Source organism: Oncorhynchus mykiss, chromosome 15 (assembly GCF_013265735.2).
Source record: "Oncorhynchus mykiss isolate Arlee chromosome 15, USDA_OmykA_1.1, whole genome shotgun sequence".
Lineage (NCBI taxonomy): Eukaryota > Metazoa > Chordata > Actinopteri > Salmoniformes > Salmonidae > Oncorhynchus > Oncorhynchus mykiss.
The window spans coordinates 41,783,122-42,071,479 of record NC_048579.1 but is presented as its reverse complement, the minus strand read 5'-3'; the positions used below and the strand labels follow the sequence as shown (position 1 = coordinate 42,071,479).

The 288,358-nt window shown below is 43.2% G+C and overlaps 7 protein-coding genes and 2 long non-coding RNA genes across 22 annotated transcripts; 5 read left to right on the top strand and 4 right to left on the bottom strand.

Annotated features, from left to right (window-relative positions):
- Positions 1-16,869: 16,869 nt before the first annotated feature.
- LOC110490085 (testis-expressed protein 26) lies at positions 16,870-31,526 on the bottom strand. Of its 2 annotated transcripts, XM_021563237.2 has the most exons (8): positions 22,764-22,881; positions 22,474-22,657; positions 22,138-22,228; positions 21,853-22,015; positions 21,147-21,303; positions 20,090-20,266; positions 17,414-17,575; positions 16,870-17,185 (listed from the first exon to the last, which is right to left on the bottom strand). In XM_021563237.2, the coding sequence occupies exons 1-8, from the start codon at positions 22,782-22,784 to the stop codon at positions 17,052-17,054; spliced, it is 1,089 nt and encodes a 362-aa protein (XP_021418912.2). In that variant the 5' UTR covers positions 22,785-22,881; the 3' UTR covers positions 16,870-17,051. The 2 variants fall into 2 exon arrangements, with proteins under 2 accessions (XP_021418912.2, XP_036800278.1); XM_036944383.1 differs by lacking the exons at positions 22,474-22,657; positions 22,764-22,881 and adding an exon at positions 31,388-31,526.
- Positions 27,511-30,381, top strand: LOC110490084 (high mobility group-T protein-like). Its single transcript, XM_021563236.2, has 5 exons — positions 27,511-27,747; positions 28,650-28,812; positions 28,985-29,130; positions 29,238-29,412; positions 29,824-30,381. The coding sequence occupies exons 2-5, from the start codon at positions 28,666-28,668 to the stop codon at positions 29,935-29,937; spliced, it is 582 nt and encodes a 193-aa protein (XP_021418911.1). The 5' UTR covers positions 27,511-27,747; positions 28,650-28,665; the 3' UTR covers positions 29,938-30,381.
- A 16,627-nt stretch (positions 31,527-48,153) lies between the features above and the next one.
- On the bottom strand, positions 48,154-52,004 carry LOC118938919. Its single transcript, XR_005036313.1, has 4 exons — positions 51,637-52,004; positions 51,083-51,228; positions 50,652-50,885; positions 48,154-49,799 (listed from the first exon to the last, which is right to left on the bottom strand). It is a non-coding gene; the product is annotated as an uncharacterized LOC118938919 (long non-coding RNA).
- A 16,979-nt stretch (positions 52,005-68,983) lies between these two features.
- On the top strand, positions 68,984-119,521 carry LOC110490083 (protocadherin Fat 4). Its single transcript, XM_036945537.1, has 22 exons — positions 68,984-69,367; positions 70,459-70,711; positions 71,164-71,511; positions 97,073-97,500; positions 98,188-98,460; positions 100,049-100,318; positions 100,824-100,995; positions 101,348-101,528; positions 101,643-101,893; positions 102,054-102,279; positions 102,437-106,560; positions 106,869-106,970; positions 107,346-107,495; positions 107,744-107,895; positions 108,075-108,160; positions 110,220-110,399; positions 110,642-110,769; positions 110,979-111,205; positions 115,588-115,647; positions 115,779-115,986; positions 116,614-116,757; positions 116,851-119,521. The coding sequence occupies exons 1-22, from the start codon at positions 69,284-69,286 to the stop codon at positions 118,182-118,184; spliced, it is 9,381 nt and encodes a 3,126-aa protein (XP_036801432.1). The 5' UTR covers positions 68,984-69,283; the 3' UTR covers positions 118,185-119,521.
- A 126-nt stretch (positions 119,522-119,647) lies between these two features.
- Positions 119,648-146,306, bottom strand: LOC110490081 (ATP-binding cassette sub-family F member 3). The gene is made up of 21 exons (XM_021563229.2): positions 146,182-146,306; positions 132,747-132,894; positions 132,517-132,593; positions 132,108-132,163; positions 131,882-131,979; positions 130,606-130,728; positions 129,799-130,065; positions 129,572-129,652; positions 129,179-129,238; positions 129,042-129,098; positions 128,772-128,794; positions 128,280-128,335; positions 127,447-127,647; positions 127,087-127,163; positions 126,785-126,829; positions 126,568-126,700; positions 126,080-126,168; positions 125,879-125,970; positions 125,157-125,289; positions 121,210-121,297; positions 119,648-121,038 (listed from the first exon to the last, which is right to left on the bottom strand). Exons 1-21 carry the CDS (start codon positions 146,267-146,269, stop codon positions 120,880-120,882), a joined length of 2,151 nt encoding a protein of 716 aa, XP_021418904.2. The 5' UTR covers positions 146,270-146,306; the 3' UTR covers positions 119,648-120,879.
- Positions 146,307-152,336: 6,030 nt separating this feature from the next.
- On the top strand, positions 152,337-231,260 carry LOC110490082 (DISP complex protein LRCH3). 10 transcript variants are annotated; one of them, XM_036944373.1, is made up of 22 exons: positions 152,337-152,697; positions 177,934-178,078; positions 181,443-181,569; positions 181,754-181,859; positions 182,502-182,638; positions 182,825-182,934; positions 184,568-184,661; positions 196,531-196,651; positions 197,680-197,822; positions 199,708-199,784; positions 204,599-204,638; positions 204,886-205,044; positions 205,346-205,393; positions 209,210-209,263; positions 210,584-210,664; positions 213,479-213,532; positions 217,140-217,173; positions 220,323-220,436; positions 221,363-221,463; positions 221,764-221,901; positions 222,235-222,312; positions 222,859-223,450. In XM_036944373.1, the coding sequence occupies exons 1-22, from the start codon at positions 152,454-152,456 to the stop codon at positions 223,057-223,059; spliced, it is 2,406 nt and encodes an 801-aa protein (XP_036800268.1). In that variant the 5' UTR covers positions 152,337-152,453; the 3' UTR covers positions 223,060-223,450. The 10 variants fall into 10 exon arrangements, with proteins under 10 accessions (XP_036800268.1, XP_036800267.1, XP_036800272.1 ...); XM_036944372.1 differs by having other exon boundaries at positions 217,137-217,173; XM_036944377.1 differs by lacking the exon at positions 222,859-223,450 and adding an exon at positions 229,220-231,260 and having other exon boundaries at positions 152,338-152,697; positions 217,137-217,173.
- Positions 231,261-235,349: 4,089 nt separating this feature from the next.
- On the bottom strand, positions 235,350-261,237 carry iqcg (IQ motif containing G). 3 transcript variants are annotated; one of them, XM_021563224.2, is made up of 10 exons: positions 260,986-261,224; positions 260,670-260,816; positions 260,304-260,506; positions 259,868-259,996; positions 240,568-240,649; positions 240,146-240,307; positions 239,156-239,224; positions 237,328-237,459; positions 235,875-235,976; positions 235,350-235,712 (listed from the first exon to the last, which is right to left on the bottom strand). In XM_021563224.2, exons 2-10 carry the CDS (start codon positions 260,796-260,798, stop codon positions 235,611-235,613), a joined length of 1,110 nt encoding a protein of 369 aa, XP_021418899.1. In that variant the 5' UTR covers positions 260,799-260,816; positions 260,986-261,224; the 3' UTR covers positions 235,350-235,610. The 3 variants fall into 3 exon arrangements, with proteins under 3 accessions (XP_021418899.1, XP_021418898.1, XP_021418901.1); XM_021563223.2 differs by having other exon boundaries at positions 239,156-239,230; positions 260,986-261,214; XM_021563226.2 differs by lacking the exon at positions 237,328-237,459 and having other exon boundaries at positions 239,156-239,230; positions 260,986-261,237.
- Positions 261,229-265,792, top strand: LOC110490080 (60S ribosomal protein L35a). 2 transcript variants are annotated; one of them, XM_021563227.2, is made up of 5 exons: positions 261,229-261,322; positions 261,853-261,892; positions 262,206-262,358; positions 264,617-264,761; positions 265,726-265,792. In XM_021563227.2, the coding sequence occupies exons 1-5, from the start codon at positions 261,235-261,237 to the stop codon at positions 265,747-265,749; spliced, it is 450 nt and encodes a 149-aa protein (XP_021418902.2). In that variant the 5' UTR covers positions 261,229-261,234; the 3' UTR covers positions 265,750-265,792. The 2 variants fall into 2 exon arrangements, with proteins under 2 accessions (XP_021418902.2, XP_021418903.1); XM_021563228.2 differs by lacking the exon at positions 261,229-261,322 and adding an exon at positions 261,330-261,536.
- Positions 265,793-272,218: 6,426 nt separating this feature from the next.
- LOC110490078 lies at positions 272,219-279,338 on the top strand. The gene is made up of 3 exons (XR_002468652.2): positions 272,219-272,732; positions 273,760-273,923; positions 279,288-279,338. It is a non-coding gene; the product is annotated as an uncharacterized LOC110490078 (long non-coding RNA).
- The last annotated feature ends 9,020 nt before the right edge of the window (positions 279,339-288,358 follow it).

The window sequence follows — 288,358 nt, the reverse complement described above, 5'->3', positions numbered from 1 at the left end:
GGAAACAGCGGACAGACATTTTAAGTTATATTTGCCTTTTTTCCTGATGCTTTTTGTTGCCTTGACAATTTGCCTTGATGATTAACTGTTGCGTTCCTGTGGTAGTTCAATAGATGCATAAAGTTAACATGAAAAAAAAACATGTTTACCTCAGAGTCACCCTACGGAGGTAAGTAATATGATATTCATGCAGCCCTAGAAAGCAGAAAGAGGAAAATAACCCTTCATAATTAATCGGCCGAGTGGTATTTAATTGAGTCTGTTGTCAAGCAGAGAGAGGAGTTACATTACCTGGGAGCAGGGTTGGGTAGGTTACTTTCTAAATGTAATCCATTACAGCTACTAGTTACCTGTCCAAAATTGTCATCAGTCACGGAACTTTTGGATTACCCAAACTCAGTAACGTAATCTGATTACCTTTAGATTACTTTCCCCTTAAGAGACATTGGAAGAATACAAATATGGAAGTACCAATTGAATGACTTCTATTGCAGGATAAATCAGTGTTAAAGTTAACATAGCTGGCCCTATATGGATGTTAAATTTGACTTTATGGGTTGGTAATGTTATTATAACCCATCGCTTTCTAATGCATATAATAATATGATTAAATTATATCTTTACATGAATATATATAATTTATAAGTCCAAAAATGGAAGTAGCAACTACAGATTGCCCCTATAAGTATATCAATGGTGTGTGAGTCTGAGCATGTGTCCATTAGGCCTATGGATGTATTTTATCAGCATGAATTAGATTGAGCAATAAAAGCCCCACTTTTATTCCATAGGCTGGGATCCGCACTACGCAGCTGTTTTCACTGGCTGTCCACTGGTTTCAAAAACAATTATTGATAGGCAACTTAAATTTCTTGAATTCAACCATTATTGGGTTCAAATACACATTTAGATTTGTGAGCAGCCATCCACAACAACCACAATCTGTAAGGAGCAAATAGCTAAATGACAGAGCAGAAGTGTGATTCACATCAATGCGCTATGTAGATAACAATAATAAGAGATATCCATATCGTTATAGACTACACCACTGCCGTCATCCTTACCTCCAAGCGTATATTCAAATAGGAAAATCTTTGGATGCCGACAGCAGACGCACCATTGGAAGAAATAGCTTGGACTGTAGCCTACAAAAGCCTATTCCTGCTCTTTTCCCGCAATCTATCAAACACATTTGGTGTCATCATAATGGTCACTGACTTGTGGTCAGACTCGCTCAGGTGGAACAAATTTAAAATTGTGCCTTTTTTCAAAGCTGACTAGAATGTGTTCGAGATGTATTTCTTTTTTCGCCAACATCCTTTTTGAATAAAAAAGTAATACTCAAAGTAATCATCTAGTTTTTCAAAAGAATCTGTAATCTGATTACAATATTTTTGCTGGTAACGTAACAGATTACAGCTACCGCTTTCTTGGATTCTCTTACATGTAACAGATTACAGTGCCTTGCGAAAGTATTCGGCCCCCTTGAACTTTGCGACCTTTTGCCACATTTCAGGCTTCAAACATAAAGATATAAAACTGTATTTTTTTGTGAAGAATCAACAACAAGTGGGACACAATCATGAAGGGGAACGACATTTATTGGATATTTCAAACTTTTTTAACAAATCAAAAACTGAAAAATTGGGCGTGCAAAATTATTCAGCCCCCTTAAGTTAATACTTTATAGCGCCACCTTTTGCTGCGATTACAGCTGTAAGTCGCTTGGGGTATGTCTCTATCAGTTTTGCACATCGAGAGACTGAATTTTTTTCCCATTCCTCCTTGCAAAACAGCTCGAGCTCAGTGAGGTTGGATGGAGAGCATTTGTGAACAGCAGTTTTCAGTTCTTTCCACAGATTCTCGATTGGATTCAGGTCAGGACTTTGACTTGGCCATTCTAACACCTGGATATGTTTATTTTTGAACCATTCCATTGTAGATTTTGCTTTATGTTTTGGATCATTGTCTTGTTGGAAGACAAATCTCCGTCCTAGTCTCAGGTCTTTTGCAGACTCCATCAGGTTTTCTTCCAGAATGGTCCTGTATTTGGCTCCATCCATCTTCCCATCAATTTTAACCATCTTCCCTGTCCCTGCTGAAGAAAAGCAGGCCCAAACCATGATGCTGCCACCACCATGTTTGACAGTGGGGATGGTGTGTTCAGGGTGTTGCTTTTACGCCAAACATAACGTTTTGCATTGTTGTAGATTTGCAGGGGTCTGATACTCCTTCCATTTCAATATTATCGCTTGCACAGTGCTCCTTGGGATGTTTAAAGCTTGGGAAATCTTTTTGTATCCAAATCCGGCTTTAAACTTCTTCACAACCGTATCTCGGACCTGCCTTGTGTGTTCCTTGTTCTTCATGATGCTCTCTGCGCTTTTAACGCACCTCTGAGACTTTCACAGTGCAGGTGCATTTATACGGAGACTTGATTACACACAGGTGGATTGTATTTATCATCATTAGTCATTTAGGTCAACATTGGATCATTCAGAGATCCTCACTGAACTTCTGGAGAGAGTTTGCTGCACTGAAAGTAAAGGGGCTGAATAATTTTGCACGCCCAATTTTTCAGTTTTTGATTTGTTAAAAAAGTTTGAAATATCCAATAAATGTCGTTCCACTTCATGATTGTGTCCCACTTGTTGTTGATTCTTCACAAAAAAATACAGTTTTATATCTTTATGTTTGAAGTCTGAAATGTGGCAAAAGGTCGCAAAGTTCAAGGGGGCCGAATACTTTCGCAAGGCACTGTACATGTAATCCATTACTCCCCAACCCTGCCTGGGAGTCTTCATACAGAATAGAACACTCATCAGATCCAGTGTAGCTGCAGGCAGGGAGACAGAACAGGAATACCACTAAAGCAGGTCTAAAATCAGGCTGGATATTATTAAGACATGGTTTAGACTGCCAGTGTGTGATCTGGTATTAGTAAGACAAGGTTTAGGCTGCCAGTGTGTGATCTGGTATTAGTAAGACATGGTTTAGACTGCCAGTGTGTGATCTGGTATTACATGGTTAAGACTGCCTGTGTGTGATCTGGTATTAGTGAGACATGGTTTAGACTGCCAGTGTGTGATCTGGTATAACATGGTTTAGACTGCCAGTGTGTGATCTGGTATTAGTGAGACATGGTTTAGACTGCCAGTGTGTGATCTGGTATTAGTAAGACAATGTTTAGGCTGCCAGTGTGTGATCTACTATTAGTAAGACAAGGTTTAGACTGCCAGTGTGTGATCTGGTATTAGTGAGACATGGTTTAGATAGCCAGTTTGTGATCTGGTATTAGTGAGACATGGTTTAGATAGCCAGTTTGTGATCTGGTATTAGTGAGACATGGTTTAGATAGCCCGTTTGTGATCTGGCAGAAGTGACACATCGTTTAGACTGCCAGTGTGTGATCTGGTATTAGTGAGACATGGTTTAGACTGCCAGTGTGTGATCTGATATTAGTGAGACATGGTTTAGACTGCTAGTGTGTTATCTGGTATTACATGGCTTAGAATGCCAGTGTGTGATCTGGTATTACATGGTTTAGACTGCCAGTGTGTGATCTGGTATTAGTAAGACATGGTTTAGACAGCCAGTGTGTGATCTGGTATTACATGGTTTAGACTGCCAGTGTGTGATCTGGTATTACATGGTTTAGACTGCCAGTGTGTGATCTGGTATTACATGCTTTAGACTGCCAGTGTGTGATCTGGTATTAGTAAGACATGGTTTAGACAGCCAGTGTGTGATCTGGTTTTACATGGTTTAGACTGCCAGTGTGTGATCTGTTATTAGTAAGACATGGTTTAGACTGCCAGTGTGTGATCTGGTATTACATGGTTTAGACTGCCAGTGTGTGAGCTGGTATTACATGGTTTAGACTGCCAGTGTGTGATCTGGTATTAGTAAGACATGGTTTCGACAGCCAGCGTGTGATCTGGTATTACATGGTTTAGACTGCCAGTGTGTGATCTGTTATTAGTAAGACATGGTTTAGACAGCCAGTGTGTGATCTGGTATTAGTAAGACATGGTTTAGACAGCCAGCGTGTGATCTGGTATTACATGGTTTAGACTGCCAGTGTGTGATCTGGTATTACATGGTTTAGACTGCCAGTGTGTGATCTGGTATTACATGGTTTAGACTGCCAGTGTGTGATCTAGTATTACATGGTTAAGACTGCCAGTGTGTGATCTGGTATTAGTAAGACATGGTTTAGACTGCCAGTGTGTGATCTGGTATTACATGGTTTAGACTGCCAGTGTGTGATCTAGTATTACATGGTTTAGACTGCCAGTGTGTGATCTGGTATTACATGGTTTAGACTGCCAGTGTGTGATCTGGTATTACATGGTTTAGACTGCCAGTGTGTGATCTAGTATTACATGGTTTAGACTGCCAGTGTGTGATCTGGTATTAGTAAGACATGGTTTAGACTGCCAGTGTGTGATCTGGTATTACATGGTTTAGACTGCCAGTGTGTGATCTGGTATTACATGGTTTAGACTGCCAGTGTGTGATCTGGTATTACATGGTTTAGACTGCCAGTGTGTGATCTGGTATTACATGGTTTAGACTGCCAGTGTATGATCTGGTATTACATGGTTTAGACTGCCAGTGTGTGATCTGGTATTACATGGTTTAGACTGCCCGTGTGTGATCTGGTATTACATGGTTTAGACTGCCAGTGTGTGATCTGGTATTACATGGTTTAGACTGCCAGTGTGTGATCTGGTAGAAGTGACACATCATTTAGACAGCCAGTGTGTGATCTGGTATTACATGGTTTAGACTGCCAGTGTATGATCTGGTATTACATGGTTTAGAATGCCAGTGTGTGATCTGGTATTACATGGTTTAGACTGCCAGCGTGTGATCTGGTATTAGTGAGACATGGTTTAGGCTGCCAGCGTGTGATCTGGTATTACATGCTTTAGACTGCCAGTGTGTGATCTGTTATTAGTAAGACATGGTTTAGACTGCCAGTGTGTGATCTGGTATTACATGGTTTAGACTGCCAGTGTGTGAGCTGGTATTACATGGTTTAGACTGCCAGTGTGTGATCTGGTATTAGTAAGACATGGTTTCGACAGCCAGCGTGTGATCTGGTATTACATGGTTTAGACTGCCAGTGTGTGATCTGTTATTAGTAAGACATGGTTTAGACAGCCAGTGTGTGATCTGGTATTAGTAAGACATGGTTTAGACAGCCAGCGTGTGATCTGGTATTACATGGTTTAGACTGCCAGTGTGTGATCTGGTATTACATGGTTTAGACTGCCAGTGTGTGATCTGGTAGAAGTGACACATCATTTAGACAGCCAGTGTGTATCTGGTATTACATGGTTTAGACTGCCAGTGTATGATCTGGTATTACATGGTTTAGAATGCCAGTGTGTGATCTGGTATTACATGGTTTAGACTGCCAGCGTGTGATCTGGTATTAGTGAGACATGGTTTAGGCTGCCAGCGTGTGATCTGGTATTACATGCTTTAGACTGCCAGTGTGTGATCTGTTATTAGTAAGACATGGTTTAGACTGCCAGTGTGTGATCTGGTATTACATGGTTTAGACTGCCAGTGTGTGAGCTGGTATTACATGGTTTAGACTGCCAGTGTGTGATCTGGTATTAGTAAGACATGGTTTCGACAGCCAGCGTGTGATCTGGTATTACATGGTTTAGACTGCCAGTGTGTGATCTGTTATTAGTAAGACATGGTTTAGACAGCCAGTGTGTGATCTGGTATTAGTAAGACATGGTTTAGACAGCCAGCGTGTGATCTGGTATTACATGGTTTAGACTGCCAGTGTGTGATCTGGTATTACATGGTTTAGACTGCCAGTGTGTGATCTGGTATTACATGGTTTAGACTGCCAGTGTGTGATCTAGTATTACATGGTTAAGACTGCCAGTGTGTGATCTGGTATTAGTAAGACATGGTTTAGACTGCCAGTGTGTGATCTGGTATTACATGGTTTAGACTGCCAGTGTGTGATCTAGTATTACATGGTTTAGACTGCCAGTGTGTGATCTGGTATTACATGGTTTAGACTGCCAGTGTGTGATCTGGTATTACATGGTTTAGACTGCCAGTGTGTGATCTAGTATTACATGGTTTAGACTGCCAGTGTGTGATCTGGTATTACATGGTTTAGACTGCCAGTGTGTGATCTGGTATTACATGGTTTAGACTGCCAGTGTGTGATCTGGTAGAAGTGACACATCATTTAGACAGCCAGTGTGTGATCTGGTATTACATGGTTTAGACTGCCAGTGTATGATCTGGTATTACATGGTTTAGAATGCCAGTGTGTGATCTGGTATTACATGGTTTAGACTGCCAGCGTGTGATCTGGTATTAGTGAGACATGGTTTAGGCTGCCAGCGTGTGATCTGGTATTACATGCTTTAGACTGCCAGTGTGTGTGATCTGGTATTACATGGTTTAGACTGCCAGTGTGTGATCTGGTATTAGTGAGACATGGTTTAGGCTGCCAGCGTGTGATCTGGTATTACATGGTTTAGACTGCCAGTGTGTGTGATCTGGTATTACATGGTTTAGGCTGCCAGCGTGTGATCTGGTATTAGTGAGACATGGTTTAGGCTGCCAGCGTGTGATCTGGTATTACATGCTTTAGACTGCCAGTGTGTGTGATCTGGTATTACATGGTTTAGACTGCCAGTGTGTGATCTGGTATTACATGATTTAGACTGCCAGTGTGTGATCTGGTATTTGTGAGACATGGTTTAGACTGCCAGAGTGAGATCTGGTATTAGTGAGACATGGTTTAGGCTGCCAGCGTGTGATCTGGTATTACATGGTTTAGACTGCCAGTGTGTGTGATCTGGTATTACATGGTTTAGACTGCCAGTGTGTGATCTGGTATTACATGGTTTAGACTGCCAGTGTGTGATCTGGTATTACATGGTTTAGACAGCCAGTATGTGATCTGGTATTACATGGTTTAGACTGCCAGTGTGTGATCTGGTATTAGTTAGATATAGTTTAGGCTGCCAGTCTGTGATCTGGTATTAGTTAGATATGGTTTAGACTGCCAGAGTGTGATCTGGTATTACATGATTTAGGCTGCCAGGGTAGGAACTAGTATTTTAGTAAGATATGGTTTAGACTGCCAGTGTGTTGTCTGGTATTACATGGTTCATTTAATTTATGCAAACTTCTAAACACATTTCCCAACTATAACAGCATACATGCTCCTCTGAGCAGTGTGATCCTTCATCAGAAAGGTAATGTCTACATCCTCACACTTCAAAACTACTCACTGAGTCACTGCCACACGCACCCGCACGCACACTCGCTTTTGCTCCTCTTCAGGATGAGCCCGGGGCTCCAGTAGTAGACAGCACCATCCTCGCAAACGGTGAAAATGGTGCCATCAGGGCTGCAACGGGCTCTCCATGGCACAGGTCCCTGACCGGGGTGGGCAGGGAAAACGCCACCTGTTGGCCACACTGCGCCGACTCCTCCTCCACTGTGTAACTCATCCTGCAGGAGATAGAGCAATGTCAAATCAATATAGTAATTTATTTATCCCACTAGCTGTTATAGGAAATAGTTCAGGCAAGCAGTGCCAATACATATGACAAATAACATGAGACAACAGTTGAGACATTGAGATAATAGTTATTAAAAGCATGTGTGGTGTAATGATATAAATGCAACTCAAGATCATCAGCAGTTGTGACATAAATGTACAGCATACTCTAGAAATGGGCTATCAAACAAAATTCCTGGGTTCAGGCTAAAACAAAATCTTTGTTAGACATGGAATCACACCCAAACATTTTGAATTCCAGTTTCATGTCAACTGTAATTATTTTTTTGAAATTAAATTGTTCTTGTCAATTGTTTTCCCAAGGCAGTCACCGTTCCAGGGTGGGTTCTTTAGTTTTGTGCATTCTATGTTGTGTACATTCTATGTTGTCTATTTCTTTGTTTGTGGCTGAGTGTGGTTCCCAATCAGAGGCAGCTGTCTATCGTTGTCTCTGATTGGGAATCATACTTAGGCAGCCCTTTTTCCCACTTTCTGTTGTGGGATCTTGTCTACATTTAGTTGCCTGAGTGCACAACAGTAGCGGCACGTTTTGGATGTGCTTGTTTGTTTTTGCTGTGTTTCGATTTATTAAAAACATGTGGAACTCTACTCACGCTGCGCCTTGGTCTACTCATTACGACGATCGTGACAAGATCCCACCAAAAATGGACCAAGCAGCGTGTACAGGAGGAGTGGACTTGGGAGGAGATCCTGGATGGAAAAGTATCCTGGATGGAAAAGTATCCTGGATGGAAAAGGACCCTGGACGCAAAAGGACCCTGGACGGGGAGTATCGCCGTCCTAAGGAGGAGATAGAGGCAGTGAAAGCAGAACAGTGACATTACGAGGAGTTATACCAACGAGGCAAGCACAAGAGGCTATGTGGAGGGAGGGAGGGAGGGAGGGAGAGGGATATTAATAATTTATTAATCTATCTGTCCAATAATTAAAAGTTGGATCTTCTGGCTGCTTTTCCGGTTCCATTTTTTTACCTTTATTTAACTAGGCAAGTCAGTTAAAAACAAATTCTTATTTTCAATGACGCCCTAGAAACTGCCTGTTCAGGGCCAGAATGACAGATTTGTACCTTGTCAGCTCGGGGATTTGAACTTGCAACCTTCCAGTTACTGGTCCAACACTCTAACCACTAGGCTACCCTGCCGCCCGATTGACATTTACTATGTTGTGTAAGCCCAAACACTTCTTCACTATCAGTCCAAAGTTGAGCACATCCAGTGATCTTAGGACACCCATTTCAAATTCCTGCAGAGGAGAAGGTGTCATTAAATACATTAGATCACTGAATTCCAAATCGCCCCCAAGCCCCTACATCCTAGGTACTTCCGATTTGAGGATTGGATAGGCATTATAGTAATAGCTTCATCTTGTATTCTGATTGGCTAGATAGAAATGTCGCCAAATTGCTTCCGCCTACCAATCCTCTCAGATCTACAGGATTGGCTAAGGTTCGATTGGAATTCAACGCATATATCCATAAGGAATGACCATACTAGGTCATCCCAACAACACATTCTCAAACCATAGCAGAAATGTATCTCAAAGGCCAGCTTGAGCTTTGGCGGGCTTTCAAGGGATACTCTCTTTTCAATCTATTTGAAAAGAAAAATATCAATTATTGTCATTATAGTGTCACAAATTATATTTTTTGAAAGTACTTACACAAAGGAATGAACAGAAACTTCAGATCAAAGCAGCTTTAGTATACGATAAGCTAAAAATGGAAGTGGAACAATTTTTCATAACTGTTCCATTTCCTTTGGATAATGAAGAAGATTGAAATAACAAGGTGAGGTGGAAAGGTGACAGATCAATCTGCTCTTTAAATTCTCACAGCCCATGATAGACTTCACTTTCCAGCCAATTAATGAACTCGGAGCGCTAGAGATGAAAGGCAGGGAAGGGGAGGGGAGGGGAGGGGAAGGGACAAGGTTGAGAGAGGACCCTGGCTAACATGGCACAACATTTCCATTTAATTAACATTTCCATTTAATTAACAACACACATCAATAGGTGCCACCTCTGAGTGTGGTTAGACCCCCATTTTAGTGGCCCTTACATGCAGGCATCTTACATACACACACTCACAAACACTTATACATACTGTAACGACCCTGGGTTTATAAGTGCGGATATCGACTCTGCCTCTCGAGCATGCTTTTGGGGCACAGTCGATAGCGCTCTGGACTTCGGGCTAGAAGGTCCAGGGTTCGAGACCTGCTACCTGCTACACATACGTAACATTATTGCTCCCGTCCCACCCCTTGTCCCAACCTGGACTTGAACCAGGGACCCTCTGAACACATTGACACCTGCCACTCAAGAAGCATCGTCACCTATTGCTCCACAAAAGCCGCATCCCTTGAAGAGGTAATGGAAACAACTACTTGCGCTAACTAGCTAGTCATTTTAAATCAGCTACACAAACATACATATCCGTATGCTCCTAGGGGGTATACCATGCTCTCTGTAATAATGGCCTCTCTCAGATGTGACAGCCAGAGTCTCCTAGCAACAGGCCTTTCATCCAGGGAGCCTCTTTGAGCTGTCATAAATATATTTCAGGGATAAACACGCTAACCAACTCCTGGACTGGGGGGGGTGCGTGCGTCGACTCAGACAGGGAGACAGACATACAGCTCCCTCTCACTAACCCCCTGACCCTGGCTGTTACCTAATGGCTAAATCTTCACTCAGCCTCTTGTTCAGTACGAAGAATGGTTTAGAAGCAATACTACTTCATTGCTTCATTTGTGTTGAAAGAAAAGTCTTTGTTGGAGTCATTTGTGCCTGCACATATGCTTATAAAAGCTAGGTCATTGTGCACATGTCATGAACTTTGTTGTACCTGTGTCAGAGGTATTTGATTAGTAATAGCCAATATTGCCAAGTCATGAAGATATTTGCTGCATTTTAATTTGTTGTAATTTAATAGTTTACTGATGGAAATATGGGTATGTACTGCATATCAACAGTTAACATACAAATGGAGATAGAGAATTGAATCAATCATTTCAATTTGGGTGCATTTAAAACATGTTTAACCACCTTGGCATCATACTTGATTCCAACCTCTCTTTTAAAAAGCATGTGAAAAAGGTCATTCAAATAACCAAATTCAACCTAGCTAATTTCCGATTTATAAGAAATTGTTTGACTACAGAGGTAGGAAAACTGTACTTCATCTTCGTCTTGCTGCTTTTTATTCTATGTTGCTCTGTCTGTATGCTACGTCTTGCTTGTCCTATGTTGCTCTGCGTGTGCTCACTGCTCAATGATTGTCTATATTGTAATTGTTTTTAATAACCTGCCCTGGGACTGCGGTTGAAAATTAGCTGGCTGGCTAAAACCGGCACTTTTACTGAAACATTGATTAATGTGCACTGTCCCTGTAAAAATAAAATAAACACAACTAAACACAGGGTTCTAACAGGAGGCATCACACTGCTAGAGTAAATGGTGCTAAATAGAACCAAAAAGCGCTAAATGGTTTGTTTCATATAGCCCTCAAAATGTTCTATAAAGAACCACAAAGCATTTGTATTGTCTAGCAGTGCAGGACAGTCATTATTCAAAGCATTCGTATTGTCTAGCAGTGCAGGACAGTCATTATTCATCAACCCCATTGCTCTCCAAATGCTTCTACTGACTGATTTGACTCCATTCACATTTCTACCTGAGGCAGAATGTACCTGCTGTCACATAGAAGTTCTTAAAGGGGAAATCTGGGATTGGTGCATTCATTGTTTTACTTTAAATTTGAATTATATATGGCCATTGATTCTTGAAGAACATAACTTAACCTCTGTTTGACAACATCAGAACACAAAATGTAAAGTAGTTTTACTTTATTGTTTGAAATCTATGTATAATTGTAAACAAACATTGTATAGCTTCAACGCATGGTTAAAACTATCATTTTGGTTAGTCCTTGCATCTGTATCTCCATCTATGAATTTGAGAGTGGTTACTTTTTTCCAGCCCGATCCTTGGCCCTTTAATTAACAGGTAAACTATAAAGAGAATCTGCCCTCTAGCCAAGCTATTTCTGCATTCTCATTAGTTTACCAAAGCCAAAAGAGGTTAGGGAGCCTTTTCAAATCAAATCAAATTTATTTGTCACATACACATGGTTAGCAGATGTTAATGCGAGTGTAGCTAAATGCTTCTAGTTCCGACAATGCAGTAATAACCAACGAGTAACCTAACAATTCCAAAACTACTACCTTACTACAAGTGTAAAGGGATAAAGAATGTGTACATAAAGATATATGAATGAGTGATGGTACAGAACGGCATAGGCAAGATGCAGTAGATGGTATCGAATACAGTATATACATATGAGATGAGTAATGTAGGGTATGTAAACATTATATTAAGTAGCATTGTTTAAAGTGGCTAGTGATATATTTTACATCAATTTCCATCAATTCACATTATTAAAGTGGCTGGAGTTGAGTCAGTGTGTTGGCAGCAGCCACTCAATGTTAGTGGTAGCTGTTTAACAGTCTGATGGCCTTGAGATAGAAGCTGTTTTTCAGTCTCTTGGTCCCTGCTTTGATGCACCTGTACTGACCTCGCCTTCTGGATGATAGCGGGGTGAACAGGCAGTGGCTCGGGTGGTTGTTGTCTTTGAAGATCTTTATGGCCTTCCTGTGACATTGGGTGGTGTAGGTGTCCTGGAGGGCAGGTAGTTTGCCCCCCCCGGTGATGCGTTGTGCAGACCTCACTACCCTCTGGAGAGCCTTACGGTTGTGGGCGGAGCAGTTGCCGTACCAGACGGTGATACAGCCCGACAGGATGCTCTCGATTGTGCATCTGTAGAAGTTTGTGAGTGCTTTTGGTGACAAGCCGAATTTCTTCAGCCTCCTGAGGTTAAAGAGGCGCTGCTGCGCCTTCTTCACGATGCTGTCTGTGTGGGTGGACCAATTCAGTTTGTCTGTGATGTGTACGCCGAGGAACTTAAAACTTAAAACCGTCAGGAAGTCCAGTACCCAGTTACACAGGGCGGGGTCGAGACCCAGGGTCTCGAGCTTGATGACGAGTTTGGAGGGCACTATGGTGTTAAATGCTGAGCTGTAGTCGATGAACAGCATTCTCACATAGGTATTCCTCTTGTCCAGATGGGTTAGGGCAGTGTGCAGTGTGGTTGAGATTGCATCGTCTGTGGACCTATTGGGGCGGTAAGCAAATTGGAGTGGGTCTAGGGTGTCAGGTAGGGTGGAGGTGATATGGTCCTTGACTAGTCTCTCAAATCACTTCATGATGATGGAAGTGAGTGCTACAGGGCGGTAGTCGTTTAGCTCAGTTACCTTAGCTTTCTTGGGAACAGGAACAATGGTGGCCCTCTTGAAGCATGTGGGAACAGCAGACTGGGATAAGGATTGATTGAATATGTCTGTAAACACACCAGCCAGCTGGTCTGCGCATGCTCTGAGGACGCGGCTGGTGATGCCATCTGGGCCTGCAGCCTTGCGAGGGTTAACACGTTTAAATGTTTTACTCACGTCGGCTGCAGTGAAGGAGAGTCCACATGTTTTGGTTGCGGGCCGTGTCAGTGGCACTGTATTGTCCTCAAAGCGGGCAAAAAAGTTATTTAGTCTGCCTGGGAGCAAGACATCCTGGTCCGTGACGGGGCTGGTTTTCTTTTTGTAATTGGTGATTGACTGTAGACCCTGCCACATACCTCTTGTGTCTGAGCCGTTGAATTGCGACTCTACTTTTTCTCTATACTGATGCTTAGACTTGGCGCTCTGGTACCTCTTGTTGTGTGGTGAACAGGGAGTACAGGGAGTACAGAATGGGACTAAGTACACAACCCTGAGGGGCCTCAGTGAGCCAATGAACAGCATTCAGTTCGGATCTATTGCCACTAATAAATTGCCACTAATTCGCTGCCTGCCCAAAGTCCTGTCAGGTAATAACCTCAAATGGATTCCTCTTGTGGGTATCAGCTTCAATTTTATGTAAAGAGGCAGGACCTCAACTGACACTCTACTGACACCTTGAGGTTAAACGCATCATGATAGAGATTCTATGAGTCAGTCAGTCAAAGTTTCAGCCCAATTACCGCCAATCAGTTTGGTATAAAGCTACGGGAAGGTGCTGGGGAAATTTAACCCCTCTCAAATTCATAGATGGGTCAAACCAGTAACATTAACTTTTTAGGCACCAGTACTCAAATACGTATTTAATTCAGCAAGACTGTTTGAGTTTTGCTTGGCGAGAAGCAACACAAAGAAAATGACATTTGCACTTACACTATTCCAGAGCTTTTTTACATTCTCCATGGATAGTGAACAGGCAGGCCACTGATCCGTTAGCAACCCTGACGTCTATCTATACTTGTCTCTAAGTAACAGGTGCCCAACAAACCTTCCTCTGCTGCCTGCTGGTTACCAATGCCTGGTAACACCACCCAGGGTATGAGGAGGGTAATGGGTTGGTAGACAGGAAGTCGCACAACATCCAACCACATTCATCTCCCAAAATGAGTTTAGAAGACCTATTCAAGCGAATAATTAAAAAGATTACTTCTTTACTAAAAAGCTGGGTTGTAAGCAAAATACACATTTCTGTTCTCTGCAAGATAATGGGCAACAACATATTTAGCTTTTTAGTCCAGAACTAGGCTTAATCTGGGTCTGGGAAACTGTCCTTTAGTGTGGTATACCTTGAGCTTGCTGGGGCTGCATGTGGGATCAGCACTGTAGAGCAGTTGTGACCTCAGTTTGACTTTGTCTCCCAGGGTTACAGAGTGGCAGCGGTTCTCCTGTCTCAGCAGCTCAAGCTCCAGCCACTTAAGAGGTGGCCTGTCCTCTGACACGGACCCCAGGTACACCCTCGCGTCACTACGGGCCGATCTCTCTCCCCGCTGCTCTGGCCCGACATCTTAGTCCATCGCTCTCCTGCACTCCCCAGCTCAGCGAGAATGTGGTGGAAGAAGAACCCAAAAGTCTCAGGTTAAGTCCAGAAAAGAAGACCCTGTTTGAATACTTTGAAAGTGCATCCTTTCTTCCTCTCTTCCTTGAAGTAATCACTGAACTAACACAAATTGATAGGCGTAAGCAATGGTTCTACCACAGCTTTCACCAATCCAGCCATGTCAGATCAGGAATGTAGGCCTATTCAAGGAAGATAGAATTGCTAATATTAAAACAGGGCTAAACCCTACAGCCCCTAGGCACGAAATGATAGACATAAACAAAAAATGGCAGTTCCTCCACTTTGCCCTCTGATAGGCTTGGTAGGACTTTCACCATATTTATTACACTGTAGCAATCAAATCCTTTCAGATGTCCAGAATTGCCAAGTAAGTACGGGATAGGGGGTGTTTCTGGAGTGGTAAACATAAAAATAAAATAAGTAAATAGTTGGAATAATGTTATCTGTGGATGGCTTTATGCAAGTTCTGGTTTAACGTCCAAAAATATGTTTAAATATGCAAATCTGAAAAACTACAGTCTAAATCCCAGGTCTCAGACTTCATAGTGTTGTGTAATTGGTGCTGTGACCTAGAGGGGATCCAATCTTACATTGCCTCGCTCTTCACACAAGCAGCCAAATTCTGATATTTTTCCCAGTAATTGGTCTTTTGACGAATCACATCGGCTCTTTTCACAACATATATTTTTCAGAGCTGATCTGATTGGTCAAAAGACAAATCATTTACGTTTTTTTATTTTTTACACAGGCAGCACAATTCTGATATTTATTCACTAATTGGTCTTTTGGCCAATCAGATCAGCTCTGAAAAAGATATGATGTGAAAAGATCTGATGTGATTGGTCAAAAGAGCCTTTAGTGGGAAAAAGATCAGAATTGGTCCGCCTGTATAAACACAGCCTTAGATACTTAAAGCTTAGAGCTCAGTTTCAATGCTGTGAGAGGGAGGATAGACCTATTTGCAGACACATCAGATAATTGAGTCAGTCTCAAAACCCTTCCAGACAAACCAACCACAGAGCAGACTCCGAGAAGACGGGGGTTGCAAATGAAGTTGTTCCTTACATAATATGCGGTAGATAACTACTGTCCATCAGCGGGAGTCTGTGTGTATAGCAGAACTTCACTGTGAGTTTTTAAACTTTGCTTGACACAGCCAAGACAGTTTTTACGACAAACTCTGCATGCGCTGGCAATTAAATTATATTTACCAAAACAGAAGGTAGGAGGGGGACTAGGAATAACAGCTTTGAATCTAATAAAATCTAGGGAAATGTATTTATCGGAGCTCAAATTAATTAGGCTTCCAGTGCTACATGGTAAATGTAGAGCTGTGCCACTGAGTGCGCCTCCACAGCACCTTGACAACAGTCAACAGGCTTTGAAAAACAGGCGTTCTACTCCCGTGGAGAGCAACATGTCAGTGCAACAATGCAGAAGACTCAACCCAAATCACCCCGTCAACCCAGCTCAACCCAGTCAGCCCCTTGCTGAGATGAAAGCCCACAGAAAACAGCAGCAGATAATCAATTAGAAAACCAGCACCTGATCTGCTGTTTAAAGCAACAGCAAACTGACAGGTGGCAGAGCAGAGGCAGAAAACCTGGACACATTCTGAATCTCTAGTTTCCCAGCAGCTGAAGAAGGGCAAACTTTCTTCCCCCAGCGGCATCACAGTAGTCTTTGTATGTCTGTCTGTCTGTCAGCCTGGTCCAGTGTTCAGTTCTCTGTGAGAGTGGATGGAGGAGTTTAGCCCTTCAGAGCCAGTCCAGCCCACAGCCTCTGCTTCTCCAGATGTCACATTACCTGACACTCTAACCTTTCACCTGGACTCACGTGGGTGGCTCTCACCCAACTAAGATACTAAGATAACTACTGGATGCATTTCTGCTAATATTGTCAGTTCCACAGAGCAGACAAAACCTTGGATTAGATCTAAAGGGCACCACCCTATTGGTGTAAACATGTGTTATTGTTATGTCACTACATTTACTTTTGACATTTGAGTAATTTAGTAACGACTTACAGTAGTGGGTGCAGACACTTTCTAGCACTTTCTAGCATGTACTAGCATGTACTTTCTAGCACGTACTAGCATGTTATAATGACGGTATTACACTACTGACTGTCTCTGAAACCTCATTCTGACGCCTTCTAAAGAAGTAGGCCTACTATTGATAAATCTGAGGTTTGGTTCTGGAATCATGGTAACTGTACCAAAAAAGAATTTGATTCAGCAAGTAAAACTGCACTTACATCTGTGATATCTACAGTACAACATGCTAAAAAAAGTATCACAATGGTGTTATTCAGTACTGTTATAGTTAGATTGCAGACGTAAACGGAAGTATCGTTGCATTAGATTCATTGGCTTTATTTTCAGAAATGTCAAGGCAGTTACAACACTGCAAATAAAACTCACAAACAGAGCATAAACACTCAAACACACAGTCCCACAAAGGCACTTGTTGACTGGACAGTGCCTCTGGTTGTCACATGATTGTGGTGGGATGCTACAGAAAGTCAAGTATCACAGGGGCCCGGGCCAGCCAGACATCCACTCTGACCTATACAACGCAGGAGGGAGGACAGGTGACTTTGTACCTCTCTTCACCTGGCTGGTAGGGGGCACTCGGTGCAAAAATGTCTGCACAACCTCTTTATCTGTAAACACAAAACACCAGTCAACATATATACAGTGCTCTGGGGTGAATTTTCCCTTAGGTACAGATCTAGGATCAGATCCCCTGCCCCAATCCTTAACCATTAGTGGAGAAAATGCCAAACTGACCCAGGATCAGTGTTTATGGGCAACTTCAAGCGACCAAACAGGGAAGTGATTTGTAACTAGGAGAATAGAGTCAGGGTTCATAACAACAGTCCGTAGCTCACCTTTGTTAGGTAGATGTCTGCAGAACTGCTGGAGCTCTTGGGGTTGTAGAGAGCGGAGCACGGCCGAGACATCGGTCGTTATCCCTCCAAAGTGTCTGTCGTAGGTGGTCAACTGGGAACTATTTTCCTGGTTGTGGATGTGACCATGAACAACAGTAGGAACTGGAACAGAAAGGGGTGGGAGTTACACTGAGATCTCTAAGTGATGAGCCTGGTAGGTCCTTTAATTATTTAACTAGGCAATTCTTATTTACAATGATGGCCTAGGAACAGTGGGTTAACTGCATTGTTCAGGGGCAGAACGACTAATATTTACGTTGTCAGCTCGGGGATTCAGTCTAGCAACCTTTCGGTTACTGGCCCAATACTCGAACCACTAGGCTACCACTAGGCTGCCTTATTTTACCCGAGTTTAGCTCTGAGCAACATTGTGCAGCGTGGGAAAATATTAAATGGCACCCTATTCAGTATATCAGGGATGGGCAACTTTGATGGGGGTGGGGGCCACAAGAAATATGAACTCATCATGGCTCACAGGTCTACACAATCACATCCATACCCACACATGTAGTTAGAGCCAGCCCTAGCCTGTTGGAGGCGCTAAGCTACATTTTGTTGGGGGGGGGGTAACAACTTGTGCGTTTTAGAGTTATTTTCCAGCAATTCTACACATTTTGTCATGGGGCATATAGAACATTTTGCAGTTTTATAGCACATTTGATGCAATTCTACATATTTTGCCATGGAGTGGAAGATAAGATTTTGCAATTGTATAACCAAATTTCATACAATTCTACTAATTTTGCAATGGGGTGGAGGAGAAGATTTTGCAATTGTATAACCAAATTTCATACAATTCTACTAATTTTGCAATGGGGTGGAGGAGAAGATTTTGCAATTGTATAACCAAATTTCATACAATTCTACTAATTTTGCTATGGGGTGGAAGAGAAGATTTTGCAATTGTATAACCAAATTTCATACAATTCTACTAATTTTGCCATGGCAAGTAGAGAAAACCTGCTGATGCACAACCACATTTTGAAATGACACCTTGTGTATTCTACAATTCTAACTAAGTAAGTTAAGACCCCGACTGTGTTCCAACTGTATTTTCATTCTTATAGATTTTTTGGGAAATTGCCCATAAAAGGGGGGCCGGGGACGCCAGTTGCCCACCCCTGCCCTATATAGTCTTCCCTAATAGTCAAAATGAAAGGAAATCAAATGACTTATAGCAGTGGCGGCCCGCCCATAAGAGCGTTAGGGGAGGCACTCAACTTGTGATTGGTCAACAACAACAAAAAGTACAAATTTTTATTAAAATATATATTTTATATAGTTCATAGATTATGTTTTAAATGTTCATAAAAGTGCTGTAAATGTGTAAATTTTCCTGTTAAAAAAAATAATAAGCTGTTCCTGTTCAAAAAAGAAATAACAAGCTGTTCAGTTACTGCCCCAAAGATACTGCCAGCAGCAGCCCCGCCTTCGTGGGCACATAGGCCATGAGAACATTGCTTGGATTGTTGTGCCAGCTATTTGTTATGAAGGGGAACTTCTGGGTCTGCTATAGTCTCCCTCCCAATGAGTATCTCGTGCCAGACGGCTTACTTCCGCACGTCAGACTAGATCTGCTCTATCAGGTAGAGGTGGCACTAAAGCGAAAAGCAATAATTCACTTGTAAATAAATTATCGTAACAGTCATGGCAGCCTGGGACTTGATAAACTGGACAACTACCTCCAACAAGAGTCGAAGGACAGAGGAATGCACTAGCTAGAACCTTCTCATCACAGATCTGGTAGGACAAAAATACATGGCCAATTTGATTGTTCCCCCCATGTTGTTCATCAGGTTCTGCTGTAGGTGACAGGGCGGGCGACATGTTGTGTGGACTAAAACAGCATAAACCCGGATGATTCACAAAGCATGATCAAATTAATTAGCCAGGCACAGTAATTTTGAGAAACACTTTTTGGGTCAAATGAACCAGTTATCTACCTTAAATATGCAGATAGCTAGCCATAGCTAGCTGTTAGCTTCCTAACTAGTTAGCTCCCATGCCAATTTCAAGTCTTTCTAAACTCATATCTGACTAACTCGTAAATCTGAAGTTTTTCCAGAATGAACGTTAACTGGCTTGCGCATCATGCTTTGTGACATTATGTTAGCTAGCTATCCCCAGTTAGATAATGTGTTTTCACTTATTGCATCTGTATGCTTGTTGCATTCTCCCTAGTGCACTAGTTTATTCATGAGTTGACTGCTCATTTTAAATAGTATAATCTAACCTGATCAAAACAGTGGCAGCATGTGCAGCAGGGGTCATTCGGTTTTTGACATGCAAGAGTGAAATAGGTGTATTGATGCTGTTGTTCAAATGCACCGATCGCTTCAGATATCTTCTCAAAGAAACTACTGGTAGTTCAAAAACTTGGCATCATATTTCCGTCATGCTGCTTTGTTGACAACTCTAAACACCTCGCACCCCGGGTATTCAGCCAATCAGCAGCCGCCACTGCTCCAGGGTTTCCCCTAGGTACAGATCTAGGATCGGCTTCCCCTCCCCCAATCCTAACCTTAACGATTAGTGGGGAAAACACTGACTCAAGATTACTGGCTAGGGGCAACTTCACTCTACTCATAGGATGCCTCCAGGCAGCTCATAACTTACCTATACCCCTGGGGGCAACGCCGTGCAGTGCGTTGCAGCCGTAGCGCGACATGTTGCCCCGCAGTTCAGACCGTTCTCTGGGCTGGCGGTAGTTGTGCCTCATCTCTGTGTGCGTGCAGTGAGGGACTTGGCGCTTGTGGTTCAGCGGAGTGAGAATCGGGGGGATCAACTGAAGTCCTGTAAAAATACAAAAGTGCAGAAGAGAGAACTTGCAAGGCGAATACTGTAAGGGGTAACAAACAACTAGAGTGAAGTTGTACTACTGTCTTCTGCTCAAACTAAAGACATAACCCCCCAAAACATAGAATTACCAGGATTCAATCAATTGCAGGTAATGGCTTCCAGATAATGCTTTCAGAATTGTGTTTTAGTTCCACAGCAGAGTTATTTATAAACTGAATCATTACATGGCAAGACCTGTTCAGTTCAGACACACACCTGACTGAGAAGTCATCTAGTGCATGCAACTTGACTTACTATGTCCTGTACAAATAAAAAAAAACTGTTCTGAAAGTGCTATCAGGAATATCCTTATCTGCTTGATTGAATCCTGATAAATAATTGTTGTTTTTTTTTTGGGGGGGGGGGGGGTTCCGTCTTCAGTTTGAGCCGACTTTAGTTGTTTTTTTCCCCTTACAGCTTTTGTAAGCCTACAGTATCATACTCTTACATAGAGATACTCATGCTGGGGAGTACTTCGAAAACACTGAGAACTTCGAAACAGGGTGTGGCTTTGGACAAAATTAGTGTGGGTATCATTTCAGACACGGCTCAGAGCCTATATCCATCAAGCCTCTCAGGGCAGGAGTGATGATCTAGGATAAGTTTAGCCTTTTAGAGCTTAATGAATAAGATTACATGGAGAGAGGGGGAACCTTATCATAGATAAGCAATCCTACTCTAAGACGCTTGGCATATACAGTGCCTTCGGAAAGTATTCAGACCCCTTGACTTTTTCCACATTTTGTAGGTTACAGCCTTATTCTAAAATGTATTAAATTGTTATTTTTCCTCATCAATCTTTCCGAAGGCACTGTATGCTCCCTGATCTCTCTACCTTGAGGCATGCCCAGGTAGTCAGTCCGGTAGGTGGACCGGTACTGGGCAGTCAGAGCGTTTCGGATCTCTTCCTCAGAAGGAGGACTTTTCCAGGGGGACCAACCACCTACAGAGCTCTGCTTCTGGCCCTTGGGCAGTCGCCACACCATGAATGACTAGGGAAAAATGAAGAATGTTTAGCACTTTTCATACAATAAATACATCGCTGCCCAAAGAGCTTAAATGTATAAGTAATAAAGCATAGAGGTACAATAATAATAATAATAATAATAATAATAACTGGGATGTGTCCCAGATGGCACCTTACACTCTTAGAAAAAAAGGTCCTATCTTGAACCTTAAAGGGTTTTTCGGCTGTCCCCGTAGGAGAACCCCTTTGAAGAAAGTCTCTACCTGAAACCAAAAACGTTTCCCCTGTCGGGACAGCTGAAGAACCCCTTTGAAACCCTTTTTTCTAAGAGGGTACAGTGCACTACTTTTGACCAGAGCCCTATGGGCCCTGTTCAGAAGTAGTGCACTATGTGGGAAATAGGGTTCCATTTGAAATGCAACCCTGGATAGGGGCACCAGAGGACAGACAGGTTAGTTAGCTAAATGTTAGATTAATGTTTGTTAAGAAGCTTTTCTTTCTGTAAAAAGTATGAAAGTTTACACATTCTAAATAGTTCATGTCCAGAGGATTGAGTGTGAATGTGGATCTGTACCTGACTGGGATGTGGGTTGTTCCTCCTGTTCCCAGAGGCTGATCCTGTGCGAATGCTGTCAGGTTTAGCGGCTGGCTTCCAACAGAAGTCCTCATTGTACACAGTGGCACCCACAGGACAAGCTAGTGCATAGGAGTTTCTATGGGCTCTTGTCTTTGTAGGACTGAAAAAGATTTCACAAAAGGAGAAAATTTATAGGGAGACATAGCCTAAATGTGAATAATATAAACAACATAATGAATTAGAAATGAATTCATGAATAGTCAATCATATTTTCAGGCCTACGGTAAAACTGGTGTTGATGAACTGGGTCGATAAATAAAATCTCTTTTCTGCGATGTTTCATATGGGTCCCACTCCCACATATGCCTGTCATCTGAAATTTCAAATATCAAGTTAATAGACAATAACTCATTTAAATTAGTATAAAGGTGAGGTTTCTCGGACATTAATAAACCTAGTCCAAAAAACATGCTCAATGAAGAATAAGCCTAGTCCTGGACTTTAAAGCAAATTCAATGGAGAATCTCCTTACAAATATATTTATTTTCCCAAGACTACGATCAGAGTCCGAGAAACAGCCCCAAAAAGTCTCATGTCAAGTAATCTGAGGCTCCTCACCCACGGCTGCCATAGCTGTTTTCGCTCGTGATGAAACGTTTCCAGAAATCGGAATATTTAGGTTATTGGGCGCGATGTCTGGACACAAATGCACACATCTCTTCTCTAACTCTGCCTGGGATGGATGTGTTAGGCAAACTTGTCGATCGTGCGCTTGATGATGCTCCGGGACAGTTCCGTGGTGCTTGAATCACAAGCGAGAGAAAGTCATTGAAAATACGCCACCAATGCAATGTAACGTAATAACAATTATGACGTCAGAAGTTATGACACTTCAGTTGTAGGCCTACCTGGTTCGCAGGATTCTTCATCTTGAGTTTGCATTGTTCAATTTGGCCTATCTAGAAAACTTGTTTTCAGGGCTCCGTGGTGTGCAACTGTGTGTGCTGGAGTGTGTGCTGGAGTCCTTGGTTGTTATGGGAGACACACAACAATTCCTGTGAATTGCACAACATCCGCGAAGGCAATTTGATGATTGATGCTGTGCTGCCTGGGGGGCTTGGACCCGCATGAAAGATTCAGCATCACATTTGGCTAGGTGCACCAAGGGTGGTAGACCGGGTTACTGGTGGTTACACTGTTTTATTAAAGTATATATATATATATGTTTTATTAAAGCCTGCCGAATAGGCTATCTCGTTGTGTCTGCAAGTGTCCTAGTAAATGTTCTGTAAAAGGCCAGACAAGTGAAGGCAAGCACAGCATCTATATTCTCGCCATTAATGGCCAGAAATTATGCTGATATGTTGTTGGGCCATATAATAGTCCTTTTGTGGGGCAGTTTTTGGAGTTTGTTTTTAAAATAGCATTTTAAAAGATTTCAAAATGTGACACAAACAAATGTTTTATTCATTTCCGCGGCACTGAAACAAAGAGGTGCACCATATTATGGACCGTGACGTGAACGGGCAAATTGACCATTTTAAACTTGGTGGACCCTGAATGCTGATTGACTGACAGCCATGGTATAATGAGACCGTATACCACCGGTGTGACGAAACATGTATTTTTACTTCTCTAATTACGTTGGTAACCAGTTTATAATAGCAATAAGGCAGCCTGGGGATTTGTGGCATATGGCCAACATAACACGGCTAAGGGCTGTGTCCAGGCACTCCACATACATAAGAACAGCCCTTAGCTGTGGTATTTTGGCTACATACCACACCCCCTCGGGCCTTATTGCTGAAATTACTCCATGTGCTCATTACTAGTTTTGAGCCTACTTTTTGTTATGAGCACCTGGCGCACGCCCGGGAGGCAGACCGTTTCCAAAACGAATGCCATCAGTTTTCACCTGGTGCAAACTTCTTCCCAAGCGGCATCCTGGGCAAAATAATCGAATCCCCTCAAACTTTGAAGTGTTTACGCTAGACTCTAGAAAGACGACCAATCATTCGACGTCTCCAGTAAGAGCTGTGGAAAGCAAGCGCCCAATCAGACATTCTACGGAGTTGGCGGCAGCTAATAGGAGCCACAATGCATGGAGACGTCGCACAGCTAAAATACCGCTCATCGAATCTGGCTATTACCGTTATTTTAGCAGCAATATATTATGCTGGCAGCACGATCGAGGGATGTAAAAATATTTAATAAGAGTCCCCCTGCAAAGACAAGCTAAACTTTAAGAATATCGAAAATCCAATAAAAATATATGTAATTAGAATTAAAGTCTGCAAAACTTAAATTGGTCTCTTATGTTGACCAACGAGTTTAATACAGAGTGCTGGTGACTCCTTACTCCACCCACTCCATTCGATGTATATTAATTACATACTGGCTCATAGAGAAAATAAATATTATATGTGCTGAGGTAAAAGTGGGGTTGGGATTACTCTGTAGGGTCTGTAGAATCTCTATATAGTGTTATTTCTTGGATGGCTGTGGTTGAAATATCCAGCATCACTTTCTAATCCACCCATTCCATTGGTCCCAAAGCAATACGCTGTAGGTTTATAAATGACATATTGGTTTATGGAGATAAATCTATTCTATATGCCAAAGTAAAAGTGGGCTTGGGATTGCTGACTAGGGTCTGGATAATCTATATATGGTGTTATTTATTTGCTCTACTTTTGATCTAAAGCCCAAAGGGTATTTGGTGTTTCAAAAACAGTGTATTGCACTGTGGCCAATGGAGTGGTTGGAGTAAAGTGATGCTAGGTATTTGTACCTCAGTCCCCCACTAAACTACATCCAGATACACTGAGTGTAGAAAACATTAAGGACATATGTCCTTTCCATGACATAGACTGACCAGGTGAATCCAGGTGAAAGATATGATCCCTTATTGATGTCACCTGTTAAATCCACTTCAGTGTGGAGGAGTCAGGTTAAATAAGGATTATTAAGTCTTGAGCCAATTGAGACATGGATTGTGTATGTGTGCCATTCAGAGGGTGAATGGGCAAGACAAAAAAAGTGCCTTCGAACGGGAATGGTAGAAGGTGCCCGTTTGTCAAGAACTGCAACGCTGCTGGGTTTTTACACTCAACCGTTTCCCGTGTGTATCAAGAATGGTCCACCACCCAAAGGACATCCAGCCAACTTGACAACTGTGGGAAGCAATGGAGTCAACATGGGCCAGCATCCCTGTGGAACGCTTTCAGCACCTTGCAGAGTCCAGGCCCTGATGAATTTAACCTGTTCTGAGGGCAAAAGTGGGGGGTGCAACTCAATATTAGGAAGATGTCCGTACTGTTTTGTATAGATTATACAGACCCTATTGAGTAATCCCCACCACACTTTGGCACATAGAGTATTTTTTTCTCTGTAATGTATAGGCCTATATTGTATTGCAGTCCCCCAAGAAATAACACCATATATAGATTCTTCAGGCTCTACTGAGTAATGCCAAACCGGCTTTTATTTTCGGCACATAGAATAGCTTTTTTTCTCTATAAGCCAATATGTAATAGATAGGTCGATAGTGTATTGCATTGGGACCAATGGAGTGGGTGGAGTACGAAGTACTGCTAGGTATTTAAACCTCAGTCGCCAAAGAAATAACACTATATAGAGATTCTACAGACCCTACTGAGTGTTCCCAAACCCACTTTTACCTCACCACGTATAATAGTTTTTTCTCTAAATCCCAATGTTGAGAACATACCAATCTGAACATTGTATTTTTTGATAGTGGTCTTACATTCTTTTTGTAATTGGTTTCCACAAATTCCTTCTTGCATTTGCTTATAAGCACAATAAAAATGAACATCAATTAACATTTAATATCTCTTGAATGAGTTCTCCACTTTGCAAGAGGGTAGGTTGATGTCAGTGGCTGACTCTTGAAGAGGACGGAACTAGTGTGTTGCTCTTTGGTTAAAGATGGTGGAAGCTGGAGCAGGTGGTGAACACAAAACTAATGGCGGTAAAAGCAAGGAAAATTGGACAATGGTCCAAAAGAATAGAAAAATTACCAAAGTATTGCTGGAAAACAAAATGGATAGTTCTGGGAATGCTCCTGCTGCTTCTTATCTTGTAGGAGTGCTGTTTGTTGAGGAGGGGCAAATCCATTTGAAATATCCAAGCTGGTGGAAAGAGTGATGGTTTAAGTAAATGCAGTAAGGATTACGAGAAGTGGGATTGTTTTGATTTCGTGTACTTCTGATAAGCAGAAATAGCTTGGGTTACGTTGTACTCGAGTCGAGAATGTTGTCATGTTGTGCGTAGCTCTTCGGATCAGGGCACCCCTCAAGGGGGTAATATCTGGCGTTTCGTGGGAAGTGCAATTGGAAGAAATGTAAAATATCCCTAGAGTGATTGATGCACGTCGGTTGAAATGAGTAGTTAATGGAGAGAACATGAAGAGTATCTGTTCTTTTGTTTTTTGAAGTGAAGTCCCTCCAAATCGAGGAGAAGTTGAGGTATGCGAATTACTGTGTAAGAGCATTTGTACCAAGATTGTGATTGCTGTTGTGCCTTTTAACACGTGGAAAGTGTCTGTGATTGAAAGATGAAAGTTGTGGAGAAGATCATATTGAGTGTGGTTTGAGTTTTGATCATGTGAAATGTTGCAATTGTGGTGGGAACCATGTTGATTCATTTTAGGAATGCCCAACGAGGGTGAAGGAATGTGGCTAAAGTCAGGTCCATCCAGAATATATCATTTGCAGTGGCTGTCAAAAGGGTTGAGGGAGCGAGCGGTCATGAAGGCCCCATGGTGGTGGATAGGCATTACCTGCAGGCTACAGATATTCTACAGGTTAAGAAGGTGAACTTTGCACTATTTATGGCTATGGTGATCAGCGGCACTGCCAAAGTGGAGAAAAGTCTAGAAAGATGGACATCATTGTGGATGCGTCAGAGAGGTTCCTGAGATTGGAGGACTTGTCGGCGAAGGAGTTTACATGAAAGGCTATCACGAGCCTTTTACTACCCTCTCAGGCCCCAGAGCCTGAGTTAGGAGACATGGAACTTTCAACGATGGATGGAAGAAGTGGGAGTCTGTTTTGCTTCGTTTTGTTTTGTCGATTAAGTTAGTTTTTTCCCTTCAAATATGTTTTTCTTTTCTACCTTGAATACAGTAGTGGGAGACAATATAACGTGTTAGATGTCGTCTGCACTAAAACCCTAGCCTCGTACAAACCATCCTGATCTCACAAGCTTACATTCTGTTTCTCTAAATCAGGATGCTTCATACGAGGCTACTAAAACCACTGAGGTAAATAAGAACTGGAGACTGCGTCCAAGATGTCCGGATATCCGTTGTTTTCAAGGTAATCTACTGATATTTGCATATGCCGATTCATCTATATCTGTGTTGCATCCAGTTTACACAGACCAACACCACAGGCACACTAGTACTCAGTGCGCACAGGTAGCAGGCGAGCAACAACGGCGTCATCACGTCATCCAAAAACATGTCAGACATTGGATGAATATAAACTATAAACGTAATATCTTTGGCTGTGAGTGATGGGGGGAAAAATCAGCCTCAGCGACAATTAAAGTGTCTTATTAGGAATTTTCTAATCTGACATCTCTATGTGGCCTTGTATGGAAATTGTATTTCTGGGTGGGCATCTGCAGTATGGAAGCAAAACTGTAGGAGCAGTCGAAACCGTGCTTCTAGACCGGAACCCTGGCCACTTGACTAAAACCCCACTGAAGAAGATTTACATTTGTATGTTTAGAAATGCGTGCTTTTATTTTGAAGAATTCTTCATTACCATACGAGAGTGACGTCATTGTTTGCGCTACTAGCGAATATTAATCATCGTCCCATTGTTGTTTGATGAAGCATAACGTTAGCTGGTTAGCTAACTGAGGGTATGTATTTACACCCAAAATATTAGCTAGAGTATGTTGCGAATTATGAGAAATAGCAACATGGACATTTATTTTTGTTCAAATATTTAGTGTATTTTGCTGAGCATTCATAAAGCATTTGCTTGCTAACTAGCTATGTAAGTGAAATGTGGGCTAACAAAAGACAGTAAACAACTGCTAGCCAGCACATTTTTAGGCACCACCTAAAACATCTTCGTGACTTTAATAACGTTAACGTTAGTTGGTTTTAAAAACTCATGGAAGCCAGACATATCTAACGAGTTATATTGTACTACGTCTATCTAGCGTTAGTTATTTTTGCTCTAGATAGACGCTAGCTGTGGCAAGCTTGGCCCGTTGCGCTGACATTAACAACGTTAACAGAGCATCTCGATTTTATTTGCTGTATCGTAGCTAACGTTAGTTGTTTTTGTTTTGTCCCATTTGATACGAGTCAGATTAGGTCTCCATGTTGTCTTTTGCAACACTAACACGTTATTTAGCTAGCTATAACGGCTCACTGCAAGGCTAGGTAGCTAGCTATTACCTACGACACAACAATGGGATGGATCCATGATAGCTATGCTTTGTTTTGGTGTTCAGAGGGGGTTGGATTCGATGCTAGCGAACTGCCATTGTAGCTTGCTAGCTACGCTGCACCATCCATATGCACAATTGCACCTTTAATTATTTGCAAAAATGGTTTTGCCGTCATGCAGCAAGTGATAATTATTAGCGATTACAATAGTTTATTTTCAAAAAGGAGAAGACAAATGTGCACACCCCCAGGCCCCATTCTTTGTTATGGGCAGCTAGGGAGGGACACTCATTTAATATGGCCAAAGCTCAGGGTGAATTTATCCTTGTTATGTTGAAACTCTATCTATATCCTCTCCTACTAGACCTACACAAGTCACCATGGGGAAAGATCCTAGGAAGCCGAGAGGCAAGATGTCCTCATATGCTTACTTCGTGCAGACCTGCAGGGCGGAGCACAAGAAGAAACAGCCCGAAGCCAGCGTCAACTTCGCCGAGTTCTCCAAGAAATGCTCAGAGCGATGGAAGGTAGCATTACACACCAGTGAATGATTGTGAAGTGACATGTTTCTGGTCCATATTCAGAATGGTTTTGAATTTATTTCCACCTTGGTATGTTTTGTTACACTTGAGTGACCTTGTGGACAGTCTTGCTGTGGCCATGTGGATGTGTAATCTGAATTTATACCTCTACATCCAGCCCATGTCTCCTAAAGAAAAAGGAACGTTTGAGGACATGGCAAAGCAAGACAAGGTCCGCTACGAGAGAGAAATGAAGAACTACATCCCACCCAATGGCCAGAAAAAGAAGAGGTTTAAGGATCCCAATGCCCCCAAGAGACCGCCGTATGTACCATAATTCACAAGGTTTGCATGACAGATAGACTGGATAGCAATCCGAGAGGGGAATTAAACTTCCCTTTGAATTGACATGTGTTTGTTTTGTTTCTCAGGTCTGCGTTCTTCATCTTCTGTGCTGACTTCCGGGCCAAGATAAAGAGCGAGCACCCAGGCCTGTCCATTGGAGACACTGCTAAGAAGCTGGGAGTGATGTGGAACAGCTCTGCAGCTGAGGAGAAGAAGCCGTACGAGAAGAAGGCAGCCACGCTGAAGGAGAAATACGACAAGGTGAGCAGGGCTTTGATACAACTTCCAGAGATGGGGTTTTCACAATGACTGGAATTCTGGCTTTTCTGTGATTATCCTCTATTCAATCATCTTAGAAGTTGACCTACGAACTTCTGATTTTGAATAAGATGGGTGCAGATAATTCCACCAATATTCAATAAATAGGATGAAAAAGGGGAATTTCATGCTGATCTGAACGACATTCTCATGATGCCATTGTCCAAATGTAAGAAATCAACATCTGAAGCATATTTCTTGGACAACTGCTATTTTGGATGGCAATTTGAGAATTCAGTGTGGGAAAATCACTTTTTCATTTTCCCTCTGTAAAACAGTATGTCAGCAGATATATTGGTTTTGGGTCCAAACATATCCGTCTGGCTCTATAAGTAATTGTGATGTGTCCCACAGGATATTGCATCATACCGCACCAATGGTAGAGTGGATACTGCCTCCTCCGCAGCTGCTGATGACGACGACGATGAAGATGATGAGGAGGATGACGATGAGGATGATGACGAGTAGCCTCCCTGCTGTTGGAGGCTACATTCTTGTTTAACGCTATGTAACCCTATTGTACACACTTTACATCTCCGAACAGACCCAGACACAACGAGAACACATTAAGCTGTGTGTATATTTAATGTTTTAATGCTCCCTAACCGGTTAAAGGTAACACTACATGTCTTGTTTTTGTTCTTGTAGTAGCCCTTTTTTCCTGCCCATGCCTGTAACTGCTTTGGCAGATTATAAATCACAATGGAAGTAATAACTTTCCTTTAGGTGTGCAACTCTCAAATCAGATTTCTGGGTTGGTAGCGAGTGAATTATGTTTTTTCTGTATTTGTTTTAAAGGATATTTTTTCATATGTTTGTCACACGGTCTTTGTATTGTTCTTTGAATACCACTCTGATAACAAATGCAGCTGACATTCAGGAATGTCTTAAATAAAGGTCTTTTTTAATAAATTGTATTTGGTTTTTTATTTGAAGATTTAACAAACTAAATAAGGCATTTGGTTGACTTTGATCAATCTTGGCAAAGTACATACAGTGCCTTCAAAGTATTCTTACCCATTGACTTATTCCACATTTTGTGCTAAAGCCTAAATTCAGAGTGGATAAAAAACGTGTTTTACCTATCTACACACAATACCCCATAATGAGTGTAAATACGGTTAGATTTTTTTAACACATTTATTGAAAGTGAAATACAGAAATCTCTTATTTACATAAGTATTCACACCTCTGAGTCCCTATTGTTAGAATCACCATTGGCAGTGATTACATATGGCCATATGGGTTACATTTTCCAACCGGGCGTTTCAACCGTGAAGATTTTCAGCGGCCACAGCACCCTTTTTCAAACGAAAGCAGGGAGGTTTTCTCCTGCGCTGAGGATGGCTTAAGATACGGCTGGCGCTATGCTTCTCTTTGTGTTTAAAGACTTGAAGTGTTTTCAGAGCAACCTCTGTGTCCTAACTTATTCAGTTTGCAGTGGGGAAAAGTTACAATGACTTTTCTTGACTTGCCATGTATGTTGGCACCAGGTGATTTCATTATTGTATATACTATGTGTAGGCTCTGTAGACTCGCTATGTGTAACTAAGGGAATGGCATCAACGATGCATATTTAGAGCCAGCCAAACACAACAAGGCATACATTGAAGAAACACAGAAAAATCAAGGATCAAATCGATTACGTAACTGTACATGTAGGCTTACTGATCAAGTAGGCAAATTTGTCCAAATAAGATTCCCTCATTGTGAGCAATTAGCTAGCTCACGTGCAAATGGGTGCTAATTAACGCTATGTTAACATCGGTGCAGTAGTTTGTCATATAAAAATATACCACTGCAGTGGTATAACATGAATTTGACAAAGTAGATTATGCATAATGACAGCCTCAGTTATTTCCATGGTTTATATTTTTATCCATGGACCAGGTTTGATGTTGATATCTTTGACATTTACCTCAACTTAGGTGACCTTGAAGGAGACAGGAAGGGTTCTCCGCCCACATTGAGCCCGGCCCCGAACTGCATGCTGCATTCAGGGCTTCCGGAGCGCGTCCCCTGAACAGTAACGTTAGGTGAGATGCCTGACCACAGAGACGGGGATGAAGTGTACTTCATGAGCTGTAACCGAAAAACTACTGGCATTTGGAAAGTTTGAGGTGATGGAGAAAGTGTGGTGGAAAGTGTATTAGCATTGTTAAGTATCTTGCTAGCTGGGTCTAATTCTCCGTTAGCTAGCCAGAGAAATGTTGAACAACATTAGCCAAGTTATCTAATCAAATATTAGAGCTTATTGGTGTGAAAATTTGCTTGCTAATAAAGTCAGACAGCTAACATTAGCTAGCTAACGTTACACCATCAGATGAGCTAACATTAGTAACCTAACCAATTCGCTATAGTATTAACTGGTATACGACTCCTTGCCGTCCAGTAAGTTAGTTGCTTACTGTATGGACCCTGGAAATCTGTGTGAAATCTGTGTGAAATGTTAACTAGCTAATGAACTGTCTGTTAACTAATGTTTTCCCTTTACAGAATGTGTTTAATTTTCAGAATGAGAGAATTAGGTGACAATGAGGTGTCGCTTGTTAAACAAGTGGATTCAGGAATCAAGTAGCTGGTCCTGGTTTAAGCTGGATGCCACTAGAGGTGAAAGGAACCCCAAACACTTTCCCTTTTTCTTACTTTTGCTGACATTGTAGAACATATGTCCACAGGTAGAAAGTGTACAATGCAATAATGTGCAGTGTAGCCCAAAGATATTGTTTTTGTTGTGTTGAACTTTACAGACACACGTGTATGTGTGTGTGTGTGTGTGTGTGTGTGTGAGATTATTACGTTTTTTGCTCAGTGAACATTACTTTTGCGCACATGTAGCCTTGTGCACTTGATCAATGTCTATCGTGGCCACTATAATAGAGCAAAAATAGAATGACTGTTTGTTTCTATTTCTATTTCTACTTTAATTATATTTCTACTTCAAGATGTTTTTTCCCAAGTGCAATATTTAGATGTGTGTGGTCACAAGCGTTCTATTATAAAAGCTGTCATGGCTAACTGCCATATTAGTGTATTGAAGTCTTTGTCTTTTTGTCATTTGCAGTAAAGTCTAGGCAACAAATAACATAACTTCCTTTACATGTTTTAGCTGTGAGTTAGGTTCACATTAATCACTTTTTATTTCACACACCCAGACTGATCATGTAGATCATATTCTGTTGTTTAATTAGTTAACCTGCATTTCCCCCTAGCAGGAATTTATTACATGTTTCAGAGCAACAACAAAAGTGACCCCTTTTTGGTCCCTCAGCAGTTTGCTGATATCCATAACATGATGCAGCTGCCAACATGCCACGAAAATATGAAGAGTGGAACTCAGTGATATGTTGTTTTGGATTTGCCCCAAACATAACGAATTGTATTCAGGACAAAATACAATTTTTTTGCAGTATTACTTTAGTGTCTTCCTGCAAACAGGATGCATGTTTTGGATTTAAAAAAATTCTGTACAGGCTTCCTTCTTTTCACTGTCATTTAGGTTAGTATTGAAGAGTACCTACAATGTTGTTGATCCATCCTCAGCTGTCTCCTATCACAGCCATTAAACTCTGTAACTGTTTTAAAGTCACCATTGGCCTCATGTTGAATTTCCTTCCTCTCCGGCAACTGAGTTAGGAAGGCCGCCTGTATCTTTGTAGTGACTGGGTGTATTGATACACCATACAATGTGTAATCAATAACTTCACCATGCTCAAATGTATATTCAATGTCTGCTTTTTGTTGTTGTTGACCCATTCACCAATAAAACAGTTGCAGAGTTGAATGGCTGTGATAGGGGAAAACTGAGGACGGATCAACAACAGTGTAGATACTCTAAATGACAGCGTGAAAAGAAAGAAGCCTGTACATAAAGAAGCTTTTGCAAGGCAATGGAAAACCTCCCTGGTCTTTGTGGTTGAATCGGTTTTTGAAATTCACTGCTTGACTGGGGGACCTTAGGGATTGTATGTTTTGGGATACAGGGATGAGGTAGTCATTCAAAAATTATGTTAAACGCTATTATTGCACCCAGAGTGAGTCCGTACAACTTATTTTGTGGCTTGAGAAGAACATTTCTACTCCTGAACTTATTTAGGCTTGCCATAACAAAGGGGTTGAATACTTACTGACTCAAGACATTTCCAATTTTAATTTGTTATTCATTTGTAAACATTTCGAAAAACATTTCACCTTAACATTGTGGAGTATTGTGTATAGGCCAGTGACACAAAATCAAAATTAAATCAGTTTAAAAATTCTGCCTGTTAGACAACAAAATGTGAAAAAAGTCAAGGAGTGTGAATAGGTAGTGTAGATTTCATAATGACCGTTTCAAATCAAGGTTATCATCGGAAATTATTTTTATTTTTTTATTTTTTATGCTCTAATAAGTATAGAGTGTTAACCATCTAGCAGGTTATATTATTGTGATCGAGTTGCACAGTAATGGCAGTAGAATCCAAGTGTATATTAGTACGATGTAAATCCAGCAGGTGGTGCCATGGAAAGATAGGTTTGTCGCCCAAAGAAGATTATAGAGAAGGACAAATGAGAAGGAGATGAACATGGCAGGAACCACCTGGAAACCACAGCATTTGCTGGAGATGCACTGTTGAGGCCCATTGCTCCACTATGAGCTGAAATGAAGAAAAAAATAACAGTGTCTCTGAGGATGGATCAACAACATTGTAGTTACTCCACAATACTAACCTAAATGACACAGTAAAAAGAAGGAAGCCTGTACTGAAGAAAAAAATATTCCAAGACATGCATCCTGTTTGAAATAAGGCACTAAAGTAATTCTGAAATTCACCTTTCAGCAAGACAATTACCTAAAACACAAGGCCAAATCTACACTAGAGTTGCGTACCAAGACGTCATTGAATGTTCCTGAGTGGTCCAGTTAGTTTTGACTTAAATTGTCTTGAAGATCCATGCCCAAAGGGCACCCTAATCCCGATATAGTGCACTACTTTTGACCAGAGTCCAGATCTCACATTATTGTATTGATAAATGTTTTTTTATACTGTATATATATATATTTCAAATATTGATGCCAAAATGTATCATTTGTACAGTTCTGTTAAGGTTCTCTTCCTCTGAAGAGGAGGTGTAGCAGGGATCAGACCAAAATGCAGCGTGGTTATTTCAATACATCTTTAATAAAGATAATAACAAACAATACAAAACAAAACCGTAAGGTGAAAAACCTAAAACAGCCCTATCTAGTGCAAACAGGAACAATCACCCACAAAACACTCAAAGAATATGGCTGCCTAAATATGGTTCCCAATCAGAGACAACGATAAACACCTGCCTCTGATTGAGAACCACTCTAGGCAACCATAGACTTACCTAGACAACACCACAATCCCATAACCAAAAAAAAAGCCCAAGACAAAACACACCACATAAATAACCCATGTCACACCCTGGCCTGAACAAAATAATAAAGAAAACACAAAATACTAAGACCAGGGCGTGACAAGTTCTTTATAAAAAAAAAATGTAATTATTTGTCACATTTGACTGTGTAAAACCTTGCAGTCCTACTATTTTATCTGAGAGTGAGGCGGATATATCTCATTTTGCATCAAAATCTGTCTTTCTGAAATGAAACCATCTAGTGATTGGTTTCAAACAAATACATGTCTGTCATTAAACAACGCCATGTCATGATTAGATGGGGAAAATCTCTTTAATAAGTTCTTTAAACAAAAAAAAGATAATTTACCAATATTTATGAAAATGTATATTTAGTATTTTGGAATGAAACTCTTCAAATGTGCTTTGTATCAGCTTGTATGATATCTGCTTGAAGTGTTGCATTAGTTTACTCATTATGTGGATATCTAAAGAGGTTTCAACGATGTCAGGATGGGATAAACAGACTCTTAATATCAGCTCAGTGCAAATGTTTTCTCCCTCTGGCCCCCTTGGAAGCTTGGTGGGTATTTTTTTCTCACCTATTCTTCCCATTCACCATCTGTCTGAGTAAATGCCATTCAGCTGAATGAATTCTCCATCTGACACTGGAAGGCAGGATCCCCCTTGGCTGGCATAATAGTAGAGGAAGATATTTAAATAGACCATTGTTTTTCAGGATCACAAAGGATATGGCATGGGTCCAGGTGAGGAAGAAAAACAACTAGACAAGACACAGTGATTCTGGGGTTTTTTGCTTCCCTGTTCTTTGCATTCAATAGCCTCTTTCCCTCATTGAAAAAGCAACCTAATAGATGACAATAATTTCAAGTAGGAATAATATATTTATTTTATGAAAAAGTAGCAATGCATTTATTTATTCATGAAGAAGTGACAAATCATGGGTGAAAAAACATTACATCCAAGTTTAAAACATGAAACAAGCATTAGTAAATTAAATGCATCTCTTTCATCTAATGAAAGTGACGACTGGGTTACGCTCACGGGCAGTGGGTGTGTGCCACTGGACCACAGCGCTGACTCACTGAATTGCTATGGATAAGCTACTATCATGAGTGATTCAGGCCTAAATTAAGCCAAATGACTGGGCCGGTGCTTTGCTGTGGTAATGCCGGGAATGGCCCCCCTAGATAGATTTTATGCCCAGCAGCCCCCACTCACAGTTTTGTTTCCCCATAAAACATTTTTTATTTATTTCATTTTATCTGTCGCTGTGACCTTGAGCAAGGCATTTACCCCTAATTTCTCCAGGGATGCTGTGGTAGTGGCCTGTGGGTGTCTCAGGGGTGCTGTAGTGCAGACCAGGACCAAGGCTATATGCCGGGTGTCCACTGAGGAGTGGGAGGGAGGGTGTAATAATGCAATATTTAGTAGTTAAAATCCAGAAATGCATTCTGATTTGGGAACCTAGCCATGCAATGTCATAAGGTATCGCTTCATTACCTGGTTTCGGAAGCTCATTGGATCCCAGGGCAGGGTCAAATTGGCAATTTTTTTCTCACAAAAAGGGAAAAAAGTTGGTCACTTTTTGTAGACAGCTAGCAGGCTACAGCTACTAGGCTAGCTAGCACCTAGCTTCATTAAGTTTTGGTAGCACTGAATAATTATAGCGAGTTAATGGCTAAGCTTTGATGAGCATGGATATCCGAAGTCCACTAAGGAAAAAAAAACTGAGGATCACCATGCTGAGAGTGATGCTGAGCTCAAGGAGCATTCTACTAGCCCTACCACCAAGGTTGAGGAGCCTAGCAGTAATACCAGCCCCCACGCCGCCTGCTGACCAACAAGATCTAAAAGAGACCAGCAGGGTTCCATCACATCAAGCACCTGTTCAGTGGGAGAAAGCAGGCTTTTTGTAGCGCCTGGTTCAATCACAGAGAGTGGCTTGAATGCTAGACTTGAGAGTGGCTTAAATGCTAATTCGGGCAGAGCTTTCCCTAAAACTGGCTACTCAAGTTGAAACCATGACAATGGCAACACTAAAGGACTGGGGAAGCATACCTCTTGTAAAGAGCATTTGAAATGCATGATTTAATGGCAGACAAAACAAACACCAAGTGAAAGAAATGTCCACTCTTGTGAATACAGAGCAGCTAGGAAGAAGTCATCTGCATGTGTTGTTTGGCTGATTTTTTAAATGTAGTGTACATAAATGGGCATTCAGAAAGTACTCATACTCTTTGACTTATTCCATATTTAGTTGTGTTACAGCCTGAATTCAAAATGGATTAAATATTTGTTTTTCTCTCATCTATGTACACACAATACCCCATAATGACAAAGCGAAAATATGTTTTTAATCCATTTTTGCAAATTCATTCCAAATGAAATACAGAAGTATCTCATTTACATAAGTATTCACACCCCTGAGTTAGTACTTTCAAGAAGCACCTTTGTCAGAGATTACAGCTGTGAGTCTTTCAGGGTAATTCTCTAAGAGCTTTCCACACCTGGATTGTGCAACATTTGGCCATTATTATTTTCAAAATTCTTCAAGCTCTGTCAAATTGGTTCTTGATCATGGCTAGACAACCATTTCAGGGCTTGCTATAGATGTTCAAATAGATTTAAGTCAAAATTATTGGTAAGCAACTCCAGTGTAGATTAGGCCTTCTGGTTTAGGTTTTTGTCCTGCTGAAAGGTGAATTAATCTCCCAGTGTCTGGTGGAAAGCAGACTGAACCAGGTTTTCCTCTAGGCATTTGCCCTTTGCTTAGCTCCAGTATGTTTCTTTTTTATCCTGAAAATCTCCCCAGTCCTTAACAATTACAAGCATACCCATAACATGATGCAGCCAATGTGCTTGAAAATATGGAGAGTGGTACTCAGTAATGTCTTTTATGATAGTTGCCCCAAACATAACACTTAGCATTCAGTACAAAAAGTTAATTGCTTTGACACAATTTTTGCAGTATTACTTTAGTGCCTTTTTGCAAACAGGATGCATGTTTTGGAATATTTTTTATTCTGTACAGGATTCCTTCTTTTCACTCTGTCAATTAAGTTAGTATTATGGAGTAACTACAATGTTGTCGATCCATCCTCAGTTCTCCTAGCACATCTTACTCATTGTGTCACAAATTCGACTGAAATGTAGCCTATAGATGTATTTTCTTCAAATGATTGAACGTGAAGTTTTGTAGACTATTTCAGTCTAATTTTTCTGCCACCCAAATACAGGAAAATGGTTCCATTATTTTGTGTTCCACCACCCATGTTATTTACATTATTAAATGTCCATGTGGGCTGTGCTATGTAGGTAAAACCTCTCGTTCTCTCAAACAGAGAATTAGTGAACATAAATGTTCAATCAGGATTATCCAGTCGCAGTACAATTTAATGACCTAAAGCATGACATTTCTACCTTTAGATTTTGTGGCATAGAGAACGTTACGATATCAGATAAGGGAGGTGATATAAATAATACTCTGAGTAAAAGATCATGTTTTTGGATTTTCACCCTCCAGACATTATTTCCTAAAGGTCTTAATGATGAAATGCCTATGTACGTTATGTTGTGAATTTGAACATGAATTATGCCCCTATATCAGATTACTCTGATATTTTTCGTACGATGTACCCAATGATTTATGAAAACTTGCTCGGCAGGTCTATGTCCTCATTGGGGTTTTACAGACGTGTTTAATACGTCTTATTTACACACTTTATTTGAATATTTATGAAATGCATATTGTTATATTTGGGAGCACTTATTTGTTTTTCCTTTGCCTCCAACCACTTCGATGCGTGGAACGGATCTGGGTGGGGCTAGGTCTACATAAGGGTGCAGATGAGATAAATGACTTTTTACAACTCCGTTCCCTGGCCCTGTTTCTGCACATCGGCTAACTGTCACACAGATAAGAGGATGTACTTTCTATAAAAGGAGAGAGACAAATCTTTGTTGAGCTTTCATCTCTGAACCATTTTGAGTGATTGTTGATTACTTCATTTTTGCAAATCTTATATTTAAGTTGTTGTTTGACAGAATCTGCAGTCTCTCTTGCTATATAATTAGACCGAGGTTAACTGCGTGCAGGGGCTGCGTTATACAGTTGAAGTCGGACGTTTACATACACCTCAGCCAAATACATTTAAACTCTGTTTTCACAATTCATGACATTTAATCCTAGTAAAAATGTCCTGTTTTAGGTCAGTTAGGATCACCACTTTATTTTGAGAATGTGAAATGTCAGAATAATACTAGAGAGGATTTATTTCAGCTTTTATTTCTTTCATCACATTCCCAGTGGGTCAGACATTTGCATACACTCAATTAGTATTTGGTAGCATTGCCTTTAAATTGTTTAACTTGGGTCAAACGTTTCAGGTAGCCTTCCACAAGCTTCCCACAATAAGTTGGGTGAATTTTGGCCCATTCCTCCTGGCAGAGCTGGTGTAACTGATTGCTTCCCACAATAAGTTGGATGAATTTTGGCCCATTCCTCCTGACAGAGCTGGTGTAACTGATTCCGGTTTGTAGGCCTCCTTACTCGCACATGGGCTTTGTGATGGCCACTCCAATACCTTGACTTTGATGTCCTTAAGCCATTTTGCCACAACTTTGGAAGTATGCTTGGGGTCATTGTCCATTTGGAAGACCCATTTGCGACCAAGCTTAACTTCCTGACTGATGTCTTGAGATGTTGCTTCAATATATCCACATAATTTTCCTTCCTCATGTCGCACCCCCACAACATGATGTCTCCACCCCGTGCTTCACGGTTGGGATGGTGATCTCCTGCTTGCAAGCCTCCCCCTTTTTCCTCCAAACATAATGATGGCCATTATGGCCATACAGTTCTATTTTTGTGGTGCCTTCAGGCATTTGGAAATTGCTCCCAAGGATGAACCAGACTTGTGGAGGTGTACAATTTTTTCGGAGGTCTTGGCGGATTTCTTTAGATTTTCCAATTATGTCAAGCAAAGAGGCACTGAATTTGAAGGTAGGCCTGAAATACATCCACAGGTACACCTCCAATTGAATCAAATGATGTCAATGAGCCTATCAGAAGCTTCTGAAGCCATGACATCATTTTCTGGAATTTTCCAAGCTGTTTAAAGGCACAGTCAACTTAGGTATGTAAACTTCTGACCCACTGGAATTATAAGTGAAATATTCTGTCTAAACAATTGTTGGAAAAATTACTTGTGTCATGCACAAAGTAGATGCCCTAACCGATTATCCAAAACTATAGTTTGTTTACAAGAAATTTGTGGAGTGATTGAAAAACGAGTTTTAATGACTCCAACCTAAGTGTATGTCCATGCAGTCTTGCAGCTCTGGCTGCTCCATGCAGTCTGGCAGCTCTGGCTGCTCCATGCAGACTGGCAGCTCCTTGCAGCTCCTTGCAGACTGGCAGCTCCTTGCAGCTCCTTGCAGACTGGCAGCTCCTTGCAGACTGGCAGCTCCTTGCAGACTGGCAGCTCCTTGCAGACTGGCAGCTCTATGCAGACTGGCAGTTCTATGCAGACTGGCAGTTCTGAACAGGCGGGAGACTCCGGCAGCGCTGTAGAGGAGGAAGGCTCTGGCAGCGCTAGATAGGCGGGAGACTCCGGCAGCGCTGGAGAGGAGGAAGGCTCTGGCAGCGCTGGACAGGCGAGGAAAACTGTAGGCCTGATGCGTGGTGCTGGCACTGGTGGTAGTGGGCCGGGAATACGCACAGGAAGCCTGGTGCGGGGAGCTGCCACCGGAGGGCTGGTGCGTGGAGGTGGTACTGGATAGACCGGACCGTGCAGGCGCACTAGAGCTCTTGAGCACCGAGCCTGCCCAACCTTACCTGGCTCGATGCCCACTCTAGCCCGGCCGATACGAGGAGCTGGTATGTACCACACCGGGCTATGCACCCGCACTGGAGACACCGTGCGCACCACAGCATAACACGGTGCCTGCCTGGTCTCTCTAGCCCCCCGGTAAGCACAGGAAGTTGGCGTAGGTCTCCTAACTGGCGTTGCCATACTCCCTGTGAGCCCCCCCCAATACATTTTTGGGGCTGACTCCCGGGCTTCCTTGCCAACCGTGTTCCCTCGTATCACCGGCTCCTCTCTCCGGCTGCCTCTGCTCTCCTAACTGCCTCCACCTGTTCCCATGGGAGGCGATCTCTTCCAGCCAGTATCTCCTCCCAAGTGTAACAACCCTTGCCATCCAGATCGTCTTCCCATGTCCATTCCTCCTTTCGCTGCTCCTGCTGCCGCTGCCTGTCACCACGCCGCTTGGTCCTGTTGTGGTGGGTGATTCTGTTACGGTTTTCTTCGGGTGAAGTAGTCGGACCAAAATGCAGCGGTAATTTTCATACATGTTTAATAATGATGAAAAAACGAACAATACAAAAACAACAAACGGAATGTGAAAACCTATACAGCCTATCTGGTGACAACAAACGCAGCGACAGGAACAATCACCCACGAAACTCTCAAAGAATATGGCTGCCTAAATATGGTTCCCAATCAGAGACAACGATAAACACCTGCCTCTGATTGAGAACCACTCTAGACAGCCATACACTATGCTAGATAACCCTACTAAGCCACAATCCCAATACCTACGAAAACCCCAAGACAAAACACACCACATAAATAAACCCATGTCACACCCTGGCCTGACCAAAATAATAAAGAAAACACAAAATACTAAGACCAGGGCGTGACAGGTAAAGTAAACGTTAGACGGAAAGACAGAGGTAGAGTATAGCATAGATTGTAGAGGGAAACAAGTGTTGGTGTGGAAGAGAAATGTACTGGGTGATGGTGATTGAGAGGTCTTCTGAGTTAAAGGAAACAGAGATGTAGATTAATTGGAAAGCAAATAGGTTTAAAATTTAGCAAAGTGGAAAATAACAAAAATTGTATTTTCTCTTTTAGGAGAGGATGGGGTGTCCCTTTCTCTCCCCTTGAAATATTTCCAGAGGCTGTTTCCTTAAAAGATTACTTAGTGAAATGCTGCAGTTTTATAAAGTATAAAGGTATCCCGATTTGGGCATAAAGGGAGCTCCCAGATAAGTAAGGCCTGGCCATTTGTGTGTTTTTGCTCTACATTTTAACACACACACCAGCACACGCACACACAACCCACCGGTTATGAACATTTGTTAGTGGTTTTAACACCGTGTTTGTTGTAAACCGGGTAAGAAGAATGATGGAAATGTTTGAAATGTTTTTAAATGGTTTCGGAAGTACAGGGAAAGAAAATGGGAATACTTAATAGGGCTAACTGACCTCTAACCTTTGTTCTGACTTCCTGGTGAGACCTGATCACCCTCACTAGAAAGACTGGAGGCATTGGATGAGATTTAAATGGGCTATGTAAACACTAAGTTTATAATTTAGCAATAGTCCTATGTGTGATTCGGAACACAAGAAGGAGAGAGAGAGAGAGTCTTGCCCCTGAATGAGGGACACCTAGTCTCTAGTCTATTTACCATTACCTTATGGCATACAATTTTCCCTATGGAGTTATCAAGAGTTGTAATTTTAATTTAACAGGCTGTTATGGTGAGTGAATGAGGACCCAAAAGCGAACTAACTTAAACAGAGCTTCTTTAATAACCAAACATAGGTAGGCTCAGATAGACCGGCAGATTCCGACAGGACAGGACAAGGTTACAGCAAACATGACGATAGTCTGGCTCAGGCATGAAATACAAACAAGAATCCGACAAGGACAGGAACAGAAACAGAGAGAGATATAGGGACCTAATCAGAGGGAAAAAAGGGAACAGGTGGGGAACGGGGTGAATGGGTAGTTAGAGGAGACAAGGAACAGCTGGGAGAAAGCGGGGGAGAAAAGGTAACCTAACAACGACCAGCAGAGGGAGACAGGGTGAAGGGAAAGGACAGAGACAAGACACAACATGACAGTACCCCCCCACTCACCGAGCGCCTCCTGGCGCACTCGAGGAGGAAACCTGGCGGCAACGGAGGAAATCCTCGATCAGCGCACGGTCCAGCACGTCCCGAGAGGGAACCCAACTCCTCTCCTCAGGACCGTACCCCTCCCAATCGACAAGGTACTGGTGACCACGGCCCCGAGGACGCATGTCCAAAATCCTGCGGACCCTGTAGATGGGTGCGCCCTCGACAAGGATGGGGGGGGGGGGGGGGGGAAGACGAGCGGGGGCGCGAAGAACGGGCTTAATACAGGAGACATGGAAGACCGGGTGGACGCGACGAAGGTATCGCGGAAGAAGAAGTCGAACTGCGACAGGATTAATGACCCGAGAAATACGAAACGGACCAATGAACCGCGGGGTCAACTTGCGAGAAGCCGTCTTAAGGGGAAGGTTCTGAGTGGAGAGCCAAACTCTCTGACCGCGACAATATCTAGGACTCTTAGTTCTACGCTTATTAGCAGCCCTCACAGTCTGCGCCCTATAACGGCAAAGTGCAGACCTGACCCTCTTCCAGGTGCGCTCGCAACGTTGGACAAAAGCCTGAGCGGAGGGGACGCTGGACTCGGCGAACTGAGATGAGAACAGCGAAGGCTGGTACCCGAGGCTACTCTGAAAAGGAGATAGCCCGGTCGCAGACGAAGGAAGCGAGTTGTGGGCGTATTCTGCCCAGGGAAGCTGTTCTGACCAAGACGCAGGGTTGCGAAAAGAAAGACTGCGTAAGATGCGACCAATAGTCTGATTGGCCCGTTCTGCTTGACCGTTAGACTGGGGGTGAAAGCCGGAAGAGAGACTGACGGAAGCCCCAATCAAACGGCAAAACTCCCTCCAAAATTGAGACGTGAATTGCGGACCTCTGTCCGAAACGACGTCTGACGGAAGGCCATGAATTCTGAAAACATTCTCGATGACGATTTGTGCCGTCTCTTTAGCAGAAGGAAGCTTAGCAAGGGGAATGAAATGAGCCGCCTTAGAGAACCTATCGACAACCGTAAGAATAACAGTCTTCCCCGCTGACGAAGGCAGTCCGGTGACAAAATCTAAGGCGATGTGAGACCACGGTCGAGAGGGGATAGGAAGCGGCCTGAGACGGCCGGCAGGAGGAGAGTTACCGGACTTAGTCTGCGCGCAGACCGAACAAGCAGCCACGAAGCGACGCGTGTCATGCTCCCGGGTGGGCCACCAAAAACGCTGGCGAATGGAAGCAAGCGTACCCCGAACGCCAGGGTGGCCGGCTAACTTGGCAGAGTGAGCCCACTGAAGAACGGCCAGACGAGTAGGAACGGGAACGAAAAGAAGGTTCCTAGGACAAGCGCGCGGCGACGGAGTGTGAGTGAGCGCTTGTTTTACCTGCCTCTCAATTCCCCAGACAGTCAACCCGACAACACGCCCCTCAGGGAGAATCCCCTCGGGGTCAGTGGAGGCTACTGAAGAACTGAAGAGACGAGACAAAGCATCAGGCTTGGTGTTCTTAGAGCCCGGACGATAAGAAATCACGAACTCGAAACGAGCGAAAAACAGCGCCCAACGCGCCTGACGCGCATTAAGTCGTTTGGCAGAACGGATGTACTCAAGGTTCCTATGGTCAGTCCAAACGACAAAAGGAACGGTCGCCCCCTCCAACCACTGTCGCCATTCGCCTAGGGCTAACCGGATGGCGAGCAGTTCGCGGTTACCCACATCATAGTTACGTTCCGACGGCGACAGGCGATGAGAAAAATACGCGCATGGGTGGACCTTGTCGTCAGAGAGGGAGCGCTGAGAAAGAATGGCTCCCACGCCCACCTCTGACGCGTCAACCTCGACAACGAACTGTCTAGAGACGTCAGGTGTAACAAGGATAGGAGCGGATGTAAAACGATTCTTGAGGAGATCAAAAGCTCCCTGGGCGGAAACGGACCACTTAAAACACGTCTTGACAGAAGTAAGGGCTGTGAGAGGAGCGGCCACCTGACCGAAATTACGGATGAAACGACGATAGAAGTTCGCGAAGCCGAGAAAGCGCTGCAGCTCGACGCGTGACTTAGGGACGGGCCAATCAATGACAGCTTGGACCTTAGCGGGATCCATCTTAATGCCTTCAGCGGAAATAACAGAACCGAGAAATGTGACGGAGGAGGCATGAAAAGTGCACTTCTCAGCCTTCACAAAAAGACAATTCTCTAAAAGGCGCTGGAGGACACGTCGAACGTGCTGAACATGAATCTGGAGTGACGGTGAAAAAATCAGGATATCGTCAAGGTAAACGAAAACAAAGATGTTCAGCATGTCTCTCAGGACATCATTGACTAATGCCTGAAAGACAGCTGGAGCGTTAGCGAGGCCGAAAGGAAGGACCCGGTATTCAAAGTGCCCTAACGGAGTGTTAAACGCCGTCTTCCACTCGTCCCCCTCCCTGATGCGCACGAGATGGTAAGCGTTACGAAGGTCCAACTTAGTGAAAAACCTGGCTCCCTGCAGGATCTCAAAGGCTGAAGACATAAGAGGAAGCGGATAACGATTCTTCACTGTTATGTCATTCAGCCCTCGATAATCTATGCAGGGGCGCAGAGACCCGTCCTTCTTCTTGACAAAAAAAAACCCCGCTCCGGCGGGAGAGGAGGAGGGGACTATGGTACCGGCGTCAAGAGCTACAGACAAATAATCTTCGAGAGCCTTACGTTCGGGAGCCGACAGAGAGTATAGTCTACCCCGTGGGGGGGTGGTTCCCGGAAGGAGATCAATACTACAATCATACGACCGGTGTGGAGGAAGAGAGGTGGCCCTGGACCGACTGAACACCGTGCGCAGATCGTGATATTCCTCCGGCACCCCTGTCAAATCACCAGGCTCCTCCTGTGAAGAAGAGACAGAGGAAACAGGAGGGATAGCAGACATTAAACATTTCACATGACAAGAGACGTTCCAGGAGAGGATAGAATTACTAGACCAATTAATGGAAGGATTATGACAAACTAGCCAGGGATGGCCCAAAACAACAGGTGTAAAAGGTGAACGAAAAATCAAAAAAGAAATGGTTTCGCTATGATTACCAGAAACAGTGAGGGTTAAAGGTAGCGTCTCACGCTGAATCCTGGGGAGAGGACTACCATCCAGGGCGAACAAGGCCGTGGGCTCCTTTAACTGTCTGAGAGGAATGTCATGTTCCCGAGCCCAGGTCTCGTCCATAAAACAGCCCTCCGCCCCAGAGTCTATTAAGGCACTGCAGGAAGCTGACGAACCGGTCCAGCGTAGATGGACCGACAAGGTAGTGCAGGATCTTGAAGGAGAGACAGGAGTAGTAGCGCTCACCAGTAGCCCTCCGCTTACTGATGAGCTCTGGCTTTTACTGGACATGAAGTGACAAAATGACCAGCGGAACCGCAATAGAGACAGAGGCGGTTGGTGATTCTCCGTTCCCTCTCCTTAGTCGAGATGCGGATACCTCCCAGCTGCATAGGCTCAGCTCCCGAGCCGGCAGAGGAAGATGGTAGTGATGCGGAGAGGGGGGCAACGGAGAACGCGAGCTCCTTTCCACGAGCTCGGTGACGCAGATCAACCCGTCGCTCAATGCGAATAGCGAGTTCAATCAGGGAATCCACGCTGGAAGGGACCTCCCGGGAGAGAATCTCATCCTTTACCTCTGCGCGGAGACCCTCCAGAAAACGAGCGAGCAAAGCCGGCTCGTTCCAGCCACTGGAGGCAGCAAGAGTGCGAAACTCAATAGAGTAGTCTGTTATGGATCGATTACCTTGACATAGGGAAGACAGGGCCCTGGAAGCCTCCTCCCCAAAAACAGATCGATCAAAAACCCGTATCATCTCCTCCTTAAAGTCCTGATACTGGTTAGTACACTCAGCCCTTGCCTCCCAGATTGCCGTGCCCCACTCACGAGCCCGTCCAATAAGGAGAGATATGACGTAGGCGACACGAGCAGTACTCCTGGAGTAAGTGTTGGGCTGGAGAGAAAACACAATATCACACTGGGTGAGGAACGAGCGGCATTCAGTGGGCTCCCCAGAGTAACACGGCGGGTTATTGATTCTGGGCTCCGGAGATTCGAAAGCCCTGGAAGTGGCCGGTGGATCGAGGCGGAGATGGTGAACCTGTTCTGTGAGGTTGGAGACTTGGGTGGCCAGGGTCTCAACGGCATGTCGAGCAGCAGACACTTCCTGCTCGTGTCTGCCTAGCATCGCTCCCTGGATCCCGACGGCTGAGTGGAGAGGATCCGAAGTCGCTGGGTCCATTCTTGGTCGGATTCTTCTGTTATGGTGAGTGAATGAGGACCCAAAAGCGAACTAACTTAAACAGAGCTTCTTTAATAACCAAACATAGGTAGGCTCAGATAGACCGGCAGATTCCGACAGGACAGGACAAGGTTACAGCAAACATGACGATAGTCTGGCTCAGGCATGAAATACAAACAAGAATCCGACAAGGACAGGAACAGAAACAGAGAGAGATATAGGGACCTAATCAGAGGGAAAAAAGGGAACAGGTGGGGAACGGGGTGAATGGGTAGTTAGAGGAGACAAGGAACAGCTGGGAGAAAGCGGGGGAGAAAAGGTAACCTAACAACGACCAGCAGAGGGAGACAGGGTGAAGGGAAAGGACAGAGACAAGACACAACATGACACAGGCACTGTTGTTGTTGTTTTTTATTGCCACCCTTTGTTAAATATGCATGTGCTATCTTTACATGACTGCCTATAAAATTAAGAAATATATATTGGTAATAGTTGACAGTTACTCCAAATGGATTTAAGTTTTTCCCTCCTCAAGTGATATACAGTGCATTCGAAAATTATTCTGACCCTTGGACCTTTTCCACATTTTGTTATGTTACAGCCTTATTCTAAAATGTATTAAATAGTTTTTCCCCCTTATCAATCTACACACAATAACCAATAATGACAAAGCAATACATTTTTTTTATACATTTTTGCAAATTTATTTTTAAAAAACTAAAATGAAATATGACATTTACGTAAGTATTCAGACCCGTACTTTGTTGAAGCACCTTGAGTGGCGATTACAGCCTGAAGTCCTCTTGAGTATGATACTACAAGCTTGGCACACCCGTATTTGGGGAGTTTTTCACATTCTTCTCTACAGATTCTCTCAAGCTTGGTCAGGTTGGATGGGGAGAGTCACTGCACAGCTACTTTCAGGTCTCTCTAGAGATGTTTGATTGGGTTCAAGTCCAGGCTCTGGCTGAGCCACTACTCAGAGACCCAAAGCCACGCCTGTGTTGTCTTGGCTGTGTGCTTATGGTCATTGTCCTGTTGGAAGGTGAACCTTCGCCCTAGTCTGAGGTCCTGAGCTCTCTGGAGCAGGTTTTCATCAAGGATCTCTCTGTACTTTGCACCGTTCATCTTTCCCTTTCTCTTTTTCATATTTCCTAGTCTCCCAGTCCCTGCCACTGAAACACATCCCCACAGCATGATGCTGGCTGCCATCACCATTCCTCACCGTAGGGATTGTGCCAGGTTTCAAAAGGATGTGACGCTTGAGATTCAGTGTTCGACTTGGTTTCATCAGACCAGAGAATATTTTCTCATGGTCTGAAAGTCCTTTAGGTGCCTTTTGGCAAACTCCAAAAGGCACTCAATAGAGGAACTCTGGAGCTCTGTCAGAGTGACCATCGGGTTCTTGGTCACCTCCCCCGATTGCTCAGTTTGTGCGGGCGGTCAGCTCTAGAAGAGTCTTGGTGGTTCCAAACTTCTTCCATTTAAGAATGGCCAGTGTGTTATTGGGTACTTTCAACGCTGCAGAAATGTTTTGGTACCCTTCCCCAGATCTGTGCCTCGACACAAGGGACGTTGCTTGGCCTATAGCCTTGGGACTAAAGCCCCCCTAAAATATTAATTAGCCCCGCCTAAATAAATCAATATCAGTCAATATATGTTTTATGTGGATGTAAAGAATCTAGCTAAATAAAGCATTTAGCGCAAATTGAATGTACAATTTTGTAAGCTTGCCTTGCTGATATCTGCCATGCAATGCAGATAGATGAAGTGGATGATTAAAATCCCTGTATGCCCATGGATGTGTAGCTATCTATCTAGACGATCTGTGTATGGACCCAAACGTTTGGTATACATATTAGTTCAGAACCGAGCTATGAACCTCCGCTATCATAGCCAGTTGTATCAACTTCAAAACAGCCTGAATGACATTTATGAAGCCTATGGATTGAGTAGAATATAATATCATGTTGTGCCAAGAATGCAAGTCGTATATACATGTAGTTATTACCATGCATGAGAGCCCCACATTGTAGCCTGTACATTTAATATATTCACTGATCATGTACTCTACCTTGGCAAATAAAGGTGGAGTTCAGGTATGAATGTCTTTGAGACAATTTTTCAGTCATATCCAATAGTATCAAATTCCAGTCTGAAGGATGCTGTGTCTGCATGTATGTATTACAATTATACACTTCAACAGTGTTTACCAATCTTGGTCCTGGGACATTAATGGTTACACATTGTAACTAACAGACTAGAACCAGGATTTAACTAATTAAAGGCTGATTTGTAATTCATATATACAAAAATAGAATAAAAAAATAAAAAAAACAGTACGCTACACATCCTATGTGTCATGTCTAAAACCAGTTCATCTCAATATCTAATGCCCTTCATCTGCATTGATCTGATAAACAGGACAGGTGTATTTCATCAAATGAGAGACAAGTGCTATAAATACATAATACATGCATTATAATATTGTAATTGTAATCTGCACTTCACTGCACATTTGGTGTGTATTATAAAAACAAAGGAAGAAAGAGGTGGAGAGAGGTGTTAAAGACAAAAAGGGAAAGAGGTAAGAACAGGAGCAGGGAAGACAGCATATGATTAATGAATCACAGTGCTATGCTAATATTCTCTCAGTTCATCACAATTACATAGTATCTAGTCGGCCCGAAGGTTATCTTAAGAGCGGGTGATGTGGCTTTGATGTGGCTTTGATGAGACTGGGGGTTGGCATCCTCTCTCACATCAAAACATATCTGCAGACGAGAGACAGGAGAGAGAGAGCATGTTTAAGCCTTGTTTTTATTTGTTATTCTAACATTGTTAATCATCATAATGATCATAATGATCAGGTGAAATTCAAAACTGATCTTGGATCATTATCTCAAGTGCCCTGTATGTAGCCAGTTCAGATGCGGGAGGGGTAACCTAGAGCATTTAGGGAGAAGAGGAGATGGGGATGAAGTGAAGGAGACTTTAATTGAGAAAATAAGGTAGTTAAAGAGACAGTGTTCAACACGAATCTGTGTGTGGCCTCACCACACTAAGTGGCTGCAGGGTACTTCATGCTGGAAAAACATCAAAGGGCACACGAGGACAGACAATATTGCATAGTTATAGAAATAATGAAGTGTCTCCATGGTTGGCCCTCTTGCCTATTCTTTGAAGGTGGAAGGAGACATAGTTATACACTTGAGCCTGCTTACTACAGTTATACACTTGAGCCTGCTACAATCCATCAATCAGATTGATACATGAGTGTGTAGGTGTGGGTTATAGGGTGTTCTACATTTTTTTCAATATGGGTGACTCTTAAAATAGCCTGTTTAGTTTTTGTACAGACATCACACCCTTACCTAAACAGCACCCTCACCTCACCTGAGAAGTAGAAATCAAAGGGAGAGAAACTGTGAATTGAATAACTGCAGTTGACATAGCTAAATAAATGGAAGAATACTCTTATTGCAATGTGAATATCTCTTAAAAGAGCCTTTGGTTGTGCATAGTATAGTCTATGGTGTTGCCAGGGAACAGCATCCTCTTCGAAGAAGTAGGAGGTGAAGATCTCCCGCACACTGATTGCCTCTTGCTGAGTTGTTGGAACCCACCCTTGAAACATCCTGCAGAGCAGCAGACTTCTCCTCTGGCACACGGTGTCGAGCTGCAGAGCCGCTCCTGGTCCTCGTGTCCATCCTCATGAAGTTATGCAGGACACAGGTAGCCTTCACACACCTGAATTCCCCCAGGAGGCAGTCCCAGATGGCCCTGGTCACCCAATCTTGCAGTGCCCTACACGGTAACTGTTGGCAATCGTTTTGAAGGAATCTCCAGTTACAAGGTATCTGTAGGAATATGGAAGACAATGTAATTACACTATTACATCACCAGGTCATTGTGGATTACTAAAGTATAATATCCCTGATAACAAATCATGATAACATTTGATAGATAGATGCATGCACACACACATGTGAATGTATAGCATGTGGCAACAGCAGGATCATATCAAGGATAGCATCACAAATGAATTCATAAATACCACTTGAAACTTGATGATGAGTTGATCATCTGAATCAGCTGTGTAGTGCTAAGGCAAAAACTCAAATATGCACCCCTTTGAGTCCCCAGGACCAGGACTGAGTACCACTCCTCTTCAGCTGCATCTGCTTTCACAGCTCTCTGTATCTGAGGACATTAAACATCACTAGAAACAGACTTCATTATACTCAAATTAGACAGCACTGTCCTCACGTTTTAGGGACTGGAACTACACAAAACAACCTGCCCTGTCCAGAATAGCCTACTCTCTCACTGACAGTTGAGGCTGCTATCCTTTCACCCTCCATGGTTGTTAGCTAGGTATCTACAAATGCGTGTGGAGTTTGTTTTTTACAGTGATAAATACATCAAGCTAGCTAGCATGAAGTTAGGTAGATGGTGATATTTAATTCACTTAGCTATCTATACAGTATGTGAAGTTGGCTAGATAGCAAGCTAGTCAACTAGCTAGCTCATCTAGCAGCTCATTTGCAGCACTGTAGCTAGTTAGCTAATAATACATTTTTTGTACATTTTCTAAATGTATTGACTTACTTGAACAGGTTCCCTCATGTGGACAATTGGAAACAGAGCAGCAAAGTTTGTTTGCCACCAGAGCGTTTTAGAGGATATTACTATTGAACTATGCGCTCATGCACTCGATACAGTTATCACACACCTGGCTCCTGTTATCTAACAAAAGACCGTTTGTTCCCTACCCTACGTTCTGTATGTGCCCCCAACAATTCATGATAGCTGCCTACACCCAAGGCCAGTCACATTATATGCCAAGCATATTTTCAACCCTCACACCATTCAATAACCAGACCTTCATACGAACTTGCTCTGCTAGATTCTTGACGCACAATCGAAAAGCTGCTCTATGCTGCCAGCACGCCCACAGGCAAGTCACAGTGGGCGGCTTGAGGGGCACGCGGCAATTTACTGCTATCTAGTGTACATGCACTACAATTGGCGGCCTGAGGGGCACGCGGCAATTTACGGCTATCTAGTTTACATGCACTACAATGGGCGGCCTGAGGGGCACGCGGCAATTTACTGCTATCTAGTGTACATGCACTACAATGGGCGGCATGAGGGGCACGTGGCAATTTACTGCTATCTAGTGTACATGCACTACAATGGGCGGCCTGAGGGGCACGAGGCAATTTACTGCTATCTAGTGTACATGCACCGTTAGGCCTACTTGTAGCTAACATTTTGGTTAAAGTTAGCTAGCAGTAAACGGACAGGAGGGAGTATGCCTCCCCTAAAATAAGCTTAGCCCCCCTATCCATGAAACTCTAGTGACGTCCCTGCTCGACACAATCCTGTCTCTGCACTCTACGGACAATTCCTTCGACCTCATGGCTTGGTTTTTGCTCTGACATGCACTGTCAACTTTGGGACCTTGTATAGACAGGTTTGTGCCTTTCCAAATTATGTCCAAAACATTTAATTCACCACAGGTGGACTACTGAATTTTGTTGTAGAAACATTTCAAGGATGATCAATGGAAACAGGAAGTCCCTGAATACTTATGTAAATAAGGTATTTGTGTCATTATGGGTATTGTGTGTTGATTGATGAGGAAAAATAATAATTGAATCTATTTTAGAATACGGCTGTAACATAAAATATGTATGAAGACAAGGGATCTGAATACTTTCCGAATACACTGTATTTGTATTGTTTTCCCCAACTCTAGTTTTATATGAACAAGTGTATTGCTGTTGTTGTGTTTGGTTGTTTATGTCTTGCTTCAATAACAAATCTCACCAGATTGGGTCTGCTGTATGGTCAGGATTTCTCCCTAAGGTTTAGCTCTCTAACTCTCTGACCCTGTAACTCTGCTGTATGGTCAGGATTTCTCCCTAAGGGTTAGCTCTCTAACTCTCTGACCCTGTATCTCTGCTGTATGGTCAGGATTTCTCCCTAAGGGTTAGCTCTCTAACTCTCTGACCCTGTATCTCTGCTGTATGGTCGGGATTTCTCCCTGAGGGTTAGCTCTCTAACTCTCTGACCCTGTAACTCTGCTGTATGGTCAGGATTTCTCCCTGAGGGTTAGCTCTCTAACTCTCTGACCCTGTAACTCTGCTGTATGGTCAGGATTTCTCCCTGAGGGTTAGCTCTTTAACTCTATGACCCTGTAACTCTGCTGTATGGTCGGGATTTCTCCCTAAAGGTTAGCTCTCTAACTCTCTGTCCCTGTAACTCTGCTGTATGGTTGGGATTTCTCCCTACGGGTTAGCTCTCTAACTCCCTGACCTGGTAACTCTGCTGTATGGTCAGGATTTCTCCCTAAGGGTTAGCTCTCTAACTCTCTGTCCCTGTAACTCTGCTGTATGGTCAGGATTTCTCCCTAAGGGTTAGCTCTCTAACTCTCTGACCCGGTAACTCTACTGTATGGTCAGGATTTCTCCCTAAGGGTTAGCTCTCTAACTCTCTGACCCGGTAACTCTGATGTATGGTCAGGATTTCTCCCTAAGGGTTAGCTCTCGAACTCTCTGACCCGGTAACTCTGATGTATGGTCAGGATTTCTCCCTAAGGGTTAGCTCTCGAACTCTCTGACCCGGTAACTCTGATGTATGGTCAGGATTTCTCCCTAAGGGTTAGCTCTCGAACTCTCTGACCCGGTAACTCTGCGGGGAGGTCACCAGTATGATAAGGTTTTTCAACGTTTTTCAACAAGTATGTTGTTATGCTCTTTGACAATTGTCTTAGAAATTTTGATATTAAGAAAATTGGGAATGTAATACTTTGTCATAGGGTGAATAGTTGGTCTGGATTTCCATAATCATAAATGTCTTAAACTGTTGTTTTTGTCTGTCCTCTCTCAAGTTTTGGCGATAGTGACTACAGAGGGTATCTTGATGCATAGAAGGAATAAATCGACGAGAGCAATGTGAGCTTAAGCTCCCTGACCAGCTGAAGAAATGGCGACAGATGCGTTCACTTCAACCTTGTCCTTCACCACCTCTACTGTGAGACCTGAGTTCGAGCCAGCAACCTGTACACAGTCCATGTGGAGTGAGCATGGAGAGACATCAGGTCCAAACTTCTTTCATACTGCTGGTGTACTGGTAGGAAAATGGACAAGACATAATGGACTGTAAAGGCCATCCACGTTGAACATGTGCCATTGGGAGGACAAACTGAAACACAATCTCCAGCAGAACATGAAGAAACACCAGGAGAAGAGTGGCGGGAAGGAGGGGGGTGGTCAACTGTTCCTGTAAATTGATTTAGGGTTGCCCTAAACTGTTTATTTGAGGTATCATGTTGATTTTGGAGGTCTACACACTGGGTTGCTTATAATTTAGATTAAAATGCATTGCGATAGGGAAAAGGGAAAGGGGGATACCTCGTCAGTTGTTCAACTCATAGAGATCTGTCATTAACATGCCCCTCGCGACAGTAAAACAAACGGGGGCTGTAATGAGAAAAGTTCAACTGTCTCCTGTTTGTAAATGTATTCTAACCGGGTCTGTAGTATTTTAGGATGCTTCTTAGATTGATGACACCGGACACGTAAGTATGTTTTAGTATTTAATTGTAACCTTGAATAACATTACTGGAATGCACCTGAGGCTTTCTAGAGCCTGATATATATGGCAGACATTTAAACGGCTACGGATAGCGGAAAGCAAACCACGTATTGTGTCAATACTGCCATCTATTGTTAAGCATAATACTTAACATAAATATACCAGGTTACTACAGTGTCGATGTGTGCTAAGTTGACGGTCTTGAATTTAAATGATAAACTCAACGTAGGGCACTCAAAACAGTCATTCTAAATATATCAGAATTCTAATGTTAAAGCGCATCAATACATATGGCTTTCTGGATGATACAGTACAGTTGGCTTGAGCATGTTTTAGTATGTTTATAACTATATAAGTGGACTACCAGTATTTATGTGCAAATGTAAAGTACCAGACAAAAGTTTGGACACACCTACGCATTCCATATTTTTTATTTTATTTTATTTTTTACTATTTTCTACATTTTCTAATAGTGAAGACATCAAAACCATGAAATAACACATATGGAATCATGTGGTAACCAAAAAAGTGTTACACAAATCAAAAGATAGTTAAGATTCTTCAAAGTAGCCACCCTTTGCCTTGATAACCGCTTTGCACACTCTTGGCATTCTCTAAAACCAGCTTCACCTGGAATGCTTTTCCAACAGACTTGAAGGAGTTCCCACATATGCTGAGCACTTGTTGACTGCTTTCCCGTTCACTCTAAGGTCCAACTCAGCTCAAACCATCTCAACTGGGTTGAGGTCGGGTGATTGTAGAGGCCAGGTCATCTGATGCAGCACTCTATCACTCTCATTCTTAGTCAAATAGCCCTTACACAGCCTGGAGGTGTGTTTGGTCATTGTCCTGTTGAAAAACTAATGATAGTCCCAATAAGCCCAAACCATATGGGATGGCGTATCGCTGCAAACTGCTTTGGTAGCCATGCTGGTTAAGTGTGCCTAGAATTCTAAATAAATCACTGACCGTGTCACCAGCAAAGGACCCCCACACAATCACACTTCCTTCTTGGCCCAAGCAAGTCCCTTCTTCTTATTGGTGTCCTTTAATAGTAGTTTATTTGCAGCAATTCAACCACAAAGGCCTGATTCACACAGTCTCTTCTGAACAGTTGATGTTGAGATGTTACTTGAACTCTGTGAAACATTTCTTTGGGCTGCACTTTTTGAGGCTGGTAATTCTAATGAACTTATCCTCTGCATCAAAGGTAACTCTTGGTCTTCCTTTCCTGTGGCGGTCCTCATGAGAGCCAATTTCATCATAGAGCTTGATGGTTTTTGCGACTGCACAGTTCTTGACATTTTCCAGATTGACTGACCTTCATGTCTTGAGGTAATTATGGACTGTCATTTCTCTTGCGTATTTGAGTTGTTCTTGCCATAATATGGACTTTTAACATATAGGGCTATCTTCTGTATACCACCCCTACCTTGTCACAACACAACTGATTGGCTCAAATGCATCAAGAAGGAAAGACATTCCACAAATTAACTTTTAACGAGACACACCTGTTCATTGAAATGCATTCCAGGTCACTACCACAGGAAGCTGGTTGAGAGAATGGCAAGAATGTGCAAAGCTGTCATCAAGGCAAAGGGTGGTTACTTTGAAGAATCTGAAATATAAAATATATTTTCATTTGTTTAACACTTTTTGGGTTACTACATGATTCCATGTTTTATTTCATAGTTTTGATGTTTTCACTATTATTCTACAAAACGTCCACCTTTAACCTGTCACCTCCCAAGCATCTACGCTGAATGAAGTGGTTTTAACAAATGACATCAATAAGGGATCATAGCTTTCACTTTAGATTCACCTGGTCAGTCTATGTCATGGAAAAAGCAGGTGTTCCTAATGTTTTGTAAACTCAGTGTATACGATGCAAACATAGAACCCTTCTTGGTTCTTTTTTTTAAAGAGTGTACTAGCGATATAAGATACCGTCATGAATTAACATGGTCTTTCAATGTAGATTGAGATTTGTGGGTTGCAAGTACGATTCGCAAATGTGTAATTGAATTTCAAAAGATTTAACAACGGTCACAAACTTGTAACTTGACATTTGAATACATTCAATAAGATTTGCAATCATCATTTATTTTCAGAATTATTAAAAGTCCATTTACGAGGATGAATATTCTGCTGTGAATCAAAAATACACTTGCAGATTTTGAATCTGCACGCACTCAGAGTTCTGTCACTCTTGTCACTTTACCAAGAGATTCGTAAACTTGTAGAAAGTTGTGAAAATATGTAAAGAGTTTCGCAGGTAACAGTTCAATTAGAGTCAATGAACTAATCACTGATCATAATCTTGATGTGATTGGCCTGACTGAAACATGGCTTAAGCCTGATGAATTTACTGTGTTAAATGAGGCCTCACCTCCTGGCTACACTAGTGACCATATCCCCCGTGCATCCCGCAAAGGCGGAGGTGTTGCTAACATTTAGCAACTACTGAAAGAGCTGCTTCCTGTGCTTGGCCCTCCTACGTTGAACATAATAAACGGCTCTCTATCCACCGAATGTGTACCAAACTGGCAGTAATAAAGCCTCTCTTGAAAAAGCCAAACTTTGACCCAGAAAATATAAAAAACTATCGGCCTATATCGAATCTTCCATTCCTCTCTAAATTTTTAGAAAAGGCTGTTGCGCAGCAACTCACTGCCTTCCTGAAGACAAACAATGTATACGAAATGCTTCAGTCTGGTTTTAGACCCCATCATAGCACTGAGACTGCACTTGTGAAGGTCGTAAATTACCTTTTAATGGCATCAGACCGAGGCACTGCATCTGTCCTCGTGCTCCTAGACCTTAGTGCTGCTTTTGATACAATCGATCACCACATTCTTTTGGAGAGATTGGAAACCCAAATTGGTCTACACGGACAAGTTCTGGCCTGGTTTAGATCTTATCTGTCGGAAAGATATCAGTTTGTCTCTGTGAATGGTTTGTCCTCTGACAAATCAACTGTAAATTTCGGTGTTCCTCAAGGTTCCGTTTTAGGACCACTATTGTTTTCACTATATATTTTACCTCTTGGGGATGTCATTCGAAAACATAATGTTAACTTTCACTGCTATGCGGATGACACTCAGCTGAACATTTCAATGAAACATGGTGAAGCCCCAAAATTGCCCTCGCTAGAAGCATGTGTTTCAGACATAAGGAAGTGGATGGCTAAAAACGTTCTACTTTTAAACTCGGACAAAACAGAGATGCTTGTTCTAGGTCCCAAGAAACAAAGAGATCTTCTGTTGAATCTGACAATTATTCTTAATGGTTGTACAGTCGTCTCAAATTAAACTGTGAAGGACCTCAGTGTTACTCTGGACCCTGATCTCTCTTTTGAAGAACATATCAAGACCATTTCAAGGACCGCTTTTTTCCATCTACGTAACATTGCAAAAATCAGAAACTTTCTGTCCAAAAATGATGCAGAAAAATGTATCCATGCTTTTGTCACATCTAGGTTAGACTACTGCAATGCTCTACTTTCCGGCTACCCGGATAAAGCACTAAATAAACTTCAGTTAGTGCTAAATACGGCTGCTAGAATCCTGACTAGAACCAAAGAATTTGATCATATTACTCCAGTGCTAGCCTCCCTACACTGGCTTCCTGTCAAAGCAAGGGCTGATTTCAAGGTTTTACTGCTAACCTACAAAGCATTACATGGGCTTGCTCCTACCTATCTCTCTGATTTGGTCCTGCCGTACATACCTACGCGTATGCTATGGTCACAAGACGCAGGCCTCCTAATTGTCCCTAGAATTTCTAAGCAAACAGCTGGAGGCAGGGCTTTCTCCTATAGAGCTCCATTTTTATGGAACGGTCTGCCTACCCATGTCAGAGACGCAAAATCGGTCTCAACCTTTAAGTCCTTACTGAAGACTCATCTCTTCAGTGGGTCATATGATTGAGTGTAGTCTGGCCCAGGAGTGGGAAGGTGAACGGAAAGGCTCTGGAGCAACGAACCGCCCTTGCTGTCTCTGCCTGGCCGGTTCCCCTCTTTCCACTGGGATTCTCTGCCTCTAACCCTATTACAGGGGCTGAGTCACTGGCTTACTGGGGCTCTCTCATACCGTCCCTGGAGGGGGTTTGTCACCTGAGTGGGTTGATTCACTGATGTGGTCATCCTGTCTGGGTTGGCGCCCCCCCTTGGGTTGTGCCGTGGCGGAGATCTTTGTGGGCTATACTCAGCCTTGTCTCAGGATGGTAAGTTGGTGTTTGAAGATATCCCTCTAGTGGTGTGGGGGCTGTGCTTTGGCAAAGTAGGTGGGGTTATATCCTTCCTGTTTGGCCCTGTCCGGGGGTGTCCTCGGATGGGGCCACAGTGTCGGGGGGCTAGGGTCAGTTTGTTATATCTGGAGTACTTCTCCTGTCCTATTTGGTGTCCTGTGTGAATTTAAAAGTGCTCTCTCTAATTCTCTCTTTCTCTCGGAGGAGGACCTGAGCCCTAGGACCATGCCTCAGGACTACCTGACATGATGACTCCATGCTGTCCCCAGTCCACCTGGCCCTGCTGCTGCTCCAGTTTCAACTGTTCTGCCTTATTATTATTCGACCATGCTGGTCATTTATGAACATTTGAACATCTTGGCCATGTTCTGTTATAATCTCCACCCGGCACAGCCAGAAGAGGACTGGCCACCCCACATAGCCTGGTTCCTCTCTAGGTTTCATCCTAGGTTTTGGTCTTTCTAGGGAGTTTTTCCTAGCCACCGTGCTTCTACACCTGCATTGCTTGCTGTTTGGGGTTTTAGGCTGGGTTTCTGGACAGCCATTTGAGATATCAGCTGATGTACGAAGGGCTATATAAATACATTTGATTTGATTTGATTTGAACAGCTCTGGGGGCAGGACCTTTAACTCCTGACCAATCAGTTCCCGTTGCCAAAACCACAGCCGCCTAACCATTGGCTGGATTGTTCCATCAATCAAATATCAGGAAGTAGCTACCGACATGAGCAAGAGAGGACAAGGTAAATAAAACCAAAACGACCTACTTGAAGGCAATTGTCTATTTTATCTGTGTACATATATGTTTTGTGTGAAAAGGCATGACAGTGGTTTGCCTATCATGTGAAATACACTGCTCAAAAAAATAAAGGGAACACTAAAATAACATAATAATGCTCCTGATGAGGTGGTGGATGGTCTCCTGAGGGATCTCCTCCCAGACCTGGACTAAAGCATCCGCCAACTCTTGGACAGTCTGTGGTGCAACGTGGCGTTGGTGGATGGAGCGAGACATGATGTCCCAGATGTGCTCAATTGGATTCAGGTCTGGGGAACGGGCGGGCCAGTCCATAGCATCAATGCCTTCCTCTTGCAGGACCTGCTGACACACTCCAGCCACATGAGGTCTAGCATTGTCTTGCATTAGGAGGAACCCAGGGCCAACCGCACCAGCATATGGTCTCACAAGGGGTCTGAGGATCTCATCTCGGTACCTAATGGCAGTCAGGCTACCTCTGGCGAGCACATGGAGGGCTGTGCGGCCCCCCAAAGAAATTCCACCCCACACCATGACTGACCCACCGCCAAACCGGACATGCTGGAGGATGTTGCAGGCAGCAGAACGTTCTCCACGGCGTCTCCAGACTGTCACGTCTGTCACATGTGCTCAGTGTGAACCTGCTTTCATCTGTGAAGAGCACAGGGCGCCAGTGGCGAATTTGCCAATCTTGGTGTTCTCTGGCAAATGAAAAACGTCCTGCACGGTGTTGGGCTGTAAGCACAACCCCCACCTGTGGACGTTGGGCCCTCATACCACCCTCATGGAGTCTGTTTCTGACCGTTTGAGCAGACACATACACATTTGTGGCCTGCTGGAGGTCATTTTGCAGGGCTCTGGCAGTGCTCCTCCTGCTCCTCCTTGCACAAATGCGGAGGTAGCGGTCCTGCTGCTGGGTTGTTGCCCTCCTACGGCCTCCTCCACGTCTTCTGATGTACTGGCCTGTCTCCTGGTAGCGCCTCCATGCTCTGGACACTACGCTGACAGACACAGCAAACCTTCTTGCCACAGCTCGCATTGATGTGCCATTCTGGATGAGCTGCACTACCTGAGCCACTTGTGTGGGTTGTAGACTCCGTCTCATGCTACCACTAGAGTGAAAGCACCGGCAGCATTCAAAAGTGACCAAAACATCAGCCAGGAAGCATAGGAACTGAGAAGTGGTCTGTGGTCCCCACCTGCAGAACCACTCCTTTATTTGGGGTGTCTTGCTTATTGCCTATAATTTCCACCTATTGTCTATTCCATTTGCACAACAGCATGTGAAATTTATTGTCAATCAGTGTTGCTTCCTAAGTGGACAGTTTGATTTCACAGAAGTGTGATTGACTTGGAGTTACATTGTGTTGTTTAAGTGTTCCCTTTATTTTTTGAGCAGTGTATAATGGTACACATCAGACAAACTCCAGACCAGCCATTGCATTGACAGCCGCTATTGCATTAGCCAGTTGGCCTCTTCTGGCTGTGCCGGGTGGAGTACATGGCCTTCTGGCTGTGCCGGGTGGAGTACACAGTACATGGCCAAGATGTTCAAACGTTCATTGATGACCAACAGGGTCAAATAATAATAATCACAGTGGTTGTAGAGGGTGCAACAGGTCAGCACCTCAGGAGAAAATATCAGTTGGTTTTTCATAGCCAGGCAATCGGAGTTTGAGACAGCATGTGCGGTAGGGAGAGAGAGTCAAAAACAGCAGATCCGGGACAAGATAGCACGTCCGGTGTTCCACAGGTCAGGGTTCCATAGCCGCAGGCAGAACAGTTGAAACTGGAGCAGCAGCACAACCAGGTGGACTGGGGACAGCAAGGAGTCATCGGGCCAGGTAGTCCTGAGGCATGGTCTTAGGGCTCAGGTCTGAGGGGAGGGAGAGAGAGAAAATTAGAAGGATCTTAAATTCACACACGACACCGGATAAGACAGGAGAACTACACCAGACTGACCCTAGCCCCCCGACACAAACTACTGCAGCATAAATACTGGAGGCTGAGACAAGAGGGAGACACTGGCCCCATCCGGCAACCCCCGGACAGGGCCAAAGCACAGCCTCCACACCACTAGCGGGATATCCGCAAACCACCAACTTACTACCCTGAGACAAGGGTGAGTATAGTCCATGAAGATCTTCACACCCTTGGGCCAGACTACACTCAAGCATAGGGCCTACTGAAAATATGAGTCTTCAATAGACCTAAAAGTTGAGACTAAGCCTGCATACAGTGCCTTGCGAAAGTATTCGGCCCCCTTGAACTTTGCGACCTTTTGCCACATTTCAGGCTTCAAACATAAATATATAAAACTGTATTTTTTCGTGAAGAATCAACAACAAGTGGGACACAATCATGAAGTGGAACTACATTTATTGGATATTTCAAACTTTTTTAACAAATCAAAAACTGAAAAATTGGGCGTGCAAAATTATTCAGCCCCTTTACTTTCAGTGCAGCAAACTCTCTCCAGAAGTTCAGTGAGGATCTCTGAATGATCCAATGTTGACCTAAATGACTAATGATGATAAATACAATCCACCTGTGTGTAATCAAGTCTCCGTATAAATGCACCTGCACTGTGATAGTCTCAGAGGTCCGTTAAAAGCGCAGAGAGCATCATGAAGAACAAGGAACACACCAGGCAGGTCCGAGATACTGTTGTGAAGAAGTTTAAAGCCGGATTTGGATACAAAAAGATTTCCCAAGCTTTAAACATCCCAAGGAGCACTGTGCAAGCGATAATATTGAAATGGAAGGAGTATCAGACCACTGCAAATCTACCAAGACCTGGCCGTCCCTCTAAACTTTCAGCTCATACAAGGAGAAGACTGATCAGAGATGCAGCCAAGAGGCCCATGATCACTCTGGATGAACTGCAGAGATCTACAGCTGAGGTGGGAGACTCTGTCCATAGGACAACAATCAGTCGTATATTGCACAAATCTGGCCTTTATGGAAGAGTGGCAAGAAGAAAGCAATTTCTTAAAGATATCCATAAAAAGTGTCGTTTAAAGTTTGCCACAAGCCACCTGGGAGACACACCAAACATGTGGAAGAAGGTGCTCTGGTCAGATGAAACCAAAATTGAACTTTTTGGCAACAATGCAAAACATTATGTTTGGCGTAAAAGCTACACACACCATCCCCACTGTCAAACAGACCTGAGACTGGGACGGAGATTTGTCTTCCAACAAGACAATGATCCAAAACATAAAGCAAAATCTACAATGGAATGGTTCAAAAATAAACATATCCAGGTGTTAGAATGGCCAAGTCAAAGTCCAGACCTGAATCCAATCGAGAATCTGTGGAAAGAACTGAAAACTTCTGTTCACAAATGCTCTCCATCCAACCTCACTGAGCTCAAGCTGTTTTGCAAGGAGGAATGGGAAAAAATTTCAGTCTCTCGATGTGCAAAACTGATAGAGACATACCCCAAGCGACTTACAGCTGTAATCGCAGCAAAAGGTGGCGCTACAAAATATTAACTTAAGGGGGCTGAATAATTTTGCACGCCCAATTTTTCAGTTTTTTATCTCACATGGATAGGCAGACCATTACATAAAAATTTAGGACAAAGCCCTGCCTCCAGCTGCTTCCTTAGAAATTCTAGGGACAATAGGGAGGCCTGCATCTTGTGACCGTAACATACATGTAGGTATGTATGGCAGGACGAAATCGGAGAGATGGGTAGGAGCAAGCCCATGTAATGCTTTGTAGGTTAGCAGTAAAACCTTGAAATCAGCCCTAGCCTTAACAGGAAGCTAGTGTAGAGAGGCTAGCACTGGAGTAATATGATCAAATGTTTTGGTTCTAGTCAAGATTCTAGCAGCCGTGTTTAGCACTAAATTACGTTTATTTAGTGCTTTATCCAGTTAGCCGGAAAGTAGAGCATTGCAGTAGTCTAATCTAGATGTGACAAAAGCATGGATTAGCTTTTCTCCATTATTTTTGCAACATTACGAAGATGGGAAAAAGCTGTCCTTGAAATATTCTTGATATGTTCGTCAAAAGAGAGATCAAGGTCCAGAGTAACGCTGAGGTCCTTCACAGTTTTTTATTTGAGACGATTGTACAACCACAAAGATGAATTGTCAGATCCAACAGAAGATCTCTTTGTTTCTTTGGACCTAGAACTAGCATCTCTGGTCCGAGTTTAAAAGTAAAACATTTGCCGCCATCCACCTCCTTATGCCTGAGACACAGGCTTCCAGGGAGGGAAATTTTGGGGCTTCACCATGTTTCATCTAAATGTACAGCTGTGTATCGTCTGCATAGCAGTGAAAGTTAATATTATGTTTCCAAATTACATCACCAAGAGGTAAAATATATAGTGAAAACAATAGTGGTCCTAAAACTGAGCCTTGAGGAACACTGAAACTTACAATGGACAAACCATCCACAGAGACAAAGTGATGTATTTTCGACAGATAAGATCTAAACCAGGCCAGAACTTGTCCGTGTACACCAATTAGAGTTTCCAATCTCTCCAAAGAATGTGGTGATCGATGGTGTCAAAAGCAGCACTAAGGTCTAGGAGCACAAGGACAGATGCAGAGCCTTGGGGTCTGACGCCATTAAAAGGCCATTTACTACCTTCACGAGTGCAGTCTCAGCGCTATGATTGGGTCTAAGACCAGACTGAAGCGTTTCGGATATAGTATTTGTCTTCAGGAAGGCAGTGAGTTACTGCGCAACAGCTTTTTCAAAAACATTTGAGAGGAATGGGAGATTCGATATAGGCCGATCGTTTTTTATATTTTATGGGTCAAGGTTTGGCTTTTTCAAAATGCTTTATTACTGCCACTTTTAGGGAGTTTAGTACAAATCCGGTGGATAGAGAGCCGTTTATTATGTTCAACATAAGAGGACCAAGCACAGGAAGCAGCTCTTTCAGTAGTTTGATTGGAATAGGGTCCAGTATGCATCTTGAAAGTTTAGAGGTGATGAATAATTTCATGAAAGCGTCAAGGGATATAGGATTAAAAAACTTGAATGTCTCCATTGATCCTAGGTCCTGGCAGTGTTTTGATATTTTCGTCAACGAAGTTCATGAATTCATCACTGCTGAAGTGAAAGCCATCCTCTCCTGGGGAATGCTGCTTTTTAGTTAGCTTTGCGACAGGATCGAAAATCAATTTTGGATTGTTTTTATTCTCCTCAATTAGGTTGGAAAAATAGGATGATCGAGCTGCAGTGAGGGCTCTTCGATACTGCATGGTAATGTCTTTCCAAGCTAGTCGGAAGACTTCCAGTTTGATGGAGCGCCATTTCCGTTCCAATTTTCTGGAAGCTTGCTTCAGGGCTCTGGTATTTTCTGTACACCTGGGAGCTAGTTTCTTGTGACAAATGTTTTTTGTTTTTAGGGGTGCAACTGCATCTAGGGTATGAAGCAAGGTTAAATTTAGTTTCTCAGTTAGGTGGTTAACTGATTTTTGTGCTCTGACATCCTTGGTAGGCGGATGGAGTCTGGAAGGGCATCTAGGAATCTTTGGGTTGTCTGAGAATTTATAGCAGGGATTTTGATGATCCGTGGTTGGGGTCTAAACAGATTATTTGTTGCGATTGCAAACATAATAAGATGGTGGTCCGATAGTCCAGGATTATGAGGAAAAACATTTAGATCCACAATATTTATTCCACAGGACAAAACTAGGTCCAGGGTATGACTGTAGCAGTGAGTAGGTTCGGAGACTTGTTGGACAAAACCCACTGAGTCGATGATAGCTCCGAAAGCATTTTGGAGTGGGTCTGTGGACTTTTAAATGTGAAGATTGTGACGAACCTCCCACTCTGTTTGCAGTATTCTTTCTCTTTGCTCTTGTTTTCCTTGTTAGGATGTCGGTGGGCGACGCTGGGAGGGTCGTCAGCGACATGGGACACACCTGGGCCCGGGGGTGTCCCGGGATAAATACACATCTTCCCCATTCATTGAGGAGACTCTCTCCATGCAGAGACAATGTTAGATTTTGGTAGAGCCATTTTTGTGGCCGCTTTGTTTGTTTGCTTTGGCACCTTTCAACACCCCTTATTATCACATCTATGCACACAACCACTCACTTACACTACTGATTACACACACCATTGTAAATTGTATTTAGGTTGTTTTAGTTAATAAATATATTTGAGTTATTCCTTATCTCTACGTTGTCTCCCTTTTTGTTACGGACTTCGAGCCGATTCGTGACAATATTAAAGTCCCCAAAACTTAGAATATTATCTGCAATGACTGCAAGGTCCGATAGGAATTCAGGGAACTCAGTGAGGAATGCTTTATATGGCCCAGGAGGCCTGTAAACAGTAGCTATAAAAAGGGATTGAGTAGGCTGCATAGATTTCATGACTAGAAGCTCAAAAGACGAAAACGCAGTCTTTTTTTTGTAAATTCAAATTTGCTATCGTCAATGTTAGCAACACCTCGTTACACAATCACTTTCAACTATGATAGGAATGGAGGTCTTTTTTCCAGTGAGATTGCTAAAGCAAACACCACCATGTTTAGTTTTGCTTAACCCAGGTTGAGGCACAGACACGATCTCAATGGGGATAGCTGAGCTGACTACACTGACTATGCTAGTGTCAGAAACCAGAAAGCTGGCTTACAACCTGCTGCCTGGCCTGCACCCTATCTCATTGTGAAGCTAGGGGAGTTAGAGCCCTGTCTATGTTGATAGTTAAGATGAGAGCACCCCTCCAGCTAGGATGGAGTCCCATCACTCCTCAGCAGGCCAGACTTGATCCTGTTGGTGGATGAGTCCCATAAAGAGGCCAGTTATCTACAAATTCTATCTTTTGGGAAGGACATAAAACTTTTTCAACCAGCGATTGAGTTGTGAGACTGCTGTAGAGCTCATCACTCCCCATAACTGGGAGGGGGCCAGAGACAATTACTCAATGCCGGCACATCTTTCTAGCTGATTTACATGCTGAAGTTATGTTGTGCTTGGTGACCTCTGACTGTTTCATCCTAACATCGTTGGTGCCGACTTAGATAACAAAATTGCACAAAATACTCTCTACACTCGCCAGTTTTAGCCTTAGCCAGCACCCTCTTCAGATTATCCTTTATGTTGGTAGCCCTGCCCCCTGGTAAACAGTGTATGATCGCTGGATGATTAGTTTTAAGTCTAATACTGCGGGTAAAGGAGTCGCCAATGACTAGGGTTTTCAATTTGTCAGAGGTAATGGTGGGAGGATTCGGTGGCCAGAGACCAGAGAAGGCTCGGCCTCTGACTCCGACTCGATGCTTAATGGGGAGAACCGATTGAACGTTTCTGTCAGCTGAATGAGCGACACCGGTTGAGCATTTCTGACAACATTTCTTTCTAGAAGCCTTGAGAAAATTGTCCAGCTAGGGGACTGTACGAGGGGATTTATACTACTATCTGTACTTACTGGTGGCACAGATACAGTTTCATCGTTTCCTACACTTAAATGACCATTGTCTAATGATTGCATATGAAGCTGGGCTTGCAGCACGGCTATCCTCACCATAAGGCAATAGTTTTCCTGTGTATTATGAGTACAGTGACTGCAATTAGATGGCATCATGTTAATGTTATTACTTACCTTCGGCTGGTGGAGGTCCTGTAGAACCATGTCCAGATAAAGCATCCGGAGTGAAAAAGTTGAATGAAAAAAAGTTGAGCAAGGGGAAAAAACTTTAATTAAACGGTTATTAAAAATGGAAAAGTAAAAAACGTAAATTTGGGAGGTAGCCAATTAGCAACAAACTGCACCGCAGCGCAGGGAGACAAGTCCGGAAGTTGTGACAAGACTCAGCATCTTGAACCAGCTCTGAAATTTGAGCAGTGAGGTTCATTTCTTCCCACTCTTTGCTCTTTTCCTCAGGTTGAAGCACAGGAGTACACCACATTAAGGACTACACCACATCAGTCACTTGCTTCATCAATAAGTGCATAGATGATGTTGTCCCCACAGTGACTGTACGTACATAAGCTAAAGAGCTAAAGGGTAGAGTTGCTGCTTTCAAGGAGTGGCACTCTTATCCGGACGCTTATAAGAAATTCTGCTATGCCCTCCGACGAACCATCAAACAGGCAAAGCGTCAATACAGGAGTAAGATTGAATTGTACTACACTGGCTCCGACGCTTGTCAGATGTGGCAGGGCTCGCAAACTATTACAGACTTCAAAGGGAAGCACAGCCGAGAGCTGCCCAGTGACACGAGCCTACCAGACGAGCTAAATTACTTCTAAACTCGTTTCGAGGCAAACAACACTGAAGCATGCATGAGAGCAGAGCATCAGCTGTTCCGGACAACTGTGTGATCACGTTCTCCGTAGCTGATGTGAGTAAGACCTTTTAACAGGTCAACATTCACAAGGCCGCAGGGCCAGACGGATGCCCAGGACATGTACTCAGAGCATGCGCTGACCAACTGGCAAGTGTCTTCACTGACATTTTCAACCTGTCCCTGACTGAATCTGTAATACCAATTGATGGGAAGATGGATGGAGCCAAATACAGGACCATTCTGGAAGAAAACCTGATGGAGTCTGCAAAAGATCTGAGACTGGGACGGAGATTTGTCTTCCAACAAGACAATGATCCAAAACATAAAGCAAAATCTACAATGGAATGGTTCAAAAATAAACATATCCAGGTGTTAGAATGGCCAAGTCAAAGTCCAGACCTGAATCCAATCGAGAATCTGTGGAAAGAACTGAAAACTGCTGTTCACAAATGCTCTCCATCCAACCTCATTGAGCTCGAGCTGTTTTGCAAGGAGGAATGGGAAAAAAATTCAGTCTCTCGATGTGCAAAACTGATAGAGACATACCCCAAGCGACTTACAGCTGTAATCGCAGCAAAAGGTGGCGCTACAAAGTATTAACTTAAGGGGGCTGAATAATTTTGCACGGCCAATTTTTCAGTTTTTGATTTGTTAAAAAAGTTTGAAATATCCAATAAATGTCATTCCACTTCATGATTGTTTCCCACTTGTTGTTGATTCTTCACAAAAAAATAGAGTTTTATATCTTTATGTTTGAAGCCTGAAATGTGGCAAAAGGTCGCAAAGTTCAAGGGGGCCGAATACTTTCGCAAGGCACTGTATATTGTTATTTTTTACTGCTGCTCTTTAATTACGTGTTACTTTTATCTCTTATTCTTATCCATATATTTTTTGAAATTGCACTGTCGGTTAGGGGCTCCTAAGTAGGCATTTCACTGTTTGGTGTATATCTGTTGTATTAGGTGCATGTGACTAATACAATTTGATTTGGTATGATTTGAAACGCAGCGTTTCATTGGAAATTAATGTAATTCTGTTGTACCAAAATGCAATGAAGCTGTCGGTGTGTTCGAAGCTTAACATGTATGTGTAAATTGATTTGGCAACGCTTTGCACGTAACGCGACCGGTGTGGTCAGCATGTTCAGGCAGACGTTCAATTGTAGGTGACAGCTCATTCGGCTCATTGTTAGCTCTTTTCACCCGCGATAGGCTCCAACAAGTTTCCCCTTGCCTGTGCTGCGACCAACTATTTGACTAGGCTACATGAGTGCCGCCAGCACGGACGTACCCCCTGGAAACATTTATGTGATCTAAATGCATGCGGTTTTCTCACTATCATCACTCGTGTGAAAACACCAATGGAGAGGTAACTGCGCTCAAATGGTTAAGATTGTGTCTTTGATCACGAAAATGGACACTGCTGGATCATTAATCAATTGGAAAACTTTCCTTTTTTATCTAATGGTAAGTTTCCTCGAATTACGACAATCATTCAGGACTTTCAAGAGTTCCATAGACCTACATGTTATTTTGCATTCTATAACATCTTCTGTTTTAATCAACCTGCTTTCATATGATCTCTATTCTTCACCTGAGGTCCTGAAAGTCTAGTCTAGTCTTGTATTGCCTAGTTGTAGTCCACTGTAGTTTTGGAGTCGGTTCCAAATTCCAGTCAGTGACCAATAGTGTGCCACAATTTTTCAATTGTTTTGTCTTTTTATTCTTCAATGTATGCGTATTTCTCACGAGGAAAAAAATAAACCATGCACCCTAAAGGGGCAGTGCAGTCTAAAATGTGATTTCCTGTACTTTATATATTTCCACATTTATTTTTTACCATTTGAATTGAAAACAATTACAGTAAGGTACTTCATTGTTACCCAGAAGTCATTTGATATTGAGATAAAAACTGCTGTGTTGGACTTTTTTAAAAGTTGGCTGGCTATGAACTCCTGTTCAAACAGAAAAGTTTTCCAATTGAAAGACTGAGAAAGCAGCAGACAGAAACAGTTATAGAGTCCTCTCACTCTGTCTGAAGTAATAGAACAGGTTGGCATTATAGGGACTGTCAAAGGCAGGATCCCGGGGGAGGGGATGAATGAAACATTCAAGACTGGTCTCTGGTGCTGTGAACGAGAAATAGAGAAAGAAGTGGAACAGCTAAAGTGCAGCGCCACCAATTCAAAGTATAATGTTACTGCCTTCAGAAAAGGTATGCCACAAAGGCTGTTTTCTCCTCTTTGTGTCAGACTGAGGGACTAAGAAGTGTCTGTTCCGGTTGATGTAGGTTTCAGTTTACCATAGATGTTTTGTCCTTCAAAATGTTACTCAATATCAACATTAATTATATAGTGGTATCCACACTGGAGTAGTTATTCTTTTGCTTCTATATAAAATACTGAACCACGCATATTGGACATTAATATAATATGTTTTGTAAGATTTTTTGTATTTTTTATAAAGTCACACACTGTTTGCAATGAACTTTTTTTGTATTGCCACAAATGTTACCGCTCTAATGCCTCCATTGGGGTGTGCTTTGTCTGTTTTAACAGGTTGTCAACTTCATGTTTTTATATGGAGTGCCATTTTCCAATATGGCCGATGCTAGCCAAGCTGCCAGCAACCAGGAGAAGTGGTCCAATATGACCTTGGTGCAGCGGCACCCTCTGTCCTCCTGGTATCAGAGATCTCATTGGCATGGCAACAGCAAGCCAGGCGCTACACATTCTCCACAAAGACGTCTCACACCACTGTCCTTCTCCAAACTTGTCTATTCTTTTCAAGTGAAAGAGGACACACAACCAGGTAGAGCAGTGTTTACCCCTTTCCTTCTGTCAGATATTTAAATGTTGATTAGTTAAGCTTGTTCATACATGTTTGTTCTTAAATCCAGAGTCACATGCCTCAGTTACGAAGTCTTCAGGCTGACTCCTACTGACTGATCGGCTTAGGAAGTTATTGGTAGATGTTAATGCTCAGTATTTCTTTTAAATGGCTCTAAATGAAATTCCACCAACTCCCCTGCCTACTTCAGTTCGAGGATTAAATACCTCCTGGGGTGCTCCACCTTCCTCATGTTAGAGAATGGTGATGATGAAACATTGTGGGGAATGAACGCACAACACTGGTGTTGCCAGCACCATACTTTAACCCCACTGAGCCATTGGAACCAGCATTGGTAATAGTAAGTTACCAAACCATCAGACCATTCAGAGAATGTCATCCTGACTGTACTGTCTAATTCCATGTGTTGACAGGAACGATAGTGGGGAACGTGGAAGCAGGAGAGCCTAGCAAAGGATCGACAAACACCATCTTCTCTGTGTCGGAGGACGACGGGGAGGGCCTGTTCCTGCTCAGCCGTCTCTCCGGTGACTTTCTGTTGTCACGCTCCCTGGACTACGAAACCCAGAGACTCTACATCCTGACAGTGGTAGTGAAGCACGGGGACTTAGGGGCCAGCAGAGTCCGGGTCTATTTTAATGTGCTGGATGTCAACGATAACCTTCCAGTGTTCAGACTGGACTCTTACTCCGTCTCTGTACCAGAGGACAGCCCTGTTGGAACCTGTTTCCTCGATCTCAATGTCTCTGATGCGGATGACGGTGAGTGTGGAACAACATGCTTAACATGTTGTGTTTATTAGGTATCAAACAGACAAGGCATTACCAGTTTGAGTCCTATTTATTTATTTACTAGTCAGCCCCATCACACGATCAAAGCCACATCAAGGCTTGTCTGCTGAAAACAGGCGCTACTCTATACGTTAAATCAATCACAATTATTATTAACCTGGGCATTTGATCACGGATCTATGAATATTTCAACGGTGGTTGAGCTCATTGCAAATGACTAATAAAACACCTATCTCTTGAGTGAGAGAGAACAAAAACAACACAAATTTTTAAAAATCCATTATTATACTGTATACACAATGTTGATTTAAAAAGAAAGTACACAATACAGGTAATGCTGAACAGAATGTAAAAAGCAACATGTCTGTAAATTCTAAATAGACCCTGTTATGATACAGTAGGCCTACAGGTAGTGCATCAGTATATGGGTGTGTTCTGTCACTGTCTGGGGTCTGGTTCAGGCAGTCCCAGAAGGCAGGCTGCAGGCCTGGGTCCTGGGGCCAGTCCAGGTAGGTCCTAACTAGCCTGGTCAGCCAGTAGTAGGCAGACAGCTGGCAAAATGGGATGTCCTCCAGGAAGACCAGGATGAGAATGTCCCTGTGCTCCACCAGCAGACGGAGGGTGGCCAGTCGCAGCTCCAGGGAACACCAGTTACTGTGCAGGTAGTGACGACTCCGCACACACAGGGTTAGGTGGGTGCCACAGACAGAGACACAGGAATGGAGGCCCGGCAGCAGCTGCTCCATCACCAAGCGCTCGTTTCTCCCACTGTACAACGCAAAGCCATCGTAGCGGTAGCACCCCCTGGGGTTGCCACTCCTCACAGCCTCCACACAACCTCCTCCAGCTAGCCATGGATGATGTGGCAGAAGACCAGCAGGTAGTCCCTGGCCAGCTGATGGAGCAGCACCAACAGCATGAAGAGGAGCAGGCCCAGGGATAAGCAGAGGAACAGGACAAAGCCCACGTCCATGGAACATTTGGTCTCCAAGTACCTGGGGATGCCATTTTAATTTTTACATGTAATCTCCGGTTCTCCATCATTCCATAAAAAGACCTGGACATGTCTCTGTCCTCTGACCTAGTTGTCCAGCCAGGCTTTGGTCTCCCGAGTGGCGCAGTGGTCTAAGGCACTGCATCTCAGTGTTAGAGGCGTCACTACAGACACCCTGGTTCGATTCCAGGCTGTATCACAACCAGCCATGATTGAGAGTCCCATAGAGCGGCGCACAATTGGCCCAGCGTCGTCCGGTGTTTTGGCCGGTCATTGTAAATAAGAATTTGTTCTTAACTGACTTGCCTAGTTAAATAAAGGTTCAATTTATGACCAAAAGAATTTGGATCCTGCTTGTCGAACATCTCCAAAATCATGGCCATTAATATGGAGTTGATCCCCCCTTTGCTGCTATAATAGCCTCCACTCTTCTGGGAAGGCTTTCCACCAGATGTTGGATCATGGCTGCGGGGACTTGCTTCCATTCAACCACAAGAGCATTAGTGAGGTCGGGCACTGATGTTGGACGGTTAAGCCTGGCTCGCAGTCGGTGTTCCAATTCATACCAAAGGTGTTCAATGGGGTTGAGGTTAGGGCTCTGTGCAGGCCAGTCAAGTTCTTCCACACAACGATCTCAACAAACCATTTCTGTATGGACCTACACTGGGCATTGTCATGCTGAAACAGGAAAGGGCCTCCCACAAAGTTGGAAGCACAGAATCATCTAGAATGTCAGTGTATGCTGTAGCGTTAAGATTTCCCTTCACTTGGAACTAAGGGGCCTAGCCCAAACCATGAAAAACTGCCCCAGACCATTCCTCCTCCCTCGAACTTTAAAGTTGGCACTGGATTCGGGCAGGTAGCATTTCCAGAGTTGTTCGTCGGACTGCCAGATTGTGAAGCGTGATTCATCAATCCAGAGAACGTGTCTCCACTGCTCTAGAATCCAATGATGATGGTAATCTTAGGCTTGTGTGTGGCTGCTCAGCCATGGAAACCCATTTCATGAAGCTCCTGATGAACAGTTCTTATGCTGACGTTGCTTCCAGAGGTAGTTTGGAACTCAGTAGTCAGTTTTGCAGGACAGGCAATTTTTACACGCTACACGCTTCAGCTTGTGTGGCCTACCACTTCTCAGCTGAGCCGTCGTTGTTCCTAGACAATTCCACTTCACAATAACAGCACTTACAGTTGACCAGGGGAGCTTTAGCAGGGCAGAAATTTGATGAACTGACTTGGAAAGGTGGCATCCTATAATGGTGCCACATTGAGTCATTGAGCTCTTCAGTAAGGTTGTTCTACTGCCAATGTTTGTCTATAGAGATTGCATGGCTGTGTGCTCAATTTGATACACCTGTAAGCAACGGATGTGGCTGAAATAGTCGAATCCACTCATTTGAAAGGATGTCCACATACTTTTGCATATACAGTGCATTGGGACCCCTTGACTTTTAACACATTTTGTTACGTTACAGCCTTATTCTAAAATTATTTTTTTCTTCATCAATCTGTTGAAACCCCCTCGGCGGGAATACCCAATGTGGTATGGATCTCAATTTAGTCCAAGATGGCATAGTAGTCTTTTGTTTGTCCCGTCCCGTGTATATATCGTATACATTTTTTATATTTTTAATCTCATTTTCCATCTACGGACTGAATATACTCTCCTGCAACCCGCCTCACCCAATGTGGTATGGATCTATTTTTATACATTAGAACCAGAACCCCCATCAGAAGCTAACTAGCTACTACTCAGTTAGCCACTGCTAGCGATCATTACCGTTAACCTAGCCGTTAGCCTCAGCCAGGTCAATTCCCGTCGATCCATCGCGACTGGTCTGCCGACGTAACCGTCCGAGGGGGTTTCAACAGGCTCTTCCGTTGCGACATATCCAAGGCCTATCTGCTAGCCTCGACCTGCTAGCTCTCTGAATCGCTGTGTCTCCAGCTCGCCTAGCTGCACCCTATGATCACTCAGCTACACATGCCTCTCCCTAATGTCAATATACCTTGTCTTTTGCCTTTTTGGTTAGTGATTTGTCTTATTTCACTGAAGAGCCACCAGCCCTGCTCAATATGCCTTAGCCCATTTGTTCCACCCCCCCCACACATGCGGTGACCTCACCTGGCTTAAATGGTGCCTCTAGAGACAAAACTTCTCTCATCGTCACTCAATGCATAGGTTTACCTCCACTGTACTCCCATCCAACCATACCCTTGTCTGTACATTATGCCTTGAATCTATTCTTCCACGTCCAGAAAACTGCTCCTTTTACTCTCTGTTCCGGACGCACTACACGACCAGTTCTTATAGCCTTTAGCCGTAATCTTATCCAACTCCTCCTTTGTTCCTCTGGTGATGTAGAGGTTAACCCAGGCCCTGCAGCCCCCAGCATCACTCCCATTCCCCAGGCATTTTTATTTGTTGACTTCTGTAACCGTAAAAGCCTTGGTTTCATGCATGTTAACATTAGAAGCATCCTCTCTAAGTTTGTTTTATACACTACTTTAGCACACTCCGCCAACTCGGATGTCCTAGCAGTGTCTGAATCCTGGCTTAGGAAGGCCACCAAAAATCCTGAAATTTCCATCCCTAACTACATTTTCCGACAAGATAGAACGGCCAAAGGGGGCAGAGTTAGCCTGCAGAGTTCTGTCATACTATCCCATTTCTGTGCCCAAACAATTTGAGCTTCTACTTTTAACAAGTCTCTCACCGTTGCCACTTGTTATAGACCCCTTCAGCTCCCAGCTGTGCCCTGGACACCATATGTGAATTGATCGCCCCTGATCTATCTTCAGAGTTCGTACTGTTAGGTGACCTAAACTTGGACATGCTTGTCAACCCGGCCGACCTACAATCTAAGATAGACGCCCTTAATCACACACAAATGATCAAGGAACCTACCAGGTACAACCCTAAATCTGTAACCATGGGCACCCTCTTAGATATCATCCTGACCAACTTGCCCTTTAAATACACCTCTGCTGTCTTCAACCAGGATCTCAGCGATCACTGCCTCATTTCCTGCGTGCATAATGGGTCCGTGGTCAAACGACCACTCCTCATCACTGTCAAACGCTCCCTAAAACACTTCAGCGAGCAGGCCTAATCAACCTGGCCCGGGTATCCTGGAAGGATATTGACCTCATCCCGTCAGTAGAGGATGCCTGGTTGCTCTTCAAAAGTGTTTTCCTCACCACCTTAAATAAGCATGCCCCATAAATAATTTTTTTTTTTAAAAGTAGAACTAAGAACAGATATAGCCCTTGGTTCACCCCAGAGTTGACTGCCCTTGACCAGCACAAAAACATCATGTGGCGTTCTGCATTAGCATTGAATAGCCCCCGCGATATGCAACTTTTCAGGGAAGTCAGGAACCAATATACCAAGTCAGTCAGGAAAGCTAAGGCTAGCTTTTTCAAGCAGAAATTTGCATTGTGTAACACTAATAAACACTAATAAATACTAAATGTATTGGGACACTGTAAAGTCCATGGAGAATAAGAGCACCACCTCCTAGCTGCCCACTGCACTGAGGATAGGAGACACTGTCACCACCGATAAATCTACGATAATCAATCATTTCAATAAGCATTTTTCTACTGCTGACCAAGCTTTGCACTTGGCTACCTCTAACCCGGCCAACATCTCAGCACCCCCTGCAGCAGCTTGTCCAAGGCCCCCGCTTCTCCTTCACCCAAATCCAGACAGCTGATGTTCTGAAAGAGCTGCAAAATCTGGATCTCTACAAATCAGCTGAGCTAGACAATCTGGACCCTCCCTTTCTAAAATGATCAGCCGAAAATGTTGCAACCCTTATTACTAACCTATTCAACCTCTCTTTCGTATCGTCTGAGATCCCCAAAAATGTAAAAGCTGCCAAGGTCATCCCCCTCTTCAAAGGGGGAGACACTCTAGACCCAAACTGTTATAGACCTATATCCATCCTGCCCTGCCTTTCTAAAATCTTCGAAAGCAAAGTTAACGAACAGATCACTGACCATTTCGAATCACACCATACCATATTCTCCACTATGCAATCTTGTTTCCGAGCTGGTCATGGGTGCACCTCAGCCACGCTCAAGGTCCTAAAAGATATCATAACCGCCATCGATAAAAGACCGTACTGTGCAGCCGTCTTCATCGACCTGGCCGAGGCTTTCGACTCTGTCAATCACAGCATTCGCAATCATCGGCAGACTCAATAGCCTTGGCTTCTCAAATGACTGCCTCGCCTGGTTCACCAACTACTCTCAGACAGAGTTCAGTGTGTCAAATCGGAGTGCCTGTTGTCCGGACCTCTGGCAGTCTCTATATGGGTGCCACAGGGTTCACTTCTCGGGCCGACTCTTTTCTCTGTATATATCAATGATGTCGCTCCACCTCTACGCAGATGACACCACTCTGTAAACTTCTTGCCCTTCTTTGGACACTGTGCTAACAAACCTCCAGACGAGCTTCAACGCCATACAACACTCCTTCCTTGGCCTCCAACTGCTTTTCAATGCTAGTAAAACTAAGTACATGCTCTTCAACCGATTGCTGCCCGCATCCTCCCGCCCAACTAGCATCACTACTCTGGACGGTTCTGACCTAGAATATGTGGACAACTACAAATATCTAGGTGTCTGGTTAGACTGTAAACTCTCCTTCCAGACTCACATTAAGCATCTCCAATCCAAAATTAAATCTATAATCGGCTTCCTATTTCGCAACAAAGCCTCCTTCACTCATGCTGCCAAACATACCCTCATAAAACTGACTATCCTCCCGATCCTTGACTTCGATGATGTAATTTACAAAATAGCCTCCAACACTCTACTCAGAAAATTGGATGTAGTCTATCACAGTGCCAATCGTTTTGTTACCAAAGCCCCATACACTACCCACCACTGCATCCTGTATGCTCTCGTTGGCTGGCCCTCACAACATATTCGTCGCCAAACCCACTGGCTCCAGGTCATGTATATGTCTTTGCGAGGTAAAGCCCCACCTTATCTCAGCTCACTGGTCACCATAGCAACACCCACCCGTAGCAACCGCTCCAGCAGGTATATTTCACTCGTCATCCCCAAAGCCGACACTTTGGCCGCCTTTCCTTCCAGTTCTCTGCTGCCAATGACTGGAACGAATTGCAAAAATCACTGAAGCTGGAGTCTTTTCTCCCTTTAACTTTAAGCATCAGCTGTCAGAGCAGCTTACCAATCACTGTACCTGTACACAGCCCATCTGTAAATAGCACACCCAACTACCTCATCCCCATATTATTACTTACCCTATTGCTCTTTTGCACCCCAGTATCTCTACTTGCACATCATCTGCACATCTATCACTCCAGTGTTAATGCTAAATGGTAAATTTTTGCCTCTATGACCTATTTATTACCTACCTCCCTATTTTTCATTTGCACACACTGTACAAAGATTTTTTTCTTTTCTATTGTGTTATTGACTGTACGTTTGTTTGTGTAACTCTGTTGTTGTTTTTGTCGCACTGCTTTGCTTTATCTTGGCCAGGTAGCAGTTGTAAATGAGACCTTGTTCTCAACTGGCCTACCTGGTTAAATAAAAATATATTTTTAGCAAATGTATTAAAAATACAAAACGATCACATTTACATAAGTATTCAGACCCTTTTCTCAGTACTTTATTGAAACACCTTTGGCATCGATCACATCCTCGAGTATTCTTGGGTATGACGCTGCAAGCTTGGTACATCTGTATTTGGAGAGTTTCTCCCATTCCTCTCAAGGTTGGATGGGGAGTGTCACTACACAGCTATTTTCAGGTCTCTCCAGAGATGTAAAATCGCGTTCAAGTCCGGGCTCTGGCTGGGCCACTCAAGGACATTCAGTGAGCTGTCCAGAAGCCACTCCTGCATTGTCTTGGCTGTGTGCTTGGGGTTGTTGTCCTGGTGCAAGGTGAACCTTCACCCCAGTCTGAGGGCCTGAGCACTCCGTAACAGGTTTTCATCAAGGATCTCTCTGTAGTTTGCTCCGTTCATCTTTCCCTCGACCCTGACTAGTCTCCCAGTCCCTGCCGCTGAAATACATCCCCACAGCAAGATGCTACCAGGTTTCCTCCAGACGTGACGCTTGGTATTCAGGCCAAAAAGAGGTCAATATTGTTTTCATCAGACCAGCAAATCTTGTTTCTCATGGTCAGAGTCCTTTAGGTGCCTTTCGGTGAACTCAAAATGGGCTGTCAAGTGCCTTTTACTGAGGAGTGGCTTCCGTCTGGCCACTCTACCATAAAGGCCTGATTTAGTAGAGTGTTGCAGAGATGGTTGTCCTTCTGGAAGGTTCTCCCATCTCCACAGAGCAACACTTGAGCTCTATCAGAGTGACCTTCAGATGCTTGTTCACCTCCCTCACTAAGGCCTTTCTCCCCCAATTGCCCCGTTTGGCCTGGGGGCCAGTTCTAGGAAGACTCTTGGTTGTTCCAAACTTCTTCCAAGTTTTAAGAATGATGGAGGCCACTGTGTTATTGGGGACCTTCAATGCTGCAGAAATGTTTTGGTACCCTTCACCAGATCTGTGCCTTCCAAAATATGTCCAATCAATTGAATTTACCACAGATGGACTCCAATCAAGTTGTAGAAACATCAAGGATGATCAATGGAAACAGGATGCACCTAATGTCACGTCCTGACCATAGAGAGCCCTTATTTTCTGTGGTAGAGTAGGTCAGAGCATGACTGGGGGGGTTTCTAGTTATTATTTTCTATGTGGGGTTCTAGTTTAGTTTTTCTATGTTGGTGTTTGCTATCGTTGTCTCTAATCGGGGATCATTTTTAAGTAGCATTGTTTCCACCTATGTTTTATGGGATATTGTTTTGAGTTAGTGTATGTTACACCTCTTTGTTACGGTTCGTTGTTTGTTTTGTTCTTTCTTTGTTGTTTTGTGCATTTCTAATAAGTAATATGTGGAAACCATATCGCGCTACAGCTTGGTCCGATAATTATTCCAGCGACCGTGACAGAATATCCCATCACAACGGGACCAAGCAGCATGCCCGGGAGGAGATGGCATCCTGGTCTTTGGAGGAGATCGAGGAGAGAATATCCTGGACTAGGTAAGAAGCCTTGGCAAGACACGAAAGCCTGCTGTGGAAACAGACGACAGGAGAGAAGGGAGGACAGCGATGACGCCGGGGTTCGCGGTCAAAGAGAAAGCCCAAAAGACAGCCCAATTTTTTGGGGTGGGGGCACATGGGGTGGTCGGCAGAGCCGGGAAGTGAGCCAGAGCCTGTGTGGGAGTCGATAGAAGAAGGTAATGAGAGATACCGGAGAGAGGTTGTGGAAAGGAGTATGCTGCAGCGCAGGCACGTTGAAAAGCACCATCTGTGCCAGCTCTACGCACCAAGTCTCCAGTGCGCTTTCACTGCCCAGTACGACCGGTGCCAACTCTTCGTACTCACCGTGTGAAGTGTGTAAAAGGTCCGGTACAATTGATGGCGGCTATACGCAGTAGGTCTCCAGTGCGCCTTCACTGCCCAGTACGACCTGTGCCAGCTCCTCACACTTGCCGTGCGAGGTGTGTCGTCTAACCGGTACCATTGATGCTGGCTATACGCACCAGGTCGACCTGTGCCAGCTCCACGCACCAGGCCTCCAGGGCGCCTCCCCAGTCCGGTACGTCCTGTGCCTGCTCAGCGCACTCGCCCTGAAGTCCATCTCCAAGGCAGGAGCCTTCCTCTGCGCCGATGTCCAGTTCAAACACGGCGTCCAGTCCAGCTCCAAGGCAGGAGCCTTCCTCTGCGCCGATGCCCAGTTCAAACACGGCGTCCAGTCCAGCTCCAAGGCAGGAGCCTTCCTCTGCGCCGATGCCCAGTTCAAACACGGCGTCCAGTCCAGCTCCAAGACCGGCGCCTTCCTCTGCATCTAGGTCCAAGCACAGTGTTCAGCCTGGGTCCATGGCTGGATAAGCAGGTTCTTCAGCCCGCACCAGAGCCGCCACCAAATATGGTGGATTCGCGAGCTGAGCAGGTTCTTCGTCCCACACCAGAGCCGCCCCCGATGCTGGCGGGATGAGCGGGTACTTCGCCCCACACCAGAGCCGACACTAGACACCCCCCCCCCCCCCCCACCAACCCTCCCTTTTGGTTTCAGGTTGGTTTTGCGGCCGGAGTTCGCACCATTGGGGGGGGGGGGGTACTGTCACGTCCTGACCATAGAGAGCCCTTATTTTCTATGGTAGAGTAGGTCAGGGCGTGACTGGGGGGTTTTCTAATTATTATTTTCTATGTGGGGTTCTAGTTTAGTTTTTCTATGTTGGTGTTTGGTATGATTCCCAATTAGAGGCAGCTGGCTATCATTGTCTCTGATTGGGGATCATATTTTAGTAGCATTTTTTCCACCTGTGTTTTATGGGATATTGTTTTGAGTTAGTGTATGTTACACCTCTTAGTTACGGTTCATTGTTTGTTTCGTTCTTTCTTTGTATGTTTCTAATAAATAATATGTGGAAACCATATCGCGCTGCAGCTTGGTCCAATAATTATTCCAGCGAACGTGACACCTGAGGTCAATTTCAAGTCTCATAGCAAAGGGTCTGAATACTTATGTAATAAAGGTATATATGTTTTGTATTTTTTTTAATTAGCTCAAATAAATTAAACCTGTTTTCACTTTGTCATTATGGGTTATTGTGTGTAGACTGATACTCTTATTCTAAAATGGATTAAATAAATAACAAATCTAACAAAATGTGGAAAAGTCCAGGTGTCTGGAATGCACTGTATAGTGTACCTCAGGCTGGTCAGGGCCCTGGTAAAATGGTAATTATACAATAAAAGTCCAGGAATAATGGAGAGTTAACAGAGAGTTACCAATTGTCGAAGGACCAGAAAGTAAGTACCCATTGATAGCTGGTATTTACTAGGAAAGTATTAGGTAAGTCATTGTTCTGTTGTTCATGTTTTAACAAACCGATCAATCAATATATACATGCCTCAGCTGCACTGTTCAGGTCAGTCATATCCACAACTCTGCTGAGAACCATGACTGGAAGTCAAAATACTCTGGCGAGGAGAATTTCTTGGTGGCAAAGTCAGACCCACACAGGAAACGCGCCGTTATGACTGTGAGGCTGATGACCGACTGGAGGAATGGCTTCCAGCAGTCCTGAAAGATCACGATTGGGGCATGAAGCCTAAGGGATCAGAATCCCGAATTATCCCTTTAAATGGGAAGTTTACAATAGTGGAGATATCATTCATGTCTAATTCCATCTGTTCCAGGTTCCAGATCAAGCAATAGAATAGTCATAGGAAGTCTCTTCAGCCACATGACATGACTCTTTTGAAAGTCAGAAAGCAAATGGAACTCCGGGTAAACATCGGAATGAACAGAAACTGATGCCTGTGAGATCCTACAACTGAATCAAGCTAGGATTAATGCTGGAATTAACACCAGGACAAACTTGCCAGTGACTCCCTGACAGTTTCTCAATAACAGTACTTCCGGCGCCGACAGAGATGGCCGCCTCGCTTCGCGTTCCTAGGAAACTATGCAGTGTTTTGTTTTTTACGTGTTATTTCTTACATTAGTACCCCAGGTCATCTTAGGTTTCATTACATACAGTCGAGAATAACTACTGAATATAAGATCAGCGTCAACTCAACATCAGTATGACCAAGAATATGTTTTTCGCGACGGGGATCCTGTGTTCTGCCTTTCACCCAGGACAACGGAATGGATCCCATGCAGCTACCCAAAAAAACGACTCAGAAAAAGAGGGAAACGAGGCGGTCTTCTGGTCAGACTCCGGAGACGGGCACATCGTGCACCACTCCCTAGCATCCTTCTCGCCAATGTCCAGTCTCTTGACAACAAGGTTGATGAAATCCGAGCAAGGGTAGCATTCCAGAGGGACATCAGAGACTGTAACATTCTTTGCTTCACGGAAACGTGGCTCACTGGAGAGACGCTATCGGGGGCGGTGCAGCCAGCGGGTTTCTCCACACATCGCGAGGACAGAAACAAACATATTTCTGGTAAGAAGAGGGGCGGGGGCGTTTGCCTTATGGCTAACGAGACATGGTGTGATGAAAGAAACATACAGGAACTCAAATCCTTCTGTTCACCTGATTTAGAATTCCTCACAATCAAATGTAGACCGCATTATCTACCAAGAGAATTCTCTTCGATTATAATCACAGCCGTATATATCCCCCCCCAAGCAGACACATCGATGGCTCTGAACGTACTTTTTTTGACTCTTTGCAAACTGGAATCCATTTATCCGGAGGCTGCATTCATTGTTGCTGGAGATTTTAACAAGGCTAATCTGAAAACAAGACTCACAAAATTTTATCAGCATATTGATTGCGCAACCAGGGGTGGAAAAACCTTGGATCATTGTTACTCTAACTTCCGCGACGCATATAAGGCCCTGCCCCGCCCTCCTTTCGGAAAAGCTGACCACGACTCCATTTTGTTGATCCCTGCCTACAGACAGAAACTAAAACAAGAGGCTCCCACGCTGAGGTCTGTCCAACGCTGGTCCGACCAAGCTGACTCCACACTCCAAGACTGCTTCCATCACGTGGACTGGGACATGTTTCGTATTGCGTCAGATAACAATATTGACGAATATGCTGATTCGGTGTGCGAGTTCATTAGAACGTGCGTTGAAGATCCCATAGCAATGATTAAAACATTCCCTAACCAGAAACGTGGATTGATGGCAGCATTCGCGTGAAACTGAAAGCGCGAACCACTGCTTTTAATCAGGGCAAGGTAACTGGTAACATGACGAATACAAACAGTGCAGCTATTCCCTCCGCAAGGCTATCAAACAAGCTAAGCGTCAGTACAGAGACGAAGTAGAATCTCAATTCAACGGCTCAGACACAAGAGGCATGTGGCAGGGTCTACAGTCAATCACGGACTACAAGAAGAAATCCAGCCCAGTCACGGACCAGGATGTCCTGCTCCCAGGCAGACTAAATAACTTTTTTGCCCGCTTTGAGGACAATACAGTGCCACTGACACGGCCTGCAACGAAAACATGCGGACTCTCCTTCACTGCAGCCGAGGTGAGTAAGACATTTAAACGTGTTAACCCTCGCAAGGCTGCAGGCCCAGACGGCATCCCCAGCCGCGCCCTCAGAGCATGCGCAGACCAGCTGGCCGGTGTGTTTACGGACATATTCAATCAATCCCTATACCAGTCTGCTGTTCCCACATGCTTCAAGAGGGCCACCATTGTTCCTGTTCCCAAGAAAGCTAAGGTAACTGAGCTAAACGACTACCGCCCCGTAGCACTCACTCCCGTCATCATGAAGTGCTTTGAGAGACTAGTCAAGGACCATATCACCTCGACCCTACCCGACACCCTAGACCCACTCCAATTTGCTTACCGCCCAAATAGGTCCACAGACGATGCAATCTCAACCACACTGCACACTGCCCTAATACCTATGTGAGAATGCTGTTCATCGACTACAGCTCGGCATTCAACACCATAGTACCCTCCAAGCTCGTCATCAAGCTCGAGAACCTGGGTCTCGACCCCGCCCTGTGCAACTGGGTACTGGACTTCCTGACGGGCCGCCCCCAGGTGGTGAGGGTAGGCAACAACATCTCCACCCCGCTGATCCTCAACACTGGGGACCCACAAGGGTGTGTTCTGAGCCCTCTCCTGTACTCCCTGTTCACCCACGACTGCGTGGCCACGCACGCCTCCAACTCAATCATCAAGTTTGCGGATGACACAACAGTGAGGAGGTGAGGGCCCTCGGAGTGTGGTGTCAGGAAAATAACCTCACACTCAACGTCAACAAAACTAAGGAGATGATTGTGGACTTCAGGAAACAGCAGAGGGAACACCCCCCTATCCACATCGATGGAACAGTAGTAGAGAGGGTAGCAAGTTTTAAGTTCCTCGGCATACACATCACAGACAAACTGAATTGGTCCACTCACACAGACAGCATCATGAAGAAGGCGTAGCAGCGCCTCTTCAACCTCAGGAGTCTGAAGAAATTTGGTTTGTCACCAAAAGCACTCACAAACTTCTACAGATGCACAATCGAGAGCATCCTGGCGGGCTGTATCACCGCCTGGTACGGCAACTGCTCCGCCCACAACCGTAAGGCTCTCCAGAGGGTAGTAAGGTCTGCACAACGCATCACCGGGGGCAAACTACCTGCCCTCCAGGACACCTACACCACCCAATGTCACAGGAAGGCCATAAAGATCTTCAAAGACAACAACCACCCGAGCCACTGCCTGTTCACCCCGCTATCATCCAGAAGGCGAGGTCAGTACAGGTGCATCAAAGCAGGGACCAAGAGACTGAAAAACAGCTTCTATCTCAAGGCCATCAGACTGTTAAACAGCCACCACTAACATTGAGTGGCTGCTGCCAACACACTGACTCAACTCCAGCCACTTTAATAATGTGAATTGATGGAAATTGATGTAAAATATATCACTAGCCACTTTAAACAATGCTACTTAATAATGTTTACATACCCTACATTACTCATCTCATATGTATATACTGTACTCGATACCATCTACTGCATCCTTATGTAATACATGTATCACTAGCCACTAACTATGCCACTTTGTTTACATACTCACCTCATGTATATACTGTACTCGATACCATCTACTGTATCCTGCCTATGCTGCTCTGTACCATCACTCATTCATATATCCTTATGTACATATTCTTTATCCCCTTACACTGTTTATAAGACAGTAGTTTTGGAATTGTTAGTTAGATTACTTGTTGGTTATTACTGCATTGTCGGAACTAGAAGCACAAGCATTTCGCTACACTCGCATTAACATCTGCTAACCATGTGTATGTGACAATTACAAATTTGATTTGATTTGATAACGACGTTGAGTAGTTTTCATGTGTTATGGTGACTTACATCAAGTTGTGTGATCAGTAGTTCAAATATAATTTCACAGACACAAAATAAATGCTTTTCTTGTCGAAAGAAATTATCCAATCTGCTGATACCATATTGCAGCAGCTGTGTCTGTGGCTCATCAATACCAGCCAAATAGAGAAGTGATATGTTATCAAAGCATTTAAATCCATCATTATCCAAACAGCATGCATTAGGGAAGTAAAGAAACACCTTGGAGACAAGAACAGTTCCATTTGTGTCAGAGCAGTTTTGGTGTTTCAAAATGACTATACCCCCTGATTCAAAGTCCAGGGTCATCAATGACTGTGACATATTTACTATCCTACAAAGCAAATCCTGTGTACAGCTGTCAAATTTGTGTTTCTTTAAAAGAGGGATCCCTCCCAATGCGCCGCGTGCCATGACTGAAAGCCTATAGTTCATAATGGACAGTTCCTCCAGATTAGTCTGGTCATTGAAGGTGTTAGATAGAAGTGATGAATTGTAACACATATAGCAGGACAGAGAGTGTTTCCTCACACTGGACAGCCACTTGAAGGTGTCAAGGACAGCCCTTTAGGTCAAGTTGCTATACGGCGTACAATTGAGAAAGAGCGGCACAGATCCTAATTGCTGTTCCTGATGACTGTGATCACGCTCTCCGTAGCCAATGTAAGACCTTTAAACAGGTCAACATTCACAAGGCCGCAGGGCCAGACGGATTACCAGGACGTGTAACTCAGAGCATGTGATGACCAACTGGCAAGCGTCTTCACTGACATTTTCAACCTGTCCCTGACTGAGTCTGTAATACCAACATGTTTCAAGCAGACCACCATAGTCGCTGTTTCCAAGAACCCTAAGGTAACCTGCCTAAATGACTACCGACCCGGCGCAATGACATCTGTAGCCATGAAGTGCTTTGAAAGGCTGGTCATGGCTCACATCAATACCATTATCCCAGAGACCCTTGACCGACTGCAATTTGAATACCGCCCTAACAGATCCACAGATGATGCAATCTCTATTGCACTCCACACTGCCCTTTCCCACCTGAACAAAAATAACAATTACATGAGAATGCTATTCATTGACTACAGCTCAGTTCAACACCATAGTGCCTTCAAAACTCATCACTACTTTTTTATTTAACGAGGCAAGTCAGTTAAGAACAATTTCTTATTTGCAATGAAGGCCTACCCCGGTCAAACCCTAACGATGCTGGGCCAATTGTGCGCCACCCTATGGGACTCCCAATTACGGGCGGTTGTGATATAGCATGGAATTGAACCAGGGTCTATAGTGACACCTCTAGCACTGTGACGTTCTTGCACTGAGATGCAGTGCCTTAGACCGCAGCACCACTCGGGAGGACCCTGGGACTAAACACCTACAGTTGAAGTCGGAGGTTTACATACACTTATGTTGGAGTCATTAAAACTTGTTTTTCAACCACTCTGCAAATTCCTTGTTAACAAACTATAGTTTTGGCAAGTCAGTTAGGACATTTACTTTGTACATGACACAAGTCATTTTTCCAACAATTGTTTGCAGACAGATTATTTTATTTCATTATAATTCACTGTATCACAATTCCAATGGGTCAGAAGTTTACATACACTAAGTTGACTGTGCCTTTAAACAGCTTGTAAAATTCCAGAAAATGATGTCATGGCTTTAGAAGCTTCTGATAGGCTAATTGACATCATTTGAGTCAATTGGAGGTGTACCTGTGAATGTATTTCAAGGCATGCCTTCAAACTCAGTGCCTCTTTGCTTGACATCATGGGAAAATCTAAATAAATCAGCCAAGACCTCAGAAAAAAATTGTAGACCTCAACAAGTCTGGTTCATCCTTTGGAGCAATTTCCAAACGCCTGAAGGAACTACATTCATCTGTACAAACAATAGTACGCAAGAATAAACACCCTGGGACCACGCAGCCGTCATACCGCTCAGGAAGAAGATGCGCTCTGTCTCCTAGAGATAATCGTACTTTGGTGCGAAAAGTGCAAATCAATCCCAGAACAACAGCAAAGGACCTTGTCAAGATGCTGGAGGAAACAGGTACAAAAGTATCTATATCCACAGTAAAACGAGTCCTACAAAGACATAACCTGAAAGGCGGCTCAGCAAGGAAGAAGCCACTGCTCCAAAATTGGCATAAAAAAACAGATTACACTTAGCAACTGCACATGGGGACAAAGATCAGAATTTTTGGAGAAATGTCCTCTGGTCTGATGAAACAAAAATAGAACTGTTTGGCCATAATGACAATCATTATGTTTGGAGGAAAATCGGGGAGACTTGCAAGCCGGAGAACACCATCCCAACCGTGAAGCATGGGGGTGGCAGCCTCATGTTGTGGGGGTGCTTTGCTGCAGGACGGCCTGGTGCATTTCTCCAAAAACATTATGGCATCATGAGGATGAAAAATTCTGTGGATATATTGAAGCAACATCTCAAGACATCAGACAAGACAAATTAAGGCTTGGTCGCGAATGGGTCTTCCAAATGGACAATGACCCCAAGCATACTTCCAAAGTTGTGGCAAAATGGCTTAAGGACAACAAAGTCAAGGTATTGGAGTGGCCATCACTAAGCTCTGAATTCAATCCTATAGAACATTTGTGGGCAGAACTGAAAAAGCATATGCGAGCAAGGAGGCCTTCAAACCTGACTCCGTTACACCCGCTCTGTCAGGCGGAATGGGCCAAAATTCACCCAACTTATTGTGGGAAGCTTGTGGAAGGCTACCCAAAACGTTTGACCCAAGTTAAACAATTTAAAGGCAATGCTGCCAAATACTAATTGTGTGTATGTAAACTTCTGACCAACTGGGAATGTGATGAAAGAAATAAAAGCTGAAATAAATAATTTTCTCTACTATTATTCTGACATTTCACATTCTTAAAATAAAGTGGTGATCCTAACGGACCTAAGACAGTGAGTTTTTATTAGGATTAAATGTCAGGAATTGTGAAAACTGATTTTAAATGTGTTTGGCCAAGGTGTATGTAAACTTCCGACTTTGCAACTGGATCCAAGGCTTCCTGACGGGCAGCCCCCAGGTGGTAAGGGTAGGTAACAACACATCTGCCTCGTTGATCCTCAACTCAGGGGCCCCTAAGGGGTGCGTGCTCAGACCCCTCCTGTACTCCCTATTCACCCATGACTGCAAGGCCAAGCACGACACTCAACACCATCATTAAATTTACCGACGACACAGCAGTGGTAAGCCTGATCACTGACAATGATGAGACAGTCTGTAGGGATGAGGTCAGAGACCTGGCAGTGTGGTGCCAGGACAACAACCTTTCCCTCAATGTGATCAAGACAAAGGAGATGATTGTGGACTACAGGAAAAGGAGAACCGAGCATGCCCCTATTCTCATCGACGAGGCTGTAGTGGAGCAGGTTGAGAGCTTCAAGTTCCTTGGTGTCCACATCATCAACTACCTATCATGGTCCAAATACACCAAGACAGTCGTGAAGAGGGAATGACAATGCCTATTCCCCCTCAGGGGACTGAAAAGATTTGGCATGGGTCCTCAGATCTTCTAAAAGTTCTACAGCTGCACCATCGAGAGCATCCTGACTGGTTACATCACTGCCTGGTATGGTACATGCTCGGCCTCCGACCGCATTACACTACAGAGGGTAGTGCGTACTGTTCAGTACATCATAGAGGCCAAGCTTCCAGCCATCCAGGACATCTATACCAGGCGGTGTCAGAGGAAGACCCTAAACATTTCCAAGGACTCCAGCCACCCTAGCCATAGACTGTTCTCCTTGCTCCCACACGGCAAGCGGTCCCAGAGCGCCAAGTCTAGGTCCAAAAGGCTTCTTAACAGCTTCTACCCCCTGAACAGTTAATCAAATGGCTACCCGGGCTATTTGCATTGTCCCCACCACCCCATTTTTACACTGCTGCCACTCTCTGTTTAGTATCCATGCATTGTCAATTTACCTCTACCTACATGTACATATTACCTCAACTAACCGGTGCCCCCACACATTCCCTCTGTACTGGTACCCCCTGTTTATAGCCTCGCTACTGTTATTTTATTGTTGCTCCTTAATTATTTGTTATTTAAAAAAAAAAATCTTAAAACTGCATTGTTGGTTAATTAAGGACTTGTAAGTAAGCCGTTCTGGTCGACACCTGTTGTATTCGCATCATGTGACAAATACAATTTGATATAATTTTAGATCCATTCCTAATCTCGAGACAGAGTTTGAGGGAACAATAGAGTAGTTGAGTTTGAGGAATGCACTTCCAGTACCGGATGGACTGATCCTAGAGGATGCTTTTTTATTCAACCAACCCCAGGATCCAAAGATCCAAACAAACCGCGAATAGTCCCAATTGAACAAAGACCAGCCTCATTTTTATTGTGAAATAGAGACACTGACCAGTTAGAAGGTAATGGTGATGCTGGTCCTGGAGTTTGTCCAAGGGAATTACGTTCAGTCTTGTCCAGTTGAGTTCTGTTTTATCCAGTGAACGTTAATTGATCCAATGAGATAAAGGATTGAGAAGCAGAATGATGCACTATCCAAGATGTTGGTGGGATTACTTGTCCAGTGGATTGAATTCCTGGAGTAGTTCCACTGCTTTCTCTGAACTGTGTTGTCTGTGTACAGCTTCTTTTAGTATGGTTACATATTTTACTATATGTGTAATCCCTTCTATACATGAAGGTCACATTTTGGCATTTGCTGAATGATCAATGAGAAACTCCATATTGCAAATGTACGGTCCATTACTAGATGTCCGCGAATGTTTGTAAAATAAGCCAATGGCGACTGGCCGTGCACCGGGGCCAGATCTTCCGGGAAGTCATCGAACAAAGTCTCTCTGACATTCGGTTTCCGTTTTATAAAATGTTCAAATTTTTGTCATTTTTCTGCTGTCCCGGTAAATTCCACCAGATGGCGAATGGAATCATATTGCAAATGTACAAAACATCACCAATCACGAAATGGCCATTTCTCCTAAACAGATAAGACTTCGAAGAAGAAACTTAGTGAGCATAGGTTTGGACTAATGGGCTGTCAGCCCCGAAAAAGATGGCGTCAAGGTCTCAACGCTTTTTGAGTTAAGGCCATTTTTCTGGGATTAAAGGTCAAAAACGAAAATAGAGCACTAATTTGACCACTTCACATCAAAGTACTTGAACCTACAGTGTCAGGAAAAAAAGTCACAGCCATTTATCTATCATAATTTAAGAGGAATCGTACATTGTACAATTGGTGATGCTCAAAGAAATGTGTTTTTTCCCCCAAAAAGTTACAGATCCAGTTGCAGCGTGTTCAGACGAATCTGTTAAGGTGGGTTTCGGAGCTCTGCGAAATTTGTGATTTTTTAAAATCACACACACTCATTCAACCTCTGTAAATCAGTCAGTTCTTAATGTAAAGACTTAAAACTCAATATTCTATAAGAGCCTATGCCAAGGAGGATATTTATTCACTTTCAGCTTCCTGTGTCAACTGGAAGCGCCTTAAATTGGGGTCATAGGGGCTGTTTCGAAGAGTTAAAAAGGTCAGATCTTTCCAAAACTTCATGTGTGTGATTAGGCAACCCTCATGAACTGTAAATCAGTCATTTCTCCCATCAGATTTCCAAGAAAATCTCACACACACAGCCAGGATGGAGTGACACAGTGTGGGGCTTACAGCCACACAGAGCCTGCAATAGTTTGAACTATCAAAGAACCGTCAGACCTAGAGCTCTGAAACTTTAGAAACCTGTTCTAGAGTTCAAGTCAATAGTGCACGGTGAGGTATGTGGCTCTAGAAGGTTCTCAGACCGAGAAACAGCCTCGTACATTTGCAATAGCTTCAATTCATTTTGACCATCACGAAAATGACGACATTTAGAAATGTCCCAGAGGCGCAAGACTAGGTGCATTGAAACCGCCTCGGCCCACAGAGACGGACCCCAAACGTTTCTGTCCGATAGCTCATTCAAGGACCCCATAGTAACGCCCGGAAAATATGGATTTTCAGCACCAATTAAGGTCGCTGCTCGGGTTCCAAATGACCTATCGAGCCGAAACTTGGGATTCGAGGTCGCCTCAGCTAGGCCTACTGATACTCTTATTTGATATCACATTATGTCAGAACTGAACCCGCAGCTAGAATGTAACTTAAGTGTTTTATGTTTTTATTATGGTTTAAACAGAAGGCGCTGTGAATTTTGGGCCTGCTCTGAAATATGTGATAGTTGGCTTCTAAACAAGTTGGAAAAAGTGGGTGTGGTGTCAGTTTGGTGTCAGAATGATATCTAATTGACTGATGGATGGTGACTTGCTGGCTGACTTTTGTCCATTTGCAATATGTTTAAAAATTCTTGGCGCTACCCATCCCGGGATAATTTTCGTCAGCAATCGCTGAATAGCATAGCGCCGTAGTCAAATAATATTACTAAAAAATATTCTTGAAATCACAGGTGCAATATTGCAAAACACAATATCTCAGATTTTGAAATTATACTTTACAGCGAAAGCAATCCAAGCGTTTGTGTAAGTTTATCGATAGCAAACATAACATTATGTACACTTAGCATCAGGAAGCTTGGTCACGAAAATCAGAAAAGCAATCAAATGAACCGTTTACCTTTGATGATCTTCGGATGTTTTCACTCACGAGACTCCCAGTTACACAACAAATGTTCCTTTTGTTCCATAAAGATTGTTTTTATACCCAAAATACCTCAGTTTGTTTGTCGCGTTATGTTCAGAAATCCACAGGAAATTCCAAATAGTATCCATAATGTCCACAGAAACATGTCAAACGTTTTTTATAATCAATCCTCAGGTTGTTTTGAAAATATATTTTCGATAATATATCAACTGGGTGTGTAGGTTTTTCAATAACACCGGGAGAAACAATGGCCGCTTTACTCTGTAGCGCAAAACTCACTCTGAGAGCTTCCACCTATCCACTTACGCAATGTGATCTTTCACACTCATTTTTCAAAATAAAAGCCTGAAACTGTCTAAAGACTGTTGACACCTTAGGGAAGCCATAGAAAAAGGAATCTGGTTGATATCCCTTTAAATGGAGGATAGGCATGCATAGGAACAGAAGGGTTTCAAAATAAGAGGCACTTCCTGATTGGATTTTCCTCAGGTTTTTGCCTGCAATATCAGTTCTGTTAAACTCACAGACAATATTTTTACAGTTTTGGAAACTTTAAGGTGTTTTCTATCCTAATCGGACAATTATATACATATTCTCGTTTCTGGGGCTGAGAAATAGGCCGTTTCAAATGGGTAAAAATGTTTGAGAAAAACAAAAATACTGCCCCCTACACGCAAAAGGTTAAACAGTGATGAACCATCACCAAAATGACATTCTGAAATCAACACCAACGAGCGATGGAGAGGAACCAGAATCACTCCCCGGCCATCCCGAGTTCATCGGGCCAGTCAATTTCGCATTCCTGCAGTTTTTTTGAGCATGACAAATTCGTGATGGTAAATGCCCATTGAAACATTTTGCAAATGGACAGCCTGGCGCCTGGTAATTGGAACGGGTTACCAGGAGCACATTTTTTTATAGTAAAAAAAAAGCCTTTTGGTGGGGTGCAAGGGGTCCATGGTTGGGTAGGGAGCAACCCCCGCCCGTGCCCGTGGTCATTTTGGATGTTTTTCAAAAAATCGTCACCATCGAGCGATGGAGAGGAACCACTATAACTGCCCGGCCATCCCGAGTTCATCGTGCCAGTCAATTTTGCACTTCTGCAGTATTTTGAGCATGTCAAATTTGTGATGATAAATGCCCATTGAAACATATTGCAAATGGACAGTACATTTGCAATAAGATTCAACATTGAAAAACATCACCAAATGGACATTTTTTATAAAAAAATGTATTTCACCTTTATTTAACCAGGTAGGCTAGTTGAGAACAAGTTCTCATTCACAACTGTGACCTGGCCAACATAAAGCAAAGCAGTGTGACACAGACAACACAGAGTTACACATCTAGTAAACAATAAACAAGCCAATAACACAATAAACAAGTCAATGACACAGTAGAAAAAAAGAAAGTCTATATACAGTGTGTGCAAAAGGCTTGAGGAGGTAGGCAATAAATAGGCCATAGTAGCGAATAATTACAATTTAGAAGATTAACCCTGGAGTGATAAATGAGCAGATGATGATGTGCAAGTAGAGATACTGGTGTGCAAAAGAGCAGAAAAGTAAATCAAATAAAAACAGTATGGAGATAAGGTAGGTAGATTGGGTAGGCTAATTACAGATGGGACTATGTACAGCTGCAGCGATCAGTGAGTTGCTCAGATAGCTAATGTTTAAAGTTGGTGAGGGAAATAAAAGTCTCCAACTTCAGCGATTTTTGCAATTCGTTCCAGTCACTGGTAGCAGAGAACTGGAAGGAAAGGTGGCCAAATGAGGTGTTGGCTTTGGGGATGATCAGTGAGATTTACCTTCTGGAACGTGTGCTACGGGTGGGTGTTGTTATCGTGACCAGTGAACTGAGGTAAGGCAGAGATTTACCTAGCATAGACTTATAGATGACCTGGAGCCAGTGGGTCTGGCGATGAATATGTAGCGAGGGCCAGCCGACTAGAGCATACAGGTCGCAGTGGTGGGTGGTATAAGGTGATTTGGTAACAAAATGGATGGCACTGTGATAGACTGGATCCAGTTTGCTGAGTAGAGTATTGGAAGCTATTTTGTAGATGGCATCGTCAAATTCGAGGATTGGTAGGATAGTCAGTTTTACTAGGGTAAGTTTGGCGGCATGAGTGAAGGAGGCTTTATTGCGAAATAGAAAGACGATTCTAGATTTGATTTTGGATTGGAGATGATTAATATGAGTCTGGAAGGAGAGTTTACAGTTTAACCAGACACCTAGGTATTTATAGTTGTCCACATTTTCTTTGTCGGAACCGTCCAGGGTGGTGATGCTAGTCGGGCAGGCGGGTGCGGGCAGCGAACGGTTGAAAAGCATGCCTTTGGTTTTATTAGCGTTTAAGAGCAGTTGGATGCCACAGAAGGAGTGTTGTATGGCATTGGAGCTCTTTTGGAGGTTAGTTAGCACAGTGTCCAAGGAAGGGCCAGAAGTATACCGAATGTTGTTGTCTGCATAGAGGTGGATCAGGGTATCGCCCGCAGCAAGAGCGACATCATTGATATATACAGAGGAAAGAGTCAGCCCGAGAATTGAACCTTGTGGTACCCCCATAGAGACTGCCAGAGGTCCGGACAACATGCCCTCCGATTTGACACACTGAACTCTGTCTGCAAAGTAGTTGGTGAACCAGGTGAGGCAGTCATTAGACAAATCAAGGCTACTGTTGAGTCTGCCGATAAGAATACGGTGATTGACAGAGTCGAAAGCCTTGGCCAGGTCGATGAAGACGGCTGCGCAGTACTGTCTTTTATCGATGGTGGCTATGATATCGTTTAGTACCTTGAGTGTGGCTGAGGTGCACCCATGACCGGCTCGGAAATCAGATTGCACAGCGGAGAAGGTACGGTGGGATTCGAAGTGGTCAGTGATCTGTTTATTAACTTGGCTTTCGAAGACTTTAGATAGGCATGGCATGATGGATATAGGTCTGTAACAGTTTGGGTCTAGGGTGTCACCCCCTTTGAAGAGGGGGATAACCGCGGCAGCTTTCCAATCTTTAGGGATCCCGGACGATACGAAAGAGAGGTTGAACAGGTAATAGGGGTTGCAACAATGGCGGCGGATAGTTTTAGAAAGAGAGGGTCCAGATTGTCTAGCCCAGCTGATGTGTATGGGTCCAGGTTTTGCTGCTTTTTCAGAACATCTGCTATCTGGATTTGGGTGAAGGAGAAGCTGGGAAGGCTTGGGCGAGTAGCTGCGGGGGGGGTGGAGCTGTTGGCCAGGGTTAGAGTAGCCAGGAGGAAGGCATGGCCAGCCGTTGAGAAATGCTTATTGAAATTTTCGATTATCATGGATTTATCGGTGAGTTAGAGCTTCAGGATGCAAATTTCTGCTTGAAAAAGCTAGCCTTTACTTTCCTGACTGACTGCGTGTATTGGTTCCTGACTTCCCTGAACAGTTGCATATGGCGAGGACTATTCGATACTATTTCAGTCCGCCACAGGATGTTTTTGTGCTGGTCAAGGGCAGGCAGGTCTGGAGTGAACCAAGGGCTATATCTGTTCTTAGTTCTGCGTTTTTTGAACGGGGCATGCTTATCTAAGATGGTGAGGAAATTACTTTCAAAGAATGACCAGGCATCCTCGACTGACGGGATGAGCAGGCGGCAACAGTGAGAGACTTATTTCTGGAGAGATTAATTTTTAAAATTAGAAGTTCAAACTGTTTGGGTATAGGCCTGGAAAGTATGATAGAACTTTGCAGGCTATCTCTGCAGTAGATTGCAACTCCTCCCCCTTTGGCAGTTCTATCTTGACGGAAAATGGGTATGGAAATCTCAGAATTTTTGGTGGCTTTCCTAAGCCAGGATTTAGACACAGCAAGGACATCAGGGTTGGCGGAGTGTGCCAAAGCAGTGAGTAAAACAAACATAGGGAGGAGGCCTCTGATGTTGACATGCATGAAACCAAGGCTTTTTCGATCACAGAAGTCAACAAATGAGGGTGGCTGGGGACACGCAGGGCCTGGATTTACCTCTACATCACCCGAGGAACAGAAGAGGAGTAGGATGAGGGTATGGCTAAAAGGCTATCAAAACTGGTCGCCCAGAGCTTTGGGGACAAAGAATAAAAGGAGCAGATTTCTGGGTGTGGTAGAATAGATTCAGGGCATAATGTGCAGACGGGTATGGTGGGGTGCGGGTACAGCGGAGGTAAGCCCAGGCACTGAGTGATAAGAGAGGTTGTATCTCTGGACATGCTGGTTATAATGGGTGAGGTCACCGTATGTGTGGGAGGTGGGACAAAGGAGGAATCTGAGGCATGATGAGTGGAACTATGGGCTCCATTGTAAACTAAAACAATGATAACTAACCTAAACAGCAGTATACAAGGCATATTGACATTTGAGAGAGACATACAGGGAGGCATAAAGTAATCACAGGTGTTGATTGGGAGAGCTAGCTAAGACAACGGGTGAGACAACAACAGCTAAACAGCTAAAACAACAACAGGTAAAAGAGACCTGAAAATAGCTGTGCGGTGACGCTCCCCATCCAACCTGACAGAGCTTGAGAAGATCTGCAGAGAAAAATGGGAGAAACTCCCCAAATATAGGTGTGTCAAGCTTGTAGTGTCATACCCTAGAAGCCTTGAGGCTGTACTCGCTGCCAAAGGTGCTTCAACAAAGTACTGAGTGAAGGGTCTAAATACTTGTGTAAATGTTATGTTTTTTGTTTTTTAATACCTTTGTAAAAATTTCTAAAAACCTGTTTTTGCTTTGTCATTATGGATTATTGTGTGTAGATTGAAGATTTTTTTTTAAAATTTATATTTTAGAATAAGTCTAATGTAACAAAATGTGGGAAAAAAAAGTCTGAAGATGGGGTCTGAATACTTTGCGAATACACTGTACTTTACACATTTGTATTCAAATTATGATAGTTATCCATCCATCCATTTTATTGGTAGACTACATGATATTATAGAAGATGTATCTTTCAGATATCCTATCCTTAGTATTGAATAATCCTCCTTGATGTTGTCTGTCAGGTATGAACGGAGAGGTGGACATAGAAGTGACAGGCGAAGATGGCGACACTACATTCTCGGTCAATCCAGACGGTGCTCTCTGCCTAAACATAGAGTTAGACAGAGAGAGCAGCTCAGACCACCGTCTGACAGTCCAGGCTACCGATCGTGCTCTGTCCATTTCTAGACGCCTGACTGCCACAGCACGTGTTGTCGTCAATGTAGACGATATAAACGACAACATGCCGTCTTTCACGTCAGCCGGTAGTGTCACCATCCCAGAAGACACTGCTCTCCAGGCTGTTGTCATGGTGATACAGGCAGTGGATGTGGACTCAGGATCCAACGGGGATGTCGTCTACACCCTGGAGGACACGTCAGTCAGTATGTTCAGTATCAACAGTACTAATGGTCGTCTGTACCTGCAGCAGCCTCTGGACAGAGAGCAGGTAAATTGACTACTTTTACATTTTTTACTCTTTTTAGCACTGATTTTGCTGATAGTGGCATGGTTTCACTTTCATTGATCATTATGATGTGGTAGTGTTACCTATTTAAGTAGGTTTCTTTCTATTTAGAATCTATTTATTGGGATAGGGGATGTGATACACCTGAGACAGATAGAGGACATACAAGTAGACCTGGGGATCAAACCCCCACTGCTAGAGGCCATGCATAGTACAGGGTTGGCAACACTACCACTAGACTAGACCCCAGTACCTTACCTCTTTTAGTTGAATATCTGCTAATAAACTGAACTCACTTTATATTTTCCTCACCCCAAAAATTGTTTATGGGTCAGGAGAAACCGTAATCCATGGTTTGGTTTTCTTTAAAAATCCATTACAAACTTCAGTTAACTTTAGCCATCACTAACTAAAAATCTATGGAAGTGATAGGGTCAGGCACTGAAACCTACTAAAATCAACGCAATTACTTGGTTTGATGTTACTTGTCACCTGTGTGCCCCATGCCCCTATCACTCCCACAGATTTTTTTCTAGTTAAAGTTAGCTGAAGTTTAAACTGGCTATTAAAGTAAACCAACCTTCTAACATTATATAGTAAAATAGTAAACTTCCCCTTTAACGTAATGATCTGCTAAATGACTGAAATGTAAATGTCATGTACATTCAGTTGGATACGCTGACTGTCACTGTGACAGCGACAGACAGAGGCTCTCCTCCGCTGGCCTCCTCTATGAACCTAGCAGTGCATGTAGAGGACGTCAACGATCACAACCCAGAGTTCACACACAACTACTACAGCCTGGCAGTCCGAGAGGATACCCCCAGAGGAACCAGCATGTTGCAGCTCCGTGCTCTGGATGGGGACATTGGCTTTAATGGACAGGTGTGGTACAATGAGCTGTCCCATGGTCACAAGAAAGACAATGGGTCTAATGGACAGGTGCAGCAATGAGCTGTCCCAGGGTCAGACAAGAGATATTGGGATTACATTTAATGTACACTATATATACAAAAGTATGTGGACACCCCTTCAAATTAGTGGATTTGGCTCTTTCAGCAACACCTGTTGCTGACAAGTGTATGCAATCGAGCACACAGCCCTGCAATCTCCATAGACAAACATTGGCAGTAGAATGGCCTCACTGAGGCCTCCCGAGTGGCGCAGTGGACTAAGGCACTGCATTGAAGTGTTGCGGCGTCACTACAGCCTGGGGTTCGATCCCAGGCTGTCTCATTGCTGACCGTGACCAGGAGTCCCATAGGGGTTTGGCCGGGAGGGCTTTACTTGGCTCATTGTGCTCGATCGACTCCTTGTGGCAGGCCGGACGCCTGCAGGCTGACTTCGGTCATCAGTTGAACAGTGTTTCCATCAACACATTGGTGCTTCTAAATTAAGAAAGCAGGTGTTTAGAAGCGTGGCTTGGTGGGACATGTTGCAGAGGTGAGACAAGATTGTAATCATGAAATTGGGGAGAGAAAGGGGGTACAATTTTTTTTGAAAATAACGAATGGCCTCAGTGACGCGCTCAGTGACTATCAACATGACACCTTTCCAACAAGTCAATTCGTAAGTGCTGCTATTGGCAAGTGGAAGCCGCAAAGTAGTAGGCCACGCTCACAGAACGGGACCGCCGAGTGCTGAAGCGCGTAGAGCCTGAAAATCGTCTGTCTTCAGTTCCAAACTGTCTCTGGAAGCAACGTCAGCACAGGAACTGTTCGTCGGGAGCTTCATGAAATGGGTTTCCATGGTCGAGCAGCCGCACACAAGCCTAAGATCACCATGTGCAATGCCAAGCTGTAGTGGTGTAAAGCTCACCATTATTAGACTCTAGCAGTGGAAACGCATTCTCTGGAGTGATGAATCAAGCTTCACCATCTTGCAGTCCGACGGACGAATCTGGGTTTGGCGGATGCCAGTAGAACACTACCTGCCCGAATGCATAGTGCCAACTGTAAAGTTTGGTGGAGGAGGAATGATGGTCTGGGGCTGTTTTTCATGGTTCCAGTCTAGGCCTCTTGGCTCCAGTGAAGGGAGATTCTGTGCTTCCAACTTTGTGGAAACAGTTTGGGAAGGCCCTTTCCAGTTTCAGCATGCCGATGCCCCCAGGCACAAAGCGAGGTCCATACAGAAATGCTTTGTCGAGATCGGTGTGGAATAACTTGACTGGCCTGCACAGAGCCCTGACCTCAACCACATTGAACACCTTTGGGATGAATTGGAACGCTGACTGCGAGCCAGGCCTAATCGCCCGTCATCAGTGCCTGACCTCACTAATGCTCTTGTGGCTGAACAGAAGCAAGTCCCCGCAACAATGTTCCTAATGCTAGTGGAAAGCCTTCCCAGAAAGAGTGGAGGCTGTTGTATAGGGGGCGGATCAACTCCATATTAATGCCTATGATTTTGGAATGAGATGTTCGACCAGCAGGTGTCCACATACTTCTGGTCATGTATTTGTTTTTAATGTTCTGAAAGGTCTGTCTGTTTTTGCAAACATGATCAATAAGAACTCTAAACTCTAAATGGACAGGTGCGCTATCAGCTGTCTCAGGGGAGTCCGTTCCTGGTGGACTCAGTCCGAGGTGTCATCTCCCTGATAGACAGGCTGGACAGAGAGAGAGACTCCTTTCACCTGCTAGCCGTCACAGCCATGGACCAGGGCAGCATGCCCAGGTCAGCCACTGCTGTGGTCAACATCACTGTCCTAGATGTCAATGACTGCAGCCCGCTGTTCTCTCCAGACACACTGACGCTCCATGTGTTGGAGAACGGCGGAGACCCATCTCAGCTCACCCACCAGGTAACTGCTGTGGTAGGGTTATTGGTTTATTATTAAACCCTTATTTAGTTAGGTAAGTCATTATAATAAGGACCTGGTTAGGACCTGGAGTAATCTGACTGAACTACCCTCCAGCTTCATATGAACAAACAGATGATGTGGCAGCTCATCTCAGAACACAGAACCAAATCTTCCATCATGCATTGGCCAGCTCCTCGATATGTCTGTCACGAGAGGCTATGATTGATGTTATGACAGGAGACAATCACATCATGTTACCAATATAATTTTGATGCGGCCATAATGCATTGTAAGATTTGTCATTTAGTGTAATCTCATAATGATGATTGAGTTATTATTAGCCATTTTGAGTCTGTTAAACAATTGCCACATGACATACATTATGACATGACATACAGTAGTATCATGAGTTGAATACAATACAAGTAATACATTAGTAATATATTATACCTGTTGCCTTTCAGTAATATCTTAACGCCCCCCTCCTCCCCCCAATTGTGACCAGGTGTCAGCTAGGGATGATGATCTAGGGGTGAACAGCCAGATGAGGTACTTCATAGATAGAGACTGGGAGGGTCTCTTCTCTCTGTCGCCAAACGGCACCTTTCACATACTACAGAGCCTGGACAGGGAGGTGACATCTCTCTACAAGTTAGACATCATGGCTGTCGACTCAGGTGATCAGGATCTCTGCTTCCGTACGACAAAAACATGTTGTTCCTTTAAGAAATATCAGAACTCAGTTTTTTCTGCTTTACAAGTATAATGTATACACATGAGAGCTGTACCTAAATTGTACACTGTATATCACATTGTGAAATCCGGCTGCAGTGATTTGTGTGTGATGTAGGATTTAGCTAAGCTATCTCTGAGCAGTAATGAATATGGAATAAGATGTTATTTTATGTTTGTCGAGACATCGCAAAATAAAAACTCATACATGCTTATAGCAAGTAATAAAGCATAATACCTGCAGGCTGTTTATCTTTTTGTTGCTGTTGATATTGTTCTTTTGTTTGGTCTCTTCAGGTTTGCCGCCTCTGACAGGGACTGTGACAGTCCATGTTGTAGTGGACGATATGAATGACAACCGGCCAGTGTTTAGTGAGGAGGTCTACACCACCATTGTCTATGAGGATAGCCCTGCAGGCACAGTGTTTGCCATGGTCACTGCCTATGATGCGGATGAAGGTGTCAATGGACAAATAAGGTACAGTTCCTTTGACTGAAGTCCTGTGGATCCTCATCACTGGAGTTGAGAAAGAATATATGGTCAGATCCTGTTTGATTCACTGCTGTAATGTGATGGTTACCTATATTCCAGGTACTCCATAGAGAGTGCTGATGGACCCTTCTCTATTGAGGACACGTCTGGGGAGCTGTTGACCACTGGCGTGCTGGACAGGGAGGCGGTGGCAATCTACAGACTGACTGTGGTGGCCAGGGACACACACCCCACACAGCAGCTGTCCAGCTCTGTACAGGTGTCTGTCCTGGTTGCGGATGTCAATGACCACTGGCCTCAGTTCCTCCACAGCCCCTATGTGGCTAACATGCCGGCTGGATCTGCTCCAGGTGAGGGGGTTTAGTAACAGCAGCCATTTTAGATATCATAGATAAACAAGGAAAACAAAGTAAATCATATTATTACAAATGCCCTTTATTAATGCGATTATGATAGGTGTACAATGTGTTTATGATTTGTTTCAATGCTGTTTGTGCCCGTGTTCTGCAGGGTCTGTTGTGTGTGCTGTGAGAGCAGTGGATGGGGACTCAGGGATCAATGCACAGCTTCACTTCTTCTTATACGGGCAGAACACTGGCCAGTTCTTCATCAGCCCACACAGGGGAACCATTTTCACCACTGGTGCCCTCGCAGGGACAAACGACTTCACTATCAACGTGCACGTGGAAGACGGGGGAGACCATCCTAAATTTGACACAACAACTGTTACCATCAGGTTCAAAGTTCTAATCTGTATTTGTCTGCTTTGGGAGTTGTGGGGAAGGTCTGTATAAAGGGGGGGGGTTGCTCTTTAACTGTGGTGATGACCTGCCAGCCGGCACATCACCAACTCATCTCTGCATTTTCCTCTTCTTCTTTTCTCTCCTTACCAGATTCCAGAATGCCTCAGAGTTCCCCACAATTGGTGTAGATGTTCTCAGACCATCGCTCTCTGAAGAGGACCCAGAGGGAACCTTGGTAGCTCTGGTCTCAGCCAGGACTTCCAGAGCAGGTCCAGTCTCCTTCTACCTGGTGTCTGGAGACTCTGACCACCTGTTCCGCCTCCACCAAGAAACTGGCCAGTTGACCATCCACCACCCTCTGGACTATGAGACCAACAAAGAGTTTCTACTGCTGGTGGAGGCCAGAGATGCAGGCTCCCCACCGTTCTCTTCTTATGCAGAGATTCACGTGAATGTCACTGATGTGAACGATAACGCACCGCAATTCACTCAGCGTGAATATAGGTGTGAGGTACTGGAGAACTCTCCAGCGACGTGGGTGTGTGACGTGCTCGCCATCGACGCGGACTCTGGGAGTTATGGAAAGGTGCAGTACAGCATTTTAGAGCGGAACAACATTGATCATGTTTTTACCATCGACTCAGAAAATGGCATGCTGAGCACAACAACGAGTTTAGACCGCGAAGAAATACCTGAGTACAATTTAACCATCGTAGCGGCAGACAAAAACAACAGTTTCTATAAAGACATTGCAGTCATGCTAGTGGTGGTTGTGGACACAAACGACCACGCACCTCGGTTTACACAGATCTTCTTCACTGAGGTAACTGAGGATTCTCCTATCGGACACACCATTTTACAGATCGTCTCAACAGATGACGACATCGGTGCCAATGCTGTGATGACTTATTCCATAATTGACCAGAGGGATGACGTTCTTCCCTTCAGTATTGATAAGACTAGTGGGTGTATAACAGTGTTGCTGCCCCTGGACAGGGAGACCCAGGACCATTATGTGGTGAAAGTCAATGCCAACGACTCAGCTTGGACCATTAGTACAGACGTGACAATAGACGTAACCGATGTTAATGACAACAAACCTGTCTTTACTAAACAGGTCTACACCGCTACTGTCACTGAGACCAGGGCCCAGGAAGTATTTGTTATGCGAGTTCTCGCTATGGATGCTGACCTGGGACAAAACAGTCAGATTGTGTATCTGATCGACCCTCCCAGTGAGCACTTCTGGGTCAATGCGTCTACTGGGGATATTCTCACCAAGCAACCCATATCTTTACTACATCAGTCTGCCTCTCTGAGCTTTAGTATTACGGTTGTAGCCTCTGACTGTGGCAATGTTCGTTCATACAGTAACTCCATGGTCATTGTAACCGTTGTTCAGTATAACCACTTCCCTCCCAGCTTCCTGCCTTTCCCGCCTCTCCTGTCCATCCCCTTTAACATCACCATGGGAACCGAGGTGGTGCGGCTAACAGCCGTGGACCGGGACTCCAATCGCAGCAAAAGCAACACTACTATAGAATACAGTCTCGCCGGAGGTAACGCATCAGATTTTTTTGTAATAAACATGGACGATGGGAGACTGATGCTTAATAGGACATTGAGGCAAAGCATTAACTCACTGTTGATGCTCATAGTTACTGCAAAGGACCAGGGGTTCCCTCCTCTCTCATCACAGGCTGTTGTTCAATTTGAGGTTACAGGAGAGAATCAGTTTTCCCCGCAGTTTTCAGAGACGTATGTTACCTTCTCCATCCCTGAGGATCTGCTAGTGGGGTCAGTCATTGGGAAAGTCCAGGCCGAAGACGGAGACGATGGTGTCAATGGTGTGCTCTCATACTCTATAACTTCAGGAAACAAATATTCACCGTTCTCTTTAGGACAGAGGTCAGGGTTGATTACCCTAGTCGAAAGGCTGGACTATGAGAAACAAGGAGTTTATCGTATTCAGATCACCGCCAAAGACGGAGGCTGGATCTCTAAGACTGGGACGGTAATCATGACCGTGAATGTCAGTGACGTGAATGACAACCCTCCGGTCTTCACATTGTCACAGTATACAGCCTCAGTGCTGGAGAACTCTGCGGTTGGGACACCGGTCCTCCAGGTCGGTGCTACCGATGCAGACTCAAGCGCCAATGCATATATCACCTACTCACTGATGGCCAGTGGACACTCTGGCCAGTTTGCCATCGACTCCAGGAACGGCACTGTCACCACTCTGGATATCTTTGACTTTGAGCTCAAGCGGTCCTTCGAAATAACTGTCAAGGCCTCAGACGCAGAAAACCGCCATTCATTCAGCGTCGCGCACGTTAATATCCAAGTCTTAGGAGTCAACGAGTTCAGCCCAGCGTTCCTGCAGCACAAGTTCAACCTGTCCGTCTCCGAGAATGTATCTATTGGAACTAGAGTTGGCAAGGTAACCGCCACTGACTCTGACGAAGGCCTGGACGGACTGGTCTTCTACCTGCTCATTGGACAAAGCCGATGGACAGGCTTCGACGTAGATGAACAGAGCGGAGAGATCTACATCACCACTGATCTGAGGAAGCAGGGCTACAGCCATGTCACCCTGAGAATCCTAGCTAAGAACCGAGGCGTCATCACAGGGCTAGACGTGGACGAAGCCTTGGTCCACATCAATATAGTGGACACTAACGACCCACCAGAGTTCTCCTCGTGGCTCTACAGTGCGGAGATCAGGGAGGACAGCCTTGTGGGGAATTCTGTTATCAGAGTGGTTGCCCTGGACCAGGACTCTGTCCCAGAGTGGAGCCGCTTCTCCTACAGCATCCCGGATGGAAATGTCAACTCATCCTTCTTTGTAGACCCTGTCAGTGGACTTGTGTCTGTCAGTGCCCCCCTGGACAGGGAACTGTGGCCCCTATACAACCTGACTGTGACAGCCACAGACCAGGGTTCTCCGCCAGCCACTGGGACTGCTCAAATTGTGGTGACCATTACTGACGTTAATGACAACGCTCCCACATTAGTCAACATACATGGACAGGTGAAGGAGAACCAGCCTGCTGGTACCATAGTGGCCAGGCTCAACACCTCTGATGCTGATCTACCTCCCAACCAGGGGCCATTCTCCTACTGGATCGTCCAGCCTGCCTCAGGGAGGAGCTTCACCCTAACTTCTGATGGAGTCCTTTCCACCTCCAGACCTCTGGACCGGGAGGTCAACTCTGTGTTTCATCTGTCGGTGGTAATCAGTGACGCAGGGACTCCTCCGCTGTCCTCCACCACGATGTTTAACGTCAGAGTCGAGGATGAGAACGATAACCCATCGGTCCCAAGGAACGTCTACATCGAGGTGAAGTACTATGGCAGTGCCTTCCCCGGCGGCTTCATCGGCGACGTCAGACCCGAGGACCAGGATGTGGTGGACACGTTTAACTGCAGCATCAGAAACGGACCTCTTAACATGTTCACGATCCCTGACGGCACCTGCGATATCTGGTCTTCTCCATACCAGGGAGAAGCTACGTACAACATCACAATTGAGGCCACCGACCACCTCCACCCTCCCGTTAACAACAGTATCTACGTGAACTACAAAGGCTTCACCAACGCTTCCATGGACAGCTGTATACTGTTCTATGTGGCGTCCACCTCGGTCGAAGACTTCTTGTCTCTCAATTATTTGAAGTTTGTCAAAGCCCTGGACAGCCTGTTCAACCTGCAGGCCTCCAAGACTCACATGTTTGGGATTAAGCCTACAGGTGATAAAGTCCTGCTCCTGGCTGCGGTGAAGAGTTACAACGGTCAGTACCTGAATGGAGAGGTCGCCAGCAGTATCTCTGCTGCCCACCAGAAACTCCTGGAAGCTCAGAGCAACATCACTCTGTCCTACATCACCAGCGACCCCTGCCTCGTCAACCCCTGTCTGAACGGCGCCACCTGCAACAAAAATGTCCACATCGGCCCAGAGGTTTTCGTCCTGGAGAGCCCGTCGGTCATCTTTGTGTCGCCGCAGAATGAGATCTTTAATTGTTTGTGTTCAGCGGGCTTCGCTGGCACCCTGTGTGAACTAGACGTGGATGAGTGTGACGAGAGACCCTGCGAGAAACAAAGCGTGTGTGTTAATAACCCAGGGGGGTTCCGTTGCCACTGTAGGAGGGGCTTCTCTGGCCTGTACTGCTCAGCTGCCCTGGATGTTTGCCTGGGGGTCCACTGTCAACACGGAGGGACGTGCCTGAACACGGAGGATGGGGTTCACTGTGACTGTAGTCCTGGATATGAGGGTAAGTCATATTGAACCTGAATCTCAACATTGACTCTATAATGCATGTAATCCAGTCATGACAAATTCATGTTAAAACTGAGGGTTTGGGAATTGGAGGTTCCAATTCTCAGATCAACTTACTAATAGACTAATTGTTACCACAACACTAAGATGTCAGATGAACACCGGCATTCTACAATGGCTTTACACACAAACGGTACTGTAGCAATTCCAAATACTGTACGGAATTATTTTTGACATTTGTCTGAAAACAGAGATAGAGAGAGGATTTGGAGTGTGAACTCTTTGACCCGTTGTTCTTTTCAGGAGACTTTTGTGAGCATTCCGTTAACCACTGCGCATCAGCACCTTGTTTCCAAGGCAACTGCACCAATGGTCTGACAGGATACACATGTCATTGCCCTTTTGGTGAGAAATGATACAAGCTGTTAACGTACACACTTCTTGTCCAGGCTGGGCAGCACATTGGTTAAGTCACTCATATGATTGTATTTGTGGTTATTATGTCGACCTGGCATTAAACTAGCTGTAAACGCTTGTCACACCAACATACATACACTTGACTTAATTGTTGTGCTACACTGTGTAGCGAACCATTAATGTAAACTCGTGAGATCAGGCGGCTTGCGAGGCTACTGAATGGGTGCTCAGTCCTTAAAATGTGTCATCAGAATGCTGAAAGGATTTCTTTGAATCCCTACAAAATTTCAGTCCTGATCCTCCTCTCACAATGATTTTCAGGATTCTTGTTAGTTCTAGATTTGCCTTTGTCTTCTCCCTCAGGTGTGAGTGGCATCCACTGCGAAGAGGACAGCTATGGCTTTGAGGAGTTGTCCTATATGGAGTTTCCTCCTCTAGATCCCAGGAGTAACTTCATCTCCCTGGAGCTGGCCACGTTGCAGCAGAACAGCCTGCTGCTGTATAACCCTGCAGGTAGCTGGATTGGTTTGACTTATTTTCTATGAATAAAAAACTAAGTGTAAAAACTACACAGTGAAACACTGCATTTAAAAACTCTGTGTTTGATGTGTGCTGTCTGGGGGGGATTGAGAATGGAGCAGAAAACACATTTTTGTTGTTTGGTGTAATTAATGGACAATAACGTTGTATTGTTGTAAAATTCTTGAGGATAACACCAACAAAAATAAATGTTCCTTTATGGTCCTTGACCATGGTATCAGGCTCGGGCAGTGTAGAGTACCTGGCACTGGAGGTTGTGAAGGGGAGGGTCCGTCTCTCATATGACCTGGGCTCTGGAGCTGTCCGTCTGCAGACGGAAAGGCAGGTGGCTGATGGACGCTTTCACAGCATCACCGTCAGGAGGATAGGAAATGTGAGTCCCAAGGGCATGCTTGTGCGCGGCCCACACACAAACACGTTAACAGTACATGCAGACATAAACACATATGGTACATGCAGACATAAACACATATGGTACATGCAGACATAAACACATATGGTACATGCAGACATATATGCACGCACACACTTATTTTTGTTTTCATCTTACAGATAGGCTCTCTACAAGTGGACCACTGTCCTGATGTGAAGGCTACTGGATTTTGTCTCTCTCAAAGTAATGGCATTGGCTCCAAAAGGTACTCGTCTACTCATTATTAAATTATAAACTCAGGAAAAAAAAAGAACCTTCCTCTCACTGTCAACTGCGTTTATTTTCAGCAAACTTAACATTGTGTAAATATTTGTATGAACATAACAAGATTCAACAACTGAGACATACACTGAACAAGTTCCACAGACATGTGACTAACAGGAATTGAATAATGTGTCCCTGAACAAAGAGGGGGTCAAAATTTAAAAAAAAGTCAGTATCTGGTGTGGGCACCAGCTGCATTAAGTACTGCAGTGCATCTCCACCTCATGGACTGCACCAGATTTGCCAGTTCTTGCTGTGAGATATTAAACCCACCTCCCTAGCCCTCACCCTCTGATCCAACAGGTCCCAGACATGCTCAATGGGATTCAGATCCGGGCTCTTCGCTGACCATGGCAGAACACTGATACTCCTGTCTTGCAGGAAATCACACACAGAACAAGCAGTATGGCTGGTGGTATTGTCATGCTGGAGGGTCATGTCAGGATGAGCCTGTAGGAAGGGTACCACATGAGGGAGGAGGATGTCTTCCCTGTAACGCACAGCGTTGAGATTGCCTGCAATGACAACAAGCTCAGTCCGATGATGCTGTGAACATACCGCCCCAGACCATGACGGACCCTCCACCTCCAAATCGATCCCGCTCCAGAGTACAGGCCTCGGTGTAACGCTCATTCCTTCGACGATAAACGCAAATCTGATCATCACCCCTGGTTAGACAAAACCACAACTCGTCAGTAAAGAGCACAATTTTTTTGGGCCTCCCGGGTGGCACAGTGGTTAAGTACTGCAGCGCCAGCTGTGCCATCAGAGTCCCTGGGTTCGCGCCCAGGCTCTGTCGTAACCGGCCGCGACCGGGAGGTCCGTGGGGCGACGCACAATTGGCCTAGCGTCGTCCGGGTTAGGGAGGGATTGGTCGGTAGGGATCTCCTTGTCTCATCGCGCACCAGCGACTCCTGTGGCGGGCCGGGCGCAGTGCCGCTAGCCAAGGTTGCCAGGTGCACGGTGTAGCCTCCGACACATTGGTGCGGCTGGCTTCCGGGTTGGATGCGCGCTGTGTTAAGAAGCAGTACGGCTGGTTGGGTTGTGTATCGGAGGACGCATGACATTCAGCCTTCGTCTCTCCCGAGCCCGTACGGAAGTTGTAGCAATGAGACAAGATAGTAGCTACTACAACAATTGGATACCACGAAATTGGGGAGAAAAAAGGGGTAAAATAAAATAAAATAAATTATAATAATAATAAAAAAAAGAAGAGCACTTTTTGCCAGTCCTGTCTGGTCCAGCAACGGTGGGTTTGTGCCCATAGGCGACGTTGTTGCCGGTGATGTCTGGTGAGGACCTGCCTTTATAACAGGTCCCTCAGTCCAGCCTCTCTCGGCCTATTGCGGACAGTCTGAGCACTGATGGAGGGATTGTGCGTTCTTGGTGTAACTCGGGCAGTTGTTGTTGCCATCCTGTACCTGTCCCGCAGGTGTGATGTTCGGATGTACCTATCCTGTGCAGGTGTTGTTACACGTGGTCTGCCACTGCGAGGACGATCAGCTGTCCGTCCTATCTCCCTGTAGAGCTGTCTTAGGCGTCTCACAGTACGGACATTGCAATTTATTGCCCTAGCCACATCTGCAGTCCTCATGCCTCCTTGCAGCATGCCTAAGGCACATTCACACAGATGAGCAGGGACCCCTGGGCATCTTTCTTTTGGTGTTTTTCAGAGTCAGTAGAAAGGCCTCTTTAGTGTCCTAAGTTTTCATAACTGTGCTTAATTGCCTACTGTCTGTAAGCTGTTAGTGTCTTAACGACCGTTCCACAGGTGCATTTTCATTGAACAAGCATGGGAAACAGAGTTTAAACCCTTTACAATGAAGATCTGTGAAGTTATTTTGATGTTTAAGAATTATCTTTGAAAGACAGGGTCCTGAAAAAGGGACATTTCTATTTTTGCCGAGTTTGTGGGTTGTGTTTAATTTAATGTCATATCAATGTGTTTTATTCATTCTCACTTACAACATTGTGTTCTTGGTCCCTGCTGTCCCTCCCAGGACCCTGGACGTTGGCGGCAGTAACATGACGTTTGGGGGAGTCAGGTCTATTGAGTCTGTTCTGCTGCGTCCTGGTCAAGTCCAGACTCATGACTTTGTTGGCTGTGTGAGAAACATGAAAGTAAATGGTATACCTTTAGGGCTTACCAAAGCTCTGGCGGCCTACAACTTCTTGGAGAGGTATGAGCTCAGATTTATATCCTCTGTGAGACCAAAATAAGTGTACTATATAGGTAAAAGGGTGCCATTCAGGATTTAGCCTAAAATGGTGGGATGTAACAGTTGTCGTAGCTGTAGAGAAGCCACCGGTTGTTGTCAAAATCTTAAGTCAGATGAGGGAATCCATACAGTACAACAGATAGATGGTATAGTCCTATTGACAGTTAACATACAGTATAACCAATGGATGGTATGGTCACTAGGTGTCCTCGAGCAGCAGTGTCTCCGTGTTTCAGTGGTCCGTGTCTGAACGGAGGAGTGTGCCAGGACCTCTGGTCTCACTACATCTGTCAGTGTACACACCACTACACTGGAACCACCTGTAACACAGGTACTGGCCTACACACATGGGGACAATTCCGCTTTCAATTCAAGAAAACATTTATCAAAAACAATGGGCAATTTACACAATTTACTCCCTGAATTGACTGAATTAAAAAACAAATTAACCCCAGCCTTCCTGGTACGACAGTACCACTAAACCTGACTGTGCTTCTGTTCATGGTGTGACCAACCTGTTCAGTATTTTATTTCGGACAGAGATTTCAGAGGAGCATGTGTTACGGCTGGGCAGTAGCGGCTACATAGAATATGTAGTCAGAGAGAGCTACAGGAGAGAGCAGCAGCTGAGAGACCTGCTGGACGAAGACAGAGGACAGGCAGAGACCAGCAGAGATCTCTCTGAGATAGAAGTCAAGGTGAAGACTGTGGAGAGAGACGCAGTGTTGCTGTTCGTTTTGGGAAGGAAAGGACACTTTGAGCTCAGGGTGAGCTGCACATTTATTATATATTTTTTTTACCTTTATTTAACACGGCAAGTCAGTTAAGAACAAATTCTTATTTTCAATGATGGCCTAGTGGATTAACTGCCTTCTTCAGCGGCAGAACGACAGATTTTTTTACCTTGTCAGCTGGGGGATTCGATTTTGCAACCGTTCGGTTACTAGTCCAACGGTCTAACCACTAGGCTACCTGCCGCACATGAGACTTTCATGTGAGATTAGAGATATTTCTCAGTGAAATACCGATAATGTTAACACCGGTATGTGTTCAGAGAATTTGAATGTGCAGGGGCAAGAAAAAGTATGTGAACCCTTTGGAAATACCTGGATTTCATCAGATTTGATCCGATCTTCATCTAGGTCACAACAATAGATAAACACAGTCTGCTTAAATAAATAACACACACAATTATATGTTTTCATGTCTTTATTGAACACACTGTGTAAACATTCACAGTGCAGGGTGGAAAAAGTATGTGAACCCTTGGATTCAATAACTGGTTGACCCTCCTTTGGCAGTAATAACCTGATCCAAACGTTTTCTGTAGTTGCGGATCAGAACTGCACAACGGTCAGGAGGAATTTTGGACCATTCCTCTTTACAAAACTGTTTCAGTTCAGAACTGCTCTCTTGAGATCATGCCACAGCATCTCAATCGGGTTGAGGTCAGGACTCTGACTGGGCCACTCCAGAAGGCGTATTTTCTTCTGTTGAAGCCATTCTGTTGTTGATTTACTTCTGTGTTTTGGATTGTTGTCCTGTTGCGTCACCCAACTTCTGTTGAGCTTCAATTGGCGGACAGATAGCCTAACCATCTCCTGCAAAATGTCTTGATAAACTTGGGAATTTATTTTTCCCTCGATGATAGCAAGCTGTCCAGGCCCTGAAGCAGCAAAACAGCCCCAAACCACGATGCTCCCTCCACCATACTTTCCAGTTGGGATGAGGTTTTGATGTTGGTGTGCTGTGCCTTTTTTTCTCCACACATAGTGTTGCATGTTCCTTCCAAACAACTAAACTGTAGTTTCATCTGTCTACAGAATATTTTGCCAGTAGCCCTGTGGAACATCCAGGTGCTCTTTTGCAAACTTCAGACTTGCAGCAATGTTTTTTTGGACAGCAGTGGCTTCTTCCGCGGTGTCCTCCCATGAACACCATTCTTGTTTAGTGTTTTACGTATCGTAGACACGTCAACAGAGATGTTAGCATGTTCCAGAGATTTCTGTAAGTCTTTAGCTGACACTCTAGGATTCTTAAGTTCATTGAGCATTCTGTGCTGTGCTCTTGCAGTCATCTTAGCAGGATGGCCACTCCTAGGGAAAGTAGCAACAGTGCTGAACTTTTTCAATTTATAGGCAATTTGTCTTACCGTGAACTGATGAATATCAAGGCTATTAGAGATACTTTTGTAACCCTTTCCAGCTTTATGCAACTCAAAAAGTCTTAATCTTAAGTCTTCTGAGATCTCTTTTGTTCGAGGCATGGTTCACATCAGGCAATGCTTCTTGTGAATAGCAAACTCAAATTTTGTGAGTTTTTTTATAGGGCAAGGCAGCGCTATCCAACATCTCCAATCTGGTCTCATTGGTTGGGCTCCAGGTTAGCTGACTCCTGACTCCAATAAGCTTTTGGAGGTCATTAGCCTAGGGGTTCACATACTTTTTACAACCTACACTGTGAATGTTTATATGATGTATTCAAAATAGACAAGAAAAATACAATATCTGTGTTGTTAGTTTAAGCACACCGTTTGTCTATTGTTGTGACTTATATGAAGATCAGATCAAATTTGATGACCAATTCATGCAGAAATCCAGGTAAATCCAAAGGGTTCACATACTTTTTCTTGCTACTGTAGGCAGTTTAGTTATAGGACATGGAAAATTGAGTTTGCAATGGAGGGGAGGAGCTTCTTAAATTGCATTCTTTGGGTGATCTGTGGTTCCAAATGGCACCCTATTCTGTAGTGCACTACTTTTGACAGAGCACTATGAGCCATGGTCAAAAGTAGTGCACTATAAAGTCAATAGGGTGCCATTTGGGGTGAATCGTATACACTGTATTCGGAAAGTATTCAGACCCCTTCACTTTTTCCACACTTTATGTTACAGCCTTATTCTAAAATTGATTAAATCGTTTTTTCCCTCATCAATCTACACACAATACCCATAATGACAAAGCAAAAACTGTTGTTTAGAAACTTCTGCAAATTTGTAAAAAAAAACAAAAACAGATCACATTTACATAAGCATTCATATCCTTTACTCAGTATCATGTTGAAACACCTTTGGCAGTGATTACAACCTCGAGTCTTCTTGGGTATAACGCTAGAAGCTTGGCACACCTGTATTTGGGGAGTGTCTCCCATTCTACTCTACAGATCCTCTCAAGCTCTGTCAGGTTGGATGGGGAGCGGTCGCTGCACAGCTATTTTCAGGTCTCTCCAGAGATGTTAGATCTGGTTCAAGTACGGGCTCTGGCCGGGCCACTCAAGGACATTCAGAGACTTGTCCTGAAGCCTTTCCTGCGTTGTCTTGACTGTGTGCTTACGGTCGTTGTCCTGTTGGAAGCTTAACCTTCACCCCGAATCAAATCAAACTTTATTTGCCACATGCGCCGAATACAACAAGTGTAGACTTTACCGTGAAATGCTTACTTACAAGCCCTTAACCAACAGTGCAGTTCAAGAAGAAGAAAATATTTACCAAGTAGACTAAAATAAAAAGTAATAATAAAAAGTAACACAATAACGAGGCTATATACAGGGGGCACCGGTACTGAGTCAAATTGCAGGGATACAGGCTAGTTGAGGTAATCTGTACATGTAGGTGGGGGTGAAGTGAGTATGCATAGGTAACAAACAAACAGCGAGTAGCAACGGTGTACAAGAGGGGGGGTGTCAATGTAAATTGTCCGGTGGCAATTTTTATGAATTGTTCGGCAGTCTAATGGCTTGGGGGTAGAAGCTGTTGAGAAGCCTTTTGGTCCTAGACTTGGCGCTCCAGTACCGCTTGCCGTGCGGTAGCAGAGAAAACAGCCATGCGTCCTCCGAAACACAACCCAACCAAGCCGCACTGCTTCTTAACAAAGCGCGCATCCAACCCAGAAGCCAGCCGCCCCAATGTGTCGGAGGAAACACAGTGCACCTGGCAACCTGGTTAGCGCGCACTGCACCCGGCCCGCCACAGGGGTCGCTAGTGCGCGATGAGACAAGGATATCCCTACGGGATATTTTGTAGTGCCCTCTTCATGACTGTCTTGGTGTGTTTGGACCATGATAGTTCGTTGGTGATGTAGACACCAAGGAACTTGACACTCTCGACCCGTTCCACGACAGCCTGGTCGATATTAATGAGGGCCTGTTACACCCACCTTTTCCTGTAGTCCACGATCAGCTTTGTCTTGCTCACATTGAGGGAGAGAGCGGTCTTAGTGCCAGCTTCGCTTTGTGGTGGTAAAAAGACGGCTACGAATAATACAGATGAGAACTCTCTTGGTAGATAGTGTCGTCTACAGCTTATCATAAGGTACTTTACCTCAGACGAGCAATACCTTGAGCCTTCTTTAATATTAGACATCGGGCACCTGCTGTTATTGACAAAAAGACACACACCCCCACCCCTCATCTTACCAGAGGTAGCATCTCGGTTCTGCCGGTGCATAGAAAATCCCGCCAGCTCTATATTGTCTGTTTCTTCGTTCAGCCAAGTCTCTGTTACAGTTTTTAATGTCCCGTTGGTAGGATAATCTTAATAGTAACTTTATTTTGAGTGCCTGAGTGCTCTGGAGCAGGTTTTCATCAAGGATCTTTCTGTACTTTGCTACATTTATCTTTCCCTCGATCCTGACTAGTCTCCCAGTCCCTGCCGCTGAAATACACACCCACAGCATGATGCTGCCACCAAAATGCTTCATCAGAGCAGAGAATCTTGTTTCTCATGGTCAGAGTCCTTTAGGTGCCTTTTGGCAAACTCCAAGCGGGCTGTCACGTGCCTTTTATTGAGGAGTGGCTTCCGTCTGGCTACTCTGCCATAAAGGCCTAATTGGTGGAGTGCTGCAGAGATGGGAGAACCTTCCAGAAGGACAACCATATCCACATAGGAACTCTGGAGCTGTGTCAGAGTTACCATCGGTCACCTTCTTGGTCACCTCCCTGACAAAGGCTCTGCTCCCCCGAATGCTCAGTTTGCATAAATCCATTTTAGAATAAGGCTGTAACATAACCAAATGTGTAAAAAGTCAAGGGGTCTGAATACTTTCCAAATGTACTGTACATTCATAGTTCTGTTGGAGTCTGCATTTCCGGAGTAAAGTGTTAACTCTTAGCTGTCCGTATTCTAAACCAAGTTTCCGTTGACACGTTCAGGTGATGGATGGAAACCTTCTGTACGTCTCCAGAGACAGAAGGTCAGACGTCCTCTCAGAGGTAACCACCAGCGTTGGAGCATGGTGCTGCTGACAACACCAGAGTTGGGGTTCAATTCCTGCATGGGCCTCTTTCTCAATATGTGTTAGCTGTCGGTGCTTTAACCTAAATATCATTATTTATCATGCTAGGTAGCCTCAGAGACCAGCATGGCGGACGGGGACTGGCATGTCCTCCATCTTTCCACAGTTGGACAGACCACTGTCCTTCTGATGGACGGACAGACAGTCACGAACACCAGCAATGACGGAGCTCTGGACCTAAGTGCTGTCAATGTGGAGAAGATCGTCCTTGGAGCGACTCCACCACCACCCCGAGACACGAGAATCAAGCGCCCAGGTTGGAAGAAATGGTGTAGGATGAAGTTGCCCTTAGATGCTGATCTTCGGTCAGTTTAGCATTTTCACAACTAATGGTTAAGGTTAGAATTGGAATACCTTTCAGTTTGTCAGTCAATTACATAATGCTGAGCTGTGTATTCATTAACAGTGTATTACTGTAATCGTGTTCTCAGGATATTAAGTGTTCATGTGTCTTGACCTGCAGTGTGAAGATGTACAGCCAATCCCAAATCCTACCTCCTATGTAGTTTCATAGATCCGAGTGGATTGGACAGGTGTTGCAATATGGTCAAAAATGCACATTATTGTGCTGGAGTGTCTGGTGTAGCAGTCTAAGCTCCCGACTCTGAACTCGTTTCCCCCTTAGCGACGGGGGTTTAAGCCCCCGTCGCTAACTGTCTGCGCTTCACTCAATCTTTACTTATATCTGTCTTGTCAAAAATAAATAAAGTGATTAACTCCCATCTCAGAAATACACTTGACCTCTTTGAAGGCAAAGTGGAGCAATCATACCATAATGATTTATGTCCAGTTTAAAAAAAAACATTACACAGCTACCTAGGGGGTTAGCAGTTAGGGGCATGTTTTGGGATCAGGCAAGTATGTTTCCTCTGTCTCCCCTCAGTAGGGTTCTCTGGTTGTGTGGAGTATGTCCGATACAATGGCCATTTCCTGCCAGTCAGCGGCTACAGTCTGATAGTGGAGGTTTGGCCCAGTTCTACCCTGCTTCAGTCCAGCTGTGAGTCCCCAGGCTCCTGTGTTCCCTCATGTGAGTCACTGACACACACACATTAAATCTAACAGATAGGCTCCTCCTCTTACCTATCCATACTGTAACACACATTTCCTCTGGTACATCCAGGCTCCTGTGTTTCCACCACTTGCCCTGAGGATGTCCCCACCAACGCCATACTACCTTGCCTCTCTCTGCCCTGTCCCACTGCTCCAGCCTGCGGTGGCTCGGCTGGCACTAGGAACAGCTCCTGTATCTGCCTCACGGCTGGCTCCTGTGAGCTCTGCTCCTCCCCTCCACCAGAGGACTTCCGGGGAGGAGCAGGAGTGTGTTCTGATAAGGAGGCCCTCAGGGGCCCCTCCGCTCCTCTGTGGGTCATCGGCGTGGTTCTCCCCATCACCTCCTTCCTCCTCTGCCTGGGCCTGGGTGTGTTCCTCTGCCTGGGGAGACGCAATGCTAACGCCTGCTGCCACCGGCCACAGAAGCGTCAGGCTGAAAGTGGCTCACCGCAATGTGGAGAGGAAGGGACAGACAACGGAGCGTTTTGTTTTGAAGGCCCGAGGACCACTAGTTCTGTACCTGCGGTGAGAGGGAAGCCACCTGACGGGATCCGGGCGGACAAACCGAGGGAGGCTGTCCAGGACGGCTACAGTACAGCCAGGCCAGGTGTGGAGGCTGGTGGACACAGTGAGGAGCTGGAATACTACGAGATAGACAGTGTCTACAGTGTGTTCCAATCTGACACTGGCTCTCTAAGGCTCACTGGGTCTCTCCACAACACAGATTGGGAGAGGACAGAGACTGGAGTGAGGGGAGGATTGAGGGGATGTCAGAAGAAAACGCCAGATTCCCCAAATCCAGATGACCGAGAGAGGCCAGTGGAGCTGTGGCAGAGCCCTGACCAAAGAGTCTCCAGAGACGGAGGATGTGGTATGGCCAGTGGGTCGCTGAGCCAGGTAGCTGATGAAGAGCAGCGCTTCCCCGGGAGGTTGGTAGTGCCAGGGCTGAGGGGTCCTCCTCACTGTCTCTCTGTGGAGGAGGTGAGGAAGCTGAACAGCCCTGTGGGTGTTCAGTTACATCAGCTGGCTCAATGGCCCAGGCCTGGCAGACCTACCAGAGGGATAAACAGAGGGATGGACAGCAACACCCACAGCTCCTTTACCTGCTCAGAGGTCGACTTTGACAGGGACTTCGCTCTACTAAGCGCCCAGGGCTTGTTACAGGAGCGGACACTGATCACCACCCCCAGAGAACCAGTGGAGAGCCTGCCTGTGCCCCCCTCTCAGGCCCAGTACAGGACTAGGACGGCCGACTCTGGAGATTCCCTTCAACACTGGGAGCAGCTCCTGAACATGTGTGTGTGTTTCCACACCTACGCCCCAGTGTTTGAGGACATAGCAGGGCTGCCAATGGAACAACCACCTGACTGGGACAGGCAAAGCGATCTGGAGGAGATCATATGACAGGTCATGAAAAGAAAATTGATTTGAAAATGTACAAGAACTATGGTAAAGATTGTTTCATTGTAAGAGCTGTGCCAGGGAATGAGTTTGCTTTTATTCATGCAGGTGTTTGCATCGTAATTGAGGGTAAAGTACATCCCTGGCAATGTGTGTTGACAGTATTGCGGACAGCAGAATGTACTGTATGCAGAATGACTATATTTATATTGTAATGCAATGCTCTCAAACATCCTATCCCACCCATTTATTTTCACTGACTGTTGCATTGAAATAGTCTCATGTTTTTCTCATGTCACTCAAAGCTGTGCATCATTGTGTTGTTTACCTTCCATTTGGTTAGTTAGTGTTTTGGATTTAGATCACTTTTGTCTCACTTTAATAGGCAACAGTGCAGTTGAACGCAGAAACAGTTCAGCACCAGGGCTACTGTTCTTTACATTGAGGGAGTTTTATTACGCTGGCCCGGGTTGAACCGGGCAAAAGCTGGGAGGGAGGAGCACCCTTCTCAGATCTAACAGTAATCTGCGTAGCTCGGTCATGTTGTCAACAAGGCAGCATGGTGCATCGTCCAGAAACATACATCTCTTTGCCAGAAAATGAACTAGTTTCAATTCTGATAAAGCATTAAGAAAACAATCGCATCACTCCATGTGCTTAATTACGTCACTTTTGTTTTGAGCTGACTTTGCCATTAGCCATAGCGGGGTACCTGGCTCAAGCCCGGGGGGAAGTCACTTTTCACCCAATTCAAACTCCTCCCACCGGGGTAACCCGGGCCAGATAAACAACCCCCCCAGTGTCAAATGACTAGCTCCACTTTCTATAGGTACGCCAATCTGTAGAGAGCTGACTAGCTCTACTTTCTATAGGTACGCCAATCTGTAGAGCTGACTAGCTCTACTTTCTATAGGTACGCCAATCTGTAGAGAGCTGACTAGCTCTACTTTCTATAGGTACGCCAATCTGTAGAGCGCTGACTAGCTCTATTTTCTATAGGTACGCCAATCTGTAGAGAGCTGACTAGCTCTACTTTCTATAGGTACGCCAATCTGTAGAGAGCTGACTAGCTCTACTTTCTATAGGTACGCCAATCTGTAGAGAGCTGACTAGCTCTACTTTCTATAGGTACGCCAATCTGTAGAGAGCCGACTAGCTCTACTTTCTATAGGTACGCCAATCTGTAGAGAGCCGACTAGCTCTACTTTCTATAGGTACGCCAATCTGTAGAGAGCTCTGAAGTAATTGACAAGTCTGTATGGCCCATATACACACTCACAGTGCACTCCTTTATGAACTCAACCTGTGAATGATTAAGCATCCATTTACAATTTTCACAAAACATTTATATAATTTGAGTGTTTTCTGTCGCTTGTATATGGACTCTATCCATAGATCTTCTCTAGATTGTTATGAAACGCGGTCCACTTTGTCAAAATAATAAAGTCACGAACATCAGACCTGGCGAATGGATGATTAAAGCTTTTTATTTAGCATGGCGTTATGATTGAATAGTTCTTTCAACAGCTATTTATAAGTTAGTGATATAACGTTGAAGCAGAAGGAATTTCGTTTTTTATTCTGATAATTGTCTTTAAGATGTGTGTGTGTGTGTGTATGTATGTGTGTGTATGTATGTGTGTGTATGTATGTGTGTATATATATATATATATATATATATATATATAAAATATAATACCCCTCTTTACTTGGAGATACTGCTGCTTCTTCCCAAGAGACCTGGAGCCAGCTGCTGCTGTTGTACAAGTTGTTGTTGTGCTGGTGGGTTCCCATGCTAACACATATGGATGTTTCCAGGATCGTGTTCATTAGGGTACGCAACAGAAAACATTTGGAACAGAAAAGGAGCGTTTCTTATTGAACAAGTCCACTTAGTCCCTCCGTTTCAGACTGTTTTCTTCTGTTTGGTGCCCAATGAACACGACCAGGGGTGTCTGAAATGACGCTATGGTGCACTTTTGGCTTGTTCCCAAAATACTGTACTATGTAGGGAACAGGGTGCCATTTCAGCTCAGCCCCAGGTTCCACTGATTAAGAGATGATCCCTCTCCATCACGAGCACACATGTTCAGGAGAAACATCATCCCATATCACTTGAAATGTATCCTCTCTCGCACTCAATCGCACACATATTCAACATGGATGAAGAAATGGAGACATTCATCCCTTCACTGATATTAATGAGAGCTAAAAGGATGTAGCGTTATTCCAAGATGGCTGCCCACATGGGGTTAACAGTTAGAGGGTACAGCCCCCCCACCTTCACAGGATGGAAAATCCTCCTTGATATTGAAGTGAACCAAACCAGCTCCAACTATTATGATCAGAAAGGTTGGGAGTGGCGAGGCCGGAGCAGTTTCGGAGTACGCACACAATCGACATTCCACGTGGACAGATGTTGTACCCTCCATGTACCCTAAAACGTGTCTGCTTCAGGACAATGGACAAGAGTATGCCACTTTGAACTGCCGGGCCGAACTAAATCACAAACAAAACAAAAACGGTAGTGTGGGGGAGCAGAGAGGATGCCGGGACAGTTAAACTCAGTTCTCCCCCCGGGGATGATGATTGGCAGTCAGAGAGTGAAGAGTGGGGGGGGGGGGGGGGCTTTAGGTTATTGAAGTCAATTGGCAACTTGGCATGACTGTCATAGTTGGCGTAATGGGTGAGTTACCACTCACAGGTAGCCCTCCTTGCGGAACTGTTCTTGCAAGATATCCCGGTACTCGTCGAAGCCCCCCTCCACTCGCCGCACGTTCCCGTGCTCACAGACCCACAGCTCTCTGCACACGAGCCGGATCAGACGCTCGTCGTGAGAGACAAGGACCACTCCACCCTGAGGAGAGGATAGAGATGTTAAGGGTATGAACGCACATTAAAACTGTGTTCAAGAGCTATAATTTCCAATGATTGTTAGCTAGAGGCCAAAGTGAGCTTATAAAGAAAAGCCATCCATGATTTACTCTACTGATAAAGGACATTTTCTCTTCCAGATTAACAAGCTTACTTTGAATTTGTTGAGCGCCTTCGCTAGAGCCTCGATCGTTTCCATGTCCAGGTGATTGGTTGGCTCGTCAAGGATATAGAAGTTGGGGCTGAGAGAGAAAGAGAAAAAGTGAGTAAGAGATACAACTGTAGCTACAAGCAGCAATGAAACGGGGGGCTGTTGCTGGCTTATGAGCAGGCTGAAAGAGATGAACGCATTGAAGCATTATACATGTGCTATATGCAAGTGTTCACAAAATATAACAGTACATTATTTATAGCGCCATGCAGTGGCTGTTTGACGTAGCAATTATTCCCTTGCAGATTTGTAGGGACGAACAAACACTGTAGTCGCCAAATCTCTAGACTTAGTGTGAAGATTTGTAAAATTGTTTTAGCATTAGCATAAATGCTAGCCGTTTGAGGTTCACAACTGAATTGTATGCTGCTTCCATTTTTTAAATATATATCAACACCTGTTTTTAAATACACCTTCCGACTAGTGTCGGTCAAGACCCTTAATCAGTTATAAGGTGATAGAGCGAAGATAAGATTTTTTACAAAGTAGTCCATTTTCTCTTCCATCTTCACGTACCACTTTTCTCAAACTTAGAGACTGATATGATCAGCATACATTCTGAGTTGAGACAAGTATACTGGTTCATGTGAAGATTTTAAGATTTAATTTAAAAAATCCAATATGGCAAACATTTCAATATGGCGGACCTCATGGGTCCTTGAGGAAAATGTGTTCCTTGTGACGAGAAACACAGATTTTGTGGTTGTACGTCAAACGGGGCAGTGGGGCGGAGACTTAAAAACGTAATACAGCACCACCTATAGGCCAATTGGTGCAGTTGTTGGTGTTCGAGTAGTGATGTTGATATACTTTGATGTTGCCAAACTATACATCTTGTTACCAACCGGGCATTGAGCTATTCCGACCATTTTATTAGGGGTGCTTTGATGCCGGCAATCCTAATAATAACACATTTCGAGACTGATTAAAACCATCTCATCAATAGGATCTTGACACTTCTCTAAATGAATAGCGTTCTCATGTCCTCTCTCTCCAGTTCTGTTCCTAGTGTTATCACTTCTCTAAATGAATAGTGTTCTCATGTCCTCTCTCTCCAGTTCTGTTCCTAGTGTTATCACTTCTCTAAATGAATAGCGTTCTCATGTCCTCTCTCTCCAGTTCTGTTCCTAGTGTTATCACTTCTCTAAATGAATAGTGTTCTCATGTCCTCTCTCTCCAGTTCTGTTCCTAGTGTTATCACTTCTCTAAATGAATAGCGTTCTCATGTCCTCTCTCTCCAGTTCTGTTCCTAGTGTTATCACTTCTCTAAATGAATAGTGTTCTCATGTCCTCTCTCTCCAGTTCTGTTCCTAGTGTTATCACTTCTCTAAATGAATAGCGTTCTCATGTCCTCTCTCTCCAGTTCTGTTCCTAGTGTTATCACTTCTCTAAATGAATAGCGTTCTCATGTCCTCTCTCTCCAGTTCTGTTCCTAGTATTATCACTTCTCTAAATGAATAGTGTTCTCATGTCCTCTCTCTCCAGTTCTGTTCCTAGTGTTATCACTTCTCTAAATGAATAGCGTTCTCATGTCCTCTCTCTCCAGTTCTGTTCCTAGTGTTATCACTTCTCTAAATGAATAGTGTTCTCATGTCCTCTCTCTCCAGTTCTGTTCCTAGTGTTATCACTTCTCTAAATGAATAGCGTTCTCATGTCCTCTCTCTCCAGTTCTGTTCCTAGTGTTATCACTTCTCTAAATGAATAGTGTTCTCATGTCCTCTCTCTCCAGTTCTGTTCCTAGTGTTATCACTTCTCTAAATGAATAGCGTTCTCATGTCCTCTCTCTCCAGTTCTGTTCCTAGTGTTATCACTTCTCTAAATGAATAGCGTTCTCATGTCCTCTCTCTCCAGTTCTGTTCCTAGTGTTATCACTTCTCTAAATGAATAGTGTTCTCATGTCCTCTCTCTCCAGTTCTGTTCCTAGTGTTATCACTTCTCTAAATGAATAGCGTTCTCATGTCCTCTCTCTCCAGTTCTGTTCCTAGTGTTATCACTTCTCTAAATGAATAGTGTTCTCATGTCCTCTCTCTCCAGTTCTGTTCCTAGTGTTATCACTTCTCTAAATGAATAGTGTTCTCATGTCCTCTCTCTCCAGTTCTGTTCCTAGTGTTATCACTTCTCTAAATGAATAGCGTTCTCATGTCCTCTCTCTCCAGTTCTGTTCCTAGTATTATCACTTCTCTAAATGAATAGTGTTCTCATGTCCTCTCTCTCCAGTTCTGTTCCTAGTGTTATCACTTCTCTAAATGAATAGTGTTCTCATGTCCTCTCTCTCCAGTTCTGTTCCTAGTGTTATCACTTCTCTAAATGAAGTGTTCTCATGTCCTCTCTCTCCAGTTCTGTTCCCAGTGTTATCAAGGCAGTTTGACAAATGTACATTATGTTTCTTATTTACAAGGTAAGTTGGTTGATGACAAATTCTCATTTTTACAGCAACAACCTGGGGATGAGTTACAGGGGAGAGGAGAGGTTGAACAAGCCAATTGTAGGCTGGGGATGACGATTACCGTAATTGCTGGACTATTAAGCGCACCTGAATATAAACCGCACCCACTGAATTATTAAAAAATATGTATTTTGTACATAAATAAGCCGCACATGTCTATAAGCCGCAGGTGCCTACCGGTACATTGAAACAAATTAACTTTACACAGCCTTTAAACGAAACATGTCTTGTAACAAAAATAAATAGGCTTTAACGAAACACGGCTTGTAACAAAAATAAATAGGCTTTAATGAAACACGGCTTGTAACAAAAATTAAAACAGTAGCCTACCAAGAAAGTCATTGGTCACTATCTTCCTCCTCCTGTGCACTGAAACCACTGAAGTCATCTCCTTCGGTGTCGGAGTTGAATAGCCTCCGAATTGCTTCATCCGATGTTGGATCGTTTTCATTGTCGCTCTCATCACTTTCATCCGGAGGCAAATACCCCGCTGAGCTTCAACACGCTGCAGTCCAGCCTTTCGAAACCCGTTGATGATAGTGGATTTTTTGACAATGCTCCACGCTGTCAGGACCCACTGGCAGACTTGACCATAAGATGCTCTTCGCCTGCGGCCCGTTTTAGTGAAGGATTTCTCCCCACTTGTCATCCAATCCTCCCACTGAACAAGGAGCGCCACCTTAAATGCACGATTTACACTGATGTCGAGTGGCTGCAAATACTTTGGGCCATCTGCTTTTCTTCCCTCTGAAAGCTTTTGTTGTCTTTTTGCACTGAGTCAGTTCCTCACGCTGCTGTTTCCAACGTCTTATCATCGACTCATTAAGGCCAAGCTCCCGTGCAGCAGCTCTATTTCCTTTTCCAACAGCCAAATCGATCGCCTTCAACTTGAAAGCTGCATCATATGCATTTCTGTGTCTTTGCCATGATGAGGGTGACAAAATTACTACCGTAATCAGAATGATGGGAAGTTTGAGCGCGCTCGATTTACGTCACATTATGTAACGGTGCTCAGTTTTTTGGCGGCATGAATCTTGTGAAAGCGGGAAAAATCCATAAATTAGCCGCGTCATTGTATAAACCGCGAGGTTCAAAGTGTGGGAATAAAGTAGCGGCTTATAGTTCGGAAATTACGGTAGGTGGCTGTGGTGGTAAGAGGGGCCATCAGGGAATTTAGCCCGGACACTGGGGTTAACATCCCTACTCTTGCAACAACTACCAAGGATTGTTAAGTGACCAGAATCGGTTTAACCTCTGAAGGATAGAGAAATGTAACCCAGCGGGCTAAGCTGGTCACAATGCCATTATTAAACGTCATGGTCTGGAGGCTATACACTGCTCGTACAAGGACGTTTTTCCAACTTAACTAAAAACCAGTTTACTACTACAATATGACAATCCTGTGTACAATTTTGCGGCCATGGAGTGTAATAAAAGGCATTACCAAGGCATTGTCATCTGAGCGAAGGCAACCCGGCTCTTCTGCCCTCCTGACAAACTGGCCACAGGCCGAGTTGCCAGCTCCCCTGTTATTCCATAGCCGCCCAGCTGGTGTCTGTACTCCTCCTCGTTACGACCTGGGAGGGACAAAAAGGGTTACAGATGACAAAGACTGCAGGCTATAGATGGGTTGGTTGTTAAGCAACATGGGCCAAAACAGACAGGGTTGGCTTAGACAGTTGCCAGAATGTAAATTATAATTCGTCCCCAACGTTTATTGAAAACCTAAATAGCACTTGTCTCTCAAATACATCTTTACAGTTCTTGGTTAGCTAGCTAGCGAATCTTAGACACATCAGCATCAGTTAAAACACCTCAAAACAAGACATGGTATCAAGAACAAGATAAAAAACTAGCTGAAACGATTCACCAACGATTCCTCACATGGCAGCTTTCTTGTCATTGTTGCTAGCCATCTGGTCATCCAGAATCACAACACACTGCCTTTTGCCCCATTGAAGCGAGCGCATTGTTTTCGTGACGTTGTCATCTAACCCGCCATAGGGATTCGTAACAACCACCTGGGTCGTGTGCATTAGTGCACGCAACGGGTATTGGGCCAAGTCCAGGTAGTGCTGTTCCAATCAGTTTCCTTTGCATTTGGTGCCTAATGAACACAGCCCAGGCTTTGATAATGATCAATATGTTTTGGTGGTGGGTGGTCACCTGGGAATTTGTTGAGTAGCAGCTCAATTGAACACACGTTGAGGTCCAGTTGATCCACGTGGTGCTGACTGAAATAACCGATCTTCAGGTTCCTGAGCGAGAAAGGGAAATAAAGCTGTCGTTTACTTCCCTGCACGCACACCCACCGAGACACACACTAGCAGCAGAGGAACATGTCTGACGTCAAGCATGGAACCTCACCGATGGGCGTGTCTGATGCCGTTGACAGGCGTTAACTCTCCCATCAGTAGCTTGAGCATGGTGGATTTACCCGCCCCGTTCTCACCCACCTGAGAGTGAGAGTGAGAGTGAGAGTGAGAGTGAGAGAGAGAGAGAGAGAGACTGTAGGTACTACTTTAGCAGTTGGAAGGTTGCACAGAGCGTTGTCTGTGGAAGTGTTTCACAGGTTTAAAGTACAATATTAATGGAGGCACAATATATCAGTGACGATGTGGGGGCGAATATATGTTCTTACTAGCCTTATGAACATAGAACCGTTGTTGCACTTCCTATCTGTGCTAGGACATTTAAAAGGGACAGAAAATAAAAAAATATCTGAATCAGTCGATATTGCAAAGAAAATATTGGCATCAGCCCAGAATGATCACAACGGTGCATCCCTAACTATTAGCAGTGCATGTGATTTAGAACTAGTCATCAGGATTGAGAGCAGTGTGATTAATACGTACGATGCAGATGCGAGACTCCAGGTCTGCAGACACAGACAGCTGTGTGAAGAGGCGCTGGTCAGTGTTATAGTAGAACTCCACCTCATCCAACTGGAGCACCGGGGGAGACAGCTTCTCAAAGTTATCAGGGAACCTGTGGACAGACGCACGTTAGCGCTCAGATTAATATGAGAATTGAAACCTGACTTCATTCGGGACAGGAGGAGCGGTCTCTTACTTTAAGGTGACTTCGGTTTCCTTCTCCAGAGGTTTGAGTTCAGGCCTGCAGGAGACAAGAGAAGAGCAGCGGGGGAATGGACGACGGATGACAATAGATATTCTTTACACTGACCATTCATTCCCCTGTGCACCTGTTCTGTTTGCACAGGCAAACAAACACGCAGAGGTCATCATGCATGTGCAAGACGGAAGTTATCCTTTACAATGAATTGGACTTTCAGGCTGTAATTCCCAGGGAGCCCTACATGAGAGAAAGCAGTGTGGGGTGCGTGTAACATTTTGAAATAGATGGTTACTCACAGTTTTTCTAAGAGCTTCAGTTTGCTCTGCACCTGTGCCGCTCTGTTGGCGTTGTATCTGAACCGGTCGATAAACACCTGGCACACAGAGGGAGGGGATCAATCCACGATTATAATGTATAGTAATAAGATACTATAATATATCATCTAGTATTTAGCAGGATGTTGATACGTTTGGCATTTCAAGATCATATAAAATAAACATACTAATCAGCAAAGACAAATGCTTAGAGAGTGCATTGTTATTACACTTGCCATAGGCTTTTTAGTTTGTATGTGCATACCTCAATGTGAGAGAAAATGTGTGTGTGCAGGACAGTGTGTGTGTGTGTGTGTGTGTGTGTGTGTGTGCGCTCCTAACCTGGATGTGCTCTCTGTACTGAAACTGGGCCTCGTACTCCCTCTGCTGGTTCTTCAGGCGGTCCTCTTTGGTCTTGACAAAGTTCTCGTAGTCGCCGCGGTAACTCTCCAGCCGCTGCGAGTGCAGGTGGATGATGTCAGTCACCACGGCGTTGAGGAAGTTCCGGTCGTGGGACACCACCAGGATGGTGGTCTGCCAGGTCTGTGGGGGGCGGAGGAGTTAAACAGGCCAAATGGAAGTTGAACGTGTTGCTCTTGATTTAGTTATGTCACAATTATCTCTCCTTCCACCCAAAGTGTGCATTCATTCACTTCCATTCAGTGATTTGGATGGAAATAAGTGGTAGAATAAATATGGTGGTAACTCCAGCTAGCCCATGCCTCCATTAATCCAATGTCTTTAGACTTGTAGAAGTACTAAATGAGTGCACACTTCAGGAGAAGGGAAATATTATTGGGACACAACCTTAGTCACATTTTGGCTTGAGTGTTGTTCGCAATTTCCTAACTTGTGATACAACACAATCCATTTGAGGCTAACCATGTATGCTTGGCTCATGAGCGTGAGCAGGTGTGTCCCTTGCCAATGTAGGGGACCCCTTTTGTCTCAAGGACACCCAGAGGCAAAATTTGAATTACCCAGCACGTTCTGGAAATTAAAACAATTTAACGTATGCTCCTATTTTCTACCCTTCTCCCTGAAATGTACACTCATTCACGCCCCTTGACCTGGACTCGGGTAAGGAATATGGTAGAAAGTCCCTATTGTCCACGCTTGCCTGTGCTTTCACCAATCGGGGACTGAATTTGATTCGGTAAGCAGGAGTAACCTACCTGCAGGTAATTCTCCAGCCAAAGAATGGCTCGGACATCCAACATGTTGGTGGGCTCTGAGAAACAAACAGACAGACCAACAGTCAGTCAGAGGGCTCTGAGAAACAAAAAGACAGACCAACAGTCAGTCAGAGGGCTCTGAGAAACAAACAGACAGACTAACAGTCAGTCAGAGGGCTCTGAGAAACAAACAGACAGACCAACAGTCAGTCAGAGGGCTCTGAGAAACAAACAGACAGACCAACAGTCAGTCAGAGGGCTCTGAGAATAAACAGACAGACCAACAGTCAGTCAGAGGGCTCTGAGAAACAAACAGACAGACCAACAGTCAGTCAGAGGGCTCTGAGAAACAAACAGACAGACCAACAGTCAGTCAGAGGGCTCTGAGAAACAAACAGACAGACCAACAGTCAGTCAGAGGGCCTTTGCGCTGACTGCTGGACACCATTGAACTGATCAAACAAAAATACTTCATGTGGTTTAATCACTCACCATCAAGTAACAAAAGATCAGGCCTAAAAAGAGACAATACAAATATACACATTACTTAGAAATTTGAAGCTAGCTTTAGAATATTTAGCAGAGCCACATTTATGTCTTGATAATCTGTCTATGGGATTGATGGTCTATAATACATTGAGATTCAGGAAATAGCTCACTGGAGATTTATAAAATGTACAGAAATGTTCTAATATAATCTCTGTCCTTGTATTTTAATTGGGAAGACTGTCCTCAGGATAAAAGTGACAAGCAGAGACTCACTTGGCGAAGAGAGCTCTAGCCAGAGCTAATCTCATTCGCCACCCTCCAGAAAACTCCCTGTGAAGAGAACACAGGGAGAGATCAGTTAATCGTGCACACACACACACACAGACACACACACACACACAGCAACTTACTTGGTTGTCAGCGTTTGCATTTTGGGAGAAAAACCTAAACCACATAGGATGATTGAAGCACTGTATAAAAGAGAGGAAAAGAGAGGGGGGAGGAGAAACAGAAAACAATTATCAAACCAGAACATGCATCTGTTGTACAGTATACACACAGATATGACATCATGTACACATCTAAATACACTGCTAATGTAAGATACACAGATATGACATTATGTACATATCTAAATACACTGCTAATGTAAGGAACACACAGATATGATATTATGTACATATCTAAATACACTGCTAATGTAAGGTACACACAGATGACATGTACATATCTAAATACACTGCTAATGTAAGGTACACACAGATATGACATTATGTACAGACATGTTTAGTGTGGCTCTTTACCGGGCAGGTGCCTTATCTGCTTCAATCTCCTCCAGTTTAGCATAGATCTCCGACAGTCGAACAGTCTCCATTCCTTCAGCACTAACATGGAATAGAATAAACTGCAGGTTTAGTGACTGTTGAAGTTTCAAACCCAAAAGTGCAAAAACCCTGCAAAAACATTTAAATCTGCCAAGGCTGCCAGTATTGACTCCTTCCAATGTAAGGAGTAAGTAAGACTGACATACGTTCCGTTGGCTATGCGCGCATTCAGCAGGCGTTCCTCCGTCAGGAGCCCCTCCCGGACCGTGTCGCTCTCAAGCACGCTCTGCAGTGCCCCTGTGTCGTCGCCAGCGACCTCCTGCTCCACGTGCAGGATCGTGATGTGGGCGGGGACGCGCAGGCTGCGGCTCGCCAGCATCTTCAGTAGCGTGGTCTTCCCAAGGCCGTTGCGGCCAATCAGGCCGTAGCGGCGACCTGTCGACAGCGACAGCTCCGCCGCCTGCAGCAAGGACCTAGAAAATCAGAAAGAGACAATTTGCTTGCATATTGCTTTACGGTTCTGACTTAAATGTCTCTGTCGCTCTCCTACTCTCTTTGTCGCTCTCTCGCTGTCTGGTATTAAATAAGAAATAACAATAAAAGGGTAATTACACAGGAATAACCTCTGATTTACTCATTTAGTTGTTTGCCATTCATTTAAACAAGCACTCCTTCGCACCATTTAATATCAGGTAGTTGTGTTGAAATTCTTTAAAGTAATTTGCAGAAAGTAACTATCATAACCACATCAACTCATTTGAAATAGCAGGTAAATACTGGTGGAAACGGTGTCTAGCTAACACAGCATTGAATGATGCTGATTAGAATGAACCACCTGCTCCAGTGCTGGATATAGTAGGAAAATGAGTGGGTATGGCTTCATCCCAAATGGAACTGTATTCCCTATATAGCGCGGTACTTTGGACCAGATCCCTATTGGCCCTGGTCAGAAGTACTGCACTTAATAGAGACGTGGTGCCATTTGGGACGCAGCTTAAGAGTGAACCCCTCACCGCTCGCCAAACGACACGTCAAAGTTCTCGATGCGGATGTCGTAGGTGCGATTCTTCCCGGACAAGTCGACGCGACTGTCCTTTTTGCTACTGGCCTGGCTGGCTGATGCCTCCTCCAGTACCCTGAGACAAACAGCGGTAGGCAGAGCGGACGAGGACAGAGTGAGACAGACACAGAGGGAGAAATAGACAGAGGGAACCAGAAGGAGACAAATTAGATATAAGCAGAGAGAATGAGTACAGGAAGAAAGACAGTGGAAGAGACAGAGGAATGACAGACAGGCAGAAGTGAAACATCAGTCCAAATCATATCACTCTGACACTAACTGAACTTCATCATACATCGGTGAATAGAAATCTGTATTTTTGCTGTCACAATACCAAACCAATGATCAGTGGTGTAAAGTACTGAAGAAAACATACTTTTATGTACTTAAGTTGTTTTTTGGGGGGGTATTTTGTACTACCAGTAAAAAGTTTGGACACCTACTCATTGCAGGGTTTTTCTTTATTTGTACTATTTTCTAAATTGTAGAATAACATCAAAACTATGAAATAACACATAAGGAATAATGTAGTAACCAAAAAAATGTTAAAGACATCAAAATATATTGTATATTTGAGATTCTTCAAAGTAACCACCCTTTGCCTTGATGACAGCTTTGCACACTCTTGGCATTCTCTCAACCAGCTTCATGAGGCAGTCACCTGGAATCTATTTCAATTAACAGGTGTGCCTTGTTAAAAGTGAATTTGTGGAATTTCTATCCTTCTTAATGCATTTGAGCAAATCAGTTGTGTTGTGACAAGGTAGGGGTGGTATACAGAAGATAGCCCTATTTGGTAAAAGACCACGTCCATATTATGGCAAGAACAGCTCAAATAAGTAAAGAGACACAACAGTCCATCAATAAGACACGAAGGTCAGTCAATACGGAACATTTCAAGAACATTTCTTCAAGTACTGTCGCAAAAACCATCAAGTGCTATTATGAAACTGTCTCTCATGAGGACCACCACAGGAAAGGAAGAGTTACCTCTGCTGTAGAGGATAAGTTCATTAGAGTTATCAGCCTCAGAAATTGCAGCCCAAATAAATGCTTCACAGAGTTCAAGTAGCATTTTACAGGGTGGTTTTCAATTTTACTTGATTCATTTTCAATTAACGTATCTTTACTTTTACTCAAGTATGACAATTGGGTACTTTTTCCACCACTGCCAATGATAAACTGTTTGCATGGTCTTCGGGAGTAGATGAAAAGCATATGAAACTCACAGTGGACTAGTTGTTTTTTGTGAATCCCGTTCATTCCTCCTCCCTTGTTTTTGCTTCAGCTTGGCTTCGGCCTTCTCTAGCTTCCTTGCGTCCACCGTCTGAGGTGGTGTGTGGAAGAAAAAGTGGATGAAGTTGACAGGAGAAAAACATAGGTCCAAGTCAGGCCTGTAGCTTAGACAAAGAACATAATACACAAGAAGATACGATGCAACAAAAAATACTTTACTGTATTCTGGCCCCTCTTCATCATCCAGATCCCTTGGACATCGTTAGTGACAGATACTGAGACAAGAAAGACAGAAGGAGTGGAATGAGACGAAACAATAAGTCAGGGAGGATATTAAAAAGACATGAGAGAGGTGGTAGGAAGGGTAGAGAAAATAGGAAGTACGAGCAGTAGAGGACGGGAAAGACAGAAGGAGTGGAATGACACACAACAATAAGTCAGGGAGGATATTAAAAAGACATGGGAGAGGTGGTAGGAAGGGTAGCGAAAATAGGAAGAAAGGCTAAAAACAGTAGATAGAAAATTACAGGCTACCAGAATGAATATCAAACGTATACATATACATATCTGTATACTGGACCGTAAAGCTGACAACAAAGAGCAAGACCTAAGTCCCCTGCAGACTTACCACACTCTGCAGATATCTGAGACAACTGCACCGGAGTGTCGAGCAGCACTTGCTTTGAAGCGGCATGGCCGTTACTCCTGATGGAGAAGACATGAGTATATTTTTGATGAATCAGCAAGCGAATTACATAAATTATTAGCCTTTGGTGTGTGGCAGTTAGTTAATGTGTGTGTACGACGCTGGTTCTGAAAGAGGTGGGTGTTAAGGTTTTGTGTGTTTGTTGCACTTACAGTTTAAGAGTGTTGAACATCTGCTGACAGATGTCCCGGATGTCATCCTCGTTTTTACAGTCAGCCGATGACCCCTGCAGCAGCCCACCAATCGCATCATACACCTCCTCTCCATCCTCAAACTCCACCCCTCCACAGTCCAACACACCTATCACACAGGATAGAAATATAGCTTAGAAATGTCCATTTCCAGTTGCAGGTGGTTCTACAGAAACCATAGAAAATTCAGAAAGATATTCAATTCATGTTTTTGCGGTGTGGGGGGTTGGGTATCCCTTGAAGTATCAAAAAATATATGCAAACATTATTTGATTAAAAAAAATATTTGGGGACTGAGTGCTATACGCCCACACAAACAGATTCACTACATGGAACAACAGATAGTCCCCCCCACAAAAAAATTAAACAAAGCTTGTTCTGAAGTGTCTATCCTATATCTGAGAGATAAAATAAAAAATATGTTTCCTGATATTCTAACAAGTATTTGTCACTAAACAGTCTCCTTATATACAATATTTCCATAAAATGTTTTCAGCTGGTTCCAAGGGACCTCCAGAAGAGTCTTGAGGCCTGTTGGAGTCCTAGAGTAAAACACAGTTTCACTTTTGCACAGATGGGTCATATTAGTGTGTTGCCAAAACTGTTTGGACGTTTCAGAAAGAAGTTCCCAGATTGGCTGTGCCGACTTTAGACGCGTCCCAAGACGCTTGTGTTCGTGAGTGGCATATTTTGTGAATAAACCTAATTTCGGGACATCTCATGGACTGACAGACACCTCTCTAGCGCTGTCATCATGCAGAAGTGCGACATGACCAAAAGTATGTGGGCACCTGCTAATCGAACATCTCATTCCAAAATCATGGGCATTAATACAGAGTTAGTCCGCCCCCTTGCTGCTATAACAGCCTTTACTTTTCTCGGAAGGCTTTCCACTAGATGTTGGGAACATTGCTGCGAGGACTTGCTTCCATTCAGATACAAGAGCATCAGTGAGATCGGGCACTGATATTGGGCAATTAGGCATTCCAATTCATCCCAAAGGTGTTCAATGAGGTGGAACTATGAACAGCCCCAGACCATTATTCCCCCTCCACCAAACTTTACAGTTGGCACTCTGCATTGGGGCAGGCATTCGCCAAAACAAGATTAATCCGTTGGTCTGCCACATGTTGAAGCGTGATTCACCACACCAGAAAACGCGTTTCCACTGCTCCAGAGCTTTACGTATGCAACCAAGGACGCTGATTTCGGTCGCCAGCTGTACTGTGTTTCCTCCGACACATTGGTGTGGTTGAATTACGGGTTAAACGAGCAGTGTGTCAAGAAGCAGTGCGGCGGGATCTCTCTCTCCCCATTGAGCATCGTTCACACCCTCCTAAGCTTTAGCCCCAACCATCTCTTTAAGGATTCACATGTGAGTCTATGTACTAAACAACCAAAGATTTAAAGACTAAAGGCTGGCTTATACTACAGGTGTGTTCGAACATTTAATCTGGAGTGCCAGAATGTGCTCAGGGCGTTCGTAAACTCAGAGCGGTCAGATTGTCTGTTTGTAAATTCAGTGTTTTGCTCTCTGAGCTTTCCGAGCGTTCTGACCTAACAGCAGCAGGCAAGCACCCAAGTTAACTGGCTAACTTATGCTAGCTACTTCCAGACACAAATGACAGCTCACTGACCATTTTACTCTCCCTAGCAGAGATGGTTAGGCTGTTTTTATGTTATCCAGAGCGTTGGTGACTGCAACTGTGCTGCTGGCAAAAATGTAATTACGCTTTTTTTCCAAAGTTTACTGACACCTGCCATGTTCAACGGGTGTTGAGCGTTCGTAAAATCATAAATTATTCTGCTCTCTGGCACACTCAAACGAGTGTTTCTGAAATCAGAGTAGATAGCCAGAATGAATTTACCAGCTACGTCTATTGACAATTGTCACAATGACATCATAGACATTCTATTTAAATAGTTACTTGTATTGTGTAGTCTTTTGTTTAGACATGTAGCTAGCTAAACAATGAACCATAATCCCAGCTCATAACGTTACTACCCTGCATGAATCTGCAGGTAGCTAACCAACCAGGTTCAATGTTAGCTAGTTAGCCTAATGTTATTTAACTGGCAATGCAAATGGCTCTGAGATACTAATATTATTACTACACAGATCAAACAGGTAACATTAACTAGCTAGCCAGCTAACGTTAGCTAGCTAGCAGTACACTTCAACTTAAAATGAAAACGACTTTGACAACATTAGAAATGTGTAATATCTGAAAATGTAGCTAGCTAGACTCTTTTACCCATATACATGGATGGACGCTTTTGCCCTCTCTGTCACGGATGTCATGGTCGCCCTTAGTTTTAAGATGTAATCCGGAGAGATGTTTTATACATCAGCCTTCTGTTCTCTTTCCGACTCCGTCTGCATATTTGCAATCAAACTGCAGAATTTTCTCCATCTCCTTAGCTATCATACTCTAATCCCACTGATTTCAAAACTCGGTCCTCCAGAAAGTGGAGAGTAACTCTTTTGCAGTTCAACTACCTGATATCTTTCATAAAAGCCACGTTAGAAAGGATTATCTACACATACTGACAGCTCATATTATAGACAGAAGCATGCTACATGGCAGACCAATCCGACCTCATCTCTCGGCATGTCCATCACACTCATTAACTCAGCCAATCATGGCTAGCGGGAACATTAACGTATTTTTCCTTGGCTAAACCAACTAGGCTAGTAATTCAACAACTGTATTCATATTTACAGATGCCATACAAGTTTGTTATTAAGGCAAATGAAAGTTCACATGTTCCAGAAGGCATTTCTGCCAAAAACCACCTTTTGATCAACAACAACAAAAAGTTTACGTTCAAATGCCTCTCCTGTAAAGTAGTAACACAAAACATACGCCTAGTTTCCTGAAATGAGTCACACACAATTGGATATCACGAAAAAGGGGTAAAAAGTCCCACAAAGAACCTGCTACATTTTATCTTACCCTCATGACAAAATGTGTAGAATACCATTATAAAACTGCAAATGTCACTTTATGCACCAGGCAAAATGTGTTGAAATACAAAAAGTTCATTGATTGGGGGGGGGGGGGGGGGGGGAGTGGTGGGCCCCTGAAGGTCGGTGCCCAGGGGCCCAAAATGTGGTAGAGCAGCCCTGCCTTTATTACCCCAATGGTACGTTTTGACCAGAACCTCCTCTTGCCAAGATTGGCCGCGTCGTAGGCATGAACCTATTCAAGTAAGTAAATAAATAGATTTTTCAAAATGTATGTATTATTAGCTAGCTACAGCAGGCCACTCTGTGCAGGCTAATAAGCTGCTAGCTAGCCAACTCCACATACTACAGCTAGCTAAATTCATATTGACATTAGCTTGATGTAAGCCTATTAATTAAAAACTCATGCTCCAAATGCATTTGTAGATAACAGCAATGGAAGCGGTTGAAAGGATTTGCTGCTCCAGCCATCAGTACTAGTTAGATAGGGCGGGTTGTGGGAGGACATTATGAAAAGATTCTCCAGTTCAAGTCCCTAGAAAGGAAAACCATTGTCTGTCCTCATATATAAAGCTGCGAAAGCCTGTCTGAAGAGGGCCCAGTGAATGTCCCAAGAGACTGCACATCAGGGTTTCTGATGGCTTTTGTAAAAAAAAAAATATATATATATATATATATATATATATATATATATATATATATATATATATACTATTTTTTCGGGAGAAGATAAAAAGGCAGGCTACCTGCACGTCACCCACCACTTTACAATTTGAGCTGGAGGCAGTATACATTTTGAAAACATACTTAACCCTTGGGTAGTGTTCATGTTTTTGTTATTCACCCAATGTTTGTGGGTCTGATGGACCCACAACATTATTGGGTTTTTAAAACAATACAAACATAACAAGTGACGCAAAAATACTTAAGAATTACAGTTGAAGTCAGAAGTTCACATACACCTTAACCAAATACATTTAAACTCAGTTTTTCCACAATTTCTGACATTTAATCATAGTAAAAAAATCCCTGTCTTAGGTCAGTTAGGATCACCACTTTATTTTAAGAATGTGAAATGTCAGAATAATAGTAGAGAAGGATTTATTTCAGCTTCCATCACATTCCCAGTGGGTCAAGAAGTTTACATACACTCAATTGGTATTTTGTAGCATTGCCTTTAAATTGTTTAACTTGGGTCAAACATTTCAGGTAGCCTTCCACAAGCTTCCCACAATAAGTTGGGTGAATTTTGGCCCATTCCTCCTGACAGAGCTGGTGTAACTGATTCAGGTTTGTAGGCCTCCTTGCTCGCATATGCTTTTTCAATTTTCTATAGGAGTGAGGTCAGGGCTTTGTGATGGCCACTCCAATACCTTGACTTGTTGTCCTTAAGCCATTTTGCCACAACTTTGGAAGTATGCTTGGGGTCATTGTCCATTTGGAAGACCCATTTGCGACCAAGCTTTAACTTCCTGACTGATGTCTTGAGATGTTGCTTCAATATATCCACATAATTTTCCTGCCTCGTGAATACATCTATATTGTGAAGTGCACCAGACCCTCCTGAAGCAAAGCACCCCCACAACATGATGCTGCCACCCCCGTGCTTCACGGTTGGGATGGTGTTCTTCTGCTTTGCAAGCCTCCCCCTTTTCCTCCAAACATAACAACGGTCATTATGGCCAATCAGTTCGATTTTTGTTTCATCAGACCAGAGGACATTTCTCCAAAAATGTACGATCTTTGTCCCCATGTGCAGTTGAAAACCTTAGTCTGGCTTTTTTAATGGTGGTTTTGGAGCAGTGGCTTCTTCCTTGCTGAGCGGCCTTTCAGGTTATGTCGATATAGGACTCGTTTTACTGTGGATATAGATACTTTTGTACCCGTTTCCTCCACCATCTTCACATGGTTCTTTGCTGCTGTTCTGGGATTGATTTGCACTTTTCGCACCAAAGTACGTTCATCTCTAGGAGACAGAATGCATCTCCTTCCTGAGCGGTATGAAGGCTGCATGGTCGCATGGTGTTTATACTTGCGTAATATTGTTTGTACAGATGAAAGTGGTGCCTTCAGGCATGAAGCAAAGAGGCACCGAGTTTAAAGGTAGGCCTTGAAATACATCCACAGGTACACCTCCAATTGACTCAAATTATGTCAATTAGCCTATCAGAAGCTTCTAAAGTAATGACATTATTCTGGAATTTCCCAAGTTGTTTAAAGGCACAGTCAACTTAGTGTATGTAAACGTCTCACCCACTGGAATTGTGATACAGTGAATTATAAGTGAAAGAATCTGTCTGTAAACAATTGTTAGAAAAATTACATGTCATGCACAAAGTAGATATCCTAACCAACTTGTCAAAACTATAGTTTGTTAACAAGAAATTTGTGGAGTGTTTGGAAAAACTAGTTTCAATGACTCCAACCTAAGTGTATGTAAACTTCCAACTTCAACTGTAGATGTTACCTTATATAAATGACAAGCAATATAGACAGCATACATGGTTAATATTTGCCATTTTACTCTGCTAGATCACATTCATCAATAAAAGCGTCATTTGTTTTTTGATTTAAAAAAGTACCAAGACATGGGTGGAAAAAATCATGTTAATCTTGAAGAAATATAAACGAAACAAGGTTATCACTATTGATGTTTATTGCTTTGAACTGAACAAATTGGAAGGACTAATTTTACACCCAGTATTTTATGGAAATGATAAATGAGTCCCATTGAACACAAATTAAGTTCAGTCTTCACACTTCATGAGGGACAGAGTTTTACTGTGTTTTGCAAATGTATTTCTTGCACTTGATGCATGTGTTCTGTGTCTTCCTGTTCTTGAGTCCACACACACGGCAGCGCTTCTTCGTTGCTACCGGCTGCAATCTAGAATGATGAAAACAATTCATTCAGGAATTTTACTAACGTCTCACACACACACATACACTACCGTTCAAAAGTTTAGGGTCACTTAGAAATTTCCTTGTTTTTGAAAGAAAATCACATTTTTTTGTCCATTAAAACGACATCAAAATTGTCAGAAATACAGTGTAGACATTGTTAATGTTGTAAATGACTATCGTACCAGGAAATGGCTGATATTTAATGGAATATCTACATAGGTGTACCGAGGCCCATTATCAGCAACCATCACTCCTGTGTTCCAATGGCACGTTGCGTTAGCTAATCCAAGTTGATCATTTTAAAAGACCATTTTAAAAACCCTTTTGCAATTATGTTAGCACAGCTGAAAACTGTTGTTCTGATTAAAGAAGCAATAAAACTGGCCTTCTTTAGACTAGTTGAGTATCTGGAGCATCAACATTTGTGGGTTTGATTACAGACTCAAAATGGCCAGAAACAAAGAACTTTCTTCTGAAATTCATCAGTCTATTCTTGTTCTGAGAAAGGAAGGCTATTCCATGCGAGAAATTGCCAAGAAACTGAAGATCTCGTACAACGTTGTGTACTACTCCCTTCACAGAACAGTGCAAACAGGCTCTAACCAGAATAGAAAGAGGAGTGGTAGGCCCCAGTGCACAACTGAGCAAGAGAACAAGTACATTAGAGTGTCTCGTTTGAGAAACAGACGCCTCACAAGTCCTCAACTGGCAGCTTCATTAAATAGTACCTGTAAAACACCAGTCTCAATGTCAACAGTGAAGAGGTGACTCCGGGATGCTGGCCTTCGTGGCAGAGTTCCACTATCCAGAGTCTGTGTTCTTTTGCCCATCATAATCTTTTATTTTTGTTGGCCAGTCTGAGATATGGCTTTTACTTTGCAACTCTCCCTAGAAGGCCAGCATCCCGGAGTCACCTCTTTACTGTTGACATTGAGACCGTCTTCAGTCTAAAGAAGGCAAGTTTTATTGCTTATTTAATCAGAACAACAGTTTTCAGCTATGCTAACATAATTACAAAAGGGTTTTCTAATGATCAATTAGCCTTTTAAAATGATAAACTTGGAATAGCTAACACAACGTGACATTGGAACACAGGAGTGATGGATGCTGATAATGGGCCTCAACGCCTATGTAGATATTCCATTAAAAAAATATCAGTTTCCAGCTACAATGGTCATTTACAACATTAAAAATGTCTACACTGCACTTCTGATCAATTTGATATTATTTTAATGGACAAAAATGTGCTTTTCTTTAAAAAACAAGAACATTTTTAAGTGACCCCAAACTTTTAAACAGTAGTGTACACACATACACAGTTACAGCAGGCCAAGGTAGGAGAGTCAGCCACACACACAAATGCAACATCGCACTTACTTCCAGTATTGGAGTTGTTGGTTCTGTGGGTCTGGCGGGTGGTGAAACAGCATCCTCCTCACGATGGATGCAGAAGCTGGGGTGCTTGGGATATGTTGCCGCCTCTGGACTTGAGGTCTTACCAATGCCTTGCCCAGCTCCTCGAGAAAGAGCCGTCTCCTCTGAAGCTTCCCACTGTTCCAATCTGGGTTCAACACCGTCCAGATGACAAATGCGTTGTATGTTGAGATGTCCAAGATGTGGAAGAATATCACAAGTGGCCGGCATAGGGTTCTTCTTTTGCAGCTGTAGCCAGTCACCAGCTTGTCTAAATTGTCCACCCCTCCTTTTGTGGCATTATGATTTCTGTTTTTTGATGTTCCTGGCCACATATTCTCCCATCCCTATGCAGCATACTCACGAGTATCACATTTTTTCCTTTGTTTGGAACGTAGGATACTAGGGACACGTGGGCTGTGAACACAAACGTAGAGGAATAGGCCTGAGGTGGGAGCTCGGGCTTGTTTTTTTTGTACAGTTCCTACCACCGCCAGCTTCCTTGTGGAGCTCCTGTCCCAGCGTGTGCTTCGTAAAAAAAGTATTGCATATGATGTAGCCACGGAATCCTTGTGTCACATCCAGGACATCCCGCATCCCTTGGTTCTTCTTAGGGGCTCCATCTGGCTTCTCCATATACATTTGAAAGTTCCACGCATATGATGAAGCAGCATCACAGGCAGCCCAGATCTTGATTCCATATTTCACGTTTTGACGGTATGTACTAGAGGTCGACCGATTAATCGGAATGGCCGATCAATTAGGGCCAATTTCAAGTTTTCATAACAATCGGAAATCTGTATTTTTGGACACCGATTTGGCCGATTTTTCCCCCCACCTTTATTGAACTAGGCAAGTCAGTTAAGAACACATTCTTATTTTCAATGATGGCCTAGAACGGTGGGTTAACTGCCTCGTTCAGGGGCAGAAAGACCTTGTGAGCTCGGGGGATCAAATCTTGCAACCGTACAGGTAACTAGTCCAACGCTATAACCAACTGCCTTTTGTTGCACTCCACAAGGAGACTGCCTGTTACGCGAATGCAGTAAGCCAAGCTAAGTGGCTGTTGTCGTTGTGTTCCTGGTTCGAGCCCAGGCAGGAGTGAGGAGAGGGACAGAAGCTATACTGTTACACTGGCAATACTAAAGTGCCTATAAGAACATCCAATAATCAAAAGGTTAATGAAATACAAATGGTATAGAGGGAAATAGTCCTTAAATTCCTATAATAACTACAACCTAAAACTTCTTACCTGGGAATATTGAAGACTCATGTTAAAAGGAACCACCAGCTTTCATATGTTCTCATGTTTTGAGCAAGGAACTGAAACGTTAGCTTTCTTACATGGCACATATTGCACTTTTACTTTCTTCGCCAACACTTTGTTTTTACATGATTTTAACCAAATTGAACTTGTTTCATTATTTATTTGAGGCTAAATTGATATTATTGATGTATTATATTAAGTTAAAATATATAAATATTCAGTATTGTTGTAATTGTTATTATTACAAATAAATAAAAATCAGCCGATTAATTGGTATCAGCATTTTTTGGTCCTCCAATAATTGGTATCGGTGTTGAAAAATCATTAATCGGTCGACCGGCCCCTAAATGGCCTAAGCTGTTCATCAACAGTAACGTTGTGCACAGGGTTGTAAAACAGGGGAAGGCGGTCCACCCACGTCTCACATTGACCTGATTGTAGCTAGCTTGTCTATCTGCCGCAGAGCTGGTCTGGTGTCTTGCTTATCGAAGCGGATAATCCTGGAAATAAATGTGGAAGTTTTCCCAGAGACATTGTTGCACTGAAAAGTTCTCTGCATCCCACAAGGATTATGTGGATCTGAAAACACCAGCAATGATAAGAACCCCAAAGTATGCATGCAAACAAGTTTGGTCCATCTCCCTCCAAAAACACGCCTTCCCTCCAAATGAATGCCGTCCAGAATGATTTTCTGGATGGTGTCTGGGATAAACAGTTCAAAGGAAGACTATGTCCTGCAGATGAGTAACCGCCATCCTAGTTGGCCCTGGTTGCATCCTTATCACATTGGCAGCCAAGCGGGGTGGCTCATTCCTTGGGAAAGAAGTTTTCCATCCATATTTATCCAGCTCATCAGCAGCCTGCAGGAGGTTGCTGACATGCTGGTCCTAGGGCTGGCTGAGGGTCAATCTCATCCTCTTCTTACAACTCACTGAGACATTATCCTCATATTCGGAAAATTATTAATCTTCCAAAGTGGAAGACGCTCTTTCCACACTAGCTTCTCTCTCTGCAAAAATGATTTATAAGGCCCTCATAGCAGAGATAATTATTGCCATACGATTGATATGATTGATTGTGTAAGGAGCCAGACAGGCAAAGCTATTTATTTGTTGTGTCCCTCCCCCAATTTGCACCTAGCTGGGGTAGTGTGAGAAAACTATTTATTATTTTATAGACTTCATAGGATGTGCATGAGTTTCCAGTTTGGGAATGCATACAATTTATCCTACCATTTCTACCAATCTGTGTACCAGTTATGATTTTCATATGCGCATTTTCGTGGAACAGTTTTTCAAATGTCTTTGTTTCTCAAAATCATTATCACATGGTTAATCATAAAAATCTTAATTAGAATTATATAAAAATCTAAGTAAAAATTCAACTAACAGCAGGAGCACCAGCCTCTGCCATATGGACACTGTTAAACCGTGATCATTGGATGCTAAATATCTTAAATGAGCGCATGGAACTCGGAGACGGACAATATAGCCATTGGCCTATAACGTCCATTGTCAACTAAGTTAAAATACATAAAGCCGACAAATAAAAAAGGTAGAAAATAAAAGGATGAAAATTCAATTTCTTTCAATCATATTCATCTCTCTACAGCCCGTCTGCCCTGACCTATTGCTAGTGAAGTGCAACATTGTATCAAATCAATCAACTGGATCAGGCCTGAAGCCGTCTCTATCAACTAGCCTATTCCGCCCCCAGAGTTTTCTGTGCAAGGGAAAGGTGATTTAGAATGTTTTCACTGGATATATGGGATAACCAGCAATGTTCACGCTAAACTGCGCACCTCCTCCGGGACTGCTGTGCAACAGAAATGCCAGGCCACGCAGACTCAAGACTGAACTTCACTGAGTTCGCCCCATTAATTTGCACTATGTGTATAATTCTATTGGTGGGGTAACCCGTGAGCAGCCTTTCCATCACCCGAGAGTGAATGCACTTTTCAGATCAGTTCAGAGCGCAGAGTCGCATGAGCACATTTGTTGGCATTCTTTGCTAGTTACCGAGTTATTAGTCCAGTAAGTAATAAGTATAGGTCAGCAATCAAATCAAATTGTATTTGACCCATGCGTAAATAGCCCACCCAACTACCTCATCCCCATATTGTTATTTATTTTTTTGCTCCTCTGCACCCCGGTATCTCTACTTGCAGTCATCTTCTGCACATCTGTCACTCCAGTATTTAATTGCTAAATTGTAATTATTTCACCACTATGGCCTATTTATTGCCTTTCATCCCTAATCTTACTACATTTGCACACACTGTATATAGATGTTTCTTTTGTGTTATTGACTGTACGTTTGTTTATCCCAGGTGTAACTTTGTTCTTTGTGTCGCACTGCTTTGCTTTATCTTGGCCAGGTCGCAGTTGTAAATGAGAACTTGTTCTCAACTGGCCTACCTGGTTAAATAAATTAAATCTAAATAAAATTGTCCCAAGCACAAGGTGCACCTGTGTAATGATCATGTTGTTTAATCAGCTTCTTGATTTGCCACGTGTCAAATGGATAGATTATCTTGGCAAAGGAGAAATGCTCATTTACAGGGACGTAAACAAATTTGTGCACAACATTTTAGAGAAATAAGCTTTTTGTGCGTATGGAAGGTTCCTGGGATCTTTATTTCAGCTCATTAAACATGGGACCAACACTTTGCATGTTGCGTTCATATTTCTGTTCAGTATTTGAGAATCATAATGTTAACTTAAGATGCCCTCATCCACTAGTTAGCATTATACATGGAAAATGAATGCTTTGTGTATCATTTACAATGTGTGTTACACTTGTGATTTCTATCCTTTGGTGGGCAAATTTAATTGGCAATACAGTCATAAATGGTGGCTTTGATCACAATTTTGAGGTTTAGGTTGATCAATGTTCATAGCTAGCTAGCAGCACAAGCAAACATTGTTGTTAGTGTTCAGCGATTAGTGTTTTGAGGTCAGGTTGGTTTCGGTTCAATAATTTTTTAAAATTTAGTTTGAATACTGTAACACAGAATAAAACAACTAATACAAAAGTCACATTATGGTAGTGACTGCCCATTACTGCTTATCAACCATCATTTATTCACATGATTTTAATAAAATATTTCAGTTGTGTATATTATATTAGTTTTATTTGATGACTATTACTTCATTCCAAGTCATCATCCCATCTCAGAGCTACTACCTATGTTGTCTGGGAAAAAACTATTTTAATAGTTCTTCAAAGTAAATAAAGCAACCTTTTATGACTGCTGAATACCAACTATCAATCACTTTGAGCAGGTATTTTCAGGTAGAGATACCTTGTGAAGTAAAAGCTGCTCTCTATATCCCCTCACAATCACGCATTATTTTGTCTCTTCAATAGCAGGCCTAAAAGAAACACTGACCAGACAAGTAGATGCGCAATGGATTATGGTCATTGTAGGAAATGATGCACTTAAACTATGTAGAATATTGGCCTGTTGGAAACTTCAACTCCCTACTACGGTGCGCAGTTTGGCTGGATCTGATTTTTCAAGAGAAACTGTGCGATTTGCACATTGAAATCACAGAAAAAAACATTTACGAAATGGAATTCAAATAATTGAACCAACATTGGTAAATTAGTTATTTAATTTTTTTTTTAAATAACCAGAATTTAGGGTAATCACTCATCACTAATTGTTGTGCAAATCTCTCTTCACTCACAATCCTCCTCCATGCCACTTACCTAATGATTTTGTCTCTGTATTCTGTCTCTGTATTCTATCTAGCAAAGTGACATAACATAGAATTGAAAAACCAGACACTGCGATGATTGGCCGTCCTCCATCTTTTTTAGTTTTGCTTGCCCAGAACAAATAACAGGCTGGAAACGGTTTCATGAACTGAAGATATTCAAGCAAACATTCGCTCCTCACCTGATTGGTTAGCGGCAGCAGTGGCAGCGTGCAATTTGCATAAAGTAGAGCAGAGCTTAAGGCCTTCATCACACCGACAGTGATATTGTTTGTTTAACTTTTGTTTATTATCTACTTCACTTGCTTTGGTAATGTGAACATATGTTTCCCATGCCAATAAAGCTATTGAATTGATAGCGCAAAATGTGTGTACGACAAAAGTTAAACATTCACCTTCTGCGACCATTTATGTCAAGCAGTTTATACGAACGCTCTGCACCGCTTCAAGGCAAACGCAGCGTGCCATTGGAAATGAATGCACTTCCGGTGTACCAAAATGCATTCCCTGTCGGTGTGATCGAGGCGTAACTTTTTTATAGCGCTTGGCTTGTAGGGTTCTCGCCGCACACCTTCCCACAATCCCCAGCACCGCGTGCCCCCAAAAATGAATACGGGAGGAACTTCGTCTGACGAATTCGGAAGTAGTGAAAACTCTATGTAAGCCGGATTCATACCCAAACCTTCCCATAAATAGATAAGATTACGCTTTCCCTTCCTTGAGCCCACCCCACTCTTTGTTCATGTTTAGGTTGATGTTTTGTGACTTTGGGTCCTTAAAGCGCTATATAACTAATTCCCATGTACATGCCGGTAAATCCACGCAGAAGCAGCTAATTGGCTAGTGATTCAAGGCAATAAATTATCTAGTCTAGCTCACCCGGTTGTAGTTAGTTGTTCAACCGGGCCGATAAGATAACTAATGGCATGTTACTTGTTAGCTACAAGCTAACGTTAGCTAGTCTCCCCTAACTTGGCTTGACTGAGCGTCAACGCTGTGGGACGGCTATGCTAGCTAACGTTACTTCACGTGGAGAAGAAGCCGTCCGCCACTCATCTAGCCGGTTGCATTTTAAAGTGTACGAGATCCACACACCCTCTCCATTCATTTACAGTCTCTTACCCGTAATATATTCGAACACTTCGGTGTCAATTTCGGGAAACTCGCTCTTCAGAATATCCACGTATGTCGCCATGATACACCGGCGCATCCACAAGAACAGCGCATGTGCCCACAATATGCGACAAGGTATGTCCTCAAACTATGCATTATGGGTATTGTAGTATTTTCTATGTGATAGTTTGCTTCCATTTTTTATCTCTCTTGTGTATTCACATTACATTCCCCCAAATAAGAGTTGTTGTTTTGGGCTGTTATTGCATCCCACGATTAAATCGGGGAAGGGACTGTGGGATCATTATTTGTTTTAAATTATGTAATATGCCAGGGAGATATGTATACTGTAGTTAAGAAGTATGTTGTGTAGTAAGCTGTTAGTATCCCATGTGCCTCACCTTAATCATTTGGTCCCTTTCCACCTCATAACTTAGCCTACTGTTCTAACTTGGTGTTGCCTGTAGCCTGTTTTAGAGAAATGTCATCATCAAATATTGTAAGAGCTTTCATTGTCTGCTTATATACCCCTTTATTTAATATGGTTCTGACTTAGTGTACAGGGTGAATACTGTAAGAACGGCTCATGTTCTGAATTATGTTGCTGTACATTTCAGAAGTGCTAAACAAATAGTTTGTCCATCTTAGCTCGCTCATTAATGTTTTAATCGAAATTACGGATTGCCTCTTATCTGCTCAACTTTCCCTTATGGCATAGTTTGTAGATCTCAATTGTCAGTAGAAATCACATTTATTAAAGCTAGTCAGCTATGTTTTTGTTTTTTAAAGGCAGTAAATGAGGCACTAAATGAGGCTGAATGAACTGTTTCTCTGCCAGACAAGGCTCTGCTGATAGACCGGTGTAGTGGTGATAAGGAATCACTCCATGGTGCTGAAAAGAAAGCTCTGCTGTTGGGACAGAGCTGCTCTGACAGTTGGTGCTTAAAGTTAGTAGGGAGATATGAGTCTCCAGCTTCAGTGATTTTTGCAGTTCATTCCAGTCATTGGCAGCAGAGAACTGGAAGGAAAGGTGGCCAAAGGAGGAATTGGCTTTGGGGGTGACCAGGGAAATATACCTGCTGGAGCGCGTGCTACAGGTTGGGTGCTGCTATGGTGACCAGTGAGCTGACATAAGGTGGGGCTTTACCTAGCAAAGACTTATAGGTTACCTTGAGCCAGTGGGTTTGGTGACGAATATGAAACAAGGGCCAGCCAACGAGAGCATACAGGTCGCAGTGGTGGGTAGTATATGGGGCTTTGGTGACAAAACAGATGGCACTGTGATAGACTGCATCAAATTTGTTGTGTAGATTGTTGGAGGCTATTTTGTAAATGACATCGCCGAAGTCAAGGATCGGTAGGATAGTCAGTTTTACGAGGCTTTGTTTGGCAGCATGAGTGAAGGGTGCTTTGTTGTGAAATAGGAAGCCAATTCTAGATGTAATTTTGGATTGGAGATGCTTAATGTGAGTCTGGAAGGAGAGTTTACAGTCTAGCCAGACACCTACGTGTTTGTAGTTGTCCACATGTCAGAACCGTCCAGAGTAGTGATGCTGGATGGGCAGGCAGGTGTGGGCAGTGATTGGTTGAAGAGCATGCATTTAGTTTTACTTGCATTTAAGAACAGTTGAAGGCCACGGAAGGAGTGTTGTATGGCATTGAAGCTCGTCTGGAGGATAGTTAACACAGTGTCCAAAGAAGGGCCAGAAGTATACAGAATGGTGTCTGCGTAGAGGTGGATCAGAGAATCACCAGCAGCAAGAGTGACATCATTGATGATCATTTCTCTGTATACACCATAATTTGCAAATAAATTAATTAAAAATCCTACAATGTGATTTTCTGGATTTTTTTTCTCATTTTGTCTGTCATAGCTGAAGTGTACCTTTGATGAAAATTACAGGCCTCTCTCATCTTTTTAAGTGGGAGAACTTACACAATTGGTGGCTGACTAAATACTTATTTTTTTATTGGTAGATGGGTAAAAATAAAACAAGCAGACATTAATAACTTCACCATGTTCAAAAGGATATCAATTACACTGTGGATGGTGTAGCCTAGCCGTTAAAAGCATTGGGCCAGTAACGAAATTCCCTAGCCAAGGTGGAAAAATCTGGCGTTCTGCTCTTGAGCAAGGCAGTTAAGCCCCAAAAACAACTGCTTCCCGGGTGCCGATAACATTAACGTTTTGGCAGAAGACACATTTCGGTTGAATGTATTCAGTTGTGCAACTGACTAGGTATTCCCTTCCCTTTCCCAATAAACCCAGTCCCTACAAACATACAGGCGTCCTTCCTAACTCAGTTGACGGAGAGGAAGGAAACCGCTCAGGGATTTCACCATGAGGTGACTTTAAAACAGGCTGTGATAGGAGAAAACTGAGGATACACAATACTAACCTAATTGGACAGTGAAAAGAAGGAAGCTCGTACAGAATAAAAATATTCCAAAACATACATCACATTTGCAACAAGGCACTAAATTAATATTGCAAAAAATGTGGCAAAGCAATTCACTCCCCCCCAAATTCAATACAACACATTACTTTGTACCACTCTCCATATTTTCAAGCATAGTGGTGGCTGCATCATGTTATGGGTATGCTTGTAATCATTAAGGACTCGGGAGTTTATCAGGATAAAAATTAAATGGAATGGTGCTAAGCACAGGTAAAATCCTAGAGGAAAATATTTTTGTCTGCGTTCCACCAGACACTGGGAGGAATTCACCTTTCAGCAGGACAATAACCTAAAACACAAGGCCTAATCTAATAAATAATCCACTGGAGTTGCTTACCAAGAAGAATGATCCTGAGTGACAGAGTTACAGTTTTGACAGATTTACTGGAAATTTATGGCCATTCCTGAAAATGGTTGTCCAGCAATGATCAACAGCACATTTGACAGAACTTGAAGTATTTAAGAAGAAGAATGGGCAAATATTGCACAATCCAGGTGTGGAAACTCACAGCTGTAATCGCTACTAAAGGTACTTTTACAAAGTATTGACTCAGGGGTGTGAATACTTATGTAAATCAGATATTTCTGTATTTCATTTTCAATACATTTAAAAAAATGTCTAAACATGTTTTCACTTTTTTATTATGGGTATTGTATGTTGATGGGTGAGGAAAAACATCTATTTAATCAATTTTGAATTCAGGCTGTAACACACATGTGGAATAAGTCAAGAATTAATACTTTCTGAAGGCACTGTATGTGGCATCTATGGACAAAGATCTCTGAACACAATAATTTCCAAACTTGTACCTAAAACAACATGGCTGCTACCGACCAATACAAATTCATATGGGCATGGTCTGCCACATAGATACATAACAACATTTGGTACACATTACAAACACTGTCAAGACTCAACATATCCAAGAATGGTAAGAGGGCGCCGGAGAAGAAGGCAGACGTTTTACTTGACCCCAACCGATTGTGTTTTTTTTGTGTGTTTATTTGCGTTGTTTGTGACTTATTTTTGTACTTATTTTGTACATAATGTTGCGGCTACCGTCTCTTATGACCGAAAATAACTTCTGGACATCAGAACTGTGAATACTCACCACGGACTGGCAGAATCCTTTTTTTCCTTTAACGAGTCTGACGAGGCCAATGCGAACGACATACTGACTAAACACCTCCCTCTGCAACTGGATCGTGGACTTCCTGATGGGCCGTCCCCAAGTGGTAAGGGTAGGTAACAACACATCCGCCACGCTGATCGTCAACACAGGGGCCCCTCGGGTGCGTGCTCAGTCTCCTCCTGTACTCCCTGTACACTCATGACTGCACGGCCAGGCACGACTCCAACACCATCATTAAGTTTGCAGATGACACAACAGTGGTAGGCCTGACCACTGACAACAATGAGACAGCCTATAGGGAGGAGGTCAGAGACCTGGCCGTGTGGTGCCAGGACAACAAAATCTCCCAAAAACGTGATCAAGACAAAGGAGATGATTGTGGACTACAGGAAAAATATGACCGAGCACGCCCCCATTCTCATTGACGGGGCTGCATTGGATCAGGTTGAGAGCTTCAAGTTCCTTGGTGTCCACATCACCAACAAATTAACATGGTCCAAGCACACCAAGACAGTCGTGAAGAGGGTACGGCAAAACCTATTCCCCATCAGGAGACTGAAAATATTTGGCATGGGTCCTCAGATCCTCAAAAGGTTCTACAGCTGCACCATCGAGAGCATCCTGACTGGTTGCATCACTGCCTGGTATTTCAACTGCTTGGCCTCCGACCGCAAGGCACTACAGAGGGTAGTGCGAATGGCCCAGTACATCACTGGGGCCAAGCTTCCTGCCATCCAGGACCTCTATAACAGGTGGTGTCAGAGGAAGGCCCTAAAATTGTCAGACTCCAGCCACCCTAGTCATAGACTGTTCTCTCTGCTAAAGCACGGCAAGCAGTAGCGGAGCGCCGAGTCTAGGTCCAAGAGGCTTCTAAACAGCTTCTAGCCCCCAAGCCATAAGATTCCTGAACACCTAATGAAATGGCTACCCAGGCTATTTGCATTGACCCCCCCCCCCCCCCCCCCCCCTCTTTTACACCGCCTGTTGTTATCATCTATGCATAGTCACTTTAATAACTCTACCGACATGTACATATTACCTCAACTAACCGGTGCCCCCGCACATTGACACTGTACTGGTGTCCCCTTGTATATAGTCTCACTATTGTTATTTTACTGCTGCTCTTTAATTACTTGTTACTTTCACTCTTATCTGTATTTTTTTTAAACTGCATTGTTGGTTAGGAGCGTGTAAGTAAGCAATTCACAGTAAGTACACCTGTTGTATTCGGCACATGTGACTTACGATTTGATTTGAACATTCATATCGAACCCCAAACGGTGGTGCTATAACGGGCACATGTTTATATCTCTTGATCTGTTTGACTCAAGAGTGTTGAAATTTGGCTAACATGCTCAGGGATGAGTCTAGATAACCTACACAATATCTCAGACACCACTGGCCTGATTTTGATTAAACTTGGGTTAATGATGAGTCTTGTCATAACATTGTTTACAAAATTACACTGATTGGCCCAAGGGGGGCGCTGCATCATTCATGTGGGACATGTTTACTCTTGCCTTGTTTTTTATTAACTCAGTAAACTTTGTCTTATTTTGGTTATTCTCACCATTTGTTTTAACACTGACTGATACCTGTTGAGTAAATTCGGTATTGTTGCAATACAATTAATTAGTACTGTGGTAGGATAGTGGACAGTCCAGTGGAGGATGTTTTTGTTTCACTGGCTTCTTCTCGGCACTGACAGTCCACTATCACTCAAATGTTCAGTTGATCAGTTAATCACTGCTATAGCAGATGATTCTATGTAATATAATTTGAATAACATAAAATTTCTGTCCTCTCAATGGACTGACATCAAGCTATGGTAAGCATTTGAATTTGATGTTTAAGACAGATTATTTCCCCCCACAATGAAATTGGGGAGGGACTGTGGATCTATCCTGGTCCGTTAGTAGGTTAGTCACACGCAACATCTCAGACGGCACTGGCGAAAACTTTGGTGAAGTATGCGTTTTGCCATGGAGATCTGGCATTTACAAAATTACCCTGATTGGCAGGAGCTATACTAGTTAACTGGTATGTAATACACACAATATTTCAATTGGGCCAATTTGTTTGTATTATTCTTCAATTTGATTTGATCTAGTTACCTTTGGGATTAAAAAAGTTTAAACCAATCAAGCTGTTTTCAATAGTGGTCAGGCAGACACACTTGCATTCTTGGGCTTTAGTATCATTATAGGCCACTACCTAAGTACTATTGTTGGGGTTCTCAAACGTTTCCTTTCTGAGACCCACCAGTTCGTTCGTTTTATATTATGGTTCTTCTGTTTCATCTCTGCTTTTTCAGGGACCCCTGTAATCAACTTCCTGGGGCTCCTATGCCCCCTATTGAGGACCACTATCTGTCGTTTTTAGGCTTTAAAATGCCTAATGATTGTGACAAAGTTCAAAGTAACACAAAATGATTTTGAGAAGAAAATCCAAAACAGCCAGGAACGTCACACCAGCAGATGGATGACGTCATTCATATCTCGTTGCTTTGAAAGTATGTACGGCTCGGGTATGGAAATCTTTCTTATTTATCATCACTGCGCATGACGAATTCCCAAACTAGCCTCTCCCTTCCTCAACGCTTTCAGTCTGCCCTCACATTATGCGCCTGCGTACTACTATCTAAGGGCTCCAGACTAGGGAGAATCGGTGGGAGTTAGCAAGCTGTGTAATGGCGGCCTCGGTGTTGCTGTCTGCGGAGAACACCGGACTTACTTTTGCGGTCGGCAATTCTGGAACTGTAGGGGCTCCCGGGAATGGAGTAGGGGTACCGATTCCTGTACCTTGGAATCGGTCACTGGACAGGGCATTAGACGAAGCCTCGGCAACTGGTTGCCTCAACCTCAGCGGCAGGAAACTGAAGGAGTTCCCGAGGAGCGCCGCAAACCACGACCTCACAGACACAACTCGGGCCGGTGAGTGGGGATCGAGACTCGCGCAGCAGAATAGATGGAACTTGTCTTTAAAATGTTGATAATACAATTACATGGAACAACCCCAAAAAGACACCTCGACGGTGGGTGGGTAACTAGCCAGCCAGCCACCGGCTCGAAAAATAAACTTGTTTTGACTTGGAGTACCAAGTTAGCCTGCTAGCTAACGCCAGGACACTGCCTGGCCAACAACATTAGCAAGCGAACTAAGGTTAGCCAGCTAGCGAGCGTCCAGACGTTTCCAGAGACCGTAGACACGGGTGTGACTGAACGATAATTACGGTTTGGCTACTAGCAAACTAACTAGCTAATTTAGTTACAGTTAACTATTTGCTTTGGGAAGTGAGCAAATTACCGCTCAACTAGCGCCATGTTAAATAAGTTAGCTATGTGGCAATGTTCCTGTTTATTTGTAGCGTTAGCTAACGTATGAGGTTATAGTTAACTGACTAGCTTGAACGCAACGTTTATTTGACTGGTGGCTTGTTGACGCTATCTAGCTACGCCCAACTTTCGTCAGTTAATATTTTCATAGGGATGTAGCTAGCTAGTTATAACATTTTACATGTGTCTGCTGCAAGTACATTCCCAGACACTCAAAACGTTATAATACGTTGAGCGAGAACTGGCAGATCGGGACGCCTATTGGATGTGTAAGGATTAGAATCAACAACCAGTGTTGTCGCCATTACCTGTTTTTGCGGTCAATTTGTGGCTCTGAAAATGAGGGAGGGAATACTGTACGGGGATTGATTTTTGTTTGATGCGATGCTCATTTTTAGGCATGGTACGCTGCACCGTCGTCACTGCTTATGTGCGGTGGACAGTCAGTGCAGATGTTGAGGGATTGTGGTTGCCTGGGGGGTTGGGCTTTGACACCATGTGGCACTTTCATGAACCCTGCTCCAGACGGTCACAAACGGCCACTGTAAACACACGTATAGTTTGGATGGCTCATGACATAACAGTACTTCTCTCTTCTATAGTTTTCCCCTTCTTTCACCAATTTCACGTTTCTTCTCAGTCTCCTATAGGCCTATTGAATGCAGGAATTAACCTCTTATGAGTTTTTTTCCCCCTGGACCCTGACCCCCTAGGACGGGTTGACTCATAACTTGCAGTTATATCTGCAGGGCAGGTGGGTTTAGGGTCATTAAGCAACATGAAATCTTATTCAAATCTATTCATATACACCCCAGGAAGAATATGACTCCTTTAAAAAAAACTGCAAATTCTGACAAGCGAACAATTATGGCCATTTTACATTTTCATAAATTCTTAGTATGTGTAATTCCCAAATATTCTAAGGGATTTGTGAAAATTCTATAGCAATATAGAGTGGGAATGCAGCTGTGCGTTTTAACAATTTAAAGGCACTGCAGTAGATAAATGTTTTTATCTCGTACAGGAGCGGAATCTGGCTATGGCGCACCAGTCTGCGTAATCAGAGCCAGAGTAGGCCTTTATGAAAACAAGCCAATTGCCACATGGGCCTGTCATCATTCAATTTGAACTGGACTGTGTGTTTACAGGCAGTAAGGCCTGCCCTCATTCACTTTGAACTGGACTGTGTGTTTACAGTCAGTAGCAACAGCGTGGCTTTAGATCATTAGAAGGCATTCGCCAAAAGCCACAAAATACACCTGAATGGATTTCTACAAATACCACCGGAGTCCTCTTCCATTTGGGAACTGTACAGTCCTATTGATGAAACAAACATGAAAAGGCTGGCTCTTTCTCCCTGAGTTATGCACATCAACAAGATCAAGATCAACAACTAATGCTAGCCAGAGCAAGATGTGCTAAAATCTAATGAAGGACCATTAGATAAACCCCCTCAAACTTTTTCAGCTAGTTGACCATGAACATTACACTGGTAAATGTTGGGGAATTGTATCCTACTCGTCCTTCTGCAGCTGGCCTGCCAATCTATGCTTGTCTCAACCAAGCACCCAAGCTAACTGGCTAAACTTGGCTAGCTTTTTCCTGACACAAATGAGCGAACACCTCACTGACCATCTTACTCGCACAATGAGAGTTGGTTAGGCTCTTTACATGTTATCTAGAGCATTCGTGAACTTACTTTCAAGTTATTGCTAGCTAACCAAATGACACCTGCAGCATCTCTAGCTGTGTATAGCCACTGAAAAACGATATGAGGGGAAAAAGTCAGTCACTCACCCACTCCTCCAATGACATGACATCCTCCTAGCAGCTAGCTATCTAGCGAGCATTAGGCTCCATGTTTTTAGCTTGCTACATGAATAGATACACTAGCCTAGGCCAGCTGTGATTTACAACCTGATAGCAATATTTTTTGGACTACCCAGAAATGTATTGGTGAATTATATTATTCATGCATTGAACTGCAGCCATCTTTTCTGACAATAATGCCTTAGTGTAGGTCATGGAATGTTGAGTCAGTTATAATTTGTGAAGTTGGTTTTGGAGCATAAACTGGGAATTTTATATTTTTGGCTGATAATATTTTTGGCTGTTAAATATCTGCGAAGTAGTTAATGCTGTCAGTTTCACTTTAAATATTGTGTGGATGAAGGGCAGGTGTGTGGCGGCTGGGTTGAATAGCCTAAAGACCAAACAATCATGTGCCTTTTATTGAGGAGAGGCTTCTGTCTGGGCACTCTACCATAAAGGCCTGATTGGTGGAGAGCTGCAGAGATGGTTGTCCTTTTGGATGGTTCTCCCATCCCCACAGAGGAACTCTGGAGCTTGGTCAGAGTGACCATCGGGTTCTTGGTCACCTCCCTGACCAAGGCCTTTCTCCCCCTGTTGCTCAATTTGGCCAAATGGCCAACTCTAGGATGAGTCTTGGTGGTTCCAAGCATCTTCCATTTAAGAATGATGGAGGCCACTGTGTTCTTGGGGACACTCAATGCGGCATACATTTTTTTGGTACACTTCCCCAGATCTGTGCCTCGACCCAATCCAGTCTCCAAGCTTTACGGACAATTTATTTTGGCCTCATGGCTTGGATTTTGCTCGGACATGCACCTTAAATAGACAAGTGTGTGTCTATCCAAATCATGTCCAATCATTTGAAATTCTCACAGGTGCACTCCAATCAAGTTGTAGAAACATCTCAAGGATGATCAATGGAAACAGGATGCACCTGTGCTCAATTGAATCTCATAGCAAAGGGTCTGAATACTTATGTAAAGGTATTTCTGTTTTTTATTTGTAATACATTTGCAAAACATTTCTAAAAACATTTTAACTTTAACTATGGGGTATTTGTTGTGTGTAGATTGAGGATTATATATATTTTTAATCCGTTTTAGAATAAGTCTGTAACAAAATGTGGAGAAGGACAACAACTAACCGAGCCACTGCCTGTTAACCCCGCTATCGTCCAGAAGGCGAGGTCAGTACAGGTGCATCAAAGCTGGGACCGAGAGTCTGAAAAACAGCTTCTATGTCAAGGCCATCGGACTGTTAAACAGCCATCACTAACATAATAGAGGCTGCTCCCTATAGTCATAGACTAGAAATCACTGGCCACTTTAAGGAATGGAACACTAGTCACTTTAATAATATTTACATATCTGGCATTACTCATCTCATATGTATATACTGTTTTCTATACTATTCTACTGTATCTTAGTCTATGTATTACTCATCTCATATGTAAATACTGTTTTCTATACTATTCTACTGTATCTTAGTCTATGTATTACTCATCTCATATGTATATACTGTATTATATACTATTCTACTGTATCTTAGTCTATGTATTACTCATCTCATATGTAAATACTGTATTCTATCCTATTCTACTGTATCTTAGTCTGCTGCTCTGACATTGCTTGCCCAAATATTTATATATTCATAATTCATCCCTTTACTTTAGATTTGTGTGTGTTGTGAAATATGTTTAATATTATACGACACTGTTAGAGATAGAAACTCAAGCGTTTCGCTACATCCGCAATAACATCTGCTAAACACGTGTATGTGACAAATACAATTTGATTTTATGTGAAAAGGGGTTAGGGTCTGAAAACTCTCAGAATGCACTCTAGGCCCACCCACTTGGGAGCCATACCAACAGATACTCCTGTGTACCCCCACCCATCTCCCCCTTTTGACTGTCCCGCAAGTAAAGAAGCCAGATGTGGAGGTCTGGTCGGTTGGATGTACTGCCAAGTATGGTACAGAAATTAACATTAAATTATATGGCAGCAGCTGGTGGACATTCCTGCAGTCAGCATGCGCGCTCCCTCAACTTGAGACATGTAGCATTGTGTTGTGTGACAAACTGCACAGTGACCTTTTATTGCCCCCCAACACAAGGTGCACCTGTGTAATGATCGTGCTGTTTAATCAGCATCTTGATATACCACACCTGTCAGGTGGATGGATTGTCTTGACAAAGGATAAATAAACGCTCACTAACAGATGTATACACATTTGTGCACAACATTTTAAAGAAATAAAGTTTTTTGTGCATATGGAACATTTCTGTTGTCTTTTATTTCAACTCGTAAAGTGCTGGTCCCATCTTTCATATGTTGTTTCATATTTTTGTTCAGTATATATTACAGACAAGTGGACTAACAAAAATCCGGCACCCCTGTTACAATTTTTGCCATTGCTGACGGTAGCCTACAGCGCATTCTCTGTATTAGCTGGTACAGGCCTCAGATTTTTACTTATAGTCAGGCTGTTGCTAATAGGTTATTAGCAATTGCGGGCGGGTGCGGGTGACCCTTGCACAACTAACACACACTCAGTCTCACACTGAGTGTGTGTTGGGATGTATCTGGGTCAATATCGATTGTCTGGATGGGCGGAAGTGACCTCTAAGTTAAATTGTCTCTCTTCTGCTCTACTGGGTACCAATTAGTGGCATGGCCATAGAGAAGTCAAGAGTGACCAGTGGAGGTGTGCTGTATGTTGTTCAGACAACCATCTTCATAATAAGTTACCTTTCATAAAACCTGAAGGCTCACGTGGCTTGCTCCTTTTTTCTAATGCCTAGGCCATAGTTCAGCAGGCAAACTAAAATAGTATTTTGGCAGACAACCTGGGTTTAATTACCAATCGGTAACAGTCTGGGGGGGGGGGGTTTTGGGAGATGGAATCAGGGGCAATGGTAGACAGACTGATGTGAGGTCTGAAAAGGGATGTTAAATTATGAAGAGTAAAGAAATGTTTGGGAGGCAAGGGCCACTCTTTTCTCCCGAGCAGGGACCTATAGAAGAATAACTGATGGCTCTCTTAGTGGAAGTGTGATGCTTGGGAGGAGGAGGATGATAGGGCAGGGAGAGGAAGACTGACAGGGCCAGTGTTGTTATGATACCTCCTCCTCCTGTTTGTCACATGAAGAGATTGAGTAATCCCATCAATTCTGGGCCAAACAACAACAGAGCCAACTTGTTTGGCCGGCCTGGCAGAACACACACAGCTGCAAGCTGTTGAGCCCCATACAGCAAAAACCCACATGCACAGCAACAATTTATAGGTTAACAAAACACTAGGGGAATGGGGAATTTACCTAAGACTGATAGTCAATACTTTGACATAGATGTTCTGTTATAGTTTGGCTATCCATTTCTGTATCAGTCATTCCACCTCAAAGTGCACAAGGAAGAGGATTTAGACACACACTATCTCAGATTGTTTTAACATTTTCTGGAGTTAGAATCCCTTGAGATTAGCATTCCTGAAACATTATTTTGTTGAAATATAATTTGATCTCTGAGAAATTAAGCTAATTGATTGCACCCAAATTGGCCATTTTTAATTTATAGGATTCATGTCTTCAATAAATATAGTACCTAACATCTGATTTGTACCATAACACGATTTTGAGCATAATTCTTCCTAATAATGTATTAGACATGAGGAATCGAATAAAATGATCAATAGCCACCTACAGGCCCTCCACACATCCCATCCCAACAACCAGTATACAATATTAGTTCTGTCTGACAACCTAATGTAATGTTCTCTCTGTGAATCTGGTGATGGTTATTTTCCCCTGTTCAGACAAATTAGACATTGAAGTCACTCTTTACCATAAGTTAGTGTGAAAGTGCCAAGTTTTGCTCACTAGATGCTGCTGTTCCTACTACCACCACACCCTTTTTATGAATTTAATGTCTCTTGTTTCTTAAATGGATCACATTTTCTTTAGCTTTGGGTATAAAACTCATTGCTTTTACCGAAATCCCAACCAATTAAATATTTTTTTGGTAATTTTTAATTGTACAATTTTTTTTAACCCCTTCGTCTCCCCTATTTTGTCAACCAATTACGATCTTGTCTCATCGCTGCAACTCCCCAACGGGCTCAGGAAAGGCAAAGTTTGAGTCATGCGTCCTCTGAAACATGAGGATGCAAATAGTACCCGCAAAACACCAGTCTCAATGTCAACAGTGAAGAGGCGTCTCTGGGAGACTGGTGTTTTGTGGGTACTGTTTAATGAAGCTGCCAGTTGAGGACTTGTGAGGTGTCTGGTTCTCAAACTAGACACACTAAAGTACTTGTTATCTTGCTCAGTTGTGCACCGGGGCCTCCCACTCTTTCTATTCTGGTTAGAGACAGTTTGCGCTGTGCTGTGAAGGGAGTAGTAGACAGCGTTGTACGAAATCTTCAGTTTCTTGGCAATTCCTCACATGGAATAGCCTTCCTTTCTCAGAACAAGAATAGACTGATGAGTTTCAAAATAAAGTTATTTGTTTCTGGACATTTTGAGCCGGTAATCGAACCCACAAATGCTGATGCTCTAGATACTCAACTACTCTAAAGAAGGCCAGTTTTATTGCTTCTTTAATCAGAACAACAGTTTTCAGCTGTGCTAACATAATTGCAAAAGGCTTTAATAATGATCAATTATCCTTTTAAAATGATTAGCTAACACAACGTGCTATTGGAACACAGGAGTGGTGGTTGCTGATAATGGGCCTCTGCACGCCTATGTAGATGTTCCATTAAATATCAGCTGTTTCCAGGTACGATAGTCATTTACAACATTAACAATGTCTACACTGTATTTCGGGTCAGTTTGATGTTATTTTAATGGACAAAAAATGGTCTTTCCTTTCAAAATCAAGGACATATATAAGTAACCCCAAACTTTGAACGGTAATGTATAAAAGCAGCAAATGCCATTTAATAAGAAGGGGCTAAAAGCGTCTTATATGGTGAACAATGATGGGGGGAAAAGGCCCCAAAAAACTATACAGACAATGCCTTAATCAAACAACACTGTTTCATGATGCATCAGTGACATGGCAGGCAGTGTTTTGAAATAATTACTGCTTCGCATACAAGCCAGTGAATTCTATGCATTACAGCTGGATGAGTCAACAGACATGGGGGGTCCTGGCACAGCCCCTGGTAAATGTCAGTTAGGTTTATGGGGGGTCAATTAAGACATCCTCTTCTGCGAACCACCGGAAACCAGGACAACATGAGAGGATCTTTTTTAAGTACTGGGCAGCTTTGTGACATCAACTGGACTTCAGTGGTCAAGATGTGTTGGTATCTGTACTGATGGCGCAAATGCCATGACAGGGAGACATGGTAGAGTGGTAATGCGCTTGCAAGCAGTTGCTCCCGACGCCACTTGGGTACACTGCAGCATCCACCGAGAGGCTCTTGCTGCCAAGGGAATGCCTGACAGCTTGAAATACGTTTTGGACACTACAGTGAAAATTGTTAACTTTGTTAAAGCAAGGCCCCTGAACTCTCGTGTATTTTCTGCACTATGCAATGATATGGGCAGCGACCATGTAACACTTTTACAACATACAGAAGTACGCTGGTTATCAAGGGGCAAAGTATTGACATGTTTTTTTTAAATTGAGAGACGAGCTTAAAGTTTTCTTTACTGACTGTAATTTTCACTTGTCTGACCGCTTGCATGATGACGAGTTTCTTATAGTAAAAAGCAAATCAAATCAAATTTTATTTGTCACATACACATGGTTAGCAGATGTTAATGCGAGTGTAGCGAAATGCTTGTGCTTCTAGTTCCGACAATGCAGTAATAACAAGTAATCTAACTAACAATTCCAAAACTACTGTCTTGTACACAGTGTAAGGGGATAAAGAATATGTACATAAGGATATATGAATGAGTGATGGTACAGAGCAGCATAGGCAAGATACAGTAGATGGTATCGAGTACAGTATGTACAAATGAGATGAGTATGTAAACAAAGTGGCATAGTTTAAAGTGGCTAGTGATACATGTATTACATAAGGATACAGTCGATGATATAGAGTACAGTATATACGTATGCATATGAGATGAATAATGTAGGGTAAGTAACATTATATAAGGTAGCATTGTTTAAAGTGGCTAGTGATATATTTACATCATTTCCCATCAATTCCCATTATTAAAGTGGCTGGAGTTGAGTCAGTGTCAGTGCGTTGGCAGCAGCCACTCAGTGTTAGTGGTGGCTGTTTAACAGTCTGATGGCCTTGAGATAGAAGCTGGTTTTCAGTCTCTCGGTCCCAGCTTTGATGCACCTGTACTGACCTCGCCTTCTGGATGATAGCGGGGTGAACAGGCAGTGGCTCGGGTGGTTGTTGTCCTTGATGATCTTTATGGCCTTCCTGTGACATCGGGTGGTGTAGGTGTCCTGGAGGGCATGTAGTTTGCCCCCGGTGATGCGTTGTGCAGACCTCACTACCGTCTGGAGAGCCTTACGGTTGAGGGCGGTGCAGTTGCCATACCAGGCGGTGATACAGCCCGCCAGGATGCTCTCGATTGTGCATCTGTAGAAGTTTGTGAGTGCTTTTGGTGACAAGCCAAATTTCTTCAGCCTCCTGAGGTTGAAGAGGCGCTGCTGCGCCTTCTTCACGATGCTGTCTGTGTGAGTGGACCAATTCAGTTTGTCTGTGATATGTATGCCGAGGAACTTAAAACTTGCTACCCTCTCCACTACTGTTCCATCGATGTGGATAGGGGGGTGTTCCCTCTGCTGTTTCCTGAAGTCCACAATCATCTCCTTAGTTTTGTTGACATTGAGTGTGAGGTTATTTTCCTGACACCACACTCCGAGGGCCCTCACCTCCTCCCTGTAGGCCGTCTCGTCGTTGTTGGTAATCAAGCCTACCACTGTTGTGTCGTCCGCAAACTTGATGATTGAGTTGGAGGCGTGCGTGGCCACGCAGTCGTGGGTGAACAGGGAGTACAGGAGAGGGCTCAGAACGCACCCTTGTGGGGCCCCAGTGTTGAGGATCAGCGGGGAGGAGATGTTGTTGCCTACCCTCACCACCTGGGGGCGGCCCGTCAGGAAGTCCAGTACCCAGTTGCACAGGGCGGGGTCGAGACCCAGGGTCTCGAGCTTGATGACGAGCTTGGAGGGTACTATGGTGTTGAATGCCGAGCTGTAGTCGATGAACAGCATTCTCACATAGGTATTCCTCTTGTCCAGATGGGTTAGGGCAGTGTGCAGTGTGGTTGAGATTGCATCGTCTGTGGACCTTACCATTTGGGCGGTAAGCAAATTGGAGTGGGTCTAGAGTGTCAGGTAGGGTGGAGGTGATATGGTCCTTGACTAGTCTCTCAAAGCACTTCATGATGACGGATGTGAGTGCTACGGGGCGGTAGTCGTTTAGCTCAGTTACCTTAGCTTTCTTGGGAACAGGGACAATGGTGGCCGTCTTGAAGCATGTGGGAACAGCAGACTGGTATAGGGATTGATTGAATATGTCCGTAAACACACCGGCCAGCTGGTCTGCGCATGCTCTGAGGGCGCGGCTGGGGATGCCGTCTGGGCCTGCAGCCTTGCGAGGGTTAACACGTTTAAATGTCTTACTCACCTCGGCTGCAGTGAAGGAGAGACCGCATGTTTTCGTTGCAGGCCGTGTCAGTGGCACTGTATTGTCCTCAAAGCGGGCAAAAAAGTTATTTAGTCTGCCTGGAAGCAAGACATCCTGGTCCGTGACTGGGCTGGATTTCTTCCTGTAGTCCGTGATTGACTGTAGACCCTGCCACATGCCTCTTGTGTCTGAGCCGTTGAATTGAGATTCTACTTTGTCTCTGTACTGGCGCTTAGCTTGTTTGATAGCCTTGCGGAGGGAATAGCTGCACTGTTTGTATTCGGTCATGTTACCAGACACCTTGCCATGATTAAAAGCAGTGGTTCGCGCTTTCAGTTTCACACGAATGCTGCCATCAATCCACGGTTTCTGGTTAGGGAATGTTTTAATCGTTGCTATGGGAACGACATCTTCAACGCACGTTCTAATGAACTCGCACACCGAATCAGCGTATTCGTCAATGTTGTTATCTGACGCAATACGAAACATCTCCCAGTCCACGTGATGGAAGCAGTCTTGGAGTGTGGAGTCAGCTTGGTCGGACCAGCGTTGGACAGACCTCAGCGTGGGAGCCTCTTGTTTTAGTTTCTGTCTGTAGGCAGGGATCAACAAAATGGAGTCGTGGTCAGCTTTTCCGAAAGGGGGGCGGGGCAGGGCTTTATATGCGTCGCGGTAACAATGATCCAAGGTCTTTCCACCCCTGGTTGCGCAATCGAAATGCTGTTAAAATTTAGGGAGTCTTGTTTTCAGATTAGCCTTGTTAAAATCCCCAGCTACAATGAATGCAGCCTCCGGATAAATCGTTTCCAGTTTGCAGAGAGTTAAATAAAGTTCGTTCAGAGCCATCGATGTGTCTGCTTGGGGGGGGATATATACGGCTGTGATTATAATCGAAGAGAATTCTCTTGGTAGATAATGCGGTCTACATTTGATTGTGAGGAATTCTAAATCAGGTGAACAGAAGGATTTGAGTTCCTGTATGTTTCTTTCATCACACCATGTCACGTTGGCCATGAGGCATACGCCCCCGCCCCTCTTCTTACCAGAAAGATGTTTGTTTCTGTCAGCGTGATGCGTGGAGAAACCCGTTGGCTGCACCGCTTCGGATAGAGTCTCTCCAGTGAGCCATGTTTCAGTGAAGCAAAGGACGTTACAGTCTCTGTCCCTCTGGAATGCTACCCTTGCTCGGATTTCATCAACCTTATTGTCAAGAGACTGGACATTGGCAAGAAGAATGCTAGGGAGTGGTGCACGATGTGCCCGTCTCCGGAATCTGACCAGAAGACCGCCTCATTTCCCTCACTTTCGGAGTCGTTTTTTTGGGTCGCTGCATAGGATCCACTCCGTTGTCCTGTTTGTAAGGCAGAACACAGGATCCGCGTCGCGAAAAACATATTCTTGGTCGTACTGATGGTGAGTTGACGCTGATCTTATATTCAGTAGTTCTTCTCGACTGTATGTAATGAAACCTAAGATGACCTGGGGTACTAATGTAAGAAATAACACGTAAAAAAACAAAAAACTGCATAGTTTCCTAGGAACGCGAAGCGAGGCGGCCATCTCTGTCGGCGCCGGAAGTCAAAGCACAACCCAACATTGCAGAGTTATGTGCATCCTTTCAAGCACACCCTTCTCATTAAGCTGTGGTGAGTTATTCACCATTTTTTATGAACAAATAAGGTTCTATATGTAAGATGGTTAAATAAAGAGCAAATTGATTGATTATTATATTATTTGTGCCCTGGTCCTATAAGAGCTCTGGTTGTGACGACAACTCACTCATTCTTATGTTTAATAAAGGGTGTGTGTGGCAGGCTTACAATGATGGCAAAAAACAACATTTGAGATTGCGCTCATCCTGGTGCTAGAGGGGGTACGCAGCTGGAGGTTGAGGAAGGAGACGCGTTCTGTCTCCTAGAGATGAATGTACTTTTGTGCGAAAAGTGCAAATCAATCCCAGAACAGCAGCAAAGAACCGTGTGAAGATGCTGTAGGAACCCGGTAAAAAAGTATCTATATTGATAGTAAAATGAGTCCTATATCGACATTAAAAAGCCACTGCTCCAAAACCGCCATAAAAAACAGTCTACGGTTTGCAACTGCACATGGGGACAAAGATCGTACTTTCTGGAGAAATGTCGTCTGGTCTGGTGAAACAAAAATAAAACTGCTTGGCTGTATTGACCATCGTTATGTTAGAGGAAAGTGGTGAGGCTTGGAAGCTGAAGAACACCATCCCAACCGTGAAGCCCGGGGGTGGCAGCATTCAGTTTGGGGGGGTGCTTTGCTGCATGAGGTAGGGACATTGTGGATATATTGAAGCAACATCTCAAGACATCAGTCAGGAAGTTAAAGCTTGGTCGCAAATGGGTCTTCCAAATGGACAATGACCTGATGCGTTCTTCCAAAATTGTGGCAAAATGGCTTAAGGACAACAAAGTCAAGGTATTGGAGTGGGCATCACAAAGCCCTGACCTCACTCCTGTAGAAAAAGTGTGGGCAGAACTGAAAATGCGTGTGTGAGCTTGGAGGCCTACAAACCTGACTCCGTTACACCAGCTCTGTCAGGAGGAATGGGCCAAAATTCACCCAATTTATTGTGGGAAGCTTGTGGAAGGTTACCTGAAATGTTTGACCCAAGTTAACCTTTCTGATCTCCCCATCCCGGATCCGGGATCGTGAATACAGACTCAAGCTCATTACCATAACGCAACGTTAACTATTCATGAAAATCGCAAATGAAATGAAATAAATATGCTAGCTCTCAAGCTTAGCCTTTTGTTAACAACACTGTCATCTCAGATTTTCAAAATATGCTTCTCAACCATTGCAAAACAAGCATTTGTGTAACAGTATTGTAGGCTAACGTAGCATTTAGCACTAGCATTCAGCTGGCAACATTTACACAAAAAAACAGAAAAGCATTCAAATAAAATCATTTACCTTTGAAGAACTTCAGATGTTTTCAATGAGGAGACTCTCAGATAGCAAATGTTCAGTTTTTCCTGAAAGATTATTTGTTTAGGACAAATCGCTCCGTTTTCTGCGTCACGTTTAGCTATGAAAAAACCCCTGTATCCAGGATTGTGTAAATCTATCAGCAAGCTCATTAGCGTAACACAACGTTAACTATTTATGAAAATCGCAAAAGAAATGAAATAAATATGCCATCTCTCAAGCTTAGCCTTTTGTAAACAACACTGTCATCTCAGATTTTCAAAATATGCTTCTCAACCATAGGAAAACAATCATTTGTGTAAAAGTAGCTAGCTAGCGTTAGCATTTCGCGTTAGCATTTAGCGTTAGCATTAGCGTTAGCATCCAGCACGCAACATTAACAAAAACATAAAAGCCTTCAAATAAAATCATTTACCTTTGAAGAACTTCTGATGTTTTCAATGAGGATACTCTCAGTTAGATAGCAGATGCTCAGTTTTTCCAAAAAGATTCCTTGTGTATTAGAAATAGCTCCGTTTTATACATCACATTTGGCTACCAAAAAAAATCCGAAAATTCAGTCCTCAAAACGCGAACTTTTTTCCAAATTAACTCCATAATATCGACTGAAAACATGGCAAACGTTGTTTAGAATCAATCATCAAGGTGTTTTTCACATATCTCTTCATTGATACATCGTTCTTGGACACATGCTTTCTCCCCTGAATCAAATGGTAAAGTAGAAGCAGCTGGCAATTGCGCACCGAATTCGACGCAGGACACCAGGCGGACACTTGGAAAATGTAGTCTCTTATGGTCAATCTTCCAATGATATGCCTACAAATACGTCACAATGCTGCTAAGACCTTGGGCGAACGACAGAAAGTGTAGGCTCATTCGTTGCGCAATCACAGCCATATAAGGAGAGAATGGAAAACAGAGCTTCAGAAATTCTGCTAATTCCTGGGTGATGCATCATCTTGGTTTGGGGCACTTACAGACAAAATCTTTGCAGATTCTGAAACTTCAGAGTGTTTTCTTTCCAAAACTGTCAAGAATATGCATAGTCGAGCATCTTTTCGTGACAAAATATCGCGCTTAAAACGGGAACGTTTTTTATCCAAAAATGAAATAGCGCCCCTAGAGCTCTAACAGGTTAAACCATTTTAAGGCAATGCAACCAAATACAACTTGAGTGTATGTAAACTTCTGACCCACTGGGAATGTGATGAAAGAAATGAAATCTGAAAAATCATTCTCACTACTATTATTCTGACATTTCACGTTCTTAAAATAGTGGTGATCCTAACTGACCTTAGACGGGGAGTTTCTGATAGGATTAAATGTCAGGAATTGTGAAACAAAATCGAAATGTATTTGGCTAATGTGTATGTCAACTTCCGACTTCAACTGTAGTTGCAATGGCAACAGAAGTAACTTTTTAGATGTGTCATTTTTTTTTAGATTCAATTATATTAACCACATGACAATGATTTAGACATACAAAGACTATTATTATTCCACGAAATGTGCATATGAAAATCATAACTGGCATGCAGATCATTTGAAATGGTAAAATAAATTGGTGCTCCAAAACGGACAAGGTTGCAGACCCTTGGCATAGCCTATTCCCGGCAACTTCTGGAGCGTAACGGCAGAATCTGTGAAGGCCAGCAGTAGCGGGAGGAGGCTCGGGCACATGTTTTTCTTCTTCTGGTTAGGCTAGATTGATCTCTGGCTCCCTCTTGAGATATTTGTCTTTTAATTATTTAATCAAACAGTTTGCTTAAAACATTAGACAAGCTCTGTACATCTACACTGAACAAAAATATAAACACAACATGTAAAGTGCTCATCCCATGTTTCATGAGCTGAAATAAAAGATCCCAGAAATGTTCCATATGCATCAAAAGCTTATTTCTTTAAATGTTTTGTTAAAATTTGTTTACATCGCTGTTAATGAGCATTTCTCCTTTGCCAATATAATCCATCCATCTGGCAGGTGTGGTTTATCAAGAACCTTATTAAACAGCATGATCATTACACAGGTGCTGGGGACAAAATCCACTCTAAAATGTGCAGTTTTGTCACAACCCAGTGCCACAGATGTCTCATGTTTTTGAGGGTGTGTGCAATTGGCATGCTGACTGCAGGAATGTCCTCCAGAGCTGTTGCCAGATAATTTAATGTTACTTTCTCTATCACAAGCCGCCTCCAACTTCATTTTAGTGAATTTGGCAGTACATCCAACCAGGCTCACAACCGCTGACCATGTGTAACCATACCAGCCCAGGACCTCCAAATCTGGCTTCCTCACCTGTAGAATCATCAGAGGGAGGAAAGTTGGGGTGTGGAGGTATATTTCTGTCTGTAATAAAGCCCTTTTGTGGATACAAACTTATTCAGTGGCTGGGCCCTACTCCCTCACACTGTGCCACTGCCCAGTCATGTGAAATCCATAGATTTGGGCCTAATGAATGAATTTTAATTGACTCATTTCTTTATATGAGCTGTAACTCAGCAAAATCTTTAATGGTTACGTTTTCTGTTTTATAGTTTTTTTTCAGTATAGAGAATTGTATTTAAAAAGCATAGGGTGTGTCCTATAAATGGAAAAATGTTGGACAATTGATTGGTCAGAAGAAAAGACTCGGGAAGACCAAGATTTTTTTTCAGCTTAATATGTACTGTTTTTTTATAAATTTATTTATTTATTTTTTAAACTTAGCTAGTCGGCTAAGAAAAAAATATTATTTACAATGACTGCCTACCCTGACCAAACCCTAACCCAGACAACGCTGGGCCAATTGTGCGCTGCCCTATGGGACTCCCAATTTATGGCCGGTTCTGATACAGCCTGGAATCGAACCAGGGTCTGTAGTAAAGCCTCAAACTGAGATGCAGTGCCTAACATGCTGACCAGATCGGACACATCGCGTCCACAAGCGTTGCAAAATAAATGTATACATGTTATTCAATCATTGCACCCACACTGCTCGCCCACGTCAGCGAGCGTCTGTGTGGCCAGGCTCTAAAATAGAAATGTATTATATTTGTGACACTCAACACGTTGCAAATCCGGCCTTTCCCAGCATTGGTTTTTAGGAGTATATACCCACGTGGGTGGTGAATTTAGGTCCACACTCCAGTCGGGAACTAATTTGGTTTACTGTTTTATCGTCGGAGTAGAGGACCTAGTGCATTTCAGGATAAATAATAACCCTATGTTTATAGCCCAGGACAAATGACCTAGCAACAGCTAGCTAGCTAAATTACCATTAATGTTTTAAAAACTTACCATAAATGTTTAATGCTTTTCGACCTTTCTTCAAATTAATATAAATGGCTCAGTTTGTTTTGATATTTCAAGCTGCGTGTCCTGATCGTGTCTGGTGTGGGGGTACAACATCATCATGCACGTGATGGTTAGACTGCTGCGTCACCCGGGAGCCCAGAGCTATATGCAGGGCGATATGGCCTACGTATCTAAAAAAATTTTACAAAATTTTACAATTTTTACAATTATTTTCTAACTTATTAGTGATTCACAATATATACCTCCCTTTTAAATTGTTAACAGTAACAGCTGCGTATGTGATGAATAAAAAAAGTTGGTGCAAAAAGGGTCAATGCAGAGCGTCCGAGTAGCTATTTAAAAAAAAGAAGAAAAAAAACGACTAATTAGCAGGCTTATGGCTTGAAGTTAGAAGCTGTTCAGGGTCCTGTTGTTTTCAGACTTGGTGCCGCTTGCTGTTCGTGATGCAGTCATTTCCATGGTAATGTAGAAGTTTCATTCAAATGATGCTAACTGATTCAATGGAATGTATTTTTTGTAATGTAATTTGAGTTCATTCAACAATTCACGGAACAGATTGATGGGTACTCTTCCTGCTGTTACTTCCTGCTTTTCTTCTATGGGTACATTCAATGACCGGCAGGCCACCCATTATGCCATCATTGTCTTGAATGGGAACACACGTTCTATTCAATTAATCTGGCCCAGGCGCACTGGTAGGATAATGGCGCAGAAGGGGATGGCTGCCATTTTTAAGGGCTCCAAACCAACTGTGCTATTTTGTTTGTTTTTTCACATTGTGACTTATTTGTATCTTATTTTGAACATAAAGTTCCCGCTACCGTCTCTTATGACCAAAAATAACTTCTGTACATCAGGACTGCGATTACTATCCACAGACTGGCAGAATCCATGTTTTCCTTGGATTGCCTTCTGATAATTTGTAGGCGATTGAAAGAACCCACACTTCCTTCCATTCTGCAAGCATACGTGCAATCTTTGGACAATAAAATAGATGGCCTACGCGGAAGATTAAACTATCAACGGGACATTCAAAACTTTAACATCTTATGCTTCACTGAGACGTGGCTGAAAGACGACACTATCAACATACAGCTGGCTGGTTATACGCTGTATCCGCAGGACAGCGGCGTCTGGTAAGACGAGGGGCGGCGGACTATGTGTTTTTGTAAAAAAAAAAAAAACTGCTGGTGCACGATGTCTAAGGAAGTCCTGAGGTATAGTATCTCATGAGAAGCTGTAGACTAGAAGTCGACCGATTTTATGATTTTTTTTTCATTGATATCGATTTATTGGAGGACCGAAAGAAGCCCATACCGATTAATCGGCCAAATTCTTAATTTTTTTTATTTATTTGTAATAATGACAATTACAACAATACTGAATGGACACTTATTTTAACTTAATATAATACATCAATAATATCAATTTAGCCTCAAATAAATAATGAAACATGTTCAATTTGGTTTAAATAATGCAAAAACTAAGTGGTGGAGAAGAAAGTAAAAGTGCAATATGTGCCATGTAAAAAAGCTACCGCTTTAGTTCCTTGCTCAGAACATGAGAACATATGAAAGTTGGTGGTTCCTCTTAACATGAGTCTTCAATATTCCCAGGTAAGAAGTTTTAGGTTGTAGTTATTATAGGAATTATACAACTATTTCTCTCTCTACGATTTGTATTTCATATACCTTTGACTATTGGATGTTCTTATAGGCACTTTAGTATTGCCAGTGTAACAGTATAGCTTCCATCCCTCTCCTCGCCGCTACCTGGGCTCGAACCAGGAACACATCGACAACAGCCACCCTCGAAGCAGCGTTACCCATGCAGAGCAAGGGGAACAACCACTCCAAGTCTCAGAGCGAGTGACATTTGAAACGCTATTAGCACGTACCCTGCTAACTAGCTGGCCATTTCACATCGGTTACACCAGCCTAATCTCCGGAGTTGATATGCTTGAAGTCATAAACAGCTCAATGCTTGAAGAATTGTGAAGAGCCGCTGGCAAATGCACGAAAGTGCTGTTTGAATGAATGCTTACGAGCCTGCTGCAGCCTACCACCGCTCAGTCAGACTGCTCTATCAAATATCAAATCATAGACTTAATTCTAACATAATAACACACAAATATGAGCCTTTGGTCATTAATATGGTCGAATCTGGAAACTATCATTTCGAAAACAAAACGTTTATTCTTTCAGTGAAATACGGAACCGTTCCTTATTTTATCTTTAGGGTGGCATCCCTAAGTCTAAATATTGCTGTTACACTGCACAACCTTCAATGTTATGTCATAATTATGTACAATTCTGTCAAATTAATTACGGCCGTTAGGAATAGACCGTAGTGCCTGTGCCCAAGAACACTAAGGTAACCTGCCAAAACGACTACCGACCCGTAGCACTCACGTCTGTAGCCATGAACTGCTTTGAAAGGCTGGTCACATTAACACCATTTCCCAGAAACCCTAGACCCACTCCAATTTGCATACCGCCCCAACAGATCCAATCTGCAAACTATATTGCACTCCACACTGCCCTTTCCCACCTGGACAAAAGGAATAGCTGTGTGAGAATGCTATTCATTGACTACAGCTCAGCGTTCAACACCATAGTGCCCTCATAGCTCATCAATAATCTAAGGACCCTGGGACTAAACACCTCTCTCTGCAACTGGATCCTGGACTTCCTGACGGGCCGCCCCCAGATGGTAAGGGTAGGTAACAACACATCCGCCACACTGCTCCTCAACACAGGGGCTCCTCAGGTGTGCGTGCTCAGTCACCTCCTGTACTCCCTGTTCACTCCTGATTGCATGGCCATGCACGACTCCAACACCATTGTTAAGTCTTCCGAGTATTCAGCAGTGGTAAGCCTGATAGCCTATAGGAAGGGGGTCAGAGACCTAGCCGTGTGGTACCAGGACAACAACCTTTCCCTCAACGTGATCAAGACAAAGGAGATGATTGTGGACTACAGGAAAAAGAGGACCGAGCACGACCCCATTCTCAACGATGGAGCTGCAGTGGAGCAGGTAAGCGCTTCAAGTTCCTTTGGTGTCCACATCACCAACAAACTAACATGGTACAAGCACACCACGACAGTCGTGAAGCGGGCTCGACAAAGCCTATTCCCCCTCAGGAGACTGAAAAGATTTGGCATGGGTCCTCAGATCCTCAAAAGGTTCTACAGCTGCACCATCGAGAGCCTCCTGATGGGTTGCATCACTCCCTGGTATGGTACCTGCTCGGCCTCCGACCCCAAGGCACCACAGAGGTACCTTGCCGTTCGCACTACCATTACTAGTCCTTTCTTCCTGCCATCCAGAACCTCTATACCAGGCGATGTCAGAGGAAGGCCCTAAACATTGTCAGACACCAGCCACCCTAGTCATAGACTATTCGCTACCGCACGGCAAGCGGTACCGGAGCGCCAAATCTAGGTCCAAGAGGCCATAAGACCCCTGAACACCTAATCAAATGGCTACCCAGACTATTTGCATTCTCCGCCTCTTTTGCACCGCTGCTACTCTCTGTTATCATCTATGCATAGTCACTTTAATAACTCTACCTACACGTACATATTACCTCAACTAACCGGTGCCCCTGGACACTGACTCTTTTTTCCCGGTACCCCCCCGTATATAGTCTCACTATTGTTATTTTACTGCTGCTCTTTAATTACTTGTTACTTTTATTTCTTATTCTTATCCATCTTTATCTTTTTATTTTAAACTGCATTGATGGTTAGGGGCTTATAAGTAAGCATTTCATTAAGTTTTCACTGCACCTGTTGTATTTGGTGCATGTGACAATACAATTTGATTTGGTTTTGTACATAATGTTGCTCCTACCGTAGCTTATGACCAAAGAGCTTCTGGATATCAGTACAGCGACTATTCACCTCGAACTGGACAGATTCTTTTTTTTATGAGTCCGACGCGAAGGATATACTGCTTCCTCAAGCCCAGGCCCAAATCCCAGTCATTCTAGTGAAGAAAAATACCTTAATACAGGGGGCGGAGATCAGGGTGGTATTGCTCGCCTCAGGTAGAGTACCTCATGATAAGCTGAAGACCACACTATCTAACAGACTTTTTATTTATATTATTCGTAGCTGTCTATTTACCTCCACAAATCGATGCTGGCAGTAAGACCGAAACTCAACAAGCTGAGGACTAGTTGCTGGGGACTTTTTAGTACGTTCAAACTTAAATCTGTTTCATCTCATTTCTTCCAGCATGTCACATGCAACCAGAGTGGAAAAAAATCTAGACCACCTTTACTCCATACACAGAGACGCACTCGTACAAAGCTCTCCCTTGCCCTCCATTTGGCAAATCTGGCCGTTCTCCTGGTTCTTGCTTACAAGCAAAAACTGAAGCAGGAAGTACCAGTGACTTGCTCAATATGGAAGTGGTCTGATGATGCGGATGCCATGCTACATGACTGTTTTGCGAGCACAGAATGGAATATGTTCTGGTATTCATCCAACGGCCCTGAGTATACCACCTCAGTCACCGGCTTCATCAATACAGTGCATTTGGAAAGTATTCAGACCCCTTGACTTTTTCCACATTTTGTTACGTTACAGCCTTGATCTAAAATGTATTAAATTACATTTTTTCCTCATCAATCTCGAGGCTTTAGTCGCTGCCAAAAGTGCTTCAACAAAGCACTGAGTAAAGGGACTTAACCTGGAAATATCACATTTACATAAGTTTTTATTTTATTTTTTACATTTGCAAGAATTTCTAGCCTGTTTTTGCTTCGTCATTATGGGGTATGTGTGTAGATTGAGAATGATTTGTTATTTTTATCCACTTTTAGAAAAAGGCTATAAGGTAACAAAATGTGGATAAAAGACCTGAATACTTTCCTAATGTACTGTGTGTGTATGTGTATATCTATATACTACCGTTCAAAAGTTTGGGGTCACTTAGAAATGTTCTTGTTTTGAAAGAAAAACACTTTTTTTGCAAATTGATCAGAAATAAAGTGCAGATGTTGTGAATAACTATTATAGCTGGAAACTGCTGATTTTTAATGGAATATCTAAATAGGCGTACAGAGGCCCATTATCAGCAACCATCACTCCTGTGTTCCAATGGCACGTTGTGTTAGCTAATCCAAGTTTAAAATTTTAAAAGGCTAATTGATCATTAGAAAACCCTTTTGCAATTATGTTAGCACAGCTGAAAACTGTTGTTCTGATTAAAGAAGCAATACAACTGGCCTTCTTTAGACTAGTTGAGTATCTGGAGCATCAGCATTTGTGGGTTTGATTACAGGCTCAAAATGGCCAGAAACAAAGTACTTTCTTCTGAAACTCGTCAGTCTATTCTTGTTCTGAGAAAGGAAGGCTATTCCATGCGAGAAATTGCCAAGAAATTGAAGATCTTGTACAACGCTGTGTACTTCTCCCTTCAGAGAACGGTGCAAACTGGCTCTAACCATAATAGAAAGAGGAGTGGGAGGCCCCGGTGCACAACTGAGCAAGAGGACAAGTACATTAGTGTCTAGTTTGAGAAACAGACTCCTCGCAAGTCCTCAACTGGCAGCTTCATTAAATAGTACCCACAAAACACCAGTCTCAACATCAACAGTGAAGAGGCGACTCCGGGATGCTGGCCTTCTAGGCAGAGTTGCAAAGAAAAAGCCATATCTCAGACTGGCCAATAAAAATAAAAGATTAAGATGGGATAAAGAACACAGACAATGGACGGAGGAACTCTACCTAGAAGGCCAGTATCCCAGGAGTTGACTGGAGTCAGATATATCCTACAGTTAAGAAGTCGACCACAAAGTTGTACAATAACAAAGCACGATGAGGCCCAAAACTACGTTTTTGAATGATGATTCATTGAATGCTCCATTGAGACACGAGAGATGTTATACAGAAAACCGATGACACGCATGACGGTACGCACTTAGCAAAGTCAGATGACCTATCCAAAACAACGTTTAGGCCTACAACCAGAAAACAAGATGCACATGACTGATTTAGGCCTCATGGTTTTTAGCGGCTAGCATGCTATATGCTTCAGCTTACAGCACCAATAGCTTCAAAGGAGTTCCTTATATTTGCAGGATGGGTGACATCAGACTGTTTTTGTATTAGCGTTTGCATTTATTTTTAGTTATGTTATTATTAGGCAGGAATGTCTGACACACAGTTAGGACCACCACATGAAATTTAGGAGCACCATACTTTTTGGGGGTTTGTGATACAGCCTATATTTGGCCTATCTGAATTCTAGATACTTCTGAAGCACATGTTGTGCCCTGGAAACTAATATGTAACCCTGTAAATACATTTGATTATTAAAAGCAGTCATATGTAGTAATGACGTTAACAAATCTGCACTCGCTTTTTCTCTAGTGCACTGGGACACAACAGTACAATGAAGCCTTATCATTACAACAATTATTATCTGGGAGATTTCTTTCCTAGGCGCAATATGCTCCTAAAATGAAAGTCCTGGTCACACAGATATTTTGGACACCAAATAAAACACATTGTCAGAATGAGTGGTTTATTAAAAGAACTGTAATGACTACTGCTGTCGAAGAGAACTAGAGGTGAATGCTGGAGATCTTATCACAGCATTACTTCACAATTAGCAGTGGAGAAAATAAAGGCATACGCTTGGGAATGGGAAAGCAACATCCCCATTCCCTATTTCCCACCCTCAATCGCCAAAACATTAGCTGGCCTACCCCCTACAGTTCCACTCTGTTGGCTAAGTTAGTGACTAGATGCAAGCCAATTCTTGGAACCGTTTATGTATAAACTGCATGATAATATGGTGAAGTGGTCACAATAACCGTGTGTTTCCCCTATATGCATTTACCGGCGGTGACATCGAAGCTGCCACTGCAAAAAAAAAAAAAAAACATGTATGTATGCCCCAGGAAGAACCCCCCCCTCCTTTTAATGCATTTGAGCCAATCAGTTGTGTTGTGACAAGGTAGGGGTGGTATACGGAATATAGCCGTATAACTCAAATAAGCAAAGACAAACGACAGTCCATCATTACTTTAAGACATGAAGGTCAATCAATGTGGAGCATTTCAAGAACTTTGAAAGTTTCAAATACACTTCTGTGTATTGATTTTAAGAAAGGCATTGATGTTGATAGTTAGGTACATTCGTGCAACGATTGCGGATGCACTTTTGTTATATCATCCCCCGTTTGAGGTCTGCTGTGATTTGATGATAAATTAACAGGCACCGCATTGATTATATGCAACGCAGGACAAGCTAGTTAACCTAGTAATATCATCAACCACGTGTAGTTAACTAGTGATTATGTGAAGATTGATTGTTTTTTATAAGATAAGTTTAATGCTAGCCAGCAACTTACCTTGGCTCCTTGCTACACTCGCATAACAGGTAGTCAGCCTGCCACGCAGTCTCGTGGAATGCAATGTAGTCGCCGATTTGTTATGAAAACTTGAAATTGGCCCTAATTAATCGGCCATTCCAATTAATCGTCTGACTTATAGTCTATATAAGTCCCACAGTTGACAGTACATGTCAGAGCAAAAACCAAACCATGAGGATGAGGGAATTGTCCGTAGAGCTCCGAGACAGGATTGTGTCGAGGCACAGATCTAGAGAAGGGTACCAAATAATGTCTGCCGCATTGAAGGTCCCCAAGAACACAGTGGCCTCTATTGTTCTTAAATGGAAGAAGTTTGGAACCACCAAGACTCTTCCTAGAGCTGACCGCCTCGCCAAACTGAGCAATCGGTGAAGGGCCTTGGTCAGGGAGGTTACCAAGAGCCTGATGGTCACTCTGACAGAGCTCTTGAGTTCCTCTGTGGAGATGGGAGGACCTTCCAGAAGGACAACCTTCTCTGCAGCACTCCACCAATCAGGCCTTTATGGTAGCGTGGCCAGACGGAAGACACCCCTCAATAAAAGGCACATGACAGCCCGCTTTGAGTTTGCCAAAAGGCCCCCAAAGGATTCTCAGACCATGAGAAACAAGATTCTCTGCTCTGATGAAACCAAGATTGAACTCTTTAGTCTGAATACCAAGCGTCACGTCTGGAGGAAACCTGGCACCATCTCTACGTTGAAGCATTGTGGTGGTGGCATCATGCTGTGGGGATGTTTTTCAGTGGCAGTGACTGGGAGACGAGTCAGGATCGAGGGAAAGATGAACGGAGCAAAGTATAGAGAGCCTTGATGAAAACCTGCTCCAGGGTGCTCAGGACCTCAGACTGTGAGAAAAGTTCACCTTTCAACAGGACAACAACCCTAAGCACACAACCAAGAGAATGCAGGACTGGCTTCAGGACACGTCTCTGAATGTCCTTGAGGGGCCCAGCCAGAGCCCTGATTTGAACCCGATCCAACATCTCTGGAGAGACCTGAAAATATCTGTGCAGCGATGCTCCCCGTCGAACCTGACAGAGCTTAAGAGGATCTGCAGAGAACAAAGGGAGAAACCCCCCAAATACAGGTGTGCCAGGCTTGTAGTGTCATATCCAAAAAGACTCGATGCTGTAATCGCTACCAAGGGTGCTTCAACAAAGTACTGAGTAAAGGGTCTGAATACTTACATAAATGTGATATTTTTATAATTGTTTTTATCTAAATATATATTTGTGTGTAGGTTGTTGAGGGAAAAACACTTCATTAGGGACCATTTAGGCCTACAGAACACATGGTAATAATGTAGGTGCTGTTTAGGGTTTCCCCAAGAGTCACTGGGAATACTGCCCTGTAAATGGTGCCATCCTTCAGTTGAGAATACAACCAATGTTCTTACATATCCCTTGGCACATGTCGTAGGGGTTGGGCCCTGATGTCCTGGGTTTTATTCATTAGTTCAAGTAATCACTCCATTTCAGTACGCTTTCTTCCATTTGGTACCTAGTGAATACAACCCTGGCCACATCCCCAACACAGCCTTTCTTGCCATCCTGGCCAGAAGCCATCCTTGCCTGCCCCCAAGATGGCAGTACATTTAGAATGTCTCAACCAACTTGGTAAAATAAGGGTTGCAATAGAAAATGTCTGTCAAACTGCCCCAACGTGAGGACACCTAAAGGTTTGAACACAAAACAACTCATGTGATTAAATAAAGGGTGAAATAAATGAATGAAATAAACTGTGGCATGACATCTACGTCTCTCTCTCCTTGTTTAGACCTGTCCCGTAACCGTCTGCCAGAGCTGCCCGTGGAGGTGTGTATGTTTGTCTCTTTGGAACACCTGCAGCTCTACCAGAACTGCCTGCGCTCGCTGCCTGAGAGTCTTCTCAATCTCCAGGCCCTCACCTACCTGAACATAAGGTAATGGGCGTGCACACACACACACCAGTGGTGTAAAATACTTAGTTGCACGATGTAGAAATTGCTCCGCCATTTCCTGGTTGCTAAAACTTGGAACAGTTTGCCTAATTTCAGTTCATGACAAAATAAGCTAGTATAGTGTGGAGCAGAGTATCCCTAAATAATGCAAAAGTTACGTTTACGCTTTATTCATGAGAAGAGAGAATGCAGACAGTCAAGTAATAAAGCAGGCAGCATACAATTTTGTGCTGAAACGTAAAGCTGCAATCAATGGGTGAACAGCGCCTGGTGCTGAACATATAGCTGTGTTGCTGTGCAAGTGTTGCACAGCAACAGATGGAGACCAGTCAGGCAATTCATTTCAACAATAATCTTTATTCGACTTGACAAACAACAAGGCGGCTTAATTGGCGTCTCTTTTCTCAGATTCTTGGCCTATATAAAATAACTTGGCCTACCGCAGACCGTTATGAGGCTTAACAGAAACATTCACAAGAAAAGAAAATGGCCTAATAGAGGTGTTTAAAAATATATATATTAGGTGGCCTACTTATAATAGCAACTGGCCAAAAATGTAGCATCCTACAATAATTTAAAGAATAAAAGCCGTTGTCTGAATGTGGGGATCGCCTGCTCCTGTAAAAACAGAACAGAAAATTATTACCTTAATAGCCCTGTATAAGCAATCACAACAATGTTAGTATTTACTACCTACCGTCATATAGGCCACTGAATTTACGACACCATCTTGTGGATGTCGGGTGAGATGGATGTAATTTTAATACGCAAGTAGGCCTTGATTGACTTATGTGAAAGCCGGTTCCTGTCGTGAGTCTATATTGCATTCATAGAGGGAAAGGAGGACTCGCAGGTGTAAGTCGATCCAAACATTGTTAGCACATAAAATGCAAGTTACTTTATTGTGCTGTATTCATCTGAGCATGACACCCAAAATGCACACACGGACTTGGCACTCCGGAGCGCATCGCTGATTTGTTTCGATGTTCAATATGCTCAGTTTGAATTGCCAAACATGCAGAATACGGAGGTGGTCAACTGCTCCTCTCATTTAGCTTTTTCTGAAGAAAACCACGACCTGGTCATGCAGCTCACAGAACCGCTCCAGCGCTTTTCCTTTGCTCAGCCAGTGCACGTCGTTGTGAAGCAGGAGATTGTGGGTGTCCTATGATTCTGTCACAAGCTTACGGAAAATACTATGTTGGGTGCCTGATGTCTCCCTGACAAAGTTGATTATGCGCATGACTTTATCCATCAGATCTTTTAGCTCCCGGTTTAGTCGCTCACAGCGCACACTCTGATGGTTGAGACATTGCAAGCCATTCACATTCATTTGGGGGGGGGGGGGGATTTCCTTCAGCCTTGATTTCCTTGACCAGGCCCCTGTGTCTGCCCACCATAGCAGAGCCCCATCGGTGACCACAAACTGTACTTTTTTTGAATGACAGGCTATGCTGCGTTAACACACACACACACACACACAACTGTGCTAAATTGGTGTTGTCAGTACTCTCATCAATAGCCAGGGAAAAATGCTCAGCCTGACAGCCCCTCCAAAACAATCCTGTACACATTATCCGCCTGTGCATGGACGAGGAGGCCGGCAGTTGACACCGACGGCCATCTGTTTGACAGGCGCAATTATGCTGTCCATAGACGTGTGGTTAGCCATTTCCTCAAACTGTCGCTATGCACTGTTTAAATACCTCCGCGTCTGTGAAGGGCATGTTGTGTTTGGTTAGAACCCAGGACGCTTTTAGGAAGGCACTTGTGACCTCCTGTTGTTGGGTCAGGCCACGAAGGAGAATTCTGCTGCTGTGTTTGTAGCGTGAAGTTAACACTTCAATGCTTCCGCGTCGGGCCTCTGTCTAGCGCGGGAAGACCACTTTGAAAGGACCATGCTTAGATTCATTCTAACGTCTGAGATTGAATTCTTTGCATACAGCAACATTTTAATTGCAAATTAGACACGCTGGCTTGGCATTGGAGAAAGATGGTAAGATTAATGCTTTTCTGTCCATTCTTCCCTGAAACTTCCATTTTTATTATCCACCTTTTTTGATACTTTTTGAGTGACATATTCTCTTCAAAATCATATCGGATGTTATTGGTCACGTACACATGGTTAGCAGATGTTAATGCGAGTGTAGCGTAATGCTTGTGCTTCTAGTTCCGACAATGCAGTAATATCTAAAAAGAAATATCTAACAGTTTCACAACAACAACCTAGTACACACACATCTAAGTAAAGGAATGGAATAATAATATATAAATATATGGATGAGCAATAGGCTAAGATGCAATAGATAGTATACAATTCAGTATATACATATGAGGTGAGTAATTCAAGATATGTAAACATGATTAAAGTGGCCAGTGATTTCAAGTCTGCATGTAGGCAGCAGCCTCTCTGTGCTCGTGATGGCTGTTTAACAGTCTGATGGCCTTGCTAGCCAGCTAAGTATTCTGAAGGAATGTTGACGTTGAAGAAAGTAGTGTAGCCTACAGTAGACCAGTTTTTCCCCAACAATCAACGCACAACGAAATAGACAAATTAGAATTGAGTAGAGACATGGGTGATTTTAAAACGTGAAATAAAAAAATTGCGCTGTCTGGTTTGCTTAATATAAGGAATTTGATGTTGTATAGCTTTTACTTTTACTCAAGTATGTGAGAGTACTTTTTTCTACCTCTGACACACACACACACACACACACACACACACACACACACACACAGGCCGTCACACACTTGAGCATATGGTGATACACGCACACAGTAGAGTAAATACAGATGTACATATCTATTTACAAATTTGACATGCCACTTGAAGTCAAACCATAGAAAGACGGCCCATGCATGCATGCTACGTTCACCCATGTAAAAATGTGTGATGCCTAAAACAGATGCTCAACATCCCAAAGGCATCCTATTCCTTATATCATACACTATATTTGCACTAAATAGGGAATAGGGTGCCATTTGGGAAGACACCCATGTTCATTCATCAAATGAAAGCGCTGATCTGTTTTGGGCATAGAGAAAAGCCACAGCGTATCAGATGAACAGGATTGAGACGCGAGGCTTCTTGGTCTGTAACAGTAACCTGTTTCCCAGACAGTGGCAACAGAATGTCGAGAGCATTGTTGAACAGAGTGACTTCCTTTGTTTTGCTGATATTCAGTAACATTCACCGTCTTGCCAGGACACATAAAAACATCCACCATCACAATTATTTGAATTTGAATGGAGACATGAATTTACCAAGGCTTTAGTCAAAAACACCACTTCAATTTTCTCTCCTGTCTTTCTCTGTGTCTTTCTTTCTCTTTAATCCGGATTCCAGTCGGAACCAGTTGTCGACCCTGCCCAGCCCGGTGTGCAGTCTGCCGTTGAAGGTCCTGATCGCTTGTAACAACAAGCTGGTCTCCCTTCCCGAAGAGCTGGGCCAACTACGACAGCTCACAGAACTGGTCAGTACAGACACACACACACACACACACACACGGCTTAATTGGCTGTGGGTATCTGGCCGTGTGATGTTTTCCAATGTCAAAACCACCATGTTGAATTGCCCGTTTTTTTCCCTGTGGTTTGATTACCGTTTAACCAGGCCATCCTTTTCCTCTCCTTTTCTCTCCTCATCCCTCTCTCCAGGACGTGAGTTGTAATGATATCCAGACACTCCCTCCTCAGGTTGGTCGACTGGACTCGCTGCGAGACCTCAACATCCGCCGCAACCACCTGGCCCGCTTGCCCCCAGGTCAACACACACACACACACACACACACACACACACACACACACACACACACGGGCGGCAGGTAGCCTTGTGGGTAGACCGTTGGACTAGTCACCGAAAGTTTGCAAGATCAAATCCCCGAGCTGACAAGGTGAAAATCTGTCATTCTGCCCCTGAAGAAGGCAGTTAACCCACTGTTCCTAGTCCGTCATTGAAAACAAGAATTTGTTCTTAACTGACTTGCCCGGTAAAATAAAGGTAAAAAAGAATACAATAAACACACACACTCAACCACCTGGCCTGACGTCGTATCCACTCTGGCCAACACACACTCATCCACCTGGCCTGACGTCGTGTCCACTCTGGTCAACACACACTCAACCGCCTGGCCTGACGTCATGTCCACTCTGGTCAACACACACCTGGTACCTGGCTCCCTTCAGACGAGTTGTGGGCATCCTAGAGGAAAACACCATTCATTAGAGGGGTCATATTTGTGTGTAGCACAAACTGTTCAGACGCTATAGACAGAAGTTGGTTGTGCAAAAAAACCATCTCTCTTGCTTAAACAGACGGATGTTTTATTTTACTAATCAGATTTTTGCTGGGCGATAACATCAGCTATAAGGGTTTATCGTTAAGCTGTGTTTTATGTCCATACAGAGCTGGCTGCGTTGCCATTGGTGCGTCTGGACTTTTCTTGTAACAAGGTGACATCCATCCCTGTGTGTTACCGCAACCTGCGTCACCTACAGAGCATCGTGCTGGACAACAACCCCCTACAGAACCCACCCGCACAGGTAACACACACTAACTATCCATTCACCACGATACAAATACACCTTTTGCTCCTCGCCAGTGACTAGTAAACACTTAACCTCTCAGCCTGATTATAGAATTATGACCTGCACCACACGTGTTAATATATCTTAGTCAAACTGTTCCTTCTATTGTCTACCATGTGTTTCTTTCCCTGTCATTCCCAGATTTGTATAAAGGGGATGATCCATATATTTAAGTATCTGAACAATGAGGCCAGCAAGACTACACCTGAGCTCCCAGACTACGACAGGAGACCCCTTGCCTTCGGATCCTGGTGAGACATACACACGCTGCCACTGCCATTAATAATGCCCTGGAAGCAGCTGTGTGCAGAGGTGCAGCTGGAGGGAGGCAGAAAGAGGGGGCACTCTCTCCTCTGCATCTCCCTGCTCCTGTCTTTTTCTTTCAGCCTCTCTGCTTGCATCAATTTATATTTATATATGGGTCTGTTCTGCTCTATATATATTGATCTGTTCTGCTCTACAATGTCTCTTGCTCTCTGAGCCCTCTGTAAATGTTCAAAGGTACTCTACTGGACACGGTCCAGAGTTTTGAGATACAGAGGAAGTGAGGGAGTGGTAAGAACTAGAGGTAGAAAGAAGGAGCGGTTGGGTGGAGTTTACGGAAGGAGAGCAGCTGATAAAGGGAGTTCATCCATTGAGTTGAGAAGGGGATGTACCATAACCTTGCTCACACCACCCAGATGTACAAAACATCCTCATTGGATCCCAGTGGTGTATTTACTAGAAACCAAGCTGGGCAAAACAGGGATGGCCCAACGTGAATTTGTCTAATGACAAACTCTCAATTTCCTTGCATATAATTTTCTTTTGCAAAGCATTTCACTACGGTTTTCTACAGGTAGGCTTACCACGCAACTCACAGGTTTCTATTCATCCAGACCTGCATTGCTACTATCATACAGTTTTACATACCTTTCCTCCTCCACAGTCACATGATACTATTCCCATACTAATACAGAGAGACATATCCACTCCTCCTAGACACACACCCTTCCTCACATATAGATGCAGGCCCCGTCCCCATACTATTACAGAGAGACATATCCACTCCTAGACACACACCCTTCCGCACATATAGATGCAGGCCCCGTCCCCATACTATTACAGAGAGACATGTCCACTCCTCCAAGACACACACCCTTCCTCACATATAGATGCAGGCCCCGCCCCCATACTATTACAGGGAGACATGCCCACTCCTCCTAGACACACACCCTTCCTCACATATAGATGCAGGCCCCGTCCCCATACTATTACAGAGAGACATATCCACTCCTCCTAGACACACACCCTTCCTCACATATAGATGCAGGCCCCGTCCCCATACTGTTACAGAGAGACATATCCACTCCTCCTAGACACACACCCTTCCTCACATATAGATGCAGGCCCCGTCCCCATACTATTACAGAGAGACATGTCCACTCCTCCTAGACACACACCCTTCCTCACATATAGATGCAGGCCCCGCCCCCATACTATTACAGAGAGACATGTCCACTCCTCCTAGACACACACCCTTCCTCACATATAGATGCAGGCCCCGTCCCCATACTATTACAGAGAGACATGTCCACTCCTCCTAGACACACTCCACTCCGTACCTGGGTCAAGTTCTTCCTTCATTTAGCTTGGCGTTTACACTTGTGACACTTACGTTGTTCTTCAACTCACTAAATTGCTTTGTTTTCATACGCTTGTGTTTTGGTGTGTTTGCTTTTCGTATTGTGTAATTGATATGTGTATACTGTAGATATGTATAGTTTGATGTGTTTTATGCAGGGATTAAATCATGAAACCAAGCACAACTCAACTGTTTGAATGCATTTGACATTGTGTTTTGACCCAGGTCTTTGTCTTAAAGTTGGTCTTCTGTACTCTTAGTGTGGAGGAGCTGTACCCTGGCCGGCCGTACGGAGCGTTGGACTCTGGCTTCAACAGCGTGGACAGTGGAGACAAGAGATGGTCAGGCAACGAGGTGAGACTCACACACACACACACACACACACACACACACACACACACACACAAGATGGTCAGTCACTGAGGTAAGATTACAAATAACTCTGGGTCCTCCTAGTAATTGAGTCATTTCACGAAAGAGTATATTTTGGACTGTGTAACTTAGTAAAAACAAAATGTAAATACAGTACCAGTCAATTTTGGACACCTACATATTCAAGGGTTTTTATAATTAAAAAAAACAAAAAAAATTCAACATTTTTATATTTGAGATTCTTCAAAGTAGCCACCCTTTGCTTTGATGACAGCTTGGCACACTCTTGGCATTCTCTCAAACAGCTTCATGAGGTAGTCACCTGGAAGGTTCTCCATCTCCACAGAGGAACTCTGGAGCTCTGTCAGAGTGACCATAGGGTTCTTATATTTGAGATTCTTCAAAGTAGCCACCCTTTGCTTTGATGACAGCTTGGCACACTCTTGGCATTCTCTTAACCACATATGTGGAGTTCTCACATATGCTGAGCACTTGGCTTCTTTTCCTTAACTACATTATTCTATATGTGTTATTTCATAGGTTTGATATCTTCACTATTATTCTACAATGTAGATAATAGTAAAAAATAAAGAAAATAATAACTCTGGAATGAGTGGGTGTGTCCAGAATTTTGACTGGTACTGTATATCATTTCACATCCTTTAATAAAACGTACAGTATTAAGTTCCATTAAAGTAACAGGGTTGAACTTAACAGGATTCATTTTTTCATCTAAAATCATACATAAATCCCCTTGTGAGAGGGGAAATGGAAGCTTATTGTCTGCAACAGGGAGGGACCATTTAAATGCCAGCGTCACTTAAAAATGTAAATTGTTAACATTTCCATCCTATCATTCTATGGTTAACAGGGTTGATGTGTAATGCTTGACACGCTCAGTTTTCTACCACAATAAAAAACAGAAAATTGTCAAAAAGAGTAGAACCAGCTCACCTGCTTTTACACTATGATTTGAATATTATATGTTCAATGTTTCTTGAGATAAAAATCTTTTAAATGGAGTAGTTTCAACATATTAAAATGAGAATTCAGTTCAGGGTTGACGTTAAAGTGTAACTGATAGCGTTTTAGCAACATGACATATAATCTGTTCATATCCACTCCCAGGAAGAATGATACTTACCGGTAGTATGCATTTTATTCATTTTTTTCCCTAGCTAGCGATCACTTAGATGTTTTCATAAATTCTTAGAATATTTGGGAATTACATATACTAAGGCATTTGTGAAAATTCTAGAGCAATATAGAGAGGGAAAGCGGCCGTGCGTTTTGACAATTTATAGACACTGCAGTAGATGACATTTATTTCGTACAGGAGTGGAGTCTACGCAGACTGGTGTGCCATAGCCCATCAGGGCTTCAGTTGGCCTTCATGCAAACAAGCCATTTTCCACTAAGGCTTGCCGTCATTCACTTTGAACTGGACTGTGTGTTTACAGGCAGTAAGGCCTGCCATCATTCACTTTGAACTGGATTGTGTATGTACAGGCAGTAAGGCCTGCAGTCATTCACTTTGAACTGGACTGTGTGTTTACAGGCAGTAAGGCCTGCCATCATTTACTTTGAACTGGACTGTTTACAGGCAGTAAGGCCTGCCATCATTCACTTTGAACTGGACTGTGCGTTTACAGGCAGTAAGGCCTGCCCTCATTCACTTTGAACTGGACTGTGTGTTTACAGGCAGTAAGGCCTGCCCTCATTCACTTTGAACTGGACTGTGTGTTTACAGGCAGTAAGGCCTGCCCTCATTCACTTTGAACTGGACTGTGTGTTTTCAGGCAGTAGCAACAGCGAGACTTTAGATCATTAGAACGCATTCGCCAAAATACACCTGAATGGATTTCTGCAAATACCACCGGAGTCCTCTTCCATTTGGGAACTGTACAGTCCTATTGATGAAACAAACATGAAAAGGCTGGCTTTTCCTACATGAAGCTCCTGACAATCAGTTCTTGTGCTGACGTTGCTTACACAAGCAGTTAGTGTTTCCTCCTTTAAAAGTAGCAAGCTTACGCCGCAGTACTTAGAGAGAACTTGTGGTTTAGTACGGTACCCTGCATCACCACTTCATTGCTCCAGACCACCGCAAGGGGGAGTTAGAGCACTGATTATGCTTTTGGGTCCTACTGTGTCTCTAACTGACAATGAATGGGCGACATAAACCGAAATTGAAACTTATAATTGTGCACGACTTCAGTATTATTATTTTGCTCTTACTGTGGTACTGTAGGCCACTCTCGACAGGTCACGTTGTACAGCGCCTGAGTGGCGCAACAGTCTAAAACACTGGATAGCAGTGCAAGCTGTGTTGCTACAGATGCTGGTTCAATACTGTGCTGGCCTTGATTGGGAGACCCATGAGATGACTGTGGGTTTCTGGTTTCTCTCCCTCTAAAAACAGAAGAAAAAAAAATCAATAACAAACTGGCTTGATTTACAAATTAGTAACCATATCTTACCCCATGTTCAAGAATGGCCTTATTCTCGCTCATTTTACATGATTTGAAAAACGAAATCATCTCCAAAATATTTAAGGGGCATTGCACTAATAATGGCGCAGACTAGGGGAACGTTCCCGCTGTTCTGTTCTTAGTGCCAGTGTGCACGGTCAAACTAAAACAATGTAACTAATAATGGCATCTTTATGCTTTCATTAATAAATGAATGATAAAAATACTCTTTCAAAATGCCAATGTTTTAGTTATGGATCCATAACGAATTACTATGGGAATAAATATCAGTGAATTGCAGAAATATTGTAAAAAAGTTGTCATGACAAGTGGTTGCTTACTGGAAAGCTCTTTCAAACACACATGGTCATGTTGTACAGCATCATTATGGCTATTAGCTGGGTTATGTTTTATTTTGAATATTGTTTTGGCCTTTATTCAGATTACAATCACTCAGTTGTTTTTTTTTAAACGAAACAGTCTGGACTTCTATTTCGGCACTGTTTCGTGCTACTCTGAGACAAGCATGGAGAAACGAAAATATTAAATTATATTCCATGATTTTCTTAAAATATACAGTGGGGAGAACAAGTATTTGATACACTGCCGATTTTGCAGGCTTTCATACTTACAAAGCATGTAGAGGTCTGTAATTCTTATCATAGGTACACTTCAACTGTGAGACAGAATCTAAAACAAAAATCCAGAAAATCACATTGTATGAATTTTAAGTAATTAATTTGCATTTTGTTGCATGACATAAGTATTTGATACATCAGAAAAGCAGAACCTAATATTTGGTACAGAAACCTTTGTTTGCAATTACAGAGATCATACGTTTCCTGTAGTTCTTGACCAGGTTTGCACACACTGCAGCAGGGATTTTGGCCCACTCCTCCATACAGACCTTCTCCAGATCCTTCAGGTTTTGGGGCTGTCGCTGGGCAATACGGACTTTCAGCTCCCTCCAAAGATTTTCTATTGGGTTCAGGTCTGGAGACTGTCTGGAGATTGGCTAGGCCACTCCAGGACCTTGAGATGCCGAGGGAAGGAATACATGGCCCCATCCATCCTCCCCTCAATACGGTGCAGTCGTCCTGTCCCCTTTGCAGAAAAGCATCCCCAAAGAATGATGTTTCCACCTCCATGCTTCACTGTTGAGATGGTGTTCTTGGGGTTGTACTCACCCTTCTTCTTCCTCCAAACACGGCGAGTGGAGTTTAGACCAAAAAGCTATATTTTTGTCTTATCAGACCACATAACCTTCTCCCATTCCTCCTCTGGATCATCCAGATGGTCATTGGCAAACTTGAGACTGGCCTGGACATGCGCTGGCTTGAGCAGGGGGACCTTGCGCCCGCTGCAGGATTTTAATCCATGACGGCGTAGTGTGTTACTAATGGTTTTCTTTGAGACTGTGGTCCCAGCTCTCTTCAGGTCATTTACCAGGTCCTGCCGTCTAGTTCTGGGCTGATCCCTCACCTTCCTCATGATCATTGATGCCCCACGAGGTGAGATCTTGACGAGCACCCCCAGACCGAGGGTGATTGACCGTCATCTTGAATTTCTTCCATTTTCTAATAATTGTGCCAACAGTTGTTGCCTTCTCAACAAGCTGCTTGCCTATTGTCCTGTAGCCCATCCCAGCCTTGTGCAGGTCTACAATTTGATCCCTGATGTCCTTACACAGCTCTCTGGTCTTGGCCATTGTGGAGAGGTTGCGAGTCTGTTTGATTGAGTGTGTGGACAGGTGTCTTTTATACAGGTAACAAGGTCAAACAGGTGCAGGTAATACAGATAATGAGTGGAGAACAGGAGGGGTTCTTAAAGAAAAACTAACAGGTCTGTGAGAGAAATTAATTACTTAAATCACTGCAATCACTGCAGGGACTCGGCGGTCCCGTTCTGTGAGCTTGTGTGGCCTACCACTTCGCGGCTGAGCCGTTGTTGCTCCTATACTCTTCCACTTCACAATAACAGCACTTAACAGCACAGTTGACCTGGGCAGCTCCAGCAGGGTAGAAAGTTGACCAACTGACTTGTTGGAAAAGTGCCATCCTATGACGGTGCCACGTTGCGTCACTGAGCTCTTCAGTAAGGCCGTTCTACTGCCTATGTTTGACTATGGAGATTACATAGTTGTGTGCCACAAGTGTGGCTGAAAAACCTAAACTCTCATTTGAAAGGGTGTCCACATACCATTTGTGTATACAGTGGGGCAAAAAAGTATTTAATCAGCCACCAATTGTGCAGGTTCTCCCTCTTAAAAAGATGAGAGAGGCCTGTAATTTTCATCATAGGTACACTTCAACTATGACAGACAAAATGAGAAAAAAAAATCCAGAAAATCACATTGTAGGATTTTTTATGAATTTATTTGCAAATTATGGTGGAAAATAAGTATTTGGTCACCTACAAACAAGCAAGATTTCTGGCTCTCACAGACCTGTAACTTCTTCTTTAAGAGGTTCCTCTGTCCTCCACTCGTTACCTTTATTAATGACACCTGTTTGAACTTATCAGTATAAAATACACCTGTCCACAATCTCAAACAGTCACACTTCAAACTCCATTATGGCCAAGACCAAAGAGCTGTCAAAGGACACCAGAAACAAAATTGTAGACCTGTACCAGGCTAGGAAGACACAATCTGCAATAGGTAAGCAGCTTGGTTTGAAGAAATCAACTGTGCGAGCAATTATTAGGAAATGGAAGATATACAAGACCACTGATAATCTCCCTCGATCTGGGGCTCCACGCAAGATCTCACCCCATGGGGTCAAAATGATCACAAGAACGGTGAGCAAAAATCCCAGAACCACACGGGGGGACCTAGTGAATGACCTGCAGAGAGCTGGGACCAAAGTAACAAAGCCTACCATCAGTAACACACTACGCCGCCAGGGACTCAAATCCTGCAGTGCCAGACGTGTCCCCCTGCTTAGCCAGTACATGTCCAGGCCCGTCTGAAGTTTGCTAGAGAGCATTTGGATGATCCAGAAAAAGATTTTGAGAATGTCATATGGTCAGATGAAACCAAAATATAACTTTTTGGTAAAAACGGCATTGAAGATGAAATGTGGCTGGGTCTTTCAGCATGACAATGATCCCAAACACACAGCCCGGGCAATGAAGGAGTGGCTTCGTAAGAAGCATTTCAAGGTCCTGGAGTGGTCTAGCCAGTCTCCAGATCTCAACCCCATAGACAATCTTTGGAGGGAGTTGAAAGTCTGTGTTGCCCAGCATCAGCCCCAAAACATCACTGCTCTAGAGGAGATCTGCATGGAGGAATGGGCCAAAATACCAGCAATAGTGTGTGAAAACCTTGTGAAGACTTACAGAAAATGTTTGACCTCTGTCATTGCCAACAAAGGGTATATAACAAAGTATTGAGTAACTTTTGTTATTGACCAAATACTTACTACTGTATGTAGCGCATCTAACGTTAGGCTCTGTGTTTTTAGCTTGTTATATAAATAGATATGCTAGCCTATTAGTCACGTTATGACTGACTTGTGATCATTGCTATGCTGATTGTATTGACATTCCCAGCCTTGGTCACGTGTGTGTTTTTGTCAGAATATTGAGTCATTGAAACTGAAATAGTGCATCCAGAATGGAGGCAGCAAACAATGTACCAGGCCAGCTGTGAATTACAACCTGATAGAAATATTATTTGGACTACCATGAAATGTATTGTTGAATTATATTATTCATGCATTGAACTGCATCCATCTATTCTCACAATAATGCCTTAGTGTACGTCATGGAACGTTGAGTCAAATAGGTTATTTTTAAAACCTCAAGTTGGTTTTGTAGCATAAACTGGGGATTTTATATTTTTGACAGATATTGTGATTGTCTGTTTTTATTTCTGCAATGTGATTAAAACGCTGTCAGTTCCGCTTTAATATAAGGGACGGATGTAAATGAATAACTAATCACATCAAATCAATAATTATCTTAAGAAATTACTTTGTCAAAGCAAGAAAATAACTAGGGCCTTACAATGATGGCACTGAGTAAAGCCTGTGTCTATGTATGCTGATGACTCAACATTTTACACATCAGCTACCACTGCCACACTTAAAGAGCTGCATTCAGTTTTAGAATGGGTGGCAATTAATAAGCTAGTACTAAATATTTCAAAAACTAAAAGTATTGTATTTGTGACAAACCATTCACTAAACCAGAAACCTCAACTAATTGGATAATGTGGCAATTGAGCAAGTTGAGTTGACTAAACTGCTTGGAATAACCCTGGATTGTAAACTGTCATGGTCAAAACATTGATGCAACGGAAGCTAAGATGGGGAAAGGTATGTTCGTAATAAAGCACTGCGTTGTTTTCTTGATATTGCATCAACAAAACAAGTCCTACAGGCCCTAGCTTTGTCACAACTGTACCAGACATATGGTCAAGTGCCACAAAGAGGGACATAATTTGCCGAAAGTACAGTTGGTCTAGAAAAGAGCATCATGGCTGGCCCTTAAATGTACACGGGGAGCTAACATCAATGACATGCATGTCAATCTCTCCTGGCTCAAAGTGGAAGAGATTGACTTCATCACTACTTGTTTTTTGTGAGCGGTGTTGAAGCTGAATGTACCGAGCTGTCTGTTTTAAACAACTAGCACACAGCTCAGACACCCATGCATACCCCACAAGACATGCCACCAGAGGTCTCTTCACAGTCCCCAAGTCCAGAAAAGACTATGGGAGGCACCCAGTACTACATAGAGCCATGACTACATGGAACTCTATTCCACATCAAGTTACTGATGCAAGCAGTAGAATCAGATTTAAAAACAGTTCAAACTACACCTTCTGGAACAGCACACTCTGTAAAAAGACACACACACCAGCACACTAAAAACAGTTAAATCTACACCTTATGGAACAGTGCCCTCTGTAAAAAGACACACACACCAGCACACTAAAAACAGTTAAAACTACACCTTATGGAACAGCGCGCTCTGTAAAAAGACACACACACCAGCACACTAAAAACAGTTAAAACTACACCTTATGGAACAGCGCGCTCTGTAAAAAGACACACACTAAAAACAGTTCAAACTACACCTTATGGAACGGCGCCCTCTGTAAAAAGACACACACACTAGCACACTAAAAACAGTTAAATCTACACCTTATGGAACAGCGTGCTCTAAAAAGACACACATACCAGCACATTAAAAACAGCTCAAACTATACCTTATGGAACAGCGCACTCTGTAAAAAGACACACACACACACACTAGCACACTAAAAACAGTTCAAACTATACCTTATGGAACAGCGCGCTCTGTAAAAAGACACACACTAAAAACAGTTCAAACTACACCTTATGGAACGGCGTGCTCTGTAAAAAGACACACACACACTAGCACACTAAAAACAGTTAAATCTACACCTTATGGAACAGCGTGCTCTAAAAAGACACACATACCAGCACACTAAAAACAGTTCAAACTATACCTTATGGAACAGCGCACTCTGTAAAAAGACACACACACACACACACACACACTAGCACACTAAAAACAGTTCAAACTACAAATCAAATCAAATCAAATTTTATTTGTCACATACACATGGTTAGCAGATGTTAATGCGAGTGTAGCGAAATGCTTGTGCTTCTAGTTCCGACAATGCAGTAATAACCAACAAGTAATCTAACTAACAATTCCAAAACTACTGTCTTGTACACAGTGTAAGGGGATAAAGAATATGTACATAAGGATATATGAATGAGTGATGGTACAGAGCAGCATAGGCAAGATACAGTAGATGGTATCAAGTACAGTATGTACAAATGAGATGAGTATGTAAACAAAGTGGCATAGTTTAAAGTGGCTAGTGATACATGTATTACATAAGGATACAGTCGATGATATAGAGTACAGTATATACGTATGCATATGAGATGAATAATGTAGGGTAAGTAACATTATATAAGGTAGCATTGTTTAAAGTGGCTAGTGATATATTTACATCATTTCCCATCAATTCCCATTATTAAAGTGGCTGGAGTTGAGTCAGTGTCAGTGTGTTGGCAGCAGCCACTCAATGTTAGTGGTGGCTGTTTAACAGTCTGATGGCCTTGAGATAGAAGCTGTTTTTCAGTCTCTCGGTCCCAGCTTTGATGCACCTGTACTGACCTCGCCTTCTGGATGATAGCGGGGTGAACAGGCAGTGGCTCGGGTGGTTGATGTCCTTGATGATCTTTATGGCCTTCCTGTGACATCGGGTGGTGTAGGTGTCCTGGAGGGCAGGTAGTTTGCCCCCGGTGATGCGTTGTGCAGACCTCACCACCCTCTGGAGAGCCTTACGGTTGAGGGCGGAGCAGTTGCCGTACCAGGCGGTGATACAGCCCGCCAGGATGCTCTCGATTGTGCATCTGTAGAAGTTTGTGAGTGCTTTTGGTGACAAGCCAAATTTCTTCAGCCTCCTGAGGTTGAAGAGGCGCTGCTGCGCCTTCTTCACAATGCTGTCTGTGTGAGTGGACCAATTCAGTTTGTCTGTGATGTGTATGCCGAGGAACTTAAAACTTGCTACCCTCTCCACTACTGTTCCATCGATGTGGATAGGGGGGTGTTCCCTCTGCTGTTTCCTGAAGTCCACAATCATCTCCTTAGTTTTGTTGACGTTGAGTGTGAGGTTATTTTCCTGACACCACACTCCGAGGGCCCTCACCTCCTCCCTGTAGGCCGTCTCGTCGTTGTTGGTAATCAAGCCTACCACTGTTGTGTCGTCCGCAAACTTGATGATTGAGTTGGAGGCGTGCGTGGCCACGCAGTCGTGGGTGAACAGGGAGTACAGGAGAGGGCTCAGAACGCACCCTTGTGGGGCCCCAGTGTTGAGGATCAGCGGGGAGGAGATGTTGTTGCCTACCCTCACCACCTGGGGGCGGCACCTTGTGGAACAGCGCGCTCTGTAAAAAGACACACACACTAGCACACGTACTCTTCACTTGTACATTGTAATATTGTTGTATGGTGGTATTGTAGATATTTAGTGGTCTAATAATGTTTGTGATGTGCTATTTTATCTTTTATGTCTGATGTAAATGCCTCAATGTATTTGGACCTCAGGAAGAGGAGCCTTGGCAGCAGCTAATAGGGATCCCTAATAAAGGCAATTGCAAAACTTGGATGGGGAGCGTCGCTGCACAGCTATTTTCAGGTCTCTCTTAAACCTCTATCAGGTTTAAGTCCAGGCTTCGGCCAATCAAGGACATTCAGGTACTTGTCCAGAAGCCACTCCTGTGTTGTCTTGGCTGTGTGCTTAGGGTTGTTGTCCTGTTGGAAGGTGAACCTTCGCCGCAGTCTGCGGTCCTGAGTGTTCTGGAGCAGGTTTTCATCTAGGATCTCCATCTACTTTGCTCCGTTCATCTTTCTCTCGATCGTGATTAGTCTCCCAGTCCCTGCAGCTGAAAAACATCCCAACAGCATGATGCTGTTACCACCTTGCTTCACTGTAGGGAGGGTGCCAGGTTTCCTCCAGATGTGACTGTTGGCATTCAGGCCAAAAAGTTAAATATTGGTTTCATCAGACCAGATAATCTTATTTCTCCTGGTCTGAGAGTCTTTAGGTGCCTTTTGGCAAACTCCAAGCGGGCTGTCATGTGCCTTTTACTGAGGAGTGGCTGCCGTCTGGCCACTCTACCATAACGGCCTGATTGGTGGAGTGCTGCAGAGATGGTTGTCCTTCTGGAAGGTTCTCCCATCTCCACAGAGGAACCCTGGAGCTCTGTCAGAGTGACCATTGGCTTCTTGGTCACCTCCCTGACCAAGGCCCTTTTCCCCAGATTGCTCGGTTTGGCAGGGCAGCCACCTCTAGAAAGAGTCTTGGTGGTTCCAAACTTATTCCATTTAAGAATGATGGAGTCCACTGTGTTCTTGGGAACCTTCAATGCTGCAGAAATGTTTTTGTACCCTTCCCCAGATCTCATGGCTTGTTTTTGCTCTGACATGCACTGTCAACTGTGGGACATTATATAGACAGGTGTGTGCCTTTCCAAACCATGTCCAATTTAATTTACCACAGGTGGACTCCAAGTTTTAGAAATATCTCAAGGATGATCAATGGAAACAGGATGCACCTGAGCTCAATTTCAAATCTCATAGCAAATGGTCTGAATACTTATGTAAACTAGGCTACCTGAGGCGGCAGGTAGCCTAGTGGTTAGAGCGTTGGACTAGTAACCGAAAGATTACAAGATCTGTTCTCATTTTTGCTCTACGACCCCCACAAGTGTCACGGGACTCGTCTGAAGGTAACTTATGTACCGGTTAAAATGACAGATTACAAGATCGAATCCCTCAGCTGACAAGGTAAAACATCTGTCATTCTGCCCCTGAACAAGGTAGTTAACCCACTGTTCCTAGGCCATCTTTGTAAAAATAAGCATTTGTTCTTAACTGACTTGCCTTGTTAAATATAGGATCAATAAAAACAGGTCTCTTAGTCCGACAGCTCCATGTCATTTCAATAAAAATCTTGAAACCGCCTGGCCCTGAATTTTACACTCTAGCAGTAGGCCTACATTAAGAGAAATATCATAAAAGGCAAAAACGTAGTGAGCATTTCATCCTCAAAGCTCCATTAAGGAAAAACATGCGGTATGCAGTAGAATAGTAGAATAGTTAGGACTCAACGAGTAGCCTGCCAATAGCCGCCAGTCTAATAAATCAGTTTAATATACACAATCACAAAGAAATCCGTTCATATTTTGTTTAGGAAGGTCATAAAAATTTACATGATACTAAGACAATTTTTTTCAAAACTATAACAGAATGGCATGTTTTAAGATGTAGTTCTCTGTGCTATAGTAGCTTAGGCTATGGTTGCTTCATGTCAACAAAATGAATTCACTTGTTATGCTCTTTCAGATAGGGTACAGCGATCAAAACGTCTGGCCTGCATGGACCTCTGTAGGATTTTTTAGGAACGTAAGCAAGCTTCATAAAGACTCCCTCAGATGACCTATGGTGGTTTCTATGAGCATTAACGGTATTAACGGCAACAATGGCGGACAGTATAAAACAATGACATTATGCACTGTAACGTGCTCTACCATACCGCAGCATCCTGCAAGCTGTGCTGCAACTTTTTAAAGGAAGAGCCACTGTATAGTTTATTTTATTAAAACACATAGGGTGTGTCTATGTATGAAAAAATACACGTTTACAAATGTTGACCAATCGATTGGTCGAAAGAACAGATTTTTGTTAGTCGGGGACATTCCTAATGTCAATAAAGGGCAGTCGCACAGGTTCTATGATTGCAAGTTAGTGCCATATTTCACACTTATGTAGAAGCTAATCTCTCCATGTGTTTCTTTCACTGCTAACTATTTTCTCTTTCATCCCTACAGCCCACGGATGAGTTGTCGGACCTGCCACTGCGTGTGGCAGAGATCACCAAAGAACAGAGACAGCGGAGGGAGAGGGAGGAGCACAGGACGTCTGGCTCCCATCCTGTTACCAACGGCACATGTGAGAATCAACGCATGTCTGTTTGTGTGTGTGAACTGTAGTGTCATGTACTGTATTTAGAGTTTTATTCATTCTGTTTGTATTAGCATTTCTCTCCCTGAGACTCCTTCTCATGCCAGACTGTTTGGCATATGACACAGCGTAAAAGGCGGCAGGTAGCCTAGTGGTTAGAGCGTTGGACAAGTAACCGAAAGGTTACACGATCGAATCCATGAGCTGATTAGGTAACAATCTGTCATTCTGCCCCTGAACAGGCAGTTAGAATCCCGGTTTCAACTGTACGAGTGGCATATGTGTATGGTGTCTTGTGGGCGAGCTGTTTGCTGATGTCAACGTTGTGAACAGTGCCCCATGGTGGCGGTGGGGTTATGGAATGGGCAGGCATGAGCTACGGACAACGAACACAATTGCATTTTATTGATGGCAATTTGAATGCACAGAGGTACCATGACGAAATCCTGAGGCCCATTCAGCTCATGTTTCAGCATGATATTGCATGGCCACATGTTGCAAGGGTCTGTACACAATTCCTGGAAACTGAAAATATCCCAGTTCTTCCATGGAATGCATACTCACCAGACATGTTATGCTCTGGATCAACGTGTACGACAGCGTGTTCCAGTTCCCGCCAACATCCAGCAACTGCACACAGCAACTGAATAGGAGTGGGACAACATTCCACAGGCCACAATCAACAGACTGATCCACTCTATGTGAAGGAGATGTGTTACGCTGCATGAGGAAAATGGTGGTCACACCAGATACTGACTGGTTTTCTGATCCACGCCCCTACCTTTTTTTTTGTAAGCTATCTGTGACCAACAGATGCATATCTGCATTCCCAGTCATGAAATCCACAAATCAGGGCCTAAATAATTTATTTCAATTGACTGATGAACTGTAACTCAAATCTTTGTTGCATTTATATTTTTGTTCAGTGTATATTCTATATCTTGCTTCTTTTTACTCTGAACTTGTGTGTAATCTACCTTTCTGTCTTGTCTGTCTATCCATCTGTCTGTCTGTAGTAGAGGCAGAGCTGGAGCAGATTGACTTTATAGACAGTTGTACAGGAGAGGAGGAGGAGGAGGGTAGGAGAGGAGAAGTAGCAGAAACAATCAGCCTCAGTTCCCAGTTCATGGCTTACATTGAGCGCCGTGTCACCAGAGAGGTAAGTGTGTTACATGTATTTGTGTGTGTGTGTGTGAAATAAATGCCATTCAGCAGACACTTGTCCAAAGGAAGTTAGTCATGCGTACATACACTGCTCAAAAAAATAAAGGGAACATTAAAATAACACATCCTAGATCTGAATGAATGAAATATTATATTAAATACTTTTTTCTTTACATAGTTGAATGTGCTGACAACAAAATCACACAATTATCAATGGAAATCAAATTTATCAACCCATGGAGGTCTGGATTTGGAGTCACACTCAAAATTTAAGTGGAAAACCACACTACAGGCTGATCCAACTTTGATGTAATGTCCTTAAAACAAGTCAAAATGAGGCTCAGTAGTGTGTGTGGCCTCCACGTGCCTCTATTGACCTCCCTACAACGCCTGGGCATGCTCCTGATGAGGTAGTGGATGGTCTCCTGAGGGATCTCCTCCCAGACCTGGACTAAAGCATCCGCCAACTCCTGGACAGTCTGTGGTGGATGGAGCGAGACATGATGTCCCAGATGTGCTCAATTGGATTCAGGTCTGGGGAACGGGCGGGCCAGTCCATAGCATCAATGCCTTCCTCTTGCAGGAACTGTCTTGCATTAGGAGGAACCCAGGGCCAACCGCACCAGCATATGGTCTCACAAGGGGTCTGAGGATCTCATCTCGGTACCTAATGGCAGTCAGGCTACCTCTGGCGAGCACATAGAGGGCTGTGCGGCCACCCAAAGAAATGCCACCCCACACCATGACTGACCCACCGCCAAACCGGTCATGCTGGAGGATGTTGCAGGCAGCAGAACGTTCTCAACGACGTCTCCAGACTCCGTCACGTCTGTCACATGTGCTCAGTGTGAACCTGCTTTCATCTGTGGAGAGCACAGGGCGCCAGTGGCGTATTTGCCAATCTTGGTGTTCTCTGGCAAATGCCAAACGTCCTGCACGGTGTTGGGCTGTAAGCACAACCCCCACCTGTGGACGTCGGGCCCTCATACCACCCTCATGGAGTCTGTTTCTGACCGTTTGAGCAGACACATGCACATTTGTGGCCTGCTGGAGGTCATTTTGCAGGGCTCTGGCAGTACTCCTCCTTGCACAAAGGCAGGGGTAGTAGTCCTGCTGCTGGATTGTTGCCCTCCTACGGCCTCCTCCACGTCTCCTGATGTACTGGCCTGTCTCCTGGTAGCGCCGCCATGCTCTGGACACTACGCTGACAGACACAGCAAACCTTCTTGCCACAGCTCGCATTGATGTGCCATCCTGGATGAGCTGCACTACCTGAGCCAGTTGTGTGGGTTGTAGACTCCGTCTCATGCTACCACTAGAGTGAAAGCACCGCCAGCATTCAAAAGTGACCAAAACATCAGCCAGGAAGCATAGGAACTGAGAAGTGGTCCGTAGTCACCACCTGCAGAACCACTCCTTTATTGGGGGTGTCTTGCTAATTGCTTATAATTTCCACCTGTTGTCTATTCCACCTGTTGTCTATTCCATTGCACAACAGCATGTGAAATGTATTGTCAATCAGTGTTGCTTCCTAAGTGGACAGTTTGATTTCACAGAAGTGTGATTGACTTGGAGTTACATTGTGTTGTTTAAGTGTTCCCTTTATTTTTTTGAGCAGTGTACATTTTATATATGTGTGTGTGTGTGTGTGATATAAATGCCATTCAGCAGACACTTGTCCAATGGGAGTTAGTCATACATTTTGTGGCCCCAGTGGGAATCACTCACGCCCATACAAGCTCCATGTTCTGCCAACTGTGTGTGTTCATGAGTGCGTGTATGTGTACGATGTGTACGACAACATAGCAAACATTGAACCGAACTGAACCCACCCCTGGTGTGTTTGTGGTGTAAGTGTGTTGATGACTGTTTCTTTGTAGGGCTCTCCAGTCAAGTCCAACTCCTCCAGAGACTCGAGGACAGACGACCCGAGGCGACACAATTCTCTGCAGAACCGGTAGGAAGACCTACACCACACACACACACACACAAACACCCTATCTATCTAGTAACTTGACCTATAACCAATGTTCCCTCTAAGCTGCGCACACAAACAATACTCCCAAGACTGCTGCACAGAAATATCAGCCCACAGAGAGAAGCACGAGATTTGAACTTCAGATCAACATTTTTGTCACATGCGCAGAATACAACAGTGAAATACTTACTTACAAGCCCTTAACCAACAATGCAGTTTTAAGAAAAGTAAGTGTTAATAAATAAGTAAAACATTTAAATAACAATTAAAGAGCAGCAGTAAAATAACAGTAGCGAGGCTATACATAGGTACCGGTACAGAGTCAATGTGCGGGGGCACCGGTTAGTCGAGGTAATTGAGGTAATATGTAGGTAGAGTTAAAGTGACTAGCGGCGGCGTAAAAGAGGGAGGAACAATGCAAATAGTCTGGGTAGCCATTTGATTAGCTGTTCAGGAGTCTTATGGCTTAGGGGAAGAAGCTGTTAAGAAGCCTTTTGGTCCTAGACTTGGCGCTCCGGCACCGCTTGCCGTGCTGTACCAGAGAGAACAGTCTATGATTAGGTTGGCTGGAGTATTTTGGCAATTTTTAGGGCCTTCCTCTGACACCACCTGGTATAGATGTCCTGGATGGCAGGAAGCTTGGCCCCAGTGATGTACTGGGCCGTTCACACTACCCTCTGTAGTGCCTTGTCGTCAGAGGCCGAGCAGTTGCCATACCAGGCAGTGATGCAACCAGTCAGGCTCTCGATGGTGCAGCTGTCGAACGTTTTGAGGATCTGAGGACCCATGCCAAATCTTTTCAGTCTCCTGATGGGGAATAGGTTTTGTCGTACCCTCTTCACGACTGTCTTGGTGTATTTGGACCGTGATAGTTTGTTGGTGATGTGATCTCAACCTTCTCCACAAAAAAAAACATTTAGCCTAACGGCCAACATGAGGTAGAATAATAGAAATATAAATTTGTGGAGAGTCAGGTGGCATTGGCAGAGAGTCGTTGAAGAGGGCGAAGAATGAGATGGAGTCACCATCCGTGCCAGGCACACCTGTGAGCTCTGGTACTCCACCTCCGACAGGCAGAGTCAACATACCTGGCGGGTTCGTCAGGTCGTCGGTTCACCCTGACATTTCTATTCCTCTTCTGACAACAGAACTTGACCAACTGCTCACCAGGCACCGCAAGGGTATCCGGGTGTTTATCATTAATACGGTCTCCCAGAAGTTTCTGTCCATGACTGATGCAACACAAAAAAGCATTAAAGACAGTTAATGAGTACTTGAGGTCACGTAGAAAGTTTGGACATGGTCTGCTCTCCTTTATGTAAGGAATTAGGCACTTGCCCATGTTTACTGCAATATATGTTGTAGGCTATGTTTACTTGTCAGACTGCACTGTAGCCTAATAAACAAATGCAGGTGGCTTCTATCTTCAAAATGCTTAGAATGCTTTATTATCCAAATGTAAAAGCATATACTGTACAGTACTGTATTTCTTCATCAGCATCTTTATGCTTTCGTTAATACAATAATGATAAAAATACTCTTTCAAAATGCAGATGTTGATTTAGTTATGGATCCATAATGAATTACTATGGGACTAAATATAACTGATTTACAGAAATATTGTAACAAAGTTGTCTAATGAAGGCAAACCATTTAGAATCCTCCAATCCTCATGCTGTAGCCTACTCCCGGCCGTCAGGTTGTACAGTGCCATATTTTCCATTCCATCCTGAGGGTTTTGTTTTTCTCGGAATAGAAGCACCATGGTATTAATCACATATACTATGTTATTACAAGAAAGGTTTTAAATTCTCTGGTAATACCAATATGGAAGACGATCAAATGCTTCTCAAAGATGCCCTCTGGTGGTCAAACTAGCAATAACTTGCTTTAACAGAAGAAATGGCTGAGAATTAAATAACGTGCAACAAGCACATCTTGTAGCATGTTATTTAAGCTCATCTGGTAGGCTTGTGTCACTGGGCAGATCAGACTTTGTAGTCTGTAATAGTTTGCAAGCCCTGCCACATCCGACAAGCGTCGGAGCCGGTGTAGTACAATTCAATCTTAGTCCTCTATTGACGCTTTGCCTGTTTGATCGTTCGTCGGAGGGCATAGCGGGATTTCTTATAAGCTTCTTGGTTAGAGCCCCGCTCCTTGGAAGCAGCAACTCTACCCTATAGCTCAGTGCGGATGCGGCCTGTAATCCATGGCTTTTGGTTGGGGTATGTGCGTACAGTCACTGTGGGGACGACGTCATTAATGCACTTATTGATGAAGCCAGTGACTGATGTGGTGCACTACTCAATGCCATCGGACGATTATTTTTGTTTTATTCGTCAGTGTTCCTATTTATTTTTTGTCACGGGCTGTTGGTGGTAGGTGCAGCCGATTCAGCTGCCCTACGCGTGTGTAGGCAAACTGTTGCCATTTTGAACCATTTCATGTGTCTGACATTACAATCTCTGCCTTCCCGGTGGGCCCGGAGAGCAAGTCAAGTGCACTATAGTCCTACCGCTGGCCAATCGGATGGCTCAGATGACCGTGTCTGCAGTAAAGCATGAACGAAAGCTACAGTAAAGTTGATACTGTGCGATTTCAAAACGTTAATATATATATATATATATATATTATATATATATGATGGCAGGCCGTTCTTGCATAATCAATGCTTGGAGTTTGTCAGAATTTGTGGGTTTTTGTTTGTCCACCCGCCTCTTGAGGATTGACCACAAGGTCTCAATGGGATTAAGGTCTGGGGAGTTTCCTGGCCATCCCCGAGCCACTCGGTTGTCACTTTTGCCTTTTGGCAAGATGCTCCATCATGCTGGAAAAGGCATTGTTCATCACCAAACTGTTCCTGGATGGTTGGGAGAAGTTGCTCTCGGAGGATGTGTTGGTACCATTCTTTATTCATGGCTGTGTTCTTAGGCAAAATTGTGAGTGAGCCCACTCCTTGGCTGAGAAGCAACCCCACACATGAATGGTCTCAGGATGCTTCACTGTTGGCATGACACAGGACTGATGGTAGCGCTCAACTTGTCTTCTCCGGACAAGCTTTTTTTCCGGATGCCCTAAACAATCGGAAAGGGGATTCATCAGAGAAAATGACTTTACCCCAGTCCTCAGCAGTCCTATCCCTCTACCTTGTGCGGAATATCAGTCTGTCCCTGATGTTTTTCCTGCAGAGAAGTGGCTTCTTTGCTGCCCTTCTTGACTCCAGGCCATCTTCCAAAAGTCTTTGCCTCACTGTGTGTGCAGATGCACTCACACCTGCCTGCTGCCATTCCTGAGCAAGCTCTGTACTGGTGGTGCCCCGATCCTGCGGCTGAATCAACTTTAGGAGACGGTCCTGGCGCTTGCTGGACTTTCTTGGGCGCTGTGAAGCCTTCTTCACAACAATTTAACCGCTCTCCTTGAAGTTTTTGATGATAAATGTTTGATTTAGGTGCAATCTTACTGGCAGTAATATCCTTGTCTGTAAAGCCCTTTTTGTGCAAAGCAATGATGACTGCACGTGTTTCCTTGCAGGTAATCATGATTGACAGAGGAAGAACAATGATTCCAAGCACCACCCTCCTTTTGAAGCTTCCAGTCTGTTACTCGAACTCAATCAGCATGACAGAGTGATCTCCAGCCTTGTCCTCGTCAACACTCACACCTGTGTTAATGAGAGAATCACTGACATGATGTCAGCTGGTCCTTTTGTGGCAGGGCTGAAATGGAAATGTTTTTGAGGATTCAGTTCATTTGCATGGCAGAGGGACTTTGCAATTAATTACAATTCATCTGATCACTCTTCATAACATTCTGGAGTACATGCAAATGGCCATCATACAAACTGAGGCAGCAGACTTTGTGAAAATGAATATTTGTGTCATTCTCAAAACTTTTGGCCACGGCTGTATATACATACTGAGGTCACGTGACAGATGCACGTGACACTTAGATTGCTCACAGGTGGACTTTATTTAACTAATTATGTGACTTCTGAAGGTAATTAGTTGCACCAGATCTTATTTAGGGGTTTCATAGGAAAGGGGGTGAATACATATGTACACACCACTTTTCTGTTTTTTATTTTTTGTAATTTTTTTAAACAAATGATTTTTTTCATTCCACTTCACCAATTTGGACTATTTTGTGTATGTCCATTTACATGAAATCCAAGTAAAATTCCATTTAAATTACAGGTTGTAATGCAACAAAATAGGAAAACGGAGCTGTGCATGGCCAGTGTTAAAACTGTAACTTAAAAGTGGGTACACCTTCAGTGTTCACAGTAAATGCGCACTGGAAGTTGCACAGAATTTTCACAAGTTCAAGTTTGCGCTCAGCAGACCTGAAATTTGCTCAGTCAGTGCCGAAAATGTTTCGAGGGAACATTGCCCATTAATGGTGAGGGTCTCAGATTTCTGTAGGTGTAATTTGTATTATTGCGCTCGAAGCACACTGTTTTACAATCACGATATCTGATATGGCTTTGAAATACAGAGCACATGAAATTGCACATTGGCCATCACAAGTGCACTACTCCTCATTGGGGGAGTTTTATGGGGGACATTTACTGATGTATAACTCACACAAACACGAGTCCAGCTCTTTGGCAGATTCTCAGTCTGTGTTGTCGTGTCTCTGTTAAGTTTTTCACAAATGTTTTTGGACTCAAGAAATTACTGTCCCCAACAGACCATAAAATCTCCAGTCTAAATAAAGATGTATAATCTGTGTTGAGTTAGATCACACATCTAACCCCCTTCCCGCATCTGTCTCCCACCCACCCCCTCCCTCAGGACTGCCCATGATCCAGACTCTTCTGCCTCTCATAATCAGGTAACCCAAGTGTGTCTAAATGCTGTGTACAGCTTCCAGTACTCATTATTACTACGTCAATTACTACTTTCATGTTTTAAAACGTGATTTATTGAGTCTAAATGTCGACACCGCCTCTTTTCAACTCCTCTCCTTTCTTCCTCATGCCGCCTCCTCTCCGTCTTTCTGTTTCCCTCTGCTATCTTCCTTCCTTTCACTCCTCTCTTTGTTTTGTTTCCTCCCTCTTCCTCTCTCTCCCTGTGTTCAGAGAGGGTCAGGGGCTGGGGTTGGTGCGGGTCCGAGCGGGGCACCGGGTGGGGGCGTGGAGCGCGTGCGGAGGATGGCCCAGTTGGCCGCCCTGCGGTACGAGGAGGAGAGGCAGAAGTCACGCTCAGTGCAGCGGGACGCCGTCATGACCTACGTCAAGGTTCCTCTGACTACTATTCAGTTTTCTTATTGATTTATGTCTTGCTCTTCTATCTCTGTGTGCAGTGAGTTAGTGGGGGCTTGATCATAGAAAGTGCTGACACACGCTGTGTATGTATCTATAGCAGTCTTCATGTTTTAAAATGTAAAATATAAATATGAATGGCCTCAAATGAAACTGACATTCTCTAGCGCTTAATTTTCCGATCTCAAATCCAAGTAGCTTGAGTAGTGAGCTTAAAAAAAAACATTTTGACTTTTGGAGAGTTCTGTGTTACTGAGACTCTTCTCGGTTTCTACAGCACAAAGCATCTCAAAGCCCTACCAAGCTGAGTCCCACAGAGAACGAGGTGAGTCCACACACTGTTCTCTTCTCTCCCTCCCTCTCTTTCCTCTTCGGCTTTGTTTTCCATCTCTGAAGGGTTCTCCATGGTGAGTTAATGTGTGTTGGCATGAAAGGTTCAAGGTATAACTAGGATTTAATACAATTTCACAGGGGCTCTCCGTAAACATGACCACGCATAGTCTTCAGGAGTCATGTCCAGTGTCCATTCCTCCCTGTGTCCATTCCTCCCATGCATTCTATCTCATCTCCCTTTCAATTGTCCTCCATTAACCCTCCACCTCACCCCACACACGCATCATCCTTCTCTTTTGCTCCTATTGTGGTCACGTGCCTTCCTTCACCCTCCCTCCCCTCTCCAGTTATACCATCACTGATTCTTCAGGGTGAAGACAAAATATCTACGACCCCAGCAATGTGTTGTCTTTTTGTCCCTACTCTAAAGCATCTGTGCTAAATGCTGGGCTTCAGACTACCACCATTCAGTCACATTTTGCGACCCTTTAACTTTGCTGTGCCAGTTTCATTTTTTTATTGGTCGCACTGGTTCGAGCTGCACATTCTAGCTGGTTACCTCAATCAAAACGTCCTATTTTTGGGGTGGATAAAACCATGAACTTGTTAAATAGCAAAGTGCATTATCCTCATGATTCATAATAAAAATATCTGCCCTGCTGCTGTGCCTGCCTGTTTTGTTGTTGCCGGTTGCTGTAATGAGCGAGCTTCACCCTCGCTCTACCCCCTCGTGTGGGCCCCTTGTGATTGTATAACATTTCAAAATGCAATTGCGCGGACAAACAACTTTGGAAACATCTAGTTGTAATTAATGAGAGGAGGGTCTCAGATTTCTGTAGGTGTAATTTTTATTATTGTGCTCAAAGCACACTGTTTTACAATCACGATATCTGATATGGCTTTGAAATACAGAGCACATGAAGTTGCACATCGGCCATCACAAGTGCACTACTCCTCATTGGGGGAGTTTTCTGGGGAACTTTTACTGTTCTATTAATACATGGCTATAAGCAGTAGGTGTTATTTGTAGAGTTGGCGACCAAGCTTATGTGTTTCCACTTCCTCGTGGTGAATAATCCCCAGTTGAATTAGGCCTATAATACAACTTCATTTTTAATTATAAGTGAGATAGATGTAGGCATTGGTCTTAAGCGGAAAATGAAAGTAAATTCACATGCGCTACACCCATGCACACAGCAGCTATGTTGGTCTATTATACTTCAAACAATGTGTATGCAGGTTGCTTAGGATTCAAACCTTCTCAAACAGCCTAATTCACACTCTAAGAGGAGGTGCTCCCACAACAATGTGATTTGCACCGCATCTAGGGCGGTGGCGATCATAAAATCCTATCAGCTGGTTGTCATGCAAAAGCTGCCTGTCTCACGGTAATTTGCTGTTAATTCACATCAACACGTTTAAAGTTTCCAGGTATCCAAACAAGACGCTGATGCGCACCTTTTGGAACATCTACATTTAAAAAAAGTCTAATAAATCAATTCAATATACACCACCACAATAAATCCATTGGACACCCCTTCAAATGAGTGGATTTGGCTATTTCTGCCACACCCGTTGCTGACATTTGTGTGAAATGGAGCACATAGCCATGCAATCTCCATAGACAAATATTGTCAGTGGAATGGCCTTTCTGAAGAGCTCAGTCACTTTCAATGTGGCACCGTCATAGGATGCTATGGTTATGTTGAGCGTAAAAGTGATCATTTGAAACAGGTCCCATACACTAGATTTATAGTTATTTGGCAACTTTAGTTGTGAATGATATAAACCATAGAATGCCTTAGAAGTCAAAATATATATGGGCTGCATGATGTGACAATAGGCTATTAATGATTTGAGAAAGTCACAAAAAAAAGCTTGCCACTTTTTCGCCGGTTCATTTCACTCATGTCAGGTAGGCTATATTTTGTATAATGGCACAAGCATTTTAATTCAGGATTTTTGTTAGGGGCTTGGGCTCATATATAGGCCGGCGTGTAATCATAAGCTCTAATATGCATATACAGTGCCCTGGGAAAGTATTCAGACCCCTTGACTATTACCACATTTTGTTATGTTAGTCTTATTCTAAAATAAATTAAATACTTTTTTCCCCTCATCAATCTACACACAATACCCCATAATGACAAAGTGAGAATAGGTTTTTAGACATTTTTGCACATGTAAATGTAAATATGTATGTAAATATTCAGACCTTTTGCTATGAGACTCGAAATTGAACTCGGGGGCATCCTCTTTGCATTGATCACCCTTGAGGTGTTTCTACCTAATGTTAAATTCAGTTGATTGGACATGATTTGGAAAGGCACACACCTGTCTATATAAGGTCCCACAGTTGACAGTGAATGTCAGAGCAAAAAAACAAGCCATGAGGTCGATGGAATTGTCTGTAGAGCTCCGAGACAGGATTGTGTCAAGGCACAGATCTGGGCAAGAGTACCAAAACATTTCTGCAGCTTTGAAGGTCCCCAAGAACACAGTGGACTCCATCATTCTTAAATGGAAGAAGTTTGGAACCACCAAGACTCTTCCGCCTGGCCAAACTGAGCAATCGGGGGAGAAGGGCCTTGGTCAGGAGGGTGACCAAGAACCCGATGGTCACTCTGACAGAGCTCTCGAGTTCCTCTGTAGAGATGGGAGAACCTTCCAGAAGGACAACCGTCTCTGCCGCACTCTACCAATCAGGCCTTTGTGGTAGTGGCCAGATGGAAGCCACTCTTCAGTAAAAGGCACATGACAGCCCACTTGGAATGTACCAAAAAGGCATCCAAAGGACTGACCATTAGAAACGCAATTCTCTGGTCTGGTGAAACCTAGATTGACAGTGTCCTTCGCCCCTGCTTGTCGAACACCGTTTTCCCACAGTTCCGTTAACAACGGCGAGGGCAAGGTGTTCAGCAGGCCTTAGCAAAAAGCACTAGGTGCTAGTTAGCTATCTAACTAGGACTCCGGTACACAGCAGGTGGGATAGCTAGCTAGCTCGCACACCGGTAGACAGTGTACTCGCCACCCCCCCTGCCTGTCGAGCACTGCTTTCCCGCAGTTACGTTACTACGGTGAGGGCAGGTGTTCGGCAGACTGAATCAAAGCTAATTAGATAGGTAGCTTGGAGTACTTGGGTACACAGTAGGTGGGAGGCGAGGGTGACACCAGTAGCTAGCTAGGACACCGGTAGACTGTGTCCTTCGCCCCCGAAAAACTAAGAAAATATTTTTATTTCCCTTTTCTTTTGACTCACATTTAATTGCATAGACAATTGGGTTAAATCTCAAATATCAAGGGTCACAAAAGCATGACAAAAGTCTGATATACCACGCTGTCAGCCAATCAGCATTCAGGACTCGAACCACCCAGTTTATAATTGTGCTTATTACATGCAAGTGTCAAGACCAACAGTTTCCACAGATGACTTCAGCCATTTGGAAAAACCTTCCATAGCTAAATATATTTAACTTCCTTTCTCTCATCCGACTGGTGTTAGCCAGCTACTACTGGCACTGTTTCTGCGTAACCCAAGTGCTTTGCTCCGGTTTTAGAACTCTGAGATTCGGCTGAAAAGTTGTTAGCACGGTCACTTATTTAATAAAGCATTGTGAATGACTTTATAAGGTGCTGACTCAAATATATTCCATTGTGTGACGCGGCGCACATTTTTGGGCTGGTGCCACCAACTGAAAATTGTTAGTCTGGAGCCCTGGCTATATATCCTAGCTATCTCCCCCTCCTCACCTCCTGTCTTCCCTGTATGTTCTGTCCTCATTCCCTCTCTTCCACTCCTCCCTGCCAGAACACGTATCCCTCCAGGCGTTCTACCCACACGGACGACTCGGCCCTCTTCATGGTAAGGCCCCAGGGCTGTGCACCCATTCTCTTCTTCCCTTCACTCCTGCTCCACTGATTTTAAAACTGTGGTCAATTTAGTTTTTACATTAACAAATACCCTTCGATTCATTGCATGTACATCTCCTATTAAAGTGAAAAGAAACCAATGAATACATTTACTCAACACAATGTTATTTTTCAAGTAATCTTTCTCAAACATTTGTATATCATTCCATACAATAATCTGTATTCTAAATAAAAAAAATGTTTATAATTGGCGACACCCCCCCCCCCCCCCCCCTTCAATTCCCGGTCGCTCGCACATGGGGTGTTACCTGCTCTCTTTCTGTCCTCTACCCACCCGTCAATACCCAATAACCTTTCATAGTCCTCTCCCTCCTTCTCCAACTAGTCTTCCAGGGTTGGATTGACACTCTTGTCTGATTTATAGTGTGAATGGTTATATAGCTACACACAATCTATAGACTTACAGGTAACTGACGCAATAAAGGTAGCACTTGAGTAAATGAGGGATTCAAAGTATATTGAAAGCAGCTTCCACACAGTTCTGGTTCCTGAGTTAATTAAGCAATTAACATCCCATCATGCTTAGGGTCATGTATAAAAAATATCCAGTTAACCATTATTTTGGCTACCATGTCTAGAAGAAGAGATCTCAGTAACTTTGAAAGAGGGGTCTCAAATGAGCATATGGGGTTTAAAGTGTGTGTGTGTGTGTGTGTCAGTAACCAGATCCCAACCCAATTGAACACATATGGTAGATTCTGGAGCGGTGCCTGAGACAGCGTTTTCCACCAACATCAACAAAACACCAAATGATGGAATTTCTCATGGAAGAATGGCGTTTCATCCCTCCCAATAGAGTTCAAGACACTTGTAGAATATCTAACTGTGATGTTTTCATTACGCACAACTGCCAAGTGGGACTAAGATGAAACGCTCATTTTCGATTTCTGTCAAGTGCCTAATGAACACAACTCTGGCTATTATACATTTTTCACACAAATGTTCCTCTGACCCAAACTGTACTCCTCTGGCTCACTTTTCTCTGAGCACAGTATGGTCTAACCCAAGGATCAGCCTGCTTTGTTACACACAGATTATTTAATGCCTGGTTTGGGCGGGACATGGCGAGCTAACCATGTCCCGCGGCTCACTTAAGGAAATGTAAATATGTCCCTTCGTCTTCCTGGCACATTGTAACCAGCCTACACCTGTCCTGGCTTAACCCCTCCACTTCTTTCCCTTCTGATTCCCCTCTTTCTGTATGTGTTTCTTTTCTGTCTCTCTCTTCCATCTCCGGCTGGGTCACTGTTAGAGCGAGTCCCAGCCTCGCATGGTGTTTGAGGTAGACACTGACACCAACACTATAAAGAGGAGGCCTGGCACTCACAAGCAGGTGAAACACTTTTGGTTACAGTCCGACACACGCTCAAACATTTGACTTGTTTCACACGCACATTTAGGGAGCAACTATGTGTACACAGCATACATACATACACACACAGTCACACATTGTTGGATTAATGATACACCGCAATACATACAAACAAACCAAGTCATAGACATTTCATCCTAATTGCTTCTGTAAGTTGCTCTGGATAAGAGCATCTGCTAAATGACTAAAATGTAAAATGGTGTACATGCGCTGTCTGCAAACATACACTACAGTGCATTCGGAAAGTATTCAGACCCCTAAACTTTTTCCACATTTTGTTATGTTACAGCCTTATTCTAAAATGTTAATTTCATCCAGCAACACACAGTACCCCATAATGACATAGGCACATATTTATTCAAAATATTTACTAAAGTATTCAGACCATTTGCTATGAAACTCTAAATTGAGCTCATATGCATCCTGTTTCCATTGATCATTCGTGATGTTTCCACTGTGCACATCAGAGCAAATATCAAGCCATGAGGTCGAAGGAATTGTCTGTAGAGCTCAGAGACAGGATTGTGTTGAGGCACAGATCTAGGGAAGGGTACCAAAAAATGTCTGCCGCATTGAAGGTCCCCAAGAACACAGCGGCCTCCATCATTCAAGACTCTTCCTAGAGCTGGCCGCCCGGCCATATTGAGCAATCGTGGGAGAAGGGCCTTGGTCAGGGAGATGATCAATTACCCGATGGTCACTCTGACAGAGCTAGAGTTCCTCTGTGGAAATGGGAGAACCTTCCAGAAGGACAACCATCTCTGCAGCACTCCACCAATCAGGCCTTTACGTTAGTGGCAAGACGGCAGCCACTCAGTAAAAGGCACATGACAGCCCGCTTGGAGTTTGCCAAAAAGCACCTAAAGGACTCTGACTATGAGAAACAATATTGTCTGGTCTGATGAAACCAAGATTGAACACTCTGGCCTGAATACCAAGCGTCACGTCTGGAGGACACCTGGCACCATCCCTACGGTGAAGCATGGCAGCATCATGCTGTTGGGATGTTTTTCAGCAGCAGGGACAAATCTCTGAATGTCCTTGAGGGGTCCAGCCAGAGCACAGACTTAAATCTCTGGAGAGACCTGAAAATAGCTGTGCAGCGACACTCCCCGTCCAACCTGACAGAGCTTCAGAGGATCTTCAGAGAAGAATGGGAGAAACTCCCCAAATACAGGTGTGCCAAGCTTGTAGCGTCATGCCCAAGAAGACTTGAGGCTGTAATCGCGGCCAAAGGTGCTTCAACAAAGTACTGAGTAAAGGGTATGAATACTTATGTAAATGTGATTTTTCAGTTTTTATTTTTAATACCTTTGCAAATAATTCTAAAAACCTGTTTTTGCTCTGCCATTGTGGGTTATTGTGTGTGAATTGATGATTTTAAAAAAATTAATAAATTTTAGAACAAGGCTGAAGCGTACCAATGTGGAAAAAGTCAAGGGGTCTGGATACTTCCAAATGCACTGTGTATAAATATATATAAAAGTATGTGTACACCCCTTCAAATGAGTGTATCCGGCTATTTCAGCCACACCTGCTGCTGACAGGTGAATAAAACCTAGCAAACAGCCATGTAATCTCCATAGACAATTGTTGGCAGTGGAATAGCTCACTGAAGAGCTCAGTGACTTTCAACATGGCACCGTCATAGGATGCCACCTTTCCAATAAGTCCATTCGACAAATTTCTACCCTGCTAGAGCTGCCCCAGTCAACTGTAAATGCTGTTAGCCGCGAAGTGTTAGGCCACACGAGCTCACAGAACGGGGCAGCCTAGTGCTGAAGCGCAACACTCACTACCAAGTTCTAAACTGCCTCTGGAAGCAACGTCAGCACAATAACTGTTAGTTGGGATCTTCATGAAATGGGTTTCCATAGCCGAGCAGCCGCACACAAGCCTTAAGATCAGCATGTGCAATGCCAAGCGTCGGCTAGAGTGGTGTAAAGCTCGCTGCCATTGGACTCTGGAGCAGTGGAAACGGATTATCCGGAGTGATGTATCTGGGTTTGGCGGATGCCAGGAGGAATGCCCCAATGCGTAGTGACAACTGTAAAGTTTGGTTGAGGAGGAATAATGGTCTGGGGCTGTTTTTCATGGTTCGGACTAGGCCCCTTAGTTCCAGTGAAGGGAAATCTTAACGCTACAGCATACAATGACATTCTAGACTATTTGGTGCTTCCAACTTTGTGGCAACAGTTTGGGAAGGCCCTTTCCTTTTTCAGCATGACAGTGCCCCTATGCACAAAGTGAGGTCCATACTGAAATGGTTTGTCGATCGGTGTGGAAGAACTTGACTGGCCTGCATAGAGCCCTGACCTCAACACCATCGAACACCTTTGAGATGAAGTGGAACGCCGACTGCGAGCCCGGCCTAAACACCTAACGTCAGTGCCCGACCTCACTCGTGCTCTTGTGGCTGAAGTCCCCGTAGCAATGTTCCAACATCTAGTGGAAAGCCTAACCAGAAGAGTGGAGGCTGTTGTATCAGGTGTCCACATCATTTTTGTCATGTAGTGTACCACCACACAAATGCAAACACCCACACACACGGTTGTTGTTTTGTTGCCCTTATCTGTGCAGCATGCTGTTTCCACTGTGCTTACTCAATTAGCAGAATAGTACTCAATGTTCTCTTGACCTTTCTCAGCATTTAATAGTCTCTTTATCTTATTTTTCTTGAGTTACATTTTATGTTATTTTAAAAAATCCTTCAATCCACCTTTTGGCTTTACTTTAGTGTCTCTCTCCTTTATATTTTTGTGCCCCCCACCCCAGTCTCTTTCCGGGTCTGGGATGTCCATAGATATCGTCCCCACGTGTCTACTGCAGGTACTGCGAACTTGCACGTCTTCTTTTCAACCTCCCTTCTGTCTCTTTCTCTTTATTTCCTTATACTTTGGGTGTTAGAGCATGTTGCAAAACACTGGCCCAGGGCCAGTTAGGTGATTGTTAGGGTTTGGCTCACGCATGTGTGGTGCGCTCTCCCTTGAAAAATGGCTGCCGTGGCGTCACCCAGGTGTGAGCTGAGGTGTTTCCCCTGTACAATGTAAAGCACTTTGAGCACCTAGTAGCAAAACACTAGGTGTATATAAATCCAATCCATTAGAGATCGACCGATTTTATTATTTTTCATCGTCGATACCGAATATTGGAGGACCAAAAAAATCAGATGACGATTTATATATATATATTTGTAATGATGACAATTACAACAATACTGAATTAACAATTTTATTTAAATTTAATATAATACAAAAATCAAATTAATTTAGTCTCAAATAAATAATGAAACATGTTCAATTTGGTTTAGATAATGCAAAAACAAAGTGTTGGAGAAGAAAGTAAAAGTGCAATATGTGCCATGTGAGAAAGCTAACGTTTTAGTTCCTTGCTCAGAACATGAGAACATATGAAAGCTGGTGGTTCCTCTTAACATGAGTCTTCAATATTCCCAGGTAAGAAGTTTTAGGTTGTAGTTATAGGAATTATAGGACTATTTCTCTCTCTACCATTTTTACTTCATATACCTTTGACTATTGGATGTTCTTATAGGTACTTTAGTATTGCCAGCCTAATCTCGGGAGTTGATAGGCTTGAAGTCATAAACAGCACAATGCTGCCGGCAAACGCAGGAAAGTGCTGTTTGAATGAATGGTTACGAGCCTGCTGCTGCCTACCACCACTCAGACTTCGCTACTAAATATAATAAACACAGAAATACGAGCCTTTGGTCATTAATATGGTCAAATCCGGAAACTATTATTTCAAAAACAAAACGTTTATTATTTCAGTGAAATACGGAACCGTTCCGTATTTTATTGAAAGGGTGGCATCCCTAAGTCTAAATATTGCTGTTACGTTGCATAATTATGTAAAATTCTGGCAAATGAATTATGGTCTTTGTTAGGAAGAAATGGTCTTCACACAGTTTGCAACGAGCCAGGTGACCCAAACTGCTGCACATACCCTGACTCTGCTTGCACAGAACGCAAGAGAAGTGACACAATTTCCCTAGTTAAAATAAATTCATGTTAGCAGGCAATATTAACTAAATATGTAGATTTAAAACTATATACTTGTGTGTTGATTTTAAGAAAGGCATTGATGTTTATGGTTAGGTACATTGGTGCGACGGCAGTGCTTTTTTCGCGAATGCTCTTAAATCATCACCCGTTTGGTGAAGTAGGCTGTAATTCAATGATAAATTAACAGGCACCACATTGATTATATGCAATGCAGGACAAGCTAGTAATATCATCAACCATGTATAGATAACTAGTGATTATTTTAAGATTGATTGCTGTTTTTTTACAAGGTAAGTTTATTGCTAGCTAGCAACTTAGTGCCTTGCGAAAATATTCGGCCCCCTTGAACTTTGCGACCTTTTGCCACATTTCAGGCTTCAAACATAAAGATTTATTTTATTTATTTATTTTACCTTTATTTAACCAGGTAGGCAAGTTGAGAACAAGTTCTCATTTACAATTGCGACCTGGCAAGATATAAAACTGTATTTTTTTGTGAAGAATCAACAACAAGTGGGACACAATCATGAAGTGGAACGACATTTATTGGATATTTCAAACTTTTTTAACAAATCAAAAACTGAAAAATTGGGCGTGCAAAATTATTCAGCCCCCTTAAGTTAATATTTTGTAGCGCCACCTTTTGCTGCGATTACAGCTGTAAGTCGCTTGGGGTATGTCTCTATCAGTTTTGCACATCGAGAGACTGACATTTTTTCCCATTCCTCCTTGCAAAACAGCTTGAGCTCAGTGAGGTTGGATGGAGAGCATTTGTGAACAGAAGTTTTCAGTTCTTTCCACAGATTCTCGATTGGATTCAGGTCTGGACTTTGACTTGGCCATTCTAACACCTGGATATGTTTATTTTTGAACCATTCCATTGTAGATTTTGCTTTATGTTTTGGATCATTGTCTTGTTGGAAGACAAATCTCCGTCCCAGTCTCAGGTCTGTTTGACAGTGGGGATGGTGTGTTCAGGGTGATGGCCTGTGTAGCTTTTACGCCAAACATAATGTTTTGCATTGTTGCCAAAAAGTTCAATTTTGGTTTCATCTGACCAGAGCACCTTCTTCCACATGTTTGGTGTGTCTCCCAGGTGGCTTGTGGCAAACTTTAAACAACACTTTTTATGGATATCTTTAAGAAATTGCTTTCTTCTTGCCACTCTTCCATAAAGGCCAGATTTGTGCAATATACAACTGATTGTTGTCCTATGGACAGAGTCTCCCACCTCAGCTGTAGATCTCTGCAGTTCATCCAGAGTGATCATGGGCCTCTTGGCTGCATCTCTGATCAGTCTTCTCCTTGTATGAGCTGAAAGTTTAGAGGGACGGCCAGGTCTTGGTAGATTTGCAGTGGTCTGATACTCCTTCCATTTCAATATTATCGCTTGCACAGTGCTCCTTGGGATGTTTAAAGCTTGGGAAATCTTTTTGTATCCAAATCCGGCTTTAAACTTCTTCACAACAGTATCTCGGACCTGCCTGGTGTGTTCCTTGTTCTTCATGATGCTCTCTGCGCTTTTAACGGACCTCTGAGACTGTCACAGTGCAGGTGCATTTATACGGAGACTTGATTACACACAGGTGGATTGTATTTATCATCATTAGTCATTTAGGTCAACATTGGATCATTCAGAGATCCTCACTGAACTTCTGGAGAGAGTTTGCTGCACTGAAAGTAAAAGGGCTGAATAATTTTGCACGCCCAATTTTTCAGTTTTTGATTTGTTAAAAAAGTTTGAAATATCCAATAAATGTCGTTCCACTTCATGATTGTGTCCCACTTGTTGTTGATTCTTCACAAAAAAATAGAGTTTTATATCTTTATGTTTGAAGCCTGAAATGTGGCAGAAGGTCGCAAAGTTCAAGGGGGCCGAATACTTTCGCAAGGCACTGTACCTAGGCTCCTTGCTGCACTCGCATAACAGGTAGTAAGCCTGCCACCCAGTCTCCTCGTGGAGCGCAATGTAATCGGCCATAATCTGCGTCCAAAAATGCCGTATAACCGATTGTTATGAAAACTTGAAATTGGCCCTAATTAATCGGTCGACCTCTACAATCCATGAATATGATAGTCAGCTTATAATAACTAAGGGCCACTCTACCTACCTGCAGCCAGAGAGCTTCATGGCTCTATGCCCACAGTCCACCCTCTCTTATGTAACAGTTGCCCATCTTTGTTGTCGCGCTAAAAGATAGGTCTGTAAACACCAAACAGTCGAGTGATGTTTACAGGCCTTTTCCCTTCCCCATTACATCTCTGGTGTCAAAGGAGGTGTGAGACCGGAGTATTGTTGAGGGAACTGTATATGCATGAATGCTGGTGTTTTTGTCTTGACTCAAATGAAATGAACTCTCTCTCTCTCCCTCTGTTTGCCCTCCGCTGGGACTCGACTGGCCACTCAGCAGGGCGAGGATCGCTGCTCCTCCCTGTCTCCCATGGGTAAGACACCAGTCACACTATTCCTCCATTTCCCTCTACGGTTACATCACGGCTGCCATACACTGTTCGGTGCAGCTTGTCCCACTGGCTTCCAGGGAAACCAGATTATAAATGGCTGTGAACTTGAGCGGCTTCCAACACACTCCTCCCTCTCCTTACTAATTTACTAATTTCTGTATTCCAAATTGACCACTACCCCCTAGACGTTCCTGTGGATCTGAAAGGATTTTACTCCACGGTCTATTCAGCTCCCAGCTGTGCCCTGGACACCATTTGTGAATTGATCGCCCCCCATCTAGCTTCAGAGTTTGTTCTGTTAGGTGACCTAAACTGGGATATGCTTAACACCCCGGCAGTCCTACAATCTAAGCTAGATGCCCTCAATCTCACTCAAATCATCAAGGAACCCACCAGGTACAACCCTAACTCTGTAAACAAGGGCACCCTCATTGACGTCATCCTGACCAACTGGCCCTCCAAATACACCTCCGCTGTCTTCAACCAGGATCTCAGCGATCACTGCCTCATTGCCTGTATCCGCTACGGAGCCGCAGTCAAACGACCACCCCTCATCACTGTCAAACGCTCCCTAAAACACTTCTGTGAGCAGGCCTTTCTAATCGACCTGGCCCGGGTATCCTGGAAGGACATTGACCTCATCCCGTCAGTTGAGGATGCCTGGTCTTTCTTTAAAAGTAACTTCCTCACCATTTTAGATAAGCATGCTCCGTTCAAAAAATGCAGAACTAAGAACAGATATAGCCCCTGGTTCACTCCAGACCTGACTGCCCTCGACCAGCACAAAAACATCCTGTGGCGGACTGCACTAACATCGAACAGTCCCCGCGATATGCAACTGTTCAGGGAAGTCAGGAACCAATACACACAGTCAGTCAGGAAAGCTAAAGCCAACTTCTTCAGGCAGAAGTTTGCATCCTGTAGCTCCAACTCCAAAAAGTTCTGGGACACTGTGAAGTCCATGGAGAACAAGAGCACCTCCTCCCAGCTGCCCACTGCACTGAGGCTAGGTAACACGGTCACCACCGATAAATCCATGATTATCGAAAACTTCAACAAGCATTTCTCAACGGCTGGCCATGCCTTCCGCCTGGCTACTCCAACCTCGTCCAACAGCTCCCCCCCCCCCCGCAGCTACTCGCCCAAGCCTCTCCAGGTTCTCCTTTACCCAAATCCAGATAGCAGATGTTCTGAAAGAGCTGCAAAACCTGGACCCGTACAAATCAGCTGGGCTTGACAATCTGGACCCTCTATTCCTGAAACTATCCGCCGCCATTGTCGCAACCCCTATTACCAGCCTGTTCAACCTCTCTTTCATATCGTCTGATATCCCCAAGGATTGGAAAGCTGCCGCAGTCATCCCCCTCTTCAAAGGGGGCGACACCCTGGACCCAAACTGTTACAGACCAATATCCATCCTGCCCTGCCTATCTAAGGTCTTCGAAAGCCAAGTCAACAAACAGATCACTGACCATCTTGAATCCCACCGTACCTTCTCCGCTGTGCAATCTGGTTTCCGAGCCGGTCACGGGTGTACCTCAGCCACGCTCAAGGTACTAAACGATATCATAACCGCCATCGATAAAAGACAGTACTGTGCAGCCGTCTTCATAGACCTTGCCAAGGCTTTCGACTCTGTCAATCACCGTATTCTTATTGGCAGACTCAGTAGCCTCGGTTTTTCGGATGACTGCCTTGCCTGGTTCACCAATTACTTTGCAGACAGAGTTCAGTGTGTCAAATCGGAGGGCATGCTGTCCGGTCCTCTGGCAGTCTCTATGGGGGTGCCACAGGGTTCAATTCTCGGGCCGACTCTTTTCTCTGTATATATCAATGATGTTTCTCATGCTGCGGGCGATTCCCTGATCCACCTCTACGCAGACGACACCATTCTATATACTTCCGGCCCGTCCTTGGACACTGTGCTATCTAACCTCCAAACGAGCTTCAATGCCATACAGCACTCCTTCCGTGGCCTCCAACTGCTCTTAAACGCTAGTAAAACCAAATGCATGCTTTTCAACCGTTCGCTGCCTGCACCCGCACGCCTGACCAGCATCACCACCCTGGATGGTTCCGACCTTGAATATGTGGACATCTATAAGTACCTAGGTGTCTGGCTAGACTCTAAACTCTCCTTCCAGACCCATATCAAACATCTCCAATCGAAAATCAAATCAAGAGTCGGCTTTCTATTCCGCAACAAAGCCTCCTTCACTCACGCCGCCAAACTTACCCTAGTAAAACTGACTATCCTACCGATCCTCGACTTCGGCGATGTCATCTACAAAATTGCTTCCAACACTCTACTCAGCAAACTGGATGCAGTTTATCACAGTGGCATCCGTTTTGTCACTAAAGCACCTTATACCACCCACCACTGCGACTTGTATGCTCTAGTCGGCTGGCCCTCGCTACATATTCGTCGCCAGACCCACTGGCTCCAGGTCATCTACAAGTCCATGCTAGGTAAAGCTCCGCCTTATCTCAGTTCACTGGTTACGATGGCAACACCCATCCGTAGCACGCGCTCCAGCAGGTGTATCTCACTGATCATCCCTAAAGCCAACACCTCATTTGGCCGCCTTTCGTTCCAGTTCTCTGCTGCCTGTGATTGGAACGAATTGCAAAAATCGCTGAAGTTGGAGACTTTTATCTCCCTCACCAACTTCAAACATCTGCTATCTGAGCAGCTAACCGATCGCTGCAGCTGTACATAGTCTATTGGTAAATAGCCCACCCATTTTCACCTACCTCATCCCCATACTGTTTTTATTTATTTATTTTTCTGCTCTTTTGCACACCAATATCTCTACCTTTACATAACCATCTGATCATTTATCACTCCAGTGTTAATCTGCATAATTGTAATTATTTGCCTACCTTCTCATGCCTTTTGCACACAATGTATATATAGACTCCCCTTTTTTCTACTGTGTTATTGACTTGTTAATTGTTTACTCCATGTGTAACTCTGTGTTGTCTGTTCACACTGCTATGCCTTATCTTGGCCAGGTCGCAGTTGCAAATGAGAACTTGTTCTCAACTAGCCTAAAGGTGAAATAAAAAAAAATAATTTAAAAAAAAACTCTGCCACTCTCCCACCTGCTCACATCCTGTTCTGCTTGCAGCCCTCCATTCACCTTCTTACCCCGGCCCTGTTGCCCCGCCCTCCTGCCAGGGGCCCGCCCAGCGGCCAGACAGCTTCTTGTTTCGCCTCAGCCAGAAGGAAGAGCAGAGGAGAGGTATGTCACCGGATCACAACCTCTGGATCTTGGCTGCATGGCCTTGCGAGCTTTCAGAAGAGAGTGTTAGTTCCTCTTGAGCGTGCAATGCGCATGTCACAATTGAGTGTCGTATGTGACATTGTTCTGGTAACTGTGTCTGGGCTGATAGACATGTCTGGATGGGATCCTGCAAAGTCACTGAGAGACACTGTAGATAGTTGAACAAAATAGAAGGGGGGCGGTGGGTAATCATTTTCAATATGGACAGATTTCTATGTTTTAAATGGGGGAGGGGAAATTGTCTGCTTTTTGACTTATGTATGATCAGCTCTGTTGGTTTTCTGATCCCATCTGTTTGAGTGCTGTCAGACTTCCGTCTTGCTGTAGAGTTCCGCCCATCTGTTGCTGTAGCGTTCCGCCCGTCTGTTGCTGTAGAGTTCCGCCCGTCTGTTGCTGTAGCGTTCCGCCCGTCTGTTGCTGTAGCGTTCCGCCCGTCTGTTGCTGTAGCGTTCCGCCCGTCTGTTGCTGTAGAGTTCCGCCCGCCTGTCTACTGTAGAGTTCCGCCCGCCTGTCTGCTGTAGAGTTCCGCCCCCTGTCTGCTGTAGAGTTCCGCCCCCTGTCTGCTGTAGAGTTCCGCCCGCCTGTCTGCTGTAGAGTTCCGCCCGCCTGTCTGCTGTAGAGTTCCGCCCGCCTGTCTGCTGTAGAGTTCCGCCCGCCTGTCTGCTGTAGAGTTCCGCCCGCCTGTCTGCTGTAGAGTTCCGCCCGCCTGTCTGCTGTAGTTTGTCTTCTGAATTGTTTGCCATGTGTCTGATCATGCCATTGTATCTGTAGAGAACTGGACTTCACCCTCTTCAGGATAAATGATTAGCACCCATTCTGCTTTCACCAGCTTTTGATCTTGTATGTGAATGTTTGAGCCTGTCTGGTTCTGCCTTCCCCACCAGGTGATGGTGCCGCCCCCAGGCCAGAGCCTGAAGAGGTGACCCCTACCCAGCCTCAAGTCCCCATGGGAGAGGAGGCTGCTCTGGTGGAGCAACTGCGGAAGGTGAACAACACCCGACAAACAGATTCTCCCCCCTTTTGACCAAGCCATTAGAGGCTGGAGTTTCTACTGGGTTCCTTGGTCCGTATTCATAAAGCATTTCAAAGTAGAAGTGCTGAACTAGAATCAGTCTTTCCTTTCAGATCATAATGAGTACAATTAGATGGACCCGAGACCTGATCCTAGATCAGTACTCCTACTCTGAGATGCTTTATGAGCCCTGGTCGGATCACAAGGTCAGGAAAAGCTCCTGTCCCTACATGTGCTGATCCCCCTGTAATTGTGTCCTGCTCTATTTTGTAGAACATAGAGTCGCGTCTGAAAGTGTCCTTGCCCAGCGACCTGGGAGCAGCACTGACCGACGGGGTCGTCCTCTGCCATCTGGCTAATCACGTGCGGCCGCGATCCGTACCCAGCATCCATGTGCCCTCCCCTGCTGTGGTGAGTTTGTGTGTACACTATGCGTGTGCTGTGCGTGCATACCATACGTGCATTAGTGATGTCAGTTTCAGAATGAATTTAGTCAGTCAGGAACACTACACTTCAAGCATATCAATACAACAATGCTCCTTTTTACTTTGCCATACATTTGCATTGGGGTTATGATCAGACACTGCTTTTGTCCCGAATGGCACCCTATTCCCTACATAGTGCACCACTGTGACCGTAGGCCCTGGTCAAAAGTAGTGCACTATACAGGTAATAGGGCGCCATTTGAGACAAGCCGCTGTCGTTGTGCTTACCATTGTCCCCGTTCTGTCTCTGTCCATCAAGCCCAAACTGACGATGGCCAAGTGTCGGCGGAACGTGGAGAACTTTCTGGAGGCGTGTCGCAGGATCGGGGTTCCACAGGTAAGACCTTCACACTAGTTGAATAAAGGAATGGCATACAACTCACTAGACTTCATGCTAAAACGTCTGTGTGTTTGTTATGGGTAAAGCATATGATACAAGAGAACCTGTACTGACTGACTGTTCTTCAGATTTTAATTTGCTAGCAGCAGACGGTGACCTCACCAATTTAGTTAAATACCTAAAGGCTACTTTCAGTGCAGGTTTTTCTCTTCGGTCATAAGATTTCTTGTACGGAGTGCTTTTTGTATCAACACTAAAGTTTAGCATAGTTCTGTCCTTGCTCTTTTTATCAGTTGACTCCAGCTAACTCAACTGACATACTGGCAACCTGCAGAGCTTTTGTAAACTTGACTTGGAGAGCCGCTTGCCTGTTCCTAACAGTAACTTTCTCTTTCTGCTCCTCCGCTCTTCTTTCTTTTAACCGTAACACTTCCCCCTCAAAATCATCTTCCATCTGTCCGTCCAAACACACATCTCCCCTATCTATTTAATTGTATCCTTTGCCTGCCGATTCTCTCCCCTACTTCATGTCCCATGGGACAGGAGAGGCTGTGCACAGTGGAGGAGGTTCTGGATGGCCGGGGAGGCTGTGTTTACGGGACGCTGGGGGTCCTGCTCTCCATGGCTCCTCCCCCCCTCCTAATGCCTTCTCCCCTGGCCCAGCTGGCAGGCTTCGCCCTCTTCTATCTGTCCATCATGTCTGTACTGTGTGCCCTGTACTGCCACCTGGTGCCCCACCTCTGAACTGTCTGTCTGGACGCACAACCCCTTTCTCACTTTACCGACTCGCTCTCCACCACTCGTACACACACATGCTGGCTCTCCACCACTCGTACACACACATGCTGGCTCTCCACCACTCGTACACACATGCTGGCTCTCCACCACTCGTACACACATGCTGGCTCTCCACCACTCGTACACACATGCTGGCTCTCCACCACTCGTACACACACATGCTGGCTCTCCACCACTCGTACACACACATGCTGGCTCTCCACCACTCGTACACACACATGCTGGCTCTCCACCACTCGTACACACACATGCTGGCTCTCCACCACTCGTACACACACATGCTGGCTCTCCACCACTCGTACACACACATGCTGGCTCTCCACCACTCGTACACACACATGCTCGCTCACACACCACTCGTACACACACATGCTCGCTCTCCACCACTAGTACACACACATGCTCGCTCACACACCACTCGTACACACACATGCTGGCTCTCCACCACTCATACACACACATGCGCTGACTCCCATCACCACAGCGGTATCCATTCAGACGCAGCAGAACTCAACAAGGGAAAAACACAAGAATGAGAGTGGACCTCTCTGTCCCACTTTACCATAACAAAGAGGAGCGCTCGCCACTGCCTGGTTTGCCATCCACTGAAAAGCGAACAACTCCATATGCCAAATACCATATAGTAGGTTTTATATTTTGTTGTTGCAGTTGTTTGTTGGGGAAGGTTACTTGCTTCCAATCAAGGAGTGGCAAGGTGAACCTTCAATGCTCCCTTGTTACCAATCTGTCATATACTGACACAGCGAGACCCTGGAGGTTGCTGGGTTGTCAATGAGCTGTCTGCTACTGGACCTACCTACTGAACCTCCTTCTGTGCCTTAAGTTTGTCCGCCTGCCGACGTGTGTGCGTGTGTTTTTTAGATGGAACCTTCCCACCCAAAATAGATAACATCAAAGTCTTGTCATATGTAGCCTCCGTGCTTCCTCCTCCCCGACTGCCCCTGAGAAGAACCAACCACGAGTAATCTGACCAATCAACGCCTGACTCGAACATGGCTTAGCCTTAGCTGCAAAGTCAGTCGGACGTTTTTGCCTAATCAAGAAGAGAGCAGGTAGCCGAGGGTCATTTGTAAGCCTTTGAGTCCTTGCTGACGCACAATCAAGTAACCTACAGGTACCTTTTTCTCCTTGACTGTCTGTGATCGAGCCCCCCTCTGTCCTAATGCTCATTTTGTGGCTTCGGGGTGATGTTACCCCTAGGTACAGATCTAGGATCAGCTTCCCCTTCCCCAATCCTAACCTTAGTGGAACTGAAATGCTCAAATCAACCTACATTTTACATGTCGACATTAGGTAACGTTGTTGAACATGATGTTATGAAAATGCTTTTAAAGCATATGATAGGTTTTAGAGCACCTAGCACAAGCTTGGAAAATATGTGGCCACAGCCATATTGAGAAAACGTCATGGGAATGGTAGAGCGTCCGCTGCCGAACTGTACCGCATGGCTTTTTGATCAAGACTGATGTGAAGTGAATAAACGAAAAGCTACAACTACCAATTTGAGATGGAACAACAATAAAATATTAACAATCATGTTGACAAGCCTGTATAGTCCTGTCAAAAAAATCCACTTGCATAAGTTTTTGAGCTCAGTCAGTTGTAGGCTACATAAGTGATTTTCACATGGGCAAGGGACATCGGAGCTAAATACATGATGCCCACAATAGCAAAGCAGTTAGCTAGTATTGAATAAACTTGTATAGTCCAGTCAATAAACCAATTGCACGTTTTTATGTTCATTCAGCGAGCAAGGTCTAGCTGTGTTAAACATTACAGTAGTTTAGACGGACATCGATCGTACTGTTAGCCATCAAGCTAGGTAAGAGCAAAAAGCTTAGCTAACCACATGGTAGTGCCCACAACAATAGTCACTTTTGTAGGCACATGGTGTACACAATGCATAAAACAGTATTCAATATGGTTTGCAGTGAGGGACTTACGATGTGCCAAACCTGAGCGAGGCTAGCTGGGCTAGAAACAGCTGACTAGTAAATCAAGTATTCAGTTCATGGAAGCTAACGTTAGCTACAGACATGTAGGTTGTTAAATGTCCAGCATCTAGTAGTCAGACTTACCATATGATGCTGCCAGTATCCATCATGAAATACTGCACTGTCGCAAGCTGTTCTTATAACATCACTAGCTAGCTAACTAACAAAATATTAATCAATGATAGCTGAGCTTGGCGTGGTTTTGGTAGCTACCTAGCTATGATAGCCCAACTTGCACAGTGTATAAGTAGATTATTTAACTACGCAAGTCCGTTAAGAACAAGTTCTTATTTACAATGACTGCCTACCAAGAGGCAAAAGGACATCCTGTGAGAACGGGGGATTCAAAATAATAATGTAGGACAAAACACACATCACGACGAAAGAGACAACTACACAACATGGCAGAAACACATGACAGCACAACTTAGTAGCAACACATCATGACAACATCACCCCATGGTACCTGCACAAACACGGTAGACAACAATGCATCATGTTAAGCAACCACAAGTGTCAGTAAGAGTGTCCATGATTGAGTCTTTGAATGAAGAGATGGAGATAAAACTGTCCAGTTTGAGTGTTTGTTGCAGCTCGTTCCAGTCGCTAGCTGCAGCAAACTGAAAAGATGAGCGACCCAGGGATGTATGTGCTTTGGGGACCTTTAACAGAATGAGTGTTGTACGTGGAGGATGAGGGCTGCAGTAGGTATCTCAGATAGGAGGGAGTGAGGCCTGAGAAGGTTTAATAAATAAGAATCAACCAGTGGGTCTTGCGACAGGTACACAGAGATGACCAGTTTACAGAGGAGTATAGAGTACAGGGATGTGTCCTATAAGGAGCATTGGTGGCAAATCTGATGGCCGAATGGTAAAGAACATCTAGCCGCTTGAGAGCACCCTTACTTGCCGATCTATACATTACGTCCCCGTTGTCTAGCATGGGTAGGATGGTCATCTGAATCAGGTTAGTTTGGGTGAAAGAGGAGCGATTACGATAGAGGAAACCAACTCTAGATTTTACCTTAGCCTGTAGCTTGGATATGTGCTGAGAGAATGACAGTGTACTGTCTAGCCATACTCCCAAGTACAATTGTTCAAGCCATGTTACCTGGCTAATTTCTAACCGGATAGCCTTCTAAGAGGCACTTATTTTCTTCTAATTTTTCTTGTCAAAATGAAAACATTTTTATGCATTGTAATCTGGCATGCCTGTCAGACGAAACATTCAAGTGATGTCATTGATGACACGTTATGAAGATGGCGGCACGCAGTAGTCAATGAGGCAATTTTCTATTTATTTTTTTTGTTACTGGTTTAAGGGTTTGAACTTGCTTTATCACGTTTGGTTATCAAAATCCCTTTTAACTTACTACAATGTTTCACTTTGTCTTTAACCTTTATTAGGTCAAATGCTAAACTGACCCAGGTCACTGTCTAGGGGCAACGTCACTCTACCCCCATTTTGTGTCTCTGTGGTGTGTGATGAATGGGGTTAACACTAGCCTGGTTCCAGATCTGTTTGTGCGGTAAGATGGCACAAACACACCTGGGACCAGTCTATGTAGGCACAAGCTGTGGTAACAATCAGCCCCAGGATATGGCAGGACTACAGTGCCTTCCGAAAGTTTTCACACCCCTTGACTTTTTCCACATTTTGTCACAAAGTGGGATTAAAATGGCTTTAATTGTAATTTTTTTTTGTCTACAATCTACACAAAATACACTGTCAAAGTGGGAGAACAAAAATCTGAAAAATAAAACCCTAATACAGTGCATTCGGAAAGTATTCAGACCCCTTGGCTGTTTCCAGGTGTTACGTACAGCCTTATTCTAAAAATGATTTTTTTTTTCTCATCAATCTACACACAATACCCCATAATGACAAAGCGAAAACCAGTTTTTAGAAATGTTTGTCATTTTTTTTTTACATAAACCGTAAGTATTCAGAACCTGAGTTTAGGTGCATCCTGTTTCCATGGATTGTCTTTTAGATGTTTCTACAACTTGATTGGAGTCCACCTGTGGTAAATTCAATTGATTGGACATTATTTGGAAAGGCACACGCCAGTCTATATTAAGGTCTCACAGTTGACAGTGCATATCAGAGCAAAAACAAAGTCATAAGGTCGAAGGAATTGTCCATAGAGCTCCGAGACAGGATTGTGTCGAGGCACAGATCTGGGGAAGGGACAAGTCTCTGAATGTCCTTGAGTGGCCCAGCCAGAGCATAGACTTGAACCCGATCGAACATCTCTGGAGAGACCTGAAAATAGCTGTGTAGAAACGCTCCCCATCTAACCTAACAGAGCTTGAGAGGATATGCAGAGAGGAATGGGGAGAAACTCCCCAAATACAGATGTGCCAAGCTTTTAGCATCATATCAAAGAAGACTTGAGGCTGTAATCGCTGCCAAAGGTGTTTCAACAAAGTACTGAGTAAAGGGTCTGAATACTTATGTAAATGTGATGTTACAGGCTTTCTTCATAAAAACTGAAGAAAGCCTGTATCTTTGTAGTGACTGGGTTTATTGAATACACAGTCCTAAGTTTACCTTTACCATACTCAAAGGGATATCCAATGTCTGCGGGGGTTTTTGTGTTGTTTTTTTACCCATCTATCAAAAGGTGTCCTTTGAGGCATTGGAAAATCTCCCTGGTTTTTGTGGTCGAATCGGTTTGAAATCACTGCTCTACATAGACTGATGATTGTATGTGTGGGGTACAGAGATGAGGTAGTGATTCAAAAATCATGTTAAACACTATTATTGCACATAGATTGAGTCTCTGTGACTTGTTTTAAGTAAAAATTTTCTCCTGAACTTATTTAGGTGCCATAACAACGGGGTTGAATACTTACTTATTGATTTCAGTGTTTCATTTTTAATTATAAACATAATTCCACTGTAACATTGTGGGGTATTATGTGTGTGTTCCAGTGGGGAAAAAATGTTATCAATTTTACATTCTGGCGGTAACACAACAAAATGTGGAAAAAGTCAAGGGGTGCGAATACTTTCTGAAGGCACTGTATTTAGCAATGAGTGCTCTTATACCGTTCTATACAAAGACGAAGCACATATTTTGTGAGAGAGAGCGAGTGAATCTAGTTTGTTCCAAATGGGACCCTATTCTTTATAGTGCACCACTTTTAATCAGATTCCTATGTGCCCCCTGGTTAAAAGTAGTGCACTCAATGGGGAATAGGGTGGCATTCGGGGGACGCAGGCTGTGTATGTAGTTTGTTGTTGGTCTATGCTGAATGACAAGGAGTTATGTCTCCTCTGGCTCTGAAGAGCGGTGTGAATGTTCTCTGTCAGTGGTCTGTTTGCTTCCAGTGTGTGTAACAACGTGCCTATCTCTCCTGTGTCTTCTGTTGTTGACCTTTCAACTCTTTCCCAGAACTCCTCCTTTCACAATAAAATGAACCAAATATTTGGTGTCACTTCCTTCCTCTTTGCCGCCTGTCTTCTCTCCTCGCTACTTCTGCTTGTCTTCAGCTTGTTCTCTCTCTCCTGTGGGATATGTTGTTCAGTGGGTGTCTCAGTGCACAAGTCCCTACTTATTGTAACCCTGTGCCTGTGTTTGCACACCTGCTCCCTGCTCCGCTTCCCTGCTCCGCTTCCCTGCTCTCCTCAAGGTCATGCCGTTTGGATCCCATTCACCTCCTTTTCCATCTTATGTTGAGTTTCTTTCCATTTGTGTTGATTTCTGTTATCTTTTGGTAGTTTTTGTTATTATTTGCCCATCCATTGACATACCCTTTTTTGTTCTCCCGTTTTCCCTCCTCCCTTTGTCGTCTGTGTGCGTGTGCTCTTCATCTGGCCTTAGACCCAGCTGTGCCTGCCCCTCCACATCCTGGAGGAGAGAGGGCTCCCCCTGGTGGCTGGGACGGTGCGTGCGCTCCTGGAGCTGGCCCCGCCCAAATACACAACCTCCCCTGCCACCACCACTAACCCTCTGGCCATGTAGGGCAGCAGAGTTCCACACTCGCTCATGGATGGACAGACACAGGACCCACCCTCTCGCTCTCCGAATGTACATTATATGGCTTTCCCTCTCGACCCCCTCCCCCGCCCCCTCAACCATACAGGGTCACCCAGCCTTCCCAGACAGGTCTTCCCCAATGAAGAGAGATGAGGGAGCACGAGTATGTCAAAGAAAGGGATGACTGTCTCTTCCACTGTGTCCTCACACAGACTGCTTACGACTTGCAGCCTCTAAAGACTGACGGACGAACAGATGAACAACCGAGATTGTCCCAAACGGTCAGTTGGACGGCGAGTAAGAGGGTTTTTTATTTTCTATTATTAGTCATTCTCTCTCCATCCTCTTATCTATGTTCAGTAGGGGTTGTTTTATTTTCTATTATTATTATTTCATCTTATTTTTCATATTCCTTTTACTTTCACATGTTAGATCCTTGCATGTCAGAGGGGTTGGGTGGGTGTATGGGGAAGGGTTAGGAGACTAGCAAGTTGTCGGTTGCCTAAGTAACCTTTTATGGTCATGTGCTACAAAGAGCAACAATAACGGTGGTGGTCTGTCGTCATGGGAACATTGATGCTGCCAACACTTAAAATGGCTGTTATTAAATGAACGTGTCTTTTTTTTATTGTTGTTTTGTGGTCAAATCACGAGCTGGCTGAATCAAAACCAATGCTGGATTAGAGAGGGAGAGGGCGCTCTGGGAATCTCTACGCTTTATACTTTCTCAAAATGTGTACAAAACATTACGAACACCTTCCTAATATTCAGTTGCACCCCTTTTTGACCTTAGAACAGCCTCAATTCGTCAGGGCCTGGACTCGACAAGGTGTCGAAAGCATTCTACAGGGATGCTGGCCCATGTTGACTCCAATGCTTCCCACAGTTGTCAAGTTGGCTGGATGAACCATTCTTGATACACACTGGAAACTGTAGTGTAAAAAACCCAGCATAGTTGCAGTTCTTGACATAAACCGGTGAGCCTGGCACCTACTACCATACCCCGTTCAAAGGCACTTAAATATCTTCTTGCCCATTCACCCTCTGAATGGCACACATACACAATCCATGTCTCAATTGTCTTAAAACTCCTTCTTTAACCTGTCTCCTCGCCTTCATCTACACTGATTGAAGTGGATTTAATAAAGGATCAGCTTTCACCTGGTCAGTTGGTCATGGAAAAAGCAGGTTTTCTTAATGTTTTGTATTATACATTATACAGAAGTGGTGTAAACTGGGACAAAAAAATTAATCACATTTGTATCCTATTTTCCCCCAACTTTCAGCACACGTCTTCCAACATATTTCAGGTAGACATATATACGACTCACACACTTTGTTTGTATTGCATATTTGAAATATTTATCTGAATTTACCTTACACCCCCCCAAAAAAGTGTTATTCCGAAACATAGTGAAAAAGTTGCAATAAAGGAAGAACCATGCACAATAGTGATCATTTTGATTAACCTTCTATTATAGATTCATTGGAGAAATCATTTGCAAACAAAATTGACAAAATAACAATTTTGGCAAGGGTGTCAATCATAGACATAAATGGAGGACTCCGAAAGATATAACTCGTTTCAGTATAGACATTGCCAGAGGGCTTCCACTATTTAAAAGTAGTCAACTGTGTGGGGATTCCTATGGGTTTGGAAGTGATCAGCCAATGATCAGAGGGCTTCCTCAAATTGGGTTGCCTATTGTTTGTAAACCCACGAGTAAGGTAATATCCAGAAGCCAAGGCCAAGATTTATACCAGGACTTTGGTCCCAAGATCCAGACCCAGTGAGGTTGAGACCATGACAAGTTAAAGACCGAATGTGGTCTTGAGGGGGACTCAGTCAGGCTTTCAATTTACTCCTAAATGTTGTATAATGCACACTTTTTGAGTGGGCACATGGTGGTCCTCTGTAGCTCAGTTGGTAGATCATGGCACATGCAACTTTAAATGAAGATGGCCTCAATGGCACTGCCGGTGCTGTCACAGACGCCATAATGGCATAGTCAAAAATGAAACCTCTATCTCTCCATGGTATCAATTGTTTCGGTTGTGACTTTTTCAGTTTGACTTATTTTGAACATCAAATGAGGTTGGTGGCGCCTTAATTTGGGAGGACAGGCTTGTTGTAATGGCTGGAGCGGAATACATGGAATGGTATGAAACACATGATTTGTTGCCATTCCATTTGCTCCATTCCAGCCATTATTATGAGCCGTCCTCCCCTCAGCAGCCTCCACTGGCTAACATATTGCTAGCTATCTTTAATATCCACAGCCTTATTCTAAAACATACAATATTTTTTTTCACCTCATCAATCTACACACAATACCCCATATTAACCAAGAGGAAGCAGTTTTTTAAATTAAATATCTTATTTACATAACTTTTCAGATCTTTTGCTATGAGACTCGAAATTGAGCTCAGGTGCATCCTGTTTTCATTGATCATCCTTGAGATGTTTCTACTACTTGATAGGACATGATTTGGAAAGGCACACACCTGTCTATATAAGGTCCCACAGTTGACAGTGCATGTTAAAGCAAAAACCAAACCATGAGGTCGAAGAAATTGTCCGTAGAGCTCCGAGACAGGATTGTGTTGACTCACAGATCTGGGGAAGAGTACCAAAAAATGTCTGCAGCATTGAAGGTCCCCAAAAACATAGTGGCCTCCATTATTCTTAAGGGAGGTGACCAAGAACTCGATGGTCATTCTGACAAGGCTCCTGAGTTCCTCTGTGGAGATGGGAGAACCTTCCAGAAGGACAACCATCTCTGCAGCTCTCCACTAAATCAGGCCTTTATGGTAGAGTGGCCAGACGGAAGCTACTCCTCAGTAAAAGCACATGACAGCCCACTTTGAGTTTCCCAAAATGCACCCAAAGGATTCTCAGACCATGAAAAACAAGATTCTCTGCTCTGATGAAACCAAGATGGAACTCTTTAGTCTGAATCCCAAGTGTCACGTCTGGAGGAAACCTGGCACCATCCCTACAGTGAAGCATGGTGGTGGCAGCATCATGCTGTGGGTCTGTTTTTCAGTGGCAGGGACTGGGAGACTAGTCAGGATCGAAGGAAAGATGAACAGAGCAAAGTAGAGATCCTTGATGAAAACCTGCTCCAGTGTGCTCAGGACCTCAGACTGGGAGAAAGGTTCACCTTTCAACAGGACAACAACCCTAAGCACACAACCAAGACAACGCAGGACTGGCTTCAGGACACGCCTCTGAATGTCCTTGAGGGGCCCAGCCAGAGCCCGGAATCTCTGGAGAGACTTGAAAATAGCTGTGCAGCGGCGCTCCCCATCCAACCTGACAGAGCTTGAGAGGATCTGCAGAGAAGAATGGGAGAAACTCCCCAAATACATGTGTGCCAAGCTTGTAGAGTCAAGGTTGTAATCGCTGCAAAAGGTGCTTCAACAAAGTACGAAATAGAGGGCCTGAATACTTATGTAAATGTGATATTTCCGTTTTTTTTTTTTTTTTTTTTATACATGTGCAAAAAAATATATATATAAATATATTTTCTTCGTCATTATTGGGTATTGTGATGAGGGGAAAAAACAATTGAATACATTTTAGAATAAGCTGTAACGTAACAAAATGTGGAAAAAGTCAAGGGGTCTGAATACTTTCCGAATGCACTGTATGTATATCCCAAAAGAGAACTTTACACATATCTTGATATGAAATGTTCGGTACTGACACTATTTAAAAATAGATGAAGATTTACCAACTCAAAAATTTGATCTGAAATGTTTCCAGATAGACTACTCACCATGTGGTCATGCTGGAGAGGGGTGCAATCCCATCACCTGGTGATATTTGTAGGAGTTGCTTAAGGCACAGTCTTTTATTGTGTATGTATAGTTAGTGACGTCAATGTGGGACAGCATTTTTTTTCAGAAAGATGTTTAAAAATCAACTGCTAATTAGCTCAGTATCTTTCAATATAATAATAAAACACCTCTCAATAGAAATAAGTGTATAAACAATTACTTTTTACTATATTCATTTAACAATATATTTGGTATTGCCTTGGATTGAATTAGAACATATCGTGATGTATATAGATGTCCTAAGTTTGGAGACTTACCTTTTTTAAATATCGTTTTTTTTCAGGGTGGGATTGCAATTTGCGCCACTTGTGTAGAATCACCCATGTATAAAGCTGTAATTCATGTGTTTTTCCACAAGGAGTTGTGTTCTCGTGTAGCTACATGGATTGGACGATGTCCCTAAGCGCTGGGCCAGGGAAGTAAAATAAAAAGTACTATAAGAAAAGAAAACAGGCCTCTTAAAGGGTTAGTGTTACGAGTGGGATTGGTTCAAGCTGATCCTCGACCAGTGTTTCCAGGCACCTTCTTCCTTGAGCACAGCTCAGTCAAGTCTCTAATCAAAGGCGTATGTATGGGCAGGTTGACTGACAGCATGACATCATGGCCTGCAACTTTGCATTAGTATCTGTGCTTTTATCTTGCAGTAACGGTTATTTCTTATTGTAGTCCACTACTGACGAGCTGTTGGGGCTGGCCAGGTTCTGGGGCTAAACATACACTACCTTTTTTATTCTCTACAAACCACCTCATCACTTTCACAGTTGAGTTCAACATGGAGAGTTGAGACCGTAGACAAGTAGTAGTGAATATGACATAGTGTCTCCCTCATGCACAGAACTCATCTTTTATCACTACATGTTGCTAAGCTTGTATGACATTCAAATGGATCTACAGATTGAACTATTGATAGTGTTCAAGACACCTTTCCAATTCTCATGATCAAGTTGTTTTTGGTGAATTGTTCAACCACACCTTATAGACACAAATGTGGCTCTTGCTACACACAGGTGTGCATATTGCTAATTTGGTTTGGCAGCGGTTACAGTAATCTGCCAGACCGGAACAGTATTTATTTGTCACTAGCGCTGTCCTTAGTGAAACCCCATTGAGAAGGCCGTGTTCATTAGGCACCAAACAGAAGAAAACACACTGAAACAGGAATTACCTGTACTTGTCCAATAAGAAACATTGCAGTTCAGTTGCATGCCAAAATGAACATGGCCCAGCTCTACTTCGAGCAGTGTTACCCACAGAAAGTCAGGTTAACGGACTGACTCTTAGTTCTGAGGCAGACACAACCTCTCGTTCCCAGGGAGAGGGATGAGGGAGTGCTAGCCACAGAGCTGGCAATAATACTTTGGTGAAGACTGACCCGAGGACCACTGATTGATGGGCTCTGGGATCTTGTAGGCAGATTCCCAGCCTCCCTTTTCAGAACTCTATCTAAAAGAAAGTTAAAATGGTAAAAACATACCTCTGATATATATTTTTCCCTTCAAAAGCTATGTAGGCTGCCTACAGAGATGCACATCCCTACAGTAAAAGCTACGTAGGCTGTCTACTTAGATGCACATCCCTACAGTAAAAGCTATGTAGGCTGCCTACTTAGATGCACATCCCTATAGTAAAGGCTACGTAGGCTGCCTACTTAGATGCACATCCCTACAGTAAAAGTGATGTAGACTGGGAATCTGCCTACATAGATGCACATCCCTACAGTAAAAGTGATGTAGACTGGGAATCTGCCTACATAGATGCACATCCCTACAGTAAAAGCTACGTAGGCTGCCTACTTAGATGCACATCCCTACAGAAAAAGTGATGTAGACTGGGAATCTGCCTACAGAGATGCACATCCCTACAGTAAAAGCTATGGAGGCTGCCTACTTAGATGCACATCCCTACAGTAAAAGCTGCGTAGGCTGCCTACTTAGATGCACATCCCTACAGTAAAAGCGATGTAAACTGGGAATCAGCCTACGTAGCTTCTGAAGTGAAAAAATATATCAGAGGTATGTTTTTACCATTTTAACTTTGTTTTAGATAGACTCAGAGTTCTCAAAGGGAAGTTAAAGGTGATTTTAAATATATTATAAATGTTTTGTTTTGATATTTTCACCCTTACTGACTTGGGCTTTCTCTAGCAGGAATCATGTGCCCCTACTGCTGGGTCTGGACCCTGTGACATATGTACAGTAAAATAGATACATTCCATGTGTTTACAAGTAGGTACCACATAAAGAGAGGACCTTCTTTCATGACCGCAACATGGGTCTTTTTAACTTTACATTTTTACACCGTTTGCTGAGAAATTGTCCCTGAAAACATGTACAAAATTGAATTATTATTTTCTGTAATGAATATTTGGCATTAATAAAAGTGGCCCATATCAGTCTCATGAGTACGCTTGTTTATTACCATTCTTGCCCTTGTGTTAGACTGCATATAAGTAAGAACCTTGCAATGGTGGTAGTAGTATTCAAAATGACCATGCCAACTTTACTCTGTTAAAGAGGGGAAAAAAGCTTTTCTCATTGAATATATATTTGCCTACAGGCCAAGTGTCGACTTAGATTGTCTGTAATCAGGAATTGAACATTGATGAAAAGTAACATGTCTGTATTGAGACTTTTTGGAGCTCTTGAAGGGACACCTCACTTTTTCTTCTTTCCCTTCTTGCCCTCCTTGGGCTTCTTGCCTTTCTTATAGGGTCCCAGGCCGCGTCGCACTAACGTTCCCCTCCACCACGACTGGATCTGCAAGTGACACAGGGAACAACAAAATGATTTAGTGTAATGAACAGGGTAGTACAGTTGTGAACAAGATGCATGGCATTAAACACTGCACTGCCACTGGATGTGATTGGTTTCCTTGCTGGGCAGGTGGAGGTGATTTATTAAAGAGTGTTTAATGATTACCTTGGTGGCTGCGTCTCGCTCCATGTGTTCCTTCTCCAGCTTCCTGCGTAGGGCCTCTTTCTCCATCCTGTCCTCGATGACCACCTGCTCACTGTCTCTATACTGGAACAGAAGAAAGTACAAAGACGGAGTCAATATGCAGAGTATAATTTCTGTTCCATACAGGTATACTTTCTAAAAGCGACAATTTGCAGTCTATTTTAGTTTTTTTTAAAAAGCTATGTATGGAAACTCATTACATGGAGCTCCTGACGAACAGTTCTTGTGCTGACGTTGCTTCCAGAGGCAGTTTGGAACTCGGTAGTGAGTGTTGCAACCGAGGACAGACATTTTTTTACGCGCTTCAGCACTTGGCGGTCCCATTTTGTGAGCTTGTGTAGCCTACCACTTCCCGGCTGAGCCGTTGTTGCTCCTAGAGGTTTCCACTTCAATAACAGCACCTGCATTTGACCGGGGCAGCTCTAGCAGGGCAGAAATTTGACAAACTAACTTGTTGGAAAGGTGGCATCCTATGACGGTTCCACGTTGAAAGTCACTGAACTCTTCAGTAAGGGCCATTCTACTGCCAATGTTTGTCTATGAAGATTGCATGGCTGTGTCACAGAACAATAAGACAAATGTGAAGCATCTGCTTGGCTTTTCCACTCACTACCAAATATGGTAGTGAGAGGAAGCCCACTGGCCTGAAGTGGGAGAAGGTGGATTTTGGCTGACATTCTGCAAATTTTCTCATCAATGAAACATTTGATCTCAATACAGTTTTCTGTTCCCAAAACTACAATCTGTTATGAACAGAGTGGACTATGCTTTGTAGACTTTGCAAGGGTAAAAGTTTTTTTTAAATTGCGTTGTTTAGGAGTGCAAGGGTGAATTGAGTTATTGCACAGGCGCAATATGCAGATGCATGCTAGAACGCGCCAATATAGGATCTCACTAGCTCGTGTTTGGCTCTGTCCCCTCCTTGCTTGCTCTGCCCACTATGACTAATTTGTTCCCATAGACCACAGCCTGTCGTTTTCAATCTTTGTTTACTTATAAAATCCACTACTTTGAAGGGGTGTCCACATACTTTTGGCTATGTAGTGTACAATTAATTTCAAAGTTAAAAAAAACGTATGTAGCAACTGCAGATTGCCCCTTTAATGATCTGAGGACTTGTAATAACAGTTTATTTGCAAGTGGGATGTGCAACTCAATAATAGGACGGTGTTCCTAATATTTGGTATACTTAGTGTATATCAGGCCTACTATCCTATTCATTACCTAGCGCTAACCTGTATACTACAGAAAAAAATGGGTTGTATTCATTAGGGCACACCGAAGCAAAACATTATGCAATGGAAAATGAAAACTACTGTTTCTTTTTTAGAAAAGTCCAGGTGGTCCCTCCCTGTTTCAGTCCGTTTTTTCCCTGTTTGGTGCCGAATGAAATCAACCCAGGCTATGTCCTCACCTTCTTGGCCAGCTCCTGGAGCTGGGAGAGATTGTTAGCTTTGTTGTTCCTCAGGCTGTTAAGCTCCTGCTGCTTATCCTCCATGTCTCTCTCATAGCGCTCCATCCACACCTCCAGCTTCTCCCCCAGACTCTGAGAGGTGCACACAAACACACATTGTTGCAGCGTCACCTGACAGACAACCTGTTTTGTGGTTCTGAAAGTCAGATTTTGCAGTGATTTGATCTGCAGCTATCCGTGGTGCTAAATCCCAGCTATGGCCACTATTGCTCTAGAGACAAGGGCTCATCGATTTCGTGTACAGCTCCCCCAACTAATGTTTTGTGATTTAAAAAAATTGCTATTGCTGTCGTAAAGGTTGCCGAACCCTGAATGGGGACTAGGGATTGATTTGGGATTCTACTATTGCAATAAAATAACAGCATTAGATGTTTTAGATGGCAGCTCAAAGAACGTACCAAGTCATCCTACTACACCCAATACACACTACCAGTCAAAAGTTTTACAACACCTACTCATCCAAGGGTTTTTCTTTATTTTTACTATTATCTACATTGTAGAATAATAGTGAAGACATCAAAACTATGAAATAACACATATGGAATCATGTATTGTTAAAAAAATCGATATTTTATACTTGAAAATGGCCACCCTTTGCCTTGAGTGCTTTGCACACTCTTGGCATTCTCTCAACTAGCTTCATGAGGTAGTCACCTGGAATGCATTTCAATTAACGTGTGTGCCTTAAAAGTTCATTTGTGGAATTTCTTTCATTCTTAATGCGTTTGAGCCAATCAGTTGTGTTGTGAGAACAGCTCAAGTAAGCAAAGAGAAATGACAGTCCATTACTTTAAGACTGAATTTACATACAGTACCAGTCAAAAGTTTGGACACCTACTCATTTGAGTTTTTTATTTTTTACTATTTTCTACAAGTGTTAAACAAATCAATGTATTTTAGATTTGAGGCCTTCATGGTCAAATTGCTGTGGTCAAATTGCTGAAACCACACCAATAAGAAGAAGAGACTTGCTTGGACCAAGAAACACGATCAATGGATATTAGACCGGTGGAAATGTGTCCTTTGGTCTGGAGATTTTTGGTTCCATCCGCTGTGTCTTTGTGAGACGCGGTGTGGGTGAACAGATGATCTCCGTATGTGTATTTCCCACCCTAAAGCATGGAGGAGGACATGTTATGGTGTGGGGGTGCTTTTCAAGACACACTTAACCAGCATGGTTACCACAGCACTTGGGCTAAGTGGGACTATCAGTTTTTCAACAGGACAATGACCCAACATACTGTGTAAGGCTGTGTAAGGGTTATTTGACCAATAAGGAGAGTGATGGAGTGCTGCATCAGATGACCTGGCCTCCACAATCACCCATCCTCAACCCAATTGAGATGGTTTGGTATGAGTCGGACCGCAGAGTGAAGGAAAAGCAGCCAACAAGTGCTCAGCATATGTGGGAACTTTCTCAAGACTGTTGGAAAAGCATTGCAGGTGAAGCTGGTTGAGAGAATGCCAAGAGTGTGCAAAGCTGTCAACAAGGCAAAGGGTGGCTACTTTGAAGAATCTCAAATATAAAAAAAAATATTTTTTTTGTTTAACACTTTTTTTGGTTACGACATGATTCCATATGTGTTATTTCATTGTTTTGATGTGTTCACTATTATTCTACAATGTAGATCATTAGTAAAAATAAAGAAAAACCCTGGAATGAGTAGGTTTTTAAAACTTTTGACCGGTACTGTAAATATCACACAAAAGTTAAATTATGCTCCTATACACGAGTCATGTCATTTTCCAACCACCACTGCACACATACTGTCTGATGTTCCTTGAGGAAAGTCTCCATCTCCATATGAACTCTCCTCTCCTCCTCCAACCTCTCCTGCTGTAGCTGAGGACAGAGGAACAATGATTACACAGATGTACATGTAGTGGGGACCATCTCTGTACAGCCAAACCTAACAGTTGCTACAAAGTCTGTAGCCAAGTCACACCAAAGGCTCTGTCCAGAAACAGCCCCAGGCCCCTAGCCACTTGTGTAGATCTGAAAGGATGGGATAGCCAGAAGAAATGTGTAGGTATTAGCAAAAAGCAATACCTACCCAATTCTATGAGATCTACATGGGTGAACTGGAACAAGAATTCAGCCCTGGCATTTCATCCACACGAGCCCACATCACTCTGTGCGCCGCCAACTCACCCCCCACACACACATACACCGTGACCCTACACACCCTAATTAGACACTGGGAGCAGTGCTGACATGACATTTAAATACATATGTGCACTAAGTAATATCATAGGCTAATTAACTTGAGGTTCAACATCAGAGGAAGTGGAAACTCAATACACATTAACTAGATGGCCGTTGCCCACTGATCAGCCAGGCTCATTATAGATTAGTAGAACATAGAAACTGTGCAAAACTCTGTACAACAAATCTTAACAGGCCCATGAAACTCTTTACAACAAATCTTAACAGGCCCATGGGCCGCCCGCCATGTCTTTATATAAAAAAATATATTTGTGTGTGTGTGAATTTCAATCAATCCTACCCAACAACAAAAATGGTCCAGCCCATCTGGCAAATGCCAGAATTGCCAGATGGCCAATCCGCCCGCCAATGCATGAGGCACTTAGACTGTGTTTACACAGGCAGCCCAATTCTGATCTTTTTACCACTAATTTGTCTTTTGACCAATCAGATCAGATGTTTTCCACTAATTGGGCGAAAGATCAGATTTGGGCTGCCTGTGTAAACACAGCTTTAGGGGATGATTCTAGACAGGGCCACAAAGACACACACCCTGATCTCATCCTCCAGCTGCTTCTCAGAGTGTGTGTTGATCTTCTGTCCCTGGTACACCAGCAGCTCCGCGCTGCTCTTCACATACTTCCTCTCCAGGCCAGTCTTAGCCTTCATCTCCTGTAGTTGGTCTTTCAGGTGGGCAGTCATCTCCTCGCGTCGCTAAAGGGACAACATTAAGACAGTTTGCGCAAAGTATTACATAAGTTGCCAGTACTGTCTAATGTATTTACCTGAGAATGAAAAACAGGGAGGCACCCCGATTTTCAAAGACATTGACGTCTGACACCCTCGAAGAGCTTGGAGCACCACCAAGAGTCAGTGAATGTGTAGCCTAATTCTAACCTTGCCCATTACTAGATTGAAAATCATATTGGCGACGTGAAGGAGTGTCTCCCCGTTGTTTTCCTCAGTTATGGTACCTGCAGCTCCAGAGTTTTTTCCTTGCGGATGTCAAGCAGCTGTCTCTGAAGAGCTTTGGTCTTCCGCCGGCCGCCCTCCTCCCTGCAATACACACAGACAGCAATCAGGCCCAATGTGTAAGTGTGAGTCGACTCTTGGCATTCTCTCAACCAGCTTCATGCGGTAGTCATCTGGAATGTATTTCAACTAACAGGCGTGCCTTGTTAAAAGTTAATTTGTTGAATTTCTTTCCTTATTGCATTTGAGCCAATCAGTTGTTGTTTCAAGGCAGGGGTGGTATACAGATGATAGCCCTATTTGGTAAAAGACCAAGTCCATATTATAGCAAGAACAGCTCAAATAAGCAAAGAGAAACGACAGTCCAACATTACTTTAAGACATGAAGGTCAGTCAATGTGGACATTTTTAAGAACATTGAAAGTTTCTTCGAGCAGTCGCAAAAACCATCACGCGCTATGAAACTGTCTCTCATGAGGACCGCCACAGGAAAGGAAGACCCAGAGTTACCTCTGCTTCAGAGGATAAGTTCATTAGAGTTACCAGCCTCAGAAATTGCAGCCCAAATAAATGCTTCAGTGTTCAAGTAACAGACACATCTCAACATCAACTGTTCAGAGGAGACTGTGTGAATCAGGTCTTCATGGTCGAATTGCTGAAAAGAAACCACTACTAATGAACACCAATAAGAAGAAGAGACTTGCTTGGGCCAAGAAACACGAGCAATGGACATTAGACCGGTGGAAATCTGTCCTTTTGGTCTGAGTCCAAATTTGAGATTTTTGGTTACAACCGCCGTGTCTTTGTGAGATGCAGAGTAGGTGAACGGATGACCTCCACATGTGTGGTTCCCACCGTGAAGCATGGAGGAGGAGGTGTGATGGTGTTGGGGTGCTTTGCTGGTGACACTGTCAGTGATTTATTTAGAATTCAAGGCACACTTAACCAGCATGGCTATCACAGCATTCTGCAGCGAAACCCCATCCCATCTGGTTTGCGCTTAGTCCCACTATCATTTGTTTTTCAACAGGACAATGACCCGACACACTTCCAGGCTGGGTATGGGCTATTTGACCAAGAAAGAGTGTAATGAAATGCTGCATCAGATGACCTGGCCTCCACAATCACCCAATCTCAACCCCGTGGTTACTACATGATTCCATATGCATTATTTCATAGTTTTGATATATTCACTATTATTCTACAATGTAGAAAATAACAAAAATAAAGAAAAACCCTTGAATGAGTAGGTGTGTCCAAACTTTTGACTCAATACTTTGTTGAAGTGCCTTTGGCTGCGATTATAGCCTTGAGTATTCTTGGGTATGACGCTACAAGCTTGGCACATTTGTATTTGGGGAGTTTCTCCCATTATCTGCAGATCTGCTCTGTCAGGTTGGATGGGGAGTGTCGCTGCTCAGCTATTTTTCAGGTCTTTCCAGAGATGTTCGATCGGGTTAAAGTCCAGGCTCCAGCTGGGCCACTCAAGGACTTGTCCCAAAGCCAATCCTGCATTGTCGTGGCTGTCTGCTTAGTCGTTGTCCTGTTGGAAGGTGAACCTTGGCCCAAGTCTAGGGTCCTGAGCCCTCTGGAGCTGGTTTTCATCAAGGATCTCTCTGTACTTTGCTCTGCTCATCTTTCCCTCAATCCTGACTAGTCTTCCTGTCCCTGCCTCTGAAATACATCCCCACAGCATGACGCTGCCACCACCATGCTTCACTGTAGGGTTGGTGCCAGGTTTCTTCCAGACGTGACACTTGGCATTCAGGCCAAAGAATTCAATTTGGTTTCATCAGAGCAGAGAATCTTGTTTCTCATGCTCAGTCCTTTAGGTAACTTTTGGCAAACGGGCTGTGATGTGCCTTTTACGGAGGAGTGGCTTCCGTCACAGGTGGACTCCAATGAAGTTGTAGAAACATCTCAAGGATGATCAATGATAACAGGATATACAGTGGGGCAAAAAAGTATTTAGTCAGCCACCAATTGTGCAAGTTCTCCCACTTAAAAAGATGAGAGGCCTGTAATTTTCATCATCGGTACACTTCAACTATGACAGACAAAATGAGGGAAAAAAATCCAGAAAATCACATTGTAGGATTTTGAATTAATTTATTTGCAAATTATGGTGGAAAATAAGTATTTGGTCACCTACAAACAAGCAAGATTTCTGGCTCTACCTGTAACTTCTTCTTTAAGAGGCTCCTCTGTCCTCCACTCGTTATCTGTACTAATGGCACCTGTTTGAACTTTGAAAAGACACCTGTCCACAACCTCAAACAGTCACACTCCAAACTCCACTATGGCCAAGACCAAATAGCTGTCAAAGGACACCAGAAACAAAATTGTAGACCTGCACCAGGCTGGGAAGACTGAATCTGCAATAGGTAAGCAGCTTGGTTTGAAGATATCAACTGTGGGAGCAATTATTAGGAAATGGAAGACATACAAGACCACTGATAATCTCCCTCGATCTGGGGCTCCACGCAAGATCTCACCCCATGGGGTCAAAATTATCACAAGAACGGTGAGCAAAAATCCCAGAACCACACGGGGGGACCTAGTGAATGACCTGCAGAGAGCTGGGACCAAAGTAACAAAGCCTACCATCAGTAACACACTACGCCGCCAGGGACTCAAATCCTGCAGTGCCAGACATGTCCCCCTGCTTAAGCCAGTACATGTCCAGGCCCGTCTGAAGTTTGCTAGAGAGCATTTGGATGATCCAGAAGAAGATTGGGAGAATGTCATATGGTCAGATGAAACCAAAATATAACTTTTTGGTAAAAACTCGACTCGTCGTGTTTGGAGGACAAAGAATGCTGAGTTGCATCCAAAGAACACCATACCTACTGTGAAGCAAGGGGGTGGAAACATCATGCTTTGGGGCTGCTTGTCTGCAAAGGGACCAGGACGACTGATCCGTGTAAAGGAAAGAATGAATGAGGCCATGTATTGTGAGATTTTGAGTGAAAACCTCCTTCCATCAGCAAGGGCATAGAAGATGAAACGTGGCTGGGTCTTTCAGCATGGCAATGATCCCAAACACACCGCCTGGGCAACGAAGGAGTGGCTTCGTAAGAAGCATTTCAAGGTCCTGGAGTGGCCTAGCCAGTCTCCAGATCTCAACCCCATAGAAAATCTTTGGAGGGAGTTGAAAGTCCGTGTTGCCCAGCAACAGCCCCAAAACATCACTGCTCTAGAGGAGATCTGCATGGAGGAATGGGCCAAAATACCAGCAACAGTGTGTGAAGACTTACAGAAAACGTTTGACCTCTGTCATTGCCAACAAAGGGTATATAACAAAGTATTGAGATAAGCTTTTGTTATTGACCAAATACTTATTTTCCACCATAATTTGCAAATAAATTCATTAAAAATCCTACAATGATTTTCTGGAAAAAAAAATTCTCATTTTGTCTGTCATAGTTGAAGTGTACCTATGATGAAAATTACAGGCCTCTCATCTTTTTAAGTGGGAGAACTTGCACAATTGGTGGCTGACTAAATTATTTTTCCCCCCACTGTACCTGAGCTCAATTTCGAGTCTCATGTCAAAGGGTCTGAATACTTATGTAAATAAGGTATGTTTAAAAAAAGCTAAACAAAATACAAAAATTGTTCACGTCATTATGGGGTATGGGGTATTGCGTGTAGATTGAGGATTTTTTAAAATTAGAATAAGTTGAACGTAACAAAATGTGGGAAAAGTCAAGGGGTCTGAATATTTTCTTTTTTTGTGTTACTACCTGAATTCAAAATATTAAATAAATAAAAATTCTCACGATGTACACACAATACCCTATAATGACAATGAAAACCATTTTTTTTTCTAGAAATGTTGGCAAATGTATTTCAAATTAAATACAGGAATCTAATTTACACAGTTGTAAGCACAGAATCGTTTAGAATAGCCTGAACCATGAAAAGCGGCCTCCGACAATTATTCCTCTTCATCAAACTTTAAAGTTGGCACAATGCATTCGGGCAGGTAGCGCATTCTCCTGGCATCCACCAAACCCAAATTTGTCCGTCAGACTGCAGATGGTGAAGTGTGATTCATGACTCCAGAGTCCAATGGCAGCAAGCTTTACCCCATTCCAGCTGACGCTTGTGTGCAGCTGGTCGGCCACGGAAACCCAATTCATGAAGCTCCCGATAAACAGTTCTTGTGCTGACGTTGCTTCCAGAGGTAGTTTGGAACTCTGTACTGAGTGTTACAACGGAGGACAGACAATTTTTATGCGCTTCAGCACTCGGCTGTCCCATTCTGTGAGCTTGTGTGGCCTACCACTTTGCGGCTGAGCTGTTGTTGCTCCTAGACGTTTCCACTAAACAATAACAGCACTTAGTTGACCGTGGCAGCTCTAGCAGGGTAGAAATTTGACGAACTGACTTGTTGGAAAGGTTGCATCCTATGACGGTGCCTCGTTGAAATTCACTGCGCTTTTTAGTAAGACCATTCTACTGCTAATGTTTGGCTATGGATATTGCCTGGCTGTGTACTCGATTTTAAACACATGGTGTGGCTGAAATAGCTGAATACACTAATTTGAAGGGGTGTCCACATACCTTTGTATATATAGTGTACCTGACCATTGTACCACGTTGTCGACCTCATCGACAGCCATTCAAATGAGTCACTCGCGGAACAATGACGTTTAAAGTAGGCATCGTCATTTCTCTGAGCCAACAAAAGTTTCAGCAGTCCCGAAAACAATCGTGTATTCACCCTTTGCAATTTTCTTGTCCTCCATCTCACTTTGATCAGCGTATGCGGTAGCGATTCCTTGAGAGTTCAGAACACGAATCTGATCCTCAGTTAATAAAATCCAATTATAAACGACTATTACCATCGATTTCTCCACTTTCATTTTCAATACATCGCCGACTGTTTGCCACACTTGATGCACTAAACTTTAACCAAATCCTGTAGGGAGACAAGCCAAAATATCTATTTTCTTTAGTAAGTTAGTGTGTTAGTGGTGGAAAAAGTACCCAAATAAGTAAATGCGAGTCAGCCAGTAAAATACTACTTAAGTAAAAGTCTAAAAGTACTTGGTTTTAAATGTACTTAAGTATCAAATGCTAAAATTTACTTTTGTATCAAAAGTAAAAGTATAAATCATTTATAATTCCCATTATTAAGCAAAGCAGATGGCAATTTTTTGGGGTTTTAAAATGTGCGGATAGCCAGGGGCACACTAACACTCAGAATTTCACAATTTCCCTGTCCTGCTAAGCGTTCAAAATGTAACGAGTACTTTGGGTTGCCAGGGCAAATGTATGGAGTAAAAAGTACAATATTTTCTTTAGGAATAAAGTTAAGTAAAAGTAAGTTGTCAAAAATATAAATAGTAAAGTTGAGTACAGATACCCTCCAAAAATGACTTAATTAAAAATACTTTAAAGTACTACTTAAGTACCTTCCAGCAATGGTGTGTTAAAGCAGAGGTGTTGTAATGACTTCATCGACTCGATTTTGTGTTTAGAGCACACTTCTGGCAAAACAGAATTCCATTTCTCCATCTTTTCTTACATTTTCTGCAATGTTGCAAACTAGCTAGCATATGGAACAACTTTATTCAAAATGTGTCCTACCCGATTGTAAAAACAGTGACGAACATAACACGTATCACAAGACAGAAGGGTTAAAGGCAGTACATTGTCAATCTGCATTGGCCGTGCAGCATTTTTTTTTTTTAGTTGGTAGATCAGCTTTAATATTGTGGATAGATTCAATGTAATTCTCTGCATCATTTCCAATCCCTCATATTTTTTTTGAATAATTACATGTTACAGGAGAGAGGGGGATGAGCCAACTGTAAACTGGGGATCGTGATGGTTCGAGGGCCAGATTGGGAATTTAGCCAGGACACCGGGGTTAACACCCCTACTCTTACAATAAGTGCATGGGATCTTTAATGACCTCAGAGTCAGGACACCTGTTTAACGTCCCATCCGAAAGACAGCACCCTACACAGGGCAGTGGGATATGTCTTTATTTTAGACCAGAGGAAAGAGTGCCTCCTACTGGCCCTCCAACACCACTTCCAGCAGCATCTGGTCTCCCATCCAGGGACTGATCAGGACCAGTCCTGCTTAGCTTCAGAAGCAAACCAGCAGTGGTATGCAGGGTGGTATGCTGCTGGCATTAAACTTATCTTATAAAAAAAACAATCAATCTTCACATAATCACTTAACTACACATGGTTGATGATATTACTAGGTTAACCAGCTTGTCCTATAATCAATGCGGTGCCTGTTAATTTATCATCAAATCACAGCCGACTTCACCAAACGGGATGATATAACAAAAGCGCATTCGCAATCGTTGCACGAATGTACCTAACTATCAACATCAATGCCTTTCTTAAAATCAATACACAAGTATATATTTTTTTAAACCTGCATATTTAGTTTAAAATAAATTCAATGTTAGCAGGCAATATTAACTAGGGAAATTGTCACTTCTCTTGCGTTTATTGCACGCATTGTCAGGGTATAGGAAACAGTTTGGGCCGCCTGGCTCGGTGCGAACTAATTTGCCTGAATTTTACATAATGATGACATAACACTGAAGGTTGTGCAATTTAAAAGCAATATTTAGACTTATGGATGCCACCGGTTCGATAAAATACAGAACGGTTCCGTATTTCACTGAAAGAATAAACGTTTTGCTTTCGAAATAATTGTTTTCGGATTTGACCATATTAAATACCTAAGGCTCGTATTTCTGTGTGTTATTATGTTATAATTAAGTCTATGATTTGATGGAGCAGTCTGACTGAGCGGTGGTAGGCAGCAGAGGGTTTGTAAGCATTCATTCAAACTTTACTGCATTTGCCAGCAGCTCTTAGCAATGCTTGATTCAAATCGCTGTTTGACTTCAAGCCTATCAACTCCTGAGATTAGGCTGGCAATACTAAAGTGCCTATAAGAACACCCAATAGCCAAAGGTATATTAAATACAAATGGTATAGAGAGAAATAGTCCGTGTCATAATTCCTATAATAACTACAACCTAAAACTTCTTAACTGGGAATACTGAACCACCAGCTTTCATATGTTCTGAGCAAGGAACATGGCACATATTGCACTTTTACTTTTTTCTCCAACAGTGTTTTTGCATTATTTAAACCAAATTGAGCATGTTTCATTATTTATTTGAGACTACATAGATTTTAGTTACGTATTATATTCAGTTAAAATAAGTGTTAATTTAGTATTGTTGTAACTGTCATTATTACATACATACAGTGCCTTGCGAAAGTATTCGGCCCCCTTGAACTTTGCGAACTTTTGCCACATTTCAGGCTTCAAACATAAAGATAAAACTGTATTTTTTTGTGAAGAATCAACAAGTGGAACACAATCATGAAGTGGAACAACATTTATTGGATATTTCAAACTTTTTTAACAAATCAAAAACGGAAAAATTGGGCGTGCAAAATTATTCAGCCCTTTTACTTTCAGTGCAGCAAACTCTCTCCAGAAGTTCAGTGAGGATCTCTGAATGATCCAATGTTGACCTAAATGACTAATGATGATAAATACAATCCACCTGTGTGTAATCAAGTCTCCGTATAAATGCACCTGCACTGTGATAGTCTCAGAGGTCCGTTAAAAGCGCAGAGAGCATCATGAAGAACAAGGAACACACCAGGCAGGTCCGAGATACTGTTGTGAAGAAGTTTAAAGCCGGATTTGGATACAAAAAGATTTCCCAAGCTTTAAACATCCCAAGGAGCACTGTGCAAGCGATAATATTGAAATGGAAGGAGTATCAGACAACTGCAAATCTACCAAGACCTGGCCGTCCCTCTAAACTTTCAGCTCATACAAGGAGAAGACTGATCAGAGATGCAGCCAAGAGGCCCATGATCACTCTGGATGAACTGCAGAGATCTACAGCTGAGGTGGGAGACTCTGTCCATAGGACAACAATCAGTCATATATTGTACAAATCTGGCCTTTATGGAAGAGTGGCAAGAAGAAAGCCATTTCTTAAAGATATCCATAAAAAGTGTTGTTTAAAGTTTGCCACAAGCCACCTGGGAGACACACCAAACATGTGGAAGAAGGTGCTCTGGTCAGATGAAACCAAAATTGAACTTTTCGGCAACAATGTAAAACGTTATGTTTGGCGTAAAAGCAACACAGCTCATCACACTGAACACACCATCCCCACTGTCAAACATGGTGGTGGCAGCATCATGGTTTGGGCCTGCTTTTCTTCAGCAGGGACAGGGAAGATGGTTAAAATTGATGGGAAGATGGATGGAGCCAAATACAGGACTATTCTGGAAGAAAACCTGATGGAGTCTGCAAAAGACCTGAGACTGGGACGGAGATTTGTCTTCCAACAAGACAATGATCCAAAACATAAAGCAAAATCTACAATGGAATGGTTCAAAAATAAACATATCAAGGTGTTAGAATGGCCAAGTCAAAGTCCAGACCTTAATCCAATCGAGAATCTGTGGAAAGAACTGAAAACTGCTGTTCACAAATGCTCTCCATCCAACCTCACTGAGCTCGAGCTGTTTTGCAAGGAGGAATGGGAAAAAATGTCAGTCTCTCGATGTGCAAAACTGATAGAGACATACCCCAAGCGACTTACAGCTGTAATCGCAGCAAAAGGTGGCGCTACAAAGTATTAACTTAAGGGGGCTGAATAATTTTGCACGCCCAATTTTTCAGTTTTTGATTTGTTAAAAAAGTTTGAAATATCCAATAAATGTCGTTCCACTTCATGTTTGTGTCCCACTTGTTGTTGATTCTTCACAAAAAAATACATTTTTATATCTTTATGTTTGAAGCCTGAAATGTGGCAAAAGGTCGCAAAGTTCAAGGGGGCCGAATACTTTCGCAAGGCACTGTATATATAAAAATTGGCCGATTTTCAATCGGTCCTCCAATAATCGTTATCAGCGTTGAAAAATCATAATCCGTCGACCTCGAATACCTATGTTTTGTCGGAAATAGTCAGTTATAAATTCTTCTGTCCTAGTTAAAAACAGGTTGTCATCCATTAGGCTTTAACTACATTTTCAATATCCTCGCCCACGTGGAAATTCTGTAAGAGTAATATATATGCCAATTATTTGATGCTACTACTGCAATGTCCCTTATCAACACTAACTTTTGGTGCCAGAGAGAAAGTAGTCCAGACGACTAGGTTGATTGAGCCACTGCCATGTATATCTCACTAGGTCAGGATATTTAAGCCTCCATATATCCACTAGTTCCAATATATCCATGACATTCGGGATTTCCTTAAGTGTCTGAAGGGGATAGTTTGTAGTGTGATTTCCTTTACGGTCCATAGCAGTATTTAAAACCGTAATATAATCTCCCAGCATGATAATACATTCTTGTATTGCTTGTATGGTTGATAAAATTATTATATATATTGTCAAAGAAGAGTAGATCATCATAATTTGGTCCGTAAAGGTTAAAGAGACATATCTGTTTATGGTCCAATATCATTTACATTCACCCATCTACCTTGAGGATCTGTTTGTGGACAGTTGGCACATTCGGATCAAAATTACTGTTCATTAATATCATTACCCCTTTTGAGTTTCTTTGCCCATAGGAGAAATATATTTCGACCCCCTAGTCCTTTTTCCACACAACTTCATCTAAAATAGTTGAATGAGTTTCCTGTAAACAATAGATATTATATTTCTTCTCTTTTAGCCAGGTAAATACTGATCGTCTTTTCGAATTATCTGCTAAGCCATTAATTATAACTGGCTATACTTATTTCACCATTTACCATACTGAGATACAAGTTTCAAATATATTTATAATAATATATGTTTGTAAACTTACCATTTAAAATTACCATAGTGATTGAGTGTCCATATAGCTATACCATTATATTTGCATTGCTACTAAGTAAATTTCCAATTGTTCCCCGGTTGTTCCATCCCTGAGCCCAACTCAAGAAAGGACTTGATATAGTTGAAGCTGTTTGAGAAGGCATGCAAAATGTAACAATAATGGGGAGATTTGATTAACCATTGTCACGTCCTAGCTGATGGCGCTCAGCTACACCCCAACGGTCCCCTGTTGTGACCATACTCCCAAGCATCTCTGTGTTGTCAGACCTTTGATTTTGTGCCACCAGGGCCACAATAATATGCCCCCTCTCTGAATGTCCGAGTGTGACCCCTCCCCATTGGTTACTGCAGCTAGTGTTGCCAGAACTGCCACTGCCTGGGTGGGGACACCCCACTGGAATCCCCACCAGCAAGGTCTTCAAGGTTCTCATTAGCAGCTTTGAGAATTTCCTTGTATATTATGCTCTCCCATCAGGGGGATTTGGCTTTGTAGGACCAACCCTGCCAGGCAGGATCAGAATCTTGAGGGGACGGTACTGCTTTAGGTCTGACACATTCATCATTCTGATTTGGCTGCGTATAGGCTACTTACAGTAGGCCCATAAAACAGATAAGGACTTCTCCTTAGCGTATGGATCTCACAGGTATAGGGTTGGGGACCGTTCCATCATGATAGGCCAATAAATAAATCAACTACATTTACAATATATTTTAAAATGTATATCCCACATCTGCACACAAGTGATAGCTCTCATAACCCCTGCTCACAAACACACATGGGCTCTGGGATTTGCAACCACTATCCCTTTTCACTCACGCAACTCCACACTTTTCCAAACACAAAAACACTCACCCCACCTTCCATCACAATACTCCTGCACATACTCACATACTGTGTCTTCTATGTCCTCTGTGTTTTATCTCTTCCATGTTTATTCAGTAATTTTGTGTTCCAGTTCCTTGTATTTGAAGATGTATAATTTAGTTAATTATCTTTTCTTCTAATGCTGTCTTATCAATTCATAATACTATAAATGGAAAGTCTAACAGTAATTATTTTCCAACATTCCCTACCTAGAATGGTATAGTGTAGTTTATTTAAATTGTTGTATTTCATCGCTTTTCTAGATATTTGTTTATTACAATCCCAACCATGGCTAGTGTTGGGTCTTCCATTAATTTGACACCTCTATAGGAACTTTGTAATATTTAGAATAGCCATGAGAGAGTGTAGTCTCTGTGTCTCGGAATATTTGGTTGTCAATATACAGTTTATCGACTATGAGAGCTACACTTTTCCCTTTTTAATATCTTCTCATTGAATATTGGGTACATAACTTTGCGCCGTTCTGCAATTTCCTTCGGAACTGATCATTCATGCCTATTTTCGTGTCAGCGAGTCTTTTACCCAGGCTTTTAACCATTATTTTATCTTTAAAGAAAGCAAATTTGGCAAAGATTGGGCACTCAGATCTCGGTCCTCTCTGTCTAAAACAGTGTACACGTTCAAGTTAGATTTTGTCGACAGCTTCGCATGGGTTCTGAAGAGCTGTAAGAAGGAATTCCTTCACCACATTTTCAGGAACTTCTCCTTTTTTCTTGGATAGCAGTAAGGTACCATATTTTCTCTCATAGATCTATTCTGTATGTCAAGTAAGGCTTCTCTCAGAAAGATGTTCTCCTTTAAGTTCATTAACGTCCATTTCAATCTTATTGACTGTCCCTTTTAGCTTGTTTGTATCTTTCTCCAATGTTGCAGCTTTTTCGTCACTCATCTCGAGGCTCGCCTTCAACTCCTTTATATCTTTCCTAACTAATTCAAGTATGCAGTTTGTCATCGATCGATTTCAACAGATTGGTTTCCACCCTTACCATTCCCGGTGGTGAAAAGCATAAAACGTCTGTGTCCGTCGGAGTCTCATTTTCCTTTGGAGATTGGTTCTCCTTGTTTACTCTCATGTTTGGTGTTGCTTGTTGTTGTAATATTTGTCGAATACATTTCTTAAGCCTGATGATTTGTTTTGTGTCGTCCAGATGGAAGGTTATTACCCACGAGTATGTAAAGTTCTAATATTTAGTCTTGCAGATATTGAATATTAAGATTTTATCTTGAGGCAATCTGCACCGCTGTGTAGAGTCTGCATCTTACCTCCGTTCCCATCTAGTGGATTTTATTTTTTTAACACCGGCTTCTTTCTTTTCACTTTGTCATACAGGCCAGTAATATCGAGTGAATGCAATGTTGTTGATCTCTTTGTATTTTCAAGTATTTGGATCATGTTATAGGTATGCTTGTCACCGGCAGGAACTGAGGAGTTTAAGATCAAAATCAATTTGAAAGACGAAAAGCCCAGTTAAAGAGAATCCCACCTCAGTCTTCTGTGAACAACTACACACATTTTTATGCAAAAGACACCAGAAGGGCTTTCCAAGAGGTGTTGAGTGTTCCTGAGTGGTCAAGTCTCAGTCCTGACTTAAATCTACAAAAAAAAATCAGAGACAAGGTTTAAATATCGCTTTCCGTCAATGATCCCCAACCAAATGTAATGAACTTTTGCAATTTTGACAAAAACAATGGATATATTTTTCCCTAAGAGTTGTGCAAAGTTGGTAGAATCCACAGCTGTAATGTCTGCCAAAGGTGCATCCACCAAGTATTTTTTATTTTTTTTAAATTTAAAGTTTTATTAAGTTTTCTTGTTTTTCAATCAACCAACAAAACGCATTCCACATTCACAGATGTGACAGGCTTTAAAAACATAAAAAATAATAATAATACTTTTGAAAAAATAAAAATACAATTAAAATGAATGATAAAGTCAAATAAAAGCATTTATTTTTCTTAATCTATATATTTTCCTTGGTACATATATATATATATATACATACATACGTACGTACATACATACACACATATACATACACACACACACCTACGCACACGTACTCAAAAACGAAATTAAAATAAAAACACACTAAAAAACTAAAAAACTAAAAAAAACATAACACTTGCAGCAGCACTATCAAGGTTCTTATCAGCTATTTCAAGCATTCGCTGAGACGACGGGCCAATAATTCGTTTTTAGGTTTTACAGTACCTTACACAACATGTATCTGCGCATTTCCCTAGTCACCCCGTTCACTCTGTCCAATTTGAAATATAGTTGAATAGTGGAGACCAGAGTCTATCAAACTTGGGCTGTCTCTTGTGGAGGTCATAAGTGAGCTTTTCAAGAGGAAAGAAGGTCAACAATCTGGTCAATCCACATTTTAAATGTAGGAGGGGTATTAGAGGCCCACAATAGAAGAATACATTTCTTAGCAAAGTATGTAATAGTCATAAGCAAATTTTCTCTGTCAGGATCAAGAACAAAGTCCTGCTGGGCATTAAGAAGATAGATACATGGGGTCATATCAAACTGTACATCTAGTATTTTCTGTGCAGCAGTATGTACAGATTGCCAGAATCTGGCAATCTCCCTACAGCTCCAAAATACATGCATATAGGTTCCGCTTTCAGAGGTACATCTTTTACAGTTAGGAGACATATCTGTTTTCATTCTATGGAGTCTCAAAGGAGTATAATAAAATTTGTACAAAAATTTGTAATTAGATTCTTTCATTTTTACACTGGTAGAGGAGCAGTATACCCTGTCGCAAACCTCCGCCCATAACTCATCACTGATAGTCAGACCAAGGTCCTTTTCCCAGATTATTTTCAAAGGAGTAAAGGAGGAGCTTCCTTTCTCAGAAAGGAGTCTATAGATGTAAGATATTTTGCCTTTAATGGATTGTGCTGTGACAAGAAGGGTTTCAACTTCATTCAACTGAGTTCTAAACCTCCTCTTGGAGGTAAATGAGGAAATTACATGTCTAATTTGAAGATATTTAAAGAAATGGGATCTTGGCACATCGAATTCACTGCAGAGCTCTTGAAAGGATTTCAGTGTAGTGGTTTTCTGATGAAATAGGTCTGAAAAGGTCCTGATTCCTAGAGTATGCCAAAGATTAAAGTTGGCATCCCTCAGGGCTTTTGGCAAGTCTGGGTTGCCTACTATAGGCGAGTGAGAACATATTTGGGAGGAAATGCCCAGGTATTTCTTACAGTCCCTCCACGCTAGTAGGGTGCTGTAAATCGCAAAGGTTTTGGCTATGTTGCCCACTTCACTAAAGTTATTAATGAATATAATTGAGCTTAAGGGCAATGAACCACAGGATTGGGCTTCTATCTGAATCCACGTTGACTCTTGTCTGTTTGTGATCCATGTTAGCATGTTGCGGATTTGGGCAGACCAGTAGTACAGTTGAAGGGAGGGAAGGGCAAGACCACCTTTAGATTCAGGTTTTGATAAAGTGGAAAACTTGATCCTAGGTTTTTTATTGCCCCATATAAATTTGGTGACGCTTTGGTTAGTTGTTTTGAAGAAGGAAACTGGGAGATAGCATGGGAGCATCTGAAATAAGTAGTTTAGTCTAGGGAGGACGTTCATACGGATTACATTAATTCTTCCTACTAAGCTAATTGGGAGGGAGATCCAGGTTTGGAGATCGTTCTTGATTCGATCCAGGAGTGGAAGATAATTTTCCTTAAAAAGGCTATTCAGATCTGGTGTTATGAAGATCCCGAGGTATTGAAACCCGTGTGTTTTCCATTGGAAAGGACAAAGTGTCTTCATAGAGCTGGTGAGTGTAATATTGAGAGGGCAGACAGTGGATTTGTTAAAATTGATCTTGTAACCTGAAAACTTGCCATACTGAGCAATTGTGTCTAAAATGAGAGGGAGTGATTTCTCAGGGTTGGATATGTAGAGCAAGATATCATCCGCGTAAAGCGAAATCTTGTGCTGCAGGCCACCTGCAGAAACACCCATAATACTTGGATTGCTCCTTATCAGCTCTGCCAGAGGCTCCGCCCCCAACAAGTAGAGCAGGGGAGACAGCGAGCACCCTTGTCTTGTGCCCCGTTCCAGAGGGAATCTGTCAGAGTTCAGTCCATTAGTAGTCACCATGGCATTTGGATGTTTTTTTTTTATCTCCCGAGTGTAGTCCAAATTCAGTTTGGCTTTGGCTGCTTTAAGATGACTCCAGGAGGTGCTGTCTAGGGATTGTTTATGTATTTTTTTCACAGCATTCCAGCTCCCTCTCAAGTTCTAGCCTGTGTGCTTCCCTTGCTTTTTTCTTAGAGGAAGCATATGCAATTAGATGACCTCTTAGTGTGGCTTTAGCAGCGTCCCACATTGTGGCCGGAGAAACAGGAGAGTCTTTATTGTCTTGTGTGTAGTTGTCTATCCATGTAGTTACCAATGTATGGAACTCGTCATTTGATAGCATGGAGGTGTTGAATTTCCAGCTCTTTGACCTCGGGATGTTTTTGCAGAGGTCAAAGCAGAGGTGGACAAAGGCGTGATCTGAAAGTGCTATGGGTCCGATTGTACATGTGGCTGAATTTATGAAACTCTTTGGGATAAAAATGTAATCTATACGGGAGTAGGTGTTATGGACATTAGAGTAGTATGTATAGTCCATAGATGAGCTATTATTCTCTCTCCAGATATCTATCAATCCCATCTCTTTAGTAAGAGAGTTCAACATCTTTGCAGATCTAGGATTTGTGGTGGGGACTTGAGATGATTTGTCTAGGGTTGGGTTAAGGGTACAATTAAAATCTCCGGCCACCACGCCAAAGGAGACAATGCTCATTGAACAGGGTTATAATTTTTGACATGAAGGCAGGAGTATCTGTGTTAGGGGCGTATATGTTTAATGTAGTAATTGGTTGACCATATAGTGACCCAGTTATCAAAATAAATCTCCCCTCCGGATCAGATATGTTTTTGTCAATTATGAATGGAACATTTTTATGGATAAGTATGGCTGTGCCTCTACTGTTTGATTTGAAAGATGAGAAATACACCTGTCCCACCCAAGCTCTGCGGAGTTTGGCATGTTCAGCATCACAGAGGTGTGTCTCTTGTAATAGCGCGATGTCTGCTTTTTCCTTTTTTAGAGCACATAGTATCTTTTTTAGTTTTATTGCATGCCCTAGACCATGGCAGTTCCATGTCAATAGATTTAAGGTACTAGTCATCGTCATCGAGCAGTAATCGAACTTTAGTGCAAGTCATCCCTGGGTAAAAGTGGATAGTAATTACAGCTGCGTTCACATAAAAGGAAAATAAATGGTGTACATAAAATAATAATCTCTGAACACCCCAGCCGAGTTCCCAAACAACTCGACACATCCCGTTGGATCTATTACCCCCCCGCTCAGTCTCAATTCTGTGTTCCGAATAAAACAAAAACCGGGAACAGTTAGCAACGCACAACGTCTCCTTCTCCCCACCAAAGAAATGCCTCATCCTCTCCACCCCGCATTGAGTAAATAACACAGTTGCCCTCGTCCAGACCCCAGTAAAAGAGGGGAGAAAAATAAAATCAATAGCCCAGCCTACATATGCCTCCCCCAAGGGACATAGGGAACCCCAGGTAATAATAGCAACAACAAAAAAACAGGGAAATAAAAGTAGGCTGAAACATTAGTAGGCCTAGGTTAGGCTATACAGCCCATCCCTCTCAGTTAAAGGACAATAAGTATAAATTGGACGGCTATAATGACATTTAGGGGGTGGATCTCTGGATATCGGCTATATGTCGTCTTACCTCCTTTAGTAATGGCATTAATCGCATTTAGTCATTTGTCTGTTTCTCATTGGCCAGGATTGTCTTTCAAAAAACGTTTTGCCTCTTCGGGAGTTTTGAAGTGTCGCAAGGCTCCTTGGTGAAGAATCCTGAGCTCGTTTGGGTATTTGAATCCCCTGAAGATGCCTCGGTCAATGGAGTATTTCTTCACTTCGTCAAATTCTCGGCGCTTTCGGCGTATTCCAGCTGACAGGTCCTGGTGTAAAGCGAGTTTGGCGTTTCCCACTGTGATGGTGTTGTTTTTCGCCGCCTGTAGGACTCGTTCCTTGTCGGTGAATCTCAGGAAACGTATGGTGATTGGGCGCGCTGGTTGTCTGGCTGCTGGTGGGGGCCTCAGTGCTCGGTGAGCTCTCTCGAGTTCTATGGGCCTGTCGGTGGGCAGGTGGAGCCACTCGGGAAGTTTGTCTTGCAGGTAGCGGATCAGTGGCATGTTTCCCTCTTCTTTTTCGCCCAGATTGAATAGAACACAATTATTCCTTCGCCCCCTGTTTTCCAGGTCCTCTGTTTTCTCTTCCAGATGCTCGATTTTCTTTTTAGCATATGCTATTGTTTCCATGGCATCTGTCAATAAGTTTTCCATGGATAGGATTCGCCCCTCTGCCTCGTCCAGGCGCCCCGCGTTTATGGTTATCTTGTTGTTGATGTCAGGCAAAGCGTTTTCCAGGATTGTCACCTTGCCCCCTATCGCACTGAGCTGAGAATTAATGGCATCTAATTTAGTGTTTAGTTCTGTACGTTGGGATCTCAACTCAGAAAGGATGTCTTCGACAGAGTGCGAGGTTGGCATTCGTTGTGCCTCGTGGGGGAGCGGCTTCTCTTGCTCTTGGCGCTAGTTTTTTCTGAAGCTAGCTTCTTCTTGGAGGCTTTTTCCGTCGCTAATACTCGAGTCCGGGTAAAAATGTCACCTGTAGTGTCGCCTTTTGTAGCCGCCATGCAGCAACCTGGCCAAGGCTTTCGACTCTGTCAATCACCGCATTCTTATCGGCAGACTCAATAGCCTTGGCTTCTCAAATGACTGCCTCGCCTGGTTCACCAACTACTTCTCTGATAGAGTTCTGTGTGTCAAATTGGAGAGGGCCTGTTGTCCAGACCTCTGGCAATCTCTATGGGGGTGCCACAGGGTTCAATTCTCGGGCCGACTCTTTTCTCTTTATATATCAATGACGTCGCTCTTGCTGCTGGTGAGTCTCTGATCCACCTCTACGCAGATGACACCATTGTATACATCTGGCCCTTCTTTGGACATTGTGCTAACAAACCTCCAAACGAGCTTCAACGCCATACAACACTCCTTCCTTGGCCTCCAACTGCTTTTAAATGCTAGTAAAACTAAGTGCATGCTCTTGAACCGATTTCTGCACGCACCCTCCCGCCCGACTAGCATCACTACTCTGGACGGTTCTGACCTAGAATATGTGGACTACAAATACCTAGGTGTCTGGTTAGACTGTAAACTCTCCTTCCAGACTCACATTAAGCATCTCCAATCGTCTTCCTATTTCACAACAAAGCCTCCTTCACTTATGCTGCCAAACATACCCTAGTAAAACTAACTATCCTACCAATCCTCGACTTCGGCAATGTCATTTACAAACACTCTACTCAGCAAACTGGATGTAGCCTATCACAGTGCCATCCGTTTTGTCACCAAAGCCCCATATACTACCAACCACTGCGACCTGTTTGCTATGCCCTCGTTGGCTGGCCCTCACTACATATTCGTCGCCAAACCCACTGGTTCCAGGTCATCTGTAAGTATTTGCTAGGTAAAGCCCCGCCTTATCTCAGCTCACTGGTCACCATAGCAACACCCACCTGTAGCACACGCTCCAGCAGGAATATTTCACTGGTCCTCCTCAAAGCCAACACCTCATTTGGCTGCCTTTCCTTCCAGTTCTCTGCTGCCAGTGACTGGAACGAATTGCAAAAATCACTGAAGCTGGATGTCAGAGCAGCTCACTGTACCTGTACACAGCCAATCTGTAAATAGCACACCCAACTACCTGATCCCCATATTATGACTTACCGTCTTGCTCTTTTGCACCCCAGTATCTCTACTTGCACATCATCATCTGCACATCTATCACTTCAGTGTTAATGCTAAATTGTAATTATTTTGCTTCTATGGCCTATTTATTGCCTTACCTCCCTACTCTTCTACATTTTCACACACTGTACATAGATTTTTGTATTGTGTTATTGACTGCGTTTGTTTGTAGCTCTGTGTTGTATGTGTCGAACTGCTTTGCATTATCTTGGCCAGGTTGCAGTTGTAAATGAGAACTTGTCAACTGGCTTACCTGGTTAAATAAAGGTCAAATAAAAAATTTACTTGGGGGGTAGAGACTTATCCAAGTATGATATTTCAGTTTGTTTGTTTTGGGGGAAAATGTTCTATAACTTTCTTTCACTTTGAAAATGTGGAGTAGGTTGTGTCGATCTATCAGAAAAAACATAAAATGTAATCCCTCTTTAGATAGAATTAAGGCAGGCACTGTATGCAATTCCTATAATAAGCAAAGACAAATTATAGCTCTGTTTTCAATCAAAATAAAACAGGCTCATAGAAATGGCTGGAACGTTATCATACACATCCATGTGTTTGATACCGTTCCATTTACAACATTCCAGATATTATTACAAGCCATCCTCCCCTCAGCAGCCTCCTCTTTGTGTGGGTTTTGAAATAATTTCACTATTGCCTGCACAGACAATGAATTATTAGCCTACATGTTCATATTGACCATAACCTGACCTGATTATTATGTCCAGGAGGTTGGCCTTCCTTCTTTTCTCTTCTCCCACAGCGAAAAGCAAGCTGTGAAAGGTCCCTCTCTCTTGCAGCTCTGCCAACACATCAGCAATCACGTGAGCCACAAACTGACTGTATATGAGAGAGAGAGAGAGAGATCATTATGTATGAGGTAGATGGCATACAGGGTACTTTTTGGATTCACAGTTAATAGTCTGCTCTGCACCTTGTAAATGTTTGACAATTGTAAACAATGTGTTTAATTCAGTGGTTGACCTGAAAAAGATCCCAATGAAAAGTTGTCTCGTGTGCATAATTAATCTCTGTTTGAAGCACAGTTGAGTTGGGGGCTTCTATTTTATTAAATTGTCTGGAACCTAGCTCTGGTCCAAGTAGGAATGTGCACTCAAGCCCCGAACAAGAGCTATCTGGAACCCACCGGTCTCTCTGCACCTTGGCCAGGTTGTCAGGGGACAGTGGATTCTCCTCTAGTGTGCGGTTCAGTTCCTTCTGGGATCTGTGCAGCTCGCGGGTGGCATCTGACAGTCTCCCAGACTCTCTCTCAAACTGACGGGCTGCTTTCAGGTTCTGCTCTGCCCCTTTCTGCTGTTCAAGGACCTGTCCAATGTCAGCTGACACAAACTTCCAGAAAAACAGATGAATACGGGCTGAATAGGATACAATTACAGCTTAGATAGCAAGCATAGCATTAGAACCATACCATTAATTAGCTAAAGACGCATCATCGCTTGAAAAAGCCAACTGACATTAGCTCCGTGTATAACTGAGGATAATCAGATAATACCTTATCAGCTTCTGGACGACCTCTGTGGGTGTCGGGCATGATGTGACCCAGCACTGACAGCTGTGCAGCACAGTCCTGGAGCACTGTACACAGTCCGAGCAGCTCTACCCCAGACAAAGGAACCGGCATCCTGGTGGTCTGTGAGCACTGAATTCGAGCGAAATTAGCCAAGCAATTTACAATATCGCCTATCTATCTAGCTAGCTAGCTACTAACGCTACCGTTTTCTAACTGTGACATTTTTGTGTTAGAAAATATCCTGGGCAAAATGCTCAATAACACAATCAACAGATTCGTAGCTAGGTATATTTCTTACGTGTCTTCACGGAACGTGTTGAAGTTTACTAGCTGTATTTATGGACAATAAAAGGCCAGTAGTTTAACTCGAGCATAGTTTAGCTAGCCTAGCAGCACACTTGGTAGTTTACCCCGGTCACCCTGGTAACGCACAACATTTGATTATTGTTTTTAAAAAATGACAAATTCTTATCTACTTCGATTATTATGTTGTGTGAAACGTAAGAGAATGCAATACAATGACAACTGAATAGTTAAATAAAAATAAATGTTTTGGTTATGCGTTTCTGTCGACTACGTAAATTTCCCAGCATTCCATTTCAACTTCCTTTTCCGCCATTTTTCAGACAGCGAAGGTGAGAAGTACAAAAGGCTACTTTTATAAAATCTAAATTTCTATGTTATTAAGTCTACATTTGGCATAAATACACATGGTTTCAAAGAGAAATATAGTTAAGGTTGCCATACAGTCTATATTTTGAGTCCGAGAGGCTGTGATGAGAAAAATATCACTTGGATAGTTTTACAAAGTTGACAAGCGCCGGACTGCAGGGTTGAGGCCGTTCTGATGTATGTACACCAAAATGCATCTCTATTTAGCCTAAACGCTAACTAGGATACAACAGTATTCCCTTATTTTGTGTGTTAGTGGCTAAACGGACAAACCCTACCACAGTGGCTAGTTAGCGTCCTCATTGGATCTACATGGCTATCTCGTCAATGTCCTGAATTCATGAACTTATGTGTATCTAGCTAACGTTAGCCAGAAACGTTAGTGTTGTAAGTTGTCATCTTCTAACTCATGCACCAGACCGACCACATGGCAAGTCAAACCTATAGGCACGTTCATATCGAGACCATAATGTATTAAATTGTTTCTCATCAGGTTTTTCCGTGCCTGGAAGAAGACTCGAGATGCCAGGAAGGTGAGTAGCCAATGATAGCCAGCTAACTTAGTTGGCGTTGTTGCCATCTGCCACGGTTAACAACTGTTTTGTTTTAGCTACTAGACACATTTGCAAGGCTTTACTCAACTTTCTTTAGTATGGTCATTTTTTGGAGGTAGTTAATACTGAATTTGATATGTGTTTGTACAAAGTAGGAAGTACTATTGTGCATTGGTTGATTCTGGTGAGTATTTAGGGTATGCAGTTGATCGACTGCTGACTGGATTACTCTGGCACCAGCATGATGCACAGGTTGAGTGCTCTGGTTTATGCAGTCTTTTAATTTTCGCAGACTGTGGAGCAAGGCTATCTTTGCCGGGTACAAGCGTGGCCTGAGGAACCAGCGGGAGCACACCGCCCTGCTCAAGGTGGAGGGAGTTTACACAAGGGAGGAAGTTGACTTCTACCTGGGCAAGCGCTGTGCTTATGTCTACAAGGCTAAGAAGTAAGTTTCCCCATCTTCTGTCTCATGGCTAATTTACAATAAGTATTTACCACAGGATTTTATATTAACCCATTAGACTTCAATACAATTCTAGAGTTCTGCTGTAGATTACTTAAAATGTAAGAGCTTGTTTTCTTACACATTTCAAACATACATGGCTCAAGAACAATTAAGAAATTACAAGGGAACTTAGTTTTGAAGAGCATTACCTCTTTAATGACAGTTGTAAATTTGACTTAATTACTCACTCAAAATGTACCAAGTATAATATATTATACTTATGATTATTATTTAAGCAGTAAAGCAAAAAGGAGGTGTTGGTTATGGCCAATAGGCACGACTCTACGCCACATACCATGAAGCCCCGTGTCGCCTTAATTCTATTGTAAACTGGTTACCAATGTCATTAGAGCAATACAAATAAATGTTTCGTCATACCCATGGTGTACGGTCTGATATACTATAGCTGTTAGCCAATCAGCATTCAGGGCTTGAAACCACCCAGTTTATAATTACATATAAATGTGACCAGAAGATTATTTCCATGAGAGAGAGCAATCATTCGATCTCCACCGCAGATGTGCTCACCTGTACCAACCAAGTTATCATGACAGGACCTGCTAATATCAGCTGTTTCACAGCATCACACATCGACAACACTAAACATGTCCGAATCCTTCTCTCCAACCAACAGAGGTACTGCCTCTCACAGTGAAAAGTCCTGACCGCTTCGGCGCCGTCATTTTGAGTAATTAAGTGAGCTTTTTTCCCCTCCTAATGACAGCATACCCTGTTGGGCTCAGAACTGGTGCATCGGTCTAAGGCACTGCATCTCTGTGCTAGAGGCTTCACTACAGACCCTGGTTCGGTTCCAGGCTGTATCAGAATTCACCCACCCACCTGCATGTACAAATTACCTTGACTAACCTGTACCCCTGCACATTGGCTCGGTACCGGTACCCCCCCGGTTCACACCTACTCATTCAAGGGTTTATCTTTATTTTCTACATTGTCGAATAATACTGAATACATAAACTATGAAATAACACATATGGAATCATGTTGTAACCACTGGGTTCCTCCTTGGTCAAATAGCCCTCACACAGCCTGGAGGTGTGTTGGGTCATTGTTCTGTTGAAAAACAAATGATAGTCCCACTCAGCGCATTGCGCTCATTCGGAAATTATTCGTTCACCTACTCTGCATCTCACAAAGACACGGCGGTTGGAACCTAAAATCTCAAATTTGGACTCATCAACCCAAAGGACATATTTTCACCTCTAATGTATATTGCTCGTGTTTCTTGGCCCAAGAAAGTCTCTTCTTATTGGAGCCCTTTAGTAGTGGTATCTTTCCAGCAATTCGACCATTAAGGCCTAATTTGCGCCGTCTCTGAACAGTTGATGTTGATGTCTGTTACTTGAACTGAAGCATTTATTTGTAGTGCAATTTCTGAGGCTGGTAACTCAAATGAACTTATCCTCTGAAGCAGAGGTAACTCTGGGTCTTCCTTTACTGTGGCGGTCCTCATGAGAGCCAGTTTCATCATAGCGCTTGATGGCTTTTGCGACTGCACTTGAAGAAACTTTCAAAGTTCTTAATTTTCCACATTGACTGACCTTCATAGGTTGCTGTTTCTCTGCTTATTTGAGCTGTTCTTGCTGTAATATGGATATATATATATATATATATATAATTTGAACCAATCGGTTGTGTTAACAAGGCACACCGGTTAATTGAAATGGATTGCTGGTGACTACCTCGTGAAGCTGGATGAGAGAATGCCAAGAGTGTGCAAAGCTGTCAAGGCAAAGGGTGGCTTTAAAGAATCTCAAATATATTTTGATTTAACACTGCTAGGGTAGTAATCTATAGTCTCATCTGACCTGTTTGATAGTGGATGTTAAATGTGTGGGTTATATTCTTTTAACCTAGACTAGTGTTGCCAGTTCACCATATAGACAAGTGAGGTGTTTACCAACACACATTTTTTGTTGTTGACATCACCCGTCTGTAAACATAGTCTTGTGCTGTGTCAGGCTTTTAGGGATTTGTAGGACAGCGTATTCTTCCCATTACTGTATTATAAAATGGTTTTTATGCCTTACTCTAAGATGCTTCTCCCTTGTCTGGCCCAATTTCAAATGATGTTATTATGCTGTTTTTATAGAGCCACTTTTTTGGTGGAACTTTGTCCTTGTTTTAATTTAGTTCTGTGACAGACGTCTAATTCTGCTCACTGTCTTCAATCTTATCAGGAACACAGTGACGCCTGGTGGCAAGCCCAACAAGACGCGGGTAATCTGGGGCAAAGTCATGCGCGCTCATGGCAACAGTGGAATGGTGCGGGCCAAGTTCAGCAGTAACCTCCCCGCAAAGGCCATGGGACACAGAGTCAGAGTGGTGAGTAGTACCTTCAGCTGCTCTTCTCTGATTAGCAATACGTTTCTTCCTGGACCTACAGACAGTCCAGTCTGTTCTAGCCCTTCACTGTCTAGTGGTGGTCCCCCATGGGTGGTTTGGGCAGCACTGCTTTTTTGCTCTGTGTAGGGTTTGAGCCAAAGCGAATACAACTCAAAGGAATTTGCTGCAACCCAACCGTATAGAACATTGTTTTATCCCTGCACAAGCGCACCTGATTAACTTACACAGCAACTCCAAAGACTTTTCATTAGTTGATTCAAGTGTGATTTTGTAGGGCTTGTACAGCAATGTCTAATATCAGAGATACTTTAGGAAGGAGGTTGCCTGAATTTGGAATAACTTGAACTTTTGTTAGTTCAGGGAACATCCATGTAATTCTGTGTGATCACCTCTTGAAACTGATTTTGTGAGAGGGAAAAGGCATTCTTGTTTGGTGGTTTGATCTTTGGATGGAAAATCCAAGAAATTGTGCTGTATGCAACACCCTTAACGGATAACTTGAACAGCAAAATGCTTAATTTCAACACTTACCACCTTTTGAAGTGGTTTTCAGCCATTTCCAGTGACTGGTTGTGTATGAGGCAAGCTGTGAGAAAAATAAACCCACCATTGTCAGATGTTGGGGCAGTGCTTTGCCTTCAGGCATGTCGGTTTCCTTAAATATTTATCTGGCAGTGTTACACCACTTATTGTTGCTGTTCATCTGGGTTGTGGGGTGAAGCTACAAAGGATTTGTTTTTCTTTATAAGTTGATGCTAAAAAATCAAACCTTTTCTATGGATTGTAGGCTCTATTTTAGTACTAAACATCCCCCTCATGACCACTACATATTGGGCAAGTGCGCATATGGAAAAACATCTGGAAGTGTGCCAATTCCCCACTCAATGTATGTTTGTATTGATTTGGTGCCTATGAACTCACCTCGCTGCTTTTTGTCTTTCAGATGCTGTACCCGTCTCGTGTGTAATTTACATGTTTGTGTACATACATTAAACGACTCAGTTCCACAATTAGTGTTTTGTGTTTTCTTGGCAGTCAGAGGGTGGGAATCAGTGTTATTTTCAGGAATTTACCATATTTGTCTTAACTTTTCTTGACCAGTGAAGTGTTATAATACTATTGTGCTTTCTGGATTGTGATGGTGTAACTCCTTGTTTTTAAGCAAGGGAAATCATTTTATATTGCAAATAAATTATTCCTATGTACAGTTAGGTAAAAGGATCTAATTTCTTAACCTTTGGGATTGCTGCTTCACAGTTAATTTAAACCCTCAAATGTTAAGCCTGACGAACTCTTTATTACAAAAACATGGATGTCCACATGGGGGTGCCTAACTCAAACCTCTAGTTTGCAATTGGTCCCTGTGCTTAATTGTTTCAATATGACTTTTCACTGCCTACATTACAATGTTTAACTTATCCTCACTCCTACAATTGACTTGGCATGTACTACTGCAATCCAGATGCGCTGACCAGCTTTATGATGGCGTTCTTAGCAAAATAAGTCCAGCGACATGTTCAAAGGGTGAGGAGGAGAAAACCAGTGCGTAAAGTCCAGATCAAACTACAAGTGTATTTCCATGTGTGTGAACACTGGAATTAGAAAGCATGGAAGTGACCCAAGAGATGACTGGCAGCGAGCATCAACAGCTTAATGCGTCAAACTAGGTAAGAATGCTGAGCAATGCCTGTAAAATAAGCTTATAAATGGTGTGAGTCGTTTGAGATTACTTAGTCTGATCTTATGCTATCTAAATATGTAGTTTAAAATGTATTGGTCTGAAACTAAGGTTTCAGTCGAATAGGCTATACGTTAAACAATTGCACCCTACCTGTTTTTGATTGTGTATTCAGACCCCTTTTTCCACGTTCTGTTACGTTCTAGCCTTATTCTAAAATGGATTAAAACATTTTCCTCATCTGAACACAACCAATAATGAGAAAGCGAAAACATGTTTTTGTCAATGTTTGCAAAATTATTTTTAAAAAACATAATTATTCAGACCCATTGCTACTGTATGAGGCTCCGGTGAATCCTGTTTCCGTTGCTCATCCTTGATGTTTCTACAACTTGATTGGAGTACACCTGTAGTAAATTCAATGATTGGACATGATTTAGGAAAGTACACACCTGTCTATATATTTTTACCTTTATTTAACTAGGTAAGTCAGTGAAGAACAAATTCTTATTTTCAATGACGGCCTAGAACGACAGATTTGTACCTTATCAGTTCGGGGGTTTGAATTTGCAACCTTCCAGTTACTAGTCCAAAGCTCTAACCACTAGGCTACCCTGCCGCCCCTATATAAGGTCCAACAGTTGACAGTGCATGTGAGAGCAAAATCCAAGCTATGAGGTTGAAGGAATTTTCTGTCGAGCTCGGAGACCGGATTGTGTTGAGGCACAGATCTGGGGAAGGGTACCAAAACATTTCTGCAGCATTGAAGGTCCCCAAGAACACAGTGGCCTCCATCATTCTTAAATGGAAGAAGCTTGGAACCACCAAGACTCTTCCTTGAGCTGGCCGCCCAGCTAAACTGAGCAATCGGGGGACAAGGGCCTTGGTCAGGGAGGTGACAAAGAACCCGATGGTCACTCCCGAGTTCCTCTGTGGAGATAGGAGAACCTTCCAGAAGGACAACCATCTTTGCAGCACTCTACCAATCAGGCCTTTATGGTAGTGGCCAGACGGAAGACACTCCTCCGTAAAAGGCACATGACAGCCCGCTTGGCATCTAAAGGACTCTTGGGATGTTTTTCAGTGGAAGGGACTGGAAGACCAATAATGATCAAGGGAAAGATTAACAGAGCAAAGTACTCAGATCCTTGATGAAAGCCTGCTGCCAAGCACTCAGGACCTCAGACTGGAGTGAAGGTTCACCTTCCAACAGGACAACGACCCTAAGCACGCAGCCAAGACAACGCAGGAGTGGCTTAGTTAGGATAAGTCTCTGAATGTCCTTGTGGCCCAGCCAGAGCCCAGACTTGAACCCGATCGAACATCTCTGGTGTGACCTGAAAATAGCTGTGCAGCAATGGTCCCCATGCAATCTGACAGAGCTTGAGAGGATATTTAGAAAATAATGGGAGAAAGTCTCCAAATACAGGTTTGCCAAGCTTGTAGCATTATACCCAAGAAGACTCGAGGCTGTAGTTGCTGCCAAATGTGCTTCAACAAAGTACTGAATAAAGGGTCTGAATACTTAAGTAAATGTGATATTTCAGCAAACATTTTTAAACCTGTTTTTGCATTGTCATTTTGGGGTATTGTTTGTGTGTAGATTGATGGGAAAAACTTTTTAATCCATTAAAGAATAAGGCTGTAACATAACAAAATGTGGATAAAGTCTAGGTCTGAATACATTAATTGTTTAGTGCAGGCAGGCACTGTGACTACCATAGGGCCAACCTGGTCTCAGCATTTCGTATTCTGTTAGTAAATCCAAGTAACTCCTTTTAGTATGTTACATTTGGCCAAAAAAAAACAAAAGGAGGGTGGTTGGTCAGGACGTGTGTAAGGTCGGGTTCGATGGGCGGGCGTATAGCGCAAAGCTCTAGCAACCCAAAGGATAAGTTTGAATCTGACTACTTTTTGCAATTTTTCAACTACTTGTTAGAGACTTTGTAACTACTTAGGTTAGGGTTAGCTAACATGCTAAACTTACCCCTAGCCAGGGTTGGGTGGTTTACTTTCTAAATGTAATCCATTAGTTACTGTTCATTTGACAGGTAAATAGTAACGATCTGATTGTTACTTTTAGAATACAAAAATATACAGTACCAGTCAAAAGTTTGGACACCTACACATTCAAGGTTTTTTTTTTTTTTTTACTATTTAGTGAAGACAAATGATGAAATAACACATGGAATCATGTAGTAACCAAACTCATGGCTTGGTTTTTGCTCTGACATGCACTGTCAACTGTGGGACCTTATATAGACAGGTGTGTGCCTTTCCAAATCATGTCCAATCAATTGAATTTACCACAGGTGGTAAATCAAGTTGTGGAAATATCAAGGAGATCAATGGAAACAGGATGCATTGGAACTCATTGCAAAGGGTCTGAATACTTATGTAAATAAGGTATTTCTTTTTTTAATTTTTAATTTTATTTTTTTATCTTCAACTTTTGCTTTGTCATCATGTGTAGATTTGAGAGAAATATTTAATTTTAGAATAAGGCTGTCATGTAAAAAGTCAAGCGGTCTGAATACTTCCCCAATGCACTGTATGTGTATGTGCTCATGAATGTGAGAGGAGTACATACATTCTAGCGGTTTATAAAGACTTTAGCTTGTCTCGTTCTTTCTACGTAAGTGTTCCCTTGAAATCATGTTCCTTGAGTTTCAGCCCAGCCTGCCTAGGCTACAGTGCATTCAGAAAGTATTCAGACCACTTTACTTTTTCCACATGTTGGTACTTTACAGCCTTATTCTAAAATTGATTAAATTGTTTTTTCTCTCCCATCAATCTACACACTACCCCATAATGACAAAGCAAAAACAGCTTTTTAGAATTTGCTGAAATCTTCAAAGTAGCCACCCTTTGTCTTGATGACTGCTTTGCACAGTCTTTGCATTCTCTCAACCAGCTTCATGAGGTAGTCACCTAGAATGCATTTCAATGAACAGGTGTGCCTTGTTAAAAGTTAATTTGTGGAATTTCTTTCCTTAATGCCTTTGAGCCAAACAGTTGTTTTGTGACAAGGTAGGGGTGGTATACAGGAGATTGCCTATTTGGTAAAAGACCAAGTCCATATTATGGCAAGAACAGCTCAAATAAGTAAAGAGAAATTACAGTACATTAATAAGACATGAAGGTCAGTCAATCCGGAAAATGTCAAGAACTTTGAAAGTTTCTTCAAGTGCTGTCGCAAAAACCATTAAGCACTATGAAGAAACTGGCTCTCATAAGGACCGCCACAGGAAAGGAAGACTCAAATGTACTTCTGCTGCAGAGCATAAGTTAGTTTCCATCCTCAGAAATTGCAGCCCAAATAAATGCTTCAGAGTTCAATTAACAGACATCTCAACATCAACTGTTCAGAGTAGACTGTGAATCAGGCCTTCATGGTCGAATTGCTGCAAAGAAACCACAACTAAAGGACGACAAGAATAGACTTCCTTGGGCCAAGAAACACGAGCAATGGACATTAGACCGGAGGAAATCTGTCCTTTGGTCTGATTAGTTCAAATTTGAAATGTTTGGATTCAACTGCCTTGTCTTTGTGAGATGCAGAGTAGGTGAATTAATTATCTCTGTGTGTAGTTCCCACCGTGAAGCATGGAGTTGGTGTGATGGTGCTTTGCTGGTGGCTACTTTGAAGAATCTCATAAAATATATTTAGATTTGTTTAACACTTTGTTTGATTGCTACATGATTCCAAATGTGTTCATAGTTTTGCTATCCACTATTATTCAACAATTCAGAAAATAGAAATAAAGAAAAACCCTTTAATGAGTAGGTGTGTCCAAACTTAACTGGTACTGTAGGTTACCAATTTAATGACATCTATTGTTAGTTTACATAGCTGGCCATATATATATATATACACACTGCTCAAAAAAATAAAGGGAACACTTAAACAACACTGTAACTCCAAGTCAATCACACTTCTGTGAAATCAAACTGTCCACTTTGGAAGCAACACTGATTGACAAATTTCACATGCTGTTGTGCAAATGGAATAGACAACAGCTGGAAATTATAGGCATTTAGCAAGACACCCCCAATAAAGGAGTGGTTCTGCAGGTGGTGACCACAGACCACTTCTCAGTTCCTATGCTTCCTGGCTGATGTTTTGGTCACTTTTGAATGCTGGCGGTGCTTTCACTCTAGCGGTATCATGAGACGGAGTCTACAACCCACACAAGTGGCTCAAGTAGTGCAGCTAATCCAGGATGGAACATCAATGCGAGCTATGGCAAGAAGGTTTGCTGTATCTGCCACCAACATCACGTTGCACCACAGACTGTCCAGGAGTTGGCGAATGCTTTAGTCCAGGTCTGGGAGGAGATCCCTCAGGAGACCATCCGCCACCTCATCAGGAGCATGCCCAGGCGTTGTCGGGAGGTCATACACACTACTGAGCCTCATTTTGACTTGTTTTAAAAGGACATTACATCGAAGTTGGATCAGTCTGTAGTGTGGTTTTCCACTTTAATTTTGAGTGTGACTCCAAATCCAGACCTCCATGGGTTGATAAATTTGATTTCCATTGATCATTTTTGTGTGATTTTGTTGTCAGCAACATTCAACTATGTAAAGAAAAAAGTATTCAATAAGAATATTTCATTCATTCAGATCTAGGATGTTTTATTTTAGTGTATATACAAACAGCAGTGTATATACAAATGTTTGTGTTATATGTTACTTTATGGGTTGGCTTCTAATATGATTAAATTATATGTTTATATTAAAAACCAAAGTCTTACAGAATTCCTGTCATTCCAATAAATGTTATACCCCTTTATCGTCAAGAATATGACTTGGAAATATGGATAGGTGAACTGTTTTAGCTGAGCATAACCCCAAATCTAAGGATTTATTAGCCAGCCCTAATCTTTTGTTTGATTGTATTGTCATGGAGGACTGATTGGAATCATTGATTCAAGTTGAAAAATAAACGCAATTTACATATGAAAAATGAGGACCCTATGCTTCATTTGCTACAGGCCTATTGTTTACCTTTTTGTTGACACTTTGACATCTGGATCATTTGCAGCTGTTTAAAGGGCAAATCCACAGATTGAAATAATAACAAAATTGTCACTTGCATCTGTTTTGATAAAAAGCTGAGGGATGGGCCTGGAGAAATGTCACCACTCTCAGATGAATAGACAGAGCTATGGATGCCAGGACTGACCATCCATGATAAACATTATTGTTTTAACCATGTTATGAGGCTATACAGTGTTGGTTTACATTTACAAACATTGGAGAAAAACAAATTTATATTTTGGGTTCTCATGGAGTGTGACAGTTGAACTAAGCTCATGAGGCATTTATAAGTTATATTATTCAATATTCTTCAAGAATCAATGTATGTATATATATATATATATATATATATATATATAAAGTGGATGTAGAAACTACAGATTGGTCATCTAAGTCTATCAAAAGTCAGCGAGTTTGAACATGTGTCCATTAGGCCTGTATTTTTATCAGCATCAATTAGATTGAGCGATAATAAAAGCCCCAATTTTATTCCGTAGGCTGGGATCCGCACTATGCAGCTGTTGCAAAAGCGTATTTTTCACTGGTTTCAAAAACAATGACTGATACGCAGCTTAAACTTCTTGAATTCAACTATTAATGGGATTAAAACCACATTTTAGATTTGTGAACAGCCATCCACAACAACCACAATCTGCAAGGGGCAAATAGCTGAATGAGAGCGCAGCAGTGTGATTTACCTACATAACAATATTACATGCTGGGAGTTGGTAGGACATAAGGGGAATCAAAAGGAACATGCAACAATGATATACAATGGCTACCTAGCGAGCTAATATAAATGTTTCAATGGATTCCCATGACTATTAAATTGGAATATGCTGCTTGGTGTGTGTTGCGCACACACATTTTGTGGTCAAGGCCAAATACGCGCGAACCACTGCGTAATTATGCAGCGCACAAGGATCCACATTTTGTGTCAAGGCGACCAACGGATAGAAATGAATTGGCAATCCCGGACAAAAAAATAAAAACATTTGTTGAATGAATATGCTTCTTTAATGTGCCAATGCAGCATCCAGACCACAGTGGCAGAATGAGAACGCATAAACTCTACCTAAAATGTAGCCACCGCTTCCCGTAAATGAATAGTTATTTTTCTTGAACTACATTCCAGCAACACAGCGGCTTCCTCGAAGAGCAGCTTTATAAGTACATTGTTTTTTTTTGTGGCCACTGATCGGGCTCGGCTGGCTGACAAGGAGACGCAGGTATTTGTCAACGAGATTATCCTTTTTTCTCTTTCTCACTACAATATTTTATAATCGGGGGACTATGTTCATATTTTATAGATCGACATTTTGCATACTGACGTTTTAGAAAACCTACACGTTTTGCGCCTAGTACTGAAAGGTTGATTTGTTAATTGCATTAATCGGATTTCGCCAAAGCGGCCATACACTATTCTATGATTTAAGATATGTGAGGATACTTGTTGTGCAACGATGCTCAGGCGGTATAGCACTCAGCCCGGAGCAGTGTACTATGGCACGGGGCTCGTGATGAAATGGTTGTTTTCCCGTTTATAACAGGCTTGTCGAGTTTCCATATAAATACAGAGTAGGACAAATTGATACATCGTGTGACGTCACCATGAAGTTGGCCTTCATAATGTCCTCAAATAATGTTTCAATTAAAATGGCCACATCACCATAATATTGAATCGTCCGATGATGTTCAGTATCCCCCCAACCCTATATATAAAAAATAAAAAAAAGAATCCACAACTCCCTGTACCCTTATGTTTTTGTAATATTTTGGAAGAGGAAGCAGCAGGGAATCTGGCACATGCGCTGCAAAAAGGTTTGGAAATAGATAACCCATTGAAAAATAATTCCCCCTTCTCCGAGTTTACAATTGGCCCCTCTGCAACATCTGTATGTCTTTGGGACAGTATCACTGGTAACGGGTATTGCCACTGCCTCAAATGCACTCTGCATCACCAGTATCATTACTGTGCTATCCAATACATTTGAGCATTTCTGAGTCATCCTTGTCCACTCCCTCACCACATACCAGGCAGCCTAAAAGGCTAATGTATAGCATTGTTCCTGTTCTTAATTGGAAAATATCTTATTTGATGAGGTGCTGACCATTTCAACAAAAACCTGACAAGTGCCTCCAAGCAACCAAACTGAACTTTTATTGTTAATAACAATGCTGATTTTCTATAGTCGTCCATGTTTTCATATATGACACCTTGTCCTGTTGTTCCATATCAATTATTTGAAAACAAAGCACAGCGAGTAAACGTCAGTCAGCTCCTATGTTGGTGAAAGAAGATGAAAGAGCATGATTTGGGAAAGGACTACCTGGTACCTGGGCCTGTGTACCCGGCCGTGCAGAGCAGAGACACTTTACCAGGCTCAGAGGTCACCCCATACGATCTCGCCAAGGTCCAGGTGAGTCTGTGTGGTGTGGTATTTTAATGTTTGTGATTATCTATTATCATAATGGCCAGGTTGAATGACATGTTCAGTTTCCTTCTCATTAGGTCCTATGCTGGTATATGCTTGCTTTCTCTGTGTGTAGGTTTCTTTCTCTGCATAACTCAGTCTGGGTGTGTTTGAGTAATTACAATAAAAGATGATTGATTATTTTGATAAGCACATGCCATTTTGCTAATTTGGTTTCAGCATCCAAGTTGTCAAGCACCCACTGTCTTTTGTATTGCATAAGGGTAATGGGCCTGACGTTGAAACAGTTGTGGGACTGGGAGAGCTGTAGAATTGTGTTGAGTCAGCTAAATATCCTCCCATTCTTCAAATATCACAAGTATTGGCGGTCGAATTGATCCTATTCAGAATGTCATCCTTTCTCAAGCCTAGTTCTGTCACAAGTCTGTGGCACAAGTCCACCCTACTCGAGAACATGATTCATTATTGGATTTTATTGTCATGTCATGAACTGTTATTCATAGTCATCCTATTTTTATTTTTTTAAATGTTGGAAACATTTAGTGGGGCCAGTGGCTCTTCTCGCTCTTTGCAGAGTGGACCACTGTGACAAGGACCTATGGCAGTTCCCTGTTAAAATAGATGAACAGCTGTTCTGTTGCTCCAAGTGCTCAACCCTTTGTTTGTGTTTTTGTCACCCTCCTCCCTCTTCCCCTGTCAGCGTTAGTCAGCAGGATAGGAGAGGGGTTTCTTATTTTTTGTTCCAAGTCCTTTTTTTTCTTCTAAACCTAATTTCCTCAACCACACTAGACTCCTCAACATGTTTGCCAGTATATTATTTGTTATTTTCCATCTCTAGCAGACCCCAGATCCTCCTGCTGCCTGGCTTAATTTGTTTACATAACTTTGGCCCTCCCCCTTACAGCCTCACTGGCAGTAACAGCCTATAGCACGTTTGCTTCCTGTGATGCGGGGGACTATTAGGCGCCGTATTGGCTTGATGGCTGTGTTTGTGCAATGTGAGAATAGAAACGTGAGCAGGGGGTGATTGGGAAGGGGAGGGGCAGGCGCACATGTACTGAGAAGCGCTGTGGAGAAGATCAGAAACAGGCAACTTGCCACCTTCATTCAGACACATTTAAATATAGCCTCTCTTACAAGGTACAGTTTTTTTCCTGACCGGCCATTGCCTGCACTTCAGTATGCCTCTGGACATTGAGGTTATTTAAGCTGGTCTTGCCCCCTCTTTCTAGATCTCCTTGTGCACTTCATGTTAGGCGTATGTTATCAGATTTACAAGAGTGGGTACTGGGTAGGTATTTCCTTGGCTAATGGGCCCTAGACACTTCATCCACTGCTACAACAACATTCTTCAACCCTGTTCCTATTTTATACCAATTAGTTTAAAACATATATATTTTTGTTGTTGTTACTATTGTAAAGTGTCTTCCATTAAAAGGTGCTATATATACAGTGCCTTTGGAAAGTATTCAGACCCCTTGACTTAACACATTGTTAGGTTACAGCCTTACTTAAATGTATTACATTGTTTGTTTTCCCTCAATCTACACACAATACCTTCTAATGAAAAAGCAAAAACTGATTTTGATACATTTTTGCTGAAATATTAGATTTACATAAGTATTCAGACCCTTTACTCAGTACTTTGTTAAAGCACCTTTGGCAGCGATTACAGCCTCGAGTCTTCTTGGGTATGACGCAACAAGCTTGGCACACCTGTATTTGGGGAGTTTCTCCCATTCTTCTCTGCAGATCCTCTCATGCTCTGTCAGGTTGGATCGGGAGCGTTGCTGCACAGTTATTTTCAGGTCTCTCCAGAGATGTTCGATCAGGTTCAAGTCCGGGCTCTCACTGGGCCACTCAAGGTCATTCAGAGACTTGTCCCGAAGCCACTCTTGTGTTGTCTTGGTTGTGTGCTCAGGGGTGTTGTGTTTTGAAGGTGAACCTTTGCCCCAGACTAATGTCCTGAGCGTTCTGGAGAAGGTTTTCATCAAGGATCTCTTGTTCCATTCATCTTTGCCTCGATCCTGACTAGTCTCCCAGTCCCTGCTGCTGAAAAACATCACCACAGCATGATGCTGCCACCACCATACTTCACTGTAGGGATGGTGCCAGGTTTCCTCCAGACGTGAAGCTTGGCATTCAGGCCAAGGAGTTCAATCTTGGTTTCATCAGACCAGAGAATCTTTTCTCATGGTCTGAGATTCTTCAGATGCCTTTTGTCAAACTCCAAGCAAGCTGTCGTGCCTTTTACGTAGGAGTGGCTTCTGTCTGGCTACTCTTCCATAAAGGCCTAATTGGTGGAGTGCTGCAGAGATGGTTGTCCATCTGGATGGTTCTCCACAGAGGAGCTCTGGAGCTCCGTCAGAGTGACCATCGGGTTCTTGGTCACCTCCCTGACCAAGGCCCTTTCCCCCATTAGCTCAGTTTGGACTGGCGGCCAGCTCTAGGAAGAGTCTTGGTGGTTACAAACATCTTCAATTTAAGAATGATGCAGGCCACTGTGTCCTTGGAGACCTTCAATGCTGCAAAAATGTTTTGGTACCCTTCCCCAGATCTGTGCCTCGAAACAATCCTGTTTTGGAGCTCTACGGATATTGTCTTCGACCTCATGGCTTGGTTTTTGCTTTGACATGCACTGTAAACTGTGGGACCTTGTATAGACAGGTGTGTGCCTTTCCAAATCATGTCCAACCAATTGAATTTGCCACAGGTGGACTCCAATCAAGTTCTAGAAAAATCAAGGATGATTGATGGAGACAGGATGCACCTGATATCAATTTCGAGTCTCATAGCAACTGGTCTGACTACTTATGTAAATATATTTCTGTTTTAAATAAATTTGCAAACATTTCTTCACTTGTTTTTTGCTGTGTCATTATGGGGTATTCTGTGTAGATGGATGAGGAAATTGTTTTATTGAATTCATTTTAGAATGAGGCTGGTAACAAAATGTGGGAAAAGTAAATGACATGTTAGCCAAATATTTAAACTCAATTTCATAATTCCTGACATTTAATCAGAGTAAAAATTCCCTGTCTTAGGTCAGGATCACCACTTTATTTTAAGAAAGTGAAATGTCTGAATAAGAGTAAAGAGTGATTTCAGCTTTCATTTATTTAATCACATTCCCAGTGGGTCAGAAGTTTACATACACTCAGTTTGTATTTGGTAGCATTGCCTTTCAATTGTTTAACTTGAGTCAAACATTTTGAGTAACCTTCCACAAGCTTCCCACAATAAGTTGGGTGAATTTTGGCCCATTCCTCCTGACAGAGCTGGTGTAACTGAGTCAGGTTTGTAAGGCCTCCTTGCTCGCACATTATTTTTCAGTTCTGCCCACAACATTTCTATAGGATTGAGGTCAGGGCTTTGTGATGGCCACTCCAATACCTTGACTTTGTTTAAGCCACTTTGCCACAACTTTGGAAGTATGCTTGGGGTCATTTTCCATTTGGAAGATTCGCAACCAAGATTTAACTTCCTGACTGATGTCTTGAGATGTTGCTTCAATATATCCACATAATTTTCCTACCTCATGATGTCATCTATTTTGTGAAGTGCACCAGTCCCTCCTTCAGCAAAGCACCTCACAACATGATGCTGCGACCCCCATGCTTCATGGTTGGGATGGTGTTCTTCGGCTTGCAAGCTTCCCCCTTTTTCCTCCAAACATAACGATGGTCATTATGGCCAAAGAGTTCTATTTTTGTTTCATCAAACCAGAGAACTTTTCTCCAAAAAGTACGATCTTTGTCCCAATGTGCAGTTGCAAACTGTAGTCAGGCTTTTTTATGGTGGTTTTGGAGCAGTGGCTTCTTCCTTGCTGAGCGGCTTGTCAGGTTATGTCGATAGGACTCATTTTACTGTAGATATATATATATATATATATATACACTTTTGTACCTGTTTCCTCCAGCATCTTCACAAGGTCCTTTGCTGTTGTTCTGGGATCGATTTGCACTTTTTGCGCCAAAGTATGTTCATCTCTAGGAGACAGAACGCTTCTCCTTCCTGAGTGGTATGACTTGGTCCCATGGTGTTTATACTTGCGCACTATTGTTTGTACAGATGAACGTGGTATCAGGCATTTGGAATTTGCTTCCAAGGATGGACCAGACATATGGAGGTCTACAAAACAATTCTGAGGTCTTGGCTGATTTCTTTTCGATTTTCCCATATTGTCAAGCAAAGAGGCACTGAGTTTGAAGTTAAGCCTTGAAATACATCCCCAGGTAAACCTCCAATTGACTCAAATTATGTCAATTAGCCTATCAGAAGCTTCTAAAGCCATGACATCATTTTCTGGAATTTCCCAAGCTGTTTAAAGGCACAGTCAACTTAGTGTATGTAAACTTCTGACCCACTAGAATTGTGATACAGTGAATTATAATCTGTCAGTAAACAATTGTTGGAAAAAATGACTTGTGACATGCACAAAGTAGATATCCTAACCGACTTGCCAAAACTATAGTTTGTTTACAAGAAATTTGTGGAGTGGTTGAAAAACGAGTTTTAATGACTCCAACCTAAGTGTATGTAAACTTCCAACTTCAACTGTACTTTCCAAAGTCACTGTGTGGTGTGTGTATATATATATATATATATATATTGATATAAATATTGCAGTGGCGGTGCATCACTGCTAAATGCATATAGGGGAAACACTGCAATGTATTATTAATGTAATTTACTAATTAAAGGAATTCAGACTACAGCGTTTGTAAAGGGAAACTCGGGGCAAATCTTGCAAACAATGTATTTGAGTGATTATTATGTACTGTCCTCATATGGCTGACTCCAGCACGTGTGCCTCACGCTCGGCCGAGCTTTTTGTTGTCCTCTTGCTCTACACAATACCATTTTATATAAAATGGTATTGTGTAGAATGCAAACCCATACATCTCAACACAGCCAGCATGCTTCCTCCAATCAGTCTACATTAGAGGGAGCATCAAGTAGCTTGCTGGCTACAGCACCACTGCACCAAGCCCTGTCCCTTCTGCTCCTGCCACAAGTGTTCATCTGCCCAAATATATTTGTGCAGGCGTGGATGTGCCTAAGGGTCAAAAGGGCACAGCATGGAGGCGTTGCTGTGTTGTTTGCAAGATGAAGGCTCCCATCACATGCACCACATGCTCAGTGACCCTCTGCTTTATTTCAGAAAGAGACTGCTATGGTATCTGGCATCAGCAGCAGAATATTGTCTAGAGTTTTGGCAATGTTGGTGGGGTTATATGGCAAAGTGGGTGTGGGCTAGGGTCAGTATGTTATATCTGGAGTACTTTTCCTGTCTTATCCGGTGTCTTGTGTGAATTTAAGTCTGCTCTCTTTTTCTTTCTCTCGGAGGACCTGAGCCCATGGACCATGCTTCAGGACTACCTGCCATGATGACTCCTCGCTGTCCCCAGTCCACCCGGCCTTGCTGCTGTTCCAGTTTCAACTGTTCTGCCTGCGGCTATGGAACCCTAAACTGTTAATTTTTACTCAAGGTGCTGTCCTGTTGCACCCTCTACAACCACTGTGATCTCCACCCGGCACACCCAAAAGAGGACTGGCCACCCCTCATAGCCTGGTTCCTCTCCAGGTTTCTTCCTAGCTTTTTTCCTTTCTAGGGAGTTTTTCCTAGCCACCATGCTTCTACACCTGCATTGCTTGCTGTTTGGGGTTTTAGGCTGGGGCTACAGTGCCTTGCGAAAGTATTCGGCCCCCTTGAACTTTGCGACCTTTTGCCACATTTCAGGCTTCAAACATAAAGATATAAAACTGTATTTTTTTGTGAAGAATCAACAACAAGTGGGACACAATCATGAAGTGGAACGACATTTATTGGATATTTCAAACTTTTTTAACAAATCAAAAACTGAAAAATTGGGCGTGCAAAATTATTCAGCCCCCTTAAGTTAATACTTTATAGCGCCACCTTTTGCTGCGATTACAGCTGTAAGTCGCTTGGGGTATGTCTCTATAAGTTTTGCACATCGAGAGACATTTCTTCCCATTCCTACTTGCAAAACAGCTCGAGCTCAGTGAGGTTGGATGGAGAGCATTTGTGAACAGCAGTTTTCAGTTCTTTCCACAGATTCTCGATTGGATTCAGGTCTGGACTCTGACTTGGCCATTCTAACACCTGGATATGTTTATTTTTGAACCATTCCATTGTAGATTTTGCTTTATGTTTTGGATCATTGTCTTGTTGGAAGACAAATCTCCATCCCAGTCTCAGGTCTTTTGCAGACTCCATCTGGTTTTCTTCCAGAATGGTCCTGTATTTGGCTCCATCCATCTTCCCATCAATTTTAATCATCTTCCCTGTCCCTGCTGAAGAAAAGCAGGCCCAAACCATGATGCTGCCACCACCATGTTTGACAGTGGGGATGGTGTGTTCAGCTGTGTTGCTTTTACGCCAAACATAACGTTTTGCATTGTTGCCAAAAAGTTCAATTTTGGTTTCATCTGACCAGAGCACCTTCTTCCACATGTTTGGTGTGTCTCCCAGGTGGCTTGTGGCAAACTTTAAACGACACTTTTTATGGATATCTTTAAGAAATGGCTTTATTCTTGCCACTCTTCCATAAAGGCCAGATTTGTGCAATATACGACTGATTGTTGTCCTATGGACAGAATCTCCCACCTCAGCTGTAGATCTCTGCAGTTCATCCAGAGTGATCATGGGCCTCTTGGCTGCATCTCTGATCAGTCTTCTCCTTGTATGAGCTGAAAGTTTAGAGGGACGGCCAGGTCTTGGTAGATTTGCAGTGGTCTGATGCTCCTTCCATTTCAATATTATCACTTGCACAGTGCTCCTTGGGATGTTTAAAGCTTGGGAAATCTTTTTGTATCCAAATCCGGCTTTAAACTTCTTCACAACAGTATCTCGGACCTGCCTGGTGTGTTCCTTGTTCTTCATGATGAAAGGTCGCAAAGTTCAAGGGGGCCGAATACTTTCGCAAGGCACTGTATATAAATTGATTTGAGGGGGTGTTAGAATACCATTTTGGTATTTTGTATATAGTTATTTGTTTCAAAATGTATACCTTCACCAATTTGGGTACATTTGGGCTACTTGTGTGGGACACCTGGGGGACTATATGATACATAACATGTAGCACACTCATTTTGGAAGTTATCATTCTGAAACTTTGCACAAGTACTGTTGCCCTCATATCTTTCACTGAAATTGTCCCCATCATCCTATCTGAATGTTTGTTTTATCTTGTTCATTTTAAAGATGATAAAACAAATAAACCATGCGTTTTTTATTTTTATCTAAACCAGATCTATTGTGTTATTCTCCAACATTCAATTCACATTTACAAACTTCAGAGTTTTTACTTTGAAATAGTACCAATAATATGCATATCCTTGGTTCTGTGCCTGAGCTACAGGCTGTTAGATTTGGGTTTGTCTTCAGGCGGAAATTGCACAAAGTAGGGGGAGCTCAAGTATTCAGACCCCTTGGCTCTGTCCACATTTTGTTAGGTTAGCCTTATTCTGAAATGGATTCAATTGTTATTTTCCTCATCTACACACACACACACACACACACACACACACACACACACACACACACACACACACATAATGACAAAGCAAAAACAGGTTTAGAAAATGTTGATAATTTCTTACAAATACAGAAATATCACATAAGTATTCAGACCCTTTACTTTGTTCAAGAACCTTTGGCAGCAATTACAGCCTGGAGTCATCTTGGGAATGGCGCTACAAGCTTGGCACACCTGTATCTCCCCAAGCTTGTAGCATCATATTCAAGAAGACTCAAAGCTGTAATTGCTGCCAAAGGTTCAACAAAGTACAGAGTAAAGGGTCTGAATACTTAAGTAAATGTGATAGCAAATGTAAAATAAAAAAAATCTGCTAACATTTCTAAAAACCTGTTTTTGCTTTGTCATTGTGGGGGTATTGTGTAGATTGATGAGGGAAAAAAAATCAATTTTAGAATAAGGGTGTAACATTAGAAAATGTTTCAAAAGTGAAGGGGTCTGAATACTTTCTGAATACTGTGCGTGTGTGCATATATATATATATATATATACATACACACACACACACACACACGTCATTTTTCCAACTGTTTACAGACAGATTATTTCACCATCACAATTCCAGTGGGTCAGAAGTTTACATACACTAAATTGACTGTGCCTATAGACAGCTTGGAAAATTCCAGAAAATGATGTTATGTCTTTGGAAGCTTCTGATAGGCTAATTGACATCATTTGAGTCAATTGGAGCTGTATCTGGGGCTGTATTTCAAGACCTACCTTCAAACTCAGTGCCTCTTTGCTTGACATCATGGGAAAATCAAAAGAAATCAACCAAGACCTCAGAAAAACATTGTAGACCTCCACAAGTCTGGTTCATCCAATCCTCCACAAGTCTGGTCTGGTTCATCAATGAACAATTTCACTTATCAAAAACACAGTCCTATGGCGTACATAAACGTCAGCAGGACCAGCTACACAATACAAATTCATACAGACCAACAACGACTCACAAGACATAACAAGAAACTCTCTCTGAGCAACAACCAACACAAGACATACCAATAAGCTCTCTCTGAGCAACAACCAACACAAGACATACCAAGATGCTCTCTCTGAGCAACAACCAAGAAGCTCTCTCCCCTAACAAAGGAACACTGGCTTTTATCCAGCTGGAGAAGGAGTTTGTACTTGCAAACAGCTGTATCCCCTGACGAGAGGGTGGGGTCTGCGCCAATCGTTCATGGGGCCGACCAATCAGCTGCTTGGGGGAAACCAGGAAGCCATTTCCTGAAATACACATACCTAAACACAAACCCACAACACAGAAACTGGGGAACGTAACAGTGTGCGAGCAAGGAGGCCTACAAATCTGACTCAGTTACACCAGCTCTGTCAGGAGGAATGGGCCAAAATTCACCTAACTTATTGTGGGAAGCTTGTGGAAGGCTACCCGAAACGTTTGACCCAAGTTAAACAATTTAAAGGCAATGCTACCAAATACTAATTGAGTATGTAAACTTCTTACCCACCGGGAATGTGATGAAAGAAATAAAATCTGAGATAAATCATTCTCTCTACTATTATTCAGACATTTCACATTCTTAAAATAAAGTGGTGATCCTAACTGACCTAAGACAGGGAATTTTTACTAGGATTAAATGTCAGGAATTGTGAAAAAGTGAGTTTAAATGTATTTGGCTAAGGTGTATGTAAACTTCCGACTTTAACTGTAGGTGCTCTCTCACCTCTATTGGTATGGCCCTTTTTTAGAATAATATATTTTACAGTAACCTGGCCTAGACCACCAAAGAGCAAGTGGCAACATGGTGGCAAGGAATAACTAAGGAGGAACTCTTGAGAGAGAGACTCCTCTTGCTGTACACGAGTAGAAGTTCCTCTAACTTTCTGTCCCCCACAACTCCACCCCACTCCTCCCACAGGCACGAGCACCTGCGGGCTCGTGCGGGCCTCTTCTTCTCCTTCATGACCTTCAACTGGCTGACCCCGTTGGCCGTTCACGCCCACCGCAAAGGCCAGCTACAGCTGGAGGATGTGTGGGTCGTGTCCCAGTTTGAAAGCTGCAAAGTCAACCGCCACAGGTCAGTACTGATTGCTGCACATATGGGGTCACGAAGGTCACCCTTCCAAGGATAGGTAATGGAATGATGCCAAGAACCCGCTTGACCTGGGTCTCGGCCTTTGTCTTATTTGTCAACATTTTAACTGGTCTTGGTCTCGATACCCTTTGGTCTTGGTCTGGGTCTCAAGAGGTTTGGGTCGGAGTTCTCAACAGTTGTAGTTTTTCCCCCTTAAGAAAACGTGTTTTATTGTTTTATGGACTGTGATAATCAAAATGTAGAGGGGGGGGGGGGGGGGCAGTTTCAGAGGAAGACAGAGAAAAGGCTGAGATGGGATTTGTACCCATATGTGGTGCCTGACTCTGGCACGACAGTTCCAGTCTTGACCCTTAGTAGAGGGAGAATAGAGTGAGTGATTGTTGGTCGACTGTGGTTAGATCGCCTGTGTGTGCGCAGGTTGGCCGGGCTGTGGGAGGAGCGCAGGGTGAAAGGGGACGAGGCGTCCCTGTGCGGTGTGGTCTGGGCCTTCTGTCGGACGCGCCTGCTTCTCTCCATCCTCTGCCTCATGGTCACCCAGCTAGCCGGCTTCAGTGGCCCAGTAAGTAACGCCATCTCATCCTTCCCCTGTGGAGGCTTTCTTTCAGTAGGGCTCTTTCCCCCTGCCTCTGTCCCCTTCCCTCCATCAAGGCTGAGGCCTACAGGTGAGTGTTACATGTGTTAAGATGTCTCAATGTTAACCCTTTACACTCGTGGGAATTGGCCTGTATGGATAGGACTAAATTGAAATGTTTCTTACAGAAGAAATATGAAAAGCATAAGCATGGTAGCAATTGAAAGAGGGAAGTTTGGAGATTATGGGAAAATGATTAGACCTAAATTGAGGACACAACCGTTCACCTGACACAAGACTGAATCCAAACATTACACTGTTGATTTTATGTGCATTTTACATTTACTGTACTTTTCGTCGCATTTGTTTACAACGAAATCTGAAAAAACTCTGGATTCATTCAGTAACATGATACGAAATTTCACGGTAAATGTGGGGTAGGTGCAACATAAGACAAAAAAAGGACAAGGGTTTGAGTGAAGGGTCTAACTGGTGTCTCCAAGTGGCTACACACCTCTCCAAAGTGTGCAGTTCCTAGGTCATTTCAATGCACTTTTATGACTCAACTAGTCTTTTTTTAGTTTTCCTAGCTGTGCCATTGAGGAACTAGAGCAAGCACAATTGTATTTGTTTTGTTTGGAACACAACCCTGCATCTCTGCCATCACACAATTACTGTTGTTTACTCAATCCAAAAATGGCCCATTATAAATGGCGATCTGGTTCAGGTGGGAATCATTTGAAAGCGTGTTCCATTGCCAACATGACCAGCTAACTTCTAAAATATGATATTAGTGTTAGGCTTCACTAGGCAGTTCAGAGAAACAGATGGTCATTTTGCTTTGCATAGAAAGAGGTTTGGGTGCGTGAGTGCATTCAGGTGAGTATTCTGCAGTGAATTTTTGAACAGAATGAGCCTATGACGCCATGTAATTTAACTGTGGATCAAAAACGTTGACACTAAATATGAGTTTTATGATATGGAAATGTGAAGTGCACATTTGGACTCACAGGTGTTTTGGCTTGCTTGTAATGACATCAATGTGGTATTTATGATAATCATTAATGTCTCATCTTTCAAAATGCATCGAGTCCTCTTACTTTACAGCATTTCCCCTCAGACAACAAAGTTGCCCAATAGGCAGGAGGGATGAGCGCAACTTCTAATCAAGTTCAGGACGGCTGTGAGTGAAAACCGATGCAGTGCTATGAAGCGCAGAGCCTGAGCTCTGATGTAATTTATAGCATGTTACTGTACAGCCACTGTGCTCCAATTTAGGTGCTTACCAGTGCCCAAATCTGACATTTTTAACCGGTTTACGGGTACGAGTGTAAAGGGCTACATTGTGGTCTGAAACATGCCTTACTGACCACTCATTCTAAACAAATGAACTGGATACTACAGGAGGGTTATGGAATGGGTTGTTTTGGGGTTTTTACCAGTCCAACTCAAATCTGTTTCTTTTCGATTCAATGGTGTCATCTTGGATCCATTGTGTCTGGCTTTTTTGAGGAGACTACAATGTTATGGGTTATGGAAATTGTGAATCCTCGTTCTTTAGTTAACAACACCTAGTCAGAAACCATACTCCTGTCTGTCACCCCCTAGATGGTCTCTGTGACTAGATAAATGACACCTGTTGCAATTGTCCATCCTACAGCTGTTCTTTATGCTATTCAGGTGTTTGTATGCCTCCAAGGTGAAAACAGGTGCGTTAGAGAGAAGGGTTGTGTTCGTTAGACACCAAATGGAAAAAAAAAACGGTCTGAAACAGGGAGGAACTACCTGGACACATTTTTGTTATGCGATGCAAAGCGTTTTCTGTTGCGTGTCCTAATGAGCACGACCCAGGTGTTAGGGTTAATCAGTCCCATTTTTCCTAGGATAGCCTCTGCCATCCTCCTCTCTTCCACAGGGACCACAGTGAGCCGTCTCTACCTCTGTGCTGTGAAGGGTTGCAAAATTCCCGAAACCTTTCCACAATTGTCAGGTTTTGTGAATTTTCAGGAAAACCCAGAAACTTTGGGAAAGTTTTAGTAATTTTGCAACCCAAGTACTGTGTCATCTGCTCTTAGTATTGCAGCACAGCAACACACCTGTGTCTCTCACCCAGGTTAAAGCAACCCAGCTAGCACAGAATGTTCCTGTAATGTTTCCTAGTGGTTCTCCAACTACTGTCTCATCTGCTCTTAGTATAGCAGCACAGCAACACACCTGTGTCTCTCACCCAGGTTAAAGCAACCCAGCTAGCACAGAATGTTCCTGTAATGTTTCCTAGTGGTTCTCCTTTGGGAATTTGAAAAATAATTTGCCTACATTGTTCTGAGAAGCAGTGAACATAACGTTGGTTCAGGAACCTTCCCACAACCTAATGTTTTTTTCCCAGAACGTTAACCAAAATGTGTTAGCTGGGAAGATTATTGTATCACCCCCATTATTACAGATGGGCAGTTTGGGACGGGGTGAGGGCATGGCATACAAGTGTTTGTGCTCACTGCTCCCCCCCATGCAAGGTGGCGTGTGACAGAGGCTGTTCTTCAGATTCCACAGGGTGTCCTTTTAAACCCCTCGGCGAGAAATAGAGAATGAAGCGGGTAGAGACCCTGGGGGAAGAAAGCCGGAGAGGTAAGGGCATGTTTCTCATGCAGGAATGGATCAAAGTTCTTTCTCTGAAATGTTTCTCTCTCTCTCTCTGTGTCTCTCTCTCTCTTTCTCATATAAAAAATCTATTCATAAAAATAACTGATGGGTTACCACAAAGCACTAAAATGCTGTTCGATGTCTTTAACATTGTTTTTATTTTTATGTTTGTGTGCAATGTTCAATGCTGTTTTGTTTTTCTTGATTTAACAGTGATAACGATCTGCTGTTATAAACAAACTTCCACCCAAAAGGCTAGAGGGGGAGATACTAGGCTTGTATCTACAGACTCTACCTTTTTGGGGCCTCATAATCCCCCCCCCCCCCAAAAGCCAGGTTGACCTGGTCTGCTGGTGGAACACCCTTTCTGTAGGATCAGTGCCAGTGTGGCAGGGCAAAGGGGCTTCGGGTCTATTTTTATGGGGTCACTTAGAAATTTGTCCATTAAAGGTAGAGGCTATCACACCTGCTTAAAGGTAGAGGCTATCACACCTGCTTAAAGGTAGAGGCTATCACACCTGCTTAAAGGTAGAGGCTATCACACCTGCTTAAAGGTAGAGGCTATCACACCTGCTTAAAGGTAGAGGCTATCACACCTGCTAAAAGGTAGAAAGAACCCTGCTAAAAGGTAGAGGCTATCACACCTGCTTAAAGGTAGAGGCTATCACACCTGCTTAAAGGTAGAGGCTATCACACCTGCTTAAAGGTAGAGGCTATCACACCTGCTTAAAGGTAGAGGCTATCACACCTGCTTAAAGGTAGAGGCTATCACACCTGCTTAAAGGTAGAGGCTATCACACCTGCTTAAAGGTAGAGGCTATCACACCTGCTTAAAGGTAGAGGGTATCACACCTGCTAAAAGGTAGAAAGAACCCTGCTTAAAGGTAGAGGGTATCACACCTGCTTAAAGGTAGAAATAACCCTGCTTAAAGGTAGAGGGTATCACACCTGCTTAAAGGTAGAAAGAACCCTGCTTAAAGGTAGTGGGTATCACACCTGCTTAAAGGTAAAAAGAACCCTGCTTAAAAGGTAGAGGCTATCACACCTGCTTAAAGGTAAAGGGTATCACGCCTGCTTAAAGGTAGAGGGTATCACACATGCTTAAAGGTAGAAAGAACCCTGCTTAAAGATAGAGGGTATCACACCTGCTTAAAGGTAGAAAGAACCCTGCTAAAAGGTAGAAAGAACCTGTCAGGACCCGATTACGAACCTGGGTCTCCGGAGTGAGAAACAGTCACTTAACCTACTGAGCCACGAATAGTCGGCAGAACCCAGAAGATGAGGCAGACACAGCAGTACTTGAGACGGTGTATTTAATGAAGTAAAAAGAGAAGTCCTTCAGGAAAACATGTAACTCCACAACCTCAAAAGGAATTCCACAAGAACAAAGGTAATCCTCCAAGACAAAAAGGTAAATCCACAAGGTGGTAGGTATAGCATAAAAAGCCTCAAAAGATACTCAAAAATAAATAAACAAGAACAAAAACAGAATTCCACAAGAGAGTCCACCGAATACTAGGTCTGGGTGCTAACATACAAACACAGAGCAAAGAACTGAGGAAAACTAAGGGTTTAAATACAATC

Excerpts from the sequence above, each read along its gene's own strand:
- LOC110490085 (XM_021563237.2), bottom strand. The coding sequence starts at position 22,784 with ATGAAGAATCCTGCGAACCAG. Across the intron at positions 22,229-22,473 it reads AACAGCTATGGCAGCCGTGG|ATGACAGGCATATGTGGGAG; the intron begins GTGAGGAGCCTC and ends TTGAAATTTCAG. Across the intron at positions 20,267-21,146 it reads CTACCTGGGCATGCCTCAAG|GACTTCAGTTGATCCCCCCG; the intron begins GTAGAGAGATCA and ends GTATTTTTACAG.
- LOC110490084 (XM_021563236.2), top strand. The coding sequence starts at position 28,666 with ATGGGGAAAGATCCTAGGAAGCCGAGAGGCAAGATGTCCTCATATGCT. Across the intron at positions 28,813-28,984 it reads AATGCTCAGAGCGATGGAAG|CCCATGTCTCCTAAAGAAAA; the intron begins GTAGCATTACAC and ends CTCTACATCCAG. Across the intron at positions 29,131-29,237 it reads AATGCCCCCAAGAGACCGCC|GTCTGCGTTCTTCATCTTCT; the intron begins GTATGTACCATA and ends TTTGTTTCTCAG.
- LOC110490083 (XM_036945537.1), top strand. The coding sequence starts at position 69,284 with ATGGTTAAGATTGTGTCTTTGATCACGAAAATGGACACTGCTGGATCA. Across the intron at positions 69,368-70,458 it reads CTTTCCTTTTTTATCTAATG|GTTGTCAACTTCATGTTTTT; the intron begins GTAAGTTTCCTC and ends CTGTTTTAACAG. Across the intron at positions 111,206-115,587 it reads AAGGACACTTTGAGCTCAGG|GTGATGGATGGAAACCTTCT; the intron begins GTGAGCTGCACA and ends TGACACGTTCAG.
- LOC110490081 (XM_021563229.2), bottom strand. The coding sequence starts at position 146,269 with ATGCGCCGGTGTATCATGGCGACATACGTGGATATTCTGAAGAGCGAG. Across the intron at positions 128,795-129,041 it reads GCTAGAGCTCTCTTCGCCAA|GCCTGATCTTTTGTTACTTG; the intron begins GTGAGTCTCTGC and ends GTCTCTTTTTAG. Across the intron at positions 127,164-127,446 it reads AGTACAGAGAGCACATCCAG|GTGTTTATCGACCGGTTCAG; the intron begins GTTAGGAGCGCA and ends TCTGTGTGCCAG.
- LOC110490082 (XM_036944372.1), top strand. The coding sequence starts at position 152,454 with ATGGCGGCCTCGGTGTTGCTGTCTGCGGAGAACACCGGACTTACTTTT. Across the intron at positions 217,174-220,322 it reads CTCCTCCCTGTCTCCCATGG|CCCTCCATTCACCTTCTTAC; the intron begins GTAAGACACCAG and ends TTCTGCTTGCAG. Across the intron at positions 221,902-222,234 it reads ATGTGCCCTCCCCTGCTGTG|CCCAAACTGACGATGGCCAA; the intron begins GTGAGTTTGTGT and ends CTGTCCATCAAG.
- iqcg (XM_021563223.2), bottom strand. The coding sequence starts at position 260,798 with ATGCCGGTTCCTTTGTCTGGGGTAGAGCTGCTCGGACTGTGTACAGTG. Across the intron at positions 260,507-260,669 it reads GTCGTCCAGAAGCTGATAAG|TTTGTGTCAGCTGACATTGG; the intron begins GTATTATCTGAT and ends TTTTTCTGGAAG. Across the intron at positions 235,713-235,874 it reads AGCGAGACGCAGCCACCAAG|ATCCAGTCGTGGTGGAGGGG; the intron begins GTAATCATTAAA and ends TGTCACTTGCAG.
- LOC110490080 (XM_021563227.2), top strand. The coding sequence starts at position 261,235 with ATGTTTTGGTTATGCGTTTCTGTCGACTACGTAAATTTCCCAGCATTC. Across the intron at positions 261,323-261,852 it reads CCATTTTTCAGACAGCGAAG|GTTTTTCCGTGCCTGGAAGA; the intron begins GTGAGAAGTACA and ends GTTTCTCATCAG. Across the intron at positions 264,762-265,725 it reads TGGGACACAGAGTCAGAGTG|ATGCTGTACCCGTCTCGTGT; the intron begins GTGAGTAGTACC and ends TTTGTCTTTCAG.